Here is a 243,793-nt window from a genome sequence, read left to right on the forward strand (position 1 = left end):
ACCCTAGCAGTTAACACTCTCTCTCCTCCCATAAATGAATTTGCATTTACTTCACATGTATTGTTAATTGACTCATCTGTGTGCATGCATTTTGCTTTTAGTAGAATGCAAGGTCCATAAAAGCAGGCAATATTTTCCTTTCGGTCTTTGTAGTGCACTCACTGAGCCACTTTTCTCCACCTTCTTTCCCTACTTCCCAAGAGGTGAAGAGCCATTTCTCTATCAGGGGCTGGTTTCTTCCTCAACTGCTGGCTCCTGCCTGAACTTACCAGAAAACTGGCAAATGCAACTTTTTAAGGGCCACCAGGGCAGTGGCCAATCTTCCTTTGTTGTTCCAATTCAGTCATGGAAAATTCCTTCATGTTTTGTAAGGAGATTTATCTGCTCCTGGCTTCCTGTTATCATATCAATGGTAGTGGATGGGAGGAACAACGGCTCAGCCACCCCATATAGCTTATCCCCAGTGTCCAACCCGTGGACCTGGGTGAATTTGGAAATCAGTGCTTACTGATTATAAAAGCTAAGACTGACCAGCCAGAGTGATTTACTGGTCACTTCTGATTATCCCTGCCCAAAATCCATCCCCATTTCCAAAAAAGTAAGGGAGAATGGTAGGAGGTGTCCCATGACCAGGCAGATTGGGAATCCCTCTAGTAGATAGCATTGCTAATCTCAAAATGCTAAGTAATGACTGATGCTGAGAAATCACGATGTTCACTCTGGGATCCAGCTTGACAGCCCCTTTTCTTGGGTATTGGCCTAGAGTTGGCACCGAGGCATTCCGGAACCAAAGAACCCCCACTTTGTTCCTTCATAGCATCCTCTACTCCATTTGATTCATGATCTCCTTGACATGGGTGAAGATTACAACTCCTACACACCTCATCCTGTGTTATCAATATCTATGTCCTTCCATAGTTCTTTTGTGAAGGACCTATCCTAAACATTGGTTTCCTCTGGTTCTTTTAATATTTTGTGGTCCCCAGTGTGGCATGAGGGTTGTCTCCCTGCGATTCCACATTCTTATTGTTACCAGATCATCTCCTTTTATGATCACTAATTTCCTGGATAACATATCATTTGATACAAACATCATTTCCTATGTACAAGTTTTCTTTGGTAATATGTTACAGACTACTCATCTCTAGCTAGGTGGTGCAGTGGATGGGGTGATACAGCCTGGAGTCAGGAAAACTTATTTTTGTGAGTTCAAATCCAGCCTCAGACAATTACTAGCTCTGTGACCCTGGGTAAGTCACTTCACCCTGTTCGCTTCAGTTTCCTCATTTGTAAAATGAGGAAAAATGAGTTGGAGGAGGAAATGGTAAATCACTCCAGTATCTTTGCCAAGAAAACCCCAAATGGGATTATGAAGAGTCAGACATGGCTGAAAAATGACTCAGAAAGAACTCATGCCCAACATGTGTCTCTCTATTGCCCTTTGAGTCCCCCTCAATTTTCATCCTTTGAGGACTGTGATTTTCTATGATTCACCATCATACAGCATCCTGCAGAGAATGTCAGTGTTAAAATGATAGATTTTGTGTCAGCGGGCAAGTTGGGAGTTCTGAAAGTATGGCAGAATCTCCCAAATGCAATCCAACCTATTCCCTTCCTCCTGAAGAGGAGGCATATATAACTGCTGTCCAACTGATAGCATTATGTTTTTTTATTTTTAAATTTTGAAAATTCTGAACTTAAACACTAAAAAGAGAGCATTTCCATATACACAGCAGAGTACAAAAAGATTACTTATAAAACCCTAAATTTCCATTTCATACCATTTTAAAAAGTATACAATAAATTTAACATGTTACTTTTAAGAGTCTTTTTTAAACTTTTAAGACTGGTTGTTTCCCCCTGAACTTCCTTCTGTTTTCTTCTGTCTTTTATTTTGTTATTTTTAATTAGTAGATTAATTAATTAAAGTACTTTAATTTGTAGTTATTTTATTTATTTAATTAATTTATTTAATTAATTTTTTTGGAATTATCAAGCATTTTTTTCTCTCCCATATTCTCCCTGCTTCCAGCTGCCCTGAGGGAGGAGGGCACAAAATCCTTGTACCAAATATTCATTGTCATGCACAATAAATTCTCATGTTGGTCACGTCCAAAAATGTGTTTCATTTTTCATCTAGATGGGCAGCATTTTTAACACTGGTCCTCTGGAATCCTGGTTGGTCATCGCATTGATCTGAGTTCTAAAGTCTTTCAAAATTGTTCATTTTTACAATGTTATTATTCTTGTTCAAATTATTCTCCTTGTTCTACTTACATCAGTGCATTTAGCATAACTCTGAGAAGGACGTTGTCTATAATAAGCTAGCAGATACAGTCATTCACACAAATAATTTGACGAGCTTCAAAGTTTGTTTATAGTTTATAGACCTTTCTGGAGATCAGAACTGACCGAGGCAAAGGCTCCCCCTCCTCCAGCTCCAGAGGCATGCAGCTATGTGGCAGACGTGGATATCTGAAGCTGGGTTGATCTTCTGGCCTGGATTTTCCCAGTATTCCTCCCTTCATCCATCCCTTCTAACTTCCCTGCTATAATGACCAGGAGAAAGAAAACTGGTTGAATGCAGGTCAAAGGACCTGGACTCAAAAACTACCTCTGATGGTCATTACCTGGGTAACTTTGGGTAATAATAACAACAACAACAACAACAACAATAATAATAACAGCATTTGTTTAGCACTTTAAGGTCTACAAAGTGCTGTTTAAGAATTATCTCAATGTCTCCTGAAAAAAGCACTAAGAAGCAGGTGCTATTATGATTTTTGTCGCTGTTGTTTGTCCTTTGTTTTTGAAGAGGACCATGACATCAGGGAAGTGATGCCATGACATGCGAATGAATTGGATTTAGGCTTATTTTACAGAAGAGGCGAGAAAAGTGAAATAAACTGTCCAGGGTTACACAACCAGTAAGTGCCTGAGACTGGGCTTGAATTTAGGTGTTCCTTTCTCCAGGGCTGTTTCTTTGTGCACTATGGCACCATCTAGCCGCCTCTCTGGGCTTCATTCTTCTAATTAGTAAGATTAGGGACTTGGATTATCTGGTTTCCTTGTTCCAACTCTAAATCCATGGTCCCATGATCTTCCACTTCCCCCACCTTCTCTCCCAATTCCTCTCCTCCTTTAATCCCTACTTCTCTTCCCCCTTAACCCTGACCTCATTCCAACTCTAGTTTGTTCCAGAAGGTCAGAAATAAGATCAGTGGAGAGAGAAGCAATAGAGCTGGGTTTTGTCTTCCATGGGAGAGAGATTTATTTATTCCACAAACATTATGTGTCACAAAGTATCAAGTTCTGCTCTAGGAGCTGCAGGGATACAAAAACCAGTAAGACTTGGTGTTGTTACTCAGTCATGTCTGACTCTCCGTGACCTCATTCAGGGTTTTCTTGCCAGAGATACTGAAGTAGTTTGTCATTTCCTTCTCCAGCTCATTTTACAAACGAGGAACTGAGGCAAATAGGGTTAAGTGACTTGCCCAAGGTCACCTGGCAAGTTAAGTGTTTGGAGCCAGATTTGAACTCAGGAAATTGAGTTTTCCTGACTCCAGGTCCAACATTCTGTCCACTGCACCACCTACCTGGTAAAAATAATTTTATTTTTATTCAACTTTTTGAATACAAGTTCAACTTTTTAAAAAATTTATTGAATTTAATATTTTACTCACATTTATATAGTGCTTTGCAGTTTGCAAAGTGCTTTGTATACATTAAGGTTTGATACATTTACATTCATTATCTTTACTAGTAGAGTGTGGCTAGAAAAGTAGGGTAAGGTTCAGAAAAGGGCATTGAATACTAGGCTAAAGATTGTAGACTACTTTGTACAATCAGTGGTGGATAGGTTAGGTGGTCATTGTAAATTTTTTTAAGCAAAAGAAAAATACTATCAGAGTTATGCATAAGGTCATCCTTCTTTGTGTGTGTAAGATGGATTAAAGATGGGGAGAGATTGGAGAGGTTATTGACCTAGGTGGAAAGAGACTGGAGGGGTAAGAGACTGAAGCTGTGTAGACTAGCTAGGAGATGCTTTCCATAGCTCAGCCATCATTTCTGAAAACCCCAAACAAGAGTGGCTGCAGTGACTCTGGAAAGGAAGTAATGAAGTGATGATAGGGGAGGCTGGGGCCAATAATGGTGAGAATCAGTCTGCAGGGCAGAAGCCGACAATGCTACCATGTGACAGGCTCCTAGCTAAACTGCCTGGTGCAGGAGTTACCTCTTTGCCAAGTGTTAAGCTTATCTAAATTAAACACCAAGTTTCTAATGAAACAATTATATTTATTACACACTTCACTACCTCCTTGAGGGGAGCTATAATTGAGTTGCAGTCCTGGGAAGCTGAGAACACCCTAGTCTAATCATGCCACCCCCGTAATGCCTGTGCAGGCAGCACTGAGAAGTGTTCTTAAGCCAGCCAACGGCAGAGATCTCTCTCAAGCAGCTTCAGAGACTGCGGCACCATCTTCCAGGGAGATCCTGTCGTGGAGTCTGTTACCAGAGTTCAACAAGGTAATAGCTAGGTGCAGTGAAAACACTGAGTCTACAGATCTCGGATGGAATCTTAGCCCAGGAATTTACTAGTTCTGTGGCCACGACCAAGTCATTTCAACAATTCAGTGTTTTGGCTGTTGCATTATCTTGTTGAGTTAAACAGACACTCTGCTGACTTTGAAATGATCAATCTCTAGGTCAGAGGCATCCCACGTGTGGCTCTTAACACTCTCAAGATTCAAAGGTAGTTGGGAAATATTTAACAAAATAAATAAAAATGTAAAAAATAAATATTAAAAATGTTCTTACATATAATTGGAAAGAATATACATTTTCACATGAAAAACACACAGTGGGGACAAGGGGAGTTCAGTGGTGTTTTTGTTTTTGAAACTAATTCAAGAGTAGAAAGAATTATTGTAAAATGACTATGGCATAAAATGCATCCATAAAATATTTAAAAATAAAAATAAATAAGATGCAATAAAAGCTAGAAAATCTCAATATGCAGTTTTCTAAGTCAATATATGGCCTGAAGGGATCCTTCCATACACATTGGTGGCCTCATATCTGAGTGTGACACCCCACTCTAGAGAATCTCTAAGGCTGCCACTGGTGCTGTTGTCTGTGTTGTTTAAAAACAAACAGCTTCAATGGGTATGACCTTATCTTTTTATTATTATTTTGCCTTTCTTTGTATTCCCAACCCTTAACACAGTACCTGGCACATATAGGCACTTAATAAATGATTGTTGACTGAATGACTGTTGACTAGTATTGAGCTTGTAACCACTAAGACCCTTAGATTTTTTTTTCCAGACAAACTGTTACTTAGCCTGTCACTTGGCTGAATTTTTTTTAAAGGAATTTTTTTTTAATGTGTAAGACTCCTGGGCCCCAGCCCCTAAGTAACTTTCTTATCAGATGATTATATATTTCAGCACAGCAAGCATCACTTAAGGGAGTGGTACCACAGAATTCCTAGTAATATGTCCTCTTTCTGTGCTAGGAGAGTTGGGATCCAAGAATAATGACCACCACTGATTAATGGACTCTGTGCCTGGGAATTCCAGCTGGTGACTCTACCTTGGCTTTAATTATGGTATTAGATTGTAAACTGCCCGAGGGCAGGAACTGAATTTTGTCTCTTTTTGTATCCCTAGTGCTTAGCTCAGTGCCTGGAACATAAGTTCTAGCAGCAGAAACTTGAATGCTACTTGACCGACTGAGTAGTAGTGGTAGTGGTAGTAGTAGTGGTAGTGGTAGTGGTAGTGGTAGTAGTAGTACTAGTAGGCAGCAGCAGCAGCAAATTCAGAGATATACATGGGGAGTAAACAGAAGAGACAGGAGGTGAGGTGGATACAGCACTGGACCTAGAGTCACAAGGGCCAGAGCTCAAATTCTTCCTCAGATACTTACTAGCTATGTGACCCTGGCCAAATCACTGTTTCCTCATCTGTAAAATGAGGGGGTTGGCCTCCAAAGTCCCTAGAAGTTCTAAATCTATGATCTTTTGACTTTCACAGCAGTGAGATGGAGAAGAAACTGAAGCTCAGACAGGCAAGGACTGAACAATCCCAGCTCACAGAACGCCCTGGCTGGAGCTGGAATGGATTCAGGTCTCTTGACTCATTCCCAGGCTATATCGCTCTTTCCACTACACCAGACTGTCCCCTGTGTCTCTGGTGGAGCACAGGAAGGAAAGGTCACTGGGCCGGGCAGGGGAAAAGGGGCCCGGTGCCCACATCAGAATCTGGCCTCATATCTGGCTCCGCAGGGAGCAGCCTCCTTTCCTGCTGTAAACAAGGAAGTCGGCTCCTTCCCTCCTCCCTGCCTGCATCAGGGCCAGATAATGAGCCTGGAGGAAAGTTGGGCATACTTGACTCCAGGTGTCTGCTGCCATCTAATCAACACACCAACCTCTTCCTGATCGCCTAATCAATCCCTTCCAAAGGAGGTCACAAAGACAGGAGAGGATCTGTGCAATCTCTTTTGAAGTTTATGATTCTTTCATGCTCTCTCTGTCTTTGTCTCTGTCCCTCTCTCTGTCTCTCCCTCTGTCTCTGTGTCTCTCTTTGTCTCTCTCCCTCCTTTTTTCTTGTCTCTCCCTCCATCTATCTCTGTCCCTTCCTCCCCCTCCCTCTTTCTCTCTTCCTTTCCCTTCCTCTCTCTGCCTCTCTATCTGGCTCTCCTTCTCTCTGTCTTTGTCTCTGTCTCTCTGTCTCTGTCTCTTTCCCTCTGTCTGTTGGTCTCTCCCTTTCTCTCTCTCTCTCTATCTCTCTCCCTCCCTCTGTCTCTCCCTCTCCTTCCCTCTTTTCTTCTGTCTCTGTCTCTCTCTTCTCTTCCACAGCCCTTTTCTTCCTATTATTTTTTTCTTACTTTTTTTTTCAGAGGGAGGTGGGTTAGTTTTGAATCTCTAAGGTCAAACCAAACCACAGACTTGACTCCAGACAAAACTATGAGACCAGAAGGATCCGTATCTTAAGAGCACTTGCTGGTTTGCTAAGACTTTTCCCTGCTACAACTTTCATGGAAGCATAGATTTAGAGCTAGAAGGCCAATTAACTCAACCTCTTTATTTTTGTAGCTTATATTATATAGAGAACTGAGGCCCAAAGAAGTTAGATGAGTGACAACATGTGACAAAGTCACATGGGTATTAAAAGGCAAAGCTGGTATTTGAACCCAGGTACAATGATACCAAATCATGTGAGCAGTCAGGAGAGGGCTGGAGCCCTAAATGTTTGATGTGAGCGTTTACACCTCAGAAATGAATCAGGGACTTGACTTATTGGTTATCTAGACTTAAGAAAGTAATGGAGAAAATGTTAATGCAGATTAAACTTAAAAGTGTGTCATGTGTGCATTTTTTCTGAGGGCTGGTTGTTAAACATTTATCAGCATACCTAATGGCCTCCACCTTGTGAAGGAGTTAGTGAAAGCAACTCCTATTTCCATAGGTTTGCAAAATGCTTTCCTCACAGCAACTCTGTGAGGGAAGTAATTCAAGTTCTTTCCCATTTTACAGAGGCTGAAACTGAGGTTCAGGAAAAGTGAAGTGACTTGTCCAAAGTCACGCAGCTAATAAATCAGAAATGGGACTTTAATCCAAGATTTCTCTCTCTCTAAGTCTAGCATTCTACCATACTTGCATCTACAAAGTATGCCAAGTTTGTCTTCATTTCCCCATTGTCCCCCACCCCATCATCCAACTCTCTTATAGTATTTTATTATTTTCTCCTTACAGTATTTAACTACCTTCTATTTATTTTGTGTTTATCTTGTGTATATTTATTCTATATTTATATTAACATATATATTTATGTGTATGTATATATTTATATGTATGTATATAGTTATATTTATTCTATATATACTTATATGTATATATCTTAAACTCAAACATGTCCCAAATTGAATTTATTCTCTTCCTCCCTCTTGTCCCCACCCAACCTTCCTGCTTCCAAACTTTCTTATTTCTGTCAAAGGTACCACCATTCTTCAGGTTTGTGACCTTGGCATTGTCCTTGATTCCTCACTCTACCTTCTCTCACATAGCTGTGTAGCCAAATCTTGCTGTTTCTAATATCCACAATGTCTCTCACATTTGCTTATTTTTTCTTTCCTCATACAGCTCTAACTTTAGCTCAGGCTCTCTTTGCCTGTCATCCAGACCATTGCAACCCTTTCCTAATAGGTCTCCCTGTCTCAAGGCTCTCCTCACCCTGCACTCCATCCTACATGCTGTAGCCAAAGTGATTTTCTTTACAGGCAGATCTGACCATGTGACTGCCCTCCTCAATCAACTCCAGAGACTTCCTATTACTTCTGTGATCAAATAGGAAGTCCTCTAATTAAAGTCCTTTACAGCTTTGTCCTACTGCATCTTTGGATATAGTCTCATTGGACATTATTGTCCAACCTGTAGCTTGTGATCTGGCCAAATGGACTTTCCCTCTGTTCCTCACACATGTTACCCGCCTTCCCTTTTGGTGCCTTTACACTGGTACCATAGTTGTCTTCCTTCTTCTTTTACAAGACACAGCTCAAGCACTGTTTTCTGCATGAAACTTTTCTGGATGCCCTCCACCTCCAGCATCCAACTATCTTATATTTAACTACTCTGCAAACATTCGCATTTATTCATTTTCTATTTATGCTGTATATACTTACATATGCATTTGTTGTCTCCTCCACTGTAATTTAAGCAGGGATTATTTCATTTTTTCGTACTTGCATCCCCAGTGCCTAGAACAGTGTCTGGCACACACTAGGAGCTTAATAAATTCTGATTGATTGGTTGATATGTTTATCTTGTCTTCCCCATAGGATGTAAACTCCTCCACAGTATGAATTGTTTGATTTTTGGGATCTGTACCTCCAAGACTTAGTGCACACCTGACACATAGTAGGCATTTAAATGCTTGTTGATTAATTGATTGATTTGTTTTATGTACCATTTTGGTATCTCTGCTATAGAATGGAGTTCTTAGAATTTGAATATTTTGAAAACATTGTAACTGAATGTCAATATGTTTTGTTCCCTTTGTAATCTGATGTGTTTTATTTATATGTTTAAAAACATTATTTTGAGATGGGATCTGGGGTCCTTGAGTTTTATTAGATTGCCAAAGAGGCTCATAATACAAAAAAGGGTTAAGGAGTCCTGTTGTAGAATCTGTATCCAAAGCCCAGTTACTGACTCCACAATTAGGCAAAGTATATGGTCACCTAGAAAGTGTGATTTTTAGGACTCCTGAGAAGACTTCAGCACCGCCCCCCTCCATTTATTCCCCTTATCAGTTTTACTGATACCTGAAATTCCACAGTTAGAGATTTATTTACTTGTCTTTTAAATTTAATCTATTAAAATGTAAATCCTCTGGGAGGTATTCCAGTTAATCCCATTCAACAAGCATATACAAGATGGCTACTATGTGTTAGGCACAGGGAATAATAGTAATCATGGCTAGCATTTATATAGCACTTTCAGGTTTGCAAAGTACTTTACAAATATCTCATTTTGTCCTTACAACCATCCTGGGAAGCAGGTACTATTATTATCTCCATTTTACAGATGAGGAAATTGGGTCAGACAGACATTAACTGATTTACCCAGGGTCACACAGATGGTATGTATCAGAAGTGGGAGACTCATCTCCTTGGCTCTATGGTCAGCTCTTTCCACCAAGCTACACTGTCTTAAAAGTAGGTAAAGCAGTTGGTAAAATGGGGGTGGGGTGGGGTACATGCATCTAGGGATGTAGGATATTCCAGAAAACCCTGAGCTGCTAGTGATTGAGTGGCCTAACTATTTAAGTATTAAAGGGGCTCATTTCCACCTGGTACATTGATCGTCAGGAACATTGCTGGGAGACGTCACTCCTTGTTCCCTATGGGCTTTATTTCCTTTATATCATTGGGAACATTCTCTCAGGGGTAGTCACACTGGAATAATCAGTCCTGGCATTTCTCATGGAGCCTGGGCTGGGGCCATAGTGACTCACTAGGGAAATGAAAGCTCTATTCATTCTGGCTGCCACCTTCTCTTCTGCTCCCTGGGGTTCTCCCATTTAGCATCATAGAATCTTGAAGTTTAGAAGAGCTTAGAGGTCAACACATCCAACTTTCCAGTCAAGACAGAAAATCTTGCCATATGATGGGGGCTCTTCCATATCTGCTTGTATACTTCTAGTAACAGGGAACTCATTACCTAATGGAGATGTCTATTCTTCTATTGGACAGCTCCAATTGTCATGGAGTTCTCTATGCCAAGTAGAAAAATGCCACCCAGTAACTTCCCCTCTTGATTTTACTTCTATTCCCTGGAACTAACAGAACAAGTAGGATCTCTCTTCCATATGGCAGATACCCAGGTATCTGATGACAGAAATTTTGTCTCCCTTGTAGCTTCTCTGCTTTAGTCTAAATACTCCCTTCTTAAATTAGCTTATCTGCTGAGCCAATTTTTACCAGGGGCTGGTCACTTCATATCCTATGGCTTCTTGGAGCCACAGGGTGAGAGTGACCAGCAGGTTGGTGAGTTAGGGGGAATGTCTACACCAAGCTTATGAAGACAACCCCCAGCAGAAGAGATGGATGAGAACAATTTGTTCCAAGAGCCAAGAAGGCAGCTGAAGCAGGCCCTGTGGAGTGTTTAGAGCTTGGTCAGACATTGAAGACACCAAGGTCCTCCATCCACAGCCTCTCAGGCTGTCGCCAGTCATCCTGACTTTTGTTTTGCCACTGGGCTTCGATGACTCTGGAAGAGAGAGTGAGGCTGATGGCTTTGTGTAACTCTGCCTCACTTCAATTCAATTCACATACAAGTCCAGACGTCACCCCATGATATCAGTAGTCCTCTTTGAAAATGAAGGACAAACAAGAACTTCTTAAATACTTCCAAATACCTAATTTAGTCGATCCGTGTATGACATGTTTTATGGACCTTTTGCCATCCTGATTACCTTTATCTGAACATGTTCCAGCTTAATGATGTCCTCCTCAAATGTGGCTCTCAGAACTGAATTCCTTGCTCCAGGTATGTTCTAACTAGAGCGGAGTGTATCAGAGCTCTTACTTCCTTTGTCCTGGAAACTATACATCTCTTAATGTACCCTAAGCTGGCATTGGTTTGTTGGGCTTCCATGTCCACCATGACCTTCCCTCCCATGACTCATGCCTATTCCCCACGCTTGGCTACTTCCTCCCCCCGGGTCTCAGTTTCTTCATCTGAAAAATGAAGGGGTTGGACTAGATGCCCTCCAAAGTCCCTTCCAGTTCTAAATCTATCATCCTATGATCTTCCCCACTTAGACTTCTCTTGCCTCTATTTCAACCTTGACCCTATGGTCCTCCAGCTCAGTGTTTTACTAGTTGCTTCCCTAGGATCCCTTGCTCCATAACCATCTCCTATTCCTGCCCCATGAATCCTCCTCTCTGGGAAAACCCCACCACTGGGTTTTTCTGCTCCTTCTTCAAAGCTGCTGGATTTCACCAGAGAAAGTGAGAATATCAGGCTGATTTTATCCATTCCAAATGCATGCTGCAGAACCTCTGCTGTAAATTATTGGCTGCTTACCAAGCCCTTCTACTCCACCCTACACAATGCCTTAACTCATTCCATTTAGACTGTGCTACACTTTTCTCCTTTCTCTTGCCGCTGAACTACACATCCTTACTCCAGTCTTCTATACTTAGAGGGGGCAGCTAGGTGGCACAGTAGATAGAGTGCTGGACCTGAAGTGAGGAAGAACTGGGTTCAAATCTGGACTCAGACACTTACTAGCCATGTGACCCTGGGCAAGTCACTTAACCTTGTTTGCCTCAGTTTACTCATCTGTAAAATGAGCTAGAGAAGGAAACAGCAAACTACTCCAGTATCTCTGCCAAGAAAACCCCAAAAGGGGTCACAAAGAGTCAGACGCAACTGAAATAACTGAACAACAACACACTTAGAACAAATGATCTAGACTTCAGAGTGAGCTTTGTATGAGGGATGGCATCAGGGACTTGAAATGAAAAAGGCTTGGATTTGAATTCTGCCTTAGACACTTGTCAGCAGTGTTACCCTGGGCAAATCACTCAGCTTCCCTGAACCTGTTTCCTGAGAGCTGGTTGAAATGGAGGGGAAGGGAAGGAAGAGGAAGGGAAGAGGGAAAGATGGAGAGGATTCAGGAAGGGGGATTGAGGGCATGCAGGGACAGCACATAGAAAAGAAAAGGAATGGTTGATGAGACAGAGATCAGGATAGATTAACAAAACAGAAGGAGCAACAAAGACTTGTAACCTTGTAGAGAGTGGAGCCATCACAGCTGACCCTGCGGTACATTAAGTCAGGGCTCCCTGCCCCTCTGAGAGCTATTCCTGAAGGTAGGCCCAGGAACCAGCAATGTCAACAGCAATCCTTGTGAAGGTACTTGAGCATCTCTCTCGTCTTTCTTTGTCTTTCTTCCTGGGCTCAAGTAGGAAGATGTCAGGACTTTCTATTCATAACTAAATTGAGGTGAGAGCCACCATGCTGCCCAGTTATCATAATTAATTCTCTCAGTTCCCATAAACAATTGCTCATGCTAAGAGAATGTCAGGCTTTGTCACTTTGGGCACTAGTTGTCTGAGCAGAGTTTATTAAAGGTTTGTTTTTTTAATTTCTTTTAATTTCCCCTACCTCTTTGGCTTGAAGGTAGAGATCAATCACTCCAATGCCTCCAATATTAAATGTGTCTTCTGAAACATAATGAAGCAAACCATGATTAGGGGACTGGCTGAGGTGGGGAAAGAGGATTCCATGATGGCGCCTGCCAAGTCAGCCAGCTGCAGGCTGGCTCTTACCTGCTCATCCAGCAGAATCTGCTCTCTCCAGGGTTACCAATGCTCCCCTAATGGCCAAACCTGAAGGTTTGTTCTCCTTCTTCCAATTGTTCAGGACCTCTCCTCCTGGAGATGCTCTCTTCTCTGGGTTTTTGTGACACATTTCACTCTTCTGCTTCTCCTGCCTGGTTGCTCTTTCCCAGTCACCTTTGGGGAATTATCATCTAGACTGTGGTCCCACCTGTGGGTATCACCCAAGACTATCCTGGACCTACTTCTGTTCTCTCTTCCTTGGTGACCTTATCAGCTCCTATGAGTTTAATGCTCATCACTGTGCAGACATCTCTCTGATCTCTTTTTCTAGGCCTAGCTTGTCTCCTGAGGTCTGATACTTGTCTGTTGGATATGTCAAACTAGACATCCCACAGGCAACTCAAATTCAACACATTCAAAATAGAACTTACTACACCCCTCCCCCCACAAACATGTTTCTGGTAATAATTACTGACATTTTAATTGGCATCATATTGCTTGTCTTCTCAATGGATGGAAGAGGGGCTTGAGGGAGGGAAAATTTGGAACTAAATTTTTTTTTAATAAGAAAAATAAATAAATAATAAATTGATCCTAAATAATAATAATAATAATAACTGACATTTGCCTATTGTGTTAAAGTTTGCAAAATGCTTTATATGTATTATCTCCTTTGATCTTCTCCATAACCCTACGAGATAGGTCCTACAGATATACTATCCAAACCTCCATATGAGGAAACTGAGGCAAGGAGAAATTAAAGGACTTAGCCATGATCACATACCTATCAAGTATGTGGGGAGAATTGAACCTTCCAAATTCAGCATTTTATCTGTTGTACTACCCTGCCTCTTCTCAGATAATGAATGGCTTTCAATAAGTTCTTAGAGGACTGATTTCCTGATGTGTCTAAAAGTTTCTTAAGGATAAGCTGATTCACAACCCTATTGTCTTTTTTAAATTAAAATTTTTTGATTCGTTTCCCCAGCCCCTCCCTTTTTATATCACCTTCATTTCCTACCATAGCCCTCTCCCTTGACTCACCCAGAGAGTTATGACTTATGACAAAAAGTAAAAAATAAGAGAAAAAGGCAGTTTGGCAGAGCTAATCAACCCAGCTGTCCAATGAAATGGGTGTACACAGGGTTCCACACCTAGAGTCTCACCTCTTCAAAGAAGGGGTAAGCACATTCTCAGAGCCCTTCTTTGGTGCAAACTGTGGTCATTATAATCAAAGTTTTGGGTGGATGATTTTTGTTTTTTTCACTGTTTCTTCACATATATCATTCGTTCGGGTCATTGTACACGTTTTCCTGATCCCACTTTCTTCTCTCTGTATCAGTTCATGTGTTTTCCCAGGCATGCCTATATTCTTTATATGCAGAGTACTAATCCTCCATGCCACTCATGGAACACAATCTATTTTAGCCATTTCTCAGTCAAAGGGCCTCTATTAGCTTTCTAGTCTTTTGCTATTATAAAAAGTGGTGCTGTGAATATTTTGGTGACCATGGGACCTTTCTGCCTTTGACCTCTTTGGGATATATGCAGGTGTATGCTCAAGCCAGCTCTAATCAGCTGACCTATTATTAAATGTTCATTGTAAACATTATACCCCTTAAATAGACAAATGCTACAAATCAGCTTAATATGTTATTTAGTTGATTTTCTAGACTTAAGAACATAATGGAAAAATATTAGTAATGCACATTGAACTTAAAAGTATGTTCAATGGACATTCTTTTTGAGTCAGTTGTTAAATATTTACCAGCACACCCCTGGTCATATGTCTGGCAGTGGGATCTCAACCACTGACTATCTTACAGATAGAATTATAAGATAGGTTATCTTATAGATCTCATAGAATTTGTACCAGGGAGGGAGCTTAGAGATGAACTTAAAGACCAACCCATTCATGTGACTGACATGGGAAATCAAGTCCCATAGAGGGGAAATGACTTGCCCAGTGTCCCACAGGCAGGAAATAGAAGAACTGGTATTCAAATTTGGGCCAAGTTTTCTACTAGTCCATTACACTGCCATCAAGGTGAAATGACATAGCCTCACTAGCCATGTTGTGTCCATGATCAAGAGTTTTAGGGTGAATTTAAAAAAAAGAGCTTAGGGTAGGGCCATTGTGGTAGGTGGTGGGATGTAAACGGGGCCAGGAAAATGGTCCTTTCCCAAATATTTTCCTGTCTATTGCCTAACATTCTTCACTGCCCAATGCTACCATTAACAGTGCATTTAAATTAATAAGCTTCCTTTTTAAAAATGTAATTTCCTCTGGGAGAATCAAGAGTCTACCAGCCCAATATACCTTAGTAATGGCTAGTTCAATCAGATCGTTTTCCTTGAAATATTGACCTGAGATCAAATTCACCAAGAGAATGAAAGTTTTGTTGGAGGGGGGGCGGGTATAATTTTGGTGGAGGGGGTACTAGAGACCTTAGCGGATACCGAGAACTTTGGAAATCTTGAGTGTGATATAAAACACTAGAGTGGGTCAGGGGGAGGGGATCAGGGAAGAAGAGGTTAGGGAAGACAGGGGAGACAGAAAGTGAGCTAGAAAACACCAGAGACAAATTTGACCTACTTTGAGTTTTGCCAAGAAAAGGAATAGCACAGTGCCTGACACTTAGTAGGCACTTAATAATAAATGCTTATTGACTTGGACAAAGGAGAGGAAAGAGCCAAGTGGGCCAGAGTGAGGATAACAATAAGGAATGGGATAAGAAGAGAAATGAAGATGGGGAAGGGAAAAAATAAGCATTTATTAAGTGCCTACTAGATGCCAGGCACTATGCCAAGACCTTTATAAATGCTATCTCATTTGATCTTCACAACAACTCTGGGAGGTAGGTGCCATTATCATTCCCATTTTACAGTTGGGGAAATGGAGTCAGACAAAGGTTAAATGACTTGCCCAGGATCATACAGCTAGTGATTGTCTGAAGTTGGATTTGAATCCAGGTCAGCCTGACTCCAAGCACAGTGCTCTGTTGTTATACAGCTCAGTCCTGCCTTGGAACCTCTGCAATATGCCTGTTACATGCCTACTTAGCCAAAGCAGGGTCCTTTAAACCCAGCTGTGTGCTCTCGGACAAGTTTATTTACCTCTTCTGGTCCTCAATATCTTCCCCGATAAAATAAGGTGGCTGGACACCAGATGATCTCAAAGACTCCTTCTATCTCTGTCTGTGATTCTGTGAAACTATGATTCTACATTCTACATTCAACTTATTAAGCACCACCTACATGCAAGACACTATAACGAGCTGTTGGGGGAGACACCAAAATCAATCCAACAACGATGATTAAATGCTTCCTATATGACAGGCGTGATATTAAGTGTTAGGGACACAGATAGCAGCAAGGTGATTCAGTGGATACAGCACTGGCCCTAGAGTCAGGAGGTCCTGAGTTCAAATCTAGCCTTAGACATTTACTAGTTGTGTGACCTTGGGCAAGTCACTTAACCCTGTTTGCCTCAGTTTCCTCATCTGTAAAATGAACTGAAGAAGGAAATGGCAAACCACTCCTGTATCTTTGCCAAGAAAACCCCAAATGGAGTCACAAAGAGTCAGACATGACTGAACAACATCTTCATTTATAAAACTAAAGGGATTGGATTAGATGACTCTAAATTAGAAGACCCTTCCAGCTGTAGACCTGTGAACACCAGATCAGAACTATAACCAGAAATTCTGGTGCTTGGGACAAATTCAGCTCGGAAGGGGGAAGTAAATCTTTTTGGGAGAGGGACTTCATGCTGGTGGGATCCTTGCCTAGCAGAGGACTGAGAGATGGGGAGAGGTAACATATGGAGGAAGCCCCTGTACTCTAATGTTAGTTATCCTCAACACCCTTGGGTAAAGCTCCAGGTGGCCCTCATCATTGTGACTTTACACCTCTTTGTTCTACTTAGAGGTATTATTCTATTATGCAAAAAAGAAGGAATTCTTCTGTTAATTGTGACTAAGCTTATTAGCTTTAGAGAAGCTTGGATATGTGGGGTTTAGGTGGTCTTGTGATGAAAATCTCATCCTTATTTTGGAAACTGGAAAAAGTCCTGGAGTGGAAATCAGGAGACTTGGGTTGGAATCCAAACACCGCTATTCCTTCCCAGTGAATGAGCTCACTTGAGTGAACCACATCTCAACTAACATTCCATGAAGCTATAAGTCTAAGGTACCTTCCAATTCTAATACTCCGTATTTCAGAGAATTAACTGTAGGACTTCTAGGCAACAACAATTCTGCAGAACTACAAAATCCAACCCTGAGATAAGGAAGGAGAATATGAACCGCTTGAGTTGGGAAAACTTCCTGGAGAGGAGTGATGCAAAGTTATGGGCTCATCTCTCTGAGTATGCACTCATCTAACCCAAGGGTGGGCTCATCAACCCTGAATCTCTGCTTGTGAGTTGACTTTGCTTAGAGCTCCTACTTCTTACTCAACCACCTAGGAGAAGAGAGAGAGAAGGAGGTGGGCCAGGAAAGATGCTTTCAGATGCCCTCCCTCCACTGAATTACTCTGAAGTCTAAAGCCCAATAATGGAGACGGAGTCTAACCAAGGCAAAATATTCAGAACAGTCCCAGTTTTAGGGCCAGAGCCTAGAGAACCAGCCTTTGCTACTTATCATGTTGGCCTGATCCTTCTGGTGTGTTTTAGTGATGTCTAACCCTCCTCACTGCCTCATCTCCTCTTTTGGAGTCGATGTCTTATCATCAGCCTACAGGTATAGCTTATACCTACCAGACCTGGCTGAGTGCTTTTAGGAGAGGCTTAGAAACAGCTTTCCAGGGAGCTGGGGATTCTAGTCTGGGCTCTGTCAGTGACTTACCATGTGACATCAGGCAATTGAATCTTTCTGAATCTCAGTTTCCTCATCTGTTAAATGTGGTGGATGAATCAGGTACAATTATGGTATTAGGGTAGTAGGTCACACAGATGCCAAGTTGAACCATGCATGGCATGGAGCTCTACCTTCAACAGTTACTTAATAAATGTCTGTTGTCTGTTGACTGAGTTCAATGAAATAATGCCTATTAAAAATGAAAATTCTCATTTACTCATTAGGGGGTGTAGTACAGTGTAAGTGTAGTACAGTGGAAACAGTCCTGGATTTGGAGTTAGAGTCCTGGGTTCGAAATTACACCTTCTACAAGAAGGTACCTGATACCACTTAACATTAGTGCTTTCCCTCTGAGATTACCTTCAAGTTATCTTGTATCTGTCTTATTTGCACATAGTTGCTTGTGTATCATCTCCCCTATGAGAGAGACAGATATTGAGAGGGAAAGATTGAGGGGGGGGAGAGAGAGAGAGAGAGAGAGAGAGAGAGGAGAGAGAGAGAGAGAGAGAGAGGAGGAAGAGAGAGAGAGAGAGAGGAAGAGAGAGAGAGAGAAATAGAGAGAGAAGAAGAGAGAGAGAGAGGAAGAGAGAGAGAGAGAGAGAGAGAGCATGAGCTCCTTGAGGGCAGGCATTTTTGCCTTTACTGAACCCACAGAGCCTGGTACACAGTAAGCACTTAATAAATGCTTGCCAACTTGACCCTCGTGACTTTGGGTAGGTCACTGTCTGGCCTTATGTAGACAATGAAGGCATTGGTCTTGACATTCATGGTTCCTTTCAGCCCTAATCTATGATCCTCTGATTTTCCTTAATCCTTTCTTCCCCTGGTCATGGGAAGCACCCTGTTCTGTACTCAGAGGGCTGATATTGTCAGGAACAAATACACAGAGTAAGTTCCTTGCCTCCTGCTTCTCTCTAGCCTCTCAGTTTGGGGCCAGACACCAATTTAGTCCTCTACCTCTGCCTTTGCACACAAACAAGAAGGGATTGCATGCAAAGCTGGGCACATCAACTGTGTAATAAAAAACACTGTGGAACTGATCCACAGGGATCTCTTATTTAGACCTGTTCTCCTGGAGAGAATCCAGTACAAGTTAAACAGACTTGTAAGTTCCCAATTAAGTCTTCCAGGGCCTGACTCATAATAGGCTGTTTAGTATTAAAAAGGCCATCAGGAAATTGATAGGAGGAATTATTATCATCCAGCCTAGCTTTTGTCATTTCATTTCCCCCACTCACCAATGAGAGCTGAGTGTGACTAGCTGAGTCCCTGGGGCAACTATCAATTGAAGAGATGTTAAGTAGATGGCAGCAATGCCTGGGAACTGGAGGTCTGCAGCCAGTCAAGGGTGAGCTGGACGCAGGGAGTTCAGAGAAAGCAGGGGATCAAAAACTACTCATGCACCCAAGAAAAAAGAAAGAGACGTAAGGGACAGAGACAGAGGACCCTAGAAAGCAAGGCAATTTCTGCCCCCAGAGTCTTCCTGGTATAGACTTCCCACTGAGTGGTCAGTTCAGGGCTGAAGGTTTAGGTTGCTGCAAGGCATCTGACCTGGCAGCTCATTGTGAAAGTGAAAATAGACTTTCAGAAGATGCTAGAGGTCTTCACTATCTTGGGTGGGATGATGAAGGGCCCAGGTCAGCAGAAATATTCATGGAATCAAATTCTCAAGAGGCAGCCTTGGATGGGGGCAAAACAAATCAGGTTTTAGAAGCCCTGGTTTTGAGTTCTGGCTCTGAACTGGCTGTGTGACTCTCTGAGCCTGTTTCCTCACTTTCAAGTGAGGAAAACACTCCTCACCTCACAAAGTGCAAGGACAGCACTTTATGAAATAAAGCATAATAACTGTGCTATCATCATTTATTGGAACACACATATATATAGATAGATATAGATATAATATAGATATGGAGACAGAATAAATCTTAGACAACCTAGTTCAACTCCTATTTTCCAGAAGAGAAAATTGAAGCACAGAGAAGCTGAGATTTACCCAAGGTAATACAAGTGGTAGGTGGTAAAGCCGTTATTTGAACACTTGTCATTTGACTCCAGACCCAGAACTCTTTCCACTATACTACCCTGTATCATGTTGGCATGTAAGAGGAGGAAGAGACCTTAGAGATCATACAGGCTAATCCTTTCATTCCTAGATGAGGAAACTGAGGCACAGAAAGAAGAGACTTGGCCAAGGTCATACATCTGGTCAGTAGTAGATCTGGGGACAGGACCTGGGTCTCCTGACTCCAAATCTTGTTCTTTTTCTATTACTCAAGCTGGGGGTAGAATTAGAAGGGCCAGAACATATGTAGCATGATGATGGTCAACTATAAGGCATTGTCTCTTAAAGGTACTGCCCTTTCATATATGGAGCAATTTGTTGTTGAATTAAGTTTGCTCAGAGTTCTAAGAGTTACAGTTACATTGACTCAGAATTTTAAGACAATTATTGATAATTTCTTAATGTGACAAGCTATAGTATTCTGGAGAGATATGGGCAATAGAACCGTTCAGTGATATGGAGCAAATGTGGTTTATCTAATTATAGATAGAAGATGATAATTTGGTAATTAATCATAAGCTTAAGTGGGGTCATTTTTAGAGGGTGCCCAACGTCTGAACTCAGAAATATAAGAACTAGAGAGAGATGAAAGGACACATTTTAGAACTTCATCAGTTAAGCTTGAGCCTGAAAGTGATGGATATTACAATTGATAATAAAGATGATGGATATTATAATTGAGGATTAAGTCCAGCTGACCAGAGGCTCTATTTGGAGGCAGAGAATCAGAGAAGACACCGAAGAGATTAACCAGTTTGGCTGAGACATTACCTCTAGAACCCTTGAAAGAGTCTGAATATGTGGCCCTTCTCTGGGAACCTAGACCTAAAAATGTGAGAGCAGGCTGGAGTGAGCTAGCCAGCCCAGAGAGTGAGTAGCTGTCCACATGTCCTATGTTACAAGTGTGGGCTGCTACAGTTCAAAATTAGTAAATCAGTCAAGAAGTGTTTATTGCCTACTTGTGCCAGGAATACAAATATATACCCCCCCCACAATAACAACAAATCCCTACTCTCAAAAAGCTTGCATTCTAATGGAGAGGAGTACATGTACATATATAAGACGATACAAAATCAATTCAAAATAGCTTGATAGATAGATCTCTCCAGGACATCTAGTTTGAAATGTCCAGTAGGTAGTTGGTGATGTGGGACTGAAGTTCTGGGGGAAGATTAGGCTAGATAAATAGATTTGGGAGTCATCTGTATAGAGATGTTCATTAAATCCATGGAAGCTGATAAGAGTCATCTGTATAGAGATGTTCATTAAATCCATGGAAAGAGAAGAGGCCCCAGAATAGAGCCTTGGGGAATGGGCAAAGATAGAACTAAAGTGAAGGAAGAAGTGGTTTCATAGACCAAGGCCAAAACTATGTGATGCAATGGGGCCAAAGCTATTAGTGACCCAGCAGATCACCAGGCTAAGACACAGGGCAGGGTGAGCATGCCTAGCAGACCAAAAGCCAAGGTCAGAGGCTATCACTATGGATGGCCATGAAGGAAGCTAGTTGCTAGGTACTGAAATTAGTTGTTATCTGGAGAATGGAGAGGCTACTTTGTGCAGCAGATTGAGAACTGACATGGTGTCAGGAGTTAGGAAGACCTGGGTTCAAGTCTGACCTATACGAACTATGTAACAATGGGAAAGTAATTGTTGGGTCTCAATTTCACATCTGTAAAATGGGGCATTTTGCTAGATGGTCTCAAAGATTCTTTTCAATTCTAAATCCATGCCTATTATCTTGTCATGCCCCCAAGGCAACTCTCTAAGGGTTTCTTAATATGGGGTCCATGAACTTAAAATAAAATTTAAAACTCTATTTCAATATAATTGATTTTGAGTATTAAAATATTGTTCTGAGAAAGGGTCCATTGGCTTCACCTGACTTTCAAAAGGGCCTGTGACAAAAAAAAATGGTTAAGAATCCATACTATAGACAAAGAATTGGAAATTGAAGGGATGCTCATCAAATGGGGAATGGATGAACAAGTTGTGATACATGAATGTAATAGAATACTCTTGTGCTATGAGAAATGATGAGCAGGTGAACTTCAGAAAAACCTGGAAAGATTTATATGAACTGGTACTGAGTGAAATGAGCAGAAGTAGGGGAACATTGTACATAGTAGTTATCCCTTCCACATTGTGACGTTTACCATCACAGTTTTGATATAATGTGGGTTGGCATAAGAAATTAAATAGTAATTTCTTGGGAGTTTTGTGGAAGCCGCAGACAACATGCAAAGGGCAGCAGACAATATGGAAGTATTTTTACTTAACATTGGCCTATATATAGCCTGTGACCAAATAACTTACCCCAAATGTTACAATAAGGTACTCTAAACACCTCATAAAAGAAAAAGAAAAAATTCAGACTTCTCTGGTAAGAAGGGAGGGCCAAAAAATTTTAGCGAGATTTTCCAGATTGTGGGGGTGCTGTGCCTCTAACCCTCGAGATGTGGAAGGGATAACTGTAAGAACAGCATTGAGCGATGATCAGCTATGAATGACTTAGCTTTTCTCAGAAATACAATGATCCAAGACAATTCCAAAGGAATTGTGATGGAAATGCTATCCTCATCCAGAGAAAGAGCTGATGGACTTAGAATGCAGATCAAAGCACAATATTTTCACTTTCTTTATATTTTTTTTGTTTTTTCTTTTGGCCTGCATTTTCTTTTACAACATGACTAATAGGGAAATATGTTTAACATGATTGCACATATATAACCTATATCAAATTGACGGCCATTTTAGGAAGAAGGGAGGGAAGAAAGGGAGGGAAAAAATTTTGGAACTCAAAATTTAAAAAAAATAAATGTTAAAATGTTAAAAATTGTCTTTACATGTAATCGGAAAAAATAAAATACTATGAAAAAAAGAATCCATACTATAAAATACTATTAAAAAAAGAATCCATGCAAGTTGCAGACAAGATGGAGGGAATTTCTGCACTGTCTTATACCAATGAAATCAAGGGTCATCTGGAGGCAGCCCAGGTCTATTTACCAGCTATATCTAAAGGAAAGACTGTTCTTGGTTTTAAAGGTCCAGGGCCTGTTAGAGCAAATCTAATTCTTCTGTGTTGGAAACTGTGCCCTTATACCCATTACCCCTTGAAGTATATGTCTATGTGAAATATCATGTACTCATGCATTTTGGTTTCCCCTAGAAGGTTCAGCTCTCCTATAAGCTCAATAAAAGCTATTCCCTTGCACTCTCCAGTCCCTCCCTTATCAGAGTCTTCCTGTGGAGTCAGAGGACCTGCATTAAAGTCCTACCTCTGTGGGACCTTGGGCAAATCATGTAACTTCTCTGGGTGTCATCTTGTTTATCTGAGGTCCTGTCCAGACCTAGGTCAATGGTCCCAGGACCTTCTGGACTTCTGCCTCTTCAATCACAACTGGGATACAGATTCTGGGAAGAGAGTCTCTAACTCAGACCTTTATTTGGTTGGCTCTCCTGCTGGTGTAGAGCTGGCTAATTCTATTAACAACTTCCCCAGCTCCTAAATGAAAGTCATGTCTCATACCCCAGCGGTCTCATTCATTATGCAAATTGTCCCTGGTTTCCTAATTGATTCCTAAATTGAACTTCCTCTCTTGACTACTTCTTTGTTTCCAGGAATTGGACTCTCGGTGCTTCCATAAACCAACTGGTCTGCCACAGTCCAGTGAGGGCAGGTGCAAGATGATGCTCAGCTTTGAGCTGTCCTGACCCTAAAGAAGGGCTAAAACATGCACTGTGTCCTTGGAATCCAACACTGGGGGAGGTGGTAGTGCCAATGGTCCTGGGAGTCTTGGTAACTTTCTAAAAAACTCTTCCCTGGAGCAAAACTATCTGGATGTAATTCAATCCAATAAGCATTTATTAAGCACCCATTATGATTTTGCCTTTCTTCTTATCTCCAGCCCTTGCCACAGGGCCTGGAACATAGTAATTAATCTTTTAATAAATGCTTGTTGACTGACTAAATGATCTTGCGGAGTGATGGGGATGCAAAGATGAAAAATACTTCCTACCCTCAAGATACTTACATTCTACTCAAGGCATACAATTTGTAAGCAGGTAAGAATGTACTTGATAATTTGAGGGGATGGGGAATAAAACCAAGAACTAAGGCGATAAATAAAGTCTTCCTGAGAAGTATATGTGCTGAGCCTTGAAGGAAGTGAGGGATCATTCAAGGCATGGAGGATATACTGTACAGAGGTACAGAGCTCTGAGTCAGGAAGACCTGGGATCTAGCTAGACTGGACAGGAATGAGGAAGTTTCCCTATTGATAGTAGAATAAATAAACCTAAATTACCAAGTAGAATTTTGACAATTTTTTCTCCCAGTAATAACTGAGGAGAAAGGGAAGGCTTGTGTCTTTTTTTTTTTTTGCTTAGGCAATGGGGTTAAGTGACTTGCCTAGGGTCACACAGCTAGTAAGTGTTATGTGTCTGAGGCCAGATTTGAACTCAGGTCCTCCTGAACCCAGAGCTGGTGCTGTACCACTGCGCCACCTAGCTGCCCCAAGGCTTGTGATTTTGGCAGGCCTGATAGATGAGCAGCCTGTGAATGCAGCAACAGCTGTCAGACTTGATCCTGTTGGCCCACTTCACTTCTCCCCTCACATGGGGCATTTCCTCCTTCATAAAAATGAACATATTTATTCTCGTGGGTGCAAACTATCAAATGGAAATAGAAGATTCAAAAAGAAGGCTGTTAAAAAGCATGGTGCCAGACAGGACCTGGTTCTTCCCTGTTTTTTGTCAATATAACTCAATATTTTGATACTTTGGATATTATGGATATTTGGTTGATATGGATCTCAGGGGTACAAGCTGTGTCCCATCTATACCTTTGACTCCTGTGGACTTCTGTCCAATTCTTTCTATTCATCCTTTTCAAGGAGTACATCCAATAAGCTAAGGGACTTCCTGTAGATCTTTGATGGGTACCAGTGGTGTGCACAGGCTGTCTGCCTGTAGTGTCTCATTCATCTATGTGACCATCCCACCTCCTTTTCTGGCCCTACATTTCTCTGATGACATCCTTTACCTTGTCCAGTGACCAGCAAATGGACATGCTACTGTTGGGACTGAATCATATCAATGAATGATGGAACTTGAAATTCAGGGCTGAAGTTTGGGCTAGCCTTAAGAGTAGGAAAAGTAGACAGAGTAAATAGCCACTTACATAGGAAAGACTCCTCTTAAATTTCACTCTTCCCATTGCCAGCTTTCTGATATCTGACATTCTACTGTTAGTGATTGATTCCTTTGGCTTGAAATGTTCAATGCAAATCTCCCTAAAAGAGGTTCATTCATGAAGCTTTAATTGATTATTTAGATACAGTGCTTACTGCTGGGAGCACACTCAGCGAACCAAAGGTACTCTCACCCTGAGAGTTAGACCTTCTGTCAAAACATCAATGTGTAGGTGTAGTATAAGGCTTGACTGGCAAAGAATGACCCCTTAGGATCAAATATTGTGAAGAAGGTAAGGGAGTCTGACAACTTTGGGTTTATAACAATAAGAATAATAGTTTATAATAATAACTAGTGATAGGATTTATGTAGTTCTTGAAGGTCCTTATACGTTACCTGTTATCAATCCCTGTTTCACAATGCTGTAATCATTTTACAGATAAAGAAACTGAGGCTGATTCAGGTTAAGTGATTCGCTCAGGGTCACACAGCTAGTAAGTGTCAGAGGCAGAATTTAAACTCAGGTCTTCCCGACTTCTGGTACTTTATCCACAGTGCCACCTAGCTGCCTCTCTTTAAAAGATTCACATTCGTGGCTTCCACAGAAATCCTCTCGACAGCATTCCTCTGCTTTTGTTCATGACCAGCCTAACCTCAAATGTCTTCCTTCCCCACATGTGGGTCTTTGGAATTACACCCATTCTTCAGAGGTCCGCTCAAATGCCATTTCCTTCATGAGCTCTCACAGCCTTGTTTGAGGAAGACAATTTGCAAACCTTAGGTCACTATGTAAATGTGAGTTATCCTTCCTTTCGCAGACTTCATATGACAACTTTGTAGCTTGTAAATATGTTTATCACTTTCTATTCCATATTGTAATTATTTGTGTATGTGCCATCTCTCACCAATTAGATTGTCAATTCCATGAAGGTAAGTTCTACATGCTGTTATTCAGTTGATTTTCAGTCATGTCTGACTCTTCATGACCCCATTTGGCGTTTTCTTGGCAAAGATACTGCAGTGGTTTGCCATTCCTTCTCCAGCTCATTTTACAGATGAGGAAACTGAGGCAAACAGGGTTAAGTGACTTTCCCAGGGTCACACAGTTAGTAAGTGTCTGAGGCCAGATTTGAACTCAGGAAGATGAGTCTTCTTGATTTTAGGTCTGGCACTTTATCCATTGGACAGCCTAGCTGACCAAAGGGCTATGTGGTATAGTGGAAATAGTCTTGGACCTGGGGTCATTAACCCTGCATATGAATTCTGGTAATATCCCTGACTACCTGTGTGACCCTGGGCAAATCTTTTAACCTCTCCAATTTCCTCATTTGCAAAATGGGAACAATAGTATTTACCTTAATTACCTCACAGAAGACCAAATAAGACAATGTATGAAAAGCATTTTGTAGTCATAAAGTGCTATATAAATGTTTGCTATTATTATTATTATTATTATTATTATTATTATTACTATTAATGTTTGGGTCCCTGAGTCAAGTCAATGAACATTTTTAAAGCACCTAGTGTGTGCCAGGCACTATACTAAGCACTAGGCAAAGAGAGGCAAAAATAGCCCCTTTCCTCAAGGGGCTCAAAGTCTAATGGAAGAGACAGCAATAAATAACTGTATACAAACAAGATACGTGCAAGATAAATTGGAGACAACTTCAGGCATATCACAAAAATTTCATAGGATCATGGGTTTAGAAGTGGTAGGGACCTTAGAAGTGATCATGTGTACATAAATCAGGAAATTAAGGACCTCAGATTAGGAAAATTTAAAGAGAAGCAAAGAGATTTGTCTAAGATAACACGAACAGCTAGGAGTTGCACCCGTCTTTTGGCTTCATATCTACTTCATACTGCCTAAACTTTCCAAACATTTGCTGAGTCCAGTTGGTATGGCAGAAAGAACACTGACTTGGAAGTCAGGGCACCAGGGTCATTATAGTTCTGGCTCAGTTTCTATCTTGCTTTGTGACTATGAATAAATGACATCACTTCTCTAGGTCCCCATTTCTTCCTCTGTTAAATGAAGGGTTAGACTAGGTGGGCTTGAAGGTCTCTACCAGTTCTAAGATGCTATAGAATAGTTGCCAGGCTGGACCGGATTAGGAGATCAGTAGGAGTTTTCTCCCCAGTATTCTCAAGCATGACCAAACCTACTTCTTCCTCCCTTTACGGCTGGTTTCCCTGGAGAGTTTTGCAGATTTTTTTTTCAAGCAAACCACTGCCTCAATTTTTGCACAGGATTTCAAAGCCTTAGTAATGTGGGGCTGGTTTAGAGAAGGTAATGAATCAGAGGGAGAGAAATGCTAACAAGGCAAGACTGCAGCGCTTTCTAAATGACTAGAGCTTTGGAGAACTCACCTCTCCCCACACACAAATTTAACAGGAAATAAGGCACTTGGAGATATTGTGTGAGCTCCCTGTTGTCTCTGGTCTGTTCAGTGAAATGACTGAATACATTTCACTCTTAAATAGAAATGATAGAAGAAGAATGCTGCTATGGAAAGAGCATTGGGCTGAGAGTCTGGATTCCTAGGTTTAAGCTCTTATTCTGTTTCTCCCTCCTGGGAGACTTTGGGCAAGTGTCCTTTCTTCTCTGGGCCATAACTGCCTCATCTGTGAAATGAGGTGAGTGGGGTAGGTGATTTCTATGATCCTTGCTGCTCGTTGATTCTGTTGTTTGGGAAATGAAGGGGGATTGAATTCCATTTGGCAGCAAACTGCATTGTACAACATTGCTTCCACTGGTAAATTCTTGATCTTAGTCTCAATCTTAATCTGCCTAGCATCTTGTTTACAGCTCTAAGTCACTGATGACAAGTACAGGAGTTCGATCTTTCCTCAGTTTTGTCCCATTCTCCAGCCACAGCCTGAATATTCAGGCCACATACTAACTCCTAATCCTTACTGGTTTCTTACAAATTCATACCCTTCGTCAAAAGAGGACAAAGTCACAATGTAGACACTCAGTGCAGATCCATTCTGCTATCCCCACTCCTTTCTCCATCATAATCACCATGATTTAAAATTTTTTTTTTCTTTTCACAATTAGCTGAGGGAAATGATAGAATCTAGGATATCTTCCCAAGGTTCCAATTCACTCACTGGACAACACCCTGTCTGTGGGATTTTGCCTTTATAAGGACAACTTGTGACTCTTTCATTAACATGAAAATTCACTCCTCATTTCCTTATTGTTTGGATATTTGCTTATTGGGTTTTCTTAAAGAGGGTTCCACCCAGAACCAAAGGTAAAATTCATGAAAGGCCTATCCAAAGGTGACCGAATAATTCAGTCAACATTTCATATAACTAATCTCTAACATCACTGCCTTACTGCTCCTCTGTTAAAAGAAGGGATTGGCCTAGACAACAGGTTACTAGACACAGAAGCCTTCCTGGCTAGTCCAGACAAAGCGAATTTTTTATTCTCAAAAGCCTTACTGAGCACAAGCGTTGCTACCTGGCCCACACTCTAAAAAAGAAATTACCCTTTGGAAATGAGCTGAGTTCTGAACCCCCAAATTGGATTTTTCCTTTGAGAGGTTTAGGGTAGAGGGAGAAGTTAAGCTTCATTAAAGAAAACTTCTAGGTTATTTCATTGCTTCTCTACATGGAGATTTTATGCCTAGAATTGAAGAATGTCTGATTAGGACAAAGGATGCCAGAGCTGGAAGGAACTATAGAGCACAAAATGTCAGAACACAGAATTTTAGGGTAGGAGGGGACCTTATAGATGGCCAAGTAAAAGCCTCTAATTTTAAAGGGAGGAAACTGGAGTAACTTGAGAGGTGAGGCAATTTGACAACGTAAGAACACAGGGCGCTGACGTATTACTCATTGTTTCTTAATTAGGGTTAGGGTTATAAATATCAACGATCATATTTTGTGAACATCCTTTTGCATAGGAGAGAAGAGTTCTGCTCAGCTGGTAGGGATGGCCCTGGTCAAGGCTGTAGGACAAGGCTATTGGGCTCCAATTTCTCTCTTTCTTCTTCTGACATGCCTGGGCCCTCAATCTCCTCTGCTCGGCCATTCTGAATCTTCTCATCTGACTTCCAAGGTCCATTTCCTCCAAGAGGCTTTCCCTAATTGTACTACTTGCCAGTGATATCTTCCTTTTCTAATGTAAAATCCTGAGAGCACTGCTTCCATGAGCACATAGCATACTGCCAGGTTTTCTACTTGCTTCATGTGTGTAAATCTTAGTTCCCCAGGGATATTGTAAACCCCCTGAAGACTAAGATGGTATTTTCTCCTTGTCTTTTCCCCTCTCCTCCCACTGCCTAGCACAGGTATAGGTGCATGATAGGTAGTCAAATTGAATTGGAGTGAGCCTGAAGTGTAATAACTGAGAAATAGTAGATGTTGGGGGTGTCTGAACCTCTTTGGATAATAAAAACATTGCTCACTCATTGGGTTGTTTTGCTTCCAGGACACAAACCAACAGAGAGACAACCTTCCCCCCCAATCCTTTATGAAACATAGCTTTGATTCTGTCACTCCCTGGCAAATAATAAAAGCTTTAATTTGGATGGCACCTTAAGGTTTTACCAAAAACTTCCCTCACAATAATCTTGTAAGGTAATAATACAAATATTATTATCTCCATTTAACAGACAAAGAAACAGGCTCAGAGAGGTCATAACTTGTAAGAGTAAGATACAGAATTTGTAGACCATGATGTCCCCCACTTTCAGTAGCTTCATTTTATCCACAAAATAAAACCCAAACTCCCTAGCCTAATACTCAGTGCCTTCACTCTCTGGCCTCTTAGGAAAGACATGTTCAGTGTCTTCAACAATCAGAAAACTGTCCTTTGGAAGAAGGGTCACATTTATTTTCTGGGTGTTCAGAAGATAGAAGAAAAATGGGTGACAAAGTAAACTAGATTTTGGTTTAAAATAAGAAAGAGCTTTCGATAGCCTGGGCTGTTAAACCACAAATTGGTCTACTTTGGGGCTGTACCCTATCTCTCTCCCCTTTCCCCTTTCCCCCCAGACACATTCAATTAGTAACAGGATGACTATTTGTCTAGGTTGCTGTAGAGTGGGTGGGATGTTGAGCTAAGGAACCTCTGTGGTCCCTTAAAGCTCTGAGATTCTATGATTTTATTTGAGATGGCATTAGAATCACAGGATTTAGAGCAGAAAAAGGTGTTAAGAGATCATTTAGTCTAGCCCCTTATAATAAAGATGAGGGAGCTGTATCTCAGAGATAGCTTGCTCAAAATCACAGAGCCAGTGAACAAAGATCAGATTCTATTCCTGGTCGTGTGATTTCAAATACACTATGTTGGACTATTACACGGTGTCTGACTTGTCATTTTTAGAATTTAAGCTCCATAGCTGCAAGACTGGAATCTTCCTTTCTGCTGTGGGCAATTCTCACCTACTGTGGAGGTTTAATCAGTGAATAACAGAACCAGAACAGTGAGTACCACTGGGTACCTGAAAGCCGCAACAGGACCTGGTGTGATAGGGACTTGGTACCTTGGACAGCGCCTCACACCAAGCTTCTTAGCTTCTCTGCCTTCCCTGCCCCTAGGGGTGTTGAAAAAGTCTGTACTGCAGCTGTAAATTAGTTCCTGGTGTTCCAGTCCCAGTTCAGCTGGGTTTATTAACAACATGCCCATCTGATCTCTGCTTCCTGTGAACCCTGATAGCACTTATTATCTCTACTGCCCTAGAGGCATTTAATTATGAATTGTCTTGTCTTGATATTTAACAGTTTCACATGTAGGTGTGTCTTATTTTCCCAGTAGTGTCAGTTCCTAAAAGAGAGAGGTTTTATGTTGATGTTAGATAAACCACTGCAAGGGGGCAGCTAGGTGACACAGTGGATAGAGCACAGACCCTGGAGTCATGAGGGCCTGAGTTAAAATCTGGCCTCAGACACATAACACTCACTAGCTGTATGACTCTGAGCAAGTCACTTAATCACAATTGCCTTATCAATAATAATAATAATAATAATAATAATAATAATAATAATAAAGCTAAATCACTGCAAATTATATATTTTGAGCTGTAGATTGTAAATTGTAGATTTTAGACCTTAGTTCCTTCTCACCCTACTCAGAAGTGGATAGAATTTTGGACTTGGAGTTAGGAAGAGCTGAATTAAAATCTTGCCTTAGACACTTACTAGCTGTGTAACCCTAGGCAAATCACTTAACTCCTTATCTGTAAAATAGGGACAATAATAGCACTCACCTCACAGGGTTGTTACAAGGATCAAATTAGATAACATATGGAAAGTGCTTTGCAAACCTTAAATTTTTACATAAATATTAGCTATTATTACTATTTACTATAACATCTTCTTTTTGCAGACCAAGAAACTTGGGCCCAGAGAGGTTAAATGACTTGCTTTGTCTTTGACCAGCGACATAACTCTGGGCAAGTCATTTAACTCCTCTGGGCCTCCATTTTCTCATCTGTAAATTGGGGAAAATAATAGTACACACCTCACAAGATTGTTGTAAGGACCAACTATGTGTATGTGTGTATATATGTATGTGTATATGCATATATGACTTTGTAGATCTTAAAGTACAGTATAAATGTTAACAACGATTATTATTGTCCAAATCAATACAGGTTTAGTAAGTGTCTGGGCTAGCATTCAGATTCAGTACTGTCTCCAAATTCAATGCTCTTTATACTACAACTGTGTTCCAAAAGAAAAAAAAGCAGTAGTTTGGGAAACAGGGAGTTTAGTTTATATCCCAAATGATAGAATTTGAGATCCAGACCTTAGAGATCTTCTAGTACAGCCTGCTCATTTTAAATTGATCTTACTATTGTGGTTTATTCCTCCACCAATGCAGAAGGAAATCTGCCCCACCCTTACCATACATACACCACCACATCGTCGCTTCCCCTGCACACCTTCTTATGTGTGATTCTTGTCCGTGTTTTCCCTTCAACTTTCCATAGATCATCCACTCAGCAAATTTCCTCTGGTTCTTTTAAAGTTTCATGTCTCCATTTTATAGGTGAAGAAACTGAAGCCCAGAAAAGGGAAGATGACATGACCAAGAGCACACAGCAGACCTGAGATTAGAACCCATGTCCCCTGACTCCATGATTTACTGTTCATGTCATTCACTTCACTCTCTGTCCTTTTCTAAGCAGGTGGAAACAAGGAAGTCTTGTTTTCCAAGATGACTCAATTCATAAGCATAGGCAGACACTTTCTACATAGCCTGATTTCAGAGATGCTGAGTGGGCTTCTTGGTCCCATAAATTATTTACCCAACAGTTTGTCACAGAGCCTGACATTCTAGGCTCAAAATGCAGAACTGGCTTTCTAGAGCTCAGCTTCCACCTTAGAAGTCATCTAGTATAACCCTTTCATCTTACATATGAGGAAAATGAGGCCCATCTAGGAAGACGAGACTTGCCTCAGGTCACACAAGAGAGCAGAAGAGCTGGGATTTAAATCTCATTCCAGTACTCTCCTCATTCCATCCTCCTAGAGATTATCACAATGTAAATGCCCTCCAGGCTGGGAAACAAACTCTCCTTTTGTATTACAGCAGGTTTCATAGGTGAGATTAGGGCAGTGGTATGGAATGTTTCAGGTGCCAGGAGGAAGGAAGGGACCTCTTCAGCCCTATGGGTCTGTTTTCACTTCTATAAAACAGGGACAATAGCCTCCTTCCTTGTCAACTTTATGAGTGTATTGCTGTAAAATAAACAAGAGCCTGTAGGACCAAGAGATTCTGATGAAGCATTTTGTAGGCTTCTTTTGGTGGGGGGCTCATGGCCCTCCTAGGCATGGTATCTGGTAACTCTCAGTTCTTGACTTTTTTTTATCTTTCCTGATTTAAATCCAGTTTCTGATCTTGTGGATCGATGCTGGTCAGCCCCAGCTGCACCCACTATAATGACAGGTTTCTGGAAATAAACGTGCCATCAAAAATTAGAGAAGAAAAAAGGTCCCCCAGCTCTCATTAGCATCCATTTGGAGCCGGGGCAAGGATTGCTACCTGGGGGAGCCCTTTGGAAATCCTGTGATTAGTCTAGTTTTCTAATCACACCCACAGGGAGGTGCTATAAGTAAGAATCCGCACTTCTCAATGGCCTCCTTATCCTGCACCAGAATGGTCTGTGAGCTTTAATGGTCCAATGATTGCACTCAGTTGCTGTGATGTTGTGGGCAAGGCAGATTTCTCTCGAGGTCTCACATCCCTCTCCTGTAAAATATGGGGATTAAACTGGATGACATTTAAGGTCCCTTCCAAATTCTAATAGTCTAGGATCCTAGAGACATACTGGTATGGTAGAAAGACCACTGGAATAGGAGACCGGGCTTCCAGTTCTGGTTCTGCTCCTCACTCCCTGTGTGACTTTGGGTAAGTCATTTACCATCTTTGGGCTTCAGTTTCCTCACCTGTAAAATGAGGTAGCCAGGTTAGATGGCCTCTAAAGTCAAAATGCTATAATTAGGTGGTCTCTAAGGCCTCTCTGTTCTCAGTTTAGTATTTCTATGGTCTTGAGGAATCTTCCCCACCCCTCTCCTTAGCCCTTCATTCATCGTGTTCATCTTCCCATCTGTCCAGCATCAAAACCCCTTGTTCAGAGGGGGATGGCTCAGCCTTTAAGCTATCTGCCCCATAAAATATCTTCAGTGCCCTTGGAGCCTTGAAGGAACATCCATTAGGACCCTGAGTGACTAGTGAATCCTGGTAGGGGTTGCCAAGAGCTTTCGTCTGAGCCCCACTTCAATGACATCAAGCCTGGCCAAGTGGGTGGAGGAGTTGGGGGTTGAGAGGGGTGGGAAGTGACCTCACTCCCAGCTATTTGCATATCAGGCCCTGCAGACAACTCAGTATAAGTAGGGCATGCAGCACATCATCAGAACTGTCAGCTGGGAGGGAGCTCCCTTGGTTACTGCACGTGTTTGCTGCTACTCTTCCTCTAGCCCTAGCTCCAGAAACCCAGCCCTGTCCCGGAGCTCTGGCCCACTCCTAGAGGGAAGGCAATCCAGTAGTCGGCATCATACAGGTAATTCTCAAGCTTTTTCTCTGAATTCAGTGAAGCCGGAGATAGGAGGGTTCTTTTTTTTTTTTTTATCACAATGAGTAAGGCTGGGAGGATATGGTGGGAGTTGGAGGCTGGAGCTGAAAAGGTTAGATTAGAAAATCTTACCCCCAAAGCAAATGGGATGTTTGCTTAAGTGAGCTATGTATCTGGGCACAGGAATGCAGGTGTAAACTGATGAGAGCCAAGAAATCTTATATTTGTTTAGTATTTGATACTTTTCAAAGCATTTCTCTATAGGTTATCTCACTTAAGCATAAACCTAGAAATGTATAATGCATAGTTTTACATATCTGTGTATAGAATGTGTAAATATGTATTTATACAGAGTAAGTGTACAATCATGAATGGGCTTCAATAAGGCTCATTTCTCACCTCTGTCTATATAAATGTACCTATGTTATATCCCAAGATATTTGTCATGAAATCTTAGCATTTGAATATTAGAGTTTAAAATCCTAACTCTAAGGTTCTGACTCTAAGATCTCTAGGAATACCGAGTCTCTGATTTACAAGAGACTTTAGAGGCTGTATGGTCCAAGTCCCTCATTTTGCCAATGATAAAGAAGCCCAGAGATGTGAAATGACCTTACCCAAAGTAAATGGTGGAGCAGAGATTTGATTTTTTTTTGATTAGGCATTGGGGTTAAGTGACTTGCCCAGGGTCACACAGCTAGTAAGTGTTATGTGTCTGAGACCACATTTGAACTCAGGTCCTCCTGAATCCAGGGCCGGTGCTTTATCCACTGCGCCACCTCGCTGCCCCGAGCAGAGATTTGAATCCAGGTCTTCTGACTCCCAATCTAATGTAACTCTAAGGTTCCAATGGTAAGATTTCAGCTCTAAGTTTCTATGATGAATACATATGCTTATAATAATTATCAATATGCTCATGCATGTATATGTATAAACTATACAGAGAAGAGTGAGTGAATATTGAAAAGTCAAACTGATTCTGTCTGCCTTTTAATATGCATATATTTGTATATACATATAAATGAATGTTGGCATGGTGTAGTAGATATATAGCTGGCCTCAAAACAAGGAAAATCTGAGTTCAAATTCTGCCTCTGTCACCTACAGACCTGGGCAAATCATTTAACCTTTTGGTAATCTAGGGCACTCTCTAAATTACAGAGAAGGTGCTGACCTGCATTGACAGAGGGAGGTTCCTCATCTAGGGATCCCTATATCAATGAAATCACAGGTCCAGTTTCTCTCTCGTATGTATATATAATTTACCTATCACATCTTTATTACATATGTTTACAAGTAGAGGGAGAGAGGGAGAGGAAAGTGAAGGAGAATAGAACAAAGAAAGAGAGGGATAAGAAGGTGAAAGAGGGAGAGGGAAGATAGGGGGACTGGGAAGGAAATAAAGTGAAAGATGGACAGTGACTGAAGGAGGAAGAGAAAAGGAAAAAAGAAAAAAGGCAGGGACAAGAACTGGAGAAAAGGAAAGAGGGAAAAAAGGAAGAATGGGAGAGGAGAGGGAGTGCAGAATGTGGTGAAGAGAGACAATGACTTGGAGGAGGTGGTAAATCTTTTTAATTTGGAGGGAGAGAGAGAGGGAGAGAGAAGGAGAGAGAGAGGGAGAGAGGGAGAAAGAGAGAGAGAGAGAGAGAGAGAGAGAGAGAGAGAGAGAGAGAGAGAGAGAGAGAGAGAGAGAGAGAGAGAGAGAGAGAGATTTTTTTTCCTGGTGCGGGATGTGGATTTATTCCCTCCTGTTCAGAAGTCAGTGGGTGTCTGGTCTTGCGGATGCTCATGTTCTTGCTCTGCCTCTCTCCTACTTCCCTGCCTGTTGTTTCTCATGCAACGCTGCATAGCTCCAGCGCCACCATGACCCACCTGTGGCTGTTGCCACTGCTCCTGTCTCTGGCTCTGTCCAGTGTCTCTGTAAATCTCGGCCAGCCGGCTACAGCAGAAGTGGACAGTGAGGAGCGGGGTCGCCTGGAAGAGATCTTGCAGAGGGCTGAGCACCTCCTTCTCCAGTCAAACCTGCGAAAACTAGAAGAGGAAGGGGAGAATAACTCAGGTAAGAGAATGGGTCATCTGCCCTTCCTGAAACTTGGTTTTTGCCTTTTCAAGCTTGGAGGGGGTGGAATGGATAGTGGGATTCTGTTAAAGTGAGGGCTGGGTCAGCCATATGCTACTGAAGGATTTCATTCTTGACCTTACTGTCCGCTCCCCCTCTACACTTGTCCTCTGGGTTGTGGTGCTTAAGCTTCCTCTAACTTCAAGGCTGGGAAGTGCTTAACGGGTTTCCACCGAATTATTAAGATCTGCGAATAAACCATAGACTCATAGGATATCAGGGCTGGAAGGAACTTTATGGGTTATTTCACTGAACCCTTTTGCCCTGCAGACGTAAACTTCTTCATTTGTAAAAAGAGAGAGTTGAGTCAGATAACTCTTCTAGTTGCAGGTGAATTTCTGATCCCTATTCAAATCCCACCTTTGAGTTCTACCACCTTTGTATCCTTGGTCAAGTCACTTAACTTCTAGGATCCTCGATTTCTTCATCTGTAAAATGAGGGAGTTGGATCCATTCAGCTCTAGATCTAAGACTTTATGATCCTTTGACTGTTATCCTATGATCCTATGAATCTTAGAGAAGGCAAAATCACAGAACTAGTTAATAATGAACGTCGGAGCAATGCCCTAATTCCCTTGCCCATGTTTCAAAAGTCTCTTAGAGTTCCTTTCTTTCTTCTTCTTCCCCCATATCCCAATATTGACTCTATATGTGGTGACACTGCCCACAACCCTTGACATGGCCCCTTCTGAGGACAGAGGGATTAGCCCTGCCTGAAAGGGCCAGAAGATTTCTCGTCTTTGGTACTTCACCTCTTCCTTCCTCCCCACTTGCAGTTAGAATTCATGGAATGTTGAGGTGCCTTTTTTGGTTGGCTTTGAGGCTCTGAGTCTACGAGGCTTGGATTCTGTGGGAATAGACAGGCTGTAGCTACACCAATCCCTTTAGCCTAAAGCTGAGGGAGTAGGGATAGAGATCTAGCTGCCTGACTTGGGGGATTTTACACCAACGTCTGCTCCAGGCACCCTACAATCTAATGGCCCTTGCTCATTAATAACAACAATAATAGCATTTACATACTGCTTTTGAGGTTTGCAGAACACTTTACAAATATTATTTGATTATCACAATTACCCTGTGAGGTGAGTGCTGTTATTATCCCCATTTTACAGATGAGGAAACAGCTACAGAGAGGTTAAGTGATTTGCCCCAGGGTTAGCTGGTGTCTAAAGCCAGATTTGAATTTAGATATTCCAAATACCAAGCCCACCGCTCTGTCCATTGTTATCATCTGGCTGCCTCTCTGTTCCATACCTTCTCTGCTTACTTTGGTCCTTGTCTCCATACGCCTTTCAGCAAGGGGAAGGGGAGCTGTGCATGGGCACACATATGAGTGAGGATGCATGTTTACATGGGAAGGTATATTTGCATTTGTGCATTAGTGTGCATCTGTGAATACACTGCTTGTCTGCGTGTCTCAGTGTATGTATGGGGTGGGCAGAGCTGACAGTATCAGCTACCTATGAGATACCTCACCCCCACACACCCAAAGAAAGACCCTGTATTTGCCTTTCTTTATATCCCTAGCACTTAGTAAAGTGCCTGGCACATAATAAATGCTGGTTGACTGATACAGGCTGGTGAAATCAGAGACAGACTAACTGTTAATTCTTCCCCAAAAGCCTGCACCATGCTTTACTCCTGATTCTTCCCCTACCCTTGGCACGCCTCTCTGAAAGTCTTTTGCCAAAAACCCTGGAGGGAACAAGGTGCCTTTAGTCATTCAGGTTAATGTTCTCTCCCCTGGGCTATTTGAGGAGTCATTTACCTGGTTAGAGACCTTTCGAAGCTTCTTGGGGGGGGGTCATTTCCAGCTAAATCACTTCTTTTGGGTCATGCAGCTGAAACCATTTGGTTGCTGAATATGGGTCAAAAACACTTAATAGATCATTTATCAATCCAACCTTTTTCATGCAGTCGACAATGTGGAGGCAGCTTTATGAAATGATTTCCCCAAAGAATCAGCCTAATTCTTTGTTGCCCCAGAAGCCTGCTGACCAAGGAGTTTCTGCTGTAATTTCTGAGTGCCCTGGGCTTGGCATAATTGGGTGAATTGAACCTACTTAATCTTTGAGACTATAGTTAGGGAACACAGTGTGTGTATGAGAGTGTGTCGCTGTCCATCACTATGTATGTTTTACAGCGTGTTCATGTGTTTATACATGAATGTCTCTATGAGTCAATGTCTAAGAGTGAAGATAGTCATATGAATGTGCTTTGATTGAAGAGACATTTGTAGAACAGTAGGAGAGCTAGATTTGGAGTCAAAAATCCTAGGTTTAACTCCCGGGGTCTAGGTTCATCTGTGTGACTTTAGGCAAGTCAATTAACCCCTTCCTCATCCAAAGGGGTTGGATGAGATGATCTTGAAGTTTCCTTCCATCTCTGAATCTATGATCTTTTGACACAGCGTGCTTCTGAGAGAAAGCAGGTTATCTGGCCGTGTGTATGTGTGTAGGGACCTGAGTGTATATGTATGAATATGGGTCCCTGAGTGTGCATTAGGCAGATGAGTGCATATGAGTCTGTCTGTAAGGGACAATCAGGGCTGACAGCACCTGCGATCCTTGTGTCTTACGGTGGGCTGGTAAATGTTTAACAATCAACCCTCTGGAAAGAAAGATGTACAGATGACACACTTTTAAGCTTAATTTGCATTACCAATATTTTCTCCATCACTTTCTTGAATCCAGACAATTAACAAGGCCAGATCTGTAGCATTTGCTAATTTCCAAGGTTTGAATGCTCACACTGAACAATTTGACAAATTGGTTGTCATGAGCCAGTAGGAGTTGGCTGCAGCATGCCCTGCTTCTATCCCAATCCCAGCCCCAGCCCATTCCACAGCCTCCATTTTGTCTTTTCTGCCCCCATCATAGAAATTATTCATTGGGTCCACATTGAAGCAGATTGAATTTCCCTTCCAACCTCAAAGGTACCAGTAAAGCAACCAGCTGGTATGTGGCAAAATTGTGAGGCCATAGACAGATTCTAGGTTTTGTAGCCCCATTTCCCTTTTTCTTAGTGTGATCAATTACTCACACTATAGGGCACATTCATTTCATGGGCAGAGAAAACAACCCAAAACAATGAAGCTCTAATGGTGGAACCTCAGGCATTATGATGGGTAATAGGAGAGGTATTGGAGGGGCCAGTTATAGGATGCCCCCTGTAATTTTATCTAATAGGCAGTCACAAAAGGCTGGTGTTGAGGACAACATGGTGATGGGAGTTTTCATTTGGTTGCTCATTTCCCTTCCCAGAGTTGCAGGCCCCCCAGCTAGACTGGCTTGTGAAACGGCAACACCCTGGAAAGAGATTCTCAGAGGCCTTGGAGAAGAGGCAGCATCCAGGCAGAAGGGAGGAAGAAGACGAGGCAGAGGAGGAGGAAGTGGGGGATGGAGGGGCCGCCATGGAGGTCCACAAACGCCAGCACCCAGGCAAGCGTGAGGAGGAGGCCTGGGAGGCTGAGGGCAAGCGGCAGAAGAGGCAGCATCCAGGCCGGAGGGCCTCCTGGGTCAAGGACAGCGAGGGGGATGTCTCCAAACGGCAGCACCCAGGCAAACGGAACCTGCGCCCTGACAGCCAAGGCCCTGCCTTCCTCTGTGGTCCCCGGAGGTCCTCCCACTGCGGCCTCTTACTAGAGCTCCTGGGTGACCTCAGCAGGGGCCCAGGGCCTGAGAAGAGGCAGCACCCTGGGAGGAGGTCACTCTGGGGAGGAGAAGGAGCTGAGGTGGAAGAGGACTAAAGCCCAGCCAGTCTGAAGAGAAAAGGGTTAAGCCTCTGCAGGTGATTTCTGAGTGTGCTGTGAACAATACCCACGGGCTGTTTTTTTCCCCTTTCACTTAGTCTTCTCGATCCCCTGCTAATACATGGCCAGAATATCCCTGACCCCTAGGTGCCAGTTCCCTAAGGGCAAGGGGATGGAGAATGGAGGTGGGGGGTTGAGGTGGATTCTACCCCCTATTACTGAAAGTCCTGCTTCCCCAAGCCTCTTTCTAAGGTCCCCCGGGTTATTTTAGCTCATCCTTAGCATCTCTTGGATTAGGGGGTAAAGGCCTGAATAGAAAGCAGTAAGGGATCCTTTGCCCCTATGTGTCAGTGGACTGGATCCTATAAGGCAGGAAAGGATGTGGAAAGGGGGCAGATGGGCCTGACCCAAGCTGGAAAGGTGACGTGTTCAAGCCTCTCAATGTAGTCCAATAGGCCAAAGCCTTTCCCTAGGTCTCAGTCCAGCCCAGTCCAGCCCAGTCTACCTGCTGGTAGCTGAGATGTTTCTGCCTCCTGTTTCCTGAGTTCCATTAGATTTGGGCCAGTTCATTTCTGGCAAGGGTAAGATTCTCAGGAAGGGGTGATGGCCAAGAAGGTAGGCATAATCTGTCTCTGCCTCTCTTAATCAAGATAGATGCTATGAAAGGGTCAAAAGCAGGAACTGGCCCATTTACAATCCCCCGTTGCCCTCCCTCCTTCCCTGCATCTACCCAGGTTGCCCCCTTAGTGACTCACAGAATCTCCACATCCCCCTTTGAGTATAAGCAAGGCAGGGATGGAACGACGAACAGCAGGCAGTGGGCAAAGTTTAGGCAGGGGAATGGGGCAGAGAGGAGGAGCCAGTCCCCAAACTCAGGCACATTGGGTGAAGGAAAAAATTAACAGGTCACTATGGAGCTCCCTGAGAAACCTCAGTGATTCGGTCATTGTCTTCCTTTCCCCCTGAGCAGAGACTTCTTCCCTGGCCAAAGACACTCTTCTGTCCCTCTGTTTCCCCACAGGATGTGACCTGCAGGTCTGTCCTTGTGTTTGTTCCCCTGTTCTGTCCCCTATATGGGTATCCCCTGACAGTTTGCTAATGTGTTCCAATCACATAAAACCCTTCCTTGGTTGAAAAAAACAAAATTAAATGAAAGTGGAAAAGCTACTTTTCTAGGCAAAGCTCTCTTGTGGTATAGTGATGTTGGCTATGGGTTTGTATGTGTTTGTATATATGAACATTTTAATATAAAGTGGAAGTGTGACTTGTACATTCACACCAGTCCCTTTGGAAGCCTCATAATACTAATAAAAGTTGTATCTGGATGAGCCTTATAACTTTGTGATTGCACTTCTACTGAATCTCAGAATCTTACAGCTGGCAGGGGCATTAGGAGCCATTCTAGTCCAATACCTTCATCTTGCAGAGACAAAAATGGAGGCCCACAGAATATGAAAGTTGACAGGGACCTGAGAGGCAATCTGGGCCAAAAAACCCCCCAAAACCCAGAACCCCAACCACATGCATATACAAAAAGCCTGCCCTCAGGGATCTTACATTCTATAGCACTGCTATATCTACTGTGTATTCTATAGCAACTGCTATATCTACTGTATATCTACAGATCCATATATGCAAGGCGATTTCATAGAATCACGGAATTTGAGAAATGGAAGGGACTTCAGGTCACCTAGTCCCAACCATACATGAAAGGAATACCTAGTATAACTTACCTGACAAATGGTCATCCAGCCTCTGGCTGAAGACCCCCAAAGAGAGGTTAACCAAAGGCTTCTTGAAGTGGCCCATTTCACTTTTGGACAGCTCAAAATGTGAGGAAGTCTTTCCTCATACTCAGCCTAAATATCTTTTCAGCTTTCACCCTATGTTCTTGCTTTTGCCCTCTGAGGTCAAGCAAAGAAAGTCCAATGCCTCCTTCCCAAAACAACTCTTTAGATGCATGGCTACAGCTACCATCCCTACCTCCACTCCCGCCCCTTGGTCTTTACCTCTGCAAGCTAAACATGCTCAGTTCCTTCAACAATTAAGGAGAGAGCATTAACAGTATGGGGAAAAAATAGTATGAGGGATTGAGGAAGGCTTCCCATGACCTGAGCCTGGAAGGAAGATAAGAAGATGCAATAGGAAATTCCTGGAGGCTTGGGATTTGGAAAGGATTTTAGAAATCAATCATTCTGATTTTATAGATAAGGAAACATAACTTGCCCAAGGTCACAGAATTAATCAGTGGCCTGGGTAATAGGAACAATGCTTGAACTCATGTAATCTTTGCTTATGTTTATTTAAGAGTGCTATTCCCCTTTTTTCCTTTCAAATGACTGAGGTAAATATTACACTATAAATTTTGTCCTTAATTAAATTCACTATATCTCAGATAACCTTGGGGTAACAGATTTAAAGTTAGAAGTCACTATAGAAGCCATCATCTCTAACTCCTTCATTTTATAGATGATAATAATAATAATAGCTAACATTTATAAAGCACTTACTGTATGCCAGGCATTGTGCTAAGTGCTTTACAATTATTACCTCATTTTATCCTTAAAACAAACCTGGGAGGTAGGTGCTGTTTTTATCCACTGTCTTACACAACCAGGATGTGTCAGAGAATTCAAACTCAGGCCTGCATCATACTGTCTCCCAGATATGTACTTGGGCCTTCTTTGACTTTTGCTTTATTTTTACATCGATAACTTCTTGAGTTTATGCTGTATTGACAATGGAATGAATAATTAACCCACCAGAAAATCAAGAATCTGTACAACCTTGGGCAAATCTCCTGACTTCTCTGAGTTTCAGTTTCCTTTTCTTTGAAATAGTTGGGGGACAGGGGAGGTGAATTTAGGCTGTATTGGGCTTAGAGTCAGGAAAACTTGAGTTCAAATACAACCTTAGACATTTACTAGCTATGTGAATTTTATTATTAATCATATGCTAAGGTGGGTTGTTCTCAGAAAGTACCCATAGAGGAAGTCCTTTAGAATGAAATATCCTCTGTGGAGAATCAAATGTGTAGATTGCTTGCGATAGGCATTGATACCCACATTGATAAGATCACAGATCCACTGAAACCCTAAAAAAGGAAAGTAAGGAAGTAAGCATTTATTAAGCACCTACTATGTGCCAGGCACTGTGTTAAGCACTTTTCAAATATTATATCATTTTATCCTTACAACAACCTGGGAAGTGGGTGCTTTTATCATCCCATTTTATCGTTGAGGAAACTGAGACAGATAGAGGTCAAGTGACTTGCCCAGGTTATATAGCTAGTTAATGTCTGAGGATAGATTTGTACTCAGATCTTCCTGACTCCAAGTCATCACCTTAACCTCTATACCACATTGCTTCCTAATTCAATTTGTTGTATAATTTTTTTTTTTTTTGCTGAGGCAATCAGGGTTGAGTGACTTGCCCAGGGTCACACAGCTAGTAAGTGTCAAATGTCTCAGGCTGGATTTGAACTCAGGTCCTCCTGACTAGAAGGCTAGAGGTCTATTCACTGTACCACCTAGATGCCCTGCTTCCTAATTCAATTTAACAAATTTATCAAGTATCTATGAAGTGCAAGGCACTGTGATAGGTAAGGAGAATATGAGACAAAACAAATCAGTGCCTGCCCTCAAGGAAGTTATATTGTTCTGCAGAAGAAAGGGGCATACTCTGACATGTACACAGATAACCTTAATTCAGGTGTAATTCACTGTCCCTTTAAGTTTGTTGCCGAGTTTAGCTTTCTCTGGGTTTTAAGAAAAATTATTACTCTGAGAGACTTCAGCTGGGGGTTGAGTCATAGGATTCTGAAACATCCACTGAGGTTTGAATGTGAAAAATTGTAATAAACTGGGAAGATATGGGCATCAAAATTATTGTATGATTTGTAGTTAAATGTAATTTTTCCTATAGACAGATGAGAATTTTATTATTAGTCATATGCTAAGGTGAGTTGTTCTGAGGGAGTACTCATAGTGAGGACCCAAGAAGTTATAAAAGGAGACGGACAGACAGACAGAGACAGAGAGAGCCACACAGAGACAGAGCCAGAGCCAGAAACAGAGAGACAGAGAGACAGACAGACAGACAGACAGAGACAGACAGAGGCAGAGAAACAAAGAGATACAGACAGAGAGACAGAGACAAAGAAAAAGGCAGAGAGAAGAAAAGTTGAAAAGACAGAATTCATAAGTGCAGCAGCTAAGTTTGAATCTTTAAGTGATGGATATTACAGTTGCTTCTGAAGAGTTAGTTGATTAGAGGAATATATTGGAAGTAGAGAATCAGAGAAGTCACCCAGTAGAGCAAATCATTTGGGTGACATGTTATAGTCAGTGAGGTATTAGTCAACTTAGCTTAGCAGTTGAAGTATCTATTCAACACAGAAGCTATACTCATCACAGAACTTTTATGCATAGCTCCCATGACAGAAAGAGAACATTGGAATTTATAATTCTAGAGTTGTAAAACACTCTGACCACGAAGGTTTTCCTTATTCATATATCTCCTCGACAAGTTTCTTTAAGTGTGTGCCTATTCTCCCACTAGGGATACTAAGTGTATTGGTGGGAGAGGGTGATCTCAAATTATGTGTGGATTGTGATATATTTATTATTTATTTATTTACTTGTATATATAACCTATAATGTTATGATTTCTTTTGTCTTTTTTTTTGAGACCTAAAAGTGTCATTGTGAAAGGCTGGCTGGGCAAATAGAAACCCATTGATGGGGGCACAAAAACTAGACCTGTGAGTAGAAGAAATATATTTCCCCTCAATAGGATTGCTCCTAGCACCATGAGAGAATCTGAATATAACCATATGGTAGTGGTCCTTCTCCGAGAATTTAGAACTGACGGTGTGAGATGTTAGAGTGAACAAATCAACCCAGAGAGTAAGTAGGTATCCATGAACCCAAGAGAGAGGACAGTGAATGTAGACACTCCATGGTTCTGTTCTGTAAGATTAGAAGTGATAAAAGTAAAGGAGAGATCAAGATAAATTTCCCTTAAGATGACTGGGTAGCAAATGTTTCCTATTCCTCCTTTGTGTGGGTTGAACAACACAACTACCAAAACTAAATAATTAAAATAGCCTTTAAAAAAAAAGATATTTGAGTGGAAAGAATAGACTAAGCTGGAGCCATCATGGAAGACTATACAAAAGATATAGCTCTGAAGCTGAATCTTGAGGGAAGAGAAGGATTTGAAAATGTGGAGGAAAAGGGACTGTATTCTATGCATTGGAGATGACCTGCATGAAAACACAGAAGTGAGAGAGGTAAAATTGAGATCAAGGAACAACTAATGGTCCAATTTGTCTTAAACACCAAGGTTATGATGGAGGAGTTATGGGAAATAAAGTTGGAAGCCACCTGGGAGGGGCAGGGGGAGGGGCGGGGGGAATGGGGCTATACATCACTGAAGCCTTTCAACTGAGCGTGACCTAACATCAAGAACATCATGGATTTGATTGGGGATTTGAGGAGGAGTTAGACGCAAAGGGTCCTGAGATCCCTTCCAGATCTAAGCTGCTATTATGACAAAGGCAAAGGTCTTTCCATTGCCTCATGTTCCCTTCCAGGATGGAGAGACCTCTGTGAATTGAATTGTTCTAGAAAGGCTTCACAAAGAAGATGGGACTTAAGCTAAGCCTTGAATGAAAGACCAGAACTATTTTGGTGGAGAACATTTCTGAAGTAGGTACCAAATCAGAGTAAAGGGAAGTCATCCTTTCCACTCTGCTGTAAAACATCTCTGTGTCATTACATCTCCTGGTGTGTTCTTTAATTAATTCTTTCTACAAACTCTATTTTGATTAATTAATCCAATCAAAGTACTTTAACTACAGAATGCGGATTCCTATTCCCTCCAATGCATATGGGCTTTCTTACCTAGAGGACAGGACCAGTTAGACAGGTCTCAGATTAGCCCACCGCAGGTTTATTACCTCAGAAAACAACAATTAACTCCCTTGCTAAATATCACTGAAAGTTACAAGTTACCAAGGTGACCTGTGATCCATGCCAGGATTTAAGTGGTGTCTGTCTTTGGGGATAATCTTTCATGAATAATTGCTACATTCTGCTCCATATAATTATTGGCACTCTGATTAGCCCAGCATTAATTATGGATAGTGACTTTCTAATTACCAGCTGTGGAGAAAATCTTCCCAGCTCTGATACAGGTACACCATGTACACTCAGAATCTTTTGACACATTGGCATGGCTGTGGTGGATTTTGCAACTGGAAGGGAAGACACCTGGGTGAGCGTAGAGGGCACGTGGGTTTGTGGTTATTCCTGATGGGATTAGGGGGCCTAGGACAAAACATACTGTGTGCACTACCCTTCTTCCTTCTCCACAATCCCAACATATTTATCCAGGTTTAAATGAGCTTTGGTGGTTCACATTTCTAGAGGGCTTAATACCTAGAAAACCCACTTCATAAGTATCACAGAATACCAGTGCTGGAAGGCAGCTTAGAGAACATTTAGTCCAAAAATTATTTTAGAAGACTAAGGGTTGCAAAGATTGCGAAGGTTTGCCCAAGATCGAACAGCTAATGGATGGACTTAATCAGGCCTTCTCACTCCAAATCCACTGTTATTGCTACTATATCCATTCATTCTCACCATCATCAGCAGTAAGCACTCATTTAACTCCTACCATGCTTTTTAAACTTTTTGTTCACAGATGATTGCTCTCAATGTAGCCTCTGAGACTAAGATACAGCTGAGTATGGGATTGATTCTCTGCTGCTTGTGCTAATTTTGGCCTGATAACACCAAGAAAACAGAGCTTCTCACCCGTCAGTACCACACCATCCATATGTGGAGCCAGCGGTTACATCAAATGGAGAAATTTTGAATGCTGTGGATAATACTTTCCAGGGGTGATGAGGTTGACACATACATTGCCAGAGCTAGCTAGGGAGACTCTGAAAGAATGTGTGGAAGAGAAGAGGTATTGGGCTGCCTACCAAGCTGAAGGCTTACAGTCATTGTGTGCTGACCTCATTGTTGTATGCCAGTGAAACCCAGACAGTCTACAACAGGCCTGCGCAACCTTCAGCCTGCCAAAGGACTTCGGGCAGCCCTTGAAAAATGTAGAGGAAAACATCTGGTCACACTGTACATTGACCCTGACATTTTGACGTATTTTTGAGCAGGAGGAATGAACAACAGCGTGTCAAACAATATGCTAAATTACTGGAGATACAAAGAAAGAAAAAAGCATGGCTCCTGCCCTCAAGGAGCTCACATTTTAATGAGAGAGACAGCATGCAAATAAGATATAGATGGCATAAATGTGAGGCAATCTCAGAGGGAAGGCACTATAATTAGGGAGGACTGGAAAAGACCTCTTGAAGAAGGTGGGATTTGAGCCAAGTCTTGAAGGAAACCAAGGAAGCCAGGAGGTGAAAGTGAAGAGGGAGAGTATTTCAGTCATAGAGGACAAACAGGACAAAGGAACAGGGCTGGGAGATGGTGTCATGCACAAGAGCAGTTAGAAGGCCAATGTTGCTGGATCCCGGAGTCCTCAGGAAGGAGTGCAGTATAAGCTTGGAAAGGTGGAAAGAGTTGACCTTGTAAAAGGTTTTCAAAACCAAACAGAAGAGTTTCTATTTGAACCTAGAGGTAATAGCAAGGTACTGGAGTTTGCTGAGTAGTGGGCTGACATGGTCAGGACACATCATATGGAAGAGTGGAGTGGGAGATTTGAGGCAGCAGACCCACAGCAGGCTACTAGTAACAGTCCAGGCAAGAGATGATGATGGCTTACATCGGGGTGGTGACGGTGTCACAGGAGAGAAAGGAACATATGTGAGAGGTACTGAATGACAGGACTTGGCAACAGTGGGGTGACAGAGTGAGGAGATGAGGATGACACCTAGGTTCTGATCCCAAGTGACTGAGAAGATGGTACTACTCTCAACAATAGTAAGAAAGTTAGAAAGAGGAGGGGGTTTTTTGGGGAAAGATAATGAGTTTTGTTTTGGACATGTTGAGTTTAAGATGTCTATGGCATATATAATTTGAAATTCCAATAGGCAGTTGGTGCTATGAAACTGGAGATCAAGAGAGGTTAGTACTAGATCAATAAACCTGAGAATCATCTACATAGAGATGATAATTGAATCCATGGAAGCTGATGAGATCACCAAGCGAGATAGTGCAGAGAGAGAAAAGAAGAGGTGTCAGGAGATACTTGGTGGATACCCATCACAAGTGGGAATGGCCTGTATGAAGATCTAGCAAAAGAGATTTAAAAAGAGTGGTCAGGCTGGTCAGAGGAGAACCAGAAGAGTTAAGAAAAACTTGGTAGGAGAAATAATCAATTTGGCAGCAATGTGGAAGACAGATTGGAGAAGGGAGAGCTTAGAAGAATGGGGACCAATTAGGAAGCTATTTTAATAGTTCAAGTGGGAGATGAGGGTGTGAAATAGAGTATAGATTGCGTAAACTGGGAGAATGGGACTGATGTCAGAGATGCGGAGGTCAAATGCACAAAACTTGGAAACTGATTGGATATGGGGACTGAGGGGGGAAGAGTCAAAGATGACTCTGAGGTTGTGGAATTAGGTTACCAGAAGGATGGTAGTGCCCTCAAAGAAAACAGAAAAGTTTGAGGGATGATAGGATTTGGGGAAAATGAATGAATTTTCTTTCAGATATACTGGATTTTGAGACACCTACAAGCCATCTAGGAGATGTCTGGAAGACAAATGATAACTCCAGACTGATCCAAAAGATAATATAATTCATAAAAGAAAAATTTGGGGGTGAATTCAGGTCATAAATTAGTCCTCTAATAGAATTTGAGAACATGGAATGGATAAGAAAACAAAATCCAACAATCTGTTATGTACTAGAAACACATCTAAAAAGTAAAGAAGCATACAGAATAAAAATGACAGACTAGAACAAAATGTCTATGCATTTTGTGGAGGCAATAAAGCAGGAGTTGCAAATATCAAACATTTAAAAAATTCAAAATATCAAAAGAGAGAAGGGAAACTATATTATGTTTAAAGGAGCCATTGACAATCAACCAATGTTAACATTAAATAAATGCGCAGACTTAGCAGTACCAGACCTCAAACTATATTTTAAGGCAGTAATTATCAAAACTATTTGGTATTAGCTAAAAAATAGGAAGATGGATCGGTGGAACAGAGTAGGTATACAATAAGACAGTAGTAAATGATTATAGTCACCTTGTATTTGACAAACATAAAGATTTAAGCTTTGGGGATAAGAATTCACAATTTGATAAAAATTGTTGGGAAAACTGGAAAGCAGTCTAGGAGAAATTGGATATAGAGCAATATCTTATGCCATTTACCAAGATTATTTCAAAATGGATATATGACCTAGATATAAAGGGAGATAGCATAAGCAAATTAGAAGAACATGGAATTTATTACCTATCAGACTTATGAATAGAAGAATAATTTATGAGTAAATAAGGGATAGAGAGCACTGTGAGATATAAAATGAATAATTTTGATGACCTTAAATTAAAAAGGTTTTGTACAAATAAAACCAATCTAGCTAAGATTAGAAGGAAAGCAGAATATCGGCAGAAAATTTTTATAGACAGTCTCTAGGATAAAGGTCTCATCTCAAATATATAGAGAACTTTTTCAAATTTATATGAATATGAGTCATCTCCCAATTGATAAATGGTCAAAGAATATGACAGGCAGTTTTTCAATGAAGAAATCAAAGCTATATATAATCATATGACAAATGCTCTAAATCATTATTGATTAGAGAAATGCAAATTAAAACAACTGAGATATCATCTTGCACCTATCATATTGGCTAATATGACAGAAAAGGAAAATGAAAAATGTTGGAAGGGGTGTAGAAAATTGGGATATTAATACATTGTTGGTGAAACTGTGAATTGATCCAACCATTTTCGAGAGCAATCTGGAATTACCCAAAGAGTTATAAAACTGTGTATCCTTTGACCCAGCAATACCACTGTTAAATCCGTTTCTCAAGGTGATCAGGGAAAAAGGAAAAGAACCTATATGTACTAAAATATTTACAGTATCCCTCTTTGTGGTGGCAAAGAACTGGAAATTAAGGGGATGCCCATCAAATGGGGAATGGCTGAACAAGCTGTGGTATATAATTGTGATGGAATACTACTGTGAAGTAAAAAATGATGAGCAGGTTGATTTTAGAAAAACATGGAAATACCTGAATGAAACAATGAAGAGTGAAATGAGCAGAACCAAGAGAATGTTGTATACAGTAACAACAACATTATTTGAAGAATAACTGTGGATGACTAAGTTATTCTGAGTATTGCAAATACTCAAATCAACTACAAAGGACCTATGAAGGAAGATGGCATCCACCTCCAGAGAAAGAATTGGTAAACAGAAGTATGCATGGTATGGTTTGACATATATATATACATATATACATACATATATCCATCTCTGTGTGTGTTAAATAGTGGCCTCTAGTATGGGATAGGGAGCGAGGGAGACAGTTTGGAACTTAAAATGGAACAAAAAACCCAAAATTTTAAAAATATATTAAAATGCACACCAAATGGCATACCGTGTAAATTTATAAGGAAAAAATTCACTGAATTTCAAAAAGACATGATATGGCTAAAATTGAATCTAAAGTCTAAAGAATTTAATGTTTCTCTCTCAGAGCTGGACAAATTTAACAGAAAGATAAACCAACAGGAAAATAGAGAACTAAACAAAGTTTTGGAGAAGTTAGAACTAAAAAGGCTTATGATAATTTTTGACTGGTAACATTAAAGAAAATATGTATTACTTAGGACTATATTACAAAAATAGGCCATGAGGAGAAAAAAAACCCCAAACTAGACCAATTGCTGGGGAATAAAGGAAATATAAATAAGCATAAAAAACCTAGAAATACCAAATATATCCTTTATAAGCCATAACAAAATAAAACAATTAATACAGAAAATACACATAACCATAATGTGCCTGTCACTGCCTCTTCAATATATCTTAAATTCAGTGTTATATAAATTTAGTGTCTTGGAACTCTTGACACTCTACCACTATCCTCAGCTGTTTCCATCTCACAGATTCTCTGCCCTTGCCTCTGTATGGCTGCAATCTCTGAGGCTGAGTAGGGGAATGCATGCATAGACTTCATGACTCCCAGAACCAAAGTAGCTTTCACTACCCCTGCCCACATCGGGGACCAATTACTGTCCTCAGGACTCTGGTCTCTGGTTTTTGTTCAGCTCCCTCTGGATCTCTCTCACTTGAGTCTGGCATATCTTCCTATAGACCCTCCCCTTCCCCCAAAAAGAGAACGGCTTTAGCTAATCAAATCTCTCTAGTGCTGAGAATCACTTCAAGAAGATGTACCACCAATCTAGGAGGTACAGAGTCCATAATGCATAATGTAGGTAACACATATAGCCAAGGCAAAGCCCAACTTCAGGATCTCACTGTCCTCTTTTACTTAAGCGAGTTCTCACAAAATTCTCTGTGGAGCACGGGGTTGGTGACAGATACATGAATCACTCTGCTGCTTAGCTGGGCTTGCCACTTTTTCATTCTACTTTTGGGCTGGGTCAAGAAGGTCAGTCAGATCCTCACCAGGCTTGGCTGCTACTACACAATGGATGGGTTGCTCAGCCACTGAGCATGGCTGCTACTGGAATGGGCTGGGTAGGACACTCTGTCACTGGTCAGCTGCTGCCTGGTTGGGTTGGCATGGCTGGGAAGATTGCTCAGCCACTGGCCTCTTCTCAAAGCATGGCATCTCTGATGAATGAGCCAATCTTCTGGACTCCCTGGGCTTTTCATTTTACTAACTTCATCAAGTGCATAGGCTGAGTGATATTGTGCTCTCTTCAAGTGGAGTGTTATAATGCTATTTTTCACGTGGAGTACTACTGTATTCTTTCAGATAGGACAATGACTCTGAGGCTAGGTATGGAAAAAGTCTATCATCTTTCAGGTCACCATGGCTCGAGCTCCTGGGTCTAGTGGAGATCACCACCTGTACCTGCAGTGGAGGACAAAGTACACAGAAGAGAAACAGAAAAAATCCATGCCAATTTCAAAGAGCTTTGGTAAAAGGAGAGGAGAAGGAAGTCCTTCCCCTCTCACTGGTTCTGTGCACAGTTGCCTGTGCTGTGGGTGAGATGCAGTCTTCACCTTCTATTAATAGCATGAAGGAGTATGCAGGGAAAAAAAGTATCTCAGTCTGGCCAATTGTAAAGACACACAGCCTGTTCTGGTCCCCCCGCCAATCAAAGGAGGACTTATCTGTCCTTGTGGTAGGGGACAAAGGGAGTCTCCATATCAGGTTATCTGGGTATGCCCAGGCAAGCCCCATTGCATAAATACTAACTCATTTGATCCTCACAACCACCTTGAAAGATAGGTACTATTATTACCCCATATTACAGTTGAGACAACTAAGGCAGACAGAGGTTAAGTGACATGTGTGGGGTCACATAGTGAATAATAGCTGGAGCTGGATTTAAACTCGGGTCTTCCTTCTCCAGACCAGATGCTCTATCTACCGCACTACCTAGCTGCCTCAGAAATGACCTTCATTTTTTAAATGAGAAAACTGAGATTTAGAGAGAAAAATGACTTACCCCTGGCCACATGGGAAGTCAATGGCACTGCTGAATCTAAACCAGTGGCGTCAAACGCATAGAGACAGTGGCCACTGAGCCATACACAACGATCCTTGTATCCTTCTTGGGCCACGTAAACTAAGAATTTTAAAGTAAGTGTACTCTTATCTGTTTCACTGTATTTTCATTTGTTGTTTATTAAATTTATCATTTATTAAATTACATTTTAATCTGGTTCCAGTGTGCTCAAGACTGTTGCAGGCTGCATGACCCCTTCGCTCTAAATCACAGAAGTCCTGACTCCCAGCCTAGCATCCATTGTACCGTTTTATCTTTAATGAGCTTCTCTAAGATGCATCCCAGAATACTACCTATGCCCACTTGGCCTTTTCTGTTACTAAGGCCTTCTCTGGCGCTCCTGCCAGCGAGATGCGCAAAATAAAGTCAAGGGTCTCCATGGATGGGACTTGCTTCTTCCTCCATTCCCAGGCAGATAAACCGACAGTCAGCCAGGTTTCAGGGTCTTTGCCTTCAGGCTTTGTTTGATTCTTCACTCAGAGTGACATCTTGGGAAATCCGGGCCATAGAGCCAAAACTGCCTAATATATTACAATTAAATACAAATCTCTAGTAATATCAGGTTGGGTGTTTTAATCCATCACTTCTTGGATGTTTGGCATTCCTTCCCTCAAAGAACCTTCATGTGGAAGGAGTAAGGTACTGGGAAGTCATATGAGTGTAGTTGACTTTTTATGTGTTTTTACTCCATTTTACTCAGTTTACTCAGAAAAAAAATATCTTTTTTCTTTTCCCCTCTGGGCTTGCACCTCCTTAATCTTGTCCTTCTCCATGTTTCCCTCCCATTGTATCTTTAACAACAGGAGAGATGGTCACTGATTTGCAGTGTGCCATCTTGGACAAAGAGTTGGCTTAAAAAAAAAGAGACAGTTGGGGGCAGCTAGGTGATGTAGTAGATAGAGCACCAGTCCTCAAGTCAGGAGGACCTGAGTTCAAATCTGACCTCAGACACTTGACACTAGCTGTGTGACCCTAGGCAAGTCACTTAACCCCAATTGCTGAGAGAGAGAGAGAGAGAGAGAGAGAGAGAGAAAGAGAGAGAGAGAGAGAGAGAGAGAGAGAGAGATGGCTTCAAAGTCAAGAAGAGGTGGCTTCAAGTCTTACGCCTGATAAATCTAGCTGTATGACCATGATTAAGTCACTTAACCTCACAATGTTCTAGGCAACTTTCTAAGACATAAGTGAAAGAAAAGATGTTAATCTGCTTTGGTTGAGGGAAGAATTCCCTATGCCAATGAAATCACAATTCCAATCCACTGGGCCTCCTTTTGCTCCTCTTCCTCCGCATTTCTCACTCGTTGCATCTTTAGAACAAAGAGAGAGGGCCACAGGTTTACAAAGGCTTGCCTGGAGACAGCGAGATGGACAGCCTCCCAGTCCTGAGATTCTTCGATTCATTCCCGGACAGGCCTCTGATGAGTTTCCAAATTCTAACCATGAAGTAAAAAATTAGAGCACAGAATTTTAGAACGTGAAGGAACTTTTGAGATTACCTGCTCTAGCACTTCAATTTAATAGATAAGGGAAGAAGGACCCAGAGAAGGGAAATAATTTGCCCAGGATCACACAGCTGGTTATTGAAGATTGGTCTCTTCCACACCTGTGTTCTACCCACCCTAGTATGCTGATTCCCTTTGTTGATGTTTTATTATTTTTTATCTTGAGTTCTGCTCTGTGGGGGAAGGGGGTGTGTGGCTTGCTTATGATAAAATTAAGCCTATTCTCTTTGCCCAACACGCCTCCACTTCCCAGAGGTCCCTGTGACACAACACAACATTGCTGCCGGTCTCTGGCTTCTAGTATCAAACATTATCATTAGTGTCCACTTGATAGTGGGCTAGTATTAAGAAACCCTTAATTATTTCCTTCCGTGGCAAATCTTGGTAGGGGAGGAGGGAAGAAGAAAAAGAAAATAAGATTTGAGAGATGCTTCCGACTCCTTTGTTCAATAGAAAGGATGACACAGGAAACATCATACTTCTGGGGCTGTTGGGCTCAAAGGACCGAGGCTGCCTTTCACTTCAGAAGAGCAACAGCTTCCTTCTCCAACACAGTGCCAAGGACTGGTCACACAATCTTGGAGGTGGAAGAGAGTGCAGTGACTATTTTGTTTGCCAACTGCCCCTTCCTTCTAACCCACACCTGGCAAGCAGTCATCTGGCAGCCTCTGCTGAAAACCCCCAATGAGGAGCATATCAATACCTCCCGAGGCAAACCAGACCACTTAGGACTAGTCCTAATCATCAGGAAATTATTCTTGACTTCAAACCTAAATTTCCTTCTTTGCAACTTCACTGGTTTCTCCTGGTTTTGCCCCCAGGGACCAAACCCAGTAAATCTAATTTCTTTTCCCTCCTCAGTCACCACCCCTGCCTCACTCCTGCCCCAGACTTATTTTCTTCAGCTTAAACATGTCCAGTTCTTTTGTGGTGGCAGAGAATTGGAAATTGAGAGGATGCCCATCAATTGGGGAATGGCTGAGCAAGTTGTGGTATATGAATGTAATGGAATACTATTGTGCTATAAGAAATGATGAACAGGTTGACTTCAGAAAAACCTGGGAAGACTTATATGGTCTGATGCTGAGTGAAGTGAGCAGAACCAAGAGGACTTTGTACACAATAACAGCCACGTTATGCAATGACTAAGACTGTTAAACTGAACCCTTCTCAGCATTACAAGGATCTAAGACATCTCCAGAGGCCTCAGGATGGAAAATGCTGTCCACATCCAAAGAAAGAATTACGGAAGTCGAATCGCTATCACTTACTTTTACCTTCTGTTGAGTTTTGTTTCATCTTTCTGATGGTTCCTCCTATTGGTTTTAATTTTTACTTACAACTTCACTAATGTGAAAATATGTTTAATAGGAGTGTAAATGTAAAGCCTATGTCAGACTGTGCGCCATCTTGGGGGAGGGTGGGGGGGAGGAAGGGGGAGAAAAATTTTCAACTCAAAAGCATATGGAAGTGATTGTTGATAAATCAAGATAAATTAATAAAATTTTAAAAAAACCATCTCCAGTTCCTTCAACAAACCCTCATGTTGTATGGACTCAAGGCTGTTCACCATCCTCATTACCCTTCCCTAGTTGGTTACTCCAACTTTTCAATTGTTCTTAAACCACAGGACCTACAACTGAACGCAGGTGGTCTGACTGGGGCAGACTATAATGAGATCATGCAAGAGATAAATTAGTGATTATAACAATGAGTACTTCCAGGCTTTCCTTCGTCTCATAATTAAAAAAATTTCTTATGAATGTGAATGAACTTTATCCCTCATTCTAGAAAAATGCCAGCAGATGGAGAATTCTGGAAAGATGGTGGAGTAGGTCAAAAATTTCTCTCCAAATTTCCTCCACAAAAGAAGACAGAACACTGGCTCAGAGCAGCAGAAATAGACACAAGTAAAGCAGTTTTTCTCCTAAAGCAATTTAAGAAGATCCCAGGTTGAAGAAGAGACAACCTCCCGGGGTGGAGGTTTGTTGAAGTGCAAACACCTCCAGGCCAACTTTGTGGAATCAACAAACAAGGAGCCCTGGAGGCAGCTGGGTGGAGAGGCAGCCTCAGCCTTAGAAACTTTCATCTCGACAGTGTGGGGTCTGACAGCTGAGGAGAAGATTAAAGGACCTTCCACTGTCACTGTGGAGGGATGCCAAGCACAGCTGTGCTGACCAGACCCATCCTGGACTCTGGCTGCAGGGAGGAGGAGCTAGCCCACACCTGTTGAGTGCAGTAGCTGGGGGGTGGAGACCCTGTTGGCTGTTCCCACTTACAGGAGAGCAGAGTCCTTGGTTTTAGTTCCAGGGCAGGGAGGACCAGAGGGAAAGCAAGGAGCAACATCATTTGCAGGACAGTGTGGCTGGGGACCCTAGTAGTGGAGAGGAGAGCGCAAGGTTGGGCCCCAAGACAGACCTCAGCAAATAACAGTAAGAAGGACCTGGAGGCTTGGGGCATCATTCCCCATACCTTGGGACTATAACTTGATTACGCTAATAGCTGTTAAAAATAAATAAATAAAAACGAATAAGCAAAGGAGAAAGAATCCAACCATAGATAGTTACTATGGGAATAAAGAAGGTCTGGGTTCATATTCAGAGGAAGATAATGGAGCTAAAAAAAAAAGCCACTCCTTTTTCAATGAGAAATGTGGAATGGTCTCAAGCACAAAAAGAGTTCTTGGAAGAACTTAAAAAGGACTTTCAAAATTAAATAAGACAGGTTGAGGAAAAATTAGAAAAAAAGAGCAATTCAAGAAAATCAAGAAAATTATGAAAAGAAAGTCAACCAACTGGAAATAGAAAGTTAAAATTTTGAGGAAGAAAGTAATTCCTTGAAAACTAGAATTGGGCAAGGAGAAGCTAATGATGTTCTAAGACACTAAGAAATCATAAAACAAAATCAAAGAAAGAAAAATAGAAGAGAAAATAAAACATCTCATCAGAAAAACAACTGATCTGGAGAACAGATCAAGGAGAAATAATTTAAGAATACTTGAACTAACTGAAAAGTAAGATTTAAAAAAGAATCTTGATACAAAAGTAACAAGGAAAATTGCCCTGAAGTTGTAAAACAAGAAGGGAAAGTAGAAATAGAAAAAAATCCATTGATCACCACCTGAAAGAGATCTCAGGAGGAAAACTTACAGGAATATCATAGCCAAGTTACAAAGCTCTCCAGGTTAAGGAGAAAATATTGGAAGCAGCAAGAAAAAAACAACTTAAATATCATAGAGCTACAATAAGGATCATACAAATCCTAGGAGCTACTATGTTGAAGGACTGTAGGTCTTGGAATACTATATTCTATAGAGCAAAAGAGCTGGGGTTACAACCAGGGGTAACTTACCCAGCAAAGTTAAGTTATAATTCTGAATGAAAACAAAAATGGACATTTAATGAACTCAAAGACTTTCTGGTTTTTGTGACAAATCCCCCCCGAACTTAAGGGAAAATTCAACATATAACATCCAGGAGAAATATAAGGTAAACATTAAAGACCAATTATAAGGGACTCACTAAGGTCAAACTGTTTACTTCATATGTGTGGAAATATTAGCAGTACTCTTATGATTGCTATCATTATTTGGGTATTTTGAAAGAAAGGCTTGGGCGGAGCTGAGTATGACTGGGTGCGTCTAAAAAAAAGCTGTGTAGAGAGAGATAAAGAGGAGAAATTATCTCATACAAATGAGGTATGAAAGGAAAAATTTATACAGAAGAAGCTAGTATGGGGAAGGGCAGGTAGTTCTGGAGCCTTACTCTCACTGGGAATGGGTTAAAGAGGGAACAACATAAATATCTAGAAGGGTATAAAGGGCAAGGGGATGGGGGAGAAGATAAGGGAGGAACTCTTAGAGGGATGGTTAGGTTAAGGAATAAGAGGGCAAAGTAGAGGATAGGAGTAAAGCAGGGGAGTGAGGAGGACAGGACAAATAGAGTGAGAAGGATAGTGAGAAAAAATAGGAAGGAGGAAAATACACAACAAGTAATTGTAGCTTAGAATGTGAATCGGACAAATTTACCCATAAAACAGAAAAAGACAGATTAAAAATTTGAATTCAACAATATGTTACTTTTTAAAAATGAGAGATACACACAAAGATAAAATAAAGGGCAGGAGTAGAATTTAGTATGTAAAAAAAGCAGGGATAGTAATCATGATCTCAGACAAAGTTAAAATAGATTTAATCAAAAGTGAAAATTAGAGAAATTACCCTATGTGTCAGCAATATTATTCAATGTTACTTTAGACCATTTAAAATACCTAGACAGTATAAAACACCTGAGTGTATACCTGCCAAAACAGACACAGGAACTATATATGAATATAAACATAAAATACTTTTTATACAAATAAACTCAGATCTAAATAATTGAAGTAATATTTATTGTTCATGGGTAGGTAAAGCCAATATAATTTTTAAAATGACAATTTACCTAAATAATCTATTTATTCAATGTCACCCCAATTAAATTATTAAAAATTATTTTACTGAAAAATACTGAAAAAATAATAAAGTTCATATGGAAGAACAAAAGAAGAACATAAAGAAGAACTTCAAGGAAACCAGGGAAAGAAAGATGTAAAGGAAGTAGATTCAGCAGTATTGATGGAATCCTAATAAAGCTGCCCCCAGCCCCAATATTTTAACTTCCTTATGGGCCCCACTGAACAGCAGGCATGTCCTGATTTAACCACGAAATTTGGCTTTAACCACACCACAGGCCCCCAGACTCAACACAGCCACTGCCCCTAGATCCAGTTCACACATTTGAACAGGTGTGCCCACGTACTCAACCACAATCACATCATCCATTTAGCCCAAGACAGCACCACAATACCTAACTATTCATCTTGACCATACAGGACCACAATAGCTAGCCAATCAGAAAGCAGCACGACCAGGATGTCTGACCACTGAACCATAGAAAGGACCCCTCCCCATTACCAAACTGCTGCTCCTGTCTTTTTAAAATTCATAATTTTTGTTGTGTAATCAACATCATTACACTATAAAATTGCCTGTCTTGTCTTACTAAGTTGCTGGTTCTTCTTGGAACCTAGCCTGCTTCTGAGGGGCATCAATTTTCAATAAATGCCTATACTTGGATTAGAAGTGGTCTGACTCTGAATTCTTTGAGATGACCCCCCACAACACACAATGAAACCGCAACAGTATCAGACCTTAAACTGTATTTATAAAGTGAGAACGCTGCTGAAGGGCAAAAAGGATAATTTCAATTATTTTAAATTAAAATTTTCTTCTATCTATAAAAGCTATGTAGCCAAGAACAGAAGTAATGAAGAAAATTGGGAAAAAGCTTTCATAGATAATTTCTCGGGATGTGATTAGGTTGAATACATGTTGCTGTGGTGTAGGAAATGATGAGCTGGTTGATATAGAAAAACATGTACTCATGAAGGAAGATGCTATTGACCTTCAGAGAAACAGATGATAGGAGGAAATAAGCATAGTACGGTACCTTGTAGTGGCCAGAAGCCATAGATTACACTGCCCAATTCAGTCCTTTTCTATATTGCTACATGCGCTCCTTCCTTCACCTCACCCCTCACCTAACTTTTCATTCTGACAGGATGACTGATCTTGACAAACAGTTTGGAACACAGTTCTGAACCTTTTCTGTGTCATGGTCCCTTTGGCAGTCTGGTAAATCCTATGGATTCCTCAGAATAATATTTTTAAAGAAAATGTTAAATTTCAGTTAGAGATTAGTGAAAATAAAAATCTGATTTTTTCCCCCCAATCTAAGTTCACAAGTTTCCTGAAATTTATCCATAGACCCTTTGAAGGTCTGTGGACCATAGGTTAAGTATCTCTTGCCCTACCTCATTTCTCAAATATAGAGAGAACTGAGTCAAACTTATAAAAATACAAGTCATTGTTCAATGGATAAATGGTCAAAGGATATGAACAGACAGTTTTCAGTCAAAGAAATCAAGGCTATCTACAGTCATATGAAAAAATTCTGTAAATAACTATTGATTAGAGAAATGCAAATCGAAATAACTCTGAGGTACTACTTCACACCTATCAGGTTGGCTAATATGATGGAAAAAGAAAATGATAAATGTTGGAGGGGATATGGGAAAATTGGGACACCAACATACGATGGTGAAGTTGTGAACTGATCCAACCTTTCTGGAGGGCAATTTGGAACTTTCCCAAAGGGCAATCAAACTGTGCATATCCTTTGATCCAGCAATACCACTTCTGTTGCCCGCAACCAGATTGTACACCGAACGGAGAGGCATGAAATAACTTATGACACGGGCCAGGCGGAGTAGAATTACTGACTCAGTTTATTCATCTGAGGGCACAGAATATATAGGGAAGATCTAGCCTAACTTCAAAGAGTCCTCCCTGTGAGATACTCCCCAGAACATCTGCTGAGGATGTGACAATCATGAATTTCCTCCTTATCAGGGTTCCTAGATTGGGCTGTAGATTCCAAGGTTTTCCCAGGCGCCTTGGCGCCACCTGCATAGAGGAGTAAATATGTAAATCTAAAGTTCAAAGAGAGAGAAGGGATGTCTCAGAGACCTCTTTATCAGGAAGGAATTGGGGAGCCGTACCACTTAATCCATGAGCCCTTTTGGGTGAAAGCCTGAGCAGAGGTCAAACTCTGCCTTGGATCTTAAACCCTTATCAGACTCTTAAGATCGGCCCTCAACACACTTCTAGGTCTGTATCCCAAAGAGATTTTTTTTAAAAAGGAAAAGGACCTATTTGTACAAAAATATTTATAGCAGCTCTTTTTGTGGTAGCAAAGAATTAGAAACTGAGGAGGTGCCCATCAATTGGGGACTGGCTGAACAAGTTGTGGTATATTATTATGATGGAATACTATTGTGCTATAAGAAATGATGAGCAAGATGCTCTCAGAAAAACCTGGAAAGACTTGCATGAACTGATGCAGAGTGAAGTGAGCAGAACCAGGAGAATGTTGTACACAGTAACAGCGATATTGTATGATGATCAGCTGTGAATGACTTAGCTAATCTCAGCAATAAAATGATCTAAGACAATTACAAAGGACTCATGATGAAAAATACTATCCACCTCCAGAGAAAGAACTGATGGAGTTGGAATACAAATTGAAGCATTATTATTTTTCTCTTTTTCTGGTGTTTTTTTTTGTCTGTGTTTTCTTTCACAACATGACTAATATGGACATATGTTTTGTATGACTGCACATGTGTAAGCCTATATCAAAATGCTCACATCTCAGGGAGAGGGGAGGGGAGGGAGCAAGGGAGAGAATTTGGGACTAAAAAAATTTAAAAATAAATGTTAAAATTGTTTTTACATGTAACTGGGAAAATAAAATATTATTTTAAAAAAACTTCTGCCTTAGAGAAAAACAATTTGGTTAAAATAATTTACACTAAAAAGTGAAAGATTGACAAATCTCCTTCAACTCCTAGGGGTATTTGCATTTGAAAAGAGGATACTCTTCATTTGAATTAGTTTCTTATTGGTGGAGTATCAAGTAGTGTAATTAAATGAAGAATTTTAAAATATTGATTAGGAGAGATTTGGGGCTGATAACCCCTATTCTCAGGTCTGAGATCCAAAGGATGCCTTCCACGAGGCTCTACCTGGGTCCTGAAATTCCAGAGTGGTCACTCGGGTCTGGAAGAAGCTTTTTGCCTCACCTGCCTCAGCATCTTCTTCACTTTCCTTCTCTAGGGCAGATCACTGCCCTATTTCCTTTGTTCTTGGGATCTGAGGCTCTCTTGATGATTAATTCCTAGGCGGTTGCCCAGGAAGCACCATCCTTTTCTCAGAACTCAATCCAGAAAATGTATGTCCAGCTCCAGCCCTTTCTTGGCTAGCTGTCATTAAATCAGGGCCCATTTTTGCCTCTTGGGAGCTGGTATGGAATGTAGCTGCCATATCCCCAGCCTAGTTCTTCTGTGTTCAATCTTTGTAGTTCATGGCTCATGGATGATAATCATTGGCACACAGGTTAAACAATTAGAGAGAACTTGGATTCAAATCCTGGGTCTTTAAAACTATGTGACCTTGGGCAAATTCACTCCTCTTTTCTAGTTGCTATTTCTTCAATTGTAAAATGGGTGCATTTGGCTAAATGAGACCTAAAGGACCTTTGGCTCTGAATCCTATGAAAAAACAAGGACAGCTGGGGGAAGAGAATTGGCAAGAGACAGATGAACATCGTATTTATCCTTTTATTAAAGATTCCTGAAAGTGGTTGAGGGAGGAAGGAACTGTCAGAAGAGATTGAGTTGAGCTCTTTGGGGGAGATGCTGGGGTCAATGAAAGCTGGCACCAAGCATGAGTTCAGTCCAGCCAGGAGGATCTGAACACCAGCTATTTACTGACTTAGAAGCTCAGACATAACTCTGCCCTTTCCACTCTCGCACCCCCTAATTTGTTTTTGAAATGACCTGCTATAAATAATACTGATATTAGCATAATATTATTCCATCATGTTTTTGCACCAATATTTGCTTAACCACTGCCCAAATTAATACTTCTCATTTTTTCCAAGCAGAAGAAACACTGCTATGAATATTTTGGTACATATGGTACCTTTCTTTCTGTCACTGACTCTATTGTGGTCAGAATATGCTCAACAGTGGAATCATTAGGTCAAAGGAAATGAACAGTTGGGTGACCTTTCTTGGATAATTTTATTTTGTTTGCTAGAATTCATAGCTCTTTCAACAATGGGTTAGTGTGCCTGTCCTCCCACAGCCAGACCCACATGAACTGTTTTCATATTTTATGATCTTCTCCAATCCAACGAGTGTGAGATGAGAGTTATTTGGGACAGTATCATCTCACTTCCTTGAAAGCAGAAACTCAGCTTTGGAATTGGAGGTGGAGGAGTGGGGGGTGGGGTTCCCAGTGGGGGAAGAGCTTTGCATACAGGATTTTGTTGTTTGTTTGCTTCACAGCAGGCTTCTCCTCACCTACCAGCACGGCATGCTATCTGGCCAGTTTCTTTTTGTTCCTATTCATACTCATGACCCTCAGAAGGCCAGAACACAGAGCAACATGCCAGGAGGGTGTCACTGTTCCATTATAAATTTCACACCTACAGTGCTTCCCTGCCTAGGGTTTTGGAATGGGCAAGCTCTTGTTTGCTCTAATATTCACATACAAGACAAAGCTTATGTAACAGCACTGCGGATAACTGAATGGAGGCAGAACTCCTGGCTCTTGCCCAGGTTTGTGTGCAAACACAGCTATTCTCAGAAGCCTGGGCTCCAGGAGGGATCTTGGGCAGGAATCAAATCTTGATAGGCATTATAGTGAGCCATCTATTAACTGGGATTCAACGAACCACAACCCTCAACCAATAATCTTCCTTAATTCACTCCACATCACAGAAAGATTTTTTAGAGGTCAAGGAATAGGGATGCTATGGCTGGTGGAGGTCTAAGGCATGCCCACCCAGGTGGAATAAAACCCTAGGTAATTGGAGTTGAGAAAGTCAGTGAACTGGAGGTGGAAGCTGGGAATGGAAGGTGTTCAAGGAGGCATGAAAATGTACATTAAATCCCTGAGGATGAGGTCAACTAACTCCTTGAGAAAGGTGAGGAAATGACCTGGATTCCTGTCAACCCAGATCTGTTTAATATTTTCCAATTCTAAATCTGGGACCCTGAGATCCTCTGACAGATGGAATGAGCCTAGGAGAGGTTGCTGAGTGAGGGTGGGAAGAGGAGAGTTAAGAGGCGGAAGTGAGGAGCAAGGAATTGTAATATTCTTTCCCTTGGCCTTGTGTTTGTGTGTGTGGAAGCAGTAGACTGCTGGAGGGAGTGGTCAGGGGTTCAGTGTCTTCTGAGGGAGTCATGTGATGAAGAGTGTTGGGTGAAGAGATGAAAGGGATTTTGTTAAGAGTAGAAATGGAAATTAGCACCAGAAGATGGAGTCTAAGGCAGAGATATTGATGATAATGACGACCAATTTATATAGGACTTTAAGGTTTGCAAAGAACTTCACATATGTTAGGTCATTTTATTCTTTCAACAACCTTGTGAAGCAAATTCTATTCTTATTCCCATTTTACAGATGGGGAAACTGAGGTTGAGAGGGATTAAGTGAGAGAGCACAATGGAATGGAAGGGGAGAAGAAAATATGGGCTCTGGATAGATAAGGCTGAGGTGGAATGGGGAGAAGTAGTAGTAGAGAGAAGGATATTTGCCTCAATAGATGGCAACTCTGAATCTTAAGGATAAGGGGGAAGAGGAGTGGGGAGTTTACTTACCATAGCATTGGGGGAGAACCAACTAATCAGGGTCCCTACCCTTCAGGGTCCTTTCTATGATGATGGAACAATGACACCCTCGACATGTTGCTCTATGTTCTGGCCTTCTGCGGGCCATGAGCATAAACAGGAACAAAAAGAAGCTGGCCAGATAGCATGCCTTGCTGGTAGGTGGAGAGAAGCCTAATTTGAAACAAACAAAATCTTGTATGCCCACAGAGGAACCCTCCCCTACTCCTCCACCCCCAATTCCAAACCTGGGCTTCTGCTCTCAAGGAAGTGAGATGATTCTGTCCCAAACAACTCTCAGGTTTCATCTCACACTTATCATTGGTAGAGATGAAAAAAAATAGAACAGTTCATGTGGGACTGTCTGTGGAAGGACAGGCACACTCACACATTGTTGAGAGGGCTTTGAATTCCAGAAAACAAGGTAAAATTGCCCAAGAAAGGTCGCCTAACTGTTCCACTGTTGAGCATATTCTGACCACAACAGGGTCAGTGACAGAAAGGAAGGTCCCCTATGTACCAAAATATTCATAGCAGTGTTTCTTCTGCTAGGAAAAAACGAGAAGTATTAATTTGGGCAGTGGTTAAACAAATATTGGTACAAAAACTTAATGTAATAATATTATGCTCCAAGAAATGACAAACAGGAGGAATTCAGGAAAATGTGTGAAGGCATGTACAAACTGATTCTAGCTCATTACCTCCTGAGGCACCCATTATATTGGCAGACAGCTCTGATTTTTACAAAACTCCTTGGCTGAGATTAATTTTACCTCTTAAACTAGCTTCTATTAAGCTTAATTGGTCCATAGGGGAAAGGTAGGGAAAAGAGGATTGACATTTACAAAGAGCCTGTTATATACCAGGGACTGTGCTAAATTCTTTACCAATATGATCTCATTTGATCCTCATAACAACCCTGGGAGGTAGGTGCTATTATCATTTCCATTTTACAGCTGAGGAAACTGAAGCAAACAGAGGTTAAGTGACTTATCCAGGGCCATGCAACTTGTAAAAATCTGAGGCTCGATTTGACTTCAAATCCTCCTAATTCCTGGTCCAGAGCATCATCAGCTAGAGTCATAAGTCTGATTCTGCTTGAGTGTGATAGCCCTCCTCCGGTGGTTTTTTTTTGGGGGGGCAATTGAGATTAAGTGACTTATCCAGGGTCATACAGCTAGTAAGTGTCAAGTGTTTGGTCTGAGGTCACATTTGAACTCAAGTCCTCCTGACTTCAGGGCCCGTGCTCTATCTACTGCGACACCTAGCTGCCCCCCTTCCTCTATTTTTTTGTCCAGGATAAACATTGCTAAGTCTTTCAATTATTCCTCTTGAAACTTGAGAGTAGAGGACTGTTTTTTTATTTATTTTTATATCCTCGGCACCAAACATGGGACATTTCATACAGTGAGCACTTAATAAATGCTTGTAGATTGACTGCCTGATGTAAGATTCGTTCCTTACCCTTTACCTTTCTGGTTGCCCTCCTCTGGACCTACTCTATTCTGTCAGCGTTCCTTTTAAGGGATATGGTGCTCAGACCTAGGTGGGATACTCTAGATGGGATCTGACCAGGGTAGGATAAAGTGGGACTATCACTTCCCCTATTCTGGACAATATCCTATTGATGCAGCCCAAAGCCTTATTCATTTTCATTTTTAAGCAGCCTTATCACTGTTGGCTAGGTGGTTTATAAATATCATATTGTGGCAGCTAGAAGGCACAATGGATAGAGCACTGGACTTGGAGTTATGTAGACCTGAGTTCAAATTTGGCCTCTGATACTTCCTAGCTGTGTGACCTTGGGCAAGTCACTTGATCACTGCCTTTCTCAGTTTCCAAATCTGTAAAATAGGGATAATAATAGCACCTATCTCCCAGGATTGTTGTGAGGATAAAATGAGATATTTGTAAAGCACTTTGCAAAACTTGATACGCTATATAAAAGCTAGAATATATATGTATATACAGATACATGATTATTATTAAGTAGTTTATTAGGCAGACATAGGAAAGCTATTAGTGCAACAAATCTCTCTCCCATCCCCATCTTCATCTAAAAGATCTCTGTGGCATGATGGAAGACTCTAGAATAAAGAGGTAGAGGTAAAAAAAAACTGTACATACACATATACTTTAAAGAATGTTAATTCTGTGAGAACATTGCCAGGGATACTAGGGCAGGAGGAGAGTATGGATTTCCTCAGCAAGTTAATGTATCTCTTGGCAAAGCTCAATAAGGCTAAGGAGGAGGCTGGGATAGAAGAAAGGACCTGGGAATTGGAAAGGAATTTAGGGCTTTTTATTAAAGGACTGAATGGACAGTTAGAAAGAACAGAGCATGAACTGATGAAAGAAGCTCAGCTCAGGGAAGGCAGTCCAGTAGGTCAAACAGAACATTGGATTTGGATTCAGAAGATCTCAATCTGCTACTTACTCCCATATAATTTTTCCTCTCTATGGGCCTCAGTTTCTCCTTCTGTAAAATGAGGGTATTAGACTAAATGATTTCTAAGGTCCTTTCCTGATCTAAATTCTATGAATTCTAATGAAAGCAGAGGAGAGTTTTGTTTGTCCTGAACAGAGAAATCACTCATTTCAGGAAAACATTAAAAACTCATGAGAACTCACAAATTTTAACAACAACAATAAAAATATATTGGGGAGGGGCAGCTAGGTGGCACAGTGGGTAGAGCACTGGCCCTGGATTCAGGAGGACCTGAATTCAAATCTGGCCTCGCACACATAACACTTACTAGCTGTGTGACCCTGGGCAAGTCACTTAACCCCATTGCCTAGCCAAAAAATAAACAAATAAATAAACATATATATATATATATATGTATATATATACATATATATGCATATATATATACATATATATATGTATATAGGGCAGTGATTTAAGTATAGCTGAAAGAATGAAGAACTACTTCTGCTCCTCTACTTTATTCCCTCTAGTTTGGGTGAGAGAAGCCTCAGGGCAACCTGGCTGACCCAGGTACAGTTGGCCAAGTGTATGATGGGATCTGAAAAGAATTTCTGTCTGGACCCAAAGTTCAAACAGGTCTGGGAGAGGTCCCACTGAGGGCCACAGAAGTTGTCAAAGAAATAGATGTGACTTGGGGAGCCTTTTGCTGTACCATCTGTGTGTAGCTGTGGACCTTGCTCCCCAAAAGATCAGTAATAGCCCTAAGGCTACGGGCTGGCTCACAAAAGAGCAGTAACATTCTCAGGAAGAAGGTGCCTAGAGGTTGCAATTCAGTGGAGAAACATAAGATGTCAATAGCATCTCAATAATTCATCAGGGAAGCAGTAGGTAGCAGGATCAATTCAGTGGGATGATAAACCAGCAGAGAAAGCAACCCAGCAAATGATATTAGCAGTTTTGTGGGGGGGGGGGTTGAGGGGGAACAGCAGCTTTTGTGGCCAAGAGGTACTCTATCTTTAGAATCATGCCTTGTTCAGATTACAGGTGTTTCTTCTCCTGTCATTTGTATGGGAATCTGTGGGACAGTGTGTCTCTGTAGATATGAGGATATAGTTCTTCCTTGTTATTTACCTTACTAGACTATAATTCAATACCCTTCTTTTGAATGAATGTATTTTCAGGTTTGGTCTGATAGAAGGAAACTAATGTGTGTGGGCTCCTGAACTGTCATTTTGGAGAGATGCTGACATAGAGAGTATCTTGAATCTGCATGTACCTCTCAGGGGGGCATGTTGATAGGTTACCTTGGTCTAAAGCAATAGAGTTTAAGACCTGAACAGGATCTGAGGGATCATCTAATCTAGGAGTTCTTAACCTAAGGATGATGGATAGGGTGTTCAGGTGAATGCCAAGGTCAAGAGTTTAAACTTTCCTTGAGGAGGGCCAAACTTCAGTAAGACTGGGAGGGGGCCTTCTTCTGGTTGGTCTGCTTCCTCTATCACTGCTGTGCTTCCCACCCTTCTCTCTCATGCTGTTGCCATTCCTCTAGTCCCACAGGACTGATTTCTCATCAGGGACTTTCAGGATTTCCCCTTTGTGATGATTAGTATTTCAAAAGAGGAGCCTAGAGAGGGAAATGCTTAACCCAAAGAAAGGAATCTTTATGGGAGAATCCCAGATACTGTTTCTGGCTGTGGAGGTGGTATTGTTGCACTTAGATGGTTCTTTCTTTCTCTAAATCATGCCCCCTAAATAGCCACCTTCTCTTTCTTAGTTTCTCTCGTTTCTGCTCTGGCACGTGGCAAAATGATCAAAGGAGCAGAGATTCAGAGCTAGCAGGGACCTTAGCAGTTGTACAATCCAACCCCCTCGTTTTGTTGTTGTTGTTGTGGTTGTTGTTGTTGTGGTGAGGCAATTGATGTTGCGGACTTGCCGAGGGTCACAGAGCTGGTAAGTGTCAAAGTGTGAAATGTCTGAGGTCGGATTTCAACTCAGGTCCTCCTGACTCCAAGGCCGGGGCTCTACTCAATGGGCCACCTAGCTGCCACCCAACCCCCTCATTTTACAGATGAGGAAGGAAAATGAGACCCAGAGAGATGAAGGCTTGCTAGATACTCGCCTGGGCTCACACAGCCAGCAAGGGTCTAAGGTGGAAGTTGAACCTTTGCTGTGCTACCCAGATTCTGCTTTTAACCCATTATATCACCTAGGGCAAGTCACTAGCCTGGATTTCAGTTTCTTCATCTACAAAATGGGTTAATACTTCCCTCTCTGCCAACCTCACAAGGCTCCATGCTACTTCCTCCATGAGTCTTCTCCTACATCCCCGGTTGGTAGTGATATTTCCTTCCTCAAATTACCCTGTATTTACTTATTTGCTAACATGTGGTATGGCTGGAGAGTAAATTCCTTGAGGGCAAGGACTGTTCCATTTTCAACTTTGTATCTCTTTGTTGTTGAATAAATGTTACTAAATTGAATGGATTAAATGAATTCCTTTATGTGGAAGAACTTTGTGCACCTTGGGCTTTGGCAACAAGTCCACACCTGGATTATTCTCAGTGCTCGGAGATAAGTAAGTCAGTCAGAACTCTGCGCAAACATTTTGATGTCTATCTTCCCATTGTTTCCAGATCTTACTCCTGGTTTGGGGAATGTCTGCATTAAAAATCACAGTTGTTTCCTTTTGCCTATTCTCCTTCCTTACAATTCCAGGTCTCTGAACCCTCTTCCTGCCTTTGTTCCAATAAGGCTTTATTTCTAACCAAGATGTTTCCTGGGGTTGTGACATCATCGACTCTTGTGTTAGCCAGGTTTAGCACTGCCCATGGTCAGAACTTCTCCATCTGGCACAGTTCATTTCCAGTGCAGGTTCTGTTTCCTGACTACCCCAACCTCTAAAAACTCACCCCCTGCTCCTAACATACACAAAGCCTCCTTTTTGTCTGACCCTGCCGACTTCTCACCAGCATGCCAGTTCCACATCCTCTTGGCATTTCCAGTCCAATTTAGTAAGCATTTATTAAGCACCCACTATTTACAAGGCAAGAGGGAGTGTGGCACAATGGATGGAGAGTTGACCTGGAAACCAAGTAGCGGGATCAAGTCCTGCCTCAGACATATTTTGGCAGCAAAGGTGGTTTGAAAACAGATTTTCATTTTCTCTCTTTGCGTTCTCCGTCTATCTGTGTGTGTGTGTGTCTAGCTGCCTGTCTCTGTTTCTCTCTTCCTTTTAGTCTGTCCCATTTAAATGAAAGAGTGGACCAGATGCTGAGGGTCTTTCCATCTCTAAATTCCAATTGAGGAAGAGTTGGGGGGAGGGGAGGGGAAAACGATAGAAGTTGCAGCCTCTCTCTATTCACCCACCAGTCTAACACTTGCCTCTTTTCCTCACCATTGGGTCAAATCTCAGTTATCCTGATCTCATCTTCCCACTTCTCACCTTGCGTACTACAGGAGAGAAAACTTAACAGCCTCTTTTGCACCAGTGAGCCTGGCTCCACACTCCAAGCTTTGTTTATCATCTAGTCGGAGCCCCCATTATGTTCTCACTGCGTTCTGTCTTGTTTTCTGCCAATGAATCAGGCTAATGAAGAGGCCTGGAGAGGCTCAGTGGTTAGTGCTCGGGTCTGAATGGTAAAAGGCTTTGGCATTGCCTGCCTGCCTGGGGAACTGTGCCTTCTATTCCTCCCCTGGAGGGAGTGTGAGAATGACATCGTGGAGGATTGCCAAAAAAACCTTCTGGCTGAATACAAGTGACAAAGCAGCCTCACCTGCTCTGAAGCAGACCTGGTGAGAAGATACAGGTTGGGCAGCTTGGGACAGAGGTGACCTGTATTTTTTTGGGGGGGGGGGTGGAGAGGAAAAGATTCTTGTGTGAACTGATGGCACCACCTGGTGGCAGATTTAACAGTCACCAAAGTTGTCTCTCTCCATCCTGGCATCACACCTTTCATTTTCCAGAGGACACTGAGGCCTAGAGAGAAGTGACTTGTTTAGGGCTACATAGCAAGACTGTGAGCAGAAGAGACTGGTCTAGTCCTCAGGGCTCCTAATTCTCTTTGTCCAGTGTTGTTTCCATGGTGCTAGGAATGGGGGGGTAGGAAAAGCAGGAGTTAAACTATCAATAAGAGATCACAGAAGTTTTTCCTTTACATTTCCACTGCTTTGTCCTTTTCCTTTAACCCAGGGGCTCTTACCCTTGGGGGTTAGTAACTTAACCTCTCTGTATCCCTAGCAACTCTGTAAGACTATGTTGAGGAAGGGTTGCTGATTGACTTTGGGGAGGAGAATTTCCACTCTGGGAGTTCCCCGTACCAAAGTAACTGGGGGTGGGGTGGGGAACAACAAGAAACAAAAAGGGAAAGTTACTAAATTAATCCATTAGATTGTAAACTCCTTGAGGCCAAGGACTGTCTCTTGACTCTTTTTGTATCTCCATTATTAGCATAATGACTAGGACTTAGTAAGTGCTTAATCAATGCTCATTGATTGATTGATTGAAGTTACGTCTTCAGAGTTAACCTTGATCTTCCATGAAACATAAACAGAGCTGGGTCTGGTCATTCTGAGCTCCCCTTTATTCACTTTCTTCTTTGCCCCCGATCTGGATTGCACGCTAGGCCCAGGTTTCAGGCTCCTAAGCCAAGATAGATTTAGGTCAAAAGATTCTCAGGACTCCCTGTCCCTTCTAGAACCTGCTTCCTCACTTTGTCTGTAGATAAGGGTCTCCTGATTGAACCTCAGGGGTAATCCAGTCCAATTGCCTCCCCTGCTGTTACTACTGTCATTTGTAGGTGATAAAGATGAGACCTAGAGTGTAAATGACTTCCAATGGTCTCTGGCTTTCCTTGCAGTCACTGCCTCCTTGTTAAGCCTCCTCCATCCCTCATACCAATTTCCATGCCTTTTGCTTTGAAAAGTATTATCCTTGTCCAGGCTCCATGCATATGAAAGGTCCTCTTTCTGCTCCACCAGATTTCTTCATTGGGCTTCAAGGCAATCAGCACTTGTCTCTCCTTGGAGGATTCCATAGCATTGGCTCCAGGATGTCCTATCCCTCTGTTAACCATTTTTTCTCATTCCAGGTGAGTAGTTAAGACTATATTATGAAGCTTGTTCATTCACCTTTTGTTTTCGGCTAGCATTTGGTCTTATTTTCCTTGGAGGTCACGTAGCTTTTATGGCTTTTGCCATCAAATGTGTGACCTTGGGTTAGTCACTTCCTCTCCATAGGCCTCAGTTTCTTCATCTATAAAAAGAGAAAGCTGAATAAAATTATCTCTAAGGTCTTTTCTACGTCTAAATCAGATCCTATGGTTCTACGTTCACATGCTTGAGTCTCCTCTAGCAATCAGCTCATTCAGAGTGCAGGCATGATTGCGTTGTTTTGAGCCTAATGAGTGATGACATCTTATGTAAGTCAGTATTTGAATTCTGCCTACTTTTCCAGGTTGTTTTAATGACTCACCTTTTAGACATGCCACTTATTACCTATGTTAATTTGGACAAATCACTTATTCTCTCTGGGTCTAGGGGCTATGATATAGGTGATGCTCCATCAAAGAAGGCTTAGAAAAAGCAGTTAGAAAGGTAAGAAAAGAACAAAGAGTGAGTGATGTCATGCGAACTAAGAGAGGAGAGCCTGCCTAGGACTATAGGATGGTCAACAGAGAAGTCAAGAAGGACGAGGACTAAGGAAAGACTATTCATCAGGTTTGGTGCCTGGGAGCTCAGTGGTAGTTTTGGAGGCCGAACTTTCAGAGTGATAAGGTTAGAAGCCAGACTGAAGTGAATGAGAGAATGGGAAGCGGATGAAGAGTGATCAGATAGCTTTTTCTGAGAGTCTGGCCTTGAAAGAGTAGAAAAGCTTGAGGGGATGTTTAGCATCAAGTAAGGGTTTTTTTTAAAGGGTGGTAGAGACTGGGACATGTTTACAGTCAGCAGGGGAAGAATACAAAGATAAGGAGTGCTGAAAAGTAGAAAGAGGACATGATTATAGGGGCAATATACCTAAGAAGACAGAAGGGCATATGATTAAGGATACATGTAGAACGGTTGGCCTTGGTGAGCAGAAAGGCCAACTCTTCATAAAAGACTGGAGTAAAGGAGTGGAAAATGAGGGATGATATTGTGAGATGATGAAGAGAAGAGAATGGTTAAGACGAATATGGCCTCTATTTTCCTCAGTGAAATAAGAGGCAGGGTCCTCAGCTGGGAGGGTGTGAGAAGAGAATAGGTTTGGAACAATGACAATGGGGAGTTTAACAGAGAATAAAATGGAAGTAAAAGGACTGAACTTGTACAGCAAGAACCCTATTAAAATTCAAGTTTAAAAATTTATATGGACCTAGTCATTGTAATTTTGTGACTTTCTCTAGCTCCAATCAGAAGCATGAGTAGGCTAGAAGGAGGCAGATGGTAGAAGTAATCCAGAGTTGGGTATATATAATTGGCAAGGCGTATATAATTCTGAGTCTCTCATCTCTCTATTGGGGCGGAGGTAGCATGTTTCATTATTAGTCCTTTGGAATCATGGTTGGTTATGATGATGATCAGAGTTCCTAAGTCTTTCAGAGTTATTATTTTTTTTTTTACTGTATAAATGGTTATCCTGGTTCTGTTCAATTCTCTCTGCATCAGTTCACACACATCACGCCAGGTTTCTTTGAAACCATCCCCTTCATCGTATTTTACAGCACAAAAGTACTTCATCACATTTATGCACTATAACTTGTCCAGCCATTCCCCAATGGTATTCCTTCAGAATCCAATTCTTTGCCACCTCAAATAGAGTTATAAATCTTTTGTATATCCTAAGCTAAAGTTTGTTTTGCTTAGGACTAATCTTACCCTTCCTCTTATGTTCTCTTCTCCTTTCTCCTCTTTCCCTTTTATTTCCCTGTTGAATCAAATATTGTCTTTACCCAACTGTGCGTGTATACATGCATTCTTCCCTCCTTCATAAGAGAGTGAAGTTTATGCATCAGTGGCTCCTGCCACCTTTCTCCTTGTCTGTATAGACTTCTCTTTTGTTCCACTTTCCTGATAAGGCAAAATAATTTTCTCTTTCCTTTTCCTTCTCCCTCAACGTCTACATATTCATTTCCTCCTCCATTTCTATTCTTCTTTTAAGATCATCAAGACTTAACAGAACTGCTCCCAGACCTTCTTCTCTAGTATCAGAGGTAACATTAGACTACCTCTGTGACCTCCGATGATGCTAGGGTTCAGTAGGGACACGTCACATCTCTGTTAGAATGTAAGCAGTTTATCCTCTTTTTGTCTACGCCGTTGGTTCAAGTTTACATTCCTTTTAACTCCTGTGTCTGGTCTTTTTGTCAGTAATGCTTGGAAATCCTCTACTTCCTCAAAGCTCCGTTTCTCCCAGTAAGATTATGCTGAGTTTTGCTGCACAGGTTATCCTTGGCGCTAAGTCTTTCCTTTCTGCAATATCGTTGCAGAAATATTGCAGAATATTGCAGAATATTTCCTTAGAACAGTGGCTGCTAAATTGTATGTGATTCTGACTGTGATTCCTCAGTTCTTGAATTCTTTCTTCCAACTGCTTGCCACCTAGATTCTGAACACTGGAGTCAGTTCTACCCCCACAATACTCTTGTATCCATCTTCTGTCTGCTCAAACGGTCACCACTCTAGGCCAGCCCATTATCACCTCTCACTTAGACTATTGCAATAGCTTCCTAATTAGCCTTCCTTCTTTAAGTTTTTCATTTTTCTTTTAAATTTATTTTTAGTTTTCAACATTCACTTCCACAGGATTTTGAGTTCCAAATTTTCTCCCCATCTCTCCCCTCCCCCCATCCCATGATGGCATGCATTCTGATTACCCCTTCCCCCAATCTGCATTCCCTTCTATTACATTTCCCCCCCTTATTTCCTTCTCCTTCTATTTTCCTGTGGGGTAAGACATATTTCTATACCCTACTGCCTGTGTATCTTATTTCCCAGTTGCATGAAAAAACAATTTTTAACATTCATTTTTAAAACTTTGAGTTGCTGTGGGTAACTAGGTGGTACCATGGATAGAGCACTGGCTCTGGAGTCAGGAGGACCTGAGTGCAAATCTGGTCTCAGACACTTGACACTTACTAGTTGTGTGACCTTGGGCAAGTCACTTAACCCCACTGCCTAGCAAAAAAACAAAACAAATTCTCTCCCTTCCTCCCTCCCCACCCACCCTCATTGAGAAGGCAAACAATTTGATATAGGTTATATATGTATAGTCATGTAAAACATTTCCATAATAGTTGTGTTGTGAAAGACTAATTATATTTCCCTCCATCCTATCTGGCCCCCTGTTTATTCTGTTCTGTCCTTTGACTCTGTCCCTCCTCAAAAGCATTTGCTTCTGATTACCCCCTCCCCCAATCCGCCTTCCCTTCTCAAGTTTTTCTTCTCTCCAATCTATGCTACATACAATTGCCAAAGTGATTTCCATTTAAAGTACAAGACATGACACTTCCCTACTCAATAAACCAGTGCCTTCCCATTCATTACCTCTAGCATCAAATACCAACATTTAAAGCCCTTTACAGCTTGGCTCCAACCTATGTTTTCAGCTTTATTCTGTTTCTCCTCTCTACAGTCTCTGTGTAAATTAACCTTCTTAATAGCTCTCACACATGACACTCCATCCCTCTTTCTCTGTGTTTTTGCACTGACTAGACTCTATGCCAGGAGTGCATTTCCTCCTGACTTTTGCCTCCAAGAACTCCTGTTTTCCTTGAGTTGCACATTTTCTACGAGGCCTTTTCGGTTCCCCTATTTGCTTGTTCCTTCCCCTCAAAAATACCTGATATTTATTTTGAACATACTTATATACATGCATGCTATGTCCTCTAATAGAAAGTGAGTTTCTTGAAGGCAGAGATGTTTGTTTTTGTCTTTGCATCTTCAGTGCCTAGTACATAGCAGATGGAGAATCGATGCTTCTTTGTTGACGGTTTCATTTATAATCTATAATCCCAGTAGGAACTGGACTAGATGACCCCTAAGGTCCCTTCCAGCTCTAAATCCATGATTTTGTGTTATTGTCCTTTGGCCCCAGGTCTTTCTCTAGTCTGTGCTCATGGGAAGAAACAATAATACCACTAATAATAGAAGAAATAACAAAAAATATTACCTGTGTTAATGAAAATCATGTGCTACTTTCATGACATGACTTTACTTTTCAAAAATCCTTTTATGTCATTATCTCATTTGGCCTTTTCAACCCTTCCATTAGAAAGGCAATTATTCTTCCCATTTTATAGATAAAGGAACTGAGACTTGGAGAGTGACTTGCCCAAAGCAAATTTAAAGGCAGAAGATCATAATACATTCTTAAAGTGATGCCCTATGGCTGTGTCATGGAATACCCTAGTTTCCGAAGAAGTAAGGTTAGAGGTCATCCCCCACGTTCAATGGAAAGGAATGATAGGGATAAGTAAGCTACAGCACATTATTAATAAATAATTGTTCAGGAGAGGTGGAGTAAAGGATATGATCAAAGAGATGTATGACTAGAAAAGTCAGTTGGCTAAGGGATAACTGACAGCCAATTTTGATGCCCTTTTAGTATCTACAAAACCAGTCAATCAATCAACAAGTATTTATTATCTACAAACCTTTTAGAAAAGGGTTCCTAGAAGGTTGAGTGGAATCCCCTGCAAAAAGATTTACGGGAGGATGTGTTGGAATAGGATGAAAAGGCATGGATGGGTTGTGTCATCTTTACCATTGGAGGGATTACCCACATGATGAGACTTATGGGAACAAGGCACAAGCCAGTGAAAACCATAAAATAAAGTCCACTTTATCTTTAAAAGAACTATCTACTTGTGAAATACATACTATGAGTTGTTAATTAGAAAATAAGAAACTTAATCCAACAAGTATTTACTGAGTGTTCACTATATGCAAGACAGTCTCCTGGGCCTTGGAGATAGAACAATAAAAGAGAAACAATCCCTGTCCTTAAGGCGCTGACATTCTACTTGAGGGGATACAATATATAAATAGATGTGTATGTATTTGGTCATTTAATGGGGAGAGAGCCCTATGAACTAGGGGAATTGGGGAAGGCTTTAGGCAAGAGGTGGTTGTATTTTGCAAACTCTGAAATGCTCTGTAAATTTTAGTTATCATTATCATTACCACATAGACCAGCAGCATTGACCTTTCTCCACATTCTCATCACATTCTCAATTATTCTTTCATTTCAATTTCAGCAAACATTTACTGAGTAACTATTCTATGTAATTCCTGGGCACCTCTATTAGGGTTGGGTGAGGAAGCAAGAAGAGTACCTTCCCTCTGAAATTACCTCCCATTTATACTCTGTGTGTGTGCATATATATATATATATATATATATATTATATATAATATATATAATATATATATATACACACGCACACACGCACACACACACACACACACACATCTATATAGACAGTAGTTTGCATGTTTCCTCCTCCATTAGAATATGAGCTCCTTGGGGACAGGGACTGTGTTTTTGCTTTTCCTTGTATCCGCTTTTATCCTCCAGGCATATCACAGTGCCTAGTACATAGCAGGTGCTTAAAAAATGATAGTTGTTATTGCTGATGATAATGTTGATGATGAGGAGGAGTAAGGCACATCCCTGCCCTTGAGGAGCTTAGAATATGAAATGCAGGGCAAAATTTGTATCCAGATAATAATTAGTATTTATGTAGCTATAATGTTTGCAAAAACACTTTACATAGATCATCTCATACTATAAGAGAGAAGGTGATATGTGTATTATAGAGGTTGAAAGGAAATTCTGCAGAGGACTAAAGGAGGGAGAGCCACGTTTGGGCAGAGGACAACCATGGAAGGTTTCATGGAGGAGGTGTCATGAAGGACAAGTGGATCTTCACCAGGTAGACTAAGAGAGGAAAGCATCCCCAGAGTGCAGACCACCAGACATTATTTCCCATCACATTCTCTTGTACATTTCCTTAACAGCCAGTGGGCAGTTTCATCAACTTCAGCACTTGGACGTTATCATTCATCAGGCATCAATGTAGCCCAATCCTGTTGGAACTAATACAACCTGTACACTAAGAGAAGATGGCAGGTGCATCGTGTTTCGTCTCATCAATACTGGAGCTGGCAAGATGCCATAGGGATGAACATAATGTGCTTGTAAGCCTTCCAGTTGAATTTACATAGAACATTGTTTTTCCCACTTAGCAACTCTCACCCTGTGCCAAAAGGCTTTATGCTGCTTGTGATAGACTCGGATAATAACGCACACCCTTTAAGACAGTGACAATCAGGGCTTCTTCATTTGGCCTGCTGTTATTTGTCTTAAAATTCTTCTATTTACATTTTGGAGGATGCAGTAAATGAGGCAGATAGACTTTTCAGAAGTCCCGATTCCAAAGATCATAGAGGTGACAGAAGGGACCTTTAAACATTACAGGATAGTCATAGAAACCATAGATTGTGCTTTAGAGCTAGAAGGGACCTAGAGGCAATCAAGTTCAACCCCTTCATTTTACAGATGAGGAAACTGAGGCACAGAGAGATTAAACCCTGAATCATAGAGTTAGTGTTTAAGACAGGAACTGAACCCAGGTCTTCCTGATTCCAAATCTAATGCCTTATCCATTCTATCACACTTCTTCCCAACTGGTCCAACCTCCACTTTTTAAAGAGAAGGAACCTGAGGTTTAGCAAAAGGATGTGGCTTTGTTCAAGATCACACAGGCAATAAGTAATAGAACAAAAATTCCATCCTACCTTACACTGGGTTACTGTGAAGAAATGGTTCTTCTGTCACTATAGGGCAGGAATTATGTATGGTTATGAATATATACATGAAGTATGTGAGGCATTGCAATAATAGTAATAATAATTACTAGCATTTATTTGGTGCTTTAAGGTTTGCAAAGTACTTTACAAATATTATCTTATTTGATCTTCACAACTACCCTCAGAGGTAGTTATGATTATTATCCCCAACGTGAATCTGTGTGAAACATGAATTGAAGCCATTTGATTCTGACTAGCCCAGGTTTAAAGATGGAAAGGTGCCTCAGAAAGGACACTGAAATGGACAGGGTCTGGCTCCAGCTGGGCCAGTCAGTTGCTCTTTAATATAGGCTGATGTTTCTAGATCTAGGTAACAGGAAAAAAGGTCTGACCTGAAGTCCCCTGTTCAATGAGAGGCAAACAGCTTCTGGTCAGTTATAGTGAGCCAGGGGCTGCTTACGTAGAGCCCAGAACGGCCTAGAAAGACCTTCCAAAGACGGGAAGAGACAGAGCTGAATTTTTGAGACTCTAGGCAAGAAATGAAACTGACCAGTTACATGTGAATTTATACACATACAACTATATGTAAAACTATGTAACTATATATATATAACTATAACTATATAACCATATATCTATTTATAACTATATAACTATATATAATCTATAACTTTATGTATAACTACATAACTATATAATTAACTATATAAAAAACTATATAACTAATATAACTACAACTATGTAACTATATACAACTGTATACCTACATATACTTATATATTTATATAACTATGTAACTACATAACTAAATAACTACTACTATATAACTATATACTACTACACAACTATATATGACTATATGTAATTAAATACCTATACATAATTATAAAACCATAACTATATGTATATAACTACATATAGGGGCAGCTAGGTGGCACAGTGGATAGAGCACTAGGCTTGGAATCAGGAAAACTCTTCACGAATTCAAATCCAGCCTCAGACACTTACTAGCTGTACAAGTCACTTAACTCTGTTTGTCTCAGTTTCCTCATCTGTAAATTGAGCTGAAGAAGGAAATGGCTAATCACTCTAGTATCTCTGCCAAGAAAATCCCAAATGGGGGTCGCAAAGAGGCGGAGCTGACTGAATAATTAACTATGTATAACTATACATAATCATATAACTACACATGTAAATATATCTAACCATATCTAACTATAACTACATATCTCTAGAGCTATCTACAATGATATAACTACAACTATTATAACTATTCATCTATGCAACTACATATAACTATAAACCTATACTTATATAACGATAACTACAACGATATAACTATATATAACTATAATTATATGTCTATATAACTATAACCATGTGCCTATATATAATTATATAACTACATATAGAACTATACATTACTATGATATAGCTATATATAACCACCTATGTAACCATGTACCTATATATAATTATAGAACTACATAACTATAATCAATAACCACACAATTATAGATGTATATGTATATAGACAGATACACTGATTGTCTGTAAAATGAGGTTGGACTGCTGGCTTTTGCGCTCCCTTCCAGCTCTGGAGCTGCGATCACAAGCCAGGTTTCTCTCTTCGTCTCCCGCCTCCTTCCAGCTCCCCGTCTCCCATTCTCCTGCGGCGCCTGCGCAGATGCCCATCTCACACTGACGCTTGCTCCTCTCCCTCCCCGCCTCGAGTGACTCGATAACTCGGTGCTCGATAAATGCGTGCCTACCCTGCCTACCCGCGCAGGCTCTCTTGCCGAGGGCCGAAGGGATGGATGCGTAATGGCCGCCCGGGCCCAGTGAGGGGGAGAGTGGCGGTGGAGGGGCGAGCCGCCCGGCCCCGTCAGCGGCACCGGCCCCGGCCGGAGACCGCCGCCCGCCCGCAGCGGTACTGAGTGCACCCCTTCCTCCCTCCCCGCATCGCATCGCAGGCTGTTCGGGCTCCGGCCCGGGGCCTCCCGGGGAGGGAGGAGGGGCTCGCGGGGGGCGGGAGGTGAGGCTGGAGGGAGGGGGAGGGGAGCTCGGGGAGGAGAAAGGGGAGGGGGCGTGTCGGGGTGTGTGGGGTGTGGTTGTGGGCTAGGGGTGTATGAGGATGTGTTTAGGCTGGGTGTGTGGGACGGTTTTGTGTGTGTGTTTGTGGGGGGGGTCCATCAGTCACCATCTGTTAAGCGCCTCCTGTGTGCCAGGCTCCCCGCTGAGCGCTGGAGTGGGCTGGAGCATTTGTTAGGTAGATCTTGGGGAGGTGGGTGGGGGGCGAGGTGTTGGGAGGCCGTGGGAGGGAGGGGGATGAAGGTCTTGGCAGAGGTGACAGATGGGGTCCTCCGCAGAAAAATCACGGGTGGGGGCTGGAATATGGAGGGAGGGGCCCAGGGTACTCGGGGGGGGGCGCAGGGTTAGGAGGGGGCCCCTCCTGTCGCCCTTTAGCCGAGGTCCGACGTATCTTTAGCCTTGTGACATCGGCGTCTGGTGGAGAAATCTCCGCTCTTTTGTGCAGTGGTTTCGCTTGAGGTGATCCCCATCTCAAGGTTTTCTTCCAGTCGGGTCGGGAATCTGCCCTCTTCACGTTGTCTTTAGGTAGATTTTAGGCCTCCATAAGGAAGAATTTCTGAACAACTAGAAGGATTTCCCCGGGCCGTGGGCTGCCTCCGAAGCAGCCCAGCCGGCTTCCCTTCACTGGGGTTCTTAGGTGCGGGGTGGATGGCCATTCATTAGGAAGCTGTGGAGGAAGTATTTGCTTCAAATTTTCATATAATTTCAACTGAAATGGTAAGATTTTAAAGCATAGGCATGCAAATGATCAGGAGGGACAGCACGAGCCATTGGAGTTTGTGTTGCAGATTTAATCTTGGTTTTATCTTTTCTTTTGAAGTTTCAATTTCTTTAGCTTCTTTAACAATCTGTTTATTATTGGAAACGCCTTTTTCTCATTTAATTGGATGGTGTCAAGGACTGGATGCAGTCCAGATCAGTGGTTCTCAGAGTGTGATCTGAGGGCTACTGGGGGTCCCCAAAAGCTTTTGAAGGAGGTATTTGAGATCAAAACTACTTTCATAATAATACTAAGACTTTTAAATTTGTAAATACAGTAAATATCAATGTATATGACCCACAGAAACAAAAACTCTTTGGGGTCCTCAATTTTTAAGGATATAAGAGGATCCTGAGGCCAAAGAGTTTTAGAATCACTGATATAGATCCATGGGTCTTATGTCTGTTTGCTGGGCTCTTTTGGGTGTGTGGGGAGTCTGGCTGTTGTAGAGCTTTCAGAAATCACTCTTGTTCTGAATTCTAATTCAGCAAATGTTGAGTGCTGTTGTTAAATTATTAGAGGTACAAAGAAAATTCTGGAGGTCAGTGAAACTATCTGACCTAGCCTTTTTTCTATTTATTTTTCAGGATTCTTTTTATTGCTGACAAGAAACTACTCATCTAAGGAATAATGCTCTTCCCTACCCTCTGCTTTTTTAAGCTAATGTCACTGGACAACCTGTACTGCTGAGATTCTGTGTTTGCTTCTTGACATGCAGTTAATTGTCATCTAGACTTGATACAACCATCATGGCATCTCTTGATGATCCTGGGGAAGTGAGGGAGGGCTTTCTTTGCCCTCTGTGCTTAAAGGATCTACAGTCTTTTTATCAGCTTCAGTCACATTATGAAGAAGAACACTCCAGTGAGGACAGGGATGTCAAAGGGCAGATAAAAAGTAAGAAGCGTGGACACTGTTTTCATTGGACTGTTGGGCAGGGAGAGATATAATGCTTTGCTTTTTCACATCCCAGACTTTGTTTTCGTCAGATTAGTTTACAGTCATCAGCTGGCACTACCTTTGGTTCTGTAAACAGCCTGTAAGGATTGCTAGAGAGTGGAATTCCTCATCCATTTGACAGTTTTCCACTTTCCTAATGAGCCAGCAAACCCTATTCTCATCACTGGCAGCTTGCGCAAGAGGAAATGAGATGATAATTTTATACTTTATTTTTATAAGATTCTCATAGGGTGATGTTGGGGGCTGGGGGGGAGAAGATAGGGTGGTGATGGGAATGGGAAAAAGCAAACATATTCCTTAATATAGAGAGGCAGCATGGCATAGGGGATAGAAAATTGGCCAGGAGACTTGGGTTCAAGTCTCATCTTTGATACCTGCTGGGCTGGGGGGGGCGGGAAGCAACAAGTCAGTAACTTCTCAGTGCTCTAGGTCTTAAGTCTGTAAGCTGGCAGAGAAGGTGCCAACCTGCATTGGTAGAGGAGGTTTCTGACCAGGAGCTCCCTATACCAATGAATTCACTGACCTCTATCCTTGTCCTTTCCCTAACTATATATTGACCATCATATTGTCAAAATTTCCAAAACAAAGTATTGGTTAGGATCATGAAACATAATTTGGCTTGAGACAGAGCAGAACTAGAGTTCCAGGGAGGGGGGGAAGTTTTGAAAATAATACGATGAGTAACAACATTAATGTGGCAATTTTGGTTCAGAGTCCTTAATGCCAGTTTACAATGTGTATCTCTGTTCTCTACAAAGAAGTGTGCAGTGATGTATTTATGTTGCTAGTTTTTGATACTTGATATAACATACTTCTATAATATTCATTCATTGGTCAATGATGGTGTGAATTGGGCCTGTATATTAGACTGTTAATAAGATTGATTCTCATAATATCACCTGTCTGCCTTCTAGTGTCATTTTGGATAAAATTTACTCAGAACTCCCAAGAAATTTTTTTTTGGGGGTGGGGTGGTGTTAGGCAAAAAAAAATTTTTTAGATGGTTTCATTTACACTCTGCCCTAAAAAAAAAATTATGTTTATATCTACAGTGTATTTCAGGTGATTTATTTAAAATAGATGAAATGAGACATTGTTCCTTTTAAAGGAACCCTGAGAATCCTTAAAATCACCATTTTGGGGTTTTAATGTTTATATCGTTAAAGGGTTAATTTATGAAGTCCCCTAGAGGTCTCAGGTAGTCTTTTGTAGAATGGGAAGGATGATCTTTGTATTGACCTAAGTTGACAAATGTTCCGATTTTAGAAGCTAACAATAATATTTTGAAAATGTGACACCAAAGATTAATGAAAAGCCTCGTCAAAGCATACCACATTTTCCCCTTATATCACAGACTTCACAGTGTTAGCTTAAGGAGGCTAGCTTCATAATAGATATTGAACTGAAAAGAGCTGATTTTAGATCTGGTACACCTGGAGTTCATGGAAAAGTTATATGGCTAACTAACATCAATTGTTAATTAAGAAAACTTCCTTGTATGGGTCTGTGGGTTTTGATTTGTTACCATGGACCTAGTTATCATCAGAATGATAATTTTGCTTAAGTAGGGAAAGGTATAGTTGAGAGTTGAGATTGGCCAGTCAGTTATTTTGGAAAAGATTATTTAAAAATAAGTGCAGTAGAATTCTTCCTAATTAGCTTCCTGATAAAGGGCCACACCCATTTTGAGAAGTTTGTGAGGAAGTACTTCAGTGACACCCAATAGAAGTTAAATAGTACAGTCTGTCCAAAGTGGTGTCGTCTCGCCTTGTTTGCAAAGTGCATTAATATTTCCAGTTTTCTGCCTTGCGACTTTTTGTTCATTTCATCCTATAATCTTTCCCCTGTTATTAGTAAGGATGACCACAATACTTTTAAAACATCTTTATTTAGTTCTTGTGGGCCTTATTTTTCCACCTACTTGAAAAATACTGTAGAGTGACTGATAATTAGGATGATTGCTTGATTAGCATCACTGTATCAACAAAGAAATTTCTATGCCATTATTGGTCATATATGCTTTACCAGCCAATCAGTTTATAGCTGCCATTATGCAGGTTTCAGAAATTCCAGTGTTTTGCTGGATGTTTTCTTGTAAAGCGTCTAGAACTATGAGATGGGCTGTACACCATTTGTCAATATTAATATATGCTCCTAAAACACTTTTTCTATACTGGGATTACTATATTAATTCTATCATTTTATTTTAAAATTAACATTTAAGTAGATATCAGTTATAATCACCAAGAGGAATTTGTTTTTAAACAAAGTAATGGAGCTAGAATTTCTTATTTGAGCTTTTGAACAACATCTTTATAACTATAATAGTGTTGGTATGTTAATTGTTGGTTTATTCATAACACAAATATATATTATTGTCTACTATGTGCAGAATACTGTGCTAGTGAGGTGAGGTATTATGGGGAATACAAAGGTGAATGAAACTGTAGTGTCTGCCCTCATGTAGTTTATAGTCAAGTTGGACAGATAATATGTGTATGTAAATAAAATACAAGACAGATTATGAAATTGCAATAAGGGGCATCCAAATTTCCATAATTCAGAGAAGGGACAGATTACTTCTGGCTGGGGTTGGGGAGATCAGGGAAGGATTCATGGGGGAAATAATAAGCAATTTTGATTTTTTAGTTTATTGAAAGCATTTGGCTTAGATATAGTTTCTTATTTGGAGAAAAAAACTTAGAAAAGCATACAGAAGATTATTAAAATATAAAGTTTTTGGGGGCAAGTATGTGTCCTTATGTTTAGTATGTAGGGAAAAGCTTTGTATCTTTGGAATGAAACAAAGCAAAAACTTGGAAGGTATAAAGCACTTTACTACGTTAGTAAAGATTTCACTTCTTAACATTGGAAATCAACTAATTCTCAACATTTATTAAGTGCTTAGTTTATTTGTTTATTACTATATTTTAGCGTGGAATTTTGGCCAGAAAAATTTTTAATGCAGTTAAACAAAGTAATTTTTTTTAAATTGCCAAATAATATGTATTTATAAGTAGAATGCTTTAAAGAAAATGCTAACACATCACTTGTCTTTATGTAATGATGTGTGGTTTGGTCTCTCAAGCCCTTTTCTGAACCTATGGGGATACTTAATGATTTTTCATCAGATAAAATGGTTTTCAAATATGACTTTTTTTCAGAGGTTGCCTTCAAAACTATTGAAGCTCACTACGGGGCTTTAGCAATTCACTTATGTTACTTGGATCATTTTTTCCCCAAGGTCTCGTTCAGAAGGCTAAGAAAGCAAAGAATAAGTTGTTGAAAAGAGAAGATGATCGGTCAGAATCGGGGACTCAAGGATATGAATCTTTCAGCTATGGAGGGGTAGATCCATACATGTGGGAACCACAGGAACTTGGTAAGAAAAGGCTGTGTTCCAGTTAAACTGAGGTAGCAGCTTGTGTTGATTTTTATGAGATGCTTAATTATAATATAGCTACTGATTCCTCTTCATATGAGTTATCCTTCACTGGGCTGAAGTAGCCACAGTATGATATAGGCTACAGTATGTTGGTTATTAGTAGTATGTTTCCTGTCTACATTGTACAGTCCTGCCACAGGAGGCATTATTCTGAATTGTAAAATTGTAGATTAGAGTGCAAATGAAGATAGAAATTTTACATAGGGTTGGGGATGGGGAACCTGCCAAAACCTATTCTGAGATAAGTCAGATTTAGCCCATTAGAAACCCAGATTCCAAACCGTAGCCATGTAAAATCTTATTAGATTTTTGATGGCTTGGCTCCTGATTCTTGGCAGATAGTTGTGGAAAATCAGGTATGTTTTGCGCTCAGGAAGGTGGTATTCACCAAAGTAAATATAACTTAAATGAGTGTAATCTGAATGAGCTCATGGTATAGTTTGAAAAATGACGATAAGATTGCTAACATTTATACAATTTCAAGGTTTTTAAGGCATTTTGCATAATTCTCATTTGAACTTTACAACAACCCTGTGAGGTATCTCTGTCACAGATAAAGAAACTAGCGCAGCTCAGAGATGCCCATGGTCACACAGCTAGTACCTTTCAGATACATGGAATTTGAACCAGGTCTTCTGGATTCTAAGTCCAGCACACTATGTACTGTGCTGCCTCTGGATACAGGTATTTAAATCACTAATCATACAGTTCAGCACATGAGAAAGGGTTAAGTGACTGGTACCAGAAGGTTAAAGGAGGAAGAAATCTTGGAAGGGAGCTTTCATTATAACTTCAGAGTGATCTGGGAAACATCATGGACATGTGCTTGAAGTAGATCAGTGAGGAATTTTAGGGGGAAGAACATGAATAAGGATTCAGAACTAGGAGTGGTTAGACTAGCTTGTCCTACAGCAGAGTTTGTGTTGGGAATAGTAGGTAATGGCATTGGATAGGAGGTTGGGGCCAGGCTGTTGAGAGACACTCTTTGGATGCAAGGTCATAAGAATGTATCACTGGACCTAGTGAGCTCAGAGCAGATGTCCTGTTTCCAATTTAAATATTTCTAAAAACCCAGGTTTTTTGTCCACCTTTAAAATTTCATTGGAATTGAGGTAGATAGTAAATACAGTGTAAAGAAATGAGTAGTTTCGGGGGTGGCTAGGTGGCACAGTGGATAGAGTACCAGCCCTGGAGTCAGGAGGACCTGAGTTCAAATCTGGCCTCAGACATTTGACACTTACTAGCTGTGTGACCCTGGGCAAGTCACTTAACCAAAAAACCAAAAACAAACAAAAAAAAGAAATGAGTGGTTTCCTATACATAATTGATACAGAGCTCTGTAGATTAATTAGAAAATTTACATATTATTTCTTTTCCTTTTTGTCCCTTAGGTGCTGTGAGAAGTCATCTTTCTGACTTCAAAAAACACCGAGCTGCCAGGATTGACCACTATGTTGTCGAAGTCAATAAATTAATAATCAGGTTGGAAAAGGTAAAATTTCTCCCCTGATTTTTTTTTAGCAAGTATATATGTAGATTTGGTAGTTAAAGGCAAGGAAAAGTGAATAATATACAAATGTATGATTTGGGTGACTGATGCTAACTCCTGAATATTTAACTTCAGTTTCAAGAAGATTATAATACGTAATCACTGGAGTTTAGCAATAATAATAATAATAGCTAACATTAATATAATGCTTTAATGTTTGCAAAGTGTCTAATATATATTATCTCATTGGAGCCTTACAACAGTTCTGTAAAGTAGGTGCTGTTATGCCCATTTTACAGATGAGGAAACTGAGGCTGAGGTAGAGTGGTTAAGTAATTTGCCCAGGGTCACATGGTAAAGAATAGGCTGATTTTGCTAAAGGATTTGCTGCATGCGGCAGATGTTAGCGTGGTATAGTGGAAAGAATACTAGGAGTACTGGACGTGGGTTCTAGCCTGGCTTTGTGACCTTGGACAAGTCTTAAATTATTTAAATGACCATATTAATTCAGTTGCTCTATCTACAGAATGAGGAGGTTAGACCATACTAGATACTCCCTGAGGTCCATTCTGTGTAGACAGACTTGGCTTCTTTTTTCTGTTTTGTGTCTAGAACCATCACCAATGACAGACTTTTGATTAAAAAGCTTTGTAGTTCTCCCAGTTGCTTTTCCTTTGGGTATCCTAATTGATAACTCTGTAATTGGGTATATTATGTTGTTTCATCTGAACAATCCTCCCTCCTCCCCACCCCCCTGAAAAAAAAAGCCTTTGGAATGAGGAGCTTTTTCTGTGAGGCCTTGTTAGACTGGGATAAGTATGTCATGCAGTAACACATTTATACATAGACATTCTGTTACTTGATAGCAGCTCTCCTCTGACACCATTTTGCCTTAACTTCAGTGCTCCAATGATCTGGTCTCATCTGTTTGAATGCTTTTGTCACCAGGGCAGATACCAACTTTTCTACAACTTGATAGATGGGTTACAGATTGTTGTTGTGACCAAAAAAAAAATCACTTGCAGCCTCTGTGATGATAAGCTTCCTTGGATTTAAGCTGATCCTTGGATTATACACACACACACACACACACACACACATACACTCTCACTCTCTCTCTCTCTCTCTCTCTCTCTCTCTCTTATTGGATCCATTTCACTTGTTTCCTAAAAATCCTTTCTTTTCCATTACATCCACTATTGGCCTGAAGGTGTAGATGGGCATTATTGAAACCCCTATGCAAAAATCCTTGTGTATTTTTTTTTGGTAGGGTGGGATGGGAATAAGGAGAAGATAGTCTCAGTTTGCCAGCTGAGAAATGGAGGAGCTTGGGTGTAGTGGGAAGTAGTATGGGGAAAGTGTTACCCTCTGTTTGCAGGTGACATAGAATTGACCGCAGAGGTCACTTGAATCTGTTGAACAGAGAATTATTTTTTGATTAGGTGGTTATAGATTGCAGATAGATTTCTGAGGACAGTTGATTTGTTCTAACTCTCACACAATGATTGTCTTAATTAAAGTATGCTCTTTACCTGACTTCTTCCATCTGGAATCGTTTTCTCTGATAGCTTACAGCCTTTGACAGAACAAATACTGAGTCTGCTAAAATAAGAGGTGGGTTCAGAATGTTTTCCAAGTTCCTTTGTCATGTGTATTTGACTCTCTGACCACATCAGTTTCAAGGATGTCATCTGTGTTTCTGGTTTTTCATAAAAGCGATAGAAAAGTCGGTTGTGCCATGGGTCAACGATCAGGACGTTCCGTTCTGTCCTGACTGTGGGAACAAGTTCAGCATCCGTAATCGCCGTCACCACTGCCGCCTTTGTGGATCGATTATGTGCAAGAAATGTATGGAGCTGATCAGCCTTCCCTTGGCAAGTAGGTGACATGGGAGGGTGATCTGTTCTTGTTGTCCTTTGTTGGAGCTAAGATGATGGTAAAGAGCGTGAACGAGTGGCCGTGGGGCCTCTACCCTACTGAGGATACCTCACGTTTGGAGCCTTGACATTGGGGTACAGATTTAAGAACTTGGTTTTGGATTTTGATCCTGCCATTGGGATCAGGAACACATGTTAGCCAGATAAAAATAGCTGAAGGATAGAATAGTGTTTTTTTTTAAAGTTAGGGTATAATGTCACAATGATTGATCAGACACTGCTGATCTTTCCTTGTGTATAATTGGCAAGAGAGTACTTTGTTAACAGTAGGAGAGGAGAACTTGAGAATTTCATGAGAGGATAAGCCTGTGGGTTTCATCCTACCCTATTCTACCCTCATACTTACACTTTTCTTTCTGAGACAAAGTACCTGCTGTACTTGAGCTTTCCTGACTTTGAAGGAAAACTACTCCCCATTTATTTGTTCAACATGTACATTTATTGTGGTCCTACCATGCTTATGCTGCAAATCACTGTGTGAGGGGAAAGTGAATGAGAAATGCTTCCTACCCTCTAGGAATTTAGGGGAGATAAGAGATGGAGAGAGATATGATGGTACTAGGTGGACTATAATGAATTTCATTAGAGGAACAAAATACTATTGGGGTTCATTTGAGTTCAGTTTACTTTAAACTGAGTGTAAGGAGGGTGGAGATTAAGAAAACCTTTGAGAAGGTGGTATTTGAGATGGTTCTTGCAGAATGGCTAGAATTTTGTCCCTGAGATGAAGAGAAGTATTCCATGAGATAAAAACAGTATGAGCAAAGGTGAGGAGTTGGGAGAGTATAAGGAATATTCATTGAATACTGAATAGTTTGTTTTGATTGGCATGTACAGTTGAAGGAGATATGGCTGAAAAGTAGATTGAGACAGGATCAGAGAGGACCTTGAATGCAAAGCTGAGGAGTCTATTTGGATTTTATTTGGGCAGTGGGGAGCCAGGCACAAGTCTAGCCTATGACCCCCATGAAGTTTATCACAAAAGCTGAATGGGTGAGGCTGGATCTGAATAGTACATTTGGTTTATTGTTTCATTTCTTTATTTCTTTATTTCTTTTTGCTTTTAGGCAGTTGGGGTTAAGTGATTTGCCCAGGGTCACATAGCTAGTAAGTGTCAAGTGTTTGGTCTGAGGCCGGATTTGAACTCAGGTCCTCCTGACTTCAGGGCCGGTGCTCTATCCACTGCGCCACCTAGCTGCCCCACATTTGGTTTATTGTAATTGGACTACTTGGAAAATTTTCAGGTACCAGGTCTTAATGCACAAGTGTGAAACTTAATGAGATGGGAGAAGGGGACATTTGATTTAGGGTCATTACTGAATTACTTTTGATTTGTGTGTTTCTAGGCAAGCTCACCAGTGCCAGCAAAGAGGCCTCCTTGACCTCCCATACCAGTCCCAACCAGTCACCTAATAGCGTCCATGGTTCTCGAAGGGGCAGCATCAGTAGCGTGAGCAGTGTTAGCTCCGTATTGGATGAGAAGGATGATGAGCGGATCCGCTGCTGTGGACATTGTAAAGATGCCTTGCTTAAGAGAGAGCAGCAGATTGATGAGAAGGAGCACACTCCTGACATTGTGAAGCTTTATGAGGTGGAACATTGCTCACTTTCTTGGGGCTGTGTGCCAAATGGATATTGGTGTATGCATATGGGAAGCATCTGTGTTGTACCCAGATTCTTTAAGCAGCAGGTTCCTCTCCAAATTATTCTAGATCGCCTGTGCAGAGTTGGGGCTAGGCTTTTGGGTGTGTTGTAACATCCTGGGTTTCCTCACTCACTATTGCCAGCTTGTGACTAGGAAAGTGAATATGTTGGTGACAATGGTAAATGGTGGCAGGACGGCGGGGATGCATGGGAAGAAGGTGGTAGAGGGCCAGAGGCATGGCTGGATGGAGGCTTAGCTCTGGGGAAATGTCCCTGGCCATGGGCAGAGATCGAGGAACATTGGGCCAGAGGACTGATTATGAGATGCTGGGGGTTGTCTTGTTTAGGGTTGCCCACATATCTCATATCCTAAGGTTATTAATTATTCTGGTAGCAGACAAGCATATAGTACAGTCTTCCCTATTTGTCCCACCCTTTGGTGCAAGGAGAGTTGAAGCCCATCTGCCAGTAGTTGCACTTCTCTTTCTAGGGTCAGTTTTTGCATGGAAAACATTTTGAAATCCTTGTGGGTGAAAATGCTGTATTAATCACTATACTGAGCTGCAGATTTCCTTTTTTTGGCAGAGAAGGGAAATTGGCCAGTCCTTATTTCTTATGGACTTTATTACTTCTGTTACTTTTTAACCCAACTTTTTTTTTCTGCAAATAACCTCAGATTTTTACTCCCTGTTGAAAAAAGGTGACTAGGGATTCCATAATTTCTTTCTGATATCTTCCTGCTTCAGAGTGGACAAGAGCACTGGGAACAGTTATTGTCCAGGAAGAGTGAAGGAATCAGCTCTTCCATGATGCTGAACAAACTGGTTTATCACATGACTCATCTCTGCTTAACTACAGGACAGAAATCCCCTCCCCTCCTCTTTTCTTTTCCTGTTGAATCAGTTGATAAAGAAATGGCCTTTGCATTCCATCATGGGTGAAATTGGCACGTCTTAGCCTCTTGACTTAGCTATGTTTGTAAGTAAATTTTTCTTGAAATGGAAAAATTCCATTTCTCCCCTCCCCTTTTTTTCCCCTCTTTCAGAAACTACGAATTTGTATGGAGAAAGTTGACCAGAAAGCTCCTGAGTACATTAAAATGGCAGCATCACTGAAGTAAGCCACCTTGCTATCTATTTTCCATGTTGGTAAGGTGGTGCATTTGGGTTTTCGTTACTAGATAAAGTTCAGTACCTGAAAAATAAAAATTTTATTGGATCAGTTAATAAGAATAATAATAAAATATTATGTACAATTAATGTGTGTGTGTGGGGGAGGTACTACAGCATAGAATGGTTCATGAATGTTAAAGCTATCAGGGTGCTTAGAGGTCATTTACTCCACGTTCCTTTATTTTACAGATGGAGAAGGTGAGGCCTTTAGAAATGATTTGCCCACAAATATGATACAAATTAAGAGCTCACCTCTTTCCACCCTCTGTTGCTGCAGCCTTTGTGGCCCCTGAAGACATTCTGCCCCTGCCTCACTCCAGCTTCATTTCCCTGGTGCTTATCTCACCAAAGTGTCTGTCAGTAGTAGGGAACAGGATCCTGGTGGCAAGGGATGATAGGAGAGAAGGCACATCTTGACACGCCCTTTTTTCTCCTTGCAACCCACCTTGTACTTCCTTTTCCTCTTTGCCTTGTCTGTTAGTGTGATTGGTAAGAGGAGGAATGAAAGGGTGCAGGGAGAGGGAGAAGAAATGGAGGGAAGGAGGCTGGAAATGTTCCTCTGCCTTTATTTTTCACTACCTCCCTCTGCCCCCTTTCTCTTCACCCTCGGGAGCATCTTAAGCCCTGAGACTTTTTACCAATTCTGGTCCCAGGTCTGCCCTTGCTTCATCCTAGTTTGGCTTCTTTCTTGTCAAAGTTCATTCTTCCCCACCCAGGTCCCTTGACATCTATTCCTACCTTTCCCTAGTTTCACTTTTCTGGAGGGACAAAATAAGTATGGATGAGATTTTTTGATCTCTTTAGATTGACTTTCTAGTGACTAATGTCTTTGGAAAACTGAAAAAAGACTTCTAATTCACAGGTCACAAAGATCACTAAAAGACTCAGAGAATGTCAAAGGACATCTGTTCTAACCCCTTATTTTACAGAGGAGGAAACTGAGGCTCAGAGGGGAACAGCTGGGACTAAAACTCAGGTCTCCCCACTCTCAATTCACTCTTCTTTCTATCACATCATGAAATTATTGGCCATTAAACAGATTTATTTATAAGTCTAAAACTCACATCTAAAAAAAAAAGTCAGCTTTGCCTTCTAGGCAATAAAATGAAAGAAAGCTGAAGCCTTTTTCAGTTTGCTCAGCATAAACTCACCAAGTAGTAGCTGAGTAGCCGTTTTCAAGGCTGCATCATCTGAGAGATCTTTGAAATGTATTTCATTTTCTGCAAGCGGGACATTAACAGGCTAGATTTTTGTTAAGAGGAGGGCAGCCAAAATGTCCAAGGCTCTAAAAACCATGTCATATGAGGAACCTTTGAAAGAACTAGGGAGGTTTAGTCTGGAAAAGAACAAGACTTAGGGAGACATGATCACACTTCACTTATCTGAAGGGCTACCATGTGGAAGAGAGTTGATTTGTTTTTGTTTCTTGAGACTCCAGTGGAAAGAACTAGAATTAGTAGTAAAAATTATAAGAAGGTTAATCTTTCCTCTTAGTAATGAGAGCTGACTAGCGCTAGAATGAGCTGCTTTTATACTGGTTTTATTATACCAGAGCTTCCTCTCACTATTAGTATCCAAAGGAAATTGGAGAGAGGTTTCTTTTTATTGGGCAAGAGGTTAGATTAAATTGGCCTCCACAGCCGTTTCAGCTCTGATAATTAATTCACGTTTATATAGTCTTCTAAGTCTTGCAAAATGCCTTTTTTTTTTGTTTTGCCTTTTTGGTAAGGCGATTGGGGTTAAGTGACTTGCCCAAGGTCACACAGCTAGTAAATGTAAAGTGGCTGAGGCTGGATTTGAACTCGGGTCCTCCTGGCTCCAAGGCCAGAGCTCTATTCACTGCGCCACCCAGCTGCCCATAAGATGTTTTTTTTTTCCCCCACAATAATCCTGAGATACTTTGTTGTTGTTCAGTTATTTCAGTTATGTCCAACTCTTCATGACTGTATTTAGGATTTTCTTGGCAAAGACATTGGAGAGGTTTGCTATTTCCTTCTCTAGCTCATTTTGCAGGTGAGGAAATTGAGACAAACAGGGTGAAGTGACTTGTCCAGGGTCACACAGCTAGTAAGTGTCTGAAGCTGGATTTGAACCTAAGAAGAGGAGTCCTGCAGATTCCAAGCCCAGTGCTCTATCTACTGCACTATCCTCACTATGATATTAATGCTGGGCTTGTTCTTTATATTACATATGTGAGAAAGAGACTTAGATGTTAAGTTAAATCCATGATTTCACCATTGGTTGATATCGACCAGGATTGTAACACTGATGTCTGGATTCCAGGCTAACACTCTTCACACCTACCCTACTATTTCTTACTAATGGCATGGACAATACTTAAAATTTGCATTGCCTTGATTAGGCTTCTAGGCTGGGTAGTGTCTAAGAGGGAAAATTCCAATTTCTTTCAAATCTTATTTACTTAAGCTAACTTGTTTTAGAGCATCTTTCCATGCATCTTGTAGGACATGGTGTAATTTGCTAGCTTTTAAAAAATTAATTAATTAATTGATTTTTAGTTTTCAGCATTTACTTCCACAAGATTTTGAGTTCCAAATTTTCTCCCCATCTCTCCCCTCCCTCCACCCCAAGATAGCATGCGTTCTGAATACCCCTTCCCCTAATCTGCCTTCCTTTCTATCAGTCTCTCCCTCCCCCACACTTTTCTCATCCCCTTTCCCTTCTGTCTTCCTGTAGGGCAGGATAGAGTTCTATAACCCATTGCCTATATATCTTATTTCAGGTTGCATGTAAAAACAATTTTGAAGTAATTTGTTAGCTTTAACCCAACTTGGGGAGGCGATGTGATATATTGGGAAGAGCACTGGATTGTGAGGCATTCAGGACACCTGGGATGTCTCTTTAGCTTTACTTAACTTTTCTGGGACTCAGTTTTTTCATCTGTAAAACTGGCCTTTGGATATGATCCTTTGACTTCAAACCGGATCACTTGAATTTTGTTTTAAGGCCTAACCCTGAGTATATTGCAATAGGGGTTATAAGTTAAAGGTTCACTTCTAAAATAAATAATCATTTTCTTTTCACTTGTATAGAATATATTGAAACACCACTTTTACCTTGAAATTATTCTTATTATGGTTCATTTCATGATGTTGCCTCTGATTTTTTATGTAGCTTTTTTTGTTGACAAAATATGATCTAATGCAGATGAATGTATGCTTTCTCCTCAGTGCTGGGGAGACAACCTACAGTCTGGAACATGCTAATGACCTCCGAGTAGAAGTGCAGAAAGTGTATGAGTTAATAGATGCTTTAAGGTAAGGATCATTTGGAGGGAGGTGTTGAAAATCAGGTACATAGGCCATAATTGAGTTGCTGGTCTGCATGGACAGTATTCTGCATTTAATTAAACATTATGAGGCCAATGAAAGGATTGCTTTTCTTGGTGTTTGACCATGTGCTGGAAGTATGTACAATTTAAAGTGAAGAAAGCACTTTTATGCTTTTATGTCCTGGCAGCATCCAATTAGGTGCTTTTTAAGAGTGCTGTTTGGCTTATGAATAATGAGTCCCCACCACACATGCTTTGGGGTTTTGCTGCCAGGAAGCAAAGGGCCTGCGAGATGTGGAGGGACACAGTTATCCTTTGGGAGAAGTGGGACAGTAACAACTCTATTGGTCAGTGTGTGTGTGTGTGTGTTTGTTTTGAGTGTCTATGAGGCACTGTTTTGCAAGTGTGGAATGTCTGATGACATTATTGGTTCCCTCCTTTGCTTCCTTGGTCACTCTTTGCAAAATAAGCTTCTGCCATTGTGTTTTCATTGATGGTCAAGCACATTACATTGATGTGTTTATTTTAATTCAGTAAGAAGATTTTAACACTAGGCTTGAACCAGGAGCCTCAGCCACATCCCAGAGCTTTGCAGCTCCAGAGAATGATAAGATACTCAGCTACGCTTTTCGTACAGGTAAAGCCCTACTCTGAGCAGAGCTATGTTCAGGCATTTTATTGCTAAATGTTTCTTTATCAGTGTGGCTGTTCCTTCTGAGACAGAAATACTTTAACTGTTCTCTGGGGAGTTCACTGACAAAAAATTCTTGATTCTAAGTGGAAGTGTAGAGTTTTAATGATTTGTTTCAGAAAGCTTTTTGAGAGGGAAATAATCTGTGTATCGTTTGTGTGGTTTTGTAAGGGAAAAAACTCTCCTATTTGGAAGCAAAGATTTAAAGCTTAGATGTTTTCTTTCCAACTGTTGATGTCATTAATGTCTGGCTATGCCTTACGTTCAGAATCTAAGGTCCCTTACAGTTAAGTATTTATGTTCAGCCAGGTAATTTTATTTCAAAGGAATCTGTGATTCTTTGCAGGAAAAGTTACTTGGTTTGATGTCATTGCCAACCAAAGAACAGTATGAAGAACTGAAAAAAAAAAGGAAGCAGGAAATCGAAAGGAAACTGATCATGGAAAGACAGGTGAAGCCGGCTGTTGGGGGCTAGTCAGGTCTGTGCATGCCTCACCTCACAAAACTGAGAACTGTTGCTTGTAGTGCTCAGTTAGGTGTTCCTTCTCATAGACTTATGCAAATAAATTTGCAACTTAAGCACATAAGCTTGCTCTTTGTTTTCATGTTCTCCGATTTGTGGATTTTTTTACCCCTTTACCTGTTCGTCTTTTCTACCCTTGCCTTCCCAGTTCCTAGAAATACATCAGAATAAATGGAGTAAATTTTCTCCTCCCCCACATTACTGTGATTCACTTGTATAAAACATCTTAGACTGGAACTGACAGGAACCTCTGAGGTGTAGTCTAGTGTGATAGCCTGTGGAAACCCCTGGTGCAGGACTTACTGTTCGTTTCCTGCATTTGAACTTTTTAGGCTGCCCTGGAATTACAGCGAAGGTCAGAAGAGAGGCAGAAAGAACTGGTTTCTCGAGGCACAGTGAATGGAGAAGAGACTTTTGTGCAGAAGGGCGCTGTGAGGAAAGCAGAGGGCTGGCTCCCTATGTCCAGCGGGCCAGGCCGGAGAGAGGAGTCGGACCCGCTCCTGCAGCAGATCTACAACATCACCTCCTTCATTAAGCAGGCCAAGGCAGCAGGCCGAGTTGATGAAGTCCGCATGCTTCAGGAAAACCTGCGCCAGCTCCAGGACGAGTATGACCAGCAGCAGACGGAGAAGGCCATCGAACTCTCTCGAAGGCAGGCAGAAGAGGAAGACCTCCAAAGGGAGCAGCTGCAGGTTCTTCGGGAGAAAGAGTGGGAGAGGGAGCGGTCTCAGCACTCACGGACTCATTCTGTAGACTTCCAAGACAAGCTCTTTCAGCAGGAGTCTGGAATGGAACCTCAGAACCAGATAGCACATGTTTTGGACCTGGGTCCTTCTTTGGTCCGAAGTAATGTGGATCTTCCGAGCTCTTCTCCCAACTCAGGCCAGGAGCCTAATAAAGAGAAACCTGTGTTTTCTACGCCAGGGCAGGAGATACTACAGCAGAACACTGGGGTACATCAGAATGAGGCAGCTTCCTCGAACCCCTTTGAAGAGGAAGAAGTCTCTAGTCCTGGAGATGAAGGCTTCGCTAACCCATTTGCTGAAGATATTTCTCATGGAGTTTCCTCACCTCATTCAGCTGCCCCCGGTATTAAAAAAGAATATAATCCTTTTGAAGATGAGGAAGATGAACCCACTGGTGATGCAGATGGCCCCATTCTCAATCCCTTTGAAGTGGATGAGCTTCCTTATCAAAAGTATTCCAGCCCTCCTAATCCCGGCAACCCATTGGAGGAGCCAGTGTCTACCAATCCCTTTGAGATGGACGACAGTGGGACTGAGGGAGAAGAGCTCATAGAGGAAGAGCTGCTTCTACAGCAGATTGACAACATCAAGGCGTACATTTTTGATGCCAAGCAGTGTGGCCGCCTGGATGAAGTGGAAGTGCTGACTGAGAACCTGAAAGAACTGAAGCGTGCATTAGTCAAGCAGAAAGAGAAAGCTAACTGATGACAGCAAGCACAGGAGTACCACCTGTATCGGGGCTGCCCGCGAGGCAGTATGAGAATGGGAGGAATGGATGGCAGGGCTTCAAGTGGGGACAAATTAAGGTGCACAAAGTTATGAAAGGGAATCTGCAATTTTATGCTATGCACTTTTACTGAGATGTTTCCACTAACTTAATAAAAAGGGGTACACGAACAGGTGAATAAGCATTCAGTTGCTGTTTTCCTGTTCTTGTTTTTCCCCTTTAAGAAGGGATTTAAAATAGTCACCACAGAATTGTTAACTAAATTAGCGCTATGCAGGTCTGTGGGGGCCAGAGTAGAACTAGCTAAGGTCACACGGGTCAGTTTTATTCTCTTTTAATCATTATGCAGTATTACAGGGCAACCTTAAAAACTGGCCTTCCCCTAAACCAAGAGCAAAGCTTGGTTGTGCTGAGGCAGAGGTCTGTGGTCTCAACAGGGACAGGTCATACTAAAGCTCCATCTTGTAGCTTACTAAAACCCAGCTAGGTAAGCAGGCCAAATTCCCTAGCACTACAGCCTGTGTCCAGCTGTGTAGTTGTTTACTCTAATAGAAGCATGGGACGTGATTAACTAGAGACAGATGTTAGACCTTTCAACAGTTCTCTTTTTGGGGTGCTTTGTGGAAATATTTTTGGGGGGAGGTAAGAATGAGGGGTGAGCAGGGGAATGTTAAAATTCCTATCTAGGCCTTGCCCCTTCTCGTTTCTGAGCCCCAAATGGCTTGCACATCCCATTGTCAGCAAGTCAGTTGAGCCCCCAACAGTTTGCTGCTGCTGCTGCTGCTGTTGAAGGCGTGAGGGGTAAACTTCTGGTCTGTAAGCGCCATCTTGAGAAAACAAAAGCCTGCAACTTTCTGTATGTGTAGTGGCTCATAGAATCATGACGTATGTATTCTTTGGGAATCCTTGCCATGGAACTTTGGAAAAACCACTTCTTCTACTTAGGCCTCTTCTAGCACTTACAGAAAAGGAGCATTTTCTTGAAGCAGAGGAAAAGTTCAGATAACTTTTGGGACAGATTGGTCAGCTCTAAGCATTCCTCCCTCAAGTTGGCGAGGCAGATGAGACGTTTTTCACAACTGCTTTTAGTATTACAAGAGTTATGTGTTTTAAAGCACAATATAAGATTGTTGCAATACAGCTGCATTCTTTGACTTGTCACGGAGGCCTCGTTTTAAGGCTAAGAAGCAGAGTCTTTAATTTATTCCTTAGTGGTAGGTACAGTTCTTAGGAACAGAACCTGAATAACTTTAAGGGTTAAATTTAACGTAGCTCTATCAATAACTGGAGCGATGCCACATTTAGATTTAAGTAGAGTTCTGGCCGTAAAACTGGTGTTACTGACTAAAAATCACGTACCCCTTAGCACCCTGTGATCTGAACCAGTTTCCAGGTTCAGTTCTTTTGGTTCTTTGCAAAAGATGACAAAAGTCATTTTTCTGTTTTTAGTGAGTGACTCGCTCATCACTGTTTCTATCATGGAATCTCTTCTAGGAATTAAAGAAAAAATTGAAGCTGTTCAGACTGCTGTAAAGTTCAGCACATTCTGGCTGTACTGGCCAAGGAAAAGGGTTAGAATTAGGAGGAAAAGGCACTTTTTGCCTTGTGATTCTGATTTATTAACGAAAGTGTGTGTGTGTGTGTGTGCGCGTGCGCTCGTGTATAGGAAGGAATTTGGGATGAGTGAACAACACAAATATAATTAAGTGGTTTAGGGAACAAAGCAGCAGCTGAGTAATTGTTACTGTGTTAATCAGGTTTCAGTTGTGTATTACTTAAATTGTAGTCAGAGCCAAAGTCCAGTAAACCTTCTCAGAGGATCTTTCTGATGTCCAGTGTTTTGAGTACTTATGTTAAGGGTGACAGCGTTGCCAGAACTCTTCAAATGAAGTGCTAACCCATCTCAGATTATCATTTCCTTGTGACAAAGTTTCTTCATAGAAACTTCAAGAACTAAATACCTCTTTTCTGTTATAATTAAAGATGCTGTTTTTCCTATGAGAGGGCTGCTTTAGTTGGCAATTTATATTAAAAGTCATTGACAAAATTTACCCCTTAAATCAGTCACACTGGCAGCAGTCTCTAAACTTCCAAGAGAACTAAGAGAGACATTTATTGGGAACATTTGAGACTGAGTTTATTGAATGTACTAAATGAAACAAATCCGTTCCTCCCAGGAACAATCTTACTCCAAAGTGAAGTTCTTCTGGAACCATGCTGTTCGTGTGATAGGAATGTAGGGGTATTCTGAGGATCGGAATTGTTTGTGATTGATCCTTCCCCCTATCCATTGCTGCCCCTTAAATCCACTACCGTGCCAGCACAAGGTTGAAGGGTGTTTGGCCCTGGATTTAAAGCTAGCTTTAAGCCCTGGCCTTCCTTGTGGATGTTCCACCCCTTTGTAAGCCATCTGAGCCAAGACAGTATCATCTCTAACCAGAGATTTGAGTTGTGTGGAGCCAGAGGGGTTGGTTTTTAGCTTCTCTTAAGATTGGAGAATGTGTTAGACACATTTTGGTTTTATACATCAGATACAATTGGTTTTCTCTGCTTTATGCCTTGTATTTTTCCTGTTTAATACACTAATCAAGCATACTTACTGTACATGTAACTCAGTGTATTTTTGCTAAGACACTAAAGTGTACTTTTTAGGGCTGTGTCATTGTGGTCAGTGTAGCAGACTGGTATCTTCGCATTCAGGTAACTGATCTTGAAAGCTGAAAGCTTCTCTCTTTGTACTTGGGCCATTCGGGGATACTAACTGATAGCTGGGTAAGTCATCTCATCTCCACAATCATGTAGTGTTGATCTGTACATTTGCATGCACCATGCCACATCCTTGTACTGAAACTCGAAAAAAAAATAAAGTAACAAATTGTAGTGGCTGTGTTTTGAGTTGAAAGAATGAACTAAACTACCTTTAAAGACTCACTGGGGGGAAGTAACCATGACCCAAGCTGAAAAAATGAAAACAAGCAGTGTGGTACAGTACAGAGACTACTGAGCTGGGAGTTGGGAGTTGTAGACAATGCATCCTCCTGCCTCAATGAAAATGGGGAACGAGGCGAGTTAGGAAGTACCTTTCCACTTCGACATCTTAGAAATCTTGTGCTATCTCCAAGATATTTTTGCTACACTAAGAAGATAATCTGTACTTACTTCCTACAACTTAAAATTTAAATTTTTTAAAATAAATTCTTATTGATCTTTTTTTTTAATATCACTACTACCCCTCCCTCAGAGAGCCATCATATATAACAAATAGTATTTACAAAAGAAAAAAATCAGCTGAAAAAGTTTGAAAATATGTGCAACACTCATGAGTCTCCCACCTCTGGAAAGGGGTGGGTTGGGAGTGTCTGCTCTTACCTCTTCTTTTGAACCACGCTTCTTTATAATTTTGCAGCATTCACTTTTTTTTTTGTGATTCATTGCATTTACACTGTGATAATTATAATGTATTTTGTTTTCTGGCTCTGCTTACTTAACTCTACCTTAGTTTGTGTAGATATTGTCATATTTCTCTGTATTCACTACATTTGTTATTTCTTACAGCAAAGAATATTCCATTACATTGCTTTTTTGTTATTTCTTACAGCAAAGAATATTCCATTACATTGCTTTAACACAATTTGTTTAGCTATTCCTCAACTGATAGCAACGCCTATCACAAAAAGTGCTATTTTACCATACTTGGGGATTTCATTCTTATCAATGGCCTCCTTGGGGTATGAGCCTAATAATAGTTTCTGGGTCAAGGGTATAGACATTTGGACATTTTAGTTACTTTATTTGCATAACTCCAAATTGGTTTCCAAAATGTGCATACTGAATCACAGCTCCACCAAAAATGCATATGTGCCTCTCTCCCTACATTCCCTCCAACACTGACTCTTCCACTCTTCTGCCAACTATGCCAATTTTCAGGGTGTCAAGTGTTTGTTTTGATGTGCATTTCTTTTATTATTAGTGACGTCTTCTTGTTCAGTTGTTTTGCAGTCATGTCTAACTCTTCATGACCCCATTTGGGTTTTCTTGGCAAAGATACTGGTGTGGTTTGCCATTTCCTTCTCCAGCTCATTTTGCAGAAGAGGAAATTGAGACAAATAGGATTAAGTGTCTTGGCCCAGGGTCACAGAGCTAGTGTCTGAGGCCAGATTTGAACTCAGGAAGATGAATTTTCTTCACTCCAAGCCTGGCACTCTGTTTATACTTAGCTGCCCAAAGTAATTTGGAAGTCTTTCAAATTGGTAAATAATTTGCAGTTTTTCTTTTGAGGACTCTTTGTTCGTATCCTTTGACATCTTATCTGTTGGGAAATGGCTTTTGGTCTTATATGTAAATGAACAAGGTAGATGTGTGGATGCCAAACCTTTATCAGAGAAAATTTCTATATACATTTTCCCCCATTTTGATCACTTCCCTACTCCTGGGTTTGTGCCTAAGTTTTTCAGTTTCATGTAATTGAAGTTTTTAAAATTTTCTGTGTCTTTTTTTCCCTTTGGTTAAGAATGTATCTCCTACCCATAGCTCTGAGAGATATAGTTTGCTTCTCCTAATTTTTTAATCGTTTGATGTGAAATATTAGTCACATATCATTTAGAGCACATCGTGTTCATTTGCAACATGGTGGAAAGTGTTGAACGTCTGAGCTTAATGCCTGCCAGGCTGCTTTCCAGTTTTCCTATCAGTTTTTAGCAATAGGGAGTTCTTTTCTAAATATTTTGTTTGTTTTTTAAACACTAGGTTGGTGGATTCCATTCTGATTTCCCTACCTCTATTTTTTGGCCAATGGGAGATATTTTTGATGATTGCTGTCATTTGGAAGTGCTGTTCACCTTCTTTTCATAATTTCTCATCATATTCTAGATCTTTTGTTTTTCCAACTGAATTTTGTTACTGTTTTATACAGTTCTATAAAGTATCCCTTTAATAGTTTGATTGGTATGGCATTAAAAAGTAAATTAACTTGATAATATTGTCATTTTTATTATATTTGACAGGGCTCAGCCACGAGCACCTAATATTCCTCCAGCTATTTAATTTGCTCTTTATTTATTAAGAAGCACTTTATAATTGAATCTCCACAGATTTTTGTGTGTGCTTTTGTAGATCTCCCTGAAGATTTATGCATTTTGTAGTTATTTAGAATGGGATTTCTTTTTATTATTGTATCTTGTATTTTGTTATTATATAGAAATGTTGTTGGTCTTTGAAGATTTATAGCCAGCAACTTTGCTTAAACTATTGTTTCTAGTATCCTTGCTGATTCCCTTGGAATTTCCAAGTATACGTCATATCATTAGTAAATATTTCTTCTCTTCTTTACCTCTTTACACCTTTAATTTCTTTCTCATCTTATTATTGCTAGCATTTCAAGAATTGTATCAAATAATGGAAGAGTGGGCATCCTTGCTTTAACCATGTTTATTAGGAAAGGTTCTAGTCTATCCCCATTGTACATGACCCTTGCTTTTGTTTTTAGATAGATACTTTTAATAATATTAAAGGTCCCTCTATGTCTATATTTGGTAGGGCTTTTTTTTTTTAGCATAAATGAATGTTAACACTTTGTAAAAGGCTTTTCCCACATCTATTGAAATAACCATGTGGTTTTGGGTGTTTTTGTTTCCAGTATAATTCTGATGATTGTTTTTCCAATGTTTGAACCATTCTTGCATCTGGTATAAATCTATTCTGGTCATGATTAATGATGGATGAATCGCTGTAGTCTGTCTGATAGGGTTTTGTCAAAAAGTTTTTCATCCGTGTTCGCTGATGATATTGGTCTGTCCTGTGTTTTTCCTTCTCTGCTTTAGATATTGACTGTGTTTGTCTCATTAAAGGAATCTGGTAAGGTTTTTTCCTTTCTCAGTTTTTGAGAATAGTTAGCATAGTATAGTATTGGTACTAATTGTTCTTTAAAAGTCTGCTAAGACTTTGCCTGTGATTCCATCAGGATAAGATTTTTATTTTGGTAGTTTCTTTGCAGCTAGTTGTTTCCTTTTTGCTAAGATTATATTATTTAAGATCTCTAGTTCTTCTGTTAAGTTTGGGTGTTCTTTTATTTTTGAGAGTATTCCTCTTTTGCTTGTGTTTTGTTGGACAGTCGTTTTCAGTCGTGTCTAACTCTTTTTGATCCCATCTGGGGTTTTCTTGCAAAGATATTGGATTTGCCATTTCCTTCCCCAACTTACATTACAGATGAGGAAATGGAGGTAGAATTAGGTGACTTGCCTAGGGTCACATAGCTATTAAGTGTCTGAGGGTTGGATTTGAACTCAGATCTTCTTGATTCAAGCATATAACTAAGTGCATGTAAAAGCTTCTGATTATTCTTTTCATGCTGATTTTGTTGATTTGATTTTCTGCCCTCTTTAAATCAGATTGGCTTGTTTTACCAATTTTATTAGTCTTTTGAAAGAACTAGTTTTTATTTTCTTCAGTTTTATTTAAACTTATTTTTCATTTCTGTAGCCTTTTGTTTCTGATTTGTCTCTAATTTTTAATATCTTCTTTTGTTTACTTTAGTCTATTTGATGGCTATTTTTTCCTTTTTTTTGCGAAGCAGTTGGGGTTAAGTGACTTGCCCAGAGTCACACAGCTAGCGAGAATCATGTGTCTGAGGCTGTATTTGAACTCAGGTTCTTCTGACTCCAATGCCGGTGCTTTATCCACTGTGCCACCTAGCTACTCCAATGGCTTTTACTTTTTAAAAATGCGTATCTTTTTCTATTTTGTTATTTTATGTTTGTTGGGAAATGGCTTTACCCCTGAATGCTGCTTTAGCTGTATCACTGAAATTTTGGTATGCTGTTTCATCATTATCATTTTCTTTCACATAACTTTTAATTGTCCCTATGATTTGTTCTTTGACCCAGTCATTATTTAGGATTTCTTTCTTAAGTCTCCATTGACAGTTTTGTCTTTTGTTTGTGTTCCCTGAAATAATTACTATTTCTGCCTTTTTACATTGGTTTATGACATCTGTGTCCTGGTAAGTTTTTGCAAAAGTGCCATGTGGTTCTGAGACATACAGTTATTCTTCAGCAGTCCCATTAGAAGATGCCATAAATCTTTTAGCTCTAGTTTCTCCAGCAATTTGTTCAGTTCTATATTTTCTCTTTTTCCATCAGACTTATCCAAGACAGAGAAAAAAACCTGAAATCTTTTGCCACTATTGTGTCATTGTATGTCTTCTTGTAGCTCATTTGTTTTGTGAATGGAAATGCTAAGACATTTGAAGCATGTATGTTAATATTGGTATTGGCTGTCTTTTAGCATAACGTTATTTCCTTGTTTATCCCTTTTCAGTTTTTTAGTGTCTGTTTTCACTTTGATAGCATGATTGCAACTCCTGCTTTTTTCTGGATTAGCTTGATGCAAGGCAATTTTTTTCTAGCCTTTCACTTTTATTTTGTTTTTCTGTTTTTAAATATTTCTTGTAAGCTACAAATTTTATTTTCTTAGCCAATCTCACATTTTCATTTCATTGGATTATTCCATCCATTAATATTTAAAGTTTAAATTGTTTATATTTTCCTCTTCTTCTGCAAACACAATACTATGTTTCATTTACTTTTAGCTTAATCTATTTTAAAACAATCCTCTTCCCACAAGCTCTAGTCATCTTGCCCTCAAGCCCCACTCTCCCATTATACCTTTCCCTAGTTTTGTTTAATGTTACTAGGTTCCTTTCACCTAGCTACATAGTAATCAATATCTATATAGTACTCATTGTGTGCCAGGCACCGTGCTAAGCATTTACCGTGATCATCTCGCAACAATCCTGGCAGGTGGGTACTGTGATTATCCACATTTTACAGATGAGTAAACTAAGGCAAACAGAGGTTAACTGCCTGGCCCAGGTCATTAAAGCTACTAAGTGGCTTGAGGCTGCATTTGAACTCGGGTCTTCTTACCTCCAAGCTGGTATGCTCTTCACTGGACGCCTAGCTGCCAGAATCTGGTCTGGGGAAGATAAAGGAGATGGAAGACCTACCAGTTGCTGATGCGTTGAAACAGATTCCCACTGAGTGGGAAAGGCCTTAAAGTAAATACCTTCTATGGCAAATCAAGACCAGGGGACAGACACCCAACTAGTGAAAGATGGAGTTGGGTTTCCAGTTGCACCCCCTAGAATGACCCTGGTTGGTTACTGCTAGTTTCCCTCACAGAACTTTGTTTCTTTCTCTTGATAACCCTGGAACTACAGGCAGGATCCAGTCATCATAGAGAAGGTAAACATCAAATCTTTATTACATATTTCTAGGTTTTAATGCCTTAAAGGAGTACTCCAACTTTGAAAAGCGAACTGGTAACAGTTTAGAACACATCTCCACACAGTTGTGTCCAATGTATTTAATAGTATGTGACAGATTGCTATTGACTGAAGTTTAAATCCGCCCTGATCAGAAAACTGAATTTACTTGAAATGCTGATACTAGATTATCATCCCTACAACCCTGCAATTCAAATTCTTAAATTTCATGAGGACTCTGAAGACTCCTCATGCCACTGTCCCATAAACGTTGAAACCCCATTATTACTTGGGCTCGTAGCTCCTCTTGCAGCCCTTAAAACTCAGGTGTACTGTGGTTATAAAGACTAGAGTACGGGAGTGGGAGAAGGAGACACGACTTGGAATCAGGCCATGTAGAGCTCTGGTGAAAGAGGCTTACAGAGGGGCAAGACACAACGATACTGACCCTAGGCAGTCTCTTCATTTTCACTACCCAGTAAAACATTTCTTATGTAAATGCTCCCTTGTCTTCTAGAACTAGGAAGTCACATTTATCAAGTCAATATAAAGTGTTTTATTAGCAAACTAAGTCTTTTCACTGAAATCCCCCAGCCTTGCTTGTCTTCTTGCCTCTCTAGCCTTGTGCTCGCATCTAAAACAGGCCTTTTTGAATCTCAGGGAGCTTAGGCTTTCCTGGGCTCTGGAGGGAGGCCTGGGAGCTTACCAGCTGCTGAGACCATGTGAGTTCCTGTCTCTCCATCACTCGGTCTCCAAGGCTTTGGCTTTCCGCCCAGGCTCGGATGTCCCGGGAGTCGGCAGCCTCTACCGTAGGCCCTCAGTCTTGAGCACTGGCTTTCAGAGCAGCTTTGTACTTGCCAGTCATCTCTTTGGGCAAAGGCACAATGGCTGGGCAGGGGACCTGTCCTTCACTTCACAGATACATTTCCGCAGGCAATATCTTTTGGGTCCAAAATTAGCCGGGTGAGAAAGCTTCTGTTTCTCTAGCTCCTCCATCTCGAGGACTTCCCTGTCAAAGAACAAAGATAATGAGACCCAGTGAAATAAAAAGAAGATAATTTTCCTTTGAGCCAATAACAAAAAAGAGGGGTGAGAATTGGCTTCTCCAGAAGTGCTGTACTGTGCCCACAGTAGCCTCTTCACCAACCACAGACCCAAGTTTTTACTGATGGTGGTGTTGGAATAGAAGTACAAACCTAGGTTCTATTGCTCCACTCCTGATTTATCATGGGACTTGTGCCTCATTCCCCTTTTAAAATATAGTGATGAAAACTCCTGTTAACATTCCTTCTCTCAGAGAAACAATGATGACCGGCACTCTCTGTTGAAACATTCATTGTTCATCATTGGAACGAGGCCTAGAGTCAGTCTTTTGCTTTGCCACAGTAACAAGCCCAGAAGAGGTGGCATGCAGAAGCCTCACATCATCCACAGCGAACCTGTGTCATCTGCCAGACGTACTTTCCTCCGAGGCGACACGCAAACTAGTGTTCACTCCCCCAATTCTCACATATCATCTTGATACATACAGGAATGCACACTAATGCTGATACTAAGCATTACCTCACCCAATCTCTTGTTTCCTAGGACTTTTTTTCCCTACATGCCTACGATGAAACCAGCTTAAATCCATCTTAACAAAATTTTTATTTATAACTGAGACATTTTGTTCAGGATAAGGGTTTGCAAAATCAGCTGTTGTATACAATCAAGTCACTAACTCCCTGCTAGAAAAAGCTGATGGAGAAGAAACGTTAAAGTGAATTAAGGGGAAGATATCTCTTCTGGATTAGAGAAAAAAAGGCTTCAAGCCATCAGCTAACTTTCCCTCCCCTTTCCCCTTTTTTGTGCTACATATATAGAAAGCCCTAAGATCAGGGAAGTTGGAAAGGTAGACTTTCATTACCTATCTTATTTGAAGTCCTTTAAAGGACTGAGGAGAGTCAAGGGGCAAAGGTCAAGGGTGGTTTAATGCTGAGAAAACTTCAAGAAAGGAGACAGATTCACTGGGAGGAGCCTATGATTCCAAGCTAGATTCAGGATGAGTTGTAGCAAAAGCATGATGGAGACATTTATTTCTTGAAAAAATTCTAAAACTCGAGTTGTGGCTGTGGCCCACAACTACACACAGGTCAGGTTTTTTAAGATGAGTGACTCCTCAAAAATTGAAATCTGTTAAGTAAAACGTGCTAGACAATGTCACAGTCCCTTGGTTTTATCAAATCCTTGGGAAACGGATGCTAACCAACCTGATTAATGGGGCAGAAAGCCTCTTGATTACCAAACCAGACAATGTCTTTAAAGCCCTTACTTAGCACCCATCATAGAGCGAGCACTTGCGTCAATCCCCGTGACTACCACCCATCACAGTGAGTCACCACAGAAGATGTGGTGCCCACCAAGGCCACGGGGGCTTTCTTCTCTCCTTTAGCCCTGGACGTTGGGGAAGATGGGAGCTTGACACACAGCCTGGATCTCCTAAGGGCTGCGGCGCGGCCACCAACGTGTCCACGAGACAGCTAAGTCTACCCTGCTCTCCTCTCCATACCAACCCTCTCTTTTCTATCTTCTCCTCTGGTCCTCAAGGTTAACAAGGTGACTGATCTCTGATCAAGCACCAAGCAACTTACTCCTTCTTCCCCAGGATCTTTTTGACGTGCTGCACGATCTCTTTGTTACTCTTGTCTTCCACGTCCACCAGGACCTGTTCACCAGAATCTAGAGAACAAGAAGCACAGAGCAGGACCCTGCCATGACGTCTGTACAAGACCACGTCCTAGCTTTAACACGTTTGGTACCAAGACACCAACCAAAGGGATACAAGGGAGAACCAACATGGCGCTGCTGGAGACACGAAGGCAGCCGTTGGGAAGTGGAGAAGGAAGGGATGGAGTTAAGCACATTCTCTGAAGAAAGCTAGTCTTCTAAGGGAATGCCCACTACCCATCTGGGGCAGTTAACACTCCAAAGTCCTACTGTTGGAGCTGAGCCTCACAAAAACCCCAGAAGGCAGCTTCATTTTACAGATTCAATTCAAACATTATTAAGTGTCTTATTAAAAAAATACATGAGGCTTGGGCTGGTGACACAGAGCTACTAGAGGGTCACTGGTTCAATAAGTTAGGGCAGAGGAGAATAATCACTTTCACTTTCTGACAAATGAGGCCCTAATGTGTTTGTAACTATTGTAGGAAGAGAGTCTGGTGACAAACGTGAGCTTTTGGGCTCTAGTCCTGCAATAAGAACATTTGCACCAGGCCCGGGGGAAGGGGTCTGGCAGCCAGCCCTGACCACTCACCTAAATAAAAGCGTAGAAATGGTGATGGTGTCATGTTCTTGAACATCATGATCTGCACCCAGGGGTTTTTGTACTGAATCTGAGGAACGCTGAAAAACACAAACTTCCTACAAAGGGGAAAAATAGAAAACCAGTAAAGAAAATAGTAGGAGGTACAACAGTGACACCTAGTGGACACCCTCAGCAACCACTGAGTTATGAGGTGGTGTTATCCCCATTTTATACATGATGAAACCAAGGTTCTGTGATAAAAAAGATTTGTTAACAAAGGCCAGAGTGATCTGTTGCAGAGGTGGGGCTACATTCTAACACCAAGAGCTTAGGGAAGGCTTTATACCAAAAGCTACCAACCCTGAAGCTCATGGCTAGGGTGACCATGGACTTAGACCTGTAAACCATGTGCAGGGTGCTGCAGCGGGGATAAGAAAGCTCCAAGAGCTACCTTGGGACCTCGGGCCCTTCCTCTCCCTTTTCTCATATTTTAGAGAAGGCAAAAGAACAGTGAGTGATGCCTATCCTCTCAGCTTCATGGGGGCTTTGCCGTATAAGGCACAGTGTGGTCAAGGTATACTGGGTTAGGGCCACATTTCAGAATTTCCTGTTGACAACTGTTGACATTGACCCAGGCAATCAAAATCAAGCTCGCTGTGGTGGGAAAGGTGGGCAGCAGCACTGAATGAGCACTTGGACCAGAGAGGATGAAGATGGTCCCCACCCCCACCTGCTACAGAGGCCAGCTCCTGCAAGAAGCTGGGGCCTGTATCTTCGATAGCTGAGAACAGGAAAGTTATTTTCTCCTTCCACACGTTTTTCTAGGGCACCTTGTCGGGGCCCTGACTCTGCCCCTAGAACATTCTACTTGTTGTATTCTGTTCCCCATTCGAGAGTGAATTTGTTGCAGACCTAGGCAGCTGGGCAGAGGAAAAAGCAAAGGCTTTGGATTCAAAGGACTTGAGTTTAAATGATGACCATGCCTTCCTCGCCGATAACCTAATGCAGGTGGCTGCACAGGACCTCTTCCCACTAGCCCTGTGGTGGCCTGGTTAGGTGAACTGAGGCAAGTCATTTAATCCCTTAGGTCTGTTTCCTCATCTGTAAAACAGGCAGGCTGGACTAGTTAACCTGTAAGGTCCTTTCACGTGCTGAATCTGTACCCTGGGACTGCCAAGTGCTGTCAGATTTAAGTCTTTGTCAGGCACAAATAGTCCATATGAACTTATCCCAGTGCCATGCCAGGAGATGGAATCTCTGCCATCTGAACTGCCTTCGGAAGGTTCTGAAGATCACCTGGCAGGATAAGCATCAGAGGTTCTTTCTTGAGCTGACCTGCCAAGTGTTCAAACCCTACCACAGAGAGCACAACTCTGATGGGCTGGCCACCTTATTCAAATGCCAAACAGTCCATCTGCCTAAAAGGCCATTTTATGGGGAACTCATGCAAGGCAGGCACTCACATGGAGGTCAGAAGAGACAACACAAGGACACTCTCAAGGTCTCTCTGAAGAACTCTGGTAACGATAGAGACGTGGCAGACGCTGGCACAGGACTGCCCAGCATGGCATGCCCATATCAAAGAAGGTGCTGTGCTCTACGAGCAAAGCAGAACAGCTCAAAGGAAACGTGAAATGCACAAATTTAGAGAGTCTCCATTCCAAATGTTCACATGGAGTATCTGTGTCTGACCTGTGGCAGGGCCTTCCAGCTCACACTGGTCTAATCAGTCACAGTGGGACACACTCAACAGCACCCCTGGCACAGTCATGTCATTTTGGTCCTCTTTGAGTACAAAAGGACAACAACCAGCTTGTCACTAATGCAGGACTTCTTGGTCTACAACAGGTTGGACCACAAGGCTTCTGAGGTACCTTCTGAGTTAATGTTGAAAGATCTGGGGCGGACATAGACAAGACCTTTTGAGTATCATGGAAGGTGGCCTCCCATAACCACTGCTTGGATTCTTCTGTCCTCTACGATTTAAAAAAAAAAAAGCGTGACAAGATGGTGCAGTGACGATGTGCTAAATGGGTCACTGACTTTTCTGTTAACTCAAATGAAGTGCCTGCTTTTTAGTTGTAATGATAGTGAGGTCACAGGATTTAGAACTGGAGGAGGTCTGGAAGATCAAGTCTGAGCCCTCTACAAATGAGGAAAATGAGGCACAGAGATGTTGGGCAGGGGACTTCTCCAATAATAACCTGGGTTGTAAGCAAGAGAAGAAGGATTCAAATACAAGACCTTGAACTCCATACCCAGTTCTGAGAAAACCGCCCTTAAGGAGCAGCCAGAAATCATCCTTAAATTCCATTTTCACCTGACACCCTTTCCAACTAAGCCTCTGCAATAGCCCTCCTTCCATGTGAAATTCAAATTTCTCAGCTTTCAAGTAACCTCCAACTCAGGCTCTCTGGTCCAGGTAAAGCAATCTGGCAGCTCCCAAGCTGGGTCAAGGCTTGCTAATGCCCCCCCCCTTTACTCAAGGCCCCCTCCTACACAGGAAATGCTTTAAGTCAAAGACACCCAACTCAAAACCTCCCCCTTCCGGAAGACACAAGATTTGAACAGGGTCAGCAGCAAGCGGTACAAAGAGCAACGCGACGCTGTGTTAGATTACACAAAGGAGGGAGCGCTCACTTCTGGCTCGGAGGTAATCAAGGGGAGCACTGCAGGCACACAGCAAGTGACTCGCTTTGGCGGGAGGACAAGAAGCCTGCGTGGGCGCAGTGAGAGCTCCCACTGCGCTCGGCCGGCGGAGGCCTTGAACGCCAAGGTTAATGCCCGCCAACGAGCCACCAGAGGCTCTTGAGTGGCAGGCACAGCTGGGCAGAATCCCACCTTCGGATAACCGATCTGGCAGTCAACCGGGCACTGCAAGGTGCTAAGTGCTGGGCACGCGAAGAAAGGAGAAAGCCAGTCCCTGCGGGGAGAAGCCCAGGCTGAGGGGGTCTGGGGTGGGAACAACGCGCAAACAAGCCAAGTGTATACGGACAGGAAAAGCGGGAGATAACCCAGAGGGAAGGCCCCAGAATTAAGGGGGGCAAGGACGGCTGCCCGCGCCCAGTGGGATTGTCGCTGGTAGCCGAGGAAGCTGGGTGTGGGGGGGCAGCCAGTGAAGATGCCCCCGAGCCCAGCGAAGTACAGCAGAAAGAACCTTGGAACTGGAAGCAGGAGACCCACCAGGCCTCAGCTTTATCTGTAAAATGAGGGGCGAACTAACCATGAACTCCGGCAAGGTGCCACGCACCTAGTAGGTGCCTAATAAATGCATGCTGAATTATGCTTCTAGTAGGTGCCTAATAAATGCACGCTGAATTATACTCCTAATAGGTTCCTAAGAAATGCTTGGTGACTTGAAGGAGGAGTTTCTGAGGTGCCTTCCTATGCCTATGAGCCACGGGCAGGGATACACTGATAAAGGAATGCTGGGGTCCTTGAAAACAACGAGGGGGTAAAGGTCACTGCTTTGCCCAAGGTCGCCCGGGATATAAAGCCGCAGAATTTGCACCCACTGCTCTTCCCCTGGTCCCAAGTTCCAGGCTAGGCGGGCAGGGTGCTCGCTAATGAGTCCCCTCTCCGCGCCTCAGTCTCTCCATCTGTAAGATGGGTACAGCCTGTGCAGGTGGCCGGGAGTGACGCCCCAGGCTCCGGCTCACTGACCTGGCTCCCTCGCTCAGCTCCCCATGGGTGTTGTAGTTCACGGTCATGACCTTGACCGAGCTCTTAAACACGATTTCGCCCTGGCTCAGGTACTGCAGGGTCCGGCGGATGGGGTAGCGCCCCTTCATCACCATCGCGGCGGCGGCGGGCGCGAGACTGCAGAAGGCCAGGCCACACGCGCCCGCGGACTCCCGCCTACTGCGCAGACTCGCGCTAGTTCCGCGACCGCGGACGAGGCCTAGGCGCTGCCGTGAAGCACTCTGGGAGATATGGTTCCCGGGCTCCTGGCCGCCCGCGCACTCCGCTCACTGCGCAGACTCGCGCTAACTCCGCAGGCGCTACCGCGAAGCAGTTTGGGAAATGTGGTTCCGCGAAGGCTCCCGACCGCGCTCTCCCACGCCTGCGCACTTTACGACCCTGGACGCTGCGCAGGCGCCACCGCGAAGCCGCTTGGGAGTTGTGGTTCGGAGGCTCTCAGCTGCGGCACCGTGATGGGGCAGGGCTGTCTGCGCCTCCTGATCCTTTCCCGCCCAGCGCGACTTTACTTGTGTCAGTCATTCCTACGTTCCGGAGTATGGGACAGATTTACCCAGAAAAAAGTGAGGCAGGCTTCGTTTTCTGGAAGAGCCCGATACGTACGACCTTAATTTCCTTCCCAAAATCTAAGTTGCCTCCAACGTCTTTGGTGCAGCGCAGAGAGGCGTACTTGGAGGGCAGCAGCATTCGGAGTCAGAGGTCCGCGGTGAGAGGGGTAGGGCTTGGGGGGCAGGATGGTCTGCAAGAGCCCTTCTCCCATTTCTATGATTTCTGAACACACGTGCAAAAAGCAAGCCACCAGTGTCACACGGGAGCCCCAGGAAATGCTTGCATTTTTAGTCAGGCTGTCCAAATTTAGAACGTGGTTATTGGTCAAGCGTCTTCCCTCCTCACCCCCCCCCGCCTCTTCCTTCAGAAACACTATTCTCCTGTCCCCATCTGTCAATCATCCAGCCAGCGCAGACCCCGGCCACCTTCCATGAGCAGTTAACTAGACCCCTAAGACGTCAATGAATGCTTGGTAATTCATCCTTTTCCGTCATTTCTGTCTGTGCTCTTCCATAACCAAGCAGAATCCCCCCTACTTCCGGAAGATCTCTAATCTGGAGTAGATTCACCAGACCACGCAAAGCCGGTAAATGATGTGTCTTCCGTCCCCCAGGGCCGAGTCTGTCTCTTTCTGAGACCCCATGGATCGAGGGCTTGGCTTGGAGCCGCTAAGACTCGTCTTCATGAGTTCAAACCTGGCCTCAGACACTTATTAGCTGTGTGACCCTGGGCAAGTCACTTCACCGTTGGCCTGTTTCCTCCTCTGTAAACTGTATCTTTGCCCCAAAGGGGGTCATGAAGGGTCAGACACGACTCACGCCAGATCGTAGCATCTTGGAAAGGAATCCCCATGGACGGGAAAGGTTTTGTTTTATTATCCTCTACAGGCCCTTTGTTCCATGGTCATTAATATCACTCCGTAGTTTGGGTATGAAAGCAATGAAGGGTTTTATTAATGCAGGGCACATAAAAAAAGCTTTGTATTTGGACTCAAAAGACATGGGTTTGAATCCCTGCTCTTATACTTATTACCCTTTTGATCTTGGGAAGTGAATAGAATTTTAAAACCAGAAAAGGACTATGGGGATTATTATCTAACCCTCTCATTTTGAAGATAAAGAAACTGAGCCCAAAGAAGATAAATGGTTTATCCCTGGTTACTCAGTGTTTGGTGATGTATTTGGAACAAATAACAGATTATATACATACATACATATACACACACACATACACATATGTATGTGTGTGTGTATTTGTATGTTTAAAGGGAAGTCCCTGCTTGGAAATGTGGCAACTTCTCTACAACTTAAATTGGTAGAAAGGTGACAGGTTAAGTGATTTGTCCACGGGCACACAGGTAATCTATGTCAGTCACAGCTTGAATCTGGGATTACTGATTCTAAGGCCAGTCAGTCCTCTAATTACTACCCATGCCATTTTCATATATTGTATTTTGAGTTACAAAACAGTTTACAAATGTTCTATTGTTCACTCCTCCCAATAACCTTGTGAAATATGTGTGGTGATTAAAAAGACTAAGATACATGGTTTCTACCTAATTTAATCATTTTGTTAATAAGGCCAGCACCTCATTTGGCCGAATCAGGGCAGTGGGCTGACAGTTCATATACCCTTTTAAGAGTAGGTGTTCTTGAGGGGTGGCAGTCAACTCTGATTGGTTAACACAACGGGAGGCAGGCTGTATTAAAACGAGGTGCCAAGAGTGAGGTCGGTTTCAGCTTTAGACGGAGTATTTCTATAGGCCGACCACACCAGCCTCGGCCTTCTGCCTGAGCCAGCCTGAGCAGAACCCAATAGCTACCCCTACCCGTATCAGGGTGAGATCTTAGTCCAATCTTACTATCAGCAGATGTTCTTTAAGAGACTGAACTTTTTAAAATCAGGTCTTTGGAAGAAAGGGAGAACTCTGGATCTCCCCAAATTATTGGCTATTAATAATCATTTCTCTCATAGGTAATCTTGATAGTTTCATTTACAGATGAGGGCTTCCTCAGAGCTATCTGGCTTCTGACAGAGGTGGTACCTGAGCCCAGGCTCTCTGACTGAAATGGCAGGCTCCCTTTCTAGTAGGACTAGGTAGTTTTTATTTTCCGTTTAGTTATTTTTTAGGGAGGCAATTGGGGTTAAGTGACTTGCCCAAGGCCACACAACTAGTATGTGTCTGAGGCTGGATTTGAACTCAGGTCCTCCTACTCCAGGGCAGGTGATCTAGTCACTGCACTACCTAGTCTTTAAAAGTCCATTCCTGCTCTACAAAAATACTGATTCCATGAGTATAAGTCTTTATAAGAAAGAGTATACAGAGCAAAATTTTTTTTTAGATAGGAAGGAAACACCATCTTCATAGGAATAATTTAATAGTTTCTAAAACAGATTAGGAGTAGTTGAAAAGAGTGCTCAAATAACAGGAGGGGGGAGTCCATACAGCCCATCATTCTATTACAATGCAAAAAGAAAGTCAAGATACATTTCCATTTGTAATTCACTTTTAATAGTATAAACCTCATTTAGGTAGTAGTATTAAGCCACAACAATATAATGCCACATTTAAACAGCATTTAATAAAATGCATAAGCTAATTCATGCACTGCAATACTCTATATACAAACACAACAATGCAAATTCCTCTTCATGTCTTGAAGACACTGATTAGATTATAAAATTCAGATAAAAAAACATGCTATATTATTTTTTTAGATGCCATCACACGTACAAAGTCGATTTCTACAAAGCTGGGAGAAAGCAACAGCCTCCAGCAGGTTTGAAACCTGGCATTCAAATGTAACGGCGTAAACACCGCTTGCAACGCAGAGGAGCGGAAGTTACAGAAAAGTCCCGAGGCAATGCACGCCCGACAGGTGGAGCAGCGCTATTTGGCTGGTCTGAGGATGCAGCCTCAGGCGCAGCTCAGGCCAGGGGGCGAGCTTGGGCCCACAGAGAGGGGACGGGGTGTCAGTCCTAAAACCAGGGCGGGGAGGGAGGTTACAAAGTCTTCTGGAGAACAGAGGGCCGCTCTAGGAACAGTCCAGCGCTTGAATTTTATGTGACAGCCGCATTGATTTTCATGGTGCCATGGTCACCTAAACGATTGTTCTATTTTTCCGCAATACCATCCTAAAACACTAAGCCGACATTCGAAGAATGCACGCTAGTCGATCTGCTCCGGCATAGCTTCCTAGGTGCTACGTGTATGTAAATACACAAAACAAGCACTTTAGACTTCCGGGGTTAATCGAAAACATATCCAGCCACTAAAAAAGAAACCCAAACTCTGCCACACTCTTCTTTTCCCACCCATCACACCACTCTGGACGTGAGTGCCTTCTCTTTAAAATCTAGTTATTTATTCTTTGAAATGGTCTCAGCAGGATCAATTTACTTTTAAAGGAAATTTGTTTTTTTTTAAAATTGGATTTAGAGTCATCAAAATTTCATTTTTTGTACATCTCTTCTCACTCACCTTCCCTTAGAAAGAGTCAATGGGATGACTGTTATTAAAAAGGATAAAACCTAAAATGCTGAAAACTAGTAACCCCACAGCCTCCTCTGATTAGAGATAGCCATGATTTAGGATTTTCTCATAAAGTGCCTGAACAATTCAATCGTCTCTGTCGCAATTTGTTTTATGTTAAAAAAAAAAAAGTATGTGATTCTCTCTCTCTCATTTCTTCACAGCCACTAATATGTTTGTTCCAGCATGCTGCCTTTTACATATTTTTTGTAAGCCAGCTTCCCATAACTGAATTCAGCTACAATGTTGCCATCTTTTTTACTGTACCATGGTTGATGGAGAGGATAGTTTTCTCCTTAGGTGTAAGTTCTTTTAAATCCACATGACTTTTTTTTTTTAAGCATTAGTGTGGAATCTGACAGAGATAGTTCTGCATTTATCATTATGGGTACATACACAAAGCAGTTTTAGAGCCATTTGTGGCTTTGAATTTAAAACTAAGCATAATTACGGGCAGAAAACTCCTTCAGCTGACTTCAGGTGACTAAATGGGATTTCAGTTTGGTAGCTAAACAAAGTGCTACATAAAAGTCAACAGTGGTAACAATATTCACACCTTTTTTCCTTCCCCCAAAAAGGAATACTTGATTGAAAAAAAATATGTCACCTTTCAGAACTGCCCCTGCTTAATTCATTTTTTTTCCTGCTCGCTCCCCTTCCCTGACCTCTTCCAACCCCTCCTCATCTGGAACATTAGAGAGAACAGCTACCCTCAGCAGACATATTCATCATGAAAGGATCCTTCTGACTGATGCACCAGCAAGAGTGGAAAACCAATACCACACTTGGGAGCTGAGTCCACATCATTGAAATAAGCTACTCTTCATCACTGAATCTGCAAATGTTATTTTTTTAGGAGAATTCCTGCAGCTGGGGTGGGTTATTGCCAGTGTGCTCTGGGAAATGGAGAAGTTTGTTCACACACCACATCCTCCTGTTCTTCCAGTTAGGCACTGAAGAAAACAGGGAGAAAGACTATTCTAGATAGAGTAAACTAGAATGCTCCTTCCCCAATGCCCTCTGAACTCAAGCCATTATCCTCCACTATATAGTATAGATAGGGAATAGATGGACATGTGCATTCTACTGGAACAGTTTTTATTTCATCTTTTTTTTTTAAACTTGTACAGTTAGGACTTAGCTAACTTTTCTTTCCCTGGGTGGTGTACTGCCCCCCAAAGCAACCACTCAAATAAGAAAAATATAAAAAGGTTTAGGAAAACCTCCAATGCTGAGGGATTGTATAAACATTGAAGACAATTTAGCTCATATTAGCAACTCAATCATAAACTCTCTTTAAACATAAAAATGTTTGAATACATGGCTACGTATCTGTATACATAATATACATATATAAACATACACACATATTTACACTGTACATATATATAAGATATAAACACTTATAAAGTCATTCATTCATACACACGTACATACAAATCTGTACACATACATAGTTGCTGAAGTGATTTCTAGTACAGGACATGCAGAAATGCACAATTTTGGGAGGCACAAAAGAAGATATTTATAAACCTGCATACAAAACCACCCCACCCCCACATAGCCCCAAGTCTATTAGGGCTCTCTCTCTTTGTCTTTAAATCTGAGTTAAGATATTTCTTTTAAAAAGAATCCCCCATAATCCAAAGGGTTTGAAAAAGTGAGATAGGAGGAAGCACGCAGAGTAAGTATTCTACCCTGCCAACTGGGACCAAAAGGTAGTCACCTCATAAGGAACCAAGAACCTGCTCCAATTAAGCTACATCAGGAGATGGTGCTGTGGAGTCCAAGAAATGTTGGGGGGGAGAGGAGGGTCACTGTAATGTATCTACAATGGAAAATAGGGACAATTCACACCCAGACTCTACTCCCAGGAAGAGGTCTAGCTACCAAAATAGAGAACTGTTTCTGAACTGGAGCTATCCTGGATTCAAAAAAAAAAAACACCTACATTATACACATGTGGTATGGAACAAATCATGGATTGTAAGAAGGATCTCTAATATAATTTTGCCAGAAGGATAAGGATTTTTTTCCCCCAGACTAAATGCACTACACATATCCAGACCTTTTACAGCTCTGTGCATCAACCCTAGAAGTAAATTAAAAATCTAGGTCTGTAGTGTGTACACAAATAAATTATATGACAGGATGCTAAAGCATAAAGACACCCATAGTAGAATAGATACAGCCACACTGTCATTAGCCTGCCATCTAAAGCATCATAAACCTAAAGTTAATTAACATTTAATACTGACTCTGAGAGAACCTAAAAAAATCATCCCCAAATCGGAGAATTATAGAACACATCTAACACACAATATACCTTAAGTTGCAGGAAAAAAAAACACAACCCAACACAACCTCAAAACTCATCACATTCTTGGAAAAGGACTGGACAATAAATAATATTTTAAAAAAATCTTCATAACCACAAATTTCATAACTAGAAAAATGATGTTACATTTACTAAAAATGCTTTCTTAGTCTTGTTTTTGGAATTCTGAGCTTTGTAAAACCTAAGAGAAATGGGAAACTGTAATTCTTTTCTTATATGATTTAGACCACTCCAATCTTTTTTTCCAAGTGTCAGTACCACTGCCTTTTAAAACCCACTGGTGCTATCACAGTCTTCAAAGCAAGGTTTTATTTAACAGAAGAAGTTCAGGGCATGTGTTTGTGAAGGCCACGTCTATCTACTGACTCTCTGGAGAGAGTCCTTTTTCAGGCAAGCCAAGAGTGGCAGAGCAGAGGGCAGTGATTGGAAGCCTGGCTGATAGGGCCATGGTGTAAATATCATCAAAGATTTTGCCTCTTTGGTCCTCTAGTTGAGCTTAAGGGTGTTCAGGGTCAAGCTTCTTTCGAGATTTTCTCTCAAGTGTCTCCCCTCGCCACCCCCTCCACCCCACTCCCAATCAGAGAAGCAGGCGGTAGCCCTCCCTGCATTCAGGTTTTAAGAAAATGCTTGGAAGCACTCATTCTCTTGAATCAAATTTCTTCCTGGTAATTTCTATGTACTTGGTTTACAGGATGCAATCATTTCTCCTATCACCCAGATGCCACATCTTTCTTTAAGTGGAGGTACTGAACTTCTGAAGTGAGTGGCTTTTTTTTTTAAACTTAAGGCATATTCTATTATCAGAAAGGATATCAACTTCATGTTTCCTAGGTATATGACTGCACTTTATCAGAATGTTTATGTGTGGAACTGGGGGAAATGTCTCATAAATTGTAAAAGAAAAAGAAAAAAAAACTAAGTGTTTGTGGCTCTATCCCAGGAAACTAAGTAACAGCTAAATGTTAACTATCTGGCCACTGTTAAGACCACTCTCCATCTTGAAGGGATTCTGTTTATCAATGTAGATTAAAAGGACTTCACTGTCTGGAGAAACCTTTCATTTCTACCATTCAGATTACTTAGTGGATAGAGAACTGATCTCTCTTCTTGCTAAATTTAGTATTTCATGAGCTCTATTAATAAGCAATGGTAATAACTTAAGGGTCAAAGTTTGAGGCCAATCTTTTGGAAGGAATTCCTTAAAAGAAGTCATGACCCATGAGTGTTTTTCTCTGCCCAACTGCGGAAAATAAAGTGACTATCAAGGCTATTTTGACCTAGGCTCTAGTTTAGACAATTTCTGATAGGACAGAATTTAAGTCATTCAACTGAAATAATACCCATGGAAAATTATTCTTTGATAATTGAACCAAGAAGACTCTGGTCGTTAAGGAGAATGTTTCAAAAACTTAAAATATTTTGTTTCCTTAGAAGCAATTTGGTCAGCACTGTCAGGGATGTTTAAATACTGTAAACAAAGAAAGACCTAAAGTGACTTGTCTCTGCAGGCACTATGAAGTCACTGTAGCACAAATCCTCACCTTTTTAAAGGTTGCTTCTTTACCCAAAGTGTTAGCATCTATTCCATTCTTCTGATAGAGTTGAAATAACTTTGGCTCTGGGGACATTATTCTAAGTCTTATGATGGCCTAACTCCAATTTGATAAGACAGTTTTAATCAAAACAACATAATGAAAATGGAAAGCACGTCCCACCCCCAACCCTCAAATGAAATAGGAATCAGGTGAACTAGCATGCGTCAACAATTGCTGTCTCATCACTGATCAAAACCACTACCAACAGGGAGCTCAGAGCCAATACGCCTCATGAAAGACTCAACACAGACGCTGTTCTTCTAGAACTGCCCCACATGCTCATTAGTGTGCCTGCGTTTAAAAAGGGTATTATTTTTTGTGGGATAACCTATTGGTTACAAGTGTTATCTACCAACATCCTTTATACTGATACAGACAGCCATCAACTTCATTATTTTGGCCAAATTTCCTTCATCATTCAAAACATTGGGGAGTCAATAAAAACAAAACAAAATAAACCTTACCAAAAGCAGAAAAATTCTATTATTTCCCCTTATATTTACATAACTTTTAAATGGTCACATTTAATACCATGAGGTGTTCCACCAAAATTGGAGTTTAGAAGTGGGGGCTGATGTCTTAAGTAGATGAATTTCCCACTAACAATGGCTATCTTAAAGACTGGCTAATACTCAATTTTGGTTGACTCTGAACTGACTCCAGAAAGCTACGGCAACTTCTAGCTCATTTAACAAAGTGGCCCAGGGGACAACAGGGATGCCTGTGTTAGTGCCAGGGATGATTAGTTTTCTCTTACACCTTGTACATAATACTGGGCAGTTAATTTGTCCAATTGTTATGAAAAGAGAGCTACTGGAATGTGGCAGATCAAAATGAGGAATAAGCCGTACCTGTGAGCCAAAGGACAAGTGTGGCCAGGGAAGAAGTCTTAATGATGAAACCAGTGTAACTTTGCTAGCTACTTAAAGACAACATTCATTACCTCAAAAGAGTCATCTGCGATCGCTAATAGACCCATCTGTCAAGGGACACAACACTAAACTCCACATTACAGGGTGTTTTTTCTTAATTTGCATGAACACAAAAAGGGAACAAAAAGTGGTGAATCTACAATTTTGCCCTTATTTACATCCTTCTGAATTAATTTAAACGCTCTATCTGGACATCACCTAGGGCTGTTAATTTTTTAAAGTAACAGTGGACACATTCTTTGCTTGATCCTTACACCCAGGAGCCCAAGGTGTGAAACAGGCCACTATAAAAACAGGCCCACAAAGTGCACGTTAGGTGCCGGTGCGCTCACCTCAGTGACTGGCCTTACACATACAAAGGTTACATTTTATCAAAGCAGTTTGATGAAGACACAATAAAAACAATATGACTGGTGTCTGAATGACAACAGAGAAAATCCCCAGTCACTCATTCTATTCAGTTTAAGTAGGAACTTATCAATACCAAATTAACATCCTGATACTTCTGGGTTACTTCTCCAGTACAAAAGCCAAAGACATTAGTAACCTTAATACAATTAATTAGTCATTAACTGCAGGAGCACATGATTTTTTAAAAATAGCCAATATTCTGAACGCCAACCCAAATGGGACATCAATGTAAAATGAAATGGGAGAATTCAGGGAATGGAGGCAGGGGGAGGAAAACTTTCTACTCATCTGATTCTGTTTATCTGGGACTGATCAAAGAGGCACTGTGGGCCTGCAGAAGCCGACCAAATGCCCACTGCACTGTGGAGCCAATAGGAGGAAGGAATAGATTGGGGATACGTTCAGTTACTGGAGAGGCTGAACATCTATCTTGGCAGTTAATCACTGACTAATTGCATTGCAATCCAGAGAGCCAGCTAGTAAAAGAAGCCGTGGCTCTGTGGTCATGTTCACGTCTCCACAGGGCTCGTGACCACTGACCGCTCTTGCAGGGTCAGTGCTGTGGCAGTCATTCAGCCGCTAATTGTGCTGTAGACCTGCTGCAAATAAACCACATTCTCAGTAGCTGTGAGGACCTTCAAGATGCACACCACCACCATGTGCATCCAAACTCGCAATGCCTTTTTGCCTTAGGTAGAAATGATTGTCTCTTTTTCTGTCCCTCCTCTAAGTTTTCACAGAAGTTATCAGCATTTTGGCCAAGGATATACATCATTTTCTCCTTGCCTATTCACAGGCAGGATGCTGATAACATTATGAAGTGGACAAGAAGTTCTCAGAAAGTGCTTATGTCATTACCCTGGTAATTAACTGCTAAACATTCCCAAGGGCCCTGGTATATATGCATATACAGATATGGTTTTCAGTATTCTTTAATACTAGTCTCCGACGTTAGAAAACTTTTTTTTGCCCTCTGTCAACTTCTAAGTACAAAGTGAGTTAAAAGGTTGCTCAGAAATCTGACACCTTATTTGTTTTTTGTTTTCAGAAATCAAAAGTCATTAAAATATTCCTTGTGGCAGAAAAGGAGCCTAGGCTTTCAGTAGCTACTGTTGGGGCCTCCTAGATGAAGAAACCAGGTAGGAAATGGTTAATATACGGGAAATATCTGTACATACCAAAATATCCCTATTTTTATTTTCTTTTTATCTTAATGGTGTGGTTACTGGTTCTATGAAAATTATTTTGATCCATGAAGATGTGTTGTTCCCACTATAAGTTCGTTCCTGTTATCTGGCCGTTGTATTCTGCAGTTTCCATTTTCAGAATGTAGGGGATTATGCTGTCTATTGAAACGTTGCCTATGAGACCGGTAAAAAAAAGTTCTTCAGTAATGCTGGAGCTCATCAGCCTAAGCGCTGGGAGACGAACAAGAATCCGAGCCAGCCTGGAAGAGAAATGCACTGCATTAGGAAAATGAGACTCTGTAGGCATCACAGCTAGAAAGGGATGGTCACTGTTACTTTGGGGCCTCTTCCTCCTTCTTTGGGTTGTTGCTTCTTTTCATAGCACTGTATCTTTATTTTAAGATATACCAGAGCAGGGGGGCAGCTAGGTGGTGCAGTGGATAGAGCTCCAGCCTTGGAATCAGGAGGACCTGAGTTCAAATCCGGCCCCAGACACTTGACATTTACTAGCTATGTGACGCTGGGCAAGTCACTTAACCCTGACTGCCTTGCCAAAAAACAAAACAAAAACAAAAACACCACCTTCCCCCCCAAAAAAAAACCCAGAAAGATACCAGAGCGGCCCTGGCTCTACAGAGGTGGGAATCCTCTCTGCTATCACTAGAGGCCAGTGCTCTTCACCCCAGCTTGAATCACGGATTGCTGTGGCTACAAAACATCCATCTTGGTGATTAGCCTTGCTCATAACTTAGCTAGTTTGGTCCTTAGATGACAGTCACAAAGGCTGTAATAAAACTTTTCCTGCTGTTAATGGGAGAGAAAAAAAATGCCTACATTTACTCACCAAGCTAGGTATCACAGAGAGGAGCTACAGTGTAGGAGAAAAACAGCAGTAGGGATAGGCAGTAATTCCTAAGAGACACGTGTGTATACAAATGTGAAAGGTACAGGTAAAAAGCAGTATGGCAAGAGATCCTAACACCAGGAGACACATACAAAGTTACTGCTAAGACTTGGTGGGATGGGACCTGGGATTGGAATGTGGATCAAGGAGGGTACATCTTATCCAAAAGGCACAGGGCGAGTAACAGAGAGAGGAAGCATTATGTATTAAGGAGATAGAGTCATATAGTGAGGAAAACCAGGAACTGGAGGAGGATATTCTAGTGAAGATCAACAGGGGCGGAAACAGAGCTGATAATGCCATCAGAAGAGACTACAGACCACCTGGAGGGAAGGAGGAAACAGAGAAAGGTACTTGAGAAACAGATCACATATACCTCTTTACAGCACTTGCTCTACCAAAGCCAGATCAGCTAACAATGTATTGACATGCATTACTGGTCATTTAATTTTTCAAAAATGGAAGGACCAACAAAGCAAACTTAATTCTAAACCTGATGCCCATCCAAAAAGAATAACTGGTTGTTAGGGTAGAAATGATGGGAACTTTGAGAAAAGTGGAAGTGACTGCTCCATCTGTTTCATGACAAAGAAGGAGGGGAAGGATGGGCCTACTCTGATATGCAAGCCAGATTTGGGGAGAGCACATTTTTAATGGTTCAGAGGAATGGTGGCCTCAGATGGCTGAAAAACTCTCAATATTGAAATTCTTATGATATAAAGAAACAAGTTCCAAAAAAGGAGAAAAAGGGAGGCCTGTCTAAGGATATAGGATATAATCAATCAACTAAGATTTTAAAATGACATGTGCATCAGATACAAGCCAGGTCAAGTAATAATGAATTCCAAGTCATGGACTGGTCCTATATAGAAGAACAGTGTCAGGAGGGCTAAAACTCAGAATGAGCTAGGGCTGGTCAAGAAGGGTGGACAACAAAAAGGACTTTTTATGTTCTCTGCAGACACCAAAGTAGGGATAGGACAGAATGATGACATTAGACAACAATGGTCCTGTTTCTGTTTTTCTCTACCAAGTAAAAAGATATTTGGACTAAAAAAGACGGGAAAAAAATGGCAGAGACCCAAGGAAAGAAGAAACTTAGTAAGAGAATACTTTAGCTGCCTTTGATGAATGCAAGTTGCTGGGCCTGGGTGAACTACATACCAGGCATGGCAAGAATTGGCAGATAGGACTGTGATTATCAGACTATCAGTGATATTTGAAAAACCTGAAGAAAAAGAAATGCTACAGGCCTGGAGAAGGACAAATATTATAAAAATTTTCAAAAAAGGGAGGTGAATGGAGTTAGCAAAAAGGCAGCAGAGTAGTGGACAATTACTGGATTTGGACTGAGAGAAGCTGGGATCAAATCACCCTGCCTTGGGCAATCACTTAATCTCTAGGGGCCTCATCAGTAAAATGAGGAAGTTACACCAGATGACTCTGAAGGCTCCTTCTGGCTCCAACTGTATCATCCAAATGGAATACTGGGCCAAATCTAGTATCCTGAAATTTAAGAAGCATAAGTGCAAAGTCTTATAACTGGGTTAAAAATCAACTTACATACAAGTAGGTAGAATGTGGCTGTAACAGTTCATTTGGGGAAAAAAAAAGGGGGGGTGTAAGGAAGGGTTTAGTGGGCTGAAAGCTGAGTGTGAACTGACAGTGTGGTCTGGGAACCAAGGGTGTATCGGAAGGCACAGCATCTAGGACTTGAGACAGATCAGTCACCAAGTACTTATGGAACATCTGCCCTAGGCCAGGAACCACGCTGGGTGATGGACACACAAAGAAAAAGTGACAGTCCCTGACATCGAGTCCCCATTTTTCAGGGGGTGATATGAGAGACAACAGTGACCCAGGAGCTTTGGTGCAGTGGAAAAAAGCACTGGCTGTGCAGGCTGAGGACCTGGATTCGAATCTTCCACACTTCACTACAGCGAGGCAGCAGGACTCCAGGGAAAGTACACTGGTGCTCTCTTTTACTTTGCACTTTCTTGTCTGCATCACAGCTTCCTGAAGGTCCCTGCCTCCCCCACTTCTTGGCTGCGTGGCCTTGGGTAAGTCACTTCTTTCAAGGTTTCTTCTGTAAAATGAACGGGCAATGACAGTGTCACTTCCAGCTTGAAATTCTAAGAGCCAAAATGACACTGCCTCTGTGACAGTTACCACTGACCTCAGAGAAGGGTTGGTGAGACCAAGCGAGCAGGGACTCAGTAAATGCCACCAAGTGAAGAACACTGGGCTATTTCTAAATAATTAAATACTTACTCCAAAGATGACAACTGGCCACCACTGAGGACATTACAAAGGATAAGACTGAAATTAACTCCCAATGAAGAGCGCCAGTGATGCTTTGGGAAATGGGAGCCTCTGGAATAAATGGGAGTCTCCCAATGGGATAACACATTTGAACAGATAAGTTCTGGTGATTATTAAAAAAAGTTACTTGAAAGTCACACCTTAGTTAATCTGATAATAAGTCCATATGATTTATGGTTGGAAGAAAACTCAGATATTATCTAGCTCAAACTCTTCATTTTACACATGTAGAAAATGAGACCCAGAGAGAGTGGCAGAGTCAGGATCCTCTGGTTCCAAAACAAGTACTGCGACTTCCAGAGTCCTCCTTATTTTTTCTTGGACAGATTTAGAATGAGGGCCCAGGAAGCAAAGGGAGCACCACTGTATCAGTGCGGCCACTGGACTTGCCACCCAAGACTAGAGAGCCCCAGTCCTCATTCCCCAGCCAAAGCAGAATTACGGCCATATCTGGGTCTCTCAGTGACTGTAACATGACACCCATGTTCAGACTTGTACTGAATAGAGTTCTTTACAGTGACCTTACACACTCTAATTTGTAATCAATCAATAGACAAACATTTATTAAAGTGTCTACTATGTACCAAGCACTGTGCTAAGCCCTAGGGATAGAAAGATTAAAACAGGCCCTCCTCTTAGGGAGGAGAGAGAGAGAGAGAGAGAGAGAGAGAGAGAGAGAGAGAGAGAGAGAGAGAGAGAGAGAGAGAGAGAGAATGTGTGTGTGTGTGTGTGTGTGTGTGTGTGTGTGTGTGTGTGTGTACACGCACATACACAAAAAAAAGCAAAATTAAAACAAGGTAGTTTTTTCTTTTTTTGTGGAATGGGGAAGGCACAAGCAGCTGGGAGGATCAGGAAAGACTACATGAAGAAGCTGGCACCTGGCATAAGCTTTGAAGACATCTAGATTTTATAAGAGTGAAAAATAAGCTGGGAGTGCACTCTGGGTGCCACCAGGGGTACTGTCAATGTCAAGGTAGGGAGGTAGGACACAGACTGTGTTGTGAGAGGAAGAGAAAAAAAAAAGCCACTTTGGCTGGCCTGAAGAGTACATGAAGGGGAGTAATACAGAATAAACCTGGAAAGGTCAGCTGAAGCCAGGCAGTAAAAGGCTTTAAATATCAAATGGAGGAGTCTGTACTTGATTATAGTGGTAACAGGAGCCAATGGAACGAACTGAAAATCAATTTTAGCGGGGGGAGATGACCTGTGCTCTCAGAAAACCACTTCAGCAGCTGTCTGGAGGACAGATTTGGAGGCAGGGAGACCAATTAGGAAGCTCTTTGTGCAGGTGAGAGGCAATGAGAGCCTGTACTACGGAGTATGCACAGTGTCCCAGAGTCCTGGTTCTAACAACAAATCCTAACTAGCAAAAAAATTAGGTGTGATAATAACTTGTCATTTGAACAATTTCACAAACTTGTCCATGAGTGAGGTTACTGTTGTTCCTACTTGTAGACCCCCATTCCTTTGTAGAGGAATGATTTCACTTCTTTTGGTGAAATACATCCATATATCAAAAGATGTTGCCTTAAGGTCATAGCTCTTTGGCCAGTCACCCTCTATCTTTTTTTTTTTTTGGTTAGGCAATGGGGTTAAGTGACTTGCCCAGGGTCACACAGCTAGTAAGTGTTATGTGTCTGAGGCCGCATTTGAATTCAGGTCCTCCTAAATCCAGGGCCGGTGCTCTATCCACTGAGCCACCTAGCTGCTCCCACTCACCCTCTATCTTGAGGCCTTTTACTAGAACAGCCTATTCTGAGCAAAAGGGATCCATGTGAGACTCCAAATCCTACTCATCATAATAAAATGCTAGTGCTGGGAAGGAACTTCAGGAGTAATTCACTTCCAATTTCTCATTTTACCATGAAGAAGACTAAAGACCCACAGTTAGCTAGTAGTGGATAAAGAACTAGAACTCAGGTCTTTGGATTCCTGATTCATTGATTATCCCACTACATCACACTACTAAAAGCATATTACCATAACAAGAGTGAATAAAATTATAATGACATAATCATGTTCACCATCTGCTAAGCAACTTTAACTTAATGTACATTTGTAATGAAACTCTGAAGCCTGAAGTCATTTACTATCCAGATTCTGAACTTGTTAAAATCATCTCCAGTTCCCCCAGATCAGCATACTTATGTTTATGTACCTGTATGTATCTTCTGAATAGGTTTTCTGCACATAGTCCTGTAACTCCATCTGTGCTTTCTCTTGGAATTTTTCTATTTGGCTTGTACTGGCCAAACCTGGATGATCTGAAAGTGGAAAAGAAGGACCCAAATTTTTAATTATTTAAAACAGAAAGCTTTTCTGCAGAATAACTTAAAATATTTCCAGCCCAGTTTATTATAGGGAATATATTCAGAGACATGGTAAAATACTGTATTATGAAGAGTTCTGAGATAAAGAACATAAAATCAGTCTCTATTCCAAAATATAATTAGGTACTATTAGGCATAATTACCTATTTTGAATATATTTACTCACACCATTTTACCACTTCCTTCTTCCTTTTAACAATATTTTACTACTAAGAGGGCCTAGATCAAGGGTAGGGAGAAGGAAGAAAGAGAGAAGAATTACTTTGGCAAACTGTTGTTAACTGCTGTGGGGAAAGAAAAACCTAATCACTGCAGCTCAAAACATCATTTCATTTAATATCAAAAATGTTATACAATATTTATAAATTTCTTTAGAAAAATTCTGTGAAGTCTTGCTCTTTATCAGAGCAAGTTTCTCTGATAAAGACCTCATTTCTTAAGTATACGGGGAACCGAGTCAAATTGGTAATATGAACCAGTTGCCAATTGATAAATGATCAAAGGATATGAGCAAGCAGTTTCCAGAAGAAGAAATCAAAGCGATCTATAGTCATATGACAAAATGCTGTAAATCGCTATTCATTAGAGAAATGCAAATTAGAACAACTCTGAGGCACCAACTCATATCTATAAGAAATGACAAAGGCTGGAGGGGATGTGATAAAATAGGGACACTAATGTACTGTTGGAGCTGTGAACTGATCCAAATATCCTGAAAAGCAATTTGGAACTATGCCCAAAGGGCTATAAAACTGTCTGTATCCTCTGACCCAGCAATACCACTACTAGGTCTGTACCCCAAGGAGGTCAAAGAAAAAGGAAAAGAACTCATAATATATACAAAAATATTCACAACAGCTCTTTTTGTGGTGGCAATGAACGGAAATTGAGGGGATGCCCATCAACTGGGAATGGCTGAACAAGTTGTGGCAAATGACTGTGATGAAGTTCACTTTTCTATAAGAAATGACAAATGGGAGGCAGCCAGGTGGTGCATTGGTCCTGGGGTCAGGAAGACTTGAGTTCAAATCTGGCCTCAGACACATGATACTCACTAGCTGTGTGACCCTGGGCAAGTCACTTAACCTTGATTACCTGGCCAAAAAACAAAAAAAAAGGAAATGACAGGTATGATGGTTTCAGAAAAAACTGGGAAGACTTATATGAACTGATACAAAGTGAAGTGAGCAGAGCCAGGAAATCACTGGACATAGTAACATCAATACTGTAATGATGATCAACTGTGAAAGACTTAGCTACCCTGAACAAGACAATCATCCAAGACAATGCCAAAGGACTCATGATGAAAAAATGCTCTCCACCACCACAGCGAGAAGTGATGAACTCTGAGTGCAAACTGAAGCATGATTTTCTGGCTTTCTCTATTTTTCTTGCTTCCCCCCATATGGCTAATGTGAAAATATGTTTTGCATGACTTCATATGTATAACTGATATAACTCTATAAGCTCGCCTTTTAGTGGGTGGGGAAGGGCAGAAAGGACTATAAAATTCAAAACTGTTAAAAAATGCTAAAAATAAATAAATTTTTGAAAGTGAAAAACACACATCATGTCACTTGAAGAAGCCACTTGGTCACAGCAGCTGAAGCCAGGTGACTTAAACACATACGTAGGCAGGAAAGAGGTCATTCAGAACGCTTAGGAACTCACTAGACATACACACTAAAAATCTGATGGAAGCCTTGTAGTAAGTCCTGCACGTTATCTTACCAGGGCTAAAGAGTACGATTGCCTTAAGGTATGCATATTCATACCCATCGATATCCAGCTTAGCCATACTGTTGCAAAACTCCTGAAGTTTCCAGATGTGTTCCATGACTTGCTTTATTCTGTCACCAGAAAGTTTATCTAGAAAGCAAAAATGAAATCCTCTAAAAAAGGCAAACTATACCTTTGAATGTAACCAAAGAGGTACTTTTTTCTTCTTTTATGAAGAGATCAAAAGAAACTAGGAAATAATTTAGATTTTAATTAAACACAAATTTCAACATTTTCAAATCCAAATATTTGAACTGAGACAAAGTGCAAGGAGGAAGAGTGATAATTCAGAGTGCAGAGGATTTGTCTTTTTTGTTTGTTTGTTTTTGCTTTTAGGCAATTGGGGTTAAGTGACTTGCCCAAGGTCACACAGCTAGTGTCAAGTGTTTGGTCTGAGGCCGGATTTGAACTCAGGTCCTCCTGACTTCAAGGCCAGTGCTCTATCCACTGCGCCACCTGGCTGCCCCTGAGGATTTCTATCTTGCAAAGTAACTGTCACCATTCTTGCCAAAACACTCTCCTAACATTCAGAGGGCTCCTAAAATTTCCATGATTCTTATCATCTTGAGGAGTTAACAGCTTTTCACAATATTTTCTTTAGTCATCAAAGGTTCTCTCTGATCCCCACTTTAATAATGTACTTATGCTGTGTGAGGTTAACATACATCTATTATTTTTATTTTATTCCCAAGTTCTAGGAATATTAGTCTACATTAGTGTTACTTGTTTTAATTTTTAATTTCTCAAGAGTGGCAATCAGCTATGTTCTTTTAGTCCTGGGACCTCTGCTATTTTCTCACTATAATCTCTGATTTAAAGAGCTTATCCTTTCTTACACACACACACACACACACACACACACACACACACACACACACACCAAAAGCAAACTTTCCTTGTTTATTCAGCATTGTCAAATGAGATACTATGTGTAAAGCACATACTATGTAAATATTAATCCTTCTCTCCCTAAACTCTGGGTCACTGCCTTTATAATGAGTTCTTCTTAGAATTTAGGTAACATATGTGATGATTTTATAGCATCACAGGATTGGGGGTTGGAAAGGCCCTGAGATATGATCTAGATCAACTTCTTGTCCCCCCCCATGCATGAAGAAGGACGCAAACCTAAGTAAGGCCTCTCATTACAAATTGAGTTCTCTTCCTATCTTGCTTCTCTTCTCCCAACTCCAATCTGTCCTTTATGCCACTAATGAGAGAGTCTCCCTTATACATTTGCCTGGTTATGCTATTCCTTCTCTGAATAGACATCTTCAGTGTTCCCTTCATGAACTCTCTACTCAGTACAAATTCCTTTTCCTGGAATTCAAGGCCCTCCACAATATGGAGCTACCTGTCTTTTCTCATCTTATCCCATTCCTATCCCCTGTACCAAAACAGATCATCTATTCCCTGAACACATCCTCCCTTCTCCTGTCCATTAGGCCTTAGTTATGCTCTGCCCTGTGACTGTATGAGTCTCTCTTCCCCTTTTTACTACAGGCTGAGTAGTCAGTTTTTTTGCACTGTGGTCCAGTGGAAAGAAAATTGAAGTTGGAGATGACAGTAGAGAATGGGTTGGAATCTGCCTCTGCTATTTTTAAGCTATGTGACTGATTCTGTGAGCTTCAAGTTCCTCATCTGAAAAATGGAGATAATCACATCTGGAGTTATTTACCTCACTGGATTATTGTGAAGCTCAGATGACATCATATTATGTTAAGTGCTTTAGAAAAATGTAAGGTTCTATATAAATGTCAGTTAGTATTATTATTAGACTAGGTTGCTAATATTATCACTATCATATGCTTTACCAAAAGTAAAATTCATCTCTATAAATTTTCGTGTCACTATTAAGAGCTGAGGGTTGGTAATTTTTTTCTACTAATAATCTTCCATATTTAGAGGAAATAAGAACAGTTTGTACAAAAACTCCAATGTATGAACTTGGAGTATTCTCTCATGATTAAAATAGCCAAATTAAATTGTTTTTCATTTAAAGAGAAAAAAAATGAATGAAACACTACAGAATTTTAAAGCATGTCAGCAATGGGGCACAGCTCTTGAGTCTGAGGAGCTGTACCTTCCTTAGGAATTGACCTTACTACAAAAGTATATATTATTCTAGGGCTAACCTTCAACTGTGAAAATTGCTGGAAACTAAGGTGCCCAAATACAAACACTTCTGAGAAACTGCAATGATCCCACATACCTTCCTGGATGCTGTTCTGTAGGTGGTTCACAATAGCTGCTAGAATAGTGGAGAGGCTCATTACTTGGGAACACTGGGCCAGGCCCAAGGTGAAGAGCTCGTTCCAGCAGGCACGTACCAGGCTTGTATTACAGTCCTGACTAGAGAGAGAAAAACACATAAAAAAGTTCTTTTTAAAGGAGAGATTGTATATTTTACATTTTCCAGATGTTTCTTCAAATATCATCAATTATTTTAATGATCAACACAGCAGGGCTTTACTTATAACTCTCTTTGTGTATCTTTAAAAGAATTTTTAAAAATGTGCATATCCTCTCTCAAGATGTGTAAGTGTAGACACATTTGGTCAAATCCCAATGTTTTACATTATTTTTATCATTAATACCAACAGCTCACACTTCACAGCACTTTATAACTTTCATTTTTTTCACAAAAACTCTGTGGGCATAGTGCTGTGAGTACTGTTAGCACCATTTTATAGATGTGAAAACGGAGGCTCCTAGGGGTTCAGTGATTTGCACTCAGCAGACTGATAACGATGCTAATGAAGATGACGACAATAACACTTTCTGCACATTTAAGTCCAGTGGCCCTTCTGCCACACTGCTGCAATCCGGTGCCCTGTCACGCACATGTATTCAACTATACCCATGAGATCAGCCCTCGCTGACTCAGCGCACCTCAGGCAGCGGTCAGGTCAAAGAGTACCATTCTTCACATGTGCAGTTTCACAATGATTCTTACCTTCTTCAAATGTCAGTGTAAATGTAGCATTCCAATCCTGCATTTCAATTCTTGAAGACAGATTTCATGTTTTATGTGGGCTTTTAAATTTTATCAAACTAGGCTCCAGATAGCACAAATAAAATCACGCATCCCCGTGAGAAATCCCTCTTCCTTCACTCATGTCAGCTGTGGGCAATCCTAGCTCCTGGGGAGGCTGAGGCTGGGAGGTCTTGGTCTGAGCTGTCATGGGCTATGCTGCTCAAAGGTCCACACTACATTTATAATCAATATGGAGAGCCCTCCGGAACAGACGGGGCCACCAGGTTGCTGGAGGAGGGGTGAATTGGCCCAAGTCAGAAAGAGAGCAAGTGAAAGCTCTGATGCTAATCAAAGTAGGACAAGCCTGGAGGTCTTAAAAATTCTTCAAGAGTAGCTCTCAATATTAGTGACACTGAGATTATGACAGCAGTGCCTACGACCAACAGCAGTGTAGTTTTCCTTCGGAGTAGATATACATTTGGGCCATCTGGCTATCACCAATTAAGATTTATTTTAGCAGCCAGTGCATGCTATTTGATACCCTGTATGATTTATCTCAGAAAACATGGACAACAAAACCTCTTCATTCCTTCTATTATACAGTAAAATGAATCCACTGTCTTCTCACTATGGCCCTACTCTCTGACCATTTCCACTCCATTGGAAACGTGGACTCATCCAAGTCTTGAGCTCAGCTAGGCGAACTTATCAGGGCCAAGGCCTCCATAACACTTGTCAGCCTTGGAGTCCCCTTCCCTTTTACTCCACCTGGCCTCTCCCCCCCACTTTCCAATGCCGCTCATCCAAACGTAAGCTCTGTGGACTATCAATGCTGCTTTTATTTGTATCCCCAGCACTGAGCAAGCAGTAAATAAATGCTCGTTTTCTCCTTCTTTCTCTTCATGAAACCTTTCCTGACAACTGAAATGCTCAGCCATTTCCTCTTTCGTTGGTGTCTTATGCCCAATTATTCACTCTATTATTTATCAAGTACTCACTGTATGTCACTTTGTAACATTTACAGTCATGGAATGCTCGATGTGGAAGACATCTTGGTGTTCATCTGGTCCATGAGAATGTAAGCTTTTGAGATGGGGCTTGTTTCATTGTTTGTACTTATATCTCCACAGGCTAGTACAGTGCCTGGAACACAGTAGGCACTTAATACATGCCTATTGCTTGATCCACTCATTTAAAGAGGAGGAAACTGAGGCTGAGAGATTAGTGGCAGAACTAAGACCTGAGGAGTCCTGACTCCATGATTTCTTAAATTAACAGCTTAAGAAATTATATCATTTTTGATATATGTATGTCTAACCTCCTTGGCTGAGACATTTTTGTATCTTTAGACCTTTCCGTGTACCTAGGAGAGTATCTTGCAAAGGATAGGACACTAACTCTTCAGTGAATGGAAGCAGGACTTCTCACAGAAAAGACATTCAAATGGCAACCTCTGTCCTCTGTGCCATACTTGTTCTCCATGTGTTATCAGCAGAAGAATCTTGGGGTCCCGTGATTCAGGACACACAGTGATTAAATGAATAATCCTCAAAATTAACCCCATCCAGAGAAGAGGTTCACTTACCCAAGGGCCTGAAAGGCAGGAATGGATCTGGCCCAGTGCATTGAGAGGAACAGCAGCCGTGATGCTGACTCACAGATGTAATGCACGTTGAGGTACTCTGGCATCGGGCTAGGCATTGTCAGCTGGGGAGGAAGGAGGCACAAGGCATGCAGTGTCAACAGCAGACATGCAAAGTATTATATTTTTTATTTTTGAAACTGATCTAGTCAGTGTTAAACAATCCTAGAGCCTGCCTTGCATTCTGAGGACAGTGCTTCTGACTTGTAGTCAGTAAGGTCTGAGGTTCTTCAGGCTGTGCTGATCCAGCTCACTCCTCTGCTCCCTCTTTCCAGGGACCAAAGGTTTTTATATTTGAATTAATGACCAGGCTAGCTAACTAGCCACACAGGACCACGATCCTGCTAAGGTATCATCATCATCATCATCATCATCATCATCATCATCATCATGTAGATGGTGTGAGTATCATTATTTCCATCTTGTAGATGAAGAAACAGAGGTTTGGAGAGGTTCTGACTAAAGTTAACCAGCTAATGGCTATAGTATTAAGCTGCTGTATGTCAACAGCTCATGAAGATGTGATGAAAATCTTAATTTAATATAGGGGAAACAGGGCAAAATTCATTGGCAATAGTATTAATAGTACTCATTGACAATGATATCAAAGAAGCTTTGTAGTTGGCTATGAAGTAACATTGAATAAAAACTTATGAAAGACAAGTAATAAAGAATTTCATTTTTGTCTGTGAAAGAGTTTGGGAACTCTAGCTGGATATGGGCTGCTAACAGCTTCTATAACCAATTCCAGGACTGAAAGTAAAATATGTCAATTCAAATGACAGGGGGACAAGAGGGACATATCTGTGGGGTGTACAAGTCATCATCAAAAAGTTTGTGTAACCAGGAAAATTAGTTGTTAATGAACAGAAGGATTCTATCAGGATTTACTGAAAGGTGTAGACTTCAGTCCTTGAAGGTCTCTGGTCCAAGGCAATCTTGGATTAAAGCAAAGGAAGAATTAAAATATGGTACTTTCTCCTTCATAAAAAGGAGACATTCCTGAAATAAACCTTCTGAAGCAAGCATATCAAATGTCAGTTCACTAAAAAGACCTAACTCAAAGGTGGGACTGACAACAATTCAAACCAACCCTGATGAGCCCTCATCACTGAATTATCATGAGGACAGCAAAACCAAGAAGGCAGGCACATACTTTAAAGGTGACATGAGTATCTGTGAGTAGGGGTCCCTCTACTTCGATGATGGGTGTTGACTGATCTCTACTGATGACATGAATGTTTCCTCCTCCTGTAGGATCCATCCCATCTGCTAAGTTTGGTGTTGAAGAGCCATCTGTGGTGTTAAGTGCTTTTGCCAAGGTATCAAATGCCCTGAAAGCAAAAATAAATCATATACAATGTGTGAATCAATAGCCTCCAGAGAGAATAAGTCACAAACTTTGGGCTGCTCCAGGATGACAGGATACTTCTCGACATTTTACACAACACATAAGAAAGCACACTATCATCCTGAATTTTTATGCAGCTTTTTTTCCTGAAGAACTTAAGGTACTGTAAAGTATGAGTCTTGTTCAAATATACAATATACTTTTTAAGTAGGGAAAGGAGGATGAATCATACCAACTGAATGAAGCCACAACCTGGATTCTATTTCTACCTCAGGCTGCAAGCAAATGCGGATCCCAATCTATTCCTCATATTTTTACTTAGAAAAAAAACAGCAAACAACAAGGTAGAAATGACTTGTTTACTTCTGGAGAAAGCCAATGACAAAAATAGCCCGATTATAAGGCATTTGTGATAAAATGTAACAGCAGAATTTTGGGAGAGAAACATACACTCTTTTTGCTTACAAAAGCCTGGAACCAACTAATGCTACTTTGACTCTGATGAGCTTTATAGTTACTTAGGAAAAAGAAAAAGGAAAACTAAGGATAAAACTGAAGAACAACTATTAATAGCAAAATACAACAACAAGGCTGAAAAACTTGCAAGTAATGTTCATTTAGTAAAGGAAATGTATTAAAGGTGTTTTTTTCTTTTTTCTTTTTTTTTTTGCTGTCTGTCACTAATTATGCAATTCTGTTACTTTTGACTGCAACCAGTTTTGATTGAATTGTTCACACAGGGCGAGATTTTAATAACTACTATTTAAAAAGGGACAGGCTCTGGTGTCACAGTGATACCTTCGAAACTGTACTGACTTGTCTAAATAAGGATGCAGATGTCATGAAAGTCTAAAGAGTAAAAAAATCCAGTCACCACCGAAGGAGGCCTTCATGCATGCTGCTGAGTTCCTACCGAGTTATCTCACTTGCTGATTGGTCCTCTTGTTGGATTTCTGAAGGGTCACCATTATTCAGAGATTCATTGAGATTGGCAAGGGATGTCACTACATTTGCCAATGTGCCTAGAGCACCCTGGCTTGTCTCAGCCTAGAAAAGACAAAAACACGAAATCACATGGTCAATGGATGGCAAGCAGTGACAAGTTCTGTGTTCATGCTGTGGCCCCACACAGGTCTGACCCCAGCCTAAGAGGCAAAGAGGATGCAGATTCTTTGAATTCTCTGTTCCTTACATTTAGAAGGATCCAAAGTCTTCATATAAGTTATCTTGCTCAGGTGAACTGCACCACATTTTCTGAGGCAGGTAGGTGTATGAGGAAGCTGAAATGAAGTTCCCTGGGACCAGGTCTCTGGTTTACAAGCTCAGATTCTGGTAGTCTACTCATTAGACCCAGCTGTTGCCTCCTCCAAACCTTCCTGCTGACACAATCTCTTACCTCTCTTCTATGGCATGTGGTGGAATCACTAGTTTTACTCGCCTGCAATCACAAACTTGCTTTCTGCCAAAAGGCCATGAGTTTGTCGCACAACACAGTAGGACTGCCTCATTCCCACAGGCAGAGGCAGGTCTATTTGCATTGTGAAGAGCACTCATTTTTTGCTTTCTCTGAAAAACTATTTTTCTGAGAGATGTTCTTTAGTGAACCTGAAACTTCAGGCTTTTCATTAAACATGAGGCAAACAAGAGCTACTAGCTACAACTGTAAGAGGAACGTTTTTGGGCACTATCACAGGCAGAACTGTCTTAATCAGAGAGGCACCAACTTTTGCTCCTGTTAACAAGTTACACTAGAAGTCTGATTTTGGCTTATTCCTTTAATGCATCCTCATTTGATTTACATCAGAAACAACCATCTTCTCTAGAAAACGCACTGGTCAGAGAGCTGGAGGGGGAGAGAGATGCGGTGATCTCCAGGGCCCTAACAGTTCTGCAGTTCTGCAACGCCCTATACTCTGTGGTAATGGGCGACACAAGAAGACTGCTGCATCAACACAACAGCTGCCCGGAGAGAAGCAAAGGTCACTGACTGTGCAATCCGGTATCACTGAGGAACACTGTCTTCTCATGGGATGAAACTGTCACACCTGTGCTTTCCCCTCTGGGTACCACCTTCCTAGGCTTTTACTTCAGCTGCTTTGATTTCAGCCGCATCTCTCCAGTGGTACAAACGCCATGGTAAGTCTTGTCACGTGCCATGTATTCAATTTCAAACAGCTAATCTGCCGCCAAGCTCGTTTGTAGAAGCCTACTAAGAACATGCTCCCAGGACAATTTTATAAAAAGGTGATGACAGATTTTTTTCAAAAGGCACTCAGAACAAGGGAACACAGCTGCACAATAAATGCCTGTCAATCTGTAAGCTAGAAAGCAAAGTATTTTAATCAGAATGAAGCCATGGCACTTTCAACAAGCGAAATAAATCTCAGCGCTAATATGTTTTAATGATTATGAAATGACAATACCAACACAACAAAAAAAGACCAAGTTTCCCTTAAGATAATTTACATTTTCACGTGTAGCGCTGAGTTGAGAGCTGCTGGTTACTGGCGATGGGTCCTTGTCATATTCTAAGTAGAAAGCAAACTATTTTTCAGTGAGGGAAACAAATCCAGCACAGACACAGACACTACCAAGGCGATTATGCTAAACATTTTGTGATGTGCATATTTCAAGTAAATAGTGACTCGCTTTTTTTATTGCTGTACATGGTTACAAAGTACTTTCACATGCTTCATCTCATTAAAACCTCACCATAACCCTGGGAAGTAGGCAGGAAAAATATCATTTCTATTTTATAGATAAAGATACCATGGGTTTTTTGGACCCTGGGGCTGAAACCCGAGGATGCAGCAGTGCAGAGATCTGCCTGAGGTCCCGCTGGTGGGACGCAGAACCGGGCTCCCAACCTAGAGCTCCTGACTACAAGCCCAGAGCTCTTTCAAGGGAAGCAAAACCACAGGCGACGGATGGTTACCTTGGAGTCAGCAGCAAGAAGGACTGTACCATCATCACGTATCAAAGGTTGTTGGATATTGACAAGCATTCCTGGATCAAGAAGACCTGTTTGTCTATTAGAGACATAAAGACATTCAGAGAAGCTCCTGATGTTTTACTAGTTATACCATTAGGATTTGTTTATGTGATATACTAAAACTTTCAACATTCTTAGCAATAGGGTTTGGACTATATCTTGGGGCAGCTAGGTGGGGCAGTGGATAGAACACCGGCCCTGGAGTCAGGAGGACCTGAGTTCAAATGTGACCTCATACCAAATATTGACACTTACTAGCTGTGTGACCCTGGGCAAGTCACTTAACCCCAATTGCCTAAAAACAAATCAAAAAAACAAACAAACCCCAAAAAACATATGAAGAATCTTGACAAAGATCTCTATAATGAATAGGTGATTCTCCTTTACTTGGGGTGGGGATATCTGAAGCAATAACCCATAAGACTGTTTTTAAGTGTTGTTAAATCTCCAATTTGGCAGCAGTTTGCAGAAATTCTGCTAAGAAAGTGAGATTCCTGTTAGCATATCACAAATTTGGTCTCAATTCTATCTTCCTCTATATCAGGGATTCTTAAGCTTTCTGATGTCCTAGATCCCTGTGTCTTCCCCCTGTGTCTGGGGAAGCCTGCCTGTAGACCCCTTCTCAGAATCATTTTTTAAAATGCAAAGTAAATTATATAGGATTACAAAAAAGACCAATTATAATGAAATGCAGTTATCTAAATTAAAACCCTAAACCAAGTTCATGGACCCCAGTTCAAGAACCATTTTCTGTACAGATCTTTGACTTCCTCGTCTTTCTTTCTTGAACTTTTAAAATTATGTTTGACACATGGATTAATTAGACTATACAAATGTCAATGCATTATTTACTGGGTATCCAATCTTGTCTGAAAGGAATTCAAGAAAGAAGGTTTTGAGTCAGTACTTGGTGAAAGCCTCAGATGTTGAATTTCTTAACAATTGCATCTATCAGAAAGAAAGTTTTGATATTAAAAAAATGTCCTCCCAACAAAATGAGCAGAATAATGATTAAAAATTTTTTTTGTAGAGGTATCATGACTGTCACAAATAAAACATTTTTAGGCATGAATCCTCATCTTTATGGGGGTATAACTGGGAGGGTATAATGGGAAACAGCTGCAGAAGAGACAGGAGAGAGATGAATGTGAATTCAGAATGGGCTCCCATAACCCTCTGTCATATCCTACTAGTCAGCAAGTACAGATGATGAAGTAGGAAGAAGGTGTGACTATAAGGTATTCTTATGAACACGATGACAACATCCATTCAGGGATCTGACTCCTCTAGTATCCTGAGCTTCCCTCTGCTTTAGTCTCATGCCTTCATTCTTACATCCTTCTGCAAACATGAGGGGCATGTCTGCCACTGACCTTGTTCCATCTTTGTCTGCTACAAAAGTTGGTGTGGCTATCAAGGGACTTCTTAAGTCTTTCCTGATGTAGATTTTTTCTGTTGAAGCTGCACAATTGGTGGGTTTCTCCCGTTGCACATCAAAAGGCTTCCTTTCACTCTGAACAGCTTAAAGAACAACATAAACATGTGTTTAAAGAAAACATCATAACTAAGGAAAAAGTACCCAAAGCACCAAAACACCTAATCATTATTAAGAAACGAATTACTGAAGGGAGGACTAGTTGCACTACATTAGTTTGAAAGATTTTTTAAAATACTAAACTTTTTAGGAATGAAAACCTGTCTTAAATGCCCATGATTCTGTTCATGAATTCAAAGGAAAGAAAAAGATCTCAAGATGTCCGACTAGCTTGTGCAAGAAAGAAATGGGTTTTGGGAAATTGATTTTTAAAGTCCAGGCTATCCAGGCTTGCTTTGCTCCTGCTTCACTGGACATTTCTGTCTTCCTCCTCCCCTCTCACTTTCCTGCTCCTTTTTGTAATGTCTTCTGTATTAGAATGCAAGATCTTTTTTAAAGACAGTCTTTTTTTCTTGAATTTGTATTATTAGCACTTAGTACAATGTCTGGTACACGTTTGCTCTGTCTATCCATCTATATAAGGTTTTATTTATTTGTTTCTTCTGCCAGTAAGAAGGATTCAGGATCAGAACGCCACTGCTTAAAAGTGGGCATTTAGCAGGCACTTTTCCTAGGCTAGGACAAGTTGTTGGGGAAACATTCTCCCCCCAGCTCTTTCAACAGTTTATGTCAACAAACATATGCTTAAGGAAATACACTTATATGAGTTAACAGAATGAAATTAAGTTTAACTTTATACTGTAAATTGGACCAAATACACTGAGGAAACATCCTAATCTTAAGATGAACCTGTAAAAAAAAGACATTAATTGTTTGCTATTTAACATCTCATTAGCAAGCTCTTCTGTAAAGAATCAAATATAAAACGATTATGCATGCCAGGAACAGAATAACAGAAATGATGGTATTTTCAAAAAGAAAAGAAGAGGAAAGAGTTCTCACGGCCAGAAACCAGGTAACCTGTTACCAACACTGTATCATAAGTTTGCTGCTAGATCTGCCATTTAGAATGTATTAACTCTGGCTGCTGCTGCTGCAAAGTAATAACGACTGACTTAAAGATGTCACTTTGGTGATGTGGGCCAGGCCACTGTACCATCTTTTAGTTTACTTGGGGTAAGAGCCAACTTACCAAAAAAAAAAAAAAGATACTACACTAGAACAGTACCTAGGGTCTTTAAGGCACAAATGGTTCTCCTTTCCCATAACTTCACTGTGTGCCATTAGTAAAGTTTATGTGCAGTGAGTTCTCCCAGAAGACTACACGGAAGAAATTAAGAGAAAGCCCATGTGGTGGGTAAGTCCATGGGCTCACCAGATGAAAAGTGAGATGTCACCCCAAAGGTCCTCTTATGGAAAGCTGCCTCTTTCAGGCTGGTCTTATTCTAGTCTGTGAAGCCAAGCCTTGGTGCCCCGCCAGGTACTCCCAGCTTTGTTGTCCTGGGTTTCTGGTCTGAGTTTAGTCAGCCTTCCAAGAAGTTTTTATGTTCCTGTCTGTGGTCTCTGCTTCATCCCAGAGTTTGATCTCCACAGTTTAAAGCCTGACTCTAAATTCTGTTTTCTCTCTTCTCATGGTAGTTTCATTTTAAAATTTCTGGTCCTATGTATAGTATACCACATGGTTGAGTACAGAGATGGTGACTGGTTTCTATGTTAGTCATTTATGAGTTAGCCTACTAAGGTTAGAAAAGCTCCTCATCAAGATTTCTACCAGCTGAGTGGTTTTCACTTGTAGCAATAAAAACATACATCATTCAGCTATTTTGGTCCATTGCTGAAGAGACTTACCTGAAAGCGTCAAAGTCCCTCCCCCTGACAACTCCAGAACAAGTTGTCCTGTATGGTTAAGTCCCAATTAATGTGAGTAATGATACGTCCCTCCTCCACACACCCCCTCTAGTAAGTGGTCGTATTATTTGAATTCATACAGCTGATTTCCATCACGCTGGAACCAAACAATGAGTACAATTCATATAATTATAACTTTGAGTAGTATGACTTCAAATACATGTGACTATCCAGTGGATGCATTGTGTGCACTACTCAGGACTTACACATAGTGGAAACCCACCTCCTTCTCTCATGGGGGAAAATTGCAAGATAATTATTTGAAGCATACTTTTGCACTACTCAAAAAAGAACACAGAAGATGCTGATATACATCCTAGCTGTCAGTAGATCTCCCTCTTTTCATATTCAGGGGAAAGCACTAATGAATAGCTCACTACAGAAATTTAACATTTTTCTATAAGATCGATAAGTCCATAGCATGAATGCTATCAAGAATGGGCCCAGACAGCAAGACTATTTGAACAGATTCCTCCTTCATTCTGTCTGGTCTCAGTCCCTGAAGAATAGGAACTATGTCTAAAACGGAATTTCTTTTTTTTTAATCTCTCTAAAGAAACTAATGTCCTACCTATAATGGATGCCGCATACAGATAATTCACTGTGCTTTAACTACCAAATTAATTTTTAAAATATTTTTAATTTTTAATAACAATTTTTAAAGTAATTTTTAAAAATACCCACTGCAAGGGGGCAGCTAGGTGGCACAGTGGATAGAACACCGGCCCTGGAGTCAGGAGGACCTGGCCTCAGACACTTGACACTTACTAGCTGTATGACCCTGGGCAAGTCACTTAACCCCATTGCCCAGCCCCCCTCCAAAAAAATACCTATTGCTATAACCACCAAATTTATACTGAAAGTAAAATGAAGTGGCTGCTGAGTAATTTTTTTCCCCTAGAATGTTTTAAAAGCTTTCAGTTCCTGAATAAGATTGTGCCCATTTTTTCCTGCAGCAAGTATACTGTAATTTTTAGTACTACTCATTACTTACATTCCATTTTCATGCCCATCTCTAAGCACTTTTTAAGTCTACAGAACTGGCAGCGGTTTCGATGATGTTTATTGATGATACAGTCCTGGTTGCTTCGGCAACTGTATGTCAAATTCTTCCTTACACTTCTTTTAAAGAAACCTTTGCAGCCTTCACAACTGACAGCCCCATAGTGACGACCTAGAAGGAGAGAAAATGAATGGGAGTTCACTAAAAGAAAGTCAAGTTTCCCTCCACCCCAATAACATTTCTAAGTCAGGTCTTAATGGTCCATACAGTTAACTCCTTTTAAATGTAATTTTCAGTGGAGGGTACAGTAAGGGAGAAGAGTCTATTAGTTTCAGACTGTCTCTGAACACAAATGCACATAACTTTTCTGGGGAGAAGTGGAGTAATAAGAAGGAGAGATGAAGGAAGGAGGCCACAATGACTGTGATGGTTCAAAGCTAGATAAGGGCATGATGTCACCAAGGACTTTTTGACAGGTGTCATGGGTCAGTGATCCCCTTCTGCTCTGGAATTTGGCAGGAGCTAGAGTTGCTAGACTTCTGGTTGTCCTAGAATACAATTATGAAATGCAATTCAACCTCCTACTCTTTTTTTTCTTCCTGTCACCTTCCTAAGTTCTCATCTCCAAGTTCCCTTCTATAATTCATCCTGCATATCTGCCCCTTGGCTAATTATCCTTCTGGGCCCTCACTGCTTTTTTGAATAAAATACAAATTCTTTAGCTTAGCATTCAAGGTCCTTCATAGTCTTTTCAGCTTTATTTCACATTACTCTTCCTGCCCCTCTCCATCACTGGTGCTGCCAAACTATGTTACTTGATGTTCTACCCATCTCCTGCCATCTTTGAACCCCGAGCCTTTGTTCATGTCACTGTTCACACTGACTATGTCCTATTCCTGATGAGATTCTTCCTTTCTTTCAAGGTCACAAAGCCCTCTCTAAGCCCTTGGGCTATATGTGCTCTCTTCCACTCCCCCACCCCCTAAATCTCTCACACCATGTTTGGACCCCTCTGATGTACTTACTAAAATGTGCCTTGTATTATGGTTATTTGTATATCTTAACCCCTGACTGGGACTGAGAACTTCTTGAAGGTAGGTATTCTATCTCATTTTATTTTTATGTTCCCAAAGTCTGTCTAGCAGTATACAGCACATGGTAGGTATTTTGGTATTTTCTCTGACTCTGAATATGTATATATCAGTGATATGTAAAACTACCATTAATGCCTCAGGTTGAGTATTTTTAGTTGTTGTCTGAGCCCAAAAGAGAACTGTGGAGATTGAAAGCTTCTGGTAATTTCGAATCTCTTGCAATGCCATTTTTTCCCCTTTTACATGAAGACACTACTAATTTTCTGTTGTGCTTTGAGTAATTTTCTTTTTTCTTTTTTTAACTTTTAAATCTAAAAACGTATTCACAACTTCTGAGAAGTTGATACCATTCCTTCAAAAAGTTTTGTAATATGGATAAAATGCCAAGAAAGATTAGATAAGAGCTTATGCTGAAACAAAAACATATACTTGATGTATACAAATTTTAAAAAGCATATTACAGGCAGGATAAATGTAGATTACATTTAAAATATCTTAAATGATTTAGCTACAAATCTGAATTTTGGCAAGACTATTAGTGTAATTACAACATTCACTTTAAGAATTTTCTGTACAGATTTAGTCAGTGTCTGGTTTTGTAAGATAAAAAAGGACATGAATTTACAGATATCCTCGCTTATTATGCAAATTAAAATATTCAAACAGCTACATGATTTGTGAAAATGCAGAAAGAACTTACATCACTACTTGTATCTTGATCTTCCTAGGGTGCTGAGGAAGTACATTGCCATTGTTGTAAGAAAAAAACTACTAAGGAAACTAGACAACAATTTGGGGACTGAAATTATACTCAATCCAAGAAGTGCAATTGAATTTAGGGGTATTTTGCTCCCTTGGCCTTTAATTCATATCCTTGAATTGTTTTCCCCGAAGCAGGGATGGATTTGCATTTATCTATCCCCATTCTCTCATCTAGCCTTCCTTAAGAACAATAGCATACAACTGTGAGCTTACTGGGCAGAGTTCAGCGCATGGTCTGTGTAAATGAAACAGAGTGAGGGTAAGTGGCACTGTGCTCTAACCACTGAGAAAACTGGCCCTAGACCCTAATGTAACTAACATATGTGTGCATAATCACAAAAGACACGTGGAATGTTACTACTAGAAACAGCAACAGAAATTAAGCAAGTCAGCCAAGGATGGCAAACACTGTGGCCACGTCCATTCAGGGTTTTCAGAAACAACGGGCAGGTCAAGTGCTCTTAAAAAGAGTTCTGAGGTCAACATCTATTCCCTCATCAAAGCCAACTCAGGTAGCGCCATGTGCACAAGTGGTCTGGACTAAAGAAGATGTTTTCTGGGTCACAGGAATACCCATCACTAGCTTGCCAGGCTTCTAAATGATGGCAAAAGAGGAAGCAAAGAAAGGTTAAGTCCAGGAGGTGAGTCTGGGCCCCACTTAGGAAACTCCTCTTTAGATCACTCTTGTCTGAGGGATAACACTGCAGGACCAACCCCTGCATCCACAAGTGGGCAAGAGCTAACTCTCTCACACCAGGTTTGTCTACCTCCCTTTCATTATCTCAGGTTCTACAGCTAGAAAAGTAGACTTTATTTGCATTTCAAAATGTTTGAGAAGTTTCTTAGCTTCTTTCTCTGAACTGTCTCTGGCCAAAATTTGGCTCATTAGCCTTTCTGCAGGTTTCCCTACAAAGCCCATACTTTGAGTTTATTTACCTGATGCTTTGTCTCCGCACACCACACAATATTCTACCACTTGGGGCCGCTGGACATCTGCTTTCCCCAATAAGCGCTCAACAGAAGCCGAATCGGTCACAATCTAAGAAGAAGTTTGGAAACAGTTAAGTTGTTAATTAACAACTGAATCACCTGGCCACGAGAACTGTTTAACCACAAAGCCCTAATCCTGTGCTTCTAAACAAGGGACACGCCTATGGGAACATAGGCTTCCAATGTTTAATCTCATCACTGTATCCTCTAACCCAGGGATGGGGAAACCTTCCGCCTCTAGGCCACATGTGGCCCTCTAGGTCTTCCATAGTACGGCCCTTTGAACCCAAACTTCACTGAACAAATCTCCTTAATAAAAGGATCTGTTCTGTAAAACGTGGACTCAGTCAAAAGGCTGCACCCAAGGACCTAGAAAGCCACATGTGGCCTCAAGGCTGCAGGTTCTCCACTCCTGCTCTAACCTGTAAAAACAGGCAGGAAAAGACTACAGGCACACCATCTCTCCAACCGCTTCTGTCGGACTGGTCCCTGCAGTCACCAAGGGCACACATTTGTGACATGGTTTGGGTCCAAAGAGCAGGGTGGGCTATTGGTCTACATGAGGGCTGGACCCTGGCAGCCACAAAGATCATCCAGATGAGAGGCACTTGCTAAGTATTCCTGTTATCTTTCTATCTTACTGTATGATGCTGTGTTAGTATGCAGATAAATACATTTAGCAAAATATCCAGAATGTTTGACTGAGAATTCTCTCACTGATTCAGTGGAAATGACAAGCCAGGCCCCCCTGGGGGGGGCGGGTCACTTGACAATAACAACAGTAGTATAGTAGTTTCTATGGTGCTTGCACATCACCCGTGTCTTCCTCCAAACAACACTGTGACCTGGGTAGCACAAACATTAGCAATCCTGTTTTAAATACCAGGAGCCTGTGATGTGGAGTGTTGTGGTCCTGTGGCTCCACAGCTAACAAGCACTAGAGTGCCAGTGTGGGGCCCACATCTGCACTCATGCTCAGTACCTCATCTGACCTCCATCATGACCAGAGGGCTTGTTACCACGAGCTGCCTCAGCCTGTGCTCCAGGTCTCCTGACTGCCTCCATCTACAGTCCTCCCAGGGTGCGATGCTGTGTCCAGCAAACACTTCTACCACTCATACTTTGTGGGTGGTGACTGCATGGAAAACCTCAGTGACAAAATCCCAGGCAAGCAGCAGCTTCCTGGCAGGCAGCCCTGCAGATACGGCTGCAGGTTACACAGGAAGTTCAGTATTCTTTTTTTACTGGGCCACTTTACCTCTATCTTTCTCTTCCTTTTTCAAATGTACCAATAATAGATACAATCAACTTTCACTGATGTTGACAGGAAAATGCAAAAAGCGACCATAGGAAGAGTGTATCCTTGACTGTGGTTACTGTTAAGGCTGACGGTACATGTATTAAAAAATCACTAACACAAATCCATTTTTTGTGAGATATGTAACAAAAACAAAATCATCACAACTGTACAAGCAAATACTTCAGCAAGACAAATAGCAGAGAATACAAATTTCCAATGAAGTGAAAATTTTCTGGGAAAGGAAGAAAAAGGCTTCCTAAATTTTCTTCTATATGTATTTGAAGTTGATATTGTACAGCTCTGAACTCTGGCTCATTCTAAAGTGGAATAGTTCCCTTCCCCTAATGTTGCATTCCTACTTTCTTCTACTTTCTTCTGCTTACTGAAACCAGAAATGGTCTGCAGGGCCTGAACTCCACTCTGACCCTCAGCGGCACTATGGCACACTCCATGGCTAGAGGCGGTGGAAGCTTCCGAATGCAGCTTTTTGGAAATCTCCATCTCCATACAATGTGGGGGAAATGAAACAACTGTCTCATTTCCTGAAATCCCAATACTTTGGGGGATGGAGGGAATGTTGACCTTTATAACCCTGACAGAGAGCACAGTGCCTTACACAGAATAGACAATGAAATGCACTTGACATTGAACTGAACCTCTGGCCCAACTCTAGGGCCACTTTTGTTTCTTTTCCTCTTCCATCAGCACACAAGTCTTCCTTCTGCTTCTGACCACACTGCTGCTTTGAAGGTCTGTGCCCTGGCCCCCAAATAGTGAACCAAGTAAATCTAATAAAGCAAACTGGGTGGTGAAGGCCTAGAGTGGGCCTATTTTCTCCATTTATGGAAGAAGGCATTTGTGCTAGATGACCTTCAGGGACCCTTCCACCTCTAACGCTTATGGCTCTACAACTACTCTCAGAGTTTAGTAGTGTTTGAAATGGAACAGGACAGATAATCAAGCAAGAGGTACTGTCATGCTGAGTACTGGGATACATGACAAAGGAGGTGTGTTACAGTGGATGTTATGGTGGATTTAGAATTTGAGGAGCTGGGTTAAAATCCTGCCTACATGGCTTACCTCCTTTGTGAGCTTGGGCATGTCACAAATTTCTACATATCTAAGATTCCTCATCTGTAAAACTGTGGGGAAAGGCTAAGGCCAAGGTCCCTTCAAGCTTCAAATCTACAATCCTATGATTTTAGAGCCAAGGTGGAAGTTAAGACTGAAACATAGGATCGAGACTAGGAGAAAGTAGAGTCAGTGGCTGGAGTCAAGATGGACCATGTTTTGAAGGGAGGAGAGCCAAAACAGATAGAATGTACCTACAGATAGAACATACACCATGGACAAAAGGACCTTGGAAATGAAGCAAGCCTCTTCTGACAAGATTTAAAAAATCTTTCAGCTAGAATGGGAACTAGTGACTGGCGTTCGCTCAGGGTCTGAGGTTCAAAGGCTGCGGCAGGGCAGTAACTTGCTAGCCCTGTGCCTAGCTCTGCCAGAAGGGTCAGCCTGAAGGCAACAAGAACCAAGCACTTGTCTGAATGTCTACGTAGCAGAATGAACCCTGGTTCCTACTGACTGTGCTTACTTGGATTCTGCCAGGAACCAGGTTGTCCGTGGTGGTGAAAATAAGCTGCTTGGCACTGGATGTCTCAGGTGATGCCAATATCACCTTTCCTGTTCCAGTTCCATCTGGACTGGTCAAGATAAATTGCTGTTTCGGGGATACGGAGGAGTCCACTGCAGTCACTATCTGGATTTTCTGTCCTGTTTGCTGATCTGTCACAATCTACAAGATAAAATGCAGGAGGATTTTGAGAAGCACAAGATGACATTTATATTTCTAAATGCTGCTACAGAGGGGAGATGTTTTTGAAAGGACACAACATAAATAACCATGGTTTTGGCTACTACTGTGATGACAATAATAACTTACCATAAAAATGTAGAATGCTTTATAGTTTTCAAAATGGTTTCACTTATATTATCCTAGCTGATCTTGACAATATCCCTGTAGGCTGGTAATATTATCTTTATTTAACAGATGAAGAAACTAAGGCCCAGAGAAATTAAGCGATTTGCATAAAGTAATACCACTCTACTAAGAATCAGATCCCAGATTAGAATTCAGGTCCAGTGTTCTCAGTCTTGGGTATGGTGGCAAAAGTGATATGGAAGGAGTTAGAAGGGCCTGTATTCCAGTTCCAACACTGACATTTACTGGTTGTATGATCCGGGGAAGGCACTTCACTTAGCTTGTAAAAGAGGGATATTAAATATCTGCATGATCTGCTTTCTAGAGTTGCAAGTAAAGTACTTTGTAAACCTTAAAGTGCCATAGAAATGTGAATTATTATTATATCACGATGCCTCTCAAATTAATGAAAATATGTAGGCTTAAGAACAGAATTATACAAATAAATACTGATAAATTTTTAGCTTAGTACAAAAATGATACTATTCCGTGTGTGTATATATGTACATACATATATACGCACACATACATGCATATATATACGCACATTTCAAAAAAGACCATTTTGCTAGAACAGAGTTTAAACAGCTCAAAATATGATACAAAATAATAAGTATTAGTATAAATATATGACTAGTAAATGAGCTCACAATTTCTGGATGGACAGGCTCAGGCAGTCTTATAGGTCAAGGACAAAGAGAATTAGAGAGAAGGGGAAAAAAAAACAAAAACAAAAAACCTCTTGTAATAATCCTTGTTATAACCTTCAAAATGGAGAGAGAGAGAGAGAGAGAGAGAGAGAGAGAGAGAGAGAGAGAGAGAGAGAGAGAGAGAGAGTGAGAGAGAGAGAGAGAAATTCAGAAGAGAAATGTACAGCAAGGGCATTTTGAGATATTTCTGCTTTTGTGAAGTTTTAAAATATACTTAATTGGAAATGTTCAAACAGAACTCTTACCAGGGGTGTTAGAAAAGGATTTTTGCTTTGAATGGAGGTTGGACCAGATGACCTTTGAGGTTTCTTCCAACTCTGTTCTTCTAATATTCTCTTTTTTTGCTTCCTTTTAAAAATGCATGTGTACATAGTTGTAAATTTCTTTCCTAAAGCAATTTCCCTGTTAAGAAATTTGAAGTAGGGTATAGTAATGTTTGTGAAGAGAGTCTTAATGTGTAGTTAATTCTCAGCTTTAGAGTGTAGTCAGATGCACACACTCATAGAGACATATATCCTCTGCCAATTGTGTCTTCTTTCCATGTTTATCACCAAATCTCTCCTTTGCTTAGGTCTTTTATTATCCTAAACCTTAGAGTTAGAAGGGAAATTGGGATCATTTATCTAGTCCAAAGCCCTGATCTTACATACCTATTAAGCAGGATAGTAGGTGCTGGGGAAGAGATGCACAAAAAGGGTTCTGGGTAGCTATGTATAATCTACTCATGTAGAATTAAGAGTTAATGATACTTGGCAAAGGAGACATATGTACACATACATATACATACACATACATACATACATACATACATATATATATATACTTTCTAGATGGTTATGATACTATTTCATTATATTCATGTACATTTGGTATAGCCATCTCCCCCCCCCAAAAAAAACACCCCCAAACCAAATAACCTCAAGATACTAAAATATGGACTGATGAGCAAAATGACAGTTTTGAAGAAATTTACATCCTGAAACCAGATTATAGTACATTTGAAGAGGATCCTCATTATCCCTAATTCTTCCCCACTCCAAGTCTCTCTAGCCCTTAAAATGTCAAATCCAAGTCATGAAAGCCTACCGAACTCTTTTTACCCCCAAAATTACTTGAGATCTTCAGCACCTTCTACATTGTCACCTCTAATTTCCACCATCCCTAGAAGGCCAATCCTCTTCAAGTGTCTTAATAATAGGCACATCCTGATATGGGCCCATCTTTATCCCCAATATCACAGTCCATCTCCAAAACTTTCTGTTTTGCTACCTGCATGATCTGGTGATCTACCCTAACTGACCAGTGGCCTAAATTTCAAAGCATCTCTAGCATCACAAGGAGCACATCATGATTTCAAAGAGGTATGATTCCTGCTCTCCAGATGCCAACATAGAGAAGTATATAGTTGTTATCTTTCATTATTCTTGATTTGAGTAGGTGGAAAAAGCATAGGGAACCGAGTGTAGGACAATGTTTCTCTATTTTGTAATTAAAGTAACACTTTAAAAAAAATTCAAGTGATTGATTATGCTGGCTCATGCTACTGTAATTTCTGTGTGCTGAGCCTTCTACTCTGGCTTCAAGGGCATGTTGATGCAAGTACAACCAAGTGCTAGAAATATAGTTTGAAAACAATATTCCTACAGCAGATTGCTGTCTTGTTGTTCAGTCAGCTCCAACTCTTTGTGACCCCATTTGAGGTTTTCCTGGCAAAGACACTGCAGTGGTTTGCCATTTCCTTCTCCAGCTCCTTTTACAGATGAGGAAACTGAGGCAAACAGGGCTAAGTGACTTGCCCAGGGTCACACAGCTAATAAGTGTCTGAGGCTAGAACTGAACTCATCAGATGAGTCTTCCTGACTCCAGGCCGGCGTTCTATGAACTATGGTGCCACCTAGCCATCCCAACAGTAGTCATACAGCAGCCTCCAAGTCATTTTCCCTCCTTTCTCCAGTAGTTCAGTACTGGATTTCCATTCTTCCTCTTCACCCTAGTGGAGCCCTCTTACTTGTGACTTGAGTGTATGTGTGTGTGTGTGTGTGTGTGTGTGTGTGTGTGTATACCACACATACATACATGTATGTGTGTATTATATATGTATACACATGTATGTATGTATGTATGTATGTATGTATGTATGTATGTATGTATGTATGTGTATGTGTATGTGTATATGTTAAAGGCCCCCTGAGCAGTCTGATCTTCTAGTTCATTGATTTCTTCAATTCTCATGACATCCATTTTAAGTAATATAGGTAGCACTTATATGCAGCTTTAAGGTTTACAAAGCTCTTTACAAATACTAACTCATTTCATTCTTACAACAACCCTGGTAGAGATGAGGAAATATGGGAGCAGACACAAAGCTTGAGTGACTTGCCCAGGGTCACACAGCTAATAAGTACCTTAAGCTGGGTGTGAACTCAGGACTCCCTGACTGACTTTATCACCTCTCTCTCACTTCGCTTCAGTCTTTCCCTGTTTCTTGGCTACTTCCCTACAAATATGCCCATGTCTCCTCCATCCTCAAACCCTCTCATTTGTTCCATCCGTCCCAGTTACCTATTGTCCCATCTCTTCTGCACTTTGTGGCTAAATTCCTTGGGAAGGCTATCCACAGGTGACTCCCTTGTCTCTCCTACAGTCTGGCTTCTGACCACCTTTCAACCTAGACTGCTCTCCAAAGTTACCAGTGATAAGTCCTTGTGAGGACTTATGGGTATCGACAAGGCCAGACAGCCTCTAAGTCCTCTCCTAGTTGTGAAAGATGGTGATTTTATAATCTCTGATGGCCTTTTCTCAGTCTTCCTTCTCAACCTCTCTGAAGCCTGTGAATCTCCCCCTCCTTGACCATCTTTCTTCTCCAGACTCTCCCTCTCCTTTTCTATGTGCTCCTCTGTCTTCTCTGCTGGATTTTCATCCAGGTCATGCTCGCTGACTCTGGGTGTCCCACAGGGCTCTATGCTGGGCCTTTTCTCCTTCTACTCTATTTCACTTGATGATCTTGTCAGCTTTCATAGCTGATGGTGGATGACCATCTTTATGGTGATGATTCTCAGTTCTCCTTATCTAGCCCTAACCTCTCTGCTGACCTCTAGTCTCACATCTCCAACTGCCTTTCAGACATTCTGAGCCAGATGTCTTATAGACACCTCAAACACAATATGGCCAAAAGGGAACTCACTGTCATCCCTCCATAAACACACCTTCCTTCCTCACTTCCCTAGTACTGTGGAGGGCACCACCATCCTCCTAGGCCCCAGACTTGCAACCTAGGTGTTATGTTCAACTCATCACTTTCTCTTACCCTCTATGGCCAGTCTGTTGCCACAATTGGGAGATTTTAACCTTTTCTTTCGAATGCAGCCACTTCTCTCCTCTGATAACTGTCACTGGCCTGGGGCAGGCCCTCATCACCTCACTCCTGGATAGTCTCCTTGCCCCAAGTCTCTCCTCATTGTAGGCATCCTTCATTCAGATTTGACCATGTCACCCTTTCAGCCCCCCTACTAAATTGATAACCTCAGTAGCTCCCTCTCACCTCTAGGATCAAATAGAAAATCAAGTTTGGCATTCAAAATACCCTTAGTAACTGGACCCCTTCCCTAATTTCCCAGTCTTCTTATAACTTACATGCCACCATGTAATCTTCTATCCAGTGATATCAGCCTCCTTGCCATACAGAAGACACTGTCATCTTCTGCCTCCAGGCATTTTCAATAGCTGTCTCTCAAGTATAGTATGCTCTCTCTCCTCATCACCACCTCCTGGCTTCCCACAGGTCCCAGGTAAAATCTCACCTTTAGAGAAGGTCTTAGGAGCAGCTAGGTGGTGCAGTGGATAGAGCACTGGCCCTGAAGCCAGGAGGACCTGAGTTCAAATCTGGCCTCAGACCAAACACTTAACACTTACTAGCTGTGTGACCCTGGGCAAGTCACTTAACCCCAATTGCCAAAAAAAAAAAGAAAAGAAAAGAAAGAAAAAAGAGGTCTTTTTTAATCCCTCTTAATTCTAGTGCCTTCTCTCCATTGATTATTTCCTACATATTCTCTATATAGCTTGTTTATGCATAGCTGTTTGCATGTCATCGACCCATTAGATTGTGAACTCCTTCAGAAGTGACTGTTTTTTTGTCTTTCTTTGTATCTCTAATGCTTAGCATAGTGCCTGGCATATAGTAGGCACTTAAATGCGTAGTGACTGAATGAAACTGAGGTAGTATGTCAAAGTGAAAAGAATGTTAGACTTAAGAATCAGGAGACCAGAGTTCAAATCCCCGCTCTGTAACTCATTCTGTATGAGCTTAGGCCTTCACTTAACATCACTGGGTGTTGGATCAGCTAGTCAGTAAGGCACCTTCCAGCCTGGACAGCCTATGACTATGGTCCTATCCTATGACAAGAACCGTAGCTTTTGCCTCTGACCCATGGCAGACACACCCTTCCCCCCAAATCACTGGGATTTAAACAAAGGAACTTCATCAAAGGCAACCAGATTAAGTACCAACAACCAGGAAAAACTATTTTGTGTATTTTTTAAAAAGACAAGCAAATCAACAGCATGTGAAGTTTTATTAATGTTTAATAGGCATTCAAATGTTATTATTGTATATTACCATTAAAAGGACAGCTTAACTGATTAGACTGCTAAACACCAGACTAGTCTAAGAAGCACAGATGGCAGCTGACCCCACCCTGCCTCCCACAGAGCTATGCCCCTTGTTACAGTTCTGCTCACTGTAGCACTAATAAGTCGCTGTGTTCTCTCTGCCAGCCTTGGGAGGACTTGGGTGTAGGCAAGGCCAGGCAGCCTCTGAGTTTCCTCCTAGTTCTGAAAGGTGGTGATTTTATGATGTGAAGACTGCCATTCTGGGCTCCTTAGCTTTATTTTCTCTGGGATGAACAAACTCAGAGAGTCTTTAATATCCTGGTCGTTCTCCTTTGGTTATAGTCTAGTTTGCCAAAGTCCTTCTTGAAATGTGGGCCAGAAATGAACATGATACTCCCGATGCAATCTAGCCAGCAAAGAATACAATAGGACTACTATTTCCTTAATCTGGACACCAGATTTTTATTAATTTAGCCCAAGATTATATCAACTTTCTTGGCAAATGAGCCATACTTTTGGTTCATGTGAAGTCTATGGTTAATGAAAACCCCTTATGTCTTTTTTCATGAATTTCGGTCCAGCCAGGTTTTCCCCAGACTGTGTTTCTGAACTTCACATTTATCCAGGGTACTATCTGGCTTGTTGGTTTCAGATGACCATTCTAGTTTAATGAGAACATTTTAAATACTGATTCTGTATTTCAATATATTAACTATCCCTCTTAACTTTGAGGCATCTACAAATCTAGTAAGCACACTTTCTTTTTTTTTTTGTTTTGTTTTTAGGCAATTGTGGTTAAGTGACTTGCCTAGGGTCACACAGCTAGTAAGTGTCAAGTGTTTGGTCTGAGGTCGGATTTGAACTCAGGTCCTCCTGACTTTAGGGCCGGTGCTCTATCCACTGCACCACCTAGCTGCCCCAGTAAGCACACTTTCTATCTCTATATCTAAGCTACTGACAGAAATACAGAATGTTACAGGGTCAAGGAAAAAAATAATTCAATGGCAATAGAGACCCCTCTTCAAGTTGACATCAACATAGTAAAGGAAGGTAATCTCAGTGATAAAACTATTTCACTATGAAAAGTCCAAATTATAAAATATTTTTACTTTCAATTAGAATTTTGATAAGACTTACTCCTTGGAAACATGTAAAAGGAAAACAATCTTTGCGGCAAATTTCTCTAATAAAGTTTGCTATCTAAGATATATATGGAACTGATTCAAATTTATAAGAATAATAGCCATTCTCCAATGGATAAATGGACACAGGACACGAAGTTTTCAGATCAAGAAATCAAGCTATCAGCAACAATATGAAATGTTCTAAATCATTAGAGAAATGCAAAAAAGCAGTTCTGAGGTTCCACCTTACAGCCATGTAAAGAAGGCAAAAAAGGAAAATGATAAATGTCTGAGGCCAGGAGAATGGGCACTTTGCTGCACTGTTGCTAGAGCTGTGAACTGGTCCAGATGCTCCAGAAGACAATTTGGAATTATGCCCCAAAGGTCACTAAATTGTCCATACTCTTTGACCTAGCAATACCACTACTGGGCCTATAGCCCAAAGAGATCAAAGAAAGAGGAAAAGGACCCATATGTACAAAAATGTTTATAGCAGCTCTTTCTATAGTAACAAAAAATTGGAAATTAAGGGAGTACCCACCTATTGTAGAATGACTAGACAAATGTTTTATTAATGTAATTATTACATTGTAATGGAATGTTGTTGTGCCATAAGAAATTATGAAATTGACAGTTTTAGAGGGAACTGGGAAAACCTCCATGAACTGACGTGGAGTGAACTGGGCAGAATTAGGAGAACAATATATACAACGAAAACAAACATTATAGAGAAAAACAACTTTGAAAGACTTTAAAATTCTGATCAATGAAATGATAAACCTTGAATCCTGAAGACTAGAGATAAAATGAGCTATTTTACTTTGTCCAGAAAGGAGATGTACTTAAAATGCAGATTGAGACATATAATTTTGGACATGGGCAATGGAGGATTTCTTTCTCTCACTTTTAAAAAGATTGTTCAGTGGGGGGTAGAAGGAAGAGGGATGTGGTGTGCAAGGAAAAGATAATAAATGCTTCTAAAAATTAAATTAAAATTAAAAAGAAGACTTCCTCCTTGTATTTTGAATACTGTTCTTTATCACTAGGAATGAAATAATCTAGTCAAATCTTTAACCTTGGGCTACTTATAAAGAAGATGCTAATATACAGAGAGGCACTAAAAAGGGGAAGACTGCCTCAGGTTATAAAAAGAAGTGAATTACCTGAATGCGTTGTGGTGAAGCAACTGAAGAGTCTGTAGAGATTATCTGGATGCGCTGTGAGGGGCTGGTCATTACTGGAGATTCAGAAAGTGATGTCTGCACAGTCTGTACCTGTTAACAACCAAGAAATGGTTTTACTTTGTGTGAAGCAGTGAAACAGGAGACTCAAACAAGAAGGATAACACATTTAGAAGGGTTTCACTCTTGTCCTCTTAAACTGTGGCCCTTTTGGAAAAAATATTCATTCCATGTACAGTAGGAAATACTGGAAGCCCATAAGATTATGCTGAAGATAAATCTTTATGAATTTCAAACTAGTTTGGATTTAGGACACAGAATCAGAACACAGGTGTGTTACCAGAAAAAATGATCACAAAACAACTCACTGAATAGCTTTAAAATATGACGAATGAGAAACAAGACAACTGCCACCGTAGAAACTTTCATCTAATATCAGAATAAAGGTAACAGAAATCATTTTTCGGAACTGGTCATCTAATTTTCTCACCAATCTTTGACAGACAGATAGAGAGAGTATGATACTCATTCATCAGAAGTTGCTGATTTGACATGAAGGATGTTAATGGCTTTGTATGGGAAGGTAAAGTGAATTTGACATTTAAAATACTAAATAGATGCTTGAACATAAGTCAAGAGCAGCCCCATGTGGATTAGTTGTGGCAGTCAATCACAGAAAAGTCTGGGGGCTTAGTGAAAAACCAATCTACAGATAAGATATGAATTTCCCTGTGAATGATTAGCTGGCAACCAATGACAGCATCCCTTAAGCTGGAGGGTCTTCTCTTTCCTCTAGGTTTCCCATATACTTTGTATTTCTTTCACGTCCATCATCACATTCTGTTGTTTTATGTCACATCCCCCTGCAATGAACAACAAATTCTTCAGTTCATGGACTATATGTCACATGAATCTTCCAATTTTACACAGAATCCAATACAGTGCCTTACACATCAATCAATCACTTTACAAGAAATTACTAAGCATCCATAGTCTGCCAGGTACTATCTGGGCACTGAAGATACAAAGCCAAAAATGCAATGGGCTCTAACTGCTAGGAGCTTACATTTTGTCATGGAGACAACATGTACATATGTAAGTACGTACAAAATAAATACGAAGTAATTGGTGGGGTTTTTTTTTTGGGGGGGGTGTAGAGTGGACTGAGAAATAATAGTTGGGAGGACCAGGAAAGGCTCTCTATAAAAGGAGGCACTAGGGTTGAGGACAGAAGGAAATAATGGATTCAGAGCTATGGAAGGGAGGAGAGAGTGAATTCCAGGCCCCAGGTACAGCCAAGGCAAAAGGAGCTAAAAAATACATGAGGCAGAATATGGTCAGTCTGGCTAGATGGCGGCACTAGAAGGGGAGTGATGCTCAATATGACTGTGAAGATAAGCTGGAGCTAGCTTCAGAAAGGACTTAGAAGCCAAATAAAACTTGTATTGTTATTTATATTTGGTCTTAAAGACAACAGGGAGCTTCTGGAGTTTACTGAGTAGGAGAGTAACATTATTAGATTTATGCTTTAGGAAAACCACTTTAGCAAACATGAGGATGGATTGGAATGGGGAGAATAGTGGACAGAGTGTTGGACTTGGAGTTAGAAGAGGTCAAAGTTCACACCTTACCCCTGTCCATGGACTCTGAGTTTCAGTTTCCCCATCTGTTAAGATGAGGCTAATAATTCTTGTACTATCAATAACAATGGGGTTGTTATGGGGATTAAATGAGATAAGCTATTTAAAGGCTCTGCACTTTAAAATGCCATATAAATGTCCGCTATTATTTTTAATTAATATTTGTTTAATTTGCTCCATGTGACAATTATTTTTGAGAGTACAATCACATTAAAATAAAAATTAATAATATAATAATCCTGAATATCTTTCTATATATGGCTCATGAACAATTAATTCACACAATTAAATCTCACAGATTAATTTTCAGAAATATGAGTTACGCTGAATTTATTTTTTTGCTAGCTTTATTTCTAATAGCCAATAAAATATGAATGGTCACTCTGACAGAGCACCTAATAATCTCTATTTAAAACATATGATTTTTGAATGAAGCTATTACTACTTTGCAAATAAATCAAGTATTTTTTTACTCATATAAAATGCCAAAATGATTCTGAATTATGTGCAAAATTTCTGGTTTAAACTGTCATCTTTACACAGTCAGACTTGTAAATCAATCAAGTGGTATTTACCAAGTGCCCACTATGATGCCCGAGTAGCTGCTTAGATGGGAATGGAATCAAGATTTTCCTGAAGATAATTCAATTCAATTCAATTCAATAAGCACTAAGTAATGGGTGTGCCCAATCCTATGCTGCATGCTGGGGACATAGAGAAGCAAAGTCTCTGCTTGCAAGGAGCTTACAATTCTGTTGTGTACCACATGAACACAGTTTATTAATATAACATACAAAGTAAATAGAAAATTATGGGGGAAATATCAGGGTGGATGAGTGCTAATGTTGAAGTCAGATTCAGAAGAGTGGTTTGGGTGTGAAAGAATTCACTTAGACATTTCTCAGCAGCCAACGGGAGCTTTGTTATGTGAAAGCACACATGGACCTTTTATTGTAGCTATGGGGCTGAGTAAAAGGTACTAATATTTGGGGGGGGGGAGACTAGGCTTATATAGACAGAAAGTTATACTATAGCCTATAGATTTTTAGGGTCTTATGATGGTTAAAGATTAAGGACAGGAAGGTTTTTAGAGTTTTATGGTTGGTTAGAGATTAAAGATAAGGGCAGGGGGACATAGGTTAAAGATTAGGGATGGGGGAACACAGGATAAAGGAGACAAAAGCAATTCTTTTGGTACAGGTTAAGAAGAAGTTTTATGGTATTTCAAGATAAGGGGAAAGGGTCTTTAGGATGCTCTTGAGCTACAGAATGAGCCCCAACACACTCAGAAGCGGCTTCACAAGGTACTGGAAAAGCAACCCTGAATATTCTTCTTAACCGCTAGGGTACAGTTTGTATCCACATTGGCTAAAAATCATGGGGATCAACAAAGACTGTGTAGAAAGCAGCATTTGGGAGCTGCTTTGAATGCAGTTAGAGATTTCAAATAGTGGGGTAAGGTGGGAGGGCATTCTTGAGGTAGGGGTCTGTCTCTTCAAAAGCAAGGAAGCAGGAGATGGGTCAGTCCGGCTAGAATACAGGCTTTGTGAAGGGATGGACCACGAAAACAGTATGGAAAGATAAGCTAGAACCACACTGGGCAGCGGTTTGTATTATCCAAGTTGTGAAATGTCTAAAACAGGCCTGTTGCAAACATATTTCTCCCCAAACCTATTCTTCTTTCAGCTTTCCCTCTTTCTGCCAACTGTGCTGCCAGTGTGCCAGGTATCTCCCTTGAAGTCATCACAGACTCTTCACTCTCTCTCTCATTGCCCTCCTTACCCCTGGCACTTGGATGCAGAATTCTACCTCCATGACATCTCTCTCATCCATGCCCTTGTCTCACACAGCCATTTAACCTGGATTATTACAATAACCTCCTGCTAAGTGTGCCTTGGCCTCAAGCCTCTCTGTCCTTCAATCCATCTTCCAAACACGTGCCAAAGTAATATTCCTAAAGCACAGGTCTGACACATCACTCCCCTGCTCAAAGAGCCTCAATGGATTCCTATGTTGCCTTTAAGAAAAAAGACAACCGGGGCAGTTAGGTGGTGCAGTGGATAGAGCACTGGCCCTGAGTCAGGAGGACCTGAGTTCAAATCTGGCCTCAGACATATAACACTTACTAGCTGTGTGACCCTGGGCAGGTCACTTAACCCCATTGCCTAGCAAAACAAACAAACAAACACACAAACAAAAAACCTCTCTTTCAGAGCTGGCTGAAGTGTGCTCTCCATATAGTCCATGTGAATTTAGTCCACTAAACTTTGGAAGAGAAGTCAATTCAAGGCTGGCAAAGTAGACTTTTGTGGGGAGATAACCTACTGAAATAGATTAGTAGGAAAGGGGACATTTTTGCAATGATATACACATGTGGAGCATATGGAGAAGGGGCTAAAATATACATGGTCAAGTGCTGTCTCATTAAATATCCTCACTGGTGACCACAGCAAGTCCCTTTACCTCTTAGTCCTCCAGGCAAGATCCTAAGACTCTAAAAGCTATAAAAAAAAGTTGCTGATCTGTATTGGTGGGGAGGGTCTGCGTGGGGAATTTTTCATACCAATGAAACCCCACCCCCTTTATATCTAGAAGAAAATACTTTCTAAAGATACTGTCTCTTGTAGGGTCAGCTCACTTTTTAGTGTAACTCCTAGGTCCTCCTTCCAGTACCATTATGCTCTCTGCCCCCACATCCTATCCAAAGCTGCTTCTGGCTTTCAGGCGGGAAAGGATGGGTCACATGTAAAATGCAGGGGGGGAGGGGTTAGACTAGAGAATCTGTAGTCATTTTTAGCTCTCTGCTACTATAATTGGGGCAGCTAGGTGGTGCAGTAGATAGAGTTCTGGGCCTGAAGTCAGGAAAACCTGAGTTCAAATCTGGCCTGAGACATTTACTTAGCTGTGTGAGCCTGGGCAAGTCACTTTTAACCCTGTTTGCCTCAGTTTCCTCATCTGTAAAATAAGCTGGAGAAGGAAATGGCAAGCTACACTAGTATCTTTGCCAAGAAAATCCCAAGTAGGATCACGAAGACATAACTAACAACAACCACTATAATTACTCCATGACTACCTCTGAAACAAGCTAATTCCTATTGTATTACAAATTACTGATACCTGTTCAATATGTATTACCCTTCCTAAGGGTTTACTGGATCAAAAATAAGAGCTGAGATGGATTTGAGAGGTCTCCTAGTCCACCACCTTAGTTTTACAAATGAGAAAACTGAGGCCTAGAGAGATTAAATGACTTGCCCAGTGTCACAAAATCAGTTAAGTGTCAGAGGTAGGATTTAACCCAGGTCTTCCTGACTTCTGGTTCAACACTGTTCACTACTATTCATAGTTTGAGAACTAACCCTTCATCCAAAGGAATAAAACTCCAATGTAAAAATTTCTAGCATTAGTAAAAAAAGACAGGGAAGATATTTATGGACAAAGGTCTTCTTAAGTGTCCCTCAAACCATACTATATTGGCAGCCTACCCTATATTGGCAAGGTCAACATTAGTCACATAATTATAAAATTTGGTATGGTAGAAAGAATACTGGAGTGGGAATCTGAGGACTTGGAGTCAGCTCTGATGCTTAGTAGCTATGTGACTTTGGGCAAATTACTTTTTCTGGGCTTCAGATCTATCTCGAAAATGGGGATTCTGCCACCCACTCTATTTACCTCATAAGATTATCATAAGGAATGGATATCAAAGGCATTTAAAAGCTGTAAAATGCTATTATAAATGTAATTATTCATTATTTTACTTAAGTTATGCAGTCAAATAGTTTGTACAAAATACAAATATTTAATGCTTAAAGTATTTAATAAAAGAGCTTGCTTAATAAAATTCTTAGAAGCCTCTTGTCCAAGAAAATCCATTTTCTAGAAGTCAGGGCAAACTTTGGCACAGCGCATAGTGGAGAATGCCTGGAATCTGGAGACTTGGCTGAAAGTTTGGGTGCTGTCACTTACTCTATGGTTAGCCTCGGGGAGGTCAATGACTTTCTTAGTTTCCTCATCTGTAAAATGGGAATAACAATAATATTAGCACTACCTACCTCACGGGGTTATTGTGAGCAAAGAACCTTGTAAATGTCAAAGCACTGTTTATAATTCTTAGTGCTAATAATAGGAAAGGTATACCTATTATCATTTTTTTCCGCTGGGGAAGAAATGTTTTGTTACATGGAACAAAAAATATTGCATTTTCATTTTTCAAAAAGATTAATGTACTATATATATTCATATCTATATATCTATTTCCCTAATAGATGGACATAGAAGAAGAAAATCCATCAGGCCTACACAATCTTGACTATTAAAATCATGTTGGTCCCCAAATATATAATTTATTATGTGCTTTGCCTGTAACAATTCCTTTCTGTTTTCCAGGACAGTGGATGGGTTCATAACAGGATAGTGATATTCAAACTCTGTGGCAGAATGGATCATTATATTGGCCTGTGTGTAGGCCAAAAACCTCTACCCCACCCACCCTTTCCCCTGCAACAGGCTTATATTCTCTATGATACGTCCAGACTGAAAGACTAAAAGTGGGGTCAAGTGTTTCAGGTAGGGAACATATGCAGAAGCTAAACTGTCATAGACTGTATCCTCCTATGCTATACTATCCTCCTGCTGAGGTAGGCAAACTAAAATGCAGTTCTAGTGAAAGGTCAGCAGAAGGATTAATCTTTCCAAGCCACAACTTGCATCTTTGAGGAGACAGGAAACTGCATGTCACCCCCACACAAAGGATTATAAGGTATAAAATCAGTTTGTCGTGTTTCTAATTTGTTTCAAGTAAGACTGTTTCTAATATGAACGGGAAAAATAACACAAATAAATGCCAAACAAGCAGAGGCTTGCATTTGTTTATTTATTTGATTTCAGACACAGTGCTATCAGACGTGATTCGCTTTTCTTTTTCTCTGGGAGAGGAGACAGTTTTTAGACAATGACCTGGGTTAAGGAAAAAAACCCAGCAAACTTGCCTGCAGAGAACTGAAGGGTAGAGCCACCAAGGAGCGTTCAGATAGGGGCCAGTATTGATAGTGAGCACAGTGAGATGGGTGCTGTTTCTTTAAGAGCAAATGTTATTTAATTCAAAAAGAAAAACCATTCAATGTTCACTTATATCTGTTGAAATGGGGTATACTAAAGGTCAATATGAGATTTAAAAAAATAAAACCTTCATGCCTAAGCTGAGTTTCATTAATACAAACACATAGGGCAAGTACGTACTCTAAAGTTTTAATCAGAAATGACTTGGTAAGGCAGTAAGAAAAATGGGGTTCCTAATAAATCTTAAGGCTACATCATTTAAAACATAATAAATATTTCTTTGAAATGTGTGCTTACTGAAAATTCTGCTTTATAATACGGTTTCCTTAAGAAGAAAGCAGCAAACCCCATTCTAGCTCAAAAAAGAAAGAGAAGCTACCCAATAACCCCTGTATTGTTTGCTTCCAGGAACATCTATAAAGCTATACACTATAAAACTCCAATACTCACAGTGTTAAATCCTTCCTGCAGCTTTATTTACATTTTTCTTCAGCAATCTCTTAGACCAATCCAATCCAATCCAAAGAAAGTAGTGAGTTCTATTTGTTTTTTTGTTTTGTTTTGTTTGTTTTTTTAGTAAATTCAAAGGCATTTGAAGAATACAGGCTCCAGGAAGGCTGATTCCAGTCCCCAAAATGAGAGAGGACTGTTTAAAAATGCCCTTTGGGTGACCCTTCTCCTCTGAAGGTCAAGTGCGCTATCCCCTGTAACCAAGGAAGCAGAGCTCCCTGCCGGGCTCCTGCTTGTTTGCCAGCTGCTGGAGCAATTTGTCTAATAATGCGATTAATATCTTCTGGAGAAGAAGCTGTCTCTGGCAAGCCTGGGCTCCTCACCTGCCCTCCTGCCTCTGCACAGACACCCCGCAGACAGCCACCTTTCTGCAGAAGGCTACCTTAGGGAGGCTTTGACCAGCTCTTTGATTATTTCAGGACACAACAAGGAAGAACACTCCCCACTATGCATCTTTATCTGAACAGTTCATTAAGCTAATTTATTTAAAGAAACAGAGTCCCTTACAAATCCCAAATCCCTTTCAAAAATGAAGTCGGGGGCAGCTAGGTGGCGCAGTGGATAGAGCACTGGCCCTGAAGTCAGGAGGACCTGGGTTCAAATCCGACCTCAGAGCAAACATTTGACACTTACTAGCTGTGTGACCCTGGGCAAGTCACTTAACCCCAATTGCCTAAAAAAAAAAATGAAGTCAGAAAATCAACTGCATTACTACAGACCCACCTACATGGAGAATTACAGAGTGGTAGAGCAGAAAACAACTTCAGAGATTAGATTACAACAGTTCCCCCGGCATAGACATACACACAGACACAAGTACAAACACACATATAGACATACATATAGACACAGACACAGACATACAGACACACACTGAGATACACATGCACACTCAGACACACACACATGCATACACACAACACACACAGAGGAGGAATCAGGCTCAGGAGAAGAGTAACTTGTCACACACTGAGTCACGGCAGAAGCACAGGTAGAACCAAGATTCCCAGGCTCCCAGAGCAGTGCTCTTTGTCTTACACTGAAAAGTATGGTGACTATTTGCTTTAACACCATAAAAAATGTTTGGTTCATCTGCAGTGAGTGTTGGAAAAATGTAAAATTAAATGATAAAAACTACACAGGTGTTTAGAACTTTGCTTGGATAGATGGAGGGGTATTAGGTATATGCCATTTTGCATCGTTTGGGGTTAAAGAGATGAGGGCAACCTGACCCATGGGGTAGGGGATGAGAAAGAATAAAAGCTTAGGAACCCTAAGTAAAAATCTAATTTTGTTTATTTTTAAATGATAAAAAATGTTCTACTCATACACTTTTTAAATTAAAAAAGGAAACAAAAAACTTTAAATTTTCTGCATTTAGTCTACATTATGGTCACTTAATGGAAAGAGACAGAGGAGGTAAAAGGGTGATTTTGATTCCTACCAACACCTTGAGATGCAAATATTTACAACTTACCAATACAGTCTTTTAGATGAAGGAAAAAAAAGGGAGAGGGCAGGATGGGGAGAAAAGGTTGAGAACTTGGTATCAAAAGTGTTTTAATTTGTATTAAAAAGTTCCAAAGTACAAACTTATTTGAAATCTTTTTTCCTTATTTTCAAAGAAAACTGTAACACCCTGTCAAAAGGAGGGAATATTGTATTTCATTTCTTTCCTAGGGAGAGAATGTTCTACTTTTAAGAATCTCAAAAAAAAAAATCTCAGGGTTTTTTGAGTATTATCACTTTGATGGATGCATAATTTCATTGATATGGGTATTAAGAAGCACAGAATCTCAGAACTGGAAAAAATGTCAGAGGCCATTTAGTACAATCCATATCTGAACTAGAATCCCATCTAAACATACCCTAAAGTGGTCTTTAGCCAGGGGAAATCCACTATCTTCTGAGGCAGCCCATTTCAATTCTGGGTAGCTCTAATTATTAGAAAATTTTTCTTTAGGGCAATAATCCCATGGATTTGCAATCACATTGGTATTAATAATAATAATACCTCCCAACAAGGTAGACTGTGACCCAATGACACTTATAGAGATCTCAACGCATACATATGTACCCATTTAATGTGACTCATGTTCATATCTTCCTATAAATCTCCCAAAAAGGTCCCACTCAGCATTCTGGGGGCTTTCTTCCTGTTCTCTTCACATTGTGTGGATTTCACTGGACCACTGTTTCTTCCTCATTCTCACTATATGACTGACCCATCTTCTTTCTCCAGGTACACATTTCTTTGATGAAATCCTTTATAATGCTTCTTCTGGGTAATTTCTCATTTGTAATGTGTTACTCATGCCCACCATGAGTCTCTTCACTGCACTTTGTAAGACATCAGCTTCAATTCTTCAGAGGCTGCGTCATTCTTAGACACCCAGTGACACAACATCATTAGAAGAAAACTAGTCTTAAAAAATAGGTCTTGTGTCTCAGGAAGCATAGAGTCATTAAAGTAACTGTAATTTTCCAAAGACAATCCAACTTGAACTCTTCTCCAATTCTGGCTCTGGCTCCCCAATTCTGGACATCTATTTGTCCAAGATACATGCACAAATAATGGTTAAGCTCCATGGGTGGTCCATCCAACCAGTGGTACAATGGAATTTCCTCAACTGTAAAATGGGAATCATAGTACTACCTGCCTCTTAGGTTTGTTGCTAGGATCAAATGAGACAATATTTGTAAAGCACTTAGCACAGTACCTGGCAGATAGTGGATACTAAACAACTGTTTTCTTCCTTCTTGTCCTAATGTGTCCACGAAGAGTTGCTAGGTGGTGCAGTGGGCAGAGAGCTGGACTTGGAGGTCAGGAAGACCTTCATTCAAATCCTGCCTTACTTATTAGCTGTGGGCCTCTGGGCAAGTTATTTAACCTTTATCTGCTTCAGTTTCTTCTTTTGTAAAATGGGGATACTAAGAGACTGTGAGTATCTAATGAAATAAGATATGGAAAGAGATTTGCAAACTTTAAAGTGCTATATAAATGCTAGCTAGGTGGCACAGTGGATAGAGTGCTAGACCTGGAGTAAGGGAGACTCCTCTTCCTGGGTTGAAATCTGACTTCAGACACTTACCTACTGTGTGACTCTGGGCAAGTCACTTAACTCTGCCTGCCTCAGTTTCCTCATTTTAAAATGAGCTGCAGAAGGAAATGGCAAACCACTGCAATACCTTTGCCAGGAAAATCCCAAATGGGCTCACAAAGAGTTAGACATGACTGAAATGACTGAAGAACAACAATATAAATTCTAGTTATTATTTTTTATCTATTTGCTCTTTCCTCTGTGGTTAGGCTGAATTTTCTTAGTGATTATGGACCTCAGGAAACTCCGCAATGTTTTCAGGCTTGACACAATTGGCACTAAATCATCTCGAGGACCATGTAAATCATCTGAACTATAGTCACTTGCCTCACTCACTCTGTGGGACAACCCCCCCCTCAAGTAGTACTGTGAGTCTAAAAACCTGCTACAGGCCCCGGGGAGGCAGCTGCTCACTGCAGGGCAACCACCTTGAGTTCTTGCTTTGGGCAGAAGGTAGGCCCATTCCCCCAAAACTGTGATGGAAGTCTGGAGGACTGTATAGATCTGAAGAAGGTTGCTTTATGAGCAGAAATTGGTAGAAATATACAAAAGTCCACCAAAGAAAACAAATCCTTAAAAAGCAGAGTTATCCAAATGGAAAAGGAGGTTAAAAAAAAAAAGCTAGCTGAAGAAAAATGATTCCTTAAAAATTGGAATTGGGCAAGTAGAAGCTAATGACTCTATGAGACATCAAGAACCAATCAAACAAAATTTTTAAAATGAAAAATAAAATAGAAGAAAATATAAAATACTTCACTGGAAAAACAACTGATGTGGAAAATAGAACTGGGAGAAATAATTTAAGAATTATTGGACTACTTGAAAGCTATGATCAAAAAAAAAAGAGCCTCAATAGCATCTTTCAAGAAATTATCAAGGAAAATTGCCCTGATATCCTCTACAACAAGAGGGGAAAATAATCATTGAAAGAATCCACTAATTACCTCCTGAAAGTGATCCCCAAATGAAAACTCTAAGGAATATTATGGCCAAATTCCAGAATTTTCAGGTCAAGGTGAAAATACTGTGAGCATCCAGAAAGAAACAATTCAAATATCAAGGAGTCAATCAGGATTACATAGGATTTAGTAGCTTCTGCATTAAAGGACCAAAGAGCTTGGAATATAATATTCTGGAAGGCAAAGGAGCTTGGATTACAACCAAGAACCAACTACTCAGCAAAACTGGGGATAATCTTTCAGGGAAAAAATGGAAATTCAATGAAATAGGTGACTTTTAAACATTCCTGACAAAAAGATCAGAGCTGAGCAAAAATTCAATTTTCAAATACAAGACTCAAGAGAAGCATAAAAAGGTAAACAGGAAAGAAAAAAACAACACATGGGAATACATGGGAAGATGATACTTGTAACAGTTTAAGAACTATATCTCTAAGGGGCAGCTAGGTGGTACAGTGGATAGAGCTCCTGGAGTCAGGTGGACCTGAATTCAAATCCAGCCTCAGACACTTGACGTTTATTAGCTGTGTGACCCTGGGCATGTTACTTAACCCCAATTACCTCACCAAAAAGTCAAAAAGGCGGAAAAAAAAAAGGAATCATATCTCTATTAGGGCAGTCAGAACAAATATACATAGATAGAGGGTATGGATATAAGTTGACTTTGATGAAATAATATAAAAAATTAAGGGATGAGAAAGAGGATTGTGCTAGGAGAAGAGGAAAGGGAGAGGCAGAATGGGGGTAAATTATATCACATGAAGAGGTGCAAAAAACCTATTATGGTGGTGGAAAAGAAGGGTGAGGGTTAGCATTGCTTGAACCTTACTCTCATCAGATTTGGCTCAAAGAGAGAATAACACACATGCTTAATTGGCTATAGAAATCTATTTTACCCCATAGGGAAGTAGGAGGGGAGGGGGACAAGGGAAGGAGACGTTAGAAGGGAGGGCAGACTGAGTAGGCAGTGATCAAAAGCAAAACACTAATGAGGAGGAACAGGGTCAAAGGAGAGTGAGAGAAAAGTATAAACAGGGGAAAAACAGGATGGAGGGAAATATATAGATAGTAATCATAACTGTAAATGTGAATGGGATGAACTCACTTATAATACAGAAGCAGATAGCAGAGTGGATTAAAAACCAGAAACCTATAATATGCTGCTTACAAGAAACACATCTGAAGCAGAGAGACACACAAAGTAAAGGTGAAAGGCAGGAGTAGAATATATTATGCTTCAGTTGAAGTAAAGAGCAGGAGAAGCAATCATGATCTCAGACACAGTAAAAGCAAAAACAGATCTAATTAAAATAGACAAGAAACTTAATTTTGCTTAAAAAGGTAGCATGGACAATGAAGTAATATCAATACTAAACATATATGCACCAAATGGTATAGCATCCAAATTTGTAAAGAAGTTAAATGAGTTACAAGAGGAAATAGTAAAACTATAGTAGTGGGAGACCTCAACTTTCCTCTCTCAGAATTAGATAAATCTAACCATAATATAAACAAGAAAGAAGTTAAGGAAGTGAACAGAATTTTAGAAAAGTTAGATATGCTAGACCTCTGGAAAAAACTGAATGGGGATAGAAAGTAAGTACTTTCTTGGAAAGAATTCTCTAAAATAAGATTTGTAAAATATAGTAATTGTTCATTTTTTAGCTGTATTATGGCATTTAAAAATGCTTGTTTAAACTTTATTTTAGTACAATTACATCCAGCCTCGCCCACTTTGAACTTCTAGAAAGATACCTTTCTAAAATATTTTGCATGTAGTTTACATGACATTATCATGTACTAAGGCTTGCTTTCAGAGAAGGAACCCAGTGGAAGACAGGCAGCAAAAGGTACAGAAAACACAGTGGAGTCTGTTAAGACTAATTAGCAAGAGGACCTGGAGCAGTCACTTAATACTTCTGGGTTTCAGAGTTCTTATCTAGAAAATAAATGAGTTGGATAAGATGATGAAGGGATTCAGTGTGACCTCTAATAAGTAACATAGTCTCTCTGAGCCTAATAATATTGCATGAAATACATCACAGAGTCACTCTGAAGCACTTTTAAAAAAAATTTGATTTTTGGTGAGGCAATTGGGGTTAAGTGACTTGCCCAGGGTCACATAGCTAGTAAGTGTCAAGTGTTTGAGGCCAGATTTGAACTCAGGTCCTCCTGACTCCAAGGCCAGAACTCTCTCCACTTCACCACCTAGCTGCCCCTGAAGCACTTTTTAAAAGACAAAATGTTCAGGTATGTTACTACATGCATTTTTTTTTTGATCAGTCCTAGTCTGAATGTGTCACTCCCCTGTTCAAGAAGCTTCAGTGGCTAACCTACTGCCATATGGTTCAAAGACAAACTCCTCAGTGTGATGTTTAAAGCTCGTCACAGTGTGGATCTAGCCAACCTTTTCAGACATTTCACATTATTTTTATGCAAAAAATCACCATTCTTCCAGTCTCTCAGGTTTGTGATCTTGGCATCATCCTTGACAATAAACCAGAGTTAGCTATGGTATGAAGTGAATAGAGTGCTAGGCCTGGAGTCAAATATGAGTTCAGATCCAGACTCAGACATGTATTAGATGTGTGACCCTAGGCAAGTCACTTAACCTGTTTGCCTCAACTTCTCCAACTGTTAAATAAGGATAATAACAGGATTTACCACACTGGATTGCTATGACGATTAAATGAAATAATGTTTTGTAAAGTGCTTAGCACCTTCTCTGATACATAGTAGGCACTATCTAAATGCTTATTCTCTTTCCCTTCACAAAACAATAAACCAAGCCCTGATTTGTAGCATTTTTCAATTTTCAAGGTGTAAATACTCACAATGACAATTTAATAATTGGCTAGCTAGTACTAGCTGGCTCAATGTGCTAACTCAAGCTGTCAGTCATCCCACATCCAAATAATTGTTGAATGTTGCTGTTTCTACTTCCACAACATTTCTCACATCCAACTTTTTTATTCACAGAGCTGCACTTTAGCTCAGCATTTGGTTTGTTGCAAGTTTCCTCCCTTCTTTGCCCCTCCCCCAATTCTCTAGCGGCCAATGATTTTCCTTAAGTGCAGATCCAGGTTACTTATCTTCTCAATATTGTTGTTACAATCAATTATAAACTCTTCTGTTTAGCTTTTAATGCCAAGCCCTCCACAACCTGGTCCCAACCTACCTTTCTAGCAGCCTCATTATTATCCCCCTCTCTCCTCCACTCAGCAATCCAGCCAAATGGGCATCTTCTCTGTTGCTCACACAACATTCCCTCCCCTGCCTTCCTGCCCTGGCACTACCTCTTCTCTGTGACTGACACACCCTCTCTCTGCCACTCCCTCACTCTCTTTCTTCCTCCAAGGCCCAGCTAAAGCACCTCTTCAACATGAAGTCTTTCTGATCCTTCCAACTGCTAGTACCTCCTCCTCCCTAAGAATCTTGTATTTATTCTGTCTATAATGATATATGTACTTCTCATTTCCCTATAAACTCCTTGTGAGTAGAAGCAGTTTCACATATGCCCAGCACTTGGCACAGTGCCTGGCACACAGAAGGTGTTTAATAAATGCTGTTTCATTGACCAAAGGCCAAACTGGACTACTTGTTGTCTCCCCACATCCTATCTCTGTGCCTTTGTACAGACTCTTCTCCACGCCTAGAATACCCTTCCTTTTCAACTCCATCTCTTAGAATCCTTTGCTTTCTTCAAGACCCAGATGTTAGTACCTTTTCTCAGCTCAAATTACATTTACTTATCTATTTACAGATAGCATCCCTTAGTAGAATATAAACTTATGAAGGCAGATAGCTGTTCATCTTGACTCTGTATCCTCAGCATCTTGAACACGGAAACAATGTTTTATGAATTAACCTAAAATGTAAAAAATGGAATCAGGAGTACTGTAATTAATTTCTAGGGTAATATGATGGAACACACACTGGGGCTGAAGTCTGAAGAACTAGGTTTGAGTTCTCATTCCGACGCTTCTCAGCTATGTGTATTTGGATACGAGCAAAGCAGAATTGAAGTAGCTCAAAAGAAACTCGAAATGCCCAGATTTAGAGAATCCACCTCAAACGTTCACATAGACTATCTGTGCCCGATGTGTAGTACAGCATTCTAAGCTCATATGTTGGTCTGATCAGCCCCAGTTGGACACACTGTAACTTGACTCTAACATAATGATGTCCTCTTTGAAAATGAAGGACAACCAACCAACCATGTGGATTTGAGCAGTATTTTTAAAAAAATCTCAGTTTCCCTCTCTGTAAAACACAGATTGTAATTACCTCATAGGCTGTTGTGAGGATTAAATAAGAAAACCCCAAAGAATATACAGAGCATTTGTTATTCATGAAATGGTGGCTGTTCCATTATAGGGAGGCAGTGAGTATGTGGTGGAAAAAGCACTGGACCTATGGTCAAGAGAGACCCTGGTTTGGATTCTACATCAGCCTGTTAGCTATCCAACCATCTTAAACTTTCAGAGCTTCTATACCCTTCACAGTAAAATGAGAACAACAACAATAATTGTAGTACCTACTTCTCACAAGGTTGTAGCATCATCTTTGGTGACTTCAATATTCTATTCAATATTCATATGCCTTTTAACACCTTGATCTTTCTTAAAGTTCCTTGACTTTAATTCTGACATTATCTATCTCCACTACACTTCCACTATCCACCAGGGTGATAACATCCTAGAGTGTTCTACCACCATTCAAAACTGATTTAGCCTAAGAACCCGAATTCTGAAATTTCCTTCTCTTATCAGAACCCCCAGTCCTTCTTACCTCTCCCATACTTTTCTCCTGAACTTGTTCCTCTCCTCCTCCCCCCATGACCTTCAGTTCCTTGATTTCTCCATATTCTCACACTTTATCTGGCTCTGTCGTCAGAAATTTTAAGGATTCACTCTTGAACTTCTCGACTTTCTGTTGTTTCTGCCTTGTTAATCTCCAGCCTTCTAATACCTTCATTACCTACTTCCTCTTACTCATTCTGAACAGCTAGAGTACTGTGCTAATTAGGTCGACTTGACTAGACCCTCACTACACATGGCAATCCTTTCCTTGGCCCTACCACACCCACCAGAGGCTATTCCAAATATTCTAGCTAAACCCTAACATAAGCCTTCAGCAAATGACTTTAATTTCTGCTGTAGAGAAGATGGAGAATGTCCAAAATTATATCCCTCACATCTCCAAATGTCTCATGATGGAAAATCCTATCTACATCCAAAGAAAGAACTATGGAGTCTGAATGAAGATCAAAGCATACAACAGTAGCACAAATAGCTATTTTTTTTCTTGTTTTGTTTTGTTTTCTCTTTCTTGTGGTTCCTCCTATTGGTTCTAATTCTTCCTTACAACATCACTAATGTGAAAATGTGTTTAATAGGAATATATATGTATAGCCAATATCAGAATGCGTGCCACCTTGGGGAAGAAAGGGGAGAAAAATTTAAAACTCAAAAGCATATGGAAGTGACTGTTCATAAATCAAAATAAATTAATAAAAAAAGAAAAACAACAAAAACAACAAAAACCAAAATGATGTCCCTCATTTGACTGCCTTTAAATTTCGATACCTTCTGCCAACCTCTCTTCCCTGAATTAGAGGATAAAGGGGTCTTCTTCTTTGAAGAAATGAGTTTCCACTTACACCTTATACGTCATTCCCTTAACACTTTGTTACATGTCATAGTTGGTAAAGTATTGAACTTTGAGTGAGGAAGATCTTTGTTCAAATCCTGTCTCACACTAGCTATGTGACTCTGGGCAAGTCACTTACCCTCTATCCAAGTTTCCTCATCTGCAAAATGGTGATAATAATAGTATCTATCAGGATTGTTGTGAGGATAAAATAAGGTTATACATGGAAAGTGCTTTGTAAATCTTAAAACACTATAAATGTTGGCTATTATTATTGATCACTTCTTCCCTTTTGTCTTAGCTTTCCCTCTCTACTGATAGTTTTCCCTTTGTCTTCCCAGTCTCTGTAAGTGTCTTCTTTGACTCTCCTGTCCACTGACATTATTGTTCTATCTCTTGTCCACTTTACTACTAAATTCCCAGACTGAATGGCCTGTACTCAACTACCTCCACTATTTTACTACCTACTTACTCCTTACACTCCTGTGGTCTAGCTTCTATTCCCATCATTCTTCTGAAGAATTAAGTCTCTATAAGGTATATCAATGACCTCCTGATGGCCAAATCAAATGACTTTCTCTTGGCCCTTACTGTCTTTGGACTTTCCATTTTATTTGACAGTTAAACACCTATGAATCCATGATCCCTCTATTCCTCGATACTCCTTCTCTCTCTCTGGTTCACTGTGATACTGTTCCCTCCTAGTTCTCCTCCTACTTCTGTTATCATCCCTTTCTTTCTTCCTCCTGCTCCCTTCTATGGCTGGCAGCCTAGTATAATGAAGGGATAGATACTGGAGTCAGAGGACCTGTGTTCAAAACCCAGTTACCTATGTAACTTTGAGCATGTTACCTGGGCTGTTTTAGCTTCATTTTTGTCACTTCTATAAATGTGAATGTGGGGAGGGCAGAAGGAGAAGAAAGGATGTTGGATCATATGGTCTTCAAGGTCCTTTCAAGCATCCTAAACTACATGAACTACTAAATCTGGGCATACTATAAAACTCTTCTCACTGTTTGGCTTTTTTTTTTTTTAAATAGTAGCAATCATCCATTTCCAGGGCTTCAATAAGCAAATGACTCTCAAATGGCCTAACTCTGGTCATTCCCCACAGTGTTAGCCGAGTTCTTTCCTGGTGATCTTTTCATCTCTTGTGGGTTCAATTACTATCTCTATGCAGATGAATCCCAGGTCTGTAGATCCAGTCCCAGGGCCATATCACAGGTTTTCCGGTTAGTGGTCTGGCAGAGTAATACAAGAACAGAGCACCAGTTCAGGTGTCAGGGCCTGGTCTGAATCTTGCCTTCTGTTCTATGACCTTAAGTAATGCCTCCTAACCTTCCTGGGCTCTAGTTTCTTCATCCACAATATGCAGGGGCTGGACTACACAGCCTCTGAAGTCTCTTACAGCTATAGATATATGATCTTCAACACGGACAAAACACAAGTCAGTATTCCTCCCTCCCCATCCTTACTTCTCTTCTTAACTTCTTTCTGTTGAGGTGCCACCACTCTTCCAGTAACCCAGGTTTCTAACCTCACTTCCCCTTGATTCTTCCCAAGCCCTATAACCCTGCTCATTCCTCTTATAATTCTACCTCCACACTTCTCACATCTAGCCCCCTTCTCTCCACTCACATTGCTACCACTCTACTTCAGATATTCATTCAATCTTAACTGTACCTTGGTAATAGTCTCCACGTTGGTTTTCTTGCATCTAGTCTCTCCCCCCTCCCATGCATCTTCCACATAAGTGCTAAAACAATCTTCTTTCAAGCACAGTTCTGACCATGTCATTCCTCTGCTTAAGAAGCTTGTGACTCCCTATTTCCTTAAGGATGAAATACATAGTCCTCTGAATTTTCATTTAAAATCCTTCACAATCTGGATCTAGCCTTTCTTTCTAGATGAATTGCATTCTATTTCCCCTTAGGTACTCTATAAGTTCCAGACAAACTGGCATACTTACTATTCCCTGTACATAATATTCAATTTCCTTTGTACAAGAAATTCTGGATCCAAGCGTTTCCCCGTGCTGGGAATGCTGTCACTCCTTACGTGAGTCACAGAACCTCTAACTTCCCGCAAGGTCCAGTTTGGATGCTAGCTCCTACAGGAGTCCTTTTCTGACCCTTCCCTACCCCTAAGTTGCGACTTTCTCCTACCCTCTGAAATTCCTTTGAATATATTTTAAATTATATTCTGGGTACAAACTGTTTTCCCCCAGGAGACAGTAAGTTCCTTTTGGGCAGAGATTGTTACATTTTTGTCTCTGAACCCAGAATGCTTAGCACAGTTCCTTTCAAATACAATGTACTTACTCAGTAAATAGTTTTTGAAGGAATGAAACATATATTGCTAAGCCTGACCCTCCTCTGAACTCCCTCTGATTTAAAGTTGCCTATTCAATATTTTCACCTAAATATTTGTCCAACACCTCAAACTCAATTATGTCCAAAATAGGGCTCATCCATTTTCCAATGACTAGCTTGTAGTAGTAACTTAATAAATGTCTGGTTTACCGAATTCCCTTTAAAATCTGCCTTTCCTAAATTCCCTTTCTTATCTATGCTATCAGCATTTTTTGAGACACCCAGGCTAAAAAATTTGGAGTTATCCTTGACTCTTCCCTTTCATACCATCTACCCTCTTTACCCCGTCATCCACTGCAATTGGCTGCCAAGCCCTGTCATTTCAAAATGTCTCTGGCATTTGTCACTTCATTTCTATTCTCTCTGTTATCTCCTGTGTATAGTCCCTAATTATTTTTTACCTGTAGTATTATAATAGCTTCCTGGTTTTCCCTGCCTTTATCCTTTCTTCTGTTCACATTGCTGCCCAAATAATCTTCCTAAAGCTCACATTTCATTGCATCATGCCTCCAAAGTGTCTTCCCATTGCTGACTGTGGCCAAATGACAACTTCTCTGAGACTGTGTTCCTTCATCTACCAAGTGGGGATAATAACCTTTACACCATCAACTTCATCGGGTTCCTGTAGGAAAAGTGCTTTCTAAAATTCCACATCACTATTTGAACATAACTCGTTTTGGTATAAAATTCCAACTCCTTAGTTTGGTACAAGGGTTACTAGGCAGGTTCCAAATTACCTTTTCCAACCCTATTTTATGGTTCTCCCTTCTTGAACACTCTCTATTTTAGAAACTTGCTGTTTCCAGATCTCATCTTTTGTGCACAAACAAGCTATTCCCCCCTTGCCTGGAAAAGACTTCATCCCTATCTCTCTTTATTAAAATCCTTTTCCTTCATGGTCCAGCTCAGACGCTATGACACTCTACATTATTCTTTCTGTGCACTTTATTAAGTTTAACTTGTGGTACAGTAGAAAGACTACTGGACCTGGAATCAGGAAGAATTGGGTTTGACTTCCCTCCCACCTGTGAAACTTACTAGCTGGGTGATCGTGAGCAAGACACTTAGCTAGTTAGGACTTCAATTAATCAAACAACAGGTGCCAGGCACCTTGCTAAGAGCTAGACTATGCCATGTTGCTTCACACAACTAAGACACTAAGTCAGAGTTTACAAGCTGCCTTGGTAGAAGGGCCAAAACCCAAAAAATCACAGGTCCACAACATCCCTCACAACGTGGCAAGTCCCTTCAACACAATTCAGCTTTTGCATCTATAAAATGCGGATAAGAAAGTACTACCTACGGTAATACCTCAAAGAACTGTTATAACAAAGGGCAACACACAGAAAAAACAAACTCTGTGTATGTGAGTTATTCTAGCTAGCTGCATCTATTCTTCATCTCCCTACTATTTCTTGCACTGATAGAAAATTTCTAATTTCCTAGCCTGATATTCCCAGTTCCCAGCATTTGGCTTCATACTTATTAGTAAATGCTTAATAATTCTTGCTCAATCCAATTTAATTAAATAAAAGTTTTAGAGGCAGGTCACATTTTACCATGACTCAGTGTCTCCTGTCTTCCACTACCTATACTCTTCTTCCCCATTGTCCAAACATATTGCTCATATCCTTAGTGCTCTTAATCTCTGCCGTGGCTTCTGTGGTTTACTGTTCTCTTCTTTACATTTCCCTTATCTTTCCTGTCCCTTCCATTACTTTTCTGAGTTTCTGAGTAGCTATGCATTTGTATTTACCATCAGCCTAGAGAAGGGTCAGGTGAAATCTCTGGCTCCCCAACACTTCACGCCACACCTTGCTCAGTGCTCAGGTAGGGCATAGTTTGCTCCCCAAGGGCTCTTAGAGTCTCCCCTCCCCCTCCCAACACTCCCTTTTTTCTTTCTTTCCAACTTGTGGGCATGGCACTATCATGAATGCCTAAGGTTTCAAGAAGTCTGATATCCAGTTAACTAAAAGTATCTCTGTAAAACTAAGGCTTGAATTATGCAATTCTTGCACTGCAATGGAGACTGGTTGCACTGTATTCTGTTACTTACATTTATGACCAAAAAGACAGGACAGATTAGGGTTTCCAGTGATTGTTCTTCCAGCAGTTCAATAACGCTTTTTTTTGGTTTTGTTTTGTTTTTGCTAGGCAATGGGGTTAAGTGACTTGCCCAGGGTCACACAACTAGTATGTGTCAAGTGTCTAAGGGCAGATTTGAACTTGGATCCTCCTGACTCCAGGACCCTGGGCAAGTCACTTAACCCCATTGCCTAGCCAAAAAACCCAAAAACAACAACAACAACAACCCCCCCCAAAAAAAACCCAACTTCAAAACAAATCAAAACTAAAAAAGAGCATTCTAGCTACTGAGTTGGTTGCTATTTTAAATTTGGTCCTATGCTGGAACAGGATTGCAAAAGAATAGTCAAGATCAAGGTAAAACCTTGGAAAATTTGGTCTACCCCAATTTTTCTGGTAATGTAGACCACATTTTATTCTTTCATTTGGAAATTCCATAATAGCATAATTCCACATACTCTGTTTCTGGTTCTTGATGAATATCTGTACCAAAGTAAGCAGTAAACCAAGAAACAACTGAACCAAAATGGAACAGAAACAAGTCAAATAGTCAAATAATATAATTAAATTTATAATCACCCATCACATTAAAGTCATCTCTTTCAGTCTAATTCCCTTTGGAGATTTATTTTACATTTGAACAATAATTTGCATGTAAACAAAGGTATATATCCTGTATTTGAATCAGAATGATCTGTATTCAAATGTTACTAGTTAGCTATGTCACCCCAGGCAAGTCACTTAACTTCTCTAGGCCTCAATTAAACAGATTAAGACATCTACTAAGGAGCTCAGTTCTGCATGTATGAAGGAGTTCTCACGTGCAATGAAAGATTCTAGAATTAATATTTCCATAGCACATGAACCTCTTTCATTTGGTCTGCACAAACACCCAGTGAGATAAGGAGAAAAGGGACTTTAGCCTTCATCTTATAGATAAGGCAATAGAGATGTAGGTAGAGACATGACTTTCTCAAGTCTACAGACCGTTATTATTCCACTATTCTCTTTTCTGCACAATTCAGCCTCCAGGCTGTGACCTTCAAGCTCAGGGTGGTAATTGCATGAGATGATGTAGTAAAGTAGATACTTTTCACTGGGAATAATACAAATTTGATTTTATGGTACAAAGATCTTTCAGGGAAGAGCCAAGATCGGGGAATAAAAGCAGTGCCTTGCTTGAGCTTTCTCCTAAACCTCTCCAAATATGTGTAAAAAATGGCTTTAAACAAAGATCTTTCAGGTAAAACCTATACTTTGACCTCACTAATAATACATAAATAATGGATGCCAAATTAGGACTAAGTCCTGAAACATGGATTCGTGTCTTAATTTTTCTGTTTTATTCTGCTACTGGTGAACTGGCCTTAGTAGGCTAAAATATGAACTAGATGAAAAGATTTTCATTCAGCTACTGCTCCTCAAGCTGGGATTAGCAACTCTTTAAAAACCTTTGCTTTTAAACTCTGGTTCCTTGCTCAATATTTTGCTGCTATGGCGGTGCGAAAACTGTGTACACAAATACCACCCTTCGACTTCTTATAATTCTGTTCTTTTTGGGGGAAAGAAGTGTGGAGACCTTGGTTGCATTGAAACTGGTGGTTATCCTAAGTGGTTGGACATCCACCTTCAAAAGTGTGGCTGCTAGCCCATACAGCTGATGTAGAAATGAAAGAAGGACCAAGTAAGAAAAGACAGAATAGGTAAGATTTCTGCAGGGTGGAAGGAAGGATGCGTATTTTTGTAGATAAATAATTTCTTAAAAAAAGTACGATGGAGGGCAAAGGCAAGATGGCAGAGAAAAGGCAGGACTTTCCTGAGTTCTGCCAAATTTTCCTCCAAATAACTTTAAATAATGCCTCAAAATGAATTCTGGAGCAGCAAAACTCACAAAAGGAAGGGGTGAAACAATTTCCCAGCCCAAATCAACTTAGAAGGCAGGAAGGTCTGTCACACTGGGGTTAGAGTGGAGCATAGTCTAGCACAAGCCACATCTAGCAAGGCAGCATCAGGCCTTGAGAGTGACTGAATCACTGATGGCAGCAATGGCTTTCAGAGCTCTCAGCCCACAAATGGTAAAGGGGTTGGAAAACTGGTCAGAAGGAGATTACAGAGGTCCCTTTGCTGGCTTGGGGTATATGACATTGCTATATTGCCCATATGCAGATCTGGGTCACAGTGCCATGGCAAGGATGGGCACTAGCACACTAGAGCTTGTGACCATAGTGGAGCAGTGACCCTTGTCACAGTTCCAGGGCTGAAAAAAGTGCTTATGGTCACTCACAGACCACAGGACAGACCAGGAGGGTAGTAAACACACCTCTCCTTAGATCACACCACTTTGGAAGAACTGAAAACTTACAGAGCTCCAGAACTAGCTCTGAAAATAGCTCTGGATAGTGCCCCCTTCCATCCCAGGAGCAGTACCCAACTTTAACATGAAGTTAAAAGTCAAGAAATAGACTGGAAAAAATGGGCAAACAACAGAAAAAGAATTTGACACTAGAAAGTTTCTATGGTAACAGGGAAGTTCAAAACACAACTCAGAAGAAGACAACAAAGTCAAGATTGCTACATCCAAAGCCTCAAAGAAAAATGTGAATTGGTTTCAGACCCAAAAAGAATTCCTGGAAGAGGTCAAAAAATATTTTAAAAATTAAATAAGAGAGGTTGAGGAAAAATTGGGGAAAAAATGAGAGTGATGGAAGAAAATCACGAAAAAAGACAAGAAGTTGGTAAAGGAGGCACAAAAAAAAATACTGAAGAAAATAACACCTTAAAAAATAGAATAGGCCAAATGGTAAAAGATATATAAAAATCCACTGAAGAGAATTCACTAAAAAGAAGAATTGGCCACATGCAAAGAGGTACAAAAACTCACTGAAGAAAAGAACTCCTTGAAAAGTAGAACTGGCCAAATGGAAAAGGAAGTATAGAAGCTCACTGAAGAAAATCATTCCCCCAAAATTGGAATTTGGCAAATGGAAGCTAATGATTCCATGAGACATCAAGAAACAATAAAACAAAATAAAAAAGAATGAAAAAATTGAAGAAAACATCAAATATCTCATTGGCAATGAACTGATCTAGGAGAGATAATTTAAGAATTATTGAACTGCCTGAAAGCCATGATCATAAAAAAAAGCCTACACATCATTTTTCAAGAAATTACCAAGGAAATATTTTACAATGTTCTATTCTAAAATATAAACTGAAAGACTCTATTGATCACTCCTAAATGAGATCCCCAAATGAAAACTCCCAGAAATATTATAGTCAAATTCCAAAGCTTCCAGGTAAAAGTGAAAATATTGCAAGCAACCAGAAAGAAACAATTCAAGTATCATGGAGCCACAGTCAGGATAATACAAGATTTAGCAGCTCCTACATTAAAAAAATCACAGAACTTGGAATATGATATTCTATAAGCAAAGGAGCTTGGATTATAACCAAGAATCGCCTACCCTGCAAAACTGAGTATAATCCTTCAGGGGAAATAAATAGCCATTCAATGAAATAGAGATTTTCAAGCACTTCTGATGAAAAGATCAAAGCTGAAGAGAAAATGTGGCTTTCAAATATAAGGCTCAAGAGAAGCATAAAAAGTTAAACAGGAAAGAGAAATCATAAGGGATTCAATAAGGTTAGAACTGTTTACATTCCTACATGGGAAAATGACACTTGTAACTCCTAAGAACTTTCTCATTATTAGGGCAGTTAGGAGTATACACAGAGACAGAGGGCATTGGATGTGAACTGAATATGACGGGATGATACGAAAAAAAATAAAATTAAGAGGTAAGAAGGAAGAATGCATTGGGAGAAGGCTAAAGGGAGCGGTAGAAACAGGGTAAATTATCTCTCATAAAAAGACATGAATGAGCTTTTACAGTGGAGGAGAAAATGAAGGAGGTGGGAGGGAGTCTTACTTTGGTCAGAATTGGCTCACAGAGAGAATACATACACAATTAGTTGGGTACAGAAATTTCTTACCTCACAGAAAAATAGGAGGGAAAGGAGATAATAGAAGGGAGTGGATTGAAGGAAATAGTAATTAGAAGCAAACCACTTTTGAGAATGGACAGAGTGAATGCAAAGAGAGAGTAGGACAAATGGGGAAAAAATATGACAGATTTTTTTACAGCAAGTTTCTGTGATAAAGACCTCATTTCTCAAATATATAGAGAACGAGTCAAAGTTATAAAAATAAGAACCTTTGCCCAACTGATAACTAGTCAAAGAATATGAACATTACAAGTGGAATTGGAAGCTACAAACAAACCACTCCCCTAAAAAAAAAATCTGCTTTCAAGAACTCCCAGTCCTAACGCAGAAGATAATATGCAAAATAACCATGTACAAAAAGATATATACAGCTGGAGATAATTTCAGAGGGAGCACCCTAAGATTAAGGAGGTTTGGGAAAGATTTCTTATAGAACTGTGGCTGAGACTGGAAGTAAGCAGGGAAACTGGAAGGTGGAGATAAGGAGGGAGAGAATTCAGCCAGAGAAAATGCCCAAAGGTGGGAAATGGAACACCATATGCAAGGAAGAGCAGGGATGCCAATATCGATGGATCAAGAGTGTGGAAGGTATAAGAAGACCCTTAGGGTGGGAATTGGCCAGGTTATGACAGGCTTCAAAAGCCACACAGATGATTTTATATTTGATCTAGAAGCAATAAGAAGCCACTGGAGATAACTGATCAAAGAAAGAAACACACAGCAAAAGAAGCAGTCAGAGGCCAGAGGCCTGAGGACCAAGTTCACACTCCAGCTGGAGGATAGTGTTCAAAAACACCATAACTGCAGTAAGGCTGGAGGGGAAAGCATCCTTCCTCCATCCCGCACAGGAAGTCCCAGAGAGGGTTACATACCAGAGATGATGGAGATGACTCTCTTTCCTCAGCAGCCAGTGCACACATGTGCCTAAGCCAAAGGGCAGACACTCTTCAGTGGCCAATTTTCTTTGAAGCAGGCCCTCCTCTTTGCTGCCATAATGGGGTCCTGGAGATTGCCTGATTTTCCCAAAGTGCCAAGTCTGTCTTTACTGAGTCAGTACACAAGGCCTATAGAAAGGCAAATATGGCACTAGACAGAAGTTCAACTTCTAGTGGGCTCCATGGGTCCATGCAAATCAGAGCTGAGGTGGGAGGGACAGGATGGAGAATTCTTCTGATTATACTACCTATTACAATAGAAATTCGGGAAGCTAACTGATGACTACATTTGTCTATGGTAGTTTTGAAATGCAAATGGATAAAAACCCCGACCAGGACTTAAAACTTTAATTATTTCCCCCTCTGAACAAAGCTCTTGTATTACATACAGTGAATATGTAAAAAGTGGTAGCCCAGGTGGTCTCAGCATCTTCAAAGTGGAAGGACCCTGTAGTGTAAAAGGCAAAGAGTCTGACATCAAAGGACTTGGACCAATCTGGGCTCTTACCACCAGAGTGTCCTTGGGCACGTCAGTGAAACAAAGCAATAGATCAGACAAGTTCTCAAGTCTCTCCCAGATCTAAATCTAAAGACTGTTAAGTCTTTCACATATGGAATCAATATCAAATTACTTGTTTTCTTAAATGGGGGGGGAGGCAGGAATGAGGGAGAGACACACAGTGTGACACACACACTGATAAATTATACAGCATTTGCAAGAGTCTTGTGAAACTGTAGGACTTTGCTTTTCCCTAAAGTTACAAACATAAGAGTTAGAACTGTGTCAGTGTGGGTATTCCCTCCATGCAAACTGCATCCCCTCTGAGCCTCAGAGGATATCTCAGACCTGCTGGGACAGGCTTCTCTGCTAGACTGATCTCTGTGCACAGACACACCCAGGCCATCACTGTGTTTAGGCTCAGTCTTTCCATCTTGGTAGAAACTGCCAGAGCTTCTACTGCACTGGTAAAGCCTACAAGAACCCAAGTTCACCTACATGCCACAGTGAAGCACCTCTGGAGGACTTCGTTTTCCCTAAAGAAAACATACTGAAATAGCATGTTAAATTCCAATAACCTAACAATTCAAGGTCTTCCTCCAATTCTCTGAATTCTACCTTATTACCACATTCTGGTCAAACAACCCAAACACACTGAAAAGAAACTGTCAGTTTAATTCATTTAGATGAAAAACCCAAGTTTAAGCTCAGAATTGTGACATGCTGATACACATAAAATATTTTAACTTGAAGTTATCTGGGAGACTGGTTTGTAAAAAAAAGGGATTAACTTAGTCAATATAGATAGGAAGAAAAGCATAATGTGTATTGCAGTACTACAAATACTTGTTTAAACAATGCAAATAACTCAGTCTGAAAGGCAATACAAATGACAAATTTTGGTCTTCCCATTTCCACCCATTTATTCATGAAAGATGAAATGACTCAATACCACTCATTTATTGTGTTAATCTACTGCAAAGAAAAGGCTTCTTAATAGTCTCAAGGGAGAAATTTTCATGTACAAGCTCTATTATACTGGTTCTCAGAGAGGAACAGATTGAAGATATTGCAGAAAGCCCATGTTGGCTCTTTGGAACAGGAGTACAAATAGATGGTAATCAAATACTATTCAGAAGGGCCATTTATGAACATTTTAAGAAACCATTTTAATGAAGTCCAGTGAATAGGCAGGCTAAGAATGCTCATCAGTCTTATGAATTCTGGTATATGCTGGTCCAAATCGAACTAGGGGCAGAAATTGGAATCAATAGAGAAATCAGGAAAATAAGTGTGTGGAATGCTGGGCAGTAGAACAGGGACCACAGAATGAGCCAAATGGCACTTAACCAAATAACTACTATCTACCTCCGGTGATTCACAAGAGGACAAATGGTATTTGCAGGAGAAGTCCACAATATATTGCTTAAAGACTGTTAAGTCTTTCACATATGGAATCAATATCAAATTACTTGTTTTCTTAAATGGAGGGGGAGGCAGGAATGAGGGAGAGAATTCAGAACTTGAAATTTTATGAAATGAGTGTTAAAAATTTTTTTTACATCTACTTGGGAAATATTTAACTACCTAAATAAAGATAATTTAAAAAAAAAGATTGTGAAGTTTTGGACTAAAGACCTCGTGAACACAAGAAATTTTTCATCACTGCTACCCTATGAAAGCAAGGGCCTCAGAAAAGAAAGACAAATCTGAGAAGTGAACAGCTAGCTAAGAAGTGGTATCTGAGAATGGGATTTGGATTTCTGGATCATGGCTTAAAATACAGGAATGATAAACTCCTAGGAAGGGAAAATGTGCACCTTATATAAGCTGATACAAATGAATTTTCCTGGAGTCCTAAAAAAGTAAGAAGAAAGAAAAATGTCTATGTATAGGCTATACAAATAGTTACAACAAAGAAAGAAAACTAGTAGTAGAAACATCAAGAAGTTCACAGGAGACAAAAATCCTAGAAAGGAGTCAGTAATAATACCTACCACTTTAGATGTTTGTACACAAATGTAGAGACTGAGTAACAAACCAAATAAACTACAGATATTAGTGCAAGGAGGCAAATTTGACCTTATAGGTATTACTGAAACTTGGTGGAATGCAAAGCATTACTAGAATATAGCTCAAAAAAGGCATGCCTAAAAAATTATTTTATAGAGCTAGAAAAAACAACAACAAAATTCATCTGGAAGAACAAAAGGTCCAGAATATCAAGGGAACTAATGAAAAGAAATGCAAGGGAAGGTGGCCTAGCTGTACTAGATATTAAGAAACAGAGTGGTGGATCAATGGAATAGGTTAAGTATGCAAGACACAACAGTCAATGACTATACTAATCTACTATTTGATAAACTCAAAGACCCCATCTTCTGGGATAAGAAATCACTATTTAAAAAACTGCTGGGGAGACTGGAAAACAGTATGGCAGAAACTGGACATAGACCAACATCTTACAACCCTATACCAAGATAAAGTCAAAATGGGTATAAGATTTAGATATAAATACTAATACTATAAGCAAACTAGGAGAGTAAGGAATAGTTTACACTTCACATATATGGAGAAGGGAAGAATTTATGACTAAAAAAATAGAGAACATTATGAAATGCAAAACGGATAATTTTGATTACATTAAATTGAAAAGTTTTTGCAAAAACAAAGCCAATGCATCCAAGATTAGGAGGGAAGCAGAAAACTGGGAAAGAATTTTTACAACCAGTGTCTCTGATAAAGGCCTCATTTCTAAAATATATAGAGAACTGAGTCAAATTTATAAGAATATAAGTCATTCTCCAATTAATAAATGGTTAAAAGATTATGAACAGTTTTCAGAGGAGGAAATTAAAGCTATCTATAGTCATATGAAAAAATGTTCTAAATCACTATTGATTAGACAAATGCAAATCAAAACGACCCTGAGGTACCATATCCCACCAATCAGATTGGCTAACATGATACAACAGGACAATGATAAATGTTGGAGAAGATCTAGGAAAATTGGAACACTAATGCCTAGCTTGTGGAGTTGTGAATTGATCCAACCATTCTGAAGAGCAATTTGGAACTATGCCCAAAGGGCTATAAAATTATGCATACCCTTTGACCCAGCAATACCATTTCTAGATCTGTACCCCAAAGAGATCATAAAAACGGGAAAAGGACCCACATACACAACAATATTTATAGCAGCTCTTACTGTGGTGGCAAAGAATTGGAAATTGAGGGGATGTCCATCAGTTGGGGAATGACTGAACAAGTTGTGGTGTATGAATGTAACGGAATACTATTGTGCTATAAGAAATGATGAGCAGGCGGACTTCAGAAAAACCTGGAAAGACTTATATGAACCAATGCTAGGTAAAATGAGCAGAACCAGGAAAACACTGTACATAGTAACAGCCACACTGTGCAATGACTGACTTTGATAGACTTGGCTCTTCTCAGCAATGTAAGGATCTAAGACTTAACTCCACTCACAATGGAAAATGCTATCCATATCCAGAGAAAGAGGTCTGAATGCAGATTTGCTCTCCTTTTCCTTTGTTGTTTTGTTTTATTGCTTCATTCTTGTGGCTCCTCCAGTTAGTTCTAATTGTTCTTTACATCATGACTAATGGGAAAATATGCTTAATATGAATATATAAGTAGAGCCTATATCAGATTGCACGCCATCTAGTGGGGAGGAAAAGGAGGGGGAGAAAATTTAAAACTCAAAATCTTATGGAAGTGAATGCTGAAAGCTAAAAATAAATAAATAATTTTTTAAAATAAAAAAAAAGCATGCCTTATTCTGAAAGACATACTGTACAAGAAATAGAACAATCTACATAAAAGGGGCATGGCACAGCAGGATAATATATTAAGATAAAGTCATGTGAGGAAAGAAAAAAATCACAAGGAAGAAGACTAATGTGTGAAGATCAACAGATATAGAAACAAAAGTGATAATGTCAGAGTATACTTCAGACTACTGGGACAGAAACAGGGAAGAGAAAAGGAATTCAGAGTACAGATGACAAGCCTAACTTGTAGGAATGATAATAACATTATAGGAGATGTTAACTATTCTTCTATTTGCTGGTACTCTCTGCCCAATTTCTTAACTTGCCTTAATAAAAATTTCATATTTCAAAAATGTAGAAGATTCAGAGAGGAAAACTTTTATTCCAGCTCATTTTCTTACCAATAAGTAGGTACTGGCTTCTGGCAGTAGGGAAGGGGAGGCATGATAGAAAAGGTCAGGCATACTCTGCCCTCTATTCTAGATTTTTGGACAGCAATTTCAAGGGATTAAGAAAAAGGATAGGGAGGCAGCTAGGTGGCACAGTGGATAGAGCACCGGCCTTGGAGTCAGGAGGACCTGAGTTCAAATCCGGCCTCAGACACATAACACTTACTAGCTGTGTGACCCTTGGGCAAGTCACTTAACCCCAATTCCCTCAAAAAAAAAAAAAAGACAGGAAGCAGCCCATGAATAAATATTATATAGGACAATTAGTATAGGAGAAATTGGAAACTCTTAGGAATAAACTTCTTAAAGTACAAAGAGAAAGAATTACAATGAGGTAGAAAAGGGAGTATTGCCTAAAATCAAGTTTTAAGGTTAGTTTATCTTGATAATAACTTGTAATGTCTTGACTGGAAAAGATACAATGTGGTTGCACAGTGAATTTATCAACCAATTTGGATTTTTAAAAGGCACATATTAAGAGATGGAATAAAAAGCATGTAATGGGAAGATGGATATAAAAATATGGCCCAGTCCTCTGAGAAGAATGTCAGAGGTTCTAAAACTCAGAATGAGCAGAGGTGGTCAAGATGTCCAGAGTAAAGTTAAAGGAAAAAAGGGTTGCTTTCTGGTATGATGGGAAAAAGAGGAGCACCAGAGGCAGATAGAACAATAGATCCCACACACTATGAAGAAAAGGAAAACTTGTATTTTGTTTCCAATTTCTCTGCCAAAGAGAATAAACTTTGGGTTGGAAAGGGGAAGGCACTGGTAAACAGGGATATAGTAAGACAAGACCTAGCTGACCTTGATGAATTCCAGTCATCAGACCTATATTTATACTATACCAAGGCCCTAAAATAACTGGCTGATGTGACTTTTGAGCCACTATCAGTGATACTGAAAAGATTATAGTGAATAGGACACTGGAGATAGGCAAATGTTGTTGAGGATGCTCTGAGAACTCTAGACCTTTAAGCTTGAATTCAATTCTTGGCAAAAACTCTCTAATGGTCTATTAACGGGGTGATCGATGAACCTCTAGAAAAGAGGAAGCTTGGCTCCAACAACAGACTAGAAGACTGACCTCATTCCCTTTTGTGTTTCAGAGTCATTAGATCAGTAGATCAGAAGAATGAAGTGGAGGTAATTTATCTATATTTCAATTAAAGCTTTGGACAAAGTACATTAGGCTATTGTGTACAAGATGGAGATGCACATCAGAATGTGGTAGTCACGGCTGAATGGCTGTATCTAAGTCAGTTAATGCCTTGTTATCAGTTTGGAAGGAACTCACCAGTCTCCTGAGGCAACACTTTAAGACTAAATTGAAGAGTAGGTGCCAAAGTACACTAGTACAAGAAGTTTTCTAATTGGGAGTTACCAATACCAACAGAATTCCACATCTGGTCTGAAAATAAAAGTGTTATTAATAATAATATTCTTTAGTGAAAGTATTATAATCAAATTACTTCCTTGGTTTTTTAAAAAATCTTTAATACTGTGAGATTTAAAAATAGGGTTTTAAGTGCAGATTACTTCGACATATAGTTTCTTGACTGGAAAAGATACTTTATAAAGACACAGATCTAAATGAAGTTCAGCACTGGTTGCATTTGCATTGGTAGCTAGGAGACACAGTGGATAGAATACTGGGCCTGGAGGCAGGAAAACCTGAGTTCAAATATGACCTCACAATATATTAGTTGTGTGACACTGGGCAAGTCACGTGACCTCTGACTCATTTCCCTCATCTGTTTAAAAAAAAAAGATGGGTGACATTTTATAATAGAAGTGTCAGCTCTATTTTTTTGCTTGCTAGCTGTTCAATCGTTTTTCAGTTGTGTCAACCTCTTTGTGACCCTATTTGGGCTTTTCTTGGCAGAGATACTGGAGTAGTTTGCCGTTTCCTTCTCCAGCTCATTTCGTAGATAAGGAACTAAGGCAAACAGGGTTAAGAGACTTGCCCAGGGTCACACAGCTGTTAAGTGTCTGAGGCCAGATTTGAACTCATAAAGATGAGTCTTCCTGACTCCAGGCCCTCCACTATGCCCCCTTGCTGCCCTGATAATAACAACTAGCATTTATATAGTACCTACTATGTGCCAAACACTACGTTAAATGCTTTACAAAGATAATCTCATTTGATCTTATTACTATCCCCATTTCACCAGTGAAGAAACTGAAGCAAACAGAGGTTAAGTGACTTGCCCAGGGTCACAGTGCTAGTAAGTGTCTGAGGCCAAATCTGAACTCAGGCAGATGAGTCTTCCTGACTCCAGGCCCAGCACTTTATCCGCTGTACCACCTAATTGCCCTTCTTTGTTTATCTTCACATTATTAGTAATATCATCAATCCATGGGTTTTTTCCAAGAATGTTTTTAAGCCACTTGTCCACTCTGTGAGGGTTAGTTTGATTAAAACTAGATAACCTAATCTACAAGCCAACTGAACTGGCCATTCTAAACCGCACTACATGGTAATATTGTCTTCCTATTTAGAATATGAGTGAGCTTCTTGGGAGAAGGCACTGGCTGTGCTATGCTATTTGTATGCTCAGAGCTTAGCACAGTGCTTTGCATATTGATAAACGCTGTTTTCATTCATTCACTCACTGCAACATGCTGAAACTGAATGCATGAATGAGGGAACCACTGTCAAACACTTTCATGCTTCGTAACTTCTAGTCTTCCTCAGGACAGCTCTCATACTGTATGTGACATATGACTGTCTGCCATATAGAATGAATGAGGGTACCAGGGTAGATTCTTATGTTAAATACTAGTAAAGCCTAATATCTCTTACATTTGCAGCTCAAATCTTCGATATGTTGTCTCCCCATTATACTGTGTGTTAAGAGCAGGGACTGTCTTACTTTTCGATCTGTAGTGGTTTGTACATAGTAAGCACTTAATAAATGCTTTTTTCATTATTCCAAGATGAGAGAGGTAAGGCTAAGTAGCTATTTGTTCTAAAAAGATCTGAGAGTTAAAGGGTACCAAAAGCTCAGGATGAGCATACAGTGCAATATGGTAGCCAGAAAAGGCTAGGCTGCACTTAAGAGTATCTAAAACTAAGGAGATAAGAATCTCACTTGTGCTCTCTCTTTGTCAGAACATGTGGAGTTTTGTGTTCATTTCTGAGTACATTTTAAGAAGGATGCTGATAGCCTAGAGATCATATGTGGATCTGTTTAAGGAACTGGAAACGTTTACGTGTAAGAAAAGACTGGGGGAGGGGTATAAGATTTGAATGATAGCTGTATTTGAGTACCTGAAGGGTTGTCATGTAGAAGACATGCATTTTCCTTCGTCCCAGAGGAAAGAGTTAGGTATGATAGAGCGAACATGTAGCAGGAAGATTCAGGCATGATGTAAGGAAAAAATTCCTAACAATATGAGCCATCCAAAAATAGAAAGGGCTGCCCTGGGAAGTCCCCTCACTAATCAAGTTTTTTAAGAAGAATTCCTTTTTAGGTATAGGTTAGACTAAATGGCCCCTCATGTTCTTTCAAACACTGAGATTCAGTAAAATGGATACAGGTTTGGGCACTATTCAGAAAGGTATACATTCTCCAGGGGCATTTGAACAATTCATCATTTACTGTATGCTAGTAATTACATCCTAAGAATAAGTAGATGATTGAGATACATTAACAGGGAGTTTACAGCCTAATGGGGGGAAAAGCATATATACACAAATACAATGCAGAATACAAAAGTGCTTGTGAGGTACAAAGTACCTTGAGAAACTGGGAGTATCACTTCTCCTGGCAGCTCAGTTGTTACAGTTGTGCATGTCTACATGTCATAATGTTTCTAAGGGAAAATTGTGATTAAAACAGAGGAACCAAAGGTGTTATATTTTATATTTATCAGTAAGCTCTTTCAATCTGTCGTCATCGTCTTTTTTTTTGTGAGGCAATTGGAGTTAAGTGACTTGCCTAGGGTCATACAGCTAGTAAGTGTCATGTGTCTGAGACTGGATTTGAACGCATGTCCTCCTGACTTCAAGGCCAGAGCTCTATCCACTGTGCCGCCCAGCTGCCCCTTCAATCTGTCTTCTTGGACACTGTGCAAGAGCAACAAAAGATGTCAGGTCAAGACAATGTTTACTTAGAATGTAAAGGAAGCCTTTCCAATGACCTGATTTTCATTATACTGGGCAGTCACAAGGAACTACTTATTACTGCATAACCACAATTGAAAACATCTGAAGGAGGACAAAGAGAAATCTATTTCCAACAGGTATCTAAGGGATCCCAGTAATGTATTATAAATGCCTAAAATACTTCCTATGCCACCTGGAACTTGTGGATTACTCTCCCGACAGGAAGTACAATTATATTTCTAGCTTCTCTTGCTAATTTTATTACTGACAAGGGCACCAGCATCCTACCAGTCACCCAGGTTCACAACCTAGTTGTTAACCTCAACTCCTTACTTTCTCACCTTCCACATCCAATTAGTTGCCAACTCCTGTTGTTTCCACCTTCCTAACACCTCTCACACATGCCTCTTCTCTCCTCTGACACCACTGCCACTCTGGCAAAGGCCTCTTGCAGTAACTCACTAGTTGGGCTCTCTGCCTCAAGTCTCACTCCATACCAGTCTATATTCCACTCAGCTGTCAAACTGATCTTCCTAAAGTGCAAGTCTCACCATGTCATTCCCCTGATCGATAAACACCAGTGGCTCCCTATTGCCTCCAGATCACATATAAAATCCTCTGTGTGGCTTTTAAAGCCCTTTATAACCTGGCCAATTCCTGCCTTAAGGGTCTTCTTATGCCTCCCCACACTCTTGATCCAGTGATACTGGCTCTGGGGCAGCTAGGTGGCGCAGTGGATAGAGCACTGGCCCTGAAGTCAGCAGGATCTGAGTTCAAATCCAGTGATACTGGCTCCCCTGCTATTCCTTACATATGGTGCTCCACTCCACAGACTCTGGGCATTTTCTCTGGCTGTACCCCATGCCTACTATTCTCTCCCTCCTCATCTCCACCTCCTGGTTGCCCTGCCTTCCTTCAAGTCTCAGCCACAGTTCCACTTTCTACAAGAAGTCTTTCCCAATTCTTCTCTCTGAAATTTATCTCCAACTTATCCCTGTATATATCTTCTTTGCACAGTTACTTTATGCACTATCTCCTACATTAATTAGACTGTGAACTCCTAGAAAGTAGGATTTTTTTTTTGAGGGGAGTGCTTTCTTTGTAGCCCTAGTGATTCTACAGTGATAGCGGAGTGGTAGGAGCTTAATAAATGCTTGTTGGTTTGACTAACCTCTAGCAGGACAAAAACACAATGAAATGTTAAAAAATATGGCCACCTTCTCCTCTTGTATACTCTTGCCTCTCTGTTTTCTTGACTCTCCCTTGCCCTCTTCCCCCATTGGTTTTCCTCCTCCCTGTCTGATCACACCCATATCCTACTCCTTAACTGGCAATGTACAACCATCTGACCTGGGCCTAATTCTTCACTCTCTTACTGCTATTTATTTATTTGTTTGTTTGTTCATTTATTTATTAACGAGCCAAAGTCTGACATCACCCACTGCTTACTTGGGGTCACAGGCATTTTGAGCTGTATGGTTCACAGTCATCTCAAACAGTGTATACAAAATAGAACTTCTTATCTCTTGCCCTAAACACCCCACTTCTGAACTTCCCTCCTTCTCTCAAGAGAACCACTATCTTCCCAAATCACTGAGATTTGCAATTTTAGTGTCATCTGTCTCCTTACTCTCCCTTGCCCCACATAGCCAGAGAATTGCAAAGTCTTGCCAATCCTCTCTTCCCCCACATCTCTTGCATTGGCCCCCCTTCTCTACAATTGCTAGAAGAGCCCAGGTTGTCTTTAAGGGTAGATTGGTCCAACAGAAAGAGTACTAGATTCGGAGTCAAAGGAACTGGGGTCCCACCTGTCACTATTTCTGTGACCTTAGACAAGTCATTTAACTTCTTTGGGCCTCAGTTTCTTCTTAGATGGCCCCTGTTTCTATTTGAGTTTGACACCACTGGTCTTGAGGATCATATATAAACCCCTCTGTTTGGCACTTAAAGCCCTCTACAATCTGGCTCCAACCTATCTTTCCAGGCTAATCTCACATTATTTGCCTTCACAAACCTCAGTCAAAAGGGCATACTGGCTGTTCCTCCCACATAACGTGTCATCTCCTCTCTCCATACCTTTGTACAGAGAGGCTCCCATGTCAGGAATGCTGTTCCTCCTAACCTCCTCTTAGTAGAATTCCAAGTTTCTTTCTAAGCTGAGCTTAGTCACTTCCTACATGAAACTCTTGTAGGTTCCTCCAGCTGCTTATTTTCCCACAAATTACTTTGCATATGCTTATTTTTTTAGTTCACTTGATTTTTTTTCCTTTGTAATAGTATTTTATTTTCTCTCAATTATATGTAAAGAAAATTTTTTACGTTCATTTTTACAAGATTTTGAGTTCCAAATTTTTCTCCCCCCTTCCTAAAATAGTAAGCAATTTGATAAAGGTGATATATATGCAATCACGTAAAACATTTCCATATTAGTCACAGTTGTGAAACAGACCAAAAGGAAAAAAAAACCCACAAAAAAAATAAAGTTGGTAGAAAAAAGTATTTTTCAATTTGCATTCAGTGTCTATCAGTTCTTTATCTGGATATGGATAATATTTCCCATCATGAGCCCTTTGTAATTGTCTTGGATCATTGTGTTGTTGGAGAGAGCTAAATCATTTATAGCTGATCATCACACAATGTTGCTGTTACTGTGTACAACGTCTTCCTGGTTTTGTTCATTTCACTTTGCATCAGTTTATACAAGTCTTTCCAGTTTTTTCTGAAATCTGCCTGCTCATCATTTCTTACTGCATAATAGAATTCCATTACACACTCATACCACAACTTGTTCAGCCATTCCCCAATTGATGGATATTCCCACAATTTCCAATATTTTGCCACCATGAAAAGGTTTGCTACAAATAGTTTTGCACATGTAGGTCCTTTTCCCTTTGTTATGATCTCTTTGGGATGCAGACTTAGTAGCGGCATTGCTGGATCAAAGAATGTGCACAGCTCTTTGGGCAGAGTTCCCAGTTTCTCTCCAGAATGGTTGGATCAGTTCACAACTCCACCAGTGTCCCAGTTTTCCCATATCCTCTCCAACATTTATATCATTTTCCTTTTTTGACATATTAGTCTATCTGATAGGTATGAAGTGGTACCTCAGAGTTGTTTTATTTTGCATTTCTCTGATCAAAAGTCATTTAGAATATTTCTTCATATGACTATAGATAGCTTTGATTTCTTCATCTGAAAACTGCCTGTTCATATCCTTTGACCATTTATCAATTGGGGAATGGCTTATATTCTTATAAATTTGACTGAGTTCTCTATGTATTTGGAAAAAGAGGCCTTTATCAGAAACACTTGCTGTAAAGATTGTTTCCCAGTTTTCTACCTTCCTTTTAATCTCAGATGCATTGGTTTCGTTTTGCAAAAGCCTTTTAATATAATCAAAATTATCTATTTTACATTTCATAATGCTCTCTATCTCTTGTTTGGCCATGAATTCTTCCCTTCTTCATAGTTCTTACAGGTAGACAATTCCTTGCTCTTCTAATTTGTTTATGATATCACCCTTTATGTCTAAATCATGTGCCCATTTTGATATTACCTTGGTATATGGTGTGAGATGTTGGTCTATACCTAGTTTGCACTCTGTTTTCCTATTTTCCCAGCAGTTTTTGTTAAATATTGAGTTCTACTTTGCATATACTTATAAACAGACATGCTCCTCCTCCCTGTAGAATGCTTCAAGATGGCAGAGACAATTTCATTTTTGTTTTTGTAGTTAGCATAGAACCCAGCACATACCAGGCACTAAATGACAGTATCTAAATGAGAGTAGACAAGCCTATTTTATTTTTTTTAATTTACTTTTTTATTATGAACTTAAATATCAACAAACATGGACATTTCAATATATAAAGATCACAAAGAGGAGTGTATATGAAATTGTAAACTTTTATTGCAGATTGTTTTGTTTTTTGTTTGTTTTTTGGTTTTTTGGTTTTTGGTTAGGCATTGGGGTTAAGTGACTTGCCCAGGGCCACACAGCTAGTAAGTGTTATGTGTCTGAGGCCAGATTTGAACTCAGTTTTTCTGGACCCCACCTCAATGCCCAAATTATGCCAATTTTACAGATGAAGAGACTGAAGTTGAGTAAGGTTAAGTGACTTGCCCAGGGTCACATAGCTAGGAACTATCTTGTGGTTTCCAAACCCTGTTTTTTGTGTCTCCAAATATAGCACAGTATTCATGCTGCTCCTCAAAAAAAAAAAAAAGGACCAGTTGGTATGTAGTTTTTTAAAAATGTCTCAGTGCCTTTTATTTTAAACAGCTTTTTCTTTTTAAATTTTGAGTTCCAAATTCTCTCACTCCCTCTCACCTTTCCACCACCCACTGAGAAGGCAAGCAATATGATATCAATTATACATGTGAAATCATGTAATGCATTTCCATATTAGCCATATTGCCAAAAAAAAAAAAGACAAGAGAAATAAAGAACGTGAGAAAATTATACTTCAATTTACACTCAGGATTCCTAATTTATCTCTGTGGAGGTAGACAGCATGTTTTCATCTTGAGTCCTTTGGAATTATCTTGGACTGATCAAAGCAGCTAAGTCTTTCACAGCTGCTCATCATTACAACATTGTTGTTACTGTGCACAATGATCTCTGGTTCCTCAGCTCATATAGGTCTTGCCATGTTTTTCTGAAACCACCCCCCTCGTCATTTCTTATAGCATAATAGTACTCCATCATAATCATACCACAACTTGTTTAGCCATTCCTCAATGGCTAAAATGATGAGCATTCCCTCAATTTCTAATTCTTTGCCATCACAAAAAGAGGTGTTACACATATTTTTACATATATGGGTCCTTTTCTTTTTCCTTAGAACTCAATGGAGTATAGATAGATCTAGTAGTGGCATTGCTAGGTCAAAAGGTAGCCTTTTGAGAGTAGTTCCAAACTGTTCTCAAGAATGGTTCGACCAGTGTACAAACAGTACATTAATGTATTTATTTTCCCCCATCCTCCCAGCATTTGTCATTTCTGATAGGTGTGAGATGTTACCTTAGAGTTGCCTAAATGTGTATTTCTCTAATAATTAATGACAGATCTTTTTTTTTTCTCATATGACTACAGATAGCTTTGATTTCTCTTTCTGAAAACTGCCTGTTCATATCCTTTGACCATTTATCAATTAGGAATGGCTCTTATTTTTTTATAAAACTGACTCAGTTCTCTGTAAATTTGAGAAATGAGGCCTTTAGTAGAGAAACTTGCTGTAAAAAATTTTGATATTACTTCATTGTCTGTGGTACCTTTTAACAAAATGTAGTTTCCCTGACTATCTCTTTTAATTAGGTCTATTTTTGCTTTGTATGTGATCATGATTGCTATTTCCTGCCTTTTTTACTTCAGCTGAAGCATTTTAGATTCTGCTCCAGTTCTTTATTTTAACTGTGTCTGTTTCAAGTGTCTCTTGCAAACAACATATTGTGGGATTCTGGTTTCTAATCCACTCCACTACCCAATTCTGTTTTATGGGTAAGCTCATCCCATTCATATTCACACTTAGGATTTCTGTGTACTTCCCTTAATTCATTTTCTTCAGTTTATTCTCTCTTTTTATCTTGTCCCCTCCTCAAAAGTCTATTTTGCTTTGGACCACTGCCTCTCTTGATGCACCCTCCTTTTTTTTTATCATTACCCCTCTCCCACCCCTTTTTCTAATCATGCTTTCCTATTTCCCAATGGGGTAGAAGATTTCTATACCTGAGTATGTATATAAACTCTTGCCTCTTTGAACCAATTCCAATAAGTGAGGTTCAAGCATTGCCTACCATGCCCCCTGCCCCATTTTCCCCTTCATTGCAAAAGCTCTTTTTTGCATGCCTCTTTTATGTGAGAAAAATTTCCCCATTCTGCTTCTCCATTTCCCATTTCTCCCAGTATATTCCTCTTTCTCACCCCTTCTTTTTTTATTTTGGAGATCATTCCAACGTAATCAACTAACGTCCATGCCCTCTGTATTTAGAGACTCTCTCTAACTGCCCTGAAAATGATAAAGTTCTTAGGAGTTACATTTATCATCTTCCCATATAGGAACGTAAACAGTTTAACTTATTGAATTCCTCATGATTTCTCTTTCATGTTTACTCTTTTATGTTTCTATTGAGCCTAGTGTTTGAATGTCAAATTTTCTATTCAGTTATGGTCTTTTCATAAGGAATACTTGAAAGTAGTCTGTTTCAGTAAATATCCATTCCCCCCCCCAAAAAAAAGATTATACTCAGTTTTTCTTAGTAGTTGATTCTTGGTTGTAATCCTGGCTCCTTTGCCTTCCAGAACATCATATTTCAAGCCTTCTGATCCTTTAATGTAGAAGCTGATAAATCTTGTGTTATCCTGACTGTGGCTCCATGATATTATTAATTATTTCTTTCTAGCTGCTTGCAATATTTTCTCTTTGGCCTGGGAGCTTTGGAATTTGGCTATAATATTCCTGGGAGTTTTCATTTTGGGATCTCTTTCAAGAGGTGATCAGCGGATTCTTTTCATTTCTATTTTACCATCTTGTTCTAGGACAAAAAGGAAGTTTTCCTTGAAAATTTCTTGAAATATGATGTCAAGGCTCTTTTTTTTTAAATCATGGCTTTTCTGATGAGAATTATCATGTATCTATTTTCCAAGTCAGTTGTTTTTCCAAAATTTCATGCTTTCTTCTATTTTTTTTCATTCTTTTGACTTTTCATGGAGTCATTAGCTTCTACTTGCCCAATTCTAATTTTTAAGGAATTCTTTTCTTCAGTGAGCTTTGTCCACTTCTTTTTAAGTAGTTCTTTTCTTCAGAGAATTTTCATATCTCCTTTTTCATGCGGCCTATTATTTTTTTAAGAATTCTTTTCTTCAGTGAATTTTTGTGCCTTTTTAAAAAAAAACTTAATTCTCCATTCATAATTTTCTTGCATCCCTCTCATTTCTTTTCCCAATTTTTCCTTTACCACTCTTGTCATTTTTCTTTAACTCTTCCAGGAAATCTTGTTAGTCTCGTGTCAAATTAGCGTTTTTCTTTGAAGCTTTGCTTGTAGCTGTTTTCACGTTATTGTCTTCTGAGTTTATCTTGGTCTTCCTTGCCATCATAGTAGCTTTTTTATGGTCAAATTATTTTTTTTGTTTGCTCCTTTTCCCAGCCTAGTTCTTGGCTCTGAACTTTAGTTAAAGATGGGCTTTGTTCACTTAGGTGGGGAGGGAGTTTGGGGGAACCATGTCCTAAACTTCAGGCTTGTTTGCGCTGCTGTTTTCTGAGCTGGTTTTGGGAGTCTCCGAGTTTTTAATGCTACCAAAGTGTGGTGGTCCAGGGAACAGCATGGTCACTGCTCTCTTGGTCTATGCTCTGGTCTTTACCCAGGACTCTGATCCCCTGCAGCTGTACACACTAGTGCTTGGACCTGGAACTGTGACCAGGACCTCTGTTCCCTTGCAACTATAAAGCACTAGTGCTTCTCTTGGCCCTGGAACTGTGACCAGATCCTAGGCTCCCCTGCGAATGACCATAAGCACTCCTCTCTGCCTCGAACTGCAACTCAGAACTGCTATGGGCAATGGCACTGCCAATCAACACCAGCTAAACCCAGTGTCAGCAAATGGTCCCCTCTAATTTCTTTCTGACCAATTGTCTGACTCCCTTACCATCTTTGGGCTGCTGCTGTGACTGTTATGGCCACCTGTGAGTGGTGGTGCTGATGTAAGCACCATGTGCTCCAGAGACCTCCACCTCAGTGTCACAGACCTCTCCTGCTGACCTCCTAAGTTTTTTCAGGCTGGAAAAATGTCTCACCCTGACCTTTCATTGGCTCTGCTGCTCCAAAACTGATTTAAGGTGTTATTTTAAAGTTGTTTGGAGGAACATGTTGAAAGAGTTCAGTTGGTTGCTGTCCCTAATGAGCTATCTTGGCTCTGCCTCAGTATGTAGTGTTTTAAAGGTGTACAAGGCACTCTACAGAAATTATCTCATTTGAGTACAGAGCCATCAAAGAATTTGTAATTGATATAATGATATACAACTGGGATCTGAGCATGAGTCTTACAACATGATTTTACTTGATGAAAGAACATTTAAAAAGAAACATCCAATGATTTGTTTGCAAAATGCTGGGGTGGATCTCTCTTAAGGGTATCTAACTGTGGTTTAGGTTCAATGACACATATCTAAGGTGACCCACAATTACAACATTATTCCTAAGTGAAAATATGGTATACTCTGTGATATGGTTTCTATAAATGAACTGTGACAAAAAGGCAGGAGCTAGCTATAATCGCAGAATGAGCCCTGGGCTTAGAGTCAGAAGGTCTAGGTTTGCATCCCAGGTCAGCCTCTTACTAGCTGTATGATCTTCAATAAGTCTAGCCTCTTCATTACTAATAAGGAGACAATAATATTATTTACCACTCAGAGTTCTTGTCAGGAAAGTACTTTGAAAACTTAAGGCACCATACAAATGTTGCTGTCATCATTATTCTTGTGTCAAATGCACAAATAGCTAAAGCAATGCATAATCTTTTACTGGATGTGAAAATTTCCTTTTGAAATTTCAATGACAACCATGAGCTGAAAAATCAATAATTGAAAAAGAACTCATATTTAACCACCATGAATCCAGTTGAACTGCCATGATAAATTTAAATATCTATTTTATCAAGAAAATTCTTCATGTAGATGTCTAACAGGCATTTATTTACTGCTGTAACAGGACATCTCCTATCAGTTTTCCTGCTATCGTATCTTATGTATCCTCTAGTACATAGCTCCTACTATTCCTTCCCTCCTGAGCTGAAATGAATAAATAAATGAATCAAATGTTTACAGGAGCAAGATGCTATGCGATATCCAGAATCTGAAGACAAGGGAGTCTGCCCTTAGTTAACAATCTAACTGGGAAGACCATCATGTGAAAAGCAAGTTCAATACTAATCGTTTTGAAAGAACAAAGCAAGACATATTAATTAGTACTGGTTGGTCTTACTGCTATATAAAAATATTCTTTGGCAATTCCATGTGTGTATTAGTTACTTAATCTTATAATTAACTGTGAAAGACTTAGCTACTTTGATCAAGATAATGACCCATCACAACTCCAAAGGACTCATGATATAAAATGCTCTCGACCTTTGGAAAGAGAACTGATGAACTTAGAGTGCAGATTGAAGCATATTTCTTTTTCCTTTCTATATTATTCTTGCTTCCCCCTGGAAGGTGGCTAATGTGGAAAAATGTCTTGTATGACTTCTTATGTATAATGGGTATCATTTCTTGCTTTTTCAATGTATGGAGGAGGACCTAAAGGGAGGTAGAAAATTTGGAACTGAATTTTTTTTTTAAAGTTACTCTCTCTTGTAGTAAGAATAGAAAGAATGAAATATTTGTATCAAGGGACTTGGTTTAAATTCCAACTTTGCTACTTTCTAACTGTGTAAACTTAAGTTAATCATGTCAACTCTAAGGAACTCAGATTTCTCATCTATAAAAAGAAAGGGTTGGGCTTGACCAAGGGTTCTTAACTCTTTTTGAGTGATAGGCCCCACGGTGAAGCCTATGAACATTTTTCTCAGAATAACGTATTTTAAGTACAGAAAATAAAATAAAAGGAAACCAATTATTACTTAAATTGTTATCAAAATATATATTACATATAAGAAGTTTGTGGGCCCCAGGTTAAGAACCTCTGGAATAGATAATCTCTGATGTCTTTTATAGCTCTAACATGTCTAATGCTGTATAGTACAGTGCTTTATACGCAGTCAGCACTGAAATGATGACCAAATAAAGAGAAGCAGCATAGTGTACTTGGAACCTGAAGTCAATGCAGGCTCTTAATTTTTCTGATATTCAGTTCTTTCATCTGTAAATTGGGAACAATAAATACTTACACTACCTATTTCACAGAGTTGCCATCAGGCTGATTATCTAGTTTGTGAACTAGCCAAATCTTTTCTTTCTTCTAACATCTTTTTGGGGCAGCATTTCTACCAGGGTCTGGCATAAGGGAATGAAAATTAAATTAGTTAATTTGTGACTGTGTAGGTTTGGTTAGAAGCTTAATAGAAAAGATGGTGAAAATGATAAAGACTTGGGAGCAGCCATGGATTTTAATTATCTGTGTTTTCCTATCCTTGATTAGCAGTAATAGCAAATGGTTTGGTAATGTGGAATTAACATTGAACTAAAAGTCAGGAGACTTAAGTCTGGTTCTGGTTTGTCACTAACTTGCTGCATGGTCTTGGGTGAATCCTTTCACCTGGGACCTGGGGGGGGGGGGAGAGTCTTGACTTCCCAATCTAATAGAGAAAATAAGGGAATTTGATGAGCTGATCTCTGAAGTCCCTAATAGCTCTAAAATATTACGATTCTATCAGCAGTCAGTTACATTTCCAAAAGATAAATTTAAGTTTAAGCTAAAAAAAAATTTGTTTTAGAGATATGGAGTCCAATAATTATGTTGTGTATTGTTAGAATACCACCATTTAAATATATTCACATCTACTTCAAATGCCAGGGTAGCCAGGGGTAGCTATGACCTAACTGGAATGGATGCCATGAGATTAAAAAAAAAACAAACAAAAACAAAACATTACAGACAATTTTGATGCAGAAAAAGAGATCAACTCTATGTGTACATTATTCACAAAGTATAAAAGCTATGATAGAGGGAAATAAGGTCCTTAAAATCCTTTGCATTTAGTAGCTTCATCAATGGAATACAGTAACCAATTTGGCTGAAAACCTGCAAATAAATGACATAATGGAAAACTAAGGTAAAGAAACTAATGGTCAAACTAAGTATTACAATCTTTACTAATCTTTTCCATGCACTGCCATTTAATAGGAGATTGAATTAAAGGGAAATTTTTTTGCAAATCAAAAGATACAGAGACCAATTCATTTCAAATGAATAAAGAAATCAGAATATCAAGAATTACATATACATACAGAAAATAATACAAAAGAATTATGTCAAGAATATTCCCAGGGGAAATCATGTTAGAAATCCAAGAGATCACTGCACTCTCAGTAAAGGTACTAAAAACTTGAAAATAAAAATGTTGAATATGACATCACATGAAATAGTATAGCATGAGTACACGGAGTCAGAAGGACCTAAGCTTAAATCCCATCTTGAACTTTTATTAGGTGTGACCCTGAGCCAAACTGTTAACCTCAGTTTCCTCTACAAAAATGAAGATAATAATGCATGAAAGGTTTGTTTGTGAATGACATCATCATAACATCATTTGTTCAGAATGTTTGAGGGAAAGAAGAGAAAAATGTATAAGATTTGAAATGTAGATCATAAAACATGTTTTCTGAAAGATTCCTTCACAAAATGTTCTTAAAAAGGGTTCAAGAACAATAATATAGGTGAAAGGCAACAAAAAGACAGAACTAAGGTAGTAGCTATGTGAATGCAAAGGAGTTGGATGCAAGAGATGTCATTAAGGTAGAAATGGAAAGATTCAGCAAATAACCAGCTACGTACAGTGAGGGGAATGAGAAATAGAGGTTAATGCCAATGACACAAATCTCAGAAACTGAAGGATGGTGATACCTTTCACAGAAATAGGAAAGTCTGGAAGAGGGTCAATTCAGTTTTGGTTATGCTGAGTTTAAGATGTCTCTGCAACATTCAGTCTGAAACATCCAACAGACAATAGGTGACAAGGGACTGAAAACTGGGAGATACTGGAGTGAATACAAACACACCCACCCACCTACATACCTGTGCTCTTAAAACTCTTAATCAGATTTTGCCTTATAAAAACTATCTTCTAAGATGTGTTGAAATTTCAAGAGATAAAACAGATTGCTGTCCAACCTTCTATAATTAGAAAAGATCTAATACCATGTAGAAGGAATGAATGATGGAACTAGATATGCCATATAAACTGAGCTCTAATGGTCTTATGGAGGAAGTGATCATCATTCCCATGACAGAAAAGGTTCTAAATCAGGGCCTCTCTAAAGTTGGTGTAGTTATGGGGAAATTTCAAGGAGATCACCAATATCTGAAATGCCCAAAATTTGTGACTGTGTAGGTTTGGTTAGAAGCTTAATACCTTAATACCATCTGGAGGTAGCAGTAAAGTGTAGTTAAGCTGTTAGGATGAAATGGCTTACTTTGTTTTTACTTCACTCCCTCTCTCTCCAGCCTCTAACATCCAAAGTAAGAGGAAAATGATACTGGAACTTGAATAGTTTGAAATTTTATTTTGGTGGCTCAGGTACTGATGGCATATGCAAAATCAATCACCATTTGGAGTTGTGAACTGATCCAACCACTCTGGAGAGCAATTTGGAACTATGCCCAAAGGGCTATAAAATTTTGACCCAACAATACCACTTCTAGGTCTGCATTACCATAAAAATGAGAAAAGGACCCACATGTACAAAAATATTTATAGCAGTTCTTTTTGTGGTGGCAAAGAATTGGAAATCGAGGGGATGCCCATCAATTGGGGAATGGCTGAACAAGTCATGGTATATGAATGTAACGGAATACTATTGTGCTATAAGAAATGAACAGGCAGACTTCAGAAAAACCTGAAAGACTTGTATGGATGGATGCTGAGAGAAGTGAGCAGAATCAAGAGAATGTTGTACACAGTAAAAGCCATGTTGTGCGATGACTAACTTTGATAGACTTAGCTCTTCTCAGCAATGCAAGGATGTAAGACATCTCCAAAAGTCTCATGATGGAAAATGCTATCCATATCCAGAGAAAAAACTATGGAGTCTGAATGCAGATCAAAGCATACTATTTACTCTTTTCTTTCTCTTCTCTTCTCTTCTCTTCTCTTCTCTTCTCTTCTCTTCTCTTCTCTTCTCTTCTCTTCTCTTCTCTTCTGTTTTGTTTCTTCTTTCTAGTGGTTCCTCCTATCAGTTCCAATTCTTCTTTACAACATGACTAGTGTGAAAATATGTTTAATAGGAACGTATATGTAGAGCCTATATCTGATTGTACACCATCTTGGGGAGGGAAAAGGAAAAGGCGGGGGAGAAAATTTAAAACTCAAAAGCTTATAGAAGTGAATGTTGAAAACTAAAAATAAATAAATCAATTATAAAAAAATCAATCACCATTACATCTTATTCACAACACATAAAGACATCTAAAATTCATATCCTGAAATTCTGAGTATAGTCTGTGGAGAGACTAATGAGTACACTCTGCTTGATAAATGGTTAGCTCTTTTCTCTTTCTTCCATCCAATTATCTTTAATGAAATAAGGGGCTTCCTCAAGGATGCTAGTTTTATAAATGGTATTTGCAAATCTTTAAAACTCCCTTTAAAAGAACCAATCCTTTTTTTTTTTATATCAAGGGATTAATTTGAATACAAATACATAGATCTAATATCTTTGGAAAAGGCTGCTTGTTTGTTAAAATTTATCTTTAAAAGGCACATCCAATCCAATATGGCAGCTAATAAAATAAAGATTCATTCTTAACACTGTCTTCACATAATTTTGTTAACCATATATTTGGGTTATAGAGCAAAACCTCTTGTGATTTTTTTATATAGTGAGCTTACCCATTTGAAGACTATTAGAATCAAAACATGAAGCCTTTTCTTTATTTAATTACTAGGACTGAAGCACAGGATATTTCACAAAAACTCATCATAATGTGTGAGTTCTTTGCATTTCGTTTGCTCACAGATGCATAAATGTCACATATTAATTATGCAAAATATCAAGCTATACAGGAAGGTGAAAATAAGACCTCTCATTTTTAATCTAAATATTAAATATAACATGACTAACATATATATGAGTGTTAGTGTAACACACATATACATATATACGTGTGTGTGTGTGTGTGTGTGTGTGTGTGTGTGTGTGTGTGTGTGTTAGTGTAAGTCACTAAGCTAGGTGCTGGGGATACAAGAACTAAAAATTGTGCCTAAGCTCAAGAAGCTTATCTATTGAGGGTGGGAGAGAAGAGGGGAATACAGCAGGTACATTAATATGAGCAAAATAATTGGAGGAGGAAAAGAACACTAACTATTAGGAAGATCAAGAAAAGAAAGAGTATTGGCTCTAGAGTCAAGAGGACCTAGCTTCCAATCCCACTCATTACGTTTCCTGCCTGGATGACCTTGGACAAAGCAGCAACCTCTCTGGCTTCAGTTTACTCATCTGCAAAACGAAGGGATGTGATTAGACAGCCTCTTGACTTACTCCAGATCTCCAACTCCGGATCTACGACTTACAAATTCCTATTCGAGGTGATGGCCAGAATTAATCCTTAAGGAAGCTGGGTGGTCTAAGAGGGAGCAAATTCCAGGCCTGTACTAAAGTAAAACGGAGGGGGCACAGAATGACAATTCTGGGGAACAGAAAGTAGACCATTTTGGCTGTAATATAAAGTAGGGGGAAGGAAACAGGAAATAAACATTTAGTAAATACCTACCATGTGCCAGGTACTGTGCTAAGCACTTTACAAATATCTCATTTGATGTAATAAGACCTATGATTTTTTTTGGTTTTGTTTTGCTTTTTGGTGAGGTGATCAGGGTTAAGTGACTCGCCCAGGGTCACACAGCTAGTAAGTGTTAATTGTCTGAGGCTGCATTTGAACTCAGGTCCCCCCTGACTCCAGGGCTGGCGCTCTATCCACTGTGCCACCTAGCTGCCCCAAAGACCTATGATTCTATGCTGGTAGTACTTGATATAAACATAACTGTGTTAGAATCTGTTTAGCAAATAAAGTTAAAAAGCAATAGGATCTATCTTACCTACTTCTGAATTACTCTAACTGGTGTTTTTTCTAGGTCTTCTAGGTTTTCCTTTATTACCTTTCAATGGGAAACTATTGACTGAAATACCATAAATGAACCAAAAAACCCCCCAAAACTTGGAATAATGTGAGAAAAATTGAAAGAAGCCGATTTGGAGGGAAATTTAACCTTTTTTGAATAAGAGATATTATTTCTACACTCCAAACTGTGAATAAATAAAAATTAGTTAGCATTTTTATAGTGTTTTAAGGTTTACAAAGCACTTTACATAAATTATATGATCCTCACAATAACCTGGGAGGAAGGTGCAACTGTTTTGGCCATTTTATAGACAAGGAAACTGAGACATAGCATGTGTTAGAATATCTTCTTTTATTTCATAAATCTACAGAAATGAATTTCGGCCAAGAGAAATACTACTGGAATCAAGGCAACATGCTAAATTCCTCCTTGGGAAGGACACAGCCTAAAGCACACAGAAGCCATAAAGCTGCAAAACAGAATTCATAGGACTCTCTGTATACCAATTTTCTGAATGTAGACACAACACCTACCCATATTAACCCCAAAGATCTCTGATCCCCCTCTATTCTCTCAGGCCAGTGATTGATAAAAGAGAGTTTCCAAATCAGCTTCCAAAGTAAACTTTACCAACTATAAAGTGAGACCATTGACACAACTTACACCCCCCCTCCATTTCATATTTTTACAATAGCCTGTGGGGATTCTGAAGGCAATTCATCCCTCTCTTATCAGTACACAAACAAAACGTATTAAAAACAGAAAACAAGTATACAAAATTTACAAGAGTAAATATTTTTACAAGCCTGACCTTTCTATAATATGGTATACAATTAGTAAATTAAGTGAAAAGTTAAGTATTTTAATGAGGTGAAATAAGTCTGCTTTGATCTCTTTAATTCCCAGCTGATATAAATCATTACTTATAAAATAAGTGACTTTTTTTTAAAGTTGAAGGTTTATATACAATCTGAATGCTCAACTCATATTTGTTGCTTTAAATGTCTGTGTGTTCAAGTTCTAAATCCCTTCAAATTTTCATGCTTTAGAGGATTCACATTTTTATGTTTGTGTATTTACTTTGGAAATATATCTTATGGTCCAAAAGAACTAGGTCTTCAGTAATTCCAGAGCATCAGCTTGGTTATTAAGTGTGAGAACTTGAAATTGAGTTCCAAAGTCAAAATGCAGCCCTCTTATTTTTAGAAGCATCAATTTTCTCATGGGGTTGGGGAGTAAGTAAGGGAGACAAAGTTCAAATTTTTGAAAGAAGTCTGATTTTAGAACAGGACACCCTACTTCTCACATAACCTATGGAAAGAAAGGGATGACACATATTATATTGACTCTTCATCTATTCTACAGTATAAACAGAATCTGTCCAGTAAGGATGCCTGACTTTGCTTCTATTACTTGGAAACAACAGAGCACACTGACATATTTCTTTTTTCAAAAGCAAGTGTGCCAGCTATTGTAATAGCATCTGTCACTCACCTCAGCCACCTGCTGTGTCTCCACTATCTGCTGAGCCAGCACCTCCATATTTGTTGCCATGGTGAAGCAAGATCATTAGAGAACCTGTTTGGAAAGATGCCAGCAACTTCCATCAGGCAAGAAGAAATTAGGCTACTTGAAAATTATTAATAATCAAAATTAATCTCTGGCATAATGTAATGTGAATTTACCCTCTGCTGGAGACATGGCGGCAAGCAAGCAGTGTAATATGCTTACTGCATGTCTGGGAATACTGTTCATTAGTAATATCTTCTTCAATTATCTACAAGATTTAAAAAAAATCCAAAAAACAAAAAAAAACCCAAAGACAAAACCAGACCAACAAAAACATTCCAAGTTAAGAAGAAAAAGCCTTCCAGTCAAAGTACAGAAAAAGACTGATTTGGAACTGTAACCACTAGGGCAACTTGTAAAATGCTAAGGCGGCTACCAGCAGTTTTGTTTACCTCTTAGTCAGGTAGATCTCACACCTTAGAGGGCAGCTCCTATGACAGGTGCTGATTAAGAATGTGGCTATCTGAGAAAGGCTTGAGATCAGCCCTGGATACCGAGCCATTAGACTGCTATCATCAGCTCTACTTCTGGTATTAGTGTTACTGCAAAGGTATAAAAATCCTGCGGAGATGCTGATGCATTTTGTTGGTAGGCACAAACGCAAAAGCTACCACTAACAGAAAAGGAACAAACATAAAAAAAAATCAGGGCAACAAAATATTAAAAGTATTAAAGCCTGCGAAGAATATGGTCCTAAGGAAGTTTCTCTTGAAAATGAAAACTGGATTTTAGCTATTTTGCTAATGATGAAGAGCTAGATTTAGCCTCATCCATTTTCAACAGCTTGAATATTTAGATGCGTCTCAGGTGCAGAGTTCGTAATGTGTAGCATGCTACATGTGTCATTTAGTCCAATGCCTAGCTGCTGATATGAGTCTAAATAAAGACGCTGATGTTATTGTAACAACAACATTACAGCCTCACTATAACTATTCACAACAATACAGTTACCAGGTAATTCTGTGGTGGGGCTATATTACTAGCCACTAGGTGAGTGCATTGAGGCTGAGAGAGTCGAAGAGTTGTGTCCAAAGCTACACAGTGAGTTAATGGTAAAGCAAGGCCTAGAATCCAGGTCTCCTGACTCAATGGTCCACTGTTCTTTTCTACTATACCATTTTCTACTATTCATTTTTCTGCTTTGACCATAAACTTAGCATCACAGGAACACTACAGTGCAGTTTATTTTTAGCCTTCATATATGCAAATGATATACGGTATCTGTGTAGTACACATGATACAAGTCCATTTACCTGGCTCTTGTTTTTCTAAATTTTTAGTTACCTGGAATATTTTGTTGTGCAAACTTAAATAACCCTAACAAAACATTCCTAATTCCTTCTTCCTTCTACAGATTCCTTTTGCCTCAATCTAGTTTCAAAAAACAAACATAAAAATCACTTTAAATGTATTACTACAAGAAAGACCATTTCCTCCAAGCCAAAATGTTATATAAACACATCACCACTATTTGCAAAAGCCCTGTGAAGCAGAAATCTAACCTCTTCCCCCTGAAAGGGTAAATAATAGTCCTCCAAATAATATAAATGGATAAACATTGCCATGATTTGTTATATACAATATGCTAAAAATCCTACCTTGGTGTTGTAACCACTAATTTTTATCACCTTTGGAGGATCAGAACTGCTGCTGCTACTAATAACAGCAATCTGCTAGGGGAAATGTGAAAGTAAGAAAAATATATGCATAAAAAGCTGAAAGAACAGCACCAGTAATTCTTCTTGTCACTAGAAAAAGTTGTTTAGCTGACTGGAATTAAATGCTATAGTCAAAGGTAGTATTTTATGTACATTTAGGTAATTTCCCCTGTAATTATACCTTGATGAGCTAATAATTGATCCTATATTAGATGCCTATTAAATACAAAGTGCTAAAAGAGGAAACATCTGACTCACAGTGGTCATGGTGGCTGTTCTGACTTTTTAAACTGTTTCCTAAAATGGTACCTTGAATTGCGCTTGCCCCATATGCTGGGGCTTCTCTCTTTCTAGCCACTGAGACCACTCTCTAAGTCTCTATTTACATACGATATCTACTTTAGGAACAATTAATTCCTATAAAACTCAAGGCCATGAGAGCCCAATTAGAAGATCATGAAATGTCATTTTATTAAAAGAAGGCTTTTAGAAAATTTTTATAGATCACTGGTAAAAATACCAATTTTCAGGTAAATTCAAAAATTTAAATAGGATGGGGGAAGGTCTGAAAATGTTCCAAGAGATATTAATGGATTATCTGTATTTATAGATCATGTCCAGTTCAATTAATTTAAATAACTCAATATCATACTATAATACATATATTAGAAGAATGACATGTCAAATATGCTAAAAATACTATGCTACCAAACATTTATGTATTTTCATATGCAAAAACTGACAAATTAGCATATGTCCTGAGCAGGATGGACAAGACGGAATGATTTCAGGAACTAAAGATGTTTACCCTGGAGAAGACTAAGAGACTACTATTTAAAAGGCTCTCACGTGGAAAAGTGAGTAGCTTTGCTCTGTATAGTTCTTAAAGGCAGAACTAGTCAGTCAGTCAATAAGCATTTATTAAGTATCTACTATGTGCCAGGCATTGTAGCACAATGCTAGTGCTAGGAACATAAAGTTTTCAGATCAATATAAGGATGAGCTTTCTAGCAACCGAGGCTATTGAACTGGCTGCTTCATTAGGTGGTGAGTTCCCTGGTGTTTTTTTTTTTTTGCTTTTAGGCAATTGGGGTTAAGTGACTTGCCCAGGGTCACATAGCTAGTAAGTGTCAAGCGTTTGGTCTGAGGCCGCATTTGAACTCAGGTCCTCCTGACTTCAGGGCGCCACCTAGCTGCCCCCGAGTTCCCTGTTACTTGGGATATTTTATGCAGAGGCTGGATATTATCTGTAAGGTAAAATAAGTAAGAGATTCCTTCCCTCTTTTCCCATGATATTCAACTAAAATATCAGTTTAAGGTTTTGCCAGTGCCATGAGCTGCTAGTGCCTTTATTCCTTCAAGGTTTCCTTGTATCCTCATCATCATTGTTTTCATTGCTAGCAGCAGTAGCAGCAGCAGGATTGGGTATCTCTATCTCACTCAGGCTAGAAATGCAGAGGCTACTCACTAGGCTGATCCGACTGTTTATTAGTATTCACCATATTAACGTCAAATGCACCCAGGATCAGCATAGTCCTCTGCAGCTCAGAATTAAATAAATAAACACTTATTAAGCACCAACTATGTGCCAGGCACTGTGCGAAGTTCTGGGGATACATGAAGGATCTTACATTCTAATTGAGGAAACATGAAACTAACTATATACAAAGTAAATTTATAGAGGGTAAATAGGAAATAACTAAAAGAGGAAAGACAATGGAATTAAGAGGGGTTGGAGAAGGCTTCCTGTAGAAGTGGGTTTTAGTTAGGACTTAAAGAAAACCAGGGAGGGAGTTAGTAGTTGGAGAAGAGGAGGGAGAGTGTTTGTTCAAGCATGGGGGAACAGCCAGAGAAAATGCCCAGAGCTGAGAGATGGAATGTCATGTTCATGAGACAGCCAGGAGATCAGTGTTGCTGGATCGACGATTATGTGTTGGAGAGTCTGGTAGTAAGACTGCAAAGGTAGGAGGAGGCTAAGTTATGAAGGGCTCCGAAGGCCAAACAGAGCATTTTGTATTTGTTCCTGAAGGAAAATAGGAAGTGACATGATCAGACCTGTATTTTAGGAAAATCACTTGAGTAGCTGAATGGAGGATAGATTGAGGTGGGGAGAGGCAGGCAAACCCAATATCAGATATTGAAATAACCCAGGGGTGAGGTGATGAGGAAGTGTACTAGGGTGGGGCAGTGTCAGAGGAGAAAAGAGGGAAATTGCCCTCTAGGCAACAGCTTGCATATTGGGGATAAGAGAAAGTGAGGAATCCAGTATGAGAAAGTGAGGAATCCAGTATGACTCCTAGTTTGTGAGCCTGAGGGGCTAAGAGGATGGTATGGCCCTCTACAGTACTAGGGAAGGTGGAAGGTAAAGAGGGTTTTGGGGAAAAAGAATGAGTTCTGTTTTAGATATGTTTAGTTTAAGATGTCTACTGGACATCCAATTCGGGATGTTTGAAAGATAGATGGAGATGTGAGATTTGAGGTCAGCAGAGAGATGGAGCAGGAAAGCTAGATTTGAGAATTATCAATATACAGAGGGTAATTAAATCCATGGGTGCTAATGAGATCACCAAGGAAAGTAGTACAGAGGACCCAGGACATAACCTAAATTCAAGAGATCTATTAGCCTCAGCTTCCTTTGTAGTTGGGATTACAGGCTTGTGACCATGCCTCGCTCCTCTATCTGCTTTTCATGCACGCAAACATGCAAACACACACACACACTCTCTCTCTATGTATATGTTTATATGTCTATACACACACATACAGACGTTTGTATATACAGATGTGTATTCATGTTGTCTCTTTCATTAGAATATAAGCTCATGAAGGCAAGAACGATTTGGCTTTTGTCTGTAAGTCCAGTGGCTAGCACAGTGCCTGGCACACACAGCAGGTACCCAATAATTGCTTGTTGGGCTAGATGATCTTTCTCTATTCTCCCCACTGGAAAACTTATTCATGACTAAAGTAAGCCATCATTTTGGCTCCCAGCTCTGACCCCCTAAGCTTTAGATTCTAATCTCAAACTACCTCTATGTCACTTATACCAACAACTTAAACTCCTAAGTTCTATTTTTGACATGTTCTTTCTGTCAAAACATAGTCACTGGCTCACACCCTTATAGTGATATCATTCATTATTCAACCTATTTATACAAATTTGAAACCTTGGTACTATCTTTGACTCTCCCCCCCACACACACCCTTCACATACAATCAGTTCTTAAATCCTATAGGATCTATCTCTGAAATATTTTTTGCACACAACCCCTTCTATTTCCAGTGCTTACACGTATCACAAAAGCTCAGAGTTAGATGTACTGTAATGGAGGGATTTTTGCCATTTCCAACCTTTCTCCTTTCTAATCTTCCTTGAGCACAGATCTGATCTTCTCATCATCACCAACTCCGCTCAAGGCCCTTCACAGGCTCTCTGTTGCCAATTAACAAAATTCAAACCCAGTCCAGCCCTCACAGTTCTAGGCAGACCATGACTTTCATCCTGTGGCCTTCCTCCTACTCCCCCCAACCATCCTATGCTCTATACTTCCCCACCAGACTATGCTATATTTATTGCCTCTAATTCATGATTTACTCATGCAATATATTCATTCCATCTGAAATGCCTTCCCTTCCATCTCTGGCTCTAGATACCTCCAAGACTTAGTTCAAATCCCCCCTACTCTTTCATGAACACTTGCCTGATTATCTCAGCTAGAAGGGCCCTCTCCTTACTTTTAACTCCTATAGCACAGATAGCATAGAGCACTTACATGATATTTCTATAGATGTGATTTAATAAATTCAACTCAAAAAAAATTTTATTAAGTGCCTACTGTGTACCAGGCACTAGGATCCTGGGGACATCAAGGCATATATACTGTGGAGGCTTAGACTCTTCAAGGAACTTACAAGCTAATGGAAGGAAGAACAAGTACACAAATCACTACCACAAAAGGGACAATGAAAAAATGCAAAGGAGACAGCTTTGGGTACTACTACAAGAAATCTGGAGAGGGAAAAATGCTGCTTTGTATTTGTTTTTTGTGTATGCATCTTCTCTCACCTAACTGGTTGTAAGTTTCAGGACTTAGAGGCACTCTGTTATACTTTCTGAATATTCTGAAGTATCTGGACACTGTTTTGCACACAGTGAGTGATATATATTTATTTAATTCTTAACACAGAAATTATTCTATGAATTCGCACATGTAACAGAAACAACAAAAACAATGATATAAGGCAACAGTTTCTCAAACAGGCAAAATCTTTTCAGTAGAAATTACATTTATGTTGTGTAGCTTTGTAAATTTTTCTATGTTATGACAATAATCAACTCATTATACAGCTACATATTAATATGACAGTAATTTTCCACTTTAAGTATAAAATGAGGAAGGGATTTACTTAAATAACCGAGTAGAGAAAAATATACACTAAATTAACAAAATTTAAATCAACTCGTATAATAGTTAATTAACCAATTTAATAGAAAAAAAGGATCACAGTAAAAATGGTAGTAGGTGAAAAAACTTTGCTAGCGCAAGGTAAAAACTGACTTCAATGCATGAGACAGGTCAAAACAGTTTTATTTCACACTGAATTCTTTCACTCCAGGAAAACAAAAAACAAAATCTAACCAAATTATTTTTAGAAACGCTTTCTTTTAAAAACTATCTTAAAAGGAAAAGGAATTAATCTTCTTCCCTCTTGTACTTCTCCCTTCTCTCCCCTATAGTCACCTTCTGCTAGTGATAAATAAGACACTTTCTTCCCAAGGATTACACCCATAGGAACAAGCTGACCTTCTTTTCACACAATGATTATGCATAATACTGATTTCTACTGATGACTTTTCTGCCTCAAACATCAGCCTTAAGGCATTAACAATAGCAACTCTGGAATCAGTTTTAAAAACAATAAACAAAAAAATGAATAAATAGGAAGATGCACTGTCTAGATGGTTAAAAAAACCCTGCTATCTGTAATAAGTCTTTCAACAAAGATATTTAAATGGCATCAACGGAGAAGACTAGAATAATTTCCACAGTATTTTCCAGTTCTTTTTAAAGGATAAAATCCTCTTCCTCAAAGGGATCATGATGTAATTATAAAACAAAACATGATATCGAGGGTTATGATGAAAAGGAAAGAATGGAGTCAAGTTCTCTATTAAGGGGTCCCAAAGAGGTGGGGCATTGACACTAATAATAGTAGACACTGGACTTTTAGAGGCTTTCCTCCCTGCTTGGAAAATACAGGAATAGAGGAGACAGAGTAGTCTCAAAGTAAAGAAAGACAGAGCTGGAAGGCAGTTTCTATAGAGAGACAGGTGGTTCTGGTAAGGGTGAAAGACACTTTTCTTGAGCCCCCTAAGATGTAAACACTTTAACTGAACTCTTCTTAATTCTACACAGTAGATTTGCAAATCACATTTTTGTGTGTCAAAGAAAGCACAGGTTCCCTTAATTGCTCCAGAAGCTATACAAAGGGAGAGAGGTGAAAATCACCCAGGAAATTACCACCCTTTATTCCCTAGCCTTCAGTAGCCACATTTAACACTACACTATTAGACTGAGATCAAAGGTGCAAAAAAAAAAAATCATATGGGCTACAAGATAAAGCAAAAAGGAATTAAAGAAAATCGTGGGAGAAGCCCACCTGAGGAATGTGATGTCTATTTGTCATCCCCAAAAGATCCATATGCAAATGATCAATAACAGGCTTTTCAATACCATTTGTTCATCCTAAATCCCTTCTTCCACAGAGGTTCCTGGTCCTATCAGGCTGAAAAAGTTTTCAAATAAGGTCAGGTAATGCACTGTGTACATGTGTGGACAGAGAACCAGCACAGATAAGCTCAGAGGTTTAAGTTACAAGGTTTGGTGATAAAACTTTTCAGCCAGAACAGCTTCCAAAGACCATTAGCTAAGATGGAGATGGGTGGAATAGGTGCTGTGCTCTGCAATACTGGAGAGAATATCTTACTACACTCATGAAACCATAAATACATCTATATAGACAAAGATAATACTGTTATGAAGTATATTTACATATTAAAACATTTGGATTTGATACCTACCTCCCCCCTATGGGTAAATCTTGTCATTAGAAAAGATTAGGTATCTATTCATCAGGTAACCTACAATTATATGGATATTTCAGGAGAAGTAAACTGGAAGACTAGTAAAAGAGACTATAATAATCTCTGTACAAAAGTATTTGGTCACCTTCACTGGCCTGTGAGCAAACAAGTGTTCTAGCATTACTCTTTTCAAGTGATACCAAGATACCTATCTGGATAAAATCTGTCGTAGCAATGGGATTGTAAAAGGTGAGCAAAAGGAAGACAAAAATATTTAAGCAAGGACTCAGTTTTTAAAATTTTTATTCATTTTGAACTTAAATACAAAAAGCCACCCCCCCAATCCCCGTATTGTCACGTACATAGCGTAACATGAAAACAGGATTCAATATAAAACCATGAATTTCCATTTCATTTAAAAAAAACCTATGTAATAAATATCACACATTGTTTTCAAAGCTACCCTGCTTTTCTGTGCTTCCTTCTAAGTTTTCTTTTGTTCTCTGTTGTGCACTTATTTTTTTTCTCCATCCCGAACCCTAGAGAAAGCTAAAACACACACACACACACACACACACACACACACACACACACACACACACACACACCACCCATCCGTATTATACATACTTCTATTTATCAGTTCTTTCTCTGGAAGTAGATAGTGTCTTCTCTTCCTTCATAAGTCCTTTGTAGCTGGTTTCAGTATTTATGATACTCAAGATTAATTAGTCATTCAAAATTGTGCTCAGGACAAAATTTCTGTTACTATGTACAATGTTTACTTGATACTATTCATTTCACTTTTCATTATTTCATGCAAGCCTTTCCATGTTTTTCTAAACTTAATCAGCTCGTCATTTCTTATAGCACAGTTGTATTCCATCACAGTCATTTAACACAACTTGTTTAGCCAGTCCCAATTGAAGGGCATATCTCATTTAAGCCAATCTAACAGGTATAAGGTGATATCTCAAAGCTGTTTTAATTTGCATTTCTCTAATCAATAATGATTTAGAGCATTTTTTCATGTGACTATGTATAGTTTTGATTTAACCATTTATCAATTGGGAAATGACTCCTTACAAATTTCTTGCAAAGTTCTTTACATATTTGAGAAATTCAACCTTAATCTGAGAGACTATGCAAATTTTTTTTTCTGAATTTCTGCTTTCCTTCTAATCTTGGCTACACTGCTTTTATTTATACATAAACTTTTAAATTTAGTGTAATCAAAATTATCCATTTTACACTTGACAATGCTTTCTATCTCTTGTTTACACATAAATTGTTCTCCTATCCATCAATCTGATAGTAATATGTTTCATGTTCTTCTAATTTTCTTATACCTAATATCTCCCTTCATATCCAGGTCATGTATCCATTTTGACCTTGTCTTGGTAAATGGTTTAAGATATTGGTGTATGCCCACTGTCTGCTAGACTACTTTCTAGCTTTCCCAACAATTTTCACAGAATAATGAATTCTTATCCCCAAAACTTAAATCTTCATATTTGCCAAACACAAGGTTACTACAATCATTTACTACTGTGTATTTCTACTCTGTTCCCCTGATCTACCTTTCTGTTTTTTAGCCAGTACTAGATAGTTTTGATAATAAGAGTTCATTTTTAAAGTGAATACAGCTGAGAGCTTTCATTACCAGCTATCATAACTTTTCATTGTGACATTGCAACTGTTAGGGATGAAGGAATCTCTGAGAACATACAGTCCACCCCTTTCCCATTTTATAGTTGAGGAGCCTTGTGCCCAACAAGGTGAAGTGACTTGTCCGTGGTCATAACAATGCACTAGTGGGAGCCAGGAGGCTGGAACCCAATCTTCCCCAGGCCTAGGTAGGTCTGCTTCCTTACTTCCACCTTACCGGGTTAAATCTACATTAAGCTATGTCATTATCACCCAGGTAGTATCAAAAGATCAAACACCACAAATAAATTGATTGTGCATTCCATAGTTATTAAAGCCTACTATGCTCAAGGCAATATGCTAAATGCTGTTATAAGACATGGCCTCTACCCCCGATGGAGCTTTGAATTCTGAAAGGAACTATAGCATATCTTCTTTTTTCCCTCCCTCACTTAATAGCATTTTATTTTTTTCCCAATTACATGTAAAGACAGTTCTCAACATTCATTTTTTATATGATTTTGAGTTCCAAATTTTCCTCTCTCCCTCCTTCCCCACCCCCCACCCCAAGACAGAAATCTGATATAGGTTATACATGACTGATTGTGTTAAAACATATTTCTCTATTCATCATGTTGTGAAAGAATCAGAACAAAAGGGAAAAACCACAAGGAAGAAAAAACAAAAAAGTGAAAATAGTATGTACAACATATCTTCTTATAACATTTTTTAGCTGATCAGCTGGTACTAGAGTGATTTAACCAAGTTTTATTGGGCCCATGTACTGTGTGTAGCACATGGTAGTATGACTGGTAAAAAATAGTAACATAGCTTGCAGAATGAGAAATAAATCACTAGTGTTAGGCATTTTATGATGATGAGTTTCACAAAAAAAAATTATTTCAACCCTATAGGGAAGATCTGCAATACTCCCTTTTCATAGCGAAGAAATTGAGAATCATCATCATCATCATCATCATAATGATATCAGCAAGTACTTATATAGACAGCTTTGAGGCTTTTAAAACATTTTACATGACATTTGACCTTCATAACAACCTGAGAGCAGTGTTATTATCCCCACTTTACAGATGAGAAAACGGAGGCTTAAAGCGGTTAAATGACTTATCCAGAACTACACAGTTAGGAAGCATCTGGGATAGGATTCAAGCTCAGATTTTAATGACAAGTGCAATGTTTTTCCACTATGCTACATAGTTACTTCCAGTACCTTACAATCAAGTAAACATAGCTTACAGTGTCACAGGAAGAAAAGAAAGATTAAGTTTACAACCATCAGAACACCACAATAAATTTTTCGTCTTTGAGACGGTCACAGAATCAGTGGTCCAGTCTGGGTGCCAACTCCAGCATTTTGCTTATTCAGTTTAACTACAGTATTTCAGAAGCACTGTATTTGGGATCCACAGAGTCTCTAATAACAATAAACAAGTCCTGAGACAAGGAAACTCCTGTCTTAACTGATGGCCACAAATGAACAAGTCCTTACAACTGTAGCGAACCGATTAAAATCATCCAATATATGTAAGCCTCTTTGTTACTCATATTTAGGATGGAAAGGTTTATATTTAAGTAACATTCAATTATGTATCTTCTTGCTTTTTTCTACTCTATACAAAGTATATTAGTACTAAGAAACTGGTTTACTTTTTTAAAGAGAAATCTGAGATCAGCATCTTATATAAACTATAAAAAATGAGGAAAACATCCTTTTAGTTTAAACGTAACACTTTATTAAAAGCATTTGCAAAATTCTGGGCTACTCAAAGGACAGTGGAGAGATGAATGGCGGGTTTGTATAGGTTGCAACATATAATGAAATGCTGAGTGGAAAATGTAGAATAAAAGGTATCATGTGAGAAACGTACAAATGGAAAATGAGGAAATGAATGAGTGATATTGCCTGTGTGCTCTACCGGTATTCATTAAGAGATTCAGGGGAAGACCCCCATTATATTGGGTAGAACTCCTGGGAAAGACTTAGTAGAGCACATAGATATGGACAAGGGCTTTGCAAGATGAAAAAGCATGGATGGGTGGTGACCTAACAACTAGGAATAAGCGTCCACATTAATGAGAAAGTAAATAATAGTAGTAGCTGACAGGCATATGCACTTTAACATTTGCAAAATTCCTTCTTTACCTCATCTCATTTGAGCCTCACAACACTCTGGTGAAGTAGGAATTCTAATTATTATTAGTATCCCTGCCTCTTTTACAGATGAGGAAACCAAAGTGAATTTTGAGGTCCAATAACTTTCCTTCTCTTTGCTCACGTTCTAATCCAACTGCACTAACCTGCTCATTATTTCTCATACACAGCACTCCTCATCTCGTTAAGCAAGCCTTCGTGACTGAAACGTCCTCCCTCTTCATCTCAGCCTCTTAGAATCCTTAGTGTCTTTCAAGGTTCAGCTCAAATGCCACCTTACACATGAACCATTTCCTGATTTCTCTCAAATTATCTTATATTTTATGGATACTTATTCTGCACCTGGAACCACCTTCAGTGAGTCACTGATTAAGTGCCTGCTATGTGCCAGGCATTGTGCTAAGCCCTGGGGATACAAAGAAAGCATAAAAGTAAGATAAAAGATAACATGCAAGCAACTCTGTACAATTAAGTTATCTATAAAAGATAAATTGGAGATGATAAATAGATGGAAGCACAAGAATTAAGGGGAAATCAACAAAGGCTTCCTATAGAGGGTAGGATCTTAGCTGAGACTTGAAGGAAGCCTAGGAAGCCAGGAGGCAGAGATAAGGAGAGACTTCAGGCCTAGGGGAAGTCAATGAAAATGCTTGGAGTCAAGAGATGGGGTATCTTGTTCGAGGAAATGAAAGAGGCCAGTGTCACTGAATCAAAGACACATAAGTAGGAGTGTAAGGTGTTAAGAAAACTGGAAAGGATGGGGGCAGGTTATAAAGGGCTTTGAATGCCCAACAGGATTCTATATTTGATCTCGGGGCTAATAGAGAGCCAATGGAGTTTACTGAATAGGGAAGTTACAAAGTCAGATCTGTGCTTTAGGAAGATCACCTGAGCGGAGGCTGGACTAGAAGAGGGAAGAGGTTTGTGGCAGGCAGACCAAGCAGCAGACTATTATTACAACAGTCCTGGAGTGATGTGATGAGGGCCTGAACCAGGGTGGAGAAAGTGCCAGAGAAGAAGAGTGCATATATGAGAAATACTATGAAGGTAAAATCAATAGGCCTTGGCAACAGTTTAGATACTGGGGAGAATGAGGAGTTTAGGATAACACCTAAGTTTTGAGCCTGGGTGCTTGAAGAAAGGTAGTACCCTCAAAAGTAACAGGGATGTGGGGTGGCTAGGTGGCGAAGTAGATAGATCACTGGTCCTGGAGTCAGGAGGACCTGAGTTCAAATCAGTCCTCAGACACTTGACACTTACTAGCTGTGTGACTATGGGCAAGTTACTTAACCCTAATTGCCTCACCCCCCCCAAAAAAAATTAATAGGTAAGTTAGGAAAAAGGGAAAATTACTGGGGAAAGAGAATAAATTCTGTTTTGGATACGTTGATTTTAAATGTCTATGGGACATCCTGGAGACATCTAATAGACACCTGAATATATGATTCTGGAAGTCAACAGATATTAGGGCCAGATACACAGATTTAAGAATCAACGAATCCATGAACACTGATGAGATCACCAAGTGAAAATAGTACAAAGGGAAAACAAAGTCAGCCCAGGAGAAAATCTCTGTGGTTAGCATTGAGCCTGATACACAACAGGCACTTAAATGCTTATTGATTGCCTAGGGTCACATGGTACATGTCAGAAGGAGGATTTGAACTCAGGTCTCTTCTGATTCCAAATCCAGCACTCTGTACCATCAAGCCATGCAGCCTCTCAAACAAAAATTATAGCTAATACTTATACCACTTTAAGATTTACTGAGCCCTTATACAGTATCTCCTTTAGTCAAAGATCCACTGAAGAGTTTGGTGAAAAGGGAAGGTGCAGAAGCCAGAAATGCTCAATGACCATTTTGCTCAGTATTTTTTGAGAGAACTTCTTGACATGAATAAGATATTGTGCTATTTCAAATATTGTGATTGTTAGTGCCCTTATATGATTCCTCTTTATTAACATTAAATACAGAGTAATGTAATTATTAATAGCCAGAGAGAGGAAACAAGGAACCTTGACAAATTTTGTAATTGAAATCTTTTAAGATATTCCTTTTCTGTTACATTCCAAGGATAAAAAAGTTAAAAACTGGATGAGATCTTTGAAATTTATCTTGTCTAACACCTTTATTATTCTATAAATGAGGAAACTGAAACCTAGATAACTAACTTAACCACCTCTAAATCCAATTACTTTAATCATAATTGTATAATTTGAAAGCCTGGTCTATGTAACCAGGAGTGGTTATTCCTATTTGTGTTGTGGTGGGTACTACATTGCTATCAGTCCATATGTTTTATAGACAATTGATAAAATAGTCTATGAACTAAAATACTGAGGGAAGAGATACTGAACATATTTAAAATGTACAGACAGCTTTAGAAGGACAGGGTGCGGCCCGATACCAAAGCTGTGGTGGGATTCCCTATGAATCTTCCTCTAACCTCACCCTCTGAATAACACCTAAGTCCTATTTCAGATTCTGGTTCTCAACTCTAGCTTTGAGATTTGCCTTCCAAACCTTGCTTTTAACTTTGGTTTAGCCAAAATTAAAAAGGTATTACAAGGTCTACCATGGCACTAATAACCAAGAATTCCTTCTTCCATACTTAATTTTTTTTAAATCACAGCCCTTAACCTGGGAAGACTTATGCTGAATTCATGAAAAGTGAAACAAGCAGAACCAGAACATTATACACAATAACAATACTGTAAGGATGATCAACTGAGCTACTCTGATCAAGACAATGATCCAAGACAATTCCAAAGGACCCGTGATGAACAATGCTATCCACCTCCAGAGAGAGAACTGGTAAATTCTGAATTTGAATTGAAGCATGGTTTTTTCAAATTTTATTTTTATTGCTTTGTTTGTTTTTTTCTTTTGCAACTGTGGCTAATACGCAAATGTTTTGCATGACTTCACATGTATAACTGATATCAAATTGCTTGCCTTCTCAAGGAGGAGGGAGGGGTGGGAGAGAGGGAGAGAATTTGGAACTCAAAATTTTAAAAAATGTTAAATTTTTTTACATGTAATTGGGAAATATTTAACAAAATAAACATATATTAAAAAAGAGAAAGGGAAACAACCCTTGTGAGGTCTAAGGCCTGAAAAAATAAAGTGTCAAAAACCCAAAGGATTTTACAGTCACCAGGGACCTCAGAGTTCAGGAGTTCTTAACTTGAGGATTGGAAAAGTTTTTCTTTTTTAAGTATTTAAAAATTTTTTTTGGAAACATTATATTTCAATATAATTGGTTTCCTTTGTAATCCTGCGTATTTTATTTTATGCACTTAAAAATAATATTATGAGAAGGGATGAGAAGACTGCCAAACCAGTCCATGACAAATAAAAAGGTTAAGAACCAATGATCTAATTCAACCTCCTTTATTTTACAGATGAAGCAACAGGTGAAAGCCGTAAAAGTGACTTGCCCAGGAACACACTGTGAGTTATTAGCAGAGGTGAGACTGGAGCCCAGCTCTCCTGATTCTACACAAGGCTGCTGTTTTTTTGCACTGCAAACACTTGAGTCACAAATATTTCGAAATATAATCAATGCCCAAACATATATGCTTTCTGGCAAACCTTTGTTTGCCAATCAGTTTTTAGAGATGAAAAACTTCATAAACACCAAAGCCATTGGTGAATACAGTTGCTCTAATAACGAAATAAATTGCTTTACATTATAAAACAAGTTCAGGTAGCCAAATAACCAACTTTGAGCAATTCACAATTGGACTGTAGGGAAATTAACAAAACATCACAACGGTTTCACTTTTATTTATAATTTATAAAAACCATGATTTGTACTGTACCAATTCAATAAAAATGTTATCTTTATTAGACTTTAAATGACCTCTATTTTCTAACATTTTTAAAGCTTCATATAGCAATGTGATTTTTGTACAAAGATAATCAAACTGACATGATTTTTGCAAGTTAGACAAATCTAGTTAAAGTAACAAGAAATCAAACCTGCTTTAGATCATAATCCATAAGGATAAAATCTGCATTTGCATTTTTTTCAAGCAATGTGCTCTGAAGTGCTTGAAACGATGACAACTTTTAATGATTTGGGAAACAGTCACAACTATTCCTACAACAAGGATTGAGTGAATTGGTGGGGGGTGGAGATGACGACACATTCATGCACCCTATCTCCAGCTACTCTGTTATAGGACTTTGTAGCTCAGTCATACAAAAAGCCATTAACAGTCATAGGCGACAGTCTTTCTCTTATGGCTTAAAGGTTTTGTTTCTCCTGTGCTCTGACCTCAGACGGTGGAGAATCAAACCCAGCCATTTTAAGAAAAGTGCACTAACCTGGTATTTTGTTTCTATAACTTAAGCAACATAATACTTGCTTTTAAGTCATAATCTGTCTCCTAATATTAAATTTGTACATTTGTTCTTGTTATCTTGCTTTGAAATGAAGAAAGAATAATTATAAATATGTTGGCCAAAGAGGTTTATAGAGATTATCTTGACTAACTTCTGCCTCCAGGTCACACTCCAAATCTAGCTGACTTCCACAACAGATACTTTATAATAAGTTTCAATATGTGAACTTTAAAATACACAAGAAAAAAAAGTAATTTTGCTCTAATCCATTATAAATTATGAACCACAGCTATCCTTCAAGAATTTCTCCTCTCCCTCCCTTCCCCCCACTACACATATGCTCATAGTAATAACAGACTTAGAGCTGGAAGAGACCTTAGCTAGGCCATATAGTTTAACTCATGTTATAGAAAGGGAAACTGAAGTTCAGAGGGTTTACTTAGCCATGGTCAGAGGTAACAGTCAGGACTGCAATGCAGGTTGTCTGATCTCTAATTCTATACTCTCCATTGTTCTACTCTGCTTCTTCCATAGGGGCTTACTTAAAATGGACAGTTATGCTGTCAGGCTTTAAAACAATTCTAGTTGTTCTACGCTTTGCTCCAGACTGGTAGGGAGAACACAGTAAATCTGGAGAAAGCAAGATAGGGAGCATAACATATCTACACTAGCATCTTTTCATCTACAGTTAAATCTGACCAGACCCAAAATTTAGTAGGTCAGATTTCCTGACTGGCAGTGGCAGCAGAACTATGAAGAACTGATCCAGAAGCATTTATATCAGTGCTTTAAAGGTTATACCTTGATACCTACCCCCATTCTCTCTTGCTTTACTCCAATCTCTGATGACCAGGTGACCCTTCTTGCCAAGGCCAACTGCTGTACACGTATTTTTGGTCCCATCTCATCCCCTCCTCTTCTCCTTCAGACTGACCTCACAATTATCCCCATTCTCATGCTTATCTTTAATCTCTTCCTCTCTATTGATATCTGCCTTACTGCTTACAAACAAACAGGTCTTTCCCGTTCTTAAAAAATCTTCACTAGGTCATACCACCCTCTCAAACTATGATCCTTTCTATCTCCTCTTTTTTAACACAGCTAAATTCCTATAAGGAAAAAAAAAAGGAGCTGCCTCCATGCATTGCCTACTTCTCTTCCTACTTAGTTCCCAATCCCTTGCAGGGGTGGAGAACCTGTGGCCTCAAAGCCAGATATGGCCCTCTAGGCTGCAGGTACCCCATCCCTGTAGAGTCTAGCTTCTGATCTCCTACCTCAGCTACAAATGTTCTCTCCATAATTATCAGCGACTTAATTGCCACATCCCATGGCCTTTTCTCAATGATTATTCTTGATTTCTTTGTAGTATTTGACAAGTACACCATTGTTTTTCTGACTGCCTTCAAGACTAAGCTAAAATCCCATCTTTTACCCAATTTCACTTGTTGTGTCTTCTCTGTTATTTCCAGTTTATCCTTTATATAGCTTATTTGTAGTTGTTTGCTTGTAGTTGCTCCCATTTGACTGAGAGAAGGGACTGTCTTTTACCTTTCTTTGTATCCCCAGGGCTTAGCACCAGTGCCTTGCACACAGCAGGCATTTAATAAACGTCTACTGATTGACTGGTTGATTACCCTCTCCTAGTTTTTGTGACATTGTTTTCCTGGTTATCCATTCCTTTTCAGTCTCCTTTTTGGATTAATCATGGGTATCATGACCCCTAATTGTGGGATACCCAATGTGTATCTTTAGTACCCCTTCTTTCTCTATACTATCTCACTTGATGATTTTATCAGTTCTATGAGTTTAACTATCATGGTTCCATTCTCTCTATTGGACTCCACTGATACATATCTAACTGCCTACTGAATATTTCAAATAGGATGTGTCCCATAGACATCTCACTTCCTAAGTCCTGCCCCCTTCAAATTTCCCTATTTCTGATTAGGACACCACAGTCCACACTTGCAAACCACCTATCACCCCAATTTCTCACTCTCCTTCATCTCTCCTATGCAACTTGTCAATCTGATAAATCTACTTCCCTCCACATCTTTTACAATCACCCCCTTCTCTCTACTGAGCCTCCCATTACCTCTTGCCTAGACTACTCTAATAGCCTTCTAACTGCATTTCCTGCTTTGAGGCTCTCTCAAATCCAATCCATCTTCCACGGTAGATAAAGTGATTTTCCTAAAGTGCAAACTCCAACAGCTCTTCACTATCTGGCCCCAGTCTACTCTTCCCAGTTAAACTGTCCTCACTATTCTTCACCTGCAACACTCCATCTCCCATTTCCACGTTATTTGTACTGGCTGTCTCTATACTTGGAACATACTCCTCACTTCTCTTAGAATTGTTTTCTTACTCAGCTCAAGCACTACCTATAGAAAGACTAACCCCTTGGCTACATCTCCAGCCTTACTGCCCATCGCCACATATACTTATATAATTTATATCCTTTATATCCATACTTGATTATTTAATGAAATCACTTGAATGGATGAATAAGGGGCCTAACAAAGGGACTGTGTTTTCCCTTCATTAGAAGCACTTTTATGCTTGGTAATTTCAGTGATCATTTTCATGCTTGCCAGAATTCTAGGATCAGAGATTCAAACTCTAATCTCTAAGGGAGACAGCATCGTGTAATGGAATAGAGCACTAGACCGAACGAAACTTCAGCTTCTTCATCTGTAAAACGGAGATAATACCTGTAGTATCCAACCTCACAATATTGATAGTCTCAAATATGAGGATACATATAGTATTTTGCAAATTTTGAATGTCAGCTATTTTACTGTCATTTAATTAACTTATTTTATTCATTTTAATGTATAAATGTCAGCTTTTTATGTAGTTCTTTATTATTCTTTTTCTCATAGTGAAAACAATATACATTTATAACTAGGTCTCCTTACTTAAGATTACATCTCTGTACTGAATCTAAAATGGAAAGATTTGCCTTTTTATTTATCTAACATTGACTTAATTTATTATAACCACTTATTCCTAATGTCTTTCAGAAATACTTCAATAAATACACTTATATACGTTATATAAATACTTCAGTATAACTGCCTACCCCATAGAACTATAGAATATTAAAGCTGGTAAAAGCCATCTAGTTCAGTACATTCATAGACACAAATGAAGCATCTGGGGTCCAAACTGGTGAAACAATTTGTTTATTTAATAATAATTATTGATACAATTAATAGTAATTATTTAAATAATTTGCTTAATAAGCTCTGCTACAGTTGGTAGCAAAGCCAGGCCTAGAAGCCCTCATTCTCCATTTGGTTCACTCTCCAGCCAACTTTTTTTTTTTTAACGCTATGACACCAATGGATAGTATAGCACCCAGAATTACTTCCATCATACTCATAAAGCTGCTCTCTATATAGCAAGAAATAAAGTGCAGATAAAAAAAATTGCTCAGTGGTTTGTCTCCTTTTTAGACTAGGCCTGTAATTTCACTAGAAAAGTGAAGAAACTCTTTTACAATGCCGTTGGGTATCTAGTCTATAACTTGAGAGTCTTAGAGAGTTGCTGAAGGGACACTTAGAACACTGTTTCAGAGAAGCAACTTAAACCCAGGTCTTCCTTGTGGCAGCCAACTTTTATCTACTATGCCATACTCAATCTTATGGTGAAGATCAAATGAGAATACAATATGTAAAGGGCTCTGCAAAGCTTAAAGCACTAGGTTAGCTATTGTTATTATCATCAAAAATCAAGTACAAGTAAAATTGGACATTCAGCCTACTCTGCCCCTTCCCTATGATGTCAGAGTTATATCAAAGAAACTCTTATTACATCCATGTGGATACTCTCTGAACCCCCTTTACGATTCAGCAGAATGTCCTAGACAGCGATGTGGTCACAGAAATCATGTGACTAATCTGGTAAAGAGACCCTCTGAATTTAGCTAGGCTGGACCTGGTTTGATGTACAGTCTGTCACTGGGTCTGTACTGAATTATCAACAATGCTTCTTGCAATACTAGCTCTTATTTCTGTATCACTTTAAGGTTTACAAAATATTTTTTTCTACAAGAATGACCTCTAAAAACAGCAACCACCACCTTGTGAGGTAGGGGTTCCCCAGTTGCTGGATAGACGAGCAAAGTGTTAGAAGGCCAGATTTAAACTTAGGAATACCAACTCCAAATCAGATGCTCTTTATATTATATAAAACTTCTGATAGTCAACTCTTCTCTTTTATTGGCTGCTAACGGAGGATAGCTGGTCCAAACATTCTAGGATTTTGAACTACACAATCACAGATTTAAAGCTGGAAGGAAGCAAAGAAGAGGTCATCTATACAATCCCCTTCTTTTAGAGATGGGGAAACCAAAGCCCAGAAAGGTTAAGGGACCCATCCAGTGTCACATAGGTAGGTTGTATGATGGTAGAGAGCTGGGGCTTGAAATTAGTTCCTCTGACTCTAAATCTAGCACTCTTTCCACTGTGCCATGCTATTAGCCAGGCTGACTCCTGGAAAAAGACCAGAACAAGACAGGTCTTCAGAGAGTGAACCACCAGAACGTGGGACTCCAAGGTTGGATGCATCACAGCTCACTTCTAATGTCACTGTCTTTGGAGTGACCAAGAACCACTCAAATACTGAGAACAGGCTCTTTGGGAGGAGAGGAGGGTCCTGTAATACATGATCAAAATCAAAGGAAGGTTAGGTAAATCACATTTTGGTCTCTAACACTAATCCACAAAATGTTTCTGTCATAAGAAAATATAATAACATAACTGGCCAATAGTTGAATTGTTGTCTTAACAGATAGGTGGCTATTTTATGAAATGTTTGCACACTTTAATTGGTTTCACAATAATTTTTTTAAAAATAAACTTTTCCCAGCAGCTAGATGGCGCAGGGGATAGAGCACTGGCCCAGGATTCAGGAAGACCTGAGTTCAAATTCGGTTTCAGACACTTGACGCTAGCTGTGTGACCCTGGGCAAGTCACTTCATGCTATTGCCTCGACAAAAAATGAACTTTTGTTATGAGTTCCTTAAACCAGATTCAGATGCTTACTTCCTTAGCCAACGGTACCTAAAGTGTTGTCAGAAAATAAATCCAGCATTGCCCCTACTTGAATGCTTTATAGGAGACAGATGTCCATAGGAACATCGGAATTCGCACTGGAAAGGACCTTATGGGCCATCTAGCCCAACCCCATCATCTTCCAGACGAGGGAAATGAAGTACTTAAATATGAAGTGACTTGTCCAATGGATCACAAAAGTCAAGAAGCAGGGCTGGGATTTAGAACAAAATCCCTCCAAATCCGTGTCCTTCCATCTTTCCTGGATGACTTGTGGTTGCCAAAGTCTAGTAGTGCTAATAAAAAAGCATGGGAAAAAAATCCTGGGAGAGAAATGGGCAAATCAACGAGTATTTGTTATTTATTAAATGGGGGCTACTCTGCAGGGTTTGAAACCTGTCTCAGGTAAGTGACGATGGATGAGGAAGACCTGAGTCTCGGTTTTCCCCATCTGTAAAATGGGGATTCCATTCAATAAACACTTATTAGGCTCGTAATAATGGGCCAGGCACAGCGCTAAGCAAAAAAAAAGACGGTTCCCACCCTCGGAGAGATGCAAACAAAAATACACGAAAAAAGCTACCCGTAGGACAAATTAGTAAATAATTAACAGAGAGAAGGCTCAGAACAGACACGACACTGTCAGGAACAAGCGACGGAGAGCACGCGACGCGCTTTCCACCGCACGACCGAGAGAGCGAACCCCGAGGACGGGATACAGACCAGGCCAGGTGCCCCCCAGGATCCCGACACTTCCCTCAGGCCCCCCCAAAGTTGTCCGGGAGCGGCGGCCGCGCGCGCACAGAACATCGCAAGCTCCCCGCCCCCACGCGCTCCCCGCGCTGCCACCAGCACGTTCTATCCCACGCGGTGCGGGGAGCCAGAAACCCCAGGGCTCCCAGGCGCCCGCTTGACCCGCCCACCCCCTCCGCCCGGGGCCAATCAGCTGCGTCCAGGGCGGGGGAGAGAGGGCCACCGGCCGCTCCCCGCCTCCCGGCGGGCCGCGATTGGCCCGCCACGCTGCCGGTCACGCTCGAGCGTCCCGCCTCCCTCCCGCTTCTCCCTCCAGCTCGTCCGCCTCTCCCGCCCTTTAGAAATCCGCGGCAGGGCCGCCTCCCCCCAGGCCGGTCCGAGGCGGGGGAAAAGTGCGGGGACGAGCGGGGGGGGGGCGGGCGCGAGGGGGGGCGGGGGTGGGAAACCACACACCCCAGAAGCCATCTCCGCCGAGGACAAGATGGCGGCGCTGGCGGAGGGCCAACTGTAAGGCGGAGCCGCGGCCATTCCCCCGGCAGTGCCCACCCCCCGCGCCGTGCCGGCCCGGCCCGGCCGCAGCGGCGCCTCCGCTCGGCCTGGGCCCGGCTCGGCCGAGGCTGACGGGCGAGGCCACCGAGGAAGGGGGTAGCGCCCGCTCAGCCCAGCGCTCTCGGCGCGGCCCAGCCCACTATGCAAAGCGGCGGCCGCCGCCCGCCCGTCCGTCCGCCCGCCCCGTGGCAAAGGTAAAGGGGTCGGGTTCAACCGCCGCCGTCGCCGCCTCCATCTTCCAGCGCGGGGCGGCCCCGACCGAGAGCCCTCCCCTCCCCGATCCGCCGCCAGCGGCCTCGGCCGAGCCGAGCCGAGCCGCGCCACCGACCCCGACCGTTTACCTCAGGTTTTGGCGCCAAAGCGGCTTCGAATCTGACCCCGAAGCTGGTCCCGTGTCTGCGGCGGGGGCGGGCGGCGGGCGGGACGGAGGGCCGGGGAAGCCGCTTCCCGCGGGCGGCGGGCGGGCAAGACGAGGGGCGCCGGGGGGAGCAGCTTCTCCTGGCCGCGGGGAGCGGGCCGCCGCGGGGGAGTGCCGGCTTGGGGGGGGGCGGAGGCTTGGCCGAGGTTTGGGGAGGGGGGGGTTTGTTATTGTTTTTGTCAGTGAAAGGTCAGAGTTCGTGACCCCGGTGCCGCCGCCGCCGCCCGCCCGCGCGCTGGGAGGAGGAGGGTGAATGTTCTTCTTCCTCTTCCCACCGCCAGCCTCGCTCCGGCCGCGGGGGGCGGGCGAGCACGCGATTGGCTGAGGCGCGCACACACTCACACCGGAACGTTCCGGCGCTGGCGTTCCATCCGGCCGGACGGCTCGGGCGTGGACGCTCCCTCCTCCCGACGGCGGCGGCCTCCGGGCCCGGCCTGCTGGCGCCGGGCGGCGGGGCGGGGGCGGGGGCATGGGCCCGGGCGGGCCGCGGCGGCGGTGGTTGCTCGACGCACCTCTGGGCTCCGGGGCCGGGTGAGTAGGCCCCTGCCCTGCCCCGCCCCTCCCCCCTCCTCTTCAGCCTGTGGCCCTGGGCCGGACTTAGTTCGCCCTTCTACGCCACCCGGGCCGGCTTCATCCCCGGGAGAATGGATGGGGTGGAAATCGGTCTGATCTTGGAGCAGGGGTGCGGGTGTGTGCATGTGAGAGTGTGTGTGTGTACGTATATATATATATATATATATGTATATATATATATACACATATATATGTGTGTGTGCGCAGGTGGATCTCTGTGTGTGTACAGGCAGGAGCATATATAGATACGTAATGTGTGTATGTATAGATGTGTGTATACTTAGATATGTGTTATAGACATACATCAGTAGACACATAGATGCACAAATACGTTGAGATATATACACACACACACACACACACACACACACACGGAGATATATTCACGAGTGCACATGTTTATATACACCTAGGCACATCATACCTATTTTTTATGTATATATATGGATACATATAGAAACATTAATTGTGTTATGTATGTGTCACCCATGTTAAATACGTGTATATGTATCTATCTATGCATAGACACTTGTTATATATACAGAATGTTCCAAAGGTCTTAGTGCTGTTTTAGGCTGTATTTACCTGGGTGGGTGGGTGGGTGGATGGTGGATGGATGGATGGATGGATGGATGGACGGACGGACGGACGGACGGACGGACGGACGGACGGACGGACGGACGGACGGGAGGGCGGGCGGGCGGACGGTCAGAGGGACGGAGTGGATAGAGCACTGAGCCTGAAGTCAAGAAGACCTGATTTCAAATTGGCCTTAGACACTTCCTAGCTGTGTGTCCTTGGGCAAGTCACTTCAGCTTTGTTTGCCTCAATTTCATTATCTGTGAAATGGGGAGAATAATAGTACCTACCTCCCAGGGTTGTGAGGGTAGAATGAATTATTTGTAAAGGGCTTTGCAGACTTGAAATGTTATATAAATGCTGGTGTGATTATTGTTATTGTTGTTTGCATGTTGTTTGTCTGCTCAATTATGAGCTCCTTGAGGGCAGGGACTGTTTTTATCTTTTTGTGTGTGTGTCCCCAGCAGTTTAAACAGTTCCTGGCACACAGTAGATGCTTAATAAGTGCTTGTCCGCTTGGCTTAAGTGCCACACGTCTGTTAAGAAACATTTGTAGCTGGACGTGGATGGCAGGGTTACAGCACATGCTGTATAGTTAAAAACCCAAGGCAAGTCACTTTATTTCCCAGGACTCTAGACAATTATCAGAGGAGAAAGTGCACACCTGAATTGGTTGAGGAGGTTTCCTCATCAGGGAATTGCTTCTATTGGTGAAATCACAGGCCCATTCAGTTCTTGAGACAGAGCTTTTCCAAATATGAACTATGGCAGTGCTTAGCCTAGCCTTCTTGAATTAACAATGCTGTTAGTGTTATGTTATCAGAATCTGAATCTAAACTTACATTCCAGTGTTTTATTTTTTTCCCAAATTTTTAAGTGTAGTTGATGTTCTTGAATATTTTATTTTGGGCTAGGCTAAATGGAGGATTACTACTTTTTAGTCCCTTTCTGTATCTTTTAAAGAGTCTTTATATGCCAGTTAATGTTATATTTGGTTAATTTCTCATCTGCTTAAGCATTTCCAACTTTAAAAATATTGGTGGGTTGTATGGTCTTACATATTTCAAATTTGAGGGTTTTTTTAATTGTTTTTTTATTTGGTTAGGCAGTGGAGTTAAGTGACTTACCCAGGATTGCACAGCTATTAAGTATTATGTGTCTGAGGCTGGATTTGAACTCAGGTTCTCCTGAATCCAGGGCTAGTATTCTCTCCACTGTGCCACCTAGCTGCCCCCTGAGTTTATCTTTTGAGACTGATGTTTCTCATGGAAAATTAAAGTTGGAAAGGATGTTATAGGTCACCTGGCCCAACCCTCTGAAGTTTTAATCGCTCTATACGGGTTGTCCCCAAAAAAACTTGAGTGTAGTTTTAATAACTTAGGAATTATACATGCTTCATATGCATAACCTGTATCTAGTTGCTTCTCTTCTCAATGAGGGTGGGTGGGCAGGGAGGAAGGGAGAAAATTTGGAACCTAAAATTTTAAAAAACAGTTTAAAAAAAATTGTTTTCACATGCAACTAGGAAATAAGATACACAGGAAATGGGGTATAGAAATCTGTCCTGCCCTACAGGAAAATTGAAGAGGGGGAGAGATAGAAGGGAGGGCAGACTGGGAGAAGGGGTACTCAGAATGCATGCCATCTTGGGATGGGGGGGGAGGGACAAGATGGGGAGAAAATTTGGAACTCAATCTTGTGGAAGTGAATGTTGAAAACTAAAAATTAATTTTTAAAAAAGAATTACAAATGCTATAAAACTTATAATTAATTACATTTCCCCCCCCCAGTCCATCTGATTGAAGATGGCATATATTGAAGAAAAAGTCAACTGTGTTCTCTGGTTAGCTGAACTCAAGTCCACAACAGCAGTAAGAAGAAAATTTGCTGCGCATTATAAGAGGGAAGCTCCCCACAGAAATTTAATTAACAACTGGATGAAAAAATTCAAGGAAACTGGATCAATTCTCGACAAGCCTAGATCTGGGAGACGCCGAGCAAGTGAAGAGACTGTGGCTGAAATTGAGAGGGCATTTGAACAGAATCCCCAAAAATCAGTGCGCCGGGTCGGGTATCTGCCGAATTGAACATTCCAAAGACTACTGTGCACAGAATACTAACCGTGAAGCTACACAAGTATGCTTACAAAGTTACAACTATTCAGATGCTGCAAGAAGAAGATTACTTTGCAAGGTTAGACTTCTGTCAAATGATGAAATCAAAAATTGAAAATTCCAGTGACTTTCTGGACAAATTGATCTTTTCTGATGCGGCCACTTTCCACATAAGTGGCATAGTTAACCGTCATAATTGCCGTATTTGGGGCACAGAAAAGCCTCAGGAAGTCTGGCAACATGAGACAGATTCCCCAAAAGTAAATGTTTGGTGTGCAATCAGGAAGGCATGCATTATCGGCCCTTTCTTTTTTGAAGAGTCTACAGTCAGTGGTGAATCTTACTTAGCAATGCTTCAGAATTTTTTCATTCCTGAGCTGCAGAGGTTACATCTGTTAAATAGCACCATCTTCCAACATGATGGGCCACCCTGTTATCATGCGTTGCCCGTGCAGCAGTTTCTGGATGACACTTTCTCAGATCAGTGGATTGGTAGAGGAGGTCCTCTTGATTGGCCACCTCAGTCACCGGATCTGTCTCCATTAGACTTTTTCTTGTGGGGTTATGTCAAAACTGTTGCATATGCGTCAAAACCTTGTTCTTTGGATGATCTTAAGGCAAGGATTACAAATGCGATTCTCTCAGTCACTGAGCAGCAGCTGATGAAAGTTTTCACAAAGTTTGAAAATCGACTAGAGCAATGCATAGCACAAGATGGTGGTTATATTGAATTTTAATCATCAATATTTAAATTGTAAATAATTAACTTTTCAAATTCTTTTTGTAAGTGTGGCATGTGTACTTCTGAAGCTATTAAAGCTTAAAACAGCACTAAGGTTTCTGGGACAACCTTGTATAGTAGCTCTGTTGCATGATGATTCAACCTGCTGACATTGTGTCAGTGAACTCATTCAATTTATCTACCTTAACTTCTTATTGTATCTTAGGTCTGCCCACCTGGGACAAACAGAATAGGCTAATCTTTTTCCATACAACCTTTAAAATATTTGAGGACCCCTATTGTGTGCTCATAAGGTGTTTTTATTATGTAACTTTCGTGTTAAATTGGCTTTCCTAAGGGCTGAACAATGAAATATATTCATGTACATTTTTATACATTTTAAATGTTAGGTAAAAAGTAAAACATGCCTTATTTTGAGTTGGGTATTTAAATATTGTAATTTCTCATGCTTCTATGTGGGGATAGTTTGCATATGCGTATACTATTGATATGTAGATGTAATTATAGCTTTCCTGTTTCTACAATAAACTTCAAGAAACTTGGTGTTAACCATTTCTCATGTAAAAAGATGGTGGTGTCTGTAGGTGAGGGTCCTTGTTCTTATTTCCCTTTTTTGCTAAATATGTTAAAGTGGGCCATCATATATGCATACATGCAAGTTTGTTTTGTGAAGTTTGGATTCTGACAAAGGGCCACACTTGAGGATCCTACGTGGCCTCATTCCCCGCCCCTGCACTAGCATTTTAAGTACAACAACTCTTACTGAAAAAGTTCTGATGTGGTTTCTGTGAACATTGGTTAGTTGGCAGCTGTTCCCTTACAGTTTGATCAACTTGTCTGAAAACTAGCCTGGACTCCTGAAATGGCCGTATAGCAGTTGCGTGTGTGAAGTTGCAGTGTGAGTGCTGCTGCCTGTGCTCACACTACTGAAGCAGGTACAGTGTATTCTTTGAGGGTAGAGTTGGGAGGGTTTACATTGCACTCCCTGTGTGACAATATAGTGGCGTCAAGGGGAGGGGTTCTCACAAGCCTTTAATAGAGAAGGTTTATATATTCAGGCTTCTGTGACTTCAGTCTACCGTAAGGCAGTGGTTCTTAAAGTGTAGCCTGAGGACCCTAGATAAATAAAAGTTCTTTGGAGGGAAGGAAGGGTATCCTAAGACCAGGAAGCTTGAGAACTATTGGCCCAAGGGTGTCGGACAATTGGGTGCAATGATCTTGAGAGAATATTATTTCAGAGCTGCTTGGATTATTAGATTATTGAGTTTAAGATAAAGTCAATAAAAGGTTAAGATGGATATCCAGGTAGCTGGTAACATAACCTAGCACCATACTTAGAATGATAGAGGTTTAAATGATAGTAATGCCAGAGGCTACTATGCCCTCAGGGGAGCAGGGAGTGAGTTGGAACTATATAAGAGGTTTCTTATTTTTTTCAGTGTTTCCCAGTTAACATTGTGATCTGGGTTGGGCTCGATATTTTAGCAACTCTGGTGTACATCAAGTGAGGATCCTGTCATCATTTGTTATACCTTTGTATTCTTTCTTGAGGGCAGAGAACAACTCTGTTTGCAATATCACTCCAGTCCTATAGATGTGAAATCTTCTGGATTTCCCGTACCAACATAGCTCACCCCATTTAGGAACTCCTTCCTTGAACCTTATTGAGAACTTAAGTAACAGAATATGCATAGTTCTGTATTGGTGTTTTATCCCCCACTAATACACTTTTTATAGGCTGGTACCATGTAAGATGTATATCCTCTCACCCTCACCTCTTGAATGCAGAGCACAAAGATGCTTAATGTTGTATTTTAGGCACTTGGTGCTTCCCAGTTTTGAAAGGGAGGCCAGGTAAGAACTTAGGATAGAGGAAATAGGTGCTTCTCCTTTGGTTTGTCACACTGATCTGTTTTGATTCTTCCTCTCTCCCCACTTGTCTTACTGTGGCTGGGTTATTTGTTTTAGAAAATATTTTTTTAAAAAACCAAGCCACTTTTATAGAAAATCACTTTTCACCCAACTTTCACCTGTGGCTCTAAGAAGCTCTAACATACATGTCTTTGCAGGCAGGCTAAGCCAGGTTGAGGGTAACCAATAGGCCTCCACCCCATCAGTGAGTTAGGAGAATGTCTACATCATACACCAAGCACGTGAAGCAGATGAAAACAATTTCTTCCAACCAGCTGAAGCAGCTGATGTGGAGTGCTTAGAGCTTGGTCAGACATCAAAGATGCCAAGGTCATCCACTGCATTCTGGGCCATTGCCAGCCATCTTGACTTTTGTCCCGCCACTAGACTTAAATGACTCTGGAAGAGAGAATGAGGCTGACAACTTTGTGCAACCCTGCCACACTGAAATCCAGTTCACACTAAAGTCAAGACATCACCCTGTGACTTTATTGATCCTCTTCCAGAGGAAGGGCAAACAATGTAATGTTTGAGTACACCAGGACTTTGGGCTGCTGGGCTTTCTTAATTGCATTCCTCCTTAGGAAAAGACAGGTTGTCAGAATTAAGTGAGCATCAGGAGCCGCAGACCTGTAGTTAACTGAACATCTCTAAGTATATCAGAATGTAGAAACTATATATTGTGACTAGATGAGAAAACAAGAATACAGAACTTGAACTTCCTCTTTATTAGGAAAGCAAAGACCAGTGGCTGGTGAGGAGGGAGTAGGAGGCTGTGCTCCAGAACCAGAGGTTCATCTAATGTGTTTGGGCACTGAGGCCAGGCAAAACTGGCAATTATCACCAGTAATCAGATGCTGTTTATTATCGAAGTCTACCCTCAATATAGGCAAATTAAAAATATGTATTTTATCTTTTCAACCATAATGGCATAAGAAGAATGGTAAAATTTAATTTATTTGAAGTCAGGAAAATGATTCCTGGTCTCATCTCGGGTGCCAGGTATGTTGAGAAAGTTCACTTCTGAGTCAGTGTCCTTTATAAAATGAAGGGACCTGTCAATTGGAGAATGGCTAAACAAATTATTATATATGAATATAATGGAGTACTATTGTATGTTAAGAGATGATGAGAGGAATGGTTTCAGAAAAACCTGGGAAGACTTGTATGAACTGACTTAGAGTAAAGTGAGCGGAACTAAGGGCAAATTTATAAAACACCAGCACCATTGTAAAGACAAGGAGTTCTGAAGAACTGAAGAATTCTGATTAATGCAATAACCTGCTGTGATTCTGGGGGACTAATGGTTGATTCATGCTACCAGCTCTTGACAGGTGGTGGACTCCAGATTCAGAATGAGATGGAATAATTTGTGTATTAAGAGGGGTTTTGTGTGTGTGTGTGTGATTTTTAAGTGAGGGGTAGTGGAAGAAAGAAAATAAGTACTTATCATTGAAAAGAAATTTAAATCCAGTAGTTGGACAATATCACAAGCCCTTTCTTACTCATTAATGTTCAGTAGTTCTGAATTCCACTTCTAGCTCGAGGGAGAAGCTTATATGCATATGATGAGCACTTACATCATTTGTTAATTTAATCCTTAGGATAAATATGCCAAATTTTTGTTAGCCCATCCGTGTTCAGAAGTCTTTATTAAGTTTCATACTGCTTTCCAGCTAACCAAGAAAAAAATTAAAATCATATGTAGATCTTAAGTTTTTAATCTTTAGTTGTAAAAGTTAAGTTTGATTTGTAACCTATGGTATTTGATTATAGGTTTGTATAATATTTTTTTATGCAGAGATACAGTTTTTTCTAATTTAAAAAATTCCAAACTTAACAAATATCAAATAAGATGCGGGTTTCCAGATACAAAGCTTGCATTTCTTTTAAAGTAAATAATAAACTTAATGTGTTATTTTCCAAACTGTTCTTGTCTGTTTCCTATTGACCTCCCTTCTGTTCTCTACTATATATTTTTAAAAACTGCTTCAATAGCTTTTCCCCCAACCCCCATTTTAGCAATCCTTGTGCTGGCCTTCCACATTCCAGCTGAAAGAGAGAAAAACAAAACCTTTATAACAAATACTCATAGTCAAGCAAAACAGATCCCCACATGGCCATGTCTAATAGATAATTTATGTTTCATTCTGTACCCTGAGTCTGTCGCTTCTCTGTCAGGGGGTAAGTAGCAGGTTTCATCGCTAGCCCTTTGGCATTGTGGTTGGTCTTGCATTGATCAGAATAAAGCGATCCAGTGTTCAACAGTCAACCCTCTACTACCTTTTTTAACCAATGGAATCTGTTTCCAAGGGGATTGGAAAATAGTTACTATAAACTATGATTTGTACTGACCAAGGTCTTACTGCAAAGAAATATAAGAAAGAACATAAGTTCTTAATGGAAAGAATTTAAGCCTTTAACTTAAGAATGTTTGATCTCTGTTGTTTGGTTACTAGAACAGCTGTGGATGATGGTTTTCCAATAATTATCAGAAATGTTAAGAATCTCAGACTCTCCTGTTCAGCAAATATTTCACCTGCAAGAAATTTTTTTCCTCTTGAGAGAGATCTTGGCAGGAAATAATGGCTTCATGCTTTGTGCATTGGACATTTTATCCTCCATCGGCTTCCTAAACAGAGACAAGATATTTTCCTCATATATGTTTCCTCGTAAATAAAACAAAGAAAGCATATCTAATCAAGGTGATAACATTCAATTAATTAAAAAAGGTTTTTCCTCGAAAGTGGTATACTTTTTCTCCTTGGGGCAGGAAGTAGGGATATGTACGTACCAGAGACACTACCATATAATAAAATATATATCTTGGTAATTGTTTGATAAAAGAAAATTTTTGTTAAAAAGGTACAAGGTGGTTTATCTGAAACAACACAGGAGATCATAATAGATATAGTGTAACCCAATTATCTTTTTTTCATATTGCCCTGTAAAATGAAATTAGAGAAGACTGAGTATTGTTACTGGGGTTTTTTTAAGAGCTAGCTAATTTTATGGCTACAATAACTTTCATAATTATACATGTTGGGGTAATCAAATGTCATGCTTCAGGGCATAAGCCAATTACTGCAGTGATCAAGAAGTTATTTATATTCTCATGTATAGCATTATATAATGGAGCAAGAACATTAGGCATTTATGAATTTTCAGTTTAGTTTTTCTTGATAGCAAATTTAGGTTATTATATATATGCCATTGGATTTGTAGGACCACAGTCTTAACCTCATAAGTCAGTTCTTTAAGTAGTATATTTCAGTTTATGGCGCATAATTAAAAGGAGTTCTAATCAAATCTTTAGGCTTATTGCCTAAAACTTGACCAGATTTGTGGTGATGGGGTGTGATCACACGTACCAGACATACTAGAAAATGTTAGTCAAATCCTCATCGCTTTTTCTAAGAGCGTAAGAACCATAAGCTGGCCTTTGAAGTGAGTGAAAATTGTATACTTAGAAGAACATACATTAACATTTGATTAGAGGACTGTTATATGTAAACTAAGGAGCAGGGTGAATTGCAGAAAGTATAACTTTTTAGTTTAAATAATAGCATTTTCTAGTATACAATATGCTTTATCCAGGAATCGTAGAATTATAATTTCTAGCAGTATGACTTTAATGCCTTAAAGGTTTTTATAAGCAAAATTGTACTGTCCTAATTAGATACAATTTCAGTCTTGAAATCTTTTTCATGTTCATGTCTAAAGTCATGTTGAAAACAGTTCTAGGCTGATGGGGGTGGGTGGTGTTGGTGATTTCTTCTTGGTTATTAGCTTTGTAAGTACAGGCGAGTTTATTGTGAAAATGTAAGTCCCATCCCTCATCCTGGACCCATGTACACATTTGTTCATCTTACTTAAATGTCCAACTTTGCTCCTGATATTTTCAATAAATGATGTTTTTTCTTTTGGGGAAGTGCCTCTTCTTCTTGCTTGTGTTACTGTGGAAGGTTTTCTCTCAAGTATTGTCAGGGTAGATGTTGTTGTTCAGTTGTGTCTGACTCCTTGTGACCCTGTTGACTGTAGCATGCCAGTACTGTCCATGGGTTTTCTTTACAAAGACACTGAAGTGGTTTGCTGTTTCCTTCTCCAGTGGATTGAGACAAGCAGAGGTTAAGTGACATGCCCAGGGTTATATAACTAGTGTCTGAAGCTGGATTTGAATTCAGGTCTTCCTGATTCCTGACTCCAGGCCCGGTGGTTCATCTGATGAGCTGCTTAACTCATTAAGAGGGTAAACATGAAGGCTCTATACAGTAGATTTCCTTGTAACTATTTAAATATCATCTATACAGGAAAAACTATAGTCTTAGTATGGAACTATCTGTGTTAAATCTACCTTGGGTATTATGAGTGGGCTGTATAGTCTTGGAAGATCTGTGTGAAAGTTACATAGTCAGGATGGCATAGGTACCTGTCTTTTAAATTTATTTATTTTGTTTTTCTAAAATTATGACCTTAAACATCGAATAGAATGACCATTTCTATATATATTAAAACAAGAGAGAATTGTACTTGAAATTCAAATTTATTATCTGCTTTTCTATCTTCCTTTTGTTCTTTTAAAAAAAAAAAACAACCCTGTCTTTAAACCCTTGCCTACCTTCCAACCCCTAATCCACATTAAAAAAGAAAAAAAACCCCTGTGTAATAAATATGCATAGTCAAGCAAAATATATTCACACAGTGGCCATATCCAAAAACGTATGTCTTATTCTGCATCTTGAGTCCATCACCTCTCTGTCCAGAGGTGGATTCTGTGGAATCTTTTTGGTCATTTCGTTGAGTTCACAAGTCTTTCACAATTGTAGTACTTGTCTTTCTAATGGTAAAAGTTAAGGTCCTTCCTTCTTAAATTAGAATTAATCTCTGCAAGTCAAATATGCTTTTTCATACGTCTTGAAAGTGTTGGCAAAACGTCAGTAAGGGTGGTCTTGGAGTTATTGCCCCTAGGGTTGACTGATATTGTTTAATTAGAATCCTGGGCACCAGCCATTCAGCCTTTTATCTTTTTCAGATCTTAGACCTCACAGTCTATTTCAGAATATGAAACTATTGAGAATTTGCCTTATATGCCTTGTAGCATAGCTTGTAAAATGTTCTTCTTTGAAATTACGAAATTAAAGTTCTTTTCTCTTGTAGAACCTGAGTTGGCAGGGGGAGGGGTGTAGAGGTGATTTAGCATTCTCTTTTCCTGATGAGGAGGGAGTTTGTTCTAGATCACCCCAAAAGTAGTCATGTTGCCCCCACTTAAAGATATCCAGTGATAGGGAAATCACTACCTGACTGCACTTTTTACAGCTTTAATTGTTAGGATGTTTTTCCTCATCCACTGGTAATTTGCTTAGTTCAGACTCTTGCCAAGAATTTGAAAAACTGGTTTTAACCTCCACTGCATCTTTTAGCATTATGGAAGA

General features: G+C 40.3%; 4 protein-coding genes and 2 long non-coding RNA genes across 11 annotated transcripts; 4 read left to right on the forward strand and 2 right to left on the reverse strand.

Annotated features, from left to right (window-relative positions):
* Nucleotides 1–35,866: 35,866 nt before the first annotated feature.
* On the forward strand, nt 35,867–40,015 carry TRH (thyrotropin releasing hormone). The gene is made up of 2 exons (XM_020980969.2): nt 35,867–36,063; nt 39,387–40,015. The coding sequence occupies exons 1-2, from the start codon at nt 35,868–35,870 to the stop codon at nt 39,869–39,871; spliced, it is 681 nt and encodes a 226-aa protein (XP_020836628.1). The 5' UTR covers nt 35,867; the 3' UTR covers nt 39,872–40,015.
* A 40,342-nt stretch (nt 40,016–80,357) lies between these two features.
* Nucleotides 80,358–100,930, forward strand: RBSN (rabenosyn, RAB effector). Of its 2 annotated transcripts, none has more exons than XM_020981119.2 (12): nt 80,358–80,503; nt 82,012–82,321; nt 85,629–85,766; nt 87,221–87,321; nt 88,887–88,932; nt 89,035–89,196; nt 90,602–90,846; nt 91,945–92,015; nt 95,263–95,349; nt 95,898–96,000; nt 96,401–96,505; nt 96,910–100,930. In XM_020981119.2, exons 2-12 carry the CDS (start codon nt 82,174–82,176, stop codon nt 98,026–98,028), a joined length of 2,325 nt encoding a protein of 774 aa, XP_020836778.1. In that variant the 5' UTR covers nt 80,358–80,503; nt 82,012–82,173; the 3' UTR covers nt 98,029–100,930. The 2 variants fall into 2 exon arrangements, with proteins under 2 accessions (XP_020836778.1, XP_020836779.1); XM_020981120.2 differs by lacking the exon at nt 80,358–80,503 and adding an exon at nt 80,510–80,608.
* Nucleotides 100,931–106,284: 5,354 nt separating this feature from the next.
* MRPS25 (mitochondrial ribosomal protein S25) lies at nt 106,285–113,479 on the reverse strand. Its single transcript, XM_020981126.2, has 4 exons — nt 113,263–113,479; nt 109,609–109,715; nt 108,941–109,028; nt 106,285–107,319 (listed from the first exon to the last, which is right to left on the reverse strand). The coding sequence occupies exons 1-4, from the start codon at nt 113,394–113,396 to the stop codon at nt 107,172–107,174; spliced, it is 477 nt and encodes a 158-aa protein (XP_020836785.1). The 5' UTR covers nt 113,397–113,479; the 3' UTR covers nt 106,285–107,171.
* A 79-nt stretch (nt 113,480–113,558) lies between these two features.
* Nucleotides 113,559–117,470, forward strand: LOC144456754 (uncharacterized). The gene is made up of 2 exons (XR_013485822.1): nt 113,559–113,997; nt 116,566–117,470. It is a non-coding gene; the product is annotated as an uncharacterized LOC144456754 (long non-coding RNA).
* On the reverse strand, nt 116,337–232,585 carry NR2C2 (nuclear receptor subfamily 2 group C member 2). Of its 4 annotated transcripts, none has more exons than XM_020981121.2 (15): nt 232,366–232,585; nt 209,673–209,756; nt 158,218–158,328; nt 150,226–150,426; nt 147,278–147,380; nt 144,477–144,656; nt 141,513–141,660; nt 140,083–140,176; nt 138,061–138,194; nt 136,953–137,130; nt 135,740–135,861; nt 133,390–133,529; nt 131,130–131,267; nt 129,227–129,332; nt 116,337–124,102 (listed from the first exon to the last, which is right to left on the reverse strand). In XM_020981121.2, exons 2-15 carry the CDS (start codon nt 209,730–209,732, stop codon nt 123,928–123,930), a joined length of 1,890 nt encoding a protein of 629 aa, XP_020836780.1. In that variant the 5' UTR covers nt 209,733–209,756; nt 232,366–232,585; the 3' UTR covers nt 116,337–123,927. The 4 variants fall into 4 exon arrangements, with proteins under 4 accessions (XP_020836780.1, XP_078008347.1, XP_078008349.1 ...); XM_078152221.1 differs by lacking the exon at nt 116,337–124,102 and adding an exon at nt 124,109–126,832; XM_078152223.1 differs by lacking the exons at nt 116,337–124,102; nt 209,673–209,756 and adding an exon at nt 124,109–126,832.
* Nucleotides 231,904–242,292, forward strand: LOC144456753 (uncharacterized). 2 transcript variants are annotated; one of them, XR_013485821.1, is made up of 2 exons: nt 231,904–232,218; nt 235,385–242,292. It is a non-coding gene; the product is annotated as an uncharacterized LOC144456753 (long non-coding RNA). The 2 variants fall into 2 exon arrangements; XR_013485820.1 differs by lacking the exon at nt 231,904–232,218 and adding an exon at nt 232,757–232,973.
* The last annotated feature ends 1,501 nt before the right edge of the window (nt 242,293–243,793 follow it).

The sequence above is a fragment of the Phascolarctos cinereus genome, unplaced genomic scaffold (assembly GCF_003287225.1).
Source record: "Phascolarctos cinereus isolate Bilbo 61053 unplaced genomic scaffold, phaCin_HiC Scaffold_4;HRSCAF=312, whole genome shotgun sequence".
Taxonomy (NCBI): domain Eukaryota; kingdom Metazoa; phylum Chordata; class Mammalia; order Diprotodontia; family Phascolarctidae; genus Phascolarctos; species Phascolarctos cinereus.

Bases quoted from the DNA above. Each gene is read 5' to 3' on its own strand.
- TRH (XM_020980969.2), top strand. From the start codon at position 35,868: ATGACCCACCTGTGGCTGTTGCCACTGCTCCTGTCTCTGGCTCTGTCC. The intron at 36,064-39,386 runs GTAAGAGAATGG...TTCCCTTCCCAG, and splicing joins GGAAGGGGAGAATAACTCAG to AGTTGCAGGCCCCCCAGCTA.
- RBSN (XM_020981119.2), top strand. From the start codon at position 82,174: ATGGCATCTCTTGATGATCCTGGGGAAGTGAGGGAGGGCTTTCTTTGC. The intron at 82,322-85,628 runs GTAAGAAGCGTG...TTTTTCCCCAAG, and splicing joins TGTCAAAGGGCAGATAAAAA to GTCTCGTTCAGAAGGCTAAG. The intron at 92,016-95,262 runs GTAAGCCACCTT...CTTTCTCCTCAG, and splicing joins AAAATGGCAGCATCACTGAA to TGCTGGGGAGACAACCTACA.
- MRPS25 (XM_020981126.2), bottom strand. From the start codon at position 113,396: ATGGTGATGAAGGGGCGCTACCCCATCCGCCGGACCCTGCAGTACCTG. The intron at 109,029-109,608 runs GTGAGTGGTCAG...CTTGTTCTCTAG, and splicing joins ATTTCTACGCTTTTATTTAG to ATTCTGGTGAACAGGTCCTG. The intron at 107,320-108,940 runs GTAAGTTGCTTG...GTTCTTTGACAG, and splicing joins AAGATCCTGGGGAAGAAGGA to GGAAGTCCTCGAGATGGAGG.
- NR2C2 (XM_078152221.1), bottom strand. From the start codon at position 209,732: ATGGCAACAAATATGGAGGTGCTGGCTCAGCAGATAGTGGAGACACAG. The intron at 140,177-141,512 runs GTCAGTGGCAGA...TGTCTCTAATAG, and splicing joins GCAGACAAAGATGGAACAAG to ACAAACAGGTCTTCTTGATC. The intron at 131,268-133,389 runs GTATGTGGGATC...TTTGCTTTCTAG, and splicing joins ACAGAACAGCATCCAGGAAG to ATAAACTTTCTGGTGACAGA.